At 44.4% G+C, this 288,358-nt stretch overlaps 6 protein-coding genes, 1 long non-coding RNA gene and 1 other non-coding gene across 10 annotated transcripts; 4 read left to right on the plus strand and 4 right to left on the minus strand.

The window, feature by feature from the left end:
- Positions 1 to 8,803: 8,803 nt before the first annotated feature.
- On the minus strand, positions 8,804 to 20,718 carry LOC140207133 (uncharacterized). Its single transcript, XM_072275465.1, has 2 exons — positions 20,533 to 20,718; positions 8,804 to 12,344 (listed from the first exon to the last, which is right to left on the minus strand). Exon 2 carries the CDS (start codon positions 11,926 to 11,928, stop codon positions 10,621 to 10,623), a length of 1,308 nt encoding a protein of 435 aa, XP_072131566.1. The 5' UTR covers positions 11,929 to 12,344; positions 20,533 to 20,718; the 3' UTR covers positions 8,804 to 10,620.
- Positions 20,341 to 195,224, plus strand: LOC140207134 (uncharacterized). Of its 2 annotated transcripts, XM_072275467.1 has the most exons (5): positions 20,341 to 24,741; positions 24,849 to 26,926; positions 102,990 to 103,728; positions 173,425 to 173,632; positions 192,234 to 195,224. In XM_072275467.1, exons 2-5 carry the CDS (start codon positions 25,447 to 25,449, stop codon positions 193,452 to 193,454), a joined length of 3,648 nt encoding a protein of 1,215 aa, XP_072131568.1. In that variant the 5' UTR covers positions 20,341 to 24,741; positions 24,849 to 25,446; the 3' UTR covers positions 193,455 to 195,224. The 2 variants fall into 2 exon arrangements, with proteins under 2 accessions (XP_072131568.1, XP_072131567.1); XM_072275466.1 differs by lacking the exons at positions 20,341 to 24,741; positions 24,849 to 26,926; positions 102,990 to 103,728; positions 173,425 to 173,632 and adding an exon at positions 188,002 to 188,058 and having other exon boundaries at positions 191,840 to 195,224.
- On the minus strand, positions 32,670 to 50,175 carry LOC140207130 (uncharacterized). Of its 2 annotated transcripts, none has more exons than XM_072275460.1 (2): positions 50,137 to 50,175; positions 32,670 to 39,308 (listed from the first exon to the last, which is right to left on the minus strand). In XM_072275460.1, the coding sequence occupies exon 2, from the start codon at positions 38,879 to 38,881 to the stop codon at positions 37,439 to 37,441; it is 1,443 nt and encodes a 480-aa protein (XP_072131561.1). In that variant the 5' UTR covers positions 38,882 to 39,308; positions 50,137 to 50,175; the 3' UTR covers positions 32,670 to 37,438. The 2 variants fall into 2 exon arrangements, with proteins under 2 accessions (XP_072131561.1, XP_072131562.1); XM_072275461.1 differs by lacking the exon at positions 50,137 to 50,175 and adding an exon at positions 49,345 to 49,715.
- LOC140207142 (uncharacterized) lies at positions 69,069 to 84,285 on the minus strand. The gene is made up of 3 exons (XM_072275485.1): positions 84,174 to 84,285; positions 80,991 to 81,154; positions 69,069 to 70,213 (listed from the first exon to the last, which is right to left on the minus strand). Exon 3 carries the CDS (start codon positions 69,684 to 69,686, stop codon positions 69,069 to 69,071), a length of 618 nt encoding a protein of 205 aa, XP_072131586.1. The 5' UTR covers positions 69,687 to 70,213; positions 80,991 to 81,154; positions 84,174 to 84,285.
- Positions 135,916 to 136,009, minus strand: trnai-uau (transfer RNA isoleucine (anticodon UAU)). The gene is made up of 2 exons: positions 135,972 to 136,009; positions 135,916 to 135,951 (listed from the first exon to the last, which is right to left on the minus strand). It is a non-coding gene; the product is annotated as a tRNA-Ile (tRNA).
- Positions 195,225 to 197,145: 1,921 nt separating the features above from the next.
- Positions 197,146 to 224,494, plus strand: LOC140207146 (uncharacterized). The gene is made up of 3 exons (XR_011888511.1): positions 197,146 to 197,188; positions 209,640 to 210,386; positions 219,562 to 224,494. It is a non-coding gene; the product is annotated as an uncharacterized lncRNA (long non-coding RNA).
- A 32,899-nt stretch (positions 224,495 to 257,393) lies between these two features.
- Positions 257,394 to 258,599, plus strand: LOC140207735 (F-actin-capping protein subunit beta-like). The gene has a single exon (XM_072276292.1). It carries the CDS (start codon positions 257,416 to 257,418, stop codon positions 258,238 to 258,240), a length of 825 nt encoding a protein of 274 aa, XP_072132393.1. The 5' UTR covers positions 257,394 to 257,415; the 3' UTR covers positions 258,241 to 258,599.
- Positions 258,600 to 260,528: 1,929 nt separating this feature from the next.
- On the plus strand, positions 260,529 to 269,768 carry LOC140207125 (SCAN domain-containing protein 3-like). Its single transcript, XM_072275456.1, has 3 exons — positions 260,529 to 260,745; positions 264,373 to 264,532; positions 266,483 to 269,768. Exons 1-3 carry the CDS (start codon positions 260,610 to 260,612, stop codon positions 268,398 to 268,400), a joined length of 2,214 nt encoding a protein of 737 aa, XP_072131557.1. The 5' UTR covers positions 260,529 to 260,609; the 3' UTR covers positions 268,401 to 269,768.
- The last annotated feature ends 18,590 nt before the right edge of the window (positions 269,769 to 288,358 follow it).

Raw genomic sequence — 288,358 nt, forward strand, 5'->3', positions numbered from 1 at the left:
TGGAATATAAAGCTAGCTAATTACATCAAAGATGATACCAAATGTTTCTTCAGATACATAAAGTGTAAAACAGAGGCAAGAGTGGGTATTGGACCAGGGGAAAAGAGGCGTGGGGAGTGTAGTAATGGGGGACAAGGAGCTGGCGGGTGAACTGAATAAGTACTTTGTATCAGTCTTCATTGTGGAAGCAACCAGAGGGATAGTGGAAGTCCAGATGTCTGTGGTTAGACGTGTGTGAAGTTGTTGTTACTCGAGAGAAGGCTCCTGGGAAACAGAACAGTCTGAAGGTAAATAGATCACCTGGACCAGACGGTATACATCCCAGAGTTCTGGAAGAGGTGCCTGAAGAGATTGTGGAAGTATTAGTAAAGATGTTTTAAGAATCAGTGAAGTCTGGTATGGTTGTGGAAGACTGCAAACTTGGAAATGTCACTCCACTATTCAAGAAGGGAGAGAGAAGAACGGAAGTTTTAGGACGGTTAGTCTGACCTCATTGGTTGGGTAGATATTCGTGTCGGTTGTTGAGGATGTGTTTACAGGGCACTTTGAGGCACATGATAAAATAGTCCTTCAGCATGTTTGCCTCAAGGGAAAATCTTGCCTGAAAAGTGTGTTGAAATTCTTTGAATTTATTGAAGTGGTAATAAGCAAGATAGACAAAGGAGAATCGGTTGATGATGTCCACCTGCACTTTCAGAGGGTGTTTGACAAGGTGCCACACATGAGGCTGGTTAACAAGTTATGAGCCCATGATATTACAGGTGTTACATACCTCATGGGTATCTTGTGACTGTCTTATGACCATGATGTCATTAAGTATGTGATGAGTATGATGTAATCATCTTGTGGAGGTCACATGATGTAATTTTCCCACCGATGTGAGGTCACCTGATGACATGTTCTCACCAGGTATATAAAGGGAGACCTCTGGTGTGATGTAGTTAGTTTTTCCAGTTCAGTTTTAAGTTTAGTTTGTTGTTTAATTCATCAGATACTCCATTATGCTGCATATTCGTTTAGTTTCCCTCTAAAGTGGAGGTCTACTTTTATTGTAAGTAGTATTGGAGAGTGAAGACCTTACTAAAGCACAGGAACTCACAGAGTCAAGTAAAGCTGATGTTGTTCAGCTGTATTGGAGAGGATCGACCTTTATTGAATCTTCGTTCAAGAAATAGTGACCTGCATCTGACATATCCTCTGCTAAAGCAGGAAGAATTGTGCAGTATCTATTCTCCAATGGAAAAGGTCAGTTCCTTTAAACCGTTTTATTTCCGTCGTCGTGAATCCTGCGGACAAGGCAGGTTCCAGCTGGGATCAGCAATGATGTCACGTCCTCGAGGAATTCCTTACTTTAGGAAAGTCTCTCCTAACTGACTGTATAAATCTCTTGGACTTGCGAATTTACCGTTCTAAGAACTGGGTTCAAATTTACCACTTAAGAACTGTTTTCGCGTTTACCCTTTTAAGAACTGTTTCAGAGTTGCCGTAGATCAGTTAACTTCTGGTTAAGTTAGTTGTTTAAATACATTTCGCTACTTTTGAGCAGAGTTTAATAAATGTTTGTTTGTTTTTATAAAACTTGACTCAATTCTATATTCATTGTTACCGGTCACGCGACATGGGAAAGATTATTGCATGGATAAAACAGTGGCTGATTGGCAGATGCAAAGGATAGTAATAAGGGGACGTTTTCTGATTGGCTGCCGGTGACTAGCAATGTTCCACAGGACTTGGATGACAGAATTAATAGCTTTATTGCAAAGTTTGCCGATCATATTAAGAGAGCTGAAGGGCCAGGTAGTTTTGAGGAAGCAGAGAGGCTATAAAAGGACTTTGGCGTTTAGAGGAATGGGCATAAATGAAGCAGATGGAATACAGTGTCGGGAAGTGTATAGCCATGCACATTGGGAAAAGAAGTACCAAATACACTATTTCCCAAATACTCTAAACTTGGGAGCACTTGTGCAGGATTCCTTAAAGGATAATTTGTCGATTGAGTTGGCGGTGAGGAAGACACCGAGTCCTAGCCCAGATCCTGGGTCCCAGCCTAGTCCAGGGCCTGAGTCCTTGTGTTGTCATTGTCCGGTCCGTAAAGTCCGCATTCCGGTTCAGGGTCCGGTCCGTGGACTCAGGACTCCGGGTCTTCCAGCTGGCCCTCGTTTGGTTGAGTTAATCATAGGCACCTGATTCCCATCTTTAGGCTTGGAATATAAGTAGCCTTGGGGTTGAGTGTGGTCTGCTGGTTTGTCTCGTTAGTCCCTTTTGGAGCAACCTGCTGATGGAAGGCTAGTGAAACCATTCATGATCTCTAGGCCTGGTTGGACCACCGCTTCATGGAGCCTTGTTGCCACTGGTCGGAGCAGTCATCGTGGTATGGATTTGGCCGTTTCTGTAGCCAGCCAAGGTTGCTGACTGCCACGAGACTCAGAGCCACCCCAGATTGAGCTACTTTCCTGTACCTTGCCTCTGTTGGGTGAGCCAGGCCGTAATTGCCATTACCCTGCGGTTGGTTCTGTCCCTTCCTGTACCTTGTCTCCATCGGGTAAGCAGGCCGTTTGCCGTTACCCTGCGGTTGGGTCCGTCCCTTCCTGCACCTTGTCTCCATCGGGTAAGCAGGCCGTTTGCCGTTACCCTGCGGTTGGGTCCGTCCCTCCCTGTCCTTGCCTCCGTGGGGTGAAGTTCCAAGTCCTGCCCAGGAGAAACTCCAAGAACACAAGCCTCGAAGATCACAACCCAAGATTCAAGAACACAAGCCTCGAAGACCTAAGACCCTAGCCTGCATCCAAGCTCAGGACCCAGGACCCCAGCCTGCATCCAAACTCAGGGCCCAGGACCCCAGCCTGCATCCAAACTCAGGGCCCAGGACCCCAGCCTGCAGCCAAGCTCAGGGCCCAGGACCCCAGCCTGCAGCCAAGCTCAGGGCCCAGGACCCCAGCCTGCAGCCAAGCTCAGGGCCCAGGACCCCAGCCTGCAGCCAAGCTCAGGGCCCAGGACCCCAGCCTGCAGCCAAGCTCAGGGCCCAGGACCCCAGCCTGCAGCCAAGCTCAAGGCCCAGGACCCCAGCCTGCAGCCAAGCTCAAGGCCCAGGACCCCAGCCTGTCTCCAGGCTCAGGCCTCTAGACCCCAGCCTCGTCCTGCTCTGAAGCCATGTCATGTCCTTGCCTGGTTCTGGAGTCCGAGCCCGAGGCAAGACCCAGGTTCTGGGTCTTTGTCCAGTCTCGGGCTCGGAGTCGAAGCCTTGTCTCCTAGTCCATGGTTTCTAGTCCTGGTCCCGCTTTCCGTAGTGCAAGTCTGCGTTCTTGTCCCTGTTTCTTGCCTGTATTCTGTCACGTCCCTACTCTAATCAAGTCCTGTTCCTTGTACTTCAGTGTCTGTGTCTTCCATTTGAGTCCGTTCCCAACGCCCCCGTTGTGACATGTCCATATAAATTCCACAGATTCACCACCCTCTCTCTAATCCCATCTTCGGTCCAAAAGGACGACCCTCTGTTCTGAAACTGTTTCCTCTGGTCTTAGACTCACCCACCGTGAGACACATCAGTCTATTGAGGTTTTCAACATTTGATAGGTTTCAATTATAACACCCTTTATTTTTTGAATTCCAGTGACAGGCCCAGAGTCATCAAACGCTCTTCATATGACAAGACATTCAATCCTGGAATGATTTTCGTAAACTCATTCCAGTGTCAGCCCATCCTCTCTAAGGGGCCAAAAACTGCTGACAATATTCTAAGTGAGGTCTCACCAATGCTTTACAAAGCCTCAGCATTAAATTCCTGTTTTATATTCTCGTCCTTTTGAAATGAATGCTAAAATCGCATTTGTCTTCCTCAGTGCTGATTCAACCTACAAATTATCCTTTAGGGAACCCTGCACAAGTGCTGCCAAGTTTAGAATATTTGGAAAATAGCATACCCTGGTATTTATTTTTTCCAATGTGCATGACTATACACTTCCCAACATGGTATTCCATCTGTTCATTTACATCTATTCCTCTAATCGTCAAAGTCCTTTTATAGGCTCTCTGCTTCCCCAAAACTACCTGGCCCTCTAGCTCTCTTGATATCATCAGCAAACTTTGCAATAAAGCTATCAATTCTGCCATCCAAGTCCATTCCCCCAATCCATGCAACATCCTTGTAAATCTCATCTGCACCCTTTCTATGCTTTCCATATCCTTCCTGTAGTAGGGAGACCGGAACTGAGCACAGTACTCCAAGTGGGGTCTGACCTGGGTCCTATATATCTGCAACATTACCTCCCAGTTCCTAAATTTAATCCCACGATTGATGAAGGCCAATACACCTTATGCCTTCTTAACCACAGAGTCAACCTGTGCAGCTGCTTTGAGTGTCCTATTGACTCGGACCCCAAGACTCAGCACACTGCCAAGAGTCTTACAATTAATACTACATTCTGCCATCATATTTGACCTACCAAAATGAACCACTATACACTTTTCTGGGTTGAACTCCATCTGCCACTTCTCAGCCCAGTTTTGCATCCTATCAATGTCCCACTGTAACCTGTGACAGCCCTCCACACTCTCCACAACACCCCCAACCCCTGTGTCATCAGCAAACTTACTAACCCATCCCTTCAATTCCTCATTCAGGTTAATTCTAAAAATCACAAAGAGTAAGGGTCCAAACAGATAACTCAGGCACACAACTGGTCACCGACCTCCTGGTTGTGCCCAGCTGGGAATCAGCATTTCTGGATTTGGTGTTGTGCAATGAACCGAATTAGAGCACTTAAGGTAAAAGAACCCTGAGGGGAAAGTGATCTTAATATAATTGAATTCACCCTGAAATTTGAGAGGGAGGAGCTAAAGTGAGATTTATCAGTACAACCGTGGAATAAGGACAGTTACAGAGGCATGAGAGAGGAATTGGCCAAATTTGATAGGGGAAAAAAAAACACTGGCAGGGATGACGACAAAGCATCAATGGCTGTAATTTTTGGAAGCAATTTGGAAGACACGGGATATATACATCCCAAAAAGGAAAAACTATTCTAAAGACAATATCATACAACCACATCTAATGAGAAGGCAAAGCCAAAATAAAAGCCTAAGGGAGGGCAGATAACAGAGCAAAAATTGGTGGGAAGTTGGATGATTGGGAAGTTTTTCTATACCAACAAGTGACAACTAAAAAAGTAATTAAGAAAGAAAAAAATGGAATATGAAGCTAGCTAATTACATCAAAAATTATACCAAGTGTTTCTTCAGATACATGAAGTGTAAAAGAGAGGCAAGAGTGGATATCGGACCAGAGGGAAATGATGCCTGGGGAGGGTTGGGTGGGTAGTAATGGCGAACAAGGAGATGGCGGGTGAACTGAATAAGTATTTCCTATCAGTCTTTATTGTGGAAGCAACCAACGGGAAGGTGGAAGTCCAGATGTCTGTGGTCAGAAGTGTGTGAAGTTGCCGTTACTCGAGAAAAGGTTCCTGGGAAACAGAAAGGTCTAAAGGTAAATAGATCACCTGGAGCAGATGGTGTACATCCCAGAGTTCTGGAAGACGAGGACGAACAGATTGTGGAGGTATCAGTAATGATGTTTCAAGAATCAATTAAGTCTGATACGGTTGCGGAAGACTCCAAATTTGGAAATGTCACTCCGCTATTCAAGAAGAGAGAGAAGCACAGAAATTTTAGGATAGTTCATCTGACCTCACTGGTTGGGTAGATATTGGAGTCGGTTGTTGGGGATGTGTTTTCAGGGCACTTCAAGGCACATAATAAAATCGGCCTTCAGCATGTTTGCCTCAAGGGAAAATCTTGCCTGAAAAGTGTGTTGAAATTCTTTGAATTTATTGAAGTGGTAATAAGCAAGATAGACAAAGGAGAATCGGTTGATGATGTCCACCTGGACTTTCAGAGGGTGTTTGACAAGGTGCCACACATGAGGCTGGTTAACAAGTTATGAGCCCATGATATTACAGGAAAGATTATTGCATGGATAAAACAGTGGCTGATTGGCAGGATGCAAAGGATAGTAATAAAGGGGACTTTTTCTGGTTGGCTGCCGGTGACTAGTGATGTCCACAGGACTTGGATGGCAGAATTGGTAGCTTTATTGCAAAGTTTGCTGATGACATCAAGAGAGCTAGAGGGCCAGGTAGTTTTGGGGAAGCAGAGAGCCTATAAAAGGACTTTGACGATTAGAGGAATAGGTGTAAATGAACAGATGGAATACCATGTTGGGAAGTGTATAGTCATGCACATTGGAAAACATAAATACCAGGGTATGCTATTTTCCAAATATTCTAAACTTGGCAGCACTTGTGCAGGGTTCCCTAAAGGATAATTTGTAGGTTGAATCAGCACTGAGGAAGACAAATGCGATTTTAGCATTCATTTCAAAAGGACGAGAATATAAAACAGGAATTTAATGCTGAGGCTTTGTAAAGCATTGGTGAGACCTCACTTAGAATATTGTCAGCAGTTTTTGGCCCCTTAGAGAGGATGGGCTGACACTGGAATGAGTTTACGAAAATCATTCCAGGATTGAATGTCTTGTCATATGAAGAGCGTTTGATGACTCTGGGCCTGTGTCACTGGAATTCAAAAAATAAAGGGTGTTATAATTGAAACCTATCAAATGTTGAAAACCTCAATAGACTGATGTGTCTCACGGTGGGTGAGTCTAAGACCAGAGGAAACAGTTTCAGAACAGAGGGTCGTCCTTTTGGATCGAAGATGGGATTAGAGAGAGGGTGGTGAATCTGTGGAATTTATATGGACATGTCACAACGGGGGCGTTGGGAACGGACTCAAATGGAAGACACAGACACTGAAGTACAAGGAACAGGACTTGATTAGAGTTGGGACGTGACAGAATACAGGCAAGAAACAGGGACAAGAACGCAGACTTGCACTACGGAAAGCGGGACCAGGACTAGAAACCATGGACTAGGAGACAAGGCTTCGACTCCGAGCCCGAGACTGGACAAAGACCCAGAACCTGGGTCTTGCCTCGGGCTCGGACTCCAGAACCAGGCAAGGACATGACATGGCTTCAGAGCAGGACGAGGCTGGGGTCTAGAGGCCTGAGCCTGGAGACAGGCTGGGGTCCTGGGCCCCGAGCTTGGACGCAGGCTGGGGTCCTGGGCCCTGAGCTTGGACGCAGGCTGGGGTCCTGGGCCCCGAGCTTGGACGCAGGCTGGGGTCCTGGGCCCTGAGCTTGGACGCAGGCTGGGGTCCCGGGCCCTGAGCTTGGACGCAGGCTGGGGTCCTGGGCCCTGAGCTTGGACGCAGGCTGGGGTCCCGGGCCCTGAGCTTGGACGCAGGCTGGGGTCCTGGGCCCTGAGCTTGGACGCAGGCTGGGGTCCTGGGCCCTGAGCTTGGACGCAGGCTGGGGTCCCGGGCCCTGAGCTTGGACGCAGGCTGGGGTCCTGGGCCCTGAGCTTGGACGCAGGCTGGGGTCCCGGGCCCTGAGCTTGGACGCAGGCTGGGGTCCTGGGCCCTGAGCTTGGACGCAGGCTGGGGTCCTGGGCCCTGAGCTTGGACGCAGGCTGGGGTCCTGGGCCCTGAGCTTGGACGCAGGCTGGGGTCCTGGGCCCTGAGCTTGGATGCAGGCTGGGGTTCTGGGTCCTGAGCTTGGATGCAGGCTAGGGTCTTAGGTCTTCGAGGCTTGTGTTCTTGAATCTTGGGTTGTGATCTTCGAGGCTTGTGTTCTTGGAGTTTCTCCTGGGCAGGACATGCAACTCCTGGGCAGGACATGGAACTTCACCCCACGGAGGCAAGGACAGGGAGGGACCGACCCAACCGCAGGGTAATGGCAAACGGCCTGCTTACCCGAAGGAGACAAGGTACAGGAAGGGACAGAACCAACCGCAGGGTAATGGCAATTACGGCCTGGCTCACCCAACAGAGGCAAGGTACAGGAAAGTAGCTCAACCTGGGGTGGCTCTGAGTCTCGTGGCAGTCAGCAACCTTGGCTGGCTACAGAAACGGCCAAATCCATACCACGATGACTGCTCCGACCAGTGGCAACAAGGCTCCATGAAGCGGTGGTCCAACCAGGCCTAGAGATCATGAATGGTTTCACTAGCCTTCCATCAGCAGGTTGCTCCAAAAGGGACTAACGAGACAAACCAGCAGACCACACTCAACCCCAAGGCTACTTATATTCCAAGCCTAAAGATGGGAATCAGGTGCCTATGATTAACTCAACCAAACGAGGGCCAGCTGGAAGACCCGGAGTCCTGAGTCCACGGACCGGACCCTGAACCGGAATGCGGACTTTACGGACCGGACAATGACAACACAAGGACTCAGGCCCTGGACTAGGCTGGGACCCAGGATCTGGGCTAGGACTCGGTGTCTTCCTCACCGCCAACTCAATCGACAAATTATCCTTTAAGGAATCCTGCACAAGTGCTCCCAAGTTTAGAGTATTTGGGAAATACTGTATTTGGTACTTCTTTTCCCAATGTGCATGGCTATACACTTCCCGACACTGTATTCCATCTGCTTCATTTATGCCCAATCCTCTAAACGCCAAAGTCCTTTTATAGCCTCTCTGCTTCCTCAAAACTACCTGGCCCTTCAGCTCTCTTGATATGATCGGCAAACTTTGCAATAAAGCTATTAATTCTGTCATCCAAGTCCTGTGGAACATTGCTAGTCACCGGCAGCCAATCAGAAAACGTCCCCTTATTACTATCCTTTGCATCTGCCAATCAGCCACTGTTTTATCCATGCAATAATCTTTCCCATGTCGCGTGACCGGTAACAATGAATATAGAATTGAGTCAAGTTTTATAAAAACAAACAAACATTTATTAAACTCTGCTCAAAAGTAGCGAAATGTATTTAAACAACTAACTTAACCAGAAGTTAACTGATCTACGGCGACTCTGAAACAGTTCTTAAAAGGGTAAACGCGAAAACAGTTCTTAAGTGGTAAATTTGAACCCAGTTCTTAGAACGGTAAATTCGCAAGTCCAAGAGATTTATACAGTCAGTTAGGAGAGACTTTCCTAAAGTAAGGAATTCCTCGAGGACGTGACATCATTGCTGATCCCAGCTGGAACCTGCCTTGTCCGGCTGTGATGGCAGAATGTAGTATTAATGTAAGACTGCCAGCAGTGTGGAGGATCAGAGGGATCTGGGGGTTTGTGTCCATAAGACACTCAAAGCAGCTGCACAGGTTGACTCTGTGGTTAAGAAGGCATAAGGTGTATTGGCCTTCATCAATCGTGGGATTGAATTTAGGAACCGGGAGGTAATGTTGCAGATATATAGGACCCAGGTCAGACCCCACTTGGAGTACTGTGCTCAGTTCCGGTCTCCCTACTACAGGAAGGATATGGAAAGCATAGAAAGGGTGCAGATGAGATTTACAAGGATGTTGCATGGATTGGGGGAACATGCCTTATGAAAACAGGTTGATTGAACTCGGCCTTTTCTCCTTGCAGAGACAGAGGATGAGAGGAAAACTGATAGAGGTGTATAAGATGATGAGAGGCATTGATCGTGTAGATAGTCAGAGGCTTTTTCTCAGGGCTGAAATGGCTGCCACAAGATGGCACATGTTTAAGATGCTTGGGGGCAGATACAGAGGAGGTGTTAGCGGTAAGTTCTTACTCAGAGAGTGGTGGGTGCGTGGAATGGGCTGCCAGCGACAGTGATGGAGGTGGATACGATAGGGTCTTTTAAGAGAATTTTAGATAGTTACACGGAGCTTGGAAAAATAGAGGGCTATGGGTAACCCTAGTAATTTCTAAGGTAGGAACATGTTCAGCACAACTTTGTAGGCTGAAGGGCCTGTATTGTGCTGCAGGTTTTCAGTGTTTCTATGTTAACCCTTCAGAAGCAGGGAAAATGACCCAGAATATGGAAATGAGCCATGAATAAGGAGGTTAATTACCAATGTCATTCTTCCTCAGCCCAAAGATTTGAGGGGAGAAGAACATAACAGATAGATTTGCAGTCAACTTGACTTCTTTAGTCAGCAGAAAGTTCAAGGGGAACCCACAGGTTGGTGACTGTTTGGAATCCATCACCACAGGGAGAGCGAGAGGGGAACAACAGGGGAGGATTGAAAAGGACCGTTGTGGAACTGAATCACTGGCAGGGCCCAACCGGCCTGAGATGACTCTCTACTGTACACTAGCCGTGTTATAAATTCACTAAGTACCGGAGACAGAGTTTAAAATAGAACTGATTTATTTGTCCCAGATCCAGAATATTAAACTCCAGTCCCATTAAAGGTGAATATGCAGCAGAAGAAACTCCTCCCATGCCCAGTGACCAGGGTGCAGAACTGGGTGTGGTGAGCAGCAGCAATAATTGCAGAGTTCAGCACCAACAGTCACTCTCCAAAATTGCATTCAGCAACGGTGATGGACAAATATCCAGCATGCAGCTCATTGAAAGTTTCTCCCTAGTGTGAATCTGGTAGTGTGTCACAAGGTTAGATGACTGAGTGAATCCCTTCCCACATTCACAACAGGTGAATGGCCTCTCCCCAGTGTGAACTCAATGATGCACATTTGATTGAGAATGCCGAGAGAAACACTTCCCAATGTCTGAACAGGTGAATGGCCTCAACCCGGTGTGAACTCATGTCTCTGTGGATAAGATGACCACGTGAATCCTTTTCCACATTCACAGCAGGTGAACGGCCTCTCCCATGTGAACTGACTGGTGTGCCAGTAGTTCAGATGAGTGAGTGAATCCCTTCCCACATTCTGAGCAGGTGAATGGCTTCTCTCCAGTGTGAACTCGCTGATGACTCAGTAGGTTGGATGACTGGGTGAATCCCTTCCCACAGACTGAGCAGGTGAACGGCTTCTCCCCAGTGTGAACCCGCTGGTGTCTCTGTAGGGTGGATGACTGAGTGAATCTCTTCCCACAGACTGAGCAGTTGAATGGCTTCTCCCCAGTGTGAACTGACTGGTGAACCAGTAGTTTGGATGACCGAGTGAATCCCTTCCCGCAGTCTGAGCAGGTGAACGGCCTCTCCCCAGTGTGAACTCGCTGGTGTGCTAGTAGGTCGGATGACTGAGTGAATCCCTTCCCGCAGTCTGAGCAGGTGAATGGCCTCTCTCCAGTGTGAAGTCTCTGATGTACCTTTAGTTTAGATGACTGAGTGAATCCCTTCCCGCAGTCTGAGCAGGTGAACGGCCTCTCGCCAGTGTGAACTCGCTGATGTTCCTTCAGGTTAGATGACCAAGTGAATCCCTTCCCACAGTCTGAGCAAATGAACGGCCTCTCTCCGGTGTGAAATCGCTGGTGTGCCATTAGGGTGGATGACCGAGTGAATCCCTTCCCGCAGTCTGAGCAGGTGAATGGCTTCTCCCCAGTGTGAACTGACTTGTGCACCAGTAGTTCAGATGACCGAGTGAATCCCTTCCCACAATCTGAGCAGGTGAATGGCCTCTCCCCTGTGTGAACTCGCTGGTGTACCTTCATTTGGGATGAGCAAGTGAATCCCTTCCCACAGTCTGAGCAGGTGAACGGCCTCTCCCCAGTGTGAACTCGCTGGTGTACCAGTAGGTCGGATGACCAAGTGAATCCCTTCCCACAGTCTGAGCAGGTGAACGGCCTCTCCCCGGTGTGAACTGACTGGTGTGCCAGTAGGTCGGATGAGCGAGTGAATCCCTTCCCACAGTCTGAGCAGGTGAACGGCCTCTCTCCAGTGTGAACTCTCTGATGTACCTTCAGTTTAGATGAGCAAGTGAATCCCTTCCCACAGTCCGAGCAGGCGAACGGCCTCTCCCCGGTGTGAACTCGCTGATGTGCCATTAGGGTGGATGACCGAGTGAATCCTTTCCCACAGTCTGAGCAGGTGAATGGCCTCTCTCCAGTGTGAACTCGCTGATGGTCCTTCAGTTTAGATGACCGAGTGAACCCCTTTCCACAGTCCGAGCATGTGAATGGCCGCTCCCCGGTGTGAACTTGCTGGTGAGCCATTAGGTCAGATGACCGAGTGAATTCTTCCCTAAAAATTCAGCAGATGACCAGTCTTTGCCTAGTGTGAACTGACTGGTGTGTCCACAGGTGGGAAGACCGACTGAATCCCTTCTCAGCCACAGAGCCACAGAACAGATGAATGGCCTTGTCCCAGTGTGAACTTGCTGATGTACCTTCAGTTGAGATGACCGAGTGAATCCAGTCCCACTGTCTGAGTAGATGAACGGCCTCTCCCCTGTGTAAAATGACGGGCGTGTCAGTCACTCAGGTGATTGAGTGAATCCCTCCCCACAGTCTGAGCAGGAAGGATGGTCGATTGAATCTCTTGCTCCACTTCTTAAATGTCTGGACAGAGACTGCAAAAATGGCGTGTTGTGTTCGAGATTCCCATAGACAAATTCCTTGTCATTTTTAACCTGTAAAAAGATTTACAAAATCCATCAATGGGTGTAGGACAACATTTCAGATGAGATCACTTGAGTTGTCAAGGTGTGATCTGACATCACACTGTTACAGTGAAGTTCAACCCAAGTTGGAGAGAGAAATCATCTTCTAACTGGGCACAGTACTGGTATCTGGAATGACCATCAAACCCTCTGATGCTCTTCCTGTCTCTATAAGAATGGGGCATTTCTGCCATCTCCAATCTGAGACCTGGCTCAGTCTGACTCTCTCCATCGGTATTATTCCCTGTTCTCACTGAGTTGCATGGGTTCCTGGCCCCACAGTAACTGAAACACTCTCACACAAATAGCTGGCAGTGTACTCCACGCACCCACCACTCTCTGTGTAAAAAAACTTACCCCTGACATCCCCTCGATATCTATTTCCAAGCACCTTAAAACTATGCCCCCTCATGTTCGCGATTTCAGCCCTGGGGGAAAAAAAGCTTCTAAATATTCACACAATCAATGCCCCTCATCATCTTATATATCTAAAAAAGGAAGTTATACATTGCTTTGAGGATTTGTTCGAAGTATACAAAATTATGAGGGTATAGATAGGGTAAATGCAAGCAGCTTTTTCCACTGAGGTTGGGTGGGATGACAACCAGAGGTCATAGGTAAGTGGGGAAGGCGAAAATTTAACGGGAACATTTGGAAAAGCTCTTTACTGAAATGTTCGTGAGAGTGTGGAATGAGATGCCAGCAGAAGTGGTGAATATGAGCTCAGTGTCACCATTTAACAGAAGTTTGGTTGGGAGCCTGGATGGTGGGGGTCTGGAGGGCAATGGTCCTGGTGCAGGGAGTTGCATTAGGCAGCTTATATGTTTTTCTGGCATTGACTAGATGGGCCAAATAGCCTGTTTCCGTACTGAACTTCTCCATGTTTCTATGACAGAGAAGCTGGCCAAACTTGTTTGGAAGGGAAAAGATAGGAGTGACAATGGAGCAGCAATGGCTGGAGTTTCTCGTCCTTTTACAGAATGTGAGTCCCAGGCAATATATGGACAGTTAAAATCACTTACTGAATCAAACTTTGTTTCTCGGCATGGTCTGCAATCTCTCTAGAAATTTGTTCCTCTAAATCCCTCAGACTGGTGGGCGCAACCAAGTCCCAATAATGGCTACAATACCATAATTCTCTGTCCTGAGCTCATCTGGCTTTCCTATGATGCTTCTTCCATTGTGATATACACAGCTCAGCACATTCATCGCACCATGCTCAAACATTTGATTGCTGACTCTATCTGAGGACTGAACAATATCTGACTGGTTTCAAGAAAACAAACTCTCCCTCATTGTCAAAAAAACAAAGGAACTGATTGTGGACGACAGGAGGAATGGAGACAGGCTGACCCCTATTGACATCAATGGATCTGGGGTTGAGAGGGTGAACAGCTTTAAATTCCTCGGCATAAACATCACCAAGGATCTCACATGGTCTGTACATACCGTCTGTGTTGTGAAAAGAGCACAGCAGCACCTCTTTCACCTCAGATGGTTGAAGAACTTTGGGATGGGGCCCCAAATCCTAAGAACTTTCTACAGGGACACAATTGAGAGCATCCTGACTGACTGCATCACTGCCTGGTCTGGGAACTGTACTTTCCTTAGTTGCAGGAACCTGCAGAGTGGTGCGGACTGCCCAGCGCATCTGTAGATGTGAACTTCCCACTATTCAGGACATTTACAGCCACAGGTGAATAAAAAGGGCCCAAAGGATATTGGGGACCCAATTCACCACAAACACAAACTGTTCCTGCTGCTACCATCCAGGAAATGGTACCACAGCAAAAGGACCAACAGGCTCCGGGACATCATCTTCTACCAGGCCATCAGACTGATTAATTCATGGTGATACAATTGCATTTCTGTGTTATATTGACTGTCCTATGTACAAACTATTTATTATAAATTACTATAAATTACACATTGCACATTTAGATGGAGAAGTAATGTAAAAAAACAAATTGGTAAGGGTGCTGAGGAAGAGGATTTCCTGGAATGTATGCAGGATGGTTTCTTGAACCAACATGTCAAGGAACCAACTAGAGAGCAGGCTATTCTAGACTGGGTATTGAGCAATGAGGAAGGGTTAATTAGCAATCTTGTCGTGAGAGGCCTCTTGGGTAAGAGTGACCATAATATGGTGGAATTCTTCATTAAGATGGAGAGTGACATAGTTAATTCAGAAACAAAGGCTCTGAACTTAAAGAAGGGTAACTTTGAAGGTATGAGACGTGAATTAGCTAAGATAGACTGGCAAATGACACTTGAAGGGTTGACGGCGGATATGCAATGGCAAGCATTTAAAGATCGCATGGATGAACTACAACAATTGTTCATCCCAGTTTGGCAAAAGAATAAATCAGGGAAGATAGTGCACCCGTGGCTGACAAGGGAAATTAGGGATAGTATCAATTCCAAAGAAGAAGCATACAAATTAGCCAGAAAAAGTGGCTCACCTGAGGACTGGGAGAAATTCAGAGTCCAGCAGAGGAGGACAAAGGGCTTAGTTAGGAAAGGGAAAAAAGATTATCAGAGAAAACTGGCACGGAACATAAAAACTGACTGTAAAAGCTTTTATAGATATGTGAAAAGAAAAAGATTGGTTAAGACAAATGTAGGTCCCCTACAGACAGAAACAGGTGAATTGATTATGGGGAGCAAGGACATGGCAGACCAATTGAATAACTACTTTGGTTCTGTCTTCACTAAGGAGGACATAAATAATCTTCCGGAAATAGTAGGGGACAGAGGGTCCAGTGAGATGGAGGAACTGAGGGAAATACATGTTAGTAGGGAAGTGGTGTTAGGTAAATTGAAGGGAATAAAGGCAGATAAATCCCCAGGGCCAGATGGTCTGCATCCCAGAGTGCTTAAGGAAGTAGCCCAAGAAATAGTGGATGCATTAGTGATAATTTTTCAAAACTCTTTAGATTCTGGACTAGTTCCTGAGGATTGGAGAGTGGCTAATATAACCCCGCTTTTTAAAAAAGGAGGGAGAGAGAAACGGGGGAATTATAGACCGGTTAGCCTAACATCGGTGGTGGGGAAAATGCTAGAGTCAGTTATCAAAGATGTGATAACAGCACATTTGGAAAGCAGTGAAATCATCGGACAAAGTCAGCATGGATTTGTGAAAGGAAAATCATGTCTGATGAATCTCATAGAATTTTTTGAGGATGTAACTAGTAGAGTGGATAGGGGAGAACCAGTGGATGTGGTATATTTGGATTTTCAAAAGGCTTTTGACAAGGTCCCACACAGGAGATTAGTGTGCAAACTTAAAGCACAAGGTATTGGGGGTATGGTATTGATGTGGATTGAGAATTGGTTGGCAGACAGGAAGCAAAGAGTGGGAATAAATGGGACCTTTTCAGAATGGGAGGCAGTGACTAGTGGGGTACCGCAAGGCTCAGTGCTGGGACCCCAGTTGTTTACAATATATATTAATGACTTAGATGAGGGAATTAAATGCAGCATTTCCAAGTTTGCGGATGACACGAAGCTGGGCGGCAGTGTTAGCTGTGAGGAGGATGCTAAGAGGATGCAGGGTGACTTGGATAGGTTAGATGAGTGGGCAAATTCATGGCAGATGCAATTTAATGTGGATAAATGTGAGGTTATCCACTTGGTGGCAAAAACAGGAAAACAGATTATTATCTGAATGGTGGCCGATTAGGAAAAGGGGAGGTGCAACGAGACCTGGGTGTCATTATATACCAGTCATTGAAAGTGGGCATGCAGGTACAGCAGGCGGTGAAAAAGGCGAATGGTATGCTGGCATTTATAGCGAGAGGATTCGAGTACAGGAGCAGGGAGGTACTACTGCAGTTGTACAAGGCCTTGGTGAGTCCACACCTGGAGTATTGTGTGCAGTTTTGGTCCCCTAATCTGAGGAAAGACATTCTTGCCATATAGCGAGTACAAAGAAGGTTCACCAGATTGATTCCTGGGATGGCAGGACTTTCATATGATGAAAGACTGGATCGACTAGGCTTATACGCTCTGGAATTTAGAAGATTGAGGGGGGATCTTATTGAAACGTATAAAATCCTAAAGGGATTGGACAGGTTAGATGCAGGAAGATTGTTCCCGATGTTGGGTAAGTCCAGAACGAGGGGCCACAGTTTGAGGATAAAGGGGAAGCCTTTTAGGACCGAGATGAGGAAAAACTTCTTCAACAGAGAGTGGTGAATCTGTGGAATTCTCTGCCACAGGAAACAGTTGAGGCCAGTTCATTGGCTATATTTAAGAGGGAGTTAGATATGGCCCTTGTGGCTACGGGGATCAGGGGGTATGGAGAGAAGGCTGGTACAGGGTTCTGAGTTGGATGATCAGCCATGATCATATTGAATGGCGGTGTAGGCTTGAAGGGCTGAATGGCCTACTCCTGCACCTATTTTCTATGTTTCTATGTTTTATTCAGAGTCAGTTTTAATATTTGGGGTCACGAACTGGATCCCAATATAGGGAGTGCCAAGCGGATGGACTGAGTAAGCGACTGGAGCACTCTGGGGACTGCGGAGATCGATCGGGCGCCCAATAGGTATTTTACCTTTTGTCGCTCTCCGTTAATTCCTCTGGAGGTACGGTCCCTCACCCAAGGCTGATCTCATACCTTGACGAGATCGGGAAAGAATCTGTCGGCAGACTCGTATAAGGTAAGCAAAATTTTACTGAGTGGGCAGGAGGCGGTACCGGGTAAATTTTACTAAGTGGCAGGAGGCAGACGTGCCGAGTAAATTTATCAATTGAGCAGGATGTCAGCCGTGTAAATTTATCTGATTGCTAATTGGGCAGGAGGCTTTGTGCCGGGTAAATTACTAAGAGAACATGGATCCACTGCAGTCGATTGACACGACTGGGTCAGGAGCAGCCCTACACCGTATGTGTGAGAGTTTTCCAGACAAGGAAAAGGATTTGTGAATGCTGAGTGCAGAGCTGAATAAGAAATTGGAGACAAAATGTGGCCACTGGGGGGTGGGGGGGAACCTGGGATATTATCTCATGAGAACAAGCAGTAAATTTGATATGGAAGAAGAACTGTGGAAAGAAGTGGAAATTGTTGAAAAGGGAATGGAAGGAAAAGGCAGATGTAAAGTGGAACAGTATATTATTAGCAAGCTGGAGGAATGATGCATGTGACAAAGGGATAGAGGTATGTACTGCAGAAGGAACGCCAAAGGCTGGGAGACGCTAAAAAGCGGAGTGTAAATGGGTGGATGGGCACCGGAAACGAGAGCAGGAAAAACAATGTAAGCAAACCAAGGCTGGCCATGATAGGAGAGAAGGGCAGGAACGTCAGTCTAAAATTCGAACTGATGGGGAAACAAGGGATCCCGAACCCATGTCTGGCATACTGACCCTGTTTGAGGGCAGTCACTGTGATGAGGAGTGGGCACCCATCATACACCCCCACCTTACCAGGGGCCAAGTGCACCCAGTGCCCGTGAACCCCAATCCTCGGGGTACTCAGATACGGTGGCCACTCAGGTAAAACAATGGTGGCAGGGAAGGGGAGGCTCTCGATACCCTGAGATCCAGAAAGGGAATACAAAGGATTATTCCGAGACAGGGAGGGAAGAATCCAATAAAACCCCAGAGTTAATGGCTCCACAAAGACTATTGCCCACCCGAATGCTGCCCAATCCACGAGCAGGAGGAGGGACAGCCCTCAGTGATTCCTGTGTACGCACCCTGGAAGCCCCAAGAAATGATAATGATCATGAATCAGGCCCCAGATAGAAAAGAAAAACCAGCACAGTTTGCTCAGTATGTCCGCAGTACTATACAGATGTATAATGCGACCTGGGAAGATTTATTCAGTCTCTGCTGCATGATTCTCTCAGCTGATGAGGGGCTGAAATGGAAGGCAGAATTGAGATACCAAATCTATCAGGACTTACAGGTGGGAAACCATAATGGGAATAAACAGACAGACCGGATTATTCAAGCCTTGGAAACAGCTCTACACCAACCTGTAAACATCACTAAAGTATTTGAATGCAAAGCTAAGCCTGGGGAATCGGGACCAGACTATTGGGAGCGATTTGTGGCCTGCTACGGCACTTTTGCAGGAGACCAAGCCTTTAATGATGGCAACATAATTGTACACACCTGGGAAAGGAGGGAATGGTTGGTAACCTGAAACCCGCACACATATCAGACAGCTTTTCGCCAAAAAAATTCTCTCATCTCAGTTTTAAAGGGAAACATCTTTATTCTGAGACTGTGCTGTCAGATCACAGATTCTCCGTCTAATGGAAACATCCTCTCCGTGTCAACTGTATCCAGGCTTTTCAGCATTCGGTAGGTTTACTTAACCGTACATCCCCCCAGCACCCCCATAGTCCCTCTGAACTCCATTGACCACAGGCCCAGAACCATCAAATGCTCCTCATACTGTGACGGGGGTCCTGAATTACCCCTATGAACTGTGCTTTTGAAAAGAGAGATAGAGGGGTATTCAACACCAGACACCTTGTTAAAAGAGAGAGAAAGAAGGAGAGAGAGACGAAGACTGCTTTGAGATGATGTTATGGTTTTTCAGCAGTATGTTTACACTTTTGCAAGGACACTCTCAGCTTCTGTATTCTTACAGAGAGAAGGGAGGAGCTACTTGATAGGCAGTTGGTATTCAGTGCGGTGAGATAAATAGAAGGTCAGATGATAGACCTACAGACACAATGGTTTTGGACACTGAATGAGCTTTGTTGTGCCCATAGAAAAGGTGGGTTTTGGAGAATCGATCAGTGGCTCTTGCAGTGTGAAAAGGGTGTGACCGGTGGGGAGCTATTTGTGTGTCCAACCCTCGCGTGGGTTGATAATTCCACCATAGAAGAACGGCCCCCTTTGTTGTGGTCACAGTCAGTGACTTCAAAAGGATTTCAGAGGACAACGGGAAGATCGACAGCATCAGCTCACCTGAAGACTCAAATCTCTCCCTCTCTCTCTCTATCACTACTCAACTCAATACCACGAACTGAACTGAACTTTACTCATCATTGTAAGACGATCTATTTACCTCTCGACTTGAAGAAGCTTGGTTTTCATATATATATTCATTGCTAACCTGTTTGACATATCTGCATTAATATTACTGTATTGCATAGTTACTAATAAATAATATTAGTTAATAGCAATACTGGACTTCAAAGTGTTTTCATTTCTGCTGGTTCTTTAACCCGTCACGGGGTATGTGACAATACATAAAGCCGATCATTCCTGAGATTATTCTTGTAAACCTTGTCAGCAACAACTGTACTGAACACATTTCCAGGAATAACTGGCATATTGGTACCAGGGAAAAGTTGTGGTTTCTTTACTGTTCTACTATCACAGAATGAGCCAATTGCATTCCCAGGTTAAAACAGGTTCATTTCAGGAAATATAAACCAGTGAGTGTCATAAAGAAAACTGGAATTACCAGAAACACTCAGCAGGTAAGGAATAGCTGTGGGGAGAGGAACAAACTTAACGATTCAGGTTGATAATGTTTTGTCAGAATTGCCTCAAACATTTTCAGTTTTAGTGCAGATCTCCTGCATCTTGAGTTTCTGTTTGATTTCCACTGCCTGACACATGGGTGACAGTGAGGGGGAATTTCCAAACACTGTTTGAACACTGGTCTATTTTTACTGATGCAAACACAGAGCAGGCTCTCCCTGTGAGGATGGAATGGGAACTCATCGTCTCCTCAGATTAGCAGTCATTGTTTCCAAAGGAACCCCAGAAACAAAGATCTGATCCCAGAACTCAGCCCCTCATAAACCCGGGCAGCTCGACCCCGGGTCCATTTGACTTGGATCAGAAACTGTGATACACCAGGACCCAGCCTCACAGAGCCAACAGCTGAATCTGCCACTCACACACCACCCCCACGGCTGGCACACCACGTGATCTTACGTCACAAAGCGGAGGGCGGGGCAGAGCTGCGGTAAACAGCCTCACGTGACCTGTTGGCGGGACTTCCATTTCAATTCTGTGGAAACAGACAGCCTGGGCTCCTGGTTTGGATTGTTCAATGCAGATTCAGTGAAGTCTACACATTTCTAACAAGCCCAGATAACTGGGTACTGAATGAACAATTGGCCCTCAGTTCGGGGCTCACGGACAACATCAGATCTCCCCGCTCGGGATCGGTCTCAATACTCACCGATGGGAAAAGTGATATCTTCGGCCCGCGGACAGTGATCCCGATCCACAGCTCCGCGACCCAAGTGGCGCCGAACTATTCCCGATCCCGCAGACGAAGCGGCTTCAGCGCTGAGCGGAAAGGAAAACACAGGCCACCCGGAGACTGTGAGCATGCGCGGCGTCAGTGTTACATCATCCAGAGGGCGGGGCCTCGGAAACAGACGCGCAGATGCTGCCCATCCGCGGTCAAATTGGAGGGGCAAACTGGATCACGTGACCGGTGGGGTCTCCCACCACAGGCAGAGACTCCAGTTGCCCGCCACTCTGCCTTTGTAAGAGGGTGGTACTTTGGCATTAGATACACGGAATACCAATTGCTATTGGGTATATTGTTTATGGGAGCCGCTTTCTGCGTTAAAACAGCTGTTGAGTTTTCTGTACACACAAAAAAAACTGAGGTATGGACATGGAACTGGTGCTTGCAGAAACTTTTAATGGTGCCATGATTACTCATAAAGCCCTGTGTTACAATTTTGCCGTCGTCGAAGCACCGATCAAATGCTAGGTTGATGACGTTACCGCATATTGCGCATGCGCGCAATATACAAATGCCTCGGTAAGATCGGCAAGAGGTAGGGGAGAATCTCTGGGCGGGATTTTAACACCGACTTCGGAACAATTACTGTGAGTTCCGGATACCGTGGCCCGCAATCCCGGGACAGTCCTGTTCTCTTCCCCCTCTCTCAGCCCCACAATCCCTGCACGGACCCCGGGGAGCTTCCGGCTGATGAGGGAATGGGAACCGATGGATCTCTCAGACAGAGCTGAGCTCCAGCTGTCTAAATGCAAGGATTGGGAACTCGGAGAAAGGGAACAAAATCTTTTACATCACCAGTTGAGAAAATCACCTTTGTTCTACCTTCAATCACAAACAAGAGAAAATCTGCAGATGCTGGAAATCCAAGCAACACACAGAAATTGCTGGAGGAATTCAGCATTAGTACTCTTTTCCATAGATGCTGCCTGGCCTGCTGAGTTCCCCCAGCATTTTGTGTGTGTTGCTTGTTCTACCTCCTCTTGTTCTGGACCTTTCTACCCGTGAGAACATGTTTTGACCCATTCTCTCTGGGTACATAATGATATCAAACACCTTTGCCCTAGGTAACAAGTAGCTTTCGCATCACAGATGTGCCAGACTCCAGTGAGACAGACGACTGTCCTTCCCTTAATATTCATTGGCATTGCCATCAATGAGTTCACCGTCAGTCACCTGGAGGAGGGTTCAAGGGAAATATTTATGTCCAATACAGAAACTGGTGTTACCTGTGTGTATTGTGGTGATGCAGAAGTTCTGGAGAATTTACAAGTGGGAAAAAGTGGAGTGATATTTGAAAAAATGACTTTTTATAGCGTCAGTTAGCAAGCAAACCACATATGGACAGTGTGCAAATGCTCTGTCGAGAAAATCCTTCATTACCCACTACAGGCCTGCTACATAGGTTGTGTGAGAGTGCAGACAAACTCAATCAAACCCAGAGGAGATCAAAGTTCTTGTCGATAGTGATTTTCTAGCTGTTAAAATGAATAACTATATATAACATTCAGTGTGCACATGTTGTGTCACCACCTTAAGGAGTTGGAGCTGGAAATGGATGAATTCTGGATTCATCTGGGAGTTGGAGGGGGTGATAGATATGACATGAAGAGAGGTGAGTTGCACCCAAAGTGCAGGACACAGGAAACTGGGTGAGAGTCAGGAAGGGGAATGAGGTTAAATAGCCATCGCAGAGTAATCTTGTGGCCATCCCACACAACAACAGGGAGATCATAGAAAGGGTGCAAAGGAGATTTACAAGGACTTTGCCTCGATTTGACAGCATGCCTTATGAGATTAGGTTGAGTGATCTGGGCCTTTTATCCTTGGAGCGACGGAGGATGAGAGGTGACCTGACAGAGGTGTACTAGATAATGGGAGGCACTGATCATGTGGATAGTCAGAGGCTTTTTCCCAGGGCTGAAGTGGCTAGCATGAGGGGACATAGTTCTAAGGTACAGAGAAGTGGGTACAGAGGAGATGTCGGGTAAGTTTATTATGCAGAGAGTGGTGAATGCATGGAATGGGCTGCTGGTGGAGGTGGAAACTATAGGGTCTTTTAAGAGACTCCTGGATAGGTACATGGAGCTTAGAAAAATAGAGGGCTAGGGGGTAAGCCAAGGTAGTTCTAAAACAGGGACATGTTCAGCACAGCTTTGTGGGCAGAAGGGCCTGTATTGTGCTGTAGGTTTTCTGTGTTCTACTATATTCTACCACCTTAGAAACTGTTGGGAGGTGGATTACCTGGCAGAGGAAAGTCAAAGGAGTGATGGGGGGTTCGTTAGTTTGGGGAACAGAACTAGAAGGGGACTAATGTCGTAGTGGTAAGGCTTGCTGGTGCTAGTGTGGTGGAGACAGGCTGGGTTAAACTAAAGTTGTAGTGGGAATGGGAACCAGAATGACAGAACAGATATTGGAGAGGGTGAATTGAATTGAATTGACTTTATTACATACATCCTTCATATACATGAGGAGTAAAAATCTTTATGTTACATTTCCATCTGAAAGTTCAACGTGCAATTTATAGTCATTTATAATAGAACAGGACAGTCAATTGTATCAGCATGAATTAATCAGTCTGATGGCCTGGTGGAAGAAGCTGTCCAGGAGCCTGTTAGTTCTGGCTTTAATGCTGCAGTACCGTTTCCCAGATGGTAGCATCTGGAACAGTTTGTGGTTGGGGTGACTTGGATCCCCAATGATCCTTTGGGCCCTTTTCACACTCCTGTCTTTGTAAATGTCCTGAATCATGGGAAGTTCACAACTACAGATGTGCTGCTCTGCACACACCATTCTCTTCAAAGTCTGTGATTGAGGGAAGTACAGTTCCCACACCAGGCAGTGATGCAGCCAGTCAGGATGCTCTCAATTGTGACCCTGTAGTAAGTTCTTAGGATTTGGGGCCACATTTCAAACTTCTTGAACCGTCTGAAGAACTGTTGTGTTTTTTTCACCACACAGTCGGTATGCACAGACCACATGAAATCCTCTGCAATGTGTCTGACGAGGAATTTAAAGCTGTTCACCCTCTCAACCCCAGATCCATTGATGTCAATAGGGGTTAGTCTGTCTCCATTCCTCCTGTCGTCCACAATCAGCTCCTTTGTTTTTGTGACAATGAGGGAGAGGTTGTTTTCTTGACACCAGAGAAACGTTGTTCAGACCTCAGGGCATGAAATTGTGATATTGTAGCCATTACTGGGACTTGTTTGCACCCAACAATCTGAGGAATTTAGAGAAATAAATTTGTGGAGAGATCACAGACTATGCCAAGAAACAATGCTTCATATAGTGAGCGATTTTAAATTTCCAAAGATTACTGGGGCTCCCATACGTAAAAGGACAGGATGGGGTAGAGTTTGTCAAATGTGCCCTTAGTCAGCACGTAGAATTCCCAACATAGAAGTGTGTAATAAGCTATTAGAAAATAATCCAGGGCTAGTGACAGAAATTAGTGTATCGGAACACTTTGTACCTAGTCATCATAATGCCATGAGATTCCAAGTTAATATGGAAAAAGAGAGGACTGAACCATGGGTTGAGATTCTAAATTGGAGAAAGGTCAATTTTGATGGTATCAGAAGGGATCTGACAAGTGTGGATTGGGACAGGCTGTTTTCTGGCAAATGAGTACTTGGTAAGTGGGAGGCCTTCAGAAGTGAAGTTTTGAGGGTGTAGAGTTTGTATGTGCTTGTTGAAATAAAAGTTGAAAGGTAACTGGTGCAGGGAACCTTGGTTTTCCAGAGATATTGAGGCCCCAGATATTTTGTTCCTCTAAATGCCTCAGACAGTTGGGTACTACAAAGACTCATTAATGACTGCAATATCATAATTCCATGTCCTGAGCTCATCTGACATTTTATTAGCAATCTTCTGTTGCTTTCTAAAAGCTTCCTAATAGTTTTTGCTCTTTTGTTTGCCCTCTCTTTGGCTTTTATGTTGGCTTTGGCTTCTCATTTCAGCTACGGTTGTGTCCTCCTGCCTTTACAATGGTTCCACTTCTTTGGGATGTATTGATCACTCAGCTCCTGAATTGCTCCCAGAAACTCCAGCCATTGCTGCTCCATTGTCACTCCTACCGTATCCCTTCCAAACAAGTTTGGCCAGCTTCTCTGCCACAGAAACATGGAGAAGGTCAGTGCAGAAACACGCGCACTCTGGACTATCAGAACGGTAATCTATATGAGGAGACAAAATAGATGGGGGAGATTTAATTTTTTTTTTGCATCTCTATTTTTCAGGAGATGGATACAAAGTCTATAGAAGTGAGGCAAAGCAGCATCAACTTCATGGACCCTGTACAGATTACACAGGTGGAGGTGTTTCCTGTCTTAAGGCAAATTACCGTGGATAAATCCCCAGGGCCTGACAAGTTGTTCCCTGGGACCCTGCGGAAGATAAGTGCAGAAATCGTCAGGGCCCAAGCACAGTGTGATGTCAGATCACATCTGGGTGACTAAAGTGATCTCATCTGAAATGTTGTCCTTCACCAACTGATATATTTCGTAATTCTTTTCACAGGTTAAGAACGACAAGAAATTTGTCTCCCAGAATCTCAGACACAACACGCCAGCTTTTCCCTTCCTGTCCTTTAAGAAGTGCATCAAGGAATTCACTCAATCATCCTTCCTGCTCACACTGTGGGAATGGGTTCACTCGCTCATCTCAACTGAAAGTCCATCAGCAATTCCACACTGGGACACGGCCACTCACTGTTCTGTATGTGGGAAGGGAATTAGTCAGTCATCCCACCTGCGGACACACCAGTCAGTTCACACTGGGCAGAGGCTGGCCACCTGCTGAATTTGTGGGGAAGGATTCACTCGGTCATCTGACTTAATGGCTCACCAGCGAGTTCACACTGGGGAGAGACTGTTCACCTGCTCAGACTGTGGGAAAGGATTCACTCAGTCATCCCACCTACAGGCACACCAGTCAGTTCACACTGGGAAGTGGCCGTACACCTGCTCAGACTGTGGAAAGGGATTCACTAGGTCATCTGACCTAAAGACACACCAATCAGTTCACACTGGAGTGTGGCCATTCACCTGCTCAGAATGTGGGAAGGGATTCTCTCAATCATCCAACCTTCTGGCTCACCAGTCAGTTCACACCAGGGAGAGGCCATTTACCTGCTCAGACTGTGGGATGGGATTCACTTCGTCATCTCACCTACTGAGACACCAGTCAGTTCACACTGGGGAGAGGCCATTCACCTGCTCGGATTGTGGGAAGAGATTCACTCAGTTTTCCAGCCTGCAGACACACCAGGCAGCCCACACTGGGAAGAAGCCATTCACCTGCTCAGACTGTGGGAAGAGATTCGCTCAGTCATCTCAACTGAAGGTACATCAGCGAGTTCACACTGGGGAGAGGCCGTTCACCTGCTCAGATTGTGGGAAGAGATTCACTCAGTTATCCAGCCTACGGACACACCAATCAGCCCACACAGGGAAATGGCTATTCAACTGCCCAGACTGTGGGAAAGGATTCAATCACTCATCCACCCTCCAGAGACACCAGTCAGTCCACACTGGATTATGGCCATTCACCTGCTCAGACTGTCGGAACAGATTCAGTCGGTCATTTCCACTGAAGGTACATCAGAGAGTTCACACTGGGGAGAGGCCGTTCACCTGTTTGTTGTGTGGGAAGGGATTCACACAGTTAGCTAGCCTACAAGCACACCAGTCAGTTCACACTGGGGAGAAGCCATTTACCTGCCCAGACTGCGGGAAAGGATTCACTCAATCATCCCACCTGAAGCTACATCAGCGAGTTCACACAGGGGAGAGGCCGTTCACCTGCTCAGACTGTGGGAAGGGATTCACTTTGTCATCTCATCTGAAGGTACATCAGCGAGTTCACACTGGAGAGAGGCCATTCACCTGCTCAGAGTGTGGGAAGGGGTTCACACAGTTAGCTAGCCTACAAACACACCAGTCTGTTCACACTGGGGACAGGCCGTTCACCTGCTCAGACTGTGGGAAGGGATTCACTCGGTCATCTCGCCTACTGACACACCTGTCAGTCCACATTGGGGAGAGGCCATTCACCTGCTCAGTGTGTGGGAAGGGATTCACTCGGTCATCTGATCGACTGAGACACCAGTCAGTTCACACTGGGGAGAGGCCGTTCACCTGCTCAGACTGTGGGAAGGAATTCACTCGGTCATCTGAACTACTGGTACACCAGTCAGTTCACACTGGGGAGAAGCCGTTTACCTGCCCAGACTGTGGGAAAGGATTCACTCAATCATCCCACCTGAAGCTACATCAGCGAGTTCACACTGGGGAGAGGCCATTCAGCTGCTCAGATTGTGGGAAGGGATTCACTGGGTTATCCGGTTTACTGGCACACCAGTCAGTACACATTGGAAAGAGGCCATTCACCTGCTCATACTGAAGGAAGGGATTCACCCATCTATTTGGTCTAAGAGACACCAGTGAGTTCACACAGCGGAGATGCTGTTCACCTGCTGTGACTGTGGAAGTGGTTCAGTCACGTATGTAACCATATGACACACTGCTGGAGTCAGAAAAATTATAAGTTTAAAACTATGTTCAACTCTGCAATTTTTCCCACTGCTCATCCAATTCTGCATCCTGGTCACTGGGCATGGGAGGAGTTTCTTCTGCTGCATATTCACCTTTAATGGGACTGGAGTTTAATATTCTGGATCTGAGACAAATAAATCAGTTCTGTTTTAAACTCTTTCTCCTGTAATTAGTGAATTTATAACACACCTAGTGTACAGTAGAGAGTCAACTCAGGCCAGCTGGACCCTGCCAGTAATTCAGTTCCATGACAGTCCTTTTAAATCCTCCCATGTTGTTCCCCTCTCGCTCTCCCTGTGGTGATGGGTTCCAAACAGTCACCACTCTGGGTGAAGAGGTTTCCCTTGAATTCTCTGCAGTCTGAAGAAGTCAAGCTGACTGCAGTTCTGTCTGAGATGTTCTTCACCCCTTTAATCTCTGGGCTGAGGAAGAATGACATTGTTAGTTAACCTCCTTAATCACTACTCATTTCCACGTTATGGATAATTTTCCCTGTTTCTAAAGGGTTGTTACAAAACACCACTGTCCTCTAAAGATTGAAAGCAGAATGTGAAACCATCAGTTGGATGTTCAGCGAAGCAGGGTCAGAAGCCAGAGATGGGTCTCTGAGTTTGGGGCTCTGGACGATGGTCGGGATAAGAATGTATGAAGAGGAGAAGGGAATCAGCAGCGGGGCATGGCAATGAATGACAGCGTAGCAACATTTGGAAGCTGATTGACAGAAAAAATAATTTGGTTGTCTGACTGATGACACAAACAGTACCTGTGGTGAGGTGCTCCACTGGTCGATGCCTGTTGTGTTCGGAATGGTCATATCTATGGAGGGAGCTGTTCCTGCTTCTTTATCCAGTAATATATCAGGATGGTTTTTATGGATTGTCCTATTGGTAACAATATATTGGTTATCTAAAATCTGGAAGTTTTTGACTCTAAAACTGGATCAGGCTTGAAGCGATGGAGCCCAATCATCAGTTTGTATTTTAAAGCAGGAATTTGCTGAATGATATTTGCCACTTGATTGTACCTGTGTAGGTAATCAGATTGTGTTAAACTGTTGCAGGTCCAAGAATGTGTTGGATTGTGTCTGGTTTCTCTTGACATTTTCTGCATTTATTGCCTTGTTTGTATTTCCTGTATTTTTGATCTTTTTTTCTTATTGTTGACCACCCTGTCCTATATTTGTGCAAGGAACCCCTCTGTTTCTGGGAAGAGATCTCCAACTCTCAGTCAGGTGCTCGATGCTTCCTTGTCACCATCTCGTCTGCTCAGATCATTGGGATGTCTCCCATGAAGGGTCATACTCATTCAAATGGTTAATGTTTTCTTCCATATTGATGATTAATTTTTCTGAGTTGTCCTCTCATTTAAGTTTTCTGGTCTGTATTTCATATCAGGATGGCATATACACACATGGAGTGCTGAATTCTGTTCATTTTTGATGAAGGTATATACTTAGAATTTTTATCTGACTGTTGTGTGATTTTTTTTTCATCTGTGTTATTTCTCTTCCTCCTTTTGTCCAAGGTAGTGTTAGTTTAAGTGGGTTTGAGTGTAAATAGTCTTCGAAAGTTTTCTAAGGTTCTTATTTATCTTTGTAAATTTTACTGATTGAAATGGGACCAAGATTTTTTTTATTTAAAAAATAAAGTCAATTGATGAAGGTGTTTATTGCCTTTGTTGTATTTAACTATTGAGATCTGTTTGGCAGGTCTTCTTAAGCTTTGAACTAAGTTTTCTCAAAGGTTTTCCCTATTTTGTACTACTTTCTATTTTCTTTACTTGTTGATTTTCCAGATACCTGGGTATCAAGAGTCCCAATGAAGGGTCTTGGCTGGAAATGTTGATTCCCATCCACAGATGTTGCCTGATATGCTGAGCTCCTCCAGCAATTTGTGTGTAGTTCTCTAGATTTCTAGCATCTGCAGCTCCTCTTGTTTCCCAGATACTTACATGCTTTTTGAAAGAACAAGCTGGTAGTGGGGTTGTGTGGATCTGTTGGTAAAATATTGAATAAAATCATTAGAGAGAGGTGGCATAGGGTTGGAAGGTGTACAATCTGTGGATAGAATTAAGGAACAGCAAATGTGAAAAAAATCCCTGATGGAAATTGTATAGAGGCTCCCAAACAGTAGTGAGTATGTGGTCCACAAATTAGAATGGGAGATAGAAAGTGTGTGTCAACAGGGCAATGTTACAATAGTCATGGGGGATTGTCATGCAGGTGATTAGGAAAATTAGGATGATGTTGGTCTCAAGAGGAGGAATTCCTAGAATGCCTACAAGATGCTTTTTTAGAGCAGCTGGTGGTTGAGCCCACTTGGGGATCAGCTATTCTGGATTGGGTGTTGTAATGAACCAGAATTAATTAGGTCACTTCAGTTCAAAGAACCCTTAGGGGCAAGTGATCTTAATATGATCAAATTCACCCTGACATTAGAGAAGGAGAAGCTAAAGTCAGCTGTGGAATAAAGAGAATTCGAGAGGCATGAGGGAAAAAATGGTCAAAATTGATTTGAAAAGGACACGGGCAGGGATAAAAACAGAGTAGCAATGGCTGGAATTTCTGGAAGCGATTCGGAAGGCACAGAATAGACACATCACAAAGACAAAGCAGTGTTCCAAAGGTGACGTGACAAAAATGTGGCAGATAAGAGAAGTCAAAGACAACATAAAACTCAAAGAGAGGGCATAGAGCAAAAATTACTGGGAAGTTAGAGGATTGGAAAGCTTTTAAAAACCAACAGAATGCAACTAAAATAATTAAGAAGGAATAGATGGAATACTTAGGTGAGCTAGCTAGTAATATTGAAGAGGATATCAATATTTTCTTCAGGCACTGTCCCTATAGTGTAAAAGGGAGGTGGAAGTGGATTTCGGACCACTGAAAAATGGTGCTTTATAGAGTGTCGCACCAGACAGTCAGCTATTCTTGTCTGGCACGTGGTGTCAGGATTGGTCTCCCTTCGGATTAACCGGGTCACAATATGAACATTCCTGACTCGGCCCTCTTTTTTTTAAATGAGGCCGAGTGGGTAGCTCGACGCTCAGCCCAGCACAGATGGAAAGCGTGCTTGGGGGGGGTGGCCCAACTTGGATTCGAACTCTGGAGCCTTTGCTCCAGAGTCTGGTGCTGATGCCATTGCGCCACCAGCCGGCGAATAAATGATGCTGGAGAGGTAGTAATGGGGTGGGGGTGCAAGGTGATGGCAGATGAAATGAATAAGTATTGTACATCACTCTTATCTGTCGAAGAACTGGCAGGAATATGTAAGTCCCAGATGTCAGTGGTCAGAATGTGTGAAGTTACTTTACTCGGGAGAAAGCATCTTGGGAAACAGAGATGGTCTGAAGGTAAATAGGTCACCTGGACCAGATGGTGTACACCCCTGAGATAGGAAAGTGGTGGCTGAAGAGATGTGGAGGCATTAGTAATGATCTTTGGAGAAACATTAAGCAAATTATATCCTAAGATGTTCTTCCCTTCACTGCTCGCCTCTCCCAGTTTCTTCCACCCCTCTCACCCCCACACTTCTTCCTCTGACATCTCATCTCTTTTTTTTCCTCCTCCAGTCCTGACGAGGATCTCGGCCCGAAACGTTAACTGTTTACTATTTCCCATGTATGCTGCCTGGCATCCTAGGTTCCTCCAGCACTTTGTGTATGTGTTGCTTGGATTTCCAGCATCCACAGATTTTCTCCTGTTTTTGATAAATGTAAAAGTGAGGTCATATAATATAAAAAGAAAATGGTGGGAAGTTGAAAGCTTTTACATAACCAACAACTAAAAAAACACACCAGAGACAAGATGATAAATTAATGTAAGTCAACCAATAATATTAAGTAGCAAAAGTTGTTCAGTATCTTCCTCTTCATGTGCTTTGCGCGTTACACGCTTGGGCGATCATGGCTTTCCACATCGAACGATCCCACGCAGCGTCAATGATATCTCATACACTTAGATCTATTAGTTCTTTCACAATGTACATTTATTTTCTTCTTTGCCTTCCTCTTCTGCATTTCCCAGGCATACGGTCTTGTAATGTAAGGCATTCTATTTCTCCCTTTCTGATGACATGGCTCAGGAATTTAAACTTCCTCTCATTTAATGTTCTCATTAAAGATCTTTTTGTGTGGGCACATTGGAGTACTGTCTCATTAGTTACCTTATCTCTATATGATACTTTCAGCATTCTTCTAAGAAACCACATTTCTGTTGCTTCTAAGTTTCTTTGGAGTTCTGGTGTTATAGTCCATGTTTCAGAAGCATACAGCAAGATTGACCGGATGTAAAATTTTGGTAGCCTAAGCCTTGTTGTCATAGAAAGCGCCTGCTGGTTTCAAAAAAACAGGGTTTCAGTCTATGGAAGTTGGTTTTGGCAATGGCAATTCCTTTTATTTCTACTTTTTTTCTAGCATCTTGTGCTATAAAGCTACCAGGGTAATTAATGCTGGTCTTTTGTTCAATCTCTTGGTTACTGATGTACAGTTGACGGTTGGGAGTATCCTGCTGTTATCTGCACTTGTTTGTACTACTTTGTCTAGGAGGATTTGTAGATCTTCTGCAGCACTTGCTATTAGGGTGGTATCGTCTGCATATCTTATATTGTTGATGTTAACACCTCCAATTTTTATCCCATCTAGGTCTTCTGTTTCTCTGAGAATCATTTCACTACAGATATTAAATAATTCTGGTGAGGTAACGCATCACTGTCTCACACCTCTTTGAATTTTAGTCCAACTGTTTATATTATCATCAAATTTTTACCGCCATTTGGTTTCAATATAAATTTTGAAGCAGTCGTTGGTCCCTTCCGTCAATGTTTAGTTTAGCGAGAATTTGAAATCATTTTTCATGTTGCACTTTGTCGAATGCTTTAGTGAAATCAATAAAACACAGAAGACATAATTCTGATATTATGAAAGCATTCATAGTATGAAAATTGCATTCCTAGTTCCTCTATCTTCAAAAACCCATATTGCAGTTTAGAACTTTGTGGCCTTAACCTGTTTTTATTCGACTCAGAACAATTCTCAACAAAATCTTTATTACGTGACTCATAAAACTGATAGTTCTATAATTTTCGCAGTCAATAGTTCCAGGAATTTTTGGCAGTTATAAATATTGATTTCAAGAGATCGTCAAGCGATACACCAGACTCATGTATGCCATTAACGGTTCAGGAAGAATATTTATGCCCAGATCTTCTAGGGCTTGTATCATTTCCACTGAAATTTCATCAAGTCCAGTGGTTTTACCATGTTTAATGCTTTTCATTTCTTTAGTTATTTCTTCCTTTGTAATATGTGGGCAGGAACTAGGGTGTTTAATATCTGTGGGTTCCCCTCTATTATCCTCAAACAGCTGCCCTATATACTCTCACATACTTTATCTGGATCTGTTAGTATGGATCCATCTGCTGATCTAATGCATCCTGCAGAGGAGGTTTTCTTAATTCCAGTAGTTATGTTCAGATATGTAGTAACTTCTACTTTGAAAAAGGACCACTCGACAACTTCATGCCCAAAGGAACAACTTTACCTGGGACGGCAAAACCAATAGATACATACAGAGGCTCTCACTGAACCGTACGGCATGGCAGAGAGCTATACACATGCCCACCAGATGTAAAGAAGACCCTAATGACAGAGATTATTCTTCTTTTTTTCCACATGTTCACAAAAAATATTCGAGAATCGATTATTTTATAGCTCATTTCTGATTTTTATCCAAAGTCCAGAAATATGAATATGATGCTATTGTTGTTTCGGATCACGCGCCTTTAAGCTTAGCTTTTGAATTGAATGATGTCGGTATTGCAAATTTGCCTTGGCGTTTTCCAGAAAATTTATTACAAAATTCGAACTTTGTCAAATTTATTGAGACTCAGATAAAAGATTTTTTTCTTTTTAACAATACGGGAGATGTGTCGAAATTGATTATATGGGATACATTTAAAGCACATTTGCACAGTCGGATGATCTCCTATTTAGCTAAGCTAAAGAAACAGACAAAAATAAAGCTGGATAAGATTTCGAAACAAATTAAAGACTTCGATAATATTTATGCAATCTCTCTTAACATTGATTTATTTAAACAAAGGGTTGAACTCCAATCACAATACAATTTACTATTAACTTATCCTATTGAAAGAAATTTGCTTAAATTGAAAAGTCAATTTTACGTGTTTGGAGATAAAAAATAATTAGCACTTCAATTATGAGCAGCTAGAGCCAAAAGAAATTTTTTTTTTAAATTCATAAGGGAGACGGTAGTTTAGCTTGTAATTATGAAGACATGAATAAAAATTTTCAAGACTTTTACATTGAACTTTATAAATCTCAGATTCCAGCTGATCCTTCTAAAGTGAATGCCTTTTTTACACAAGATTGATTTTCCTAGAATTTCTGTTGAAGACAACAAACTCTTGATACTCCTATTACTGAAAACGAAATTCAGAAACCTATTCTTTCAATGCAATCTGGTAAAGCTCCTGGATTGGATGGTTATTCTGTAGGATTTTATAAAAAAATTGAAAAGTTGCTTTCTCCATATATGTTGGAAACGCTTAAAGATTCTTTTTTAATGGGAGAGTTACCTCCAACATTTTATGAAGCTTCTATTTATTTAATTCTTAAGAAAGATAAAGACCCTACTGACTGTGATTCATATAGACATATTTCATTATTAAATGTGGATGCTAAAATTCTTTCAAAAATAATGGCTTATTGACTGGAGTATATTCTAGCTAAAATTATCTCTGAGGACCAAACAGGCTTTGTAAAGGGCCGCTATTCCTTCTCTAACACTCAGAGACTGTTAAATGTTATATACTCATCCTTTTCTAAGACGCCCCAATGTGTTGTTTCTCTTGATGCTGAAAAGGCATTTGAGAAAGTTGAATGGAAATACTTATTTAACGTTTAGAGAAATTCAACTTTGGTTCTAATTTTAATAAATGGATTAGAATGATATATAAAAGTTATTTATAATAATTGCAGATCTTTTTTTCGACTCTTGCGGGTTATGAGACAAGCATGTCCGTTAAGTCCCCTGTTATTTAATTTGGTGCTGGAACCCTTGGCCATTGCACTTTGTGAAGCTGAAGATATCCATGGAATTTCCATAAATGGGACTATTCAGAAGATCTCCCTATATGCTGATGATCTTTTAGTTTATGTTTCAAATCCTGAAGAATCAATTCGTAGTTTATTGAAATTATTAAATGAATTTGGAAAGTTTTCGGGATATAAACTAAACCTTCATAAAAGTGAATTATTTCCTCTAAATGATTCTGCTATATATGATATTCTTTTTAAAGTTACAGACTTTTAAATATTTAGGTATTGTTATCATTAAAAATCACAGATACCTTTATAGAACTAACTTGGTTCCTTTAGTGGATTTTATGAAGTAATTATTTTGTAGATGGAATCCACTTACACTTTCATTAGCCAGCCGAATTCATGCAGTTAAAATAATTATTTTACCAAAATTTTTATATGTATTTCAAAATATTCCTTTTTTTATCTAAGACGTCTTTTGATCAGGTTGATTCTATTATTTCATCTTTTGTTTGGAATAATAAAAGACAAAGAATTGGAAAATATCATTTACAAAAATTAAAAAAGGATGGAGGTCTTGCACTGCCTAATTTAAGAATGTACTATTAGATTAGATTATGAGGACACTCAGTCCTCGTTTATTGTCATCTAGAAATGCATGCATTAAAAAAAATGATACAATGTTCCTCCAGAATGATATCACAAAAAAAAACAGGACAAACCAAGACTAAAACTGACAGAACCACATAATTATAACATACAGTTACAACAATGCAAAGCGATACCGTAATTTGATAAAGAGCAGACCATGGGCACGGTAAAGAGAAGTCTCAAAGTCCCCAATCGACTCATCATCTCACGCAGACGGTAGAAGGGTGAAACTCTCCGAGCCGTGAACCTCCAAGCGCCATCAACTGCCGATGCACTGGAAGCACCCCACCGCAGCCGATTCTGAGTCCGTCCGAAAACTTCAAGCCTCTGACCAGCCCCTCCGAGCACCATCCTCTGCTGAGCGCTTCGACCCCGCCCCAGCCACCGAGCAACAAGCAAAGCCGAGGACTTGGGGCCTACTCCTCCGGAGATTCTGGACCACACAATAGCAGCAGCAGCGAAGCAGGCATTTCAGAATTTTCTCCAGATGTTCCTCCATACTCTCAAGTCCGTCTCCATCAAATCAGGATTGTGCACGGCACCCTACTTGACAAATAACAAACATCACCACCGGAGTGGCCGCTGTGAGCTGTGTCACGCCGCCATCTTCTCCTCTCTTTTGGGCTGTTAATGTACATTATATGTGTTCTTGGTTATATTGGGCTGATAAAAATGAACAACCACTTTCGGCTGATTTGGAATTGAAAGCTGTGAAACAGTTTTACTCAACCTCGTTATTAGAAGCTTCTTTACCTGTACAACTGTCCAAAGCTTCTAATCTAAATTTATATCCTATGGTTAAGCAGTCATTACGAATTTGGTACCAGTTTCAAAATTTTTTGGTCACAAAAAAATTAACCTTCTTAGTTTAATTTATCAAAATTATTTATTTAAACCTTCATTAAGTGATCCTACCTTTCTTCTTTGGAGGAATAAAGGAGTCTATTCTTTCATGGATCTGTTCCGAGAAGGTCGATTGATATCTTTTTGAGATATTAGTAATTAAGTACTCTCTCTCGTACTCACATTTCTTGCAATAACTTCAGGTCAGACATTTCTTACAAGAATATTTAAGTAATTTTCCATATATACAGGATTCTGACCTGTTAGATATTATTTTTAAAATGAACCCTTTAGTGAAAGGTTTTATAGGGACAATTTATAATTTACTGTTACATCAGTACAATTACCCTGCACTTAAGGTTAAGCAAGATTGGGAAAGAGAGCTTAACATAACGTTGATAACAGAGGATTGGTTGTGAATTTTGAAGTTGGTTACTTCTTCTTCAATCTGTGTCAGTCACTCTTTAATTCAATTTAAAGTTGTACATCGTTACTATTTGACAAAGGAGAGACTGTCTAAAATGTTTCCTAATGTTGATAGTCAGTGTGATAGATGTAAAACTGAGACAGCTATATTGACACATATGTTTTTTGGTCGTGTTCTGTATTGAAATATTTTTGTAAATCTATTTTCTCTACAATTTCTAAAGCTTTAAAAATTAATTTACAACCTAATAAATTGAGTTTTGTTCAGTAAAATCCCTCAATATATTCATGTTATTTCTATATCAGACCAACCTGTAATTGCATTTGTTACGTTATTGGCCAGAAGGGCTATTTTATTGAAATGGAAAGATGCCTCCGCTCCCACTTTGATACAATGGTTCTCTCAGGTGATGCTATGTCTTAGTTTGGAGAAAATCAGAAGTCGAACTTTTGATCCTCAATTTTACTTTGAGAAAAGGTGGGATTCATTTGCCCACTACTATCATCTGATTCTTGTTTAAATGGATTTGAGTTGGCGGATTGATATTTTTCTTTTATGTCAGCTTGAATGGTGCGTAGCTTCCAATGGTTTTTTTTGGTGTTTTTTTTGTTAGCAGTTTTTTTTTGTTTTAGTTAGTAGGGGCTCTTTTTTCCCTTCTTTTTTTCCTTAAAAATATTCTTAATGCTTTATTTTTTCTTCTTATTATTGATATATTGTTTAGCTTTGTTAATTAGTTATTTGGTAATTTATTTCTTCATTGTACATATTCACATGTTGACTTGATAACCTTAACGTATTTTTTGTTGATGTTCAATAATAATTAATAAAAAAGATTTTTAAAATGAAATGAGTCTGGAAGAGGGATTTTCATGGTCTTTTGCTGGGGAGAGATGAGAAGACGTGAATGGAGAGAGTGGGCCATTTTTCTTTTTTTTTGTTTTCTTCACTAACAATCTAGCCAAAGTAAGTATTATAAAGAGCAATCGTTTAATCACATATTGTGACCGTTTGTTATTTTGGGTTACTGATTTGTAACAGGGGACACATCACGCAGCGTTCACCCAAATGAGATTTCTTAAATTTGGCCGGGCTGGGAGGCTATCACCCCCTATATCAAGCTACTAGTCGAAGCGAGAGTTACATAAGGTTAGATGACTGAGTGAATCGCTTCCCACAGAGTAGGAGAATAGCCTCTTCCCAGTGTGAACCTGGTAGTGTGTCATAAGGATAGATAACTGAATGAATCCTTCACCACATTCACAGCAGGTGAATGGCCTCTCACAGTGCGAACTCAATGATGCACATCTGGTTGATTTGGCTGAGAGAATCTCTTCCCAAAGTCTGAGCAGGTGATCGGCCTCGCCGCAGTGTGAACTCGCTGGTGTCTCTGTAGTTGAGATGACTGAGTGAATCCCTTCCCACAGACTGAGCAGGTGTACGGCCTCTCCCCAGTGTGAACTGACCAGTGTGCTTGTAGGTGGGATAACTGAGTGAATCCCTTCCCACAGTCTGAGCAGGTGAATGGCCTCTCCCCAGTGTGAACTCGCTGATGTACCTTCAGTAGAGATGACTGAGTGAATCCCTTCCCACACTCTGAACAGGTGAACGGCCTCTCCCCAGTGTGAACTCGCTGATGTACCATCAGTAGAGATGACTTAATGAATCCCTTCCCACAGACTGAACAGGTGAACAGCTTCTCCCCTGTGTGAAATCGCTGATGTACCTTAAGTTGAGATGACGAAGTGAATCCCTTCCCACAGTCTGAGCAGGTGAACGGCCTCTCTCCAGTGTGAACTGACTGATGTGCCGTTAGGGTGGATGACCGAGTGAATCCTTTCCCACACTCTGAGCAGGTGAACGGCCTCTCCCCGGTGTGAACTGACTGGTGTTTCAGTAGGTGAGTTGACAAAGTGAATCCTTTGCCACACTCTGAGCAGATGAACGGCCTCTCCCCGGAGTGAACTCGATAATGTACCTTCAGTTGAGATGACTGAGTAAATCTCTTCCCACACTCTGAGCAGGTGAACGGCCTCTCCCCTGTGTGAACTCGCTGATGTATCTTCAGTTGAGAGGACTGAGTGAATCCCTTCCCACAGGCTGAACAGGTGAACGGCCTCTCCCCTGTGTGAACTCGCTGATGTATCTTCAGTTGAGATGACAGAATAAATCCCTTACCACAGTCTGAGCAGGTAAATGGCCATTTCCCTGTGTGGACTGACTGGTGTGTCAGTAGATGAGATGACCGATTGAATCCCTTTCCACAGTCTGAGCAGGTGAACGGCCACTTCCCAGTGTGAACTGACTGGTGTCTCTGTAGGGAGGATGATTCAGTGAATCCCTTCCCACAGAGTGAGCAGGTGAATGGCCACTCTCCAGTGTGAACTCGCTGGTGTCTCAGCAGGTGAGATGACAAAGTGAATCCCTTCCCACAGACAGAGCAGGTGAATGGCCTCTCCCCAGTGTGAACTCGCTGATGTACCTTCAGATGGGATGATGAAATGAATCCTTTCCCACAGTCTGAGCAGGTGAACGGCCTCTCTCCAGTGTGAACTCGCTGATGTACCTTCAGTTGGGATGAGCAAGTGAATCCCTTCCCACAGTCTGAGCAGGTGAACGGCCTCTCCCCAGTGTGAACTCTCTGATGTACCTTCAGTTGAGATGAGCAAGTGAATCCCTTCCCACAGTCCAAGCGGGTGAACGGCTGCTCCCCGGTGTGAACTCGCTGGTGAGCCATTAGGTCAGATGACCGACTGAATCCTTCCCCAAAAATTCAGCAGATGACCGGCCACTGCCCGGTGTGAACTGACCGGTGTGTCCACAGGTGGGAAAACCGACTGAATCCCTTCTCACACACAGAACAGGTGAATGGCCTTGTCCCAGTGTGAACTTGCTGATGTACCTTCAGTTGAAATGACCGACTGAATCCATTCCCACTGTTGAGATGACCTTGAATCCCCAAAGTCTGAAAAGGCGAATGGCCTCTCCATGGTGTAAACTGACAGGCATTCCAGTCAGTCAGAGGATTGACTGAATCTCTCCTCACAGTCTGAGCAGGAAGGATACTTGAGTGAATCCCTTGCTCCACTTCTTATATTCGTGGACAGCAAAACTGCCGTGCTGTGTTTGAGATTCTCGTAGACAAATTCCTTTTCCTTTGTAACCTGAAAAAAGATTTATAAAATCTATCAATGGGTGTAGGACAACATTTCAGATGAGATCACCTGAGTTGCCAGGGTGTGAACTAGCATCACACTGTTACAGTGAAGTTCAACTCAAGTTGGAGAGAGAAATCATCTTCTAACTGGGCACAGTGCTGGTATCTGGAATGACAATCAAACTCTCTGATGCCCTTCCTGTTTCTATAAGAATGGGGCATTTCTGCGGTCTCCAATCTGTGACTTAGCTCAGTTTGACTCTCTCCATAGGTATCATTCCCTGTTCCCACTGAGCTGCATGGGTGCCTGGCCCCACCGTAATGGAAAACTCTCACGCATATAGACTTTGTTGACGTGCAGCTGGGATTTTCTTTTATCTACTGTGAATTTAAAGTGCCACAGTTTTAAAGCCGTGTAAACATTTCCTGCCCAGATGAATGGTTGGTCCGCACAGCTGGTAAAAGGAATTAAATAAATATTAGTATTATTTCATGTTCTTGTCACAGTCATAGAAAAGAACAACACAGAAACAGGCCCTTTGGCCCATCTAGTTTGTGTTGAACTATTTAAACTGTCTACACCCGTACCGCTACCATCCCGGTACCTACACAAACCTCTTAAATTTTGAAATTGAGTTTGCATGCACCAATTGAGCTGTCTGCTCATTCCACACCAGGATGACTGTCTGTGTGAAGAAGTTTCCCCTCATGTTCCACTTAATGTTTCATCTTTCACCCTTAACCCATGGCCTCTGGTTGTAGTCCCATCCAATCTCAGTGGAAAAACCCAGCTTGCATTTACCCTATCTATAACCCTCATAATTGTGATATACCTCCATCAAATCTCCCCTCAATCTTCTGCATTCCAAGGATCTGCCCCTCCTCCTTTCAAATCTCTTACTATCTCTTCTTTCAGTTAGTCCTGACGAAGGGTCTCGGCCCGAAACTTCGACTGTACCTCTTCCCATAGATGCTGCCTGGCCTGCTGCGTTCACCACCATTTTTTTTGTGTGAAGCCCAGACCTGTTCAATATTTCCTTCTAACTCAAGTCGTCCAGATGTGGCAACATCCTTGCGAATTTTCTCTGAACTCTTTCAACCACTTTTACATCTTCCTGTAGGTTGGTGACCAAAACTGCACACAATACTCCAAATTAGGCCTCACCAATGTCTTGTACAAAGTCAACATAACATCCATCTCCAGTACTCAGTACATTGGTTCATGAAGACCAATGTGCCAAAATCTTTCTTTCCGTCCCTATCGAACTGTGATACCACTTTCAGTGAATTATAGACCTGTATTTCCAGATCCCTTTCTTCTACAACACGCCTCAGTGCCCTACCATTCACTGTGTAAGACCTCCCTTGGTACACTTGTCTGCATTAAATTCCATTTTCCGTTTCTCAAACCATTTTCCCAGCCGGTCCAGATCGCACATGATAGTCTTCCTCGCTGTCCACTACACCCCCAATATTGGTGGCATCCACAAATTTGCTTATCCAGTTAACCACACTATCATCCAGATTACTGATATAGATGACAAACAACAACAGATCCAGTAGTGATCCCTGTGGCACACCACTAGTCACAGGTCTCCAGTCAGAGAGACAACCATCTGCTACGACACTCTGGCTTCTCCCAAAGCCAGTGTCTCATCCAATTTACTATCTCATCTTGAATGCTGAGTGACTGAACATTCTTGACCAACCTCCCATATGAGATTTTGTCAAGTGCCTTGCTAAAGTCCATGTAGACACCATCCACTCTCTTGCCTTCATCCACTTTCCTGATAACTTCCTCGAGAAACTCTATAAGATTGGTGAGACATGACCTACCATGTACAAAGCCATGCTGCCTATCCTTAATCAGTCCACATCTATCCAAATACTTATATATCTGGTTCCTGCACATACGTTCCAATAACTTTCCCACTACTGATGTCAAGCTCACCAACGTACAATTTCGTAGTTTATTTTTAGAGCCTTTCCAACACAACGAAACAATATTGGCTGCCCTCCAATCTTCCAGTACCTCGCCTGTCACTAAGGGTGATTTAAATATCTGTGCTTGGACCCCAACAATTTGTGCACTTGTCTTCCGCAGGGTCCCAGGGAACAACCTGTCAGGCCCTGGGGATTTATCCATGCTAATTTGCCTTAAAACAGCAAACACCTCCACCTCTGTAATCTGTACAGGGTCCATGAAGTTGATGTTGCTTTGCCTCACTTCTATAGACTCTGTGTCCATCTCCTGTGTAAATACAGATGCAAAAAAAAAATCTCTCCCATCTATTTTGTCTCCTCATATGGTCTACCATTCTGATCTTCTGGAGGATTAATTTTTTTTCCCTTTGCAAACTTTTTGCTCTTAACGTATCTGGAGAATCCCTGTGGATTCTCCTTCACCTTGTCGGCTGGGGCAACCTCATGCCTTCTTTTATTTCTTTCGTAAGTGTTCACTTGAATTTCCTGTGCTTCATAAGTACCCCATTTGTTATCTGTCTGTACCTGGTATGCACCTCCTTTTTATTGATCGGGGAGATGACAGCCAAAGGGGTGATAGAGCTGCATGTCGAGAGGTGGGGGTAGAGGGGGGATGTTTAAACTAAAGTTGCAGGGCAAATGGAAGCATGAATAACAGAACAGATAGTGGAGAGGTTGTGGAGACAGATGTTGTTCAGTCCTCAGACAAAGTTAGGAATGAAAGAGTTGAGCATGGTGCAGTGAATATGCTGAGCCTTGTATATTTCAATACAGGGAGCAGCGTAGGAAAGGCGGATGTGTTAACGGCATGGATCAATGCCTGGAATTATGACACTAGGATCTGGCAATTGTGGACTGGGACAGGCTGCCTTATGGCAAAGGTGTGCTTGGTAAATGAGAGGCCTTCGAAGTGAAATTTTGAAAGTGCAGTATGTGCTTGTCAGAATAAAAGTTAAAGATAGAAACTGTAGGGAACCTTGGTTTACAAGAGATATTGAGACCCTGATGAAGCACAAAATGGAGTTGCATAACAGGGATAGGCAGGTAGATTCTTATGGAGTGTAAGAAAAGCAAGAGAACACATAAGAAATAAATCAGGATGGTTAAAAGAAGGCATGAAATTGCCCTCACAGAAATGATGAATGATAATACTCAGGGAGTTCTAGAGATAGATTAAGAGCAAAAGGATTGCAAGGGACAAAATTGTTCAATGGCAATCCATGTTTGGAACTAAAGCAGATTTACTCAGGTGATGGACACGGAGTCTATGGGAGTGTGGAAAAGCGGCATTAAAGTCGTGGACCATGTACAGATTAAATAAGAGGAGGTGGTGTTTGCTATCCTGAGGCAGATTAGGGTGGAAATATCTCCAGGGCATGACAAGGACCTTGGACCCTACGGGAGGCAGGTGCAGAAATTGTCGGGGCCCGAGCAGAGATAATTAAATCATCCTTAGTGACGGGGAGTTATCAGAGGATTGTAGAAGAGCCAAAGTGATTTCGCTGTTCAACATGGAACACAGAAATCTACAGCATATTCCAGGCCATTCAGCCCACAATGTTATGCCGACCATGAAACCTACTCGAGAAACTGCCTAGAATTTCCCTAGCGCATAGCTCTCTATTTTTCTAAGCTCCATGTACCTATCTAAGAGACTGTTAAAAGACCCTATTGTATCTGCCTCGACCACCACCGCTGGCAGTGAATTCCACGCACCCATCACTCTCTGTGTAATAAAACATACCCATGACATCCCCTCGGTATCTATTTCCAAGCACCTTAAATCCATGCCCTCTCCTGTTAGCCATTTCAGCCCTGGGAGAAAAACCTCCGGCTATCCACACGATCAATGCCCCTCATCATCTTATACACCTAAAAAAGGCTCTAGGCATAACTAAGGAAATTATACATTGCTTTGAGGGTTTTTTGGAAGTATATAAAATTAGGAAGGTATCAATAGGGTACAAGCAAACAGCTTTTTCCACTGATGTTGGGTGGGATGACAACCAGAGGTCAGGGGTAAGTGGCCCATCTAACGAAAATTTAATGGGAACATGTGGAAAACCTCTTCCCTGAATTGAGTGTGAGAGTATGGAATGAGATGCCAGCACCAGTGGTGCACGTGAGCTCGATTTCACCGTTTAAGAGAAGTTTGGATAGGTACCTGGATGGTAGGGTATGGACGGCTATGGTCCCAGTGCAGCTCATTGCATCAGACAGCTTAAATGTTTTCAGCATTGTCTAGACGGGACAAATGGCCTGTTTCTGTACTGAACTTCCCCATGATTCTTTGACAGAGAAGCTGGCCAAACTTGATTGGAAGGGGAAACTGGTATTAATTCATGCTGATACAACTGCATTTCCATGTTATACTGACTGTCCTATCTACAAACGACTTAGTATAAATTACTACAAATTGCACATTGCACATTCAGATGGAGACAAAACGTAAAGATTTTACTCCTCAGGTATATGAAAGATATAAATAATAAAGTCAATTCGATTCACCCTCTCCACTCTCTGTTCTGTCATTCTGGCTCCCATTCCCCGTGCAACTTTAGTTCAAACAGCCACCCACCACCGCACCCCCCCCAAACACTAGCAAAAGCAAGCCTTACCACTAGGATATTAGTCATAGTCATACTTTATTGATCCCGGGGTAAATTGGTTTTTGTTACAGTTGCACCATAAATAATTAAATAGTAATAGAACCATAAATAGTTAAATAGTAATATGTAAACTATGTCAGGAAATAAGTCCAGGACCAGCCTATTGGCTCAGGGTGTCTGACCCTCCAAGGGAGGAGTTGTAAAGTTTGATGGCCACAGGCAGGAATGACTTCCTATGACACTCCAGGTTGCATCTTGGTGGGATGAGTCTCTGGCTGAATGTACTCCTGTGCCCAACCAGTCCATTATGTAGTGGATGGGAGACATTGTCCAAGATGGCATGCAACTTAGACAGCATCCTCTTTTCGGACACCACCATCAGAGAGTCCAGTTCCATCCCCACAACTTCACTGGCCTTACGAATGAGTTTGTTGATTCTGCTGGTGTCTGCTATCCTCAGCCTGCTGCCCCAGCACACAACAGCAAACATGATAGCACTGGCCACCACAGACTCGTAGAACATCCTCAGCATCATCCGGCAGATGTTAAAGGGCCTCAGTCTCCTCAGGAAATAGAGACGGCTCTGACCCTTCTTGTAGACAGCCTCAGTGTTCTTTGACCAGTCCAGTTTATTGTCAATTCTTATCCCCAGGTATTTGTAATCCTCCACCATGTCCACACTGACCCCCTGGATGGACACAGGGGTCACTGGTACCTTAGCTCTCCTCAGGTCTACCACCAGCTCCTTAGTCTTTTTCACTTTAAGCTGCAGATAATTCTGCTCACACCATGTGACAAAGTTTCCTACCGTAGCCCTGTACTCAGCCTCATCTCCCTTGCTGATGCATCCAACTATGGAAGAGTCATCCGAAAACTTCTGAAGATCTTCTCACGGGTAGAAAGATCCAGAACAAGAGGAGGTAGAACAAGTAACACACACACTCATGCCTTTTATTTCTTTCATAAGTGTTCACTTGAATTTCCTGTGTTTCTATTTGTTCCTATCGCCTGTACCTGGTATGCACCTCCTTTTTATTGATCTGGGAGATGACAGCCAAAGGGGTGATAGAGCTGCATGGTGGGAGGTGGGGGTGGGGGGGGGGTTAAACTAAAGTTGCAGGGGGAATGGGAGCCTGAATGACAGAACAGATAGTGGAGGGGTTGTGGAGACAGATGTTGTTCAGTCCTCAGACAAAGTCAGGAATGAAAAAGGTGAGCATGGTGCAGTGAATATGCTCAATCCTGTATATTTCAATACAAGGAGCAGCGTAGGAAAGGCGGATGTGTTCAGGGCATGGATCAACACCTGGAATTATGACACTAGGATCTGGCAACTGTGGACTGGGACAGGCTGCTTTATGGCAAAAGTGTGCTTGGTAAATGGGAGGCCTTCAAAGTGAAATTTTGAGAGTACAATGCGGGTATGTGCTTGTCAGAATAAAACGTAAAGTTAGAAACTGTATGTCTTGGTTTTCAAGAGGTATTGAGACCCTGGTGAAGCACAAAATGGAGTTGCATAACAGGGATAGGCAGGTAGATTCTTATGGAGTATAAGAAATGCAAGAGAACAAGTAAGATATCAATTAGGATGGCTAAAAGAAGGCATGAGATTGCCCTTGCAGAAAAGATGAAGGATAACCCTCAGGGATTCTACAGATAGATTGAGAGCAAAAGGATTACAAGGCACAAAGTTGGTCCTCTGGAAGACCGGAATGGCAATCCACGTGTGGAAGCAAAGCAGGTGGGGGAGATCTTAAACATTTTTTTTCTTCTCTGTTTACTTAGGAGATGGACACAGGGTCTATGGGAGTGTGGAAGAGCGGCGTTAAAATCGTGGACCCTGCACAGATTAAAGAAGAGGAGATGCTTGCTATGCTGAGGCAGATTAGGGTGGATAAATCTCCAGGGCATGACAAGGACCTTGGACCCTACGGGAGGCAAGTGTAGAAATTGACAGGGCCCGAGAAGAAATAATTAAATCATCCTTAGTGATGAGGGAGTTATCAGAGGATTGTAGGAGAGCCAAAGTGATTTCGCTGTTCAACATAGAACACAGAAATCTACAGCATATTCCAGGCCATTCAGCCCACAATGTTATGCCAACCATGTGACTTACTCGAGAAACTGCCTAGACTTTCCCTAGTGTATAGCCCTCTATTTTTCTAAGCTCCATGTACCTATCTAAGAGACTGTTAAAAGACCCCATTGTATCCACTTCCACCACCACCGCTGGCAGCGCATTCCATACACTCCAACATCCCCTTGGTACCTATTTCCAAACAGAGCTGTTAAAGACCCTATAGTACCTGCCTCGACCTCCACTGCTGGCACTGCATTCCACACACCCTGGCCCCACAGTAACTGAAACACTCTCACACAAATAGCTGGCAGTGCATTCCATGCACCCATCACTCTCTTTTGAGAAATACTTACCCTGAAATCCCCTCGGTACCTACGTTTGTATTTCCAAGCACCTTCAAACTTTTCCCCCTCGTGTTAGCCATTTCAGCCCTGGGAAAAAGCCTCTGGCTATCCACATGATCAATGCCCCTCATCATCTTATACAACTAAAAAAGGCTCTAAACATAAACAAGGAAATTATACTTTGCTTTGAGGATTTGTTGGAAGTATACAAAATTATGAGGGTATAGATTGGGTAAATGCAAACAGGCTTCTTCCACTGATGTTGGGTGGGAGGAGAACCAGAGGTCGGTAAGTGGCTTCACCATTTAACGAAAATTTAACGGGAACATGTGGAAAACCTCTTCACTGAATTGACTGTGACAGTGTGGAATGAGATGCACCGGCATGTGGTGCATGTGAGCTCAATTTCGCCATTTCAGAGAAGTTTGATAGGTACTTGAATGGCAGGGGCATGGAGGGCGATGGTCCCAGTACAGGTCATTGCATTAGCCAGCTTACATGTTTTTAGCATTGTCTAGATGGGACAAATAGTCTGTTTCTGCACTGAACTTCTCCATGCTTCTTTAACACAGAAGCTGGCCAAACTTGAGTGGAAGGGGAGACTGGTAGGAATGACAATGGAGCAGCAGTGGCTGGAGTTTCTGGGAGCAACTCGGGAGGTGCATGGTAGATACATCCCAATGAACCACTGTTAAGGCAGGAGGACACAACCGTGGCTGAAATGAGAAGCCAAAGCCAACATAAAAGCCAAAGAGAGGGCAAATAAAAGAGCAAAAAATATTGGGAAGCTTTTAAAAACCAACAGAAGATTGCTAATAAAAAGTCAGATGAGCTCAGGGGGTGGAATTATGATACTATAGTCATTAATGAGTCTTGGTTGCACCCAACAGCCTGCGGAACAACATATCCAGGGCCTCAATATCTCTGAAAAGCCAAAGTTCCCTGCACCAGTCAGCTTTCAACCTTTATTTTGGCAGGCACATACAAACTCTACACCCTCAAAATTTTACTTCTAAAGGCCTCCCAATTACCATGCACTCCTTTGCCAGAAAACAGCCTGCCCCAAACCACACTTGTCATATCCTTTTTGATACCATCAAATTTGACCTTTCTCCAATTTAGAATCTCAACTTGTGTTCCAGACCTCTCTTTTTCCATATTTACTTGGAATCTCATGGCATTATGTTCACTCGATACAAAGTGTCCCTCTACACTAATTTCTGTCTCCAGCCCTGAATCATTTCCTAACAGCTTATTGCACACTTCTACGTCAGGAATTCTACGTACTGATTAACGGCACATTTGACAAACTGCACCCCATCTAGTCCTTTTACAGTATGGGTGTCCTACTCAATATATGGAAATTTAAAATCGCTTACAATCTCAACCTTTGTTTCTTGGCATAGTCTGCAATCACTCTACAAATTTGTTCCTCTAAATCCCTCAGACTGTTAGGTGCAACCAACTCCCAGTAAAGGCTACAATATCATAATTCCCTGTCCTGAGCTCATCTGGCTTTCCTACAATGCTTCTTGCATTGTGATATACACAGCTCAGTACATTCATCACACCATGCTCAACCATTTGATTGCTGACTCTATCTAAGGTCTGAATAACATCTGACTGGTGTCAAGAAAACAACCTCTCCCTCATTGTTGCAAAAACAAAGGAGCTGGTTGTGGATGACAGTGGGAATGGAGACAGGCTGACCTCTATTGACATCAATGGATCTGGGGTAGAGAGGGTGAACAGCTTTAAGTTCCTCTGCATAGACATCACCAAGGATCTCACCTGGTCTGTACATACTGGCTGTGTGGTGAAAAGAGCACAACAGCACCTCTTTCACCTCAGACTGTTGAAGAAGTTTGGTATAGTTTCCCAAATCCCAAGAACTTTCTACAGGGGCACACCTGAGAGCATCCTGAGAGTCTGCATCACAGCCTGGTATGGGAACTGTACTTCCCTCAGTCACAGGACTCTGCAGAGAGTGGTGCGGACAGCCCAGCGCATCTGTAGATGTGAACTGCCCACTATCCAGGACATTAACATTATTGTGTAAAAAGGACCCGTAGGTTCATTGGGGAGCTGAGTCACCCTAACCACAGAAAGTTGCAGCTGCTACCATCCGGGAAATGGTACTGCAGCAAAAAAGCCAGGACAGCTTCTTCCACCGGGTCATCAGACTGATTAATTCATGCTGATACAATTGTATTTCTATGTTATATTGGATGTCCTATTGTACATATTATTATAAATTACTATAAATTGCACATTGCACATTTAGACAGAGACATAACGTAAAGATTTCTGCTCCTCACGTATATGAAGGATGTCAGTAATAAAGTCAATTCAATTCGATTCACCCTCTCCACCATCTGTTCTGTTATTCTGGCTCCAACCCTCCCTGCAACTTTAGTTTACCCACCCACCCCACAGGGAAGCACTAGCAAGCCTTACCTCTAGGATATTAGTCCCCTTCTAGTGCTGTTCTCCTAACTAACAAATCCACTATCACCCCTTTGACTTTCCTCAGTCATGTACTTCCCCCCCCCCCCCAACCCAACAGTTTCTAATGTGGTCTACCTGTTGTTGTGGAGGATGCTGTCTGAGTTGCATGCCATCTTGGACAATGTCTCCCATCCACTACATAATGGACTGGTTGGGCACAGGAGTACATTCAGCCAGAGACTCATTCCACCGAGATGCAACCTGGAGTGTCATAGGAAGTCATTCCTGCCTGTGGCCATCAAACTTTACAACTCCTCCCTTGGAGGGTCAGACACCCTGAGCCAATAGGATGGCCCTGGACTTATTTCCTGGCATAATTTACATATTACTATTTAATTATTTATGGTTTTATTACTATTTAATTATTTATGGTGTAACTGTAATGAAAACCAATTTCTCTCGGGATCAATAAAATATGACTATGAATAAGACCATGACCACTGCAGTGGCTATTTAACCTCATTTTCCTTCCTGACTCTCACCCAGTTTGCTGCTTCCTGCAACTTGGGTGTAACTCACCTCTCTTCATGTCATATCCATCATCGCTTCCGACTCCCGGATGATCTGGAATTCGTCCATTTCCAGCTCCAGCTCCTTAAAGTGCAGCTGGATGCACATCTTGTAGGTGAGGGCGTCAGGGACACTGGAGGTCTCCCTGCCTTCCCACCAATGTCTCCCCTAATTTGAAATATGTGTGCAAAACTCGTGTGCTATGCAATTTTTACCCAGTGACAACAACATGTGCACAGTGAATTTTATATTTCGAGGTATTCATTTCAACGGCTAGCAAATCACTGTCAATAAGAACTTTGACCTCCTCTGGGCTTGATCGAGTTCATCTGCACTCTCACACATCCTATGTGGCAGGCCTGTAACGGGTAATGAAGGATTTTCTCACCAGAGGAGATAGAACAAGGAGCACACAAAATGCTGGAGGAACTCAGCATCTATGGAAAAGAGTACTAATGCTGAATTCCTCCAGCATTTTGTGTGTGTTGCTTGGATTTCCAGCATCTGCAGATTTTCTCTTGTTTGTGATTGAAGGTAGAACAAAGGTGATTTTCTCAACTGCTGATGTAAAAGATTTTGTTCCCTTTCTCCGAGTTCCCAATCCTTGCATTTAGACAGCTGGAGCTCAGCTCTGTCTGAGAGATCCATCGGTTCCCATTCCCTCATCAGCCGGAAGCTCCCCGGGGCCCGTGCACGGATGGTGGGGCTGAGAGAGAGGGAAGAGAACAGGACTGTCCCGGGATTGCGGGCCACGGCGCCCGGGGCTCACAGCAAATGTAAGTCCCTCAAACCCGCTCTTACCTTCGCCGATCATTCCAAGGCCTTTTGTGTACTTCGCGCATGCGTGATATTCGGTAACGTCAACGACCCTGACGCCAGCGTGTTGTGCGTCGCCAGCGCATTTGATCGGCGCTTCAGCGACGGCGAAATTTTTACCGCACGGATTTATAGGTAATCCCGGTGCCATTAAAATTTTCCGCAAGCCCTGGTTCGATGTCCACAGCTCAGTTTTCTTTGTGTGTTGGCGGCTCCATAAACAATATATTCAATACGAACAGGTATTCCATGCATCTAATGCCAAGGTATAATCCTCTTACGAATGCAGATAAGAAACGCAAAAGATTCTGAAGTTGCTGGAAATACAGAGACGCACACACACAAAATGCTGGCAGCAACTAAGCAGAGGAGTACACAAACACGAGGAAATCTGCAGATGCTGGAATTTCAAGCAACACACATAAAAGTTGCTGGTGAACGCAGCAGGCCAGGCAGCATCTCTAGGAAGAGGAACAGTCGACGTTTCGGGCCGAGAACCTTCGTCAGGACTAATTGAAAGAAGAGCTAGTAAGAGATTTGAAAGTGGTAGGGGGAGGGGGAGATCCAAAATGATAGGAGAAGACAGGAGGGGGAGGGATGGAGCCACGAGCTGGACAGGTGATTGGCAAAAGGGATATGAGAGGATCATGGGACAGGAGGTCTGGAGAGAAAGACAGGGGGCGGGGGGGAACCCAGAGGATGGGCAAGGGGTATAGTCAGAGCGACAGAGGGAGAAAAAGGAGAGAGAAAGAAAGAATGTGTGTATATAAATAAATAACGGATGGGGTACGAGGGGGAGGTGGGGCATTAGCGGAAGTTAGAGAAGTCGATGTTCATGCCATCAGGTTGGAGGCTACCCAGACGGAAAATAAGGTGTTGTTCCTCCAACCTGAGTGTGGCTTCATCTTTACAGTAGAGGAGGCCGTGGATAGACATGTCAGAATGGGAATGGGATGTGGAATTAAAATGTGTGGCTGAATGTGCGATCGTTTTACTGAACACCTACGCTTTGCTCTTCCAACCTGTACACAGTCTAGGCGTGCTGACGGGACTCGGCCAAAACGTTCTCTATTTATTCCTCTCCACATTCACTGACTGATCTGTTGATTTCCTCCAGTATTTTGCAGAAATTTACCACCTTTTTTCTTAATCAAACATTTTCAAAATGTTTCTGATCTTTCACTTGTAGCTACATCCTGCTGGCCTGATTCCTCTTCCTCCTCCTCCTTGTAAACTCCAGGTCCCATCTCTTTCTGGAGCCCCAATACCCTGACTCAGGCTGGTAATTCTTTGGTTTCTGACTCTGCTCTATCGAAGATTCACTCACTGGTCTGCTGTCAGACTTTAGAGGCGCATTGCAACAACCCAGCTGTCCGAGGCACAGTCCTTTGAAATGAGTGAAAATGACACAAAACATTGAAAAGAACAGGGAAGAAGGAGTTTAACCACCTTAGACCAGAGCCCTGAAGAACGACAAAACCACAGTGAGCTCATCGTCTTACTCAGCCTGGAGAGAAGCATGCAGGAAATTCATGCAGATGTATAGGATGATGAGAGGCATTGGTCGTGTGGATAGCCAGAAGCTTTTTCCCAGGACTGAAACAGCTAACACGAGGGGGCATAGGCTTTTGCATCCCGCTTTAAGGTTTTTGTATCTCTTCCCCGACGGCGGAGCAGGTTTGCAGAAAGAATATCCAGGTTGTGAGGCTCTTTGAGTACATGGCCTGCTTTTCCCACGCAGAGTCCATGGAGGGGAGGCTTGTTTCTCTGATGTTCTCTGCTCTCCAAAGTTCTTTGCAGTTCCTTGCAGTCATGGGCAGAGCAGTAGCCATACGAAGGCGTGAAGTATCGACAAGAAGCTCAGAGACCTCGGCCTTCACCCTGCCTTGTGTAGCTGGATCCTGGGCTTCCTGTCAGATCGCCGGCAGGTGGTAAGAGAGGGCTCCCTCACCTCTGTCTCTCTGACCCTCAGCACACACACCCCACAGGGTTGTCTCCTTGGCCCCCTCCTTTACTCTCTGTATTCCCATGAATTGTGTCGCCACCCACAGCTCCAATCTGCTAATTAAATTCGCTGACGACACCACATCGATTGGCCTAATCTCAAATAATAATGAGGCAGCCGACAGAGAAGAAGTCATCACCCCGACACAGTGGTGTCAAGAAAACAACCTCTCCCTCATGGTGACAAAAACAAAGGAGCTGGTTGTGGACTACAGGAGGTATGGAAACAGTGACCAAATTCAACATTTCCAAGTCTGTTATTGACACAAAATGCACATTTTCAAATTGATCAGGACACAATGTATTATATATATTGTTGATGTCATAAAACATATTTATAGATTATTACTGACAGAGCATCGTATAATTTGTGTTCCGTGTGTTATCTGAATGTACTTGCCTGTGTTGCTGCCACAAGTCAGTGTTTCTCGGTACCTGTACCTTCCCGTAGTTGTGAACTTGGCAATAAATTCAACAGGACCTGAGAAATCTCAGTGAGATTTGATTAGTGATGATCATCTTGGCAGCTCGGTAGGTCGAATGTATGAGACAGTACACTGTTAAATGCAAAACCCTGAACAGTGTTGATGATCAGAGGGATCTTAGACTCCAAGTTCATCGCTCCCTGAAAGAGACTGCACAGATTGATCGGGTGGTTAAGAAGGCAAATGGCGTGGTTGTCTTTATTAGTTGAAGCACTGAGTTGAAAAGTCGGGAAGTTGTGTTGCGGCTGTTGCGAGCCTGCGGTCGGACTGTGACTGTGTCTTTAAGAGCGCCGGAGTGAGGAGGCGGGACTATGACGTCAGTCACAGGCTGACGGCGCTGACTGTGGATTTAACCATAAGAGAGAGAGAGCGATCTGCAGACAGGCAGTCGGTCAGTCTAAAGAGAGAGAGAGAGAGAGAGCGATCTGCAGACAGGCAGTCGGGGGAGGGAGAGGGAGAGAGAGAGAGAACCCAGACAGGATATGAGGTAGTGATCCTGGACCCTGAGGGTGGCCACATCTTGGCACAAGAGGAGGCGATGGGTTGACACGTCGGAACGGGAATGGGAATCGGAATGAAAATGTTTGGACACCAGGAAGTCCCGCTCGGGACGGATGGTTCAAAGGTTAATTTATTATCAAAGCAGGTATCCATAAACAACTCTGAGTTTTTTTTCTTCTCCTCCAGAGAGTCACGAAACAAACAGAGAACATAAAAGTCGTTCAGAGAGAAAAAAAATCAAACTCCCACCCCAACTCCGTATAAAAAGGAACGGCATCCCGATCGTCAACCCCCCAAAACCCACCCCTCCCACAAATGGGAACAATAACATCGATCCCCCCGAAAAAACAACCCGACCCCGCACAACTGCGGAGGAGCCGGTGTTACCGGTGCAGAGGAGCCGCATCGGGAGCAGCGGACACAACGGGCGACCCCGGAAGATTCACAGGTGAAGGGTCGCCTCACCCGGAAGGATGTTTGGACAACGGGGAGAGTTCGGCCGTCCGGCCCTTTCACTGTGACCCCCGAACTCCACATCAAATCCGTCCAAACGAATCTGGGTGAACTTTAATGACCAATAAATATAATTCCTCTCTCTGATCACTGTCTGAATGATCCCCTGACTCTGAGAGGAAGGGGTGTCTATGGTCCACATTGTCAGGGTGTTGAGTTTACCAGGAGACAGAGACTGCAGGGACGGGAGGTTTTCTGGTCACTAATACACTGTGTGTGGACCCCGCTGGCAATTCTGGTGTTGTGACCCGAATCGAGACAAACACCACGCTGCCCACTCCACCAACAACACGGCACAGCCGGACACATAACAGGGGACTTTACATCTCACAACACTGGATTTAGTGATGAAACCCGTGATTAATGTTGTTGTCCAGCTGAAATCATAAGAAACGTCCATTCAGGTGCTTTCAAATGCAAGCGGACCCGCTCCCCCACCCGCCTGACGTCACACATGGTTTCCCTTCGCGCGTATCTGACGTCACACACGCGCTGAGGCGGTTTAACGGTTGAGCTCCCGACCACGAGACCCCTCCAACCCTCACCTCCGCTGCGCTGTAGTCATTGGCCCGAGGCGATGTCAATCACTGTTTACGCCCAATAGCGGAGCTGGACCAGCCGAGAGGGCGTTACCCCGCTGACATCTCTTCTCAAAGAGGAACAAACCCCAAAGTAAATGTCCGCTTTCTGATTTATTTCCATTTCCCTCCGAGGGAAGTTGGGGCGTTTGTGAAGCGTCTCCTGCGGCCGGAGTCTGATGTATCGCTGAGAGGTAGAAGGAGACCGCTCGGCCCGTCGGTTTGATGCCGGTTCCCCGGGGAGGGAGAGGATGAAGACGGTGAGAGAGGGGGCGGACAGGATGTTTGTCCCGGTGGGGACAGGAGGGGCTCATCTGTGGAAATGTCTGAGCCCACGGTGGTGGCGATTCACCACATTGGGGGGCAAACACCGGCAGACTGTTGCCCTGCAAGCGGGGCCAATGGTCCGGGCAAAGTGACAATTATTTGTGTTTTGTTGAGATTGTACCGGGAATATGGTGTAAAATCCCGCTCCCCACACTAACACGGGTTATACAGACCAAAGAACAAACTGCCGGAGGAACTCAGTGGGTCGGGCAGCATCTGTGGAGGGAAATGGACCGTCAACATTTCGGGCCGAGACCCTCCCTCTGGACTAGAGGATTAACAAAGAGGTTAGAGAGAGTATTTGTTATAGAGAGTGCGATCCGCAGCAGGAGACGGGGTAACGCCCTCTCGGCTGGTCCGCCTCCACTATTGGGTGTAACCAGTGATTGACATCGCTTCGGACCAATGGGAATAGCGCAGCTCTGCAATCAATTCAATTCCTCTGTTGACTGTTGGGGGGGCGTGGCTCGAGCTCAGTAGCTCAGCCGTTAAACCGAAAAAGTTCGAGCACCGCAGCGCGTGTGTGACGTAAGGCACCGTGCTCGTGACAGCAGATGCCGATACGGGGAGACCATGGGTGACGTCAGGCGTGGGGGGAGGGGCTGCTGTGTGACGTCACGTGAGGGGTAGCGCTTCAGTTTTAAAACCCCTTTTGTTGGGTCCGATCTGGAACAACAAAATTAAATTCGGGTTTCATCGGGAGCGGATCCGGTGTTGTGAGATGTGTCCGGCTGTGCCGTGTTGTTGGTGGAGTGGGCAGCGGGGTGTTTGTCTCCGGGCTCTCCTCAGCCCCGGTTTTCACTTTGCGACCGAGCCCGGACCGTGGATCAATTCCTTGTGGTTCTGCAGGGGGTTTGGGGCGAAGGGACAGTCTGTCTGTCTGTCTGTCTGCCTGTGTGGGTCGGGGTTATGAGTGGGTCCCGGGACACATTAACTTGTAAACACCGGACCATCTGGTGAATTGGATCAGACAGCTTCGCTCGCCTGTCCTTTCAGGAAACAACAATTCTCTCTTCATATTAATGACTGTCTAAACTTGCTGTGAACAAGATTCTGTGTTACAAGATTGTGAGTTACAGAGTCTAGGACAGCTGTCACCGTCATGGGCTGCGAGTGCAGACAGGGATTGGGGTGACTGAGCTGTGCATCAGAGAAGGACACGGGTTTGTACAGCCTCCTGTGGGGTAGAAATGTCCACACGGTGAATTCGGATCTGCTGGCACATCGGGACTCTGAAAGGGAAAGGGAATAGGGAAGGGGCTGAGCAGAGAGTTTTAACAGGGGTGGAGGGGTACAGGAGCTGTCTGATAGATCGTTTTAATTGTTTTTATAATCTGACAGATGGTGACTGAGGAAGAAGCTTGTTGACGGAGGATACCCGGAGGCGAGCAGCTCAGACACGGAATCAGGAATTGAATTGAATTAACTTTATTTCTTACATTCATGAGCAGTAAAAATCTTTACATTACGTCTCCATCTAAATGTGCAATGTGCAATCATAGTAATTTATAATAGTTTATAATAAATAAAACAGACAATGTAATATAGAGTACACTCAAATCAGCGTGAGTTCATCAGTCTGACGGCCTGGTGGAAGAAGCTGTCCCGGAGCCTGTTGGTCCTGGCTTTTATGTTGCGGTACCGCTTCCCGGATGGTATCAGGAGAGAGACAGTGATGTGATTTTCTGTGTCACGGGTACAGACAGTCGTCTCAAGTGAGGAGTTTGTGTGGAGATGCAGCTTCCCTGGAGGTGGAGGAAAGAGGACACACCAACAGGTGGAACCAGCTGTGGGAAGACATGGTTTGTCAGGTCTGACGAACAGCTGAATCTACCATAACCTTCAGACTGAATCAGAAAACCATTCTGAGGGTATTTGAAATGTCAGAATCAGGGGAGATGTGATCACATGTGCAGAGGGCAGGGGTTGTGTCTCCATCAGACCCTCAGTGAGAGTTACAATGCGCAGGAATGAAAACACAGTGTTTGGTGCCATATTTAATCACTGATTCTGACACAGTGAGAGGGTTAGTTTTGCTGTAAGGAAGCAACATTAATGGAAGACGACACAGGGACTTCAATTGCCAGTTGTTTAGCAGAAGTGACCAATTTGTATGTTACCTCGACAGAAACAGATTTTCACAGTGGGGACAAAGGGGTTCAGTCTGGTTTATTTCAGGTTGGAGAGGGGTGTGGAGTTTTGAAATCAATGCCTTGAGGTGCCACCATCATTAATTTTTCATGTCCGGAGTGGTGGGTCACACAGCACGGAAACAGGCCTTTGGCCAGCCATACCTGTTCTGACCATCCACTCACTGTCTACACTGGTCCCATTTATCAGCACTTGGTTCATAGCCGACTGTATCTCGGTAGTTTCAATGCTCACCCACTTCGTAATGTTGTGAAGGGACCTGCCTCCATCACCACCTCGGGCAGTGTGTTCCGGATATCAACTGCCCTCTGAGTGAAAAATCTCTTCCTCAGATCTCTCTAAACCTCTTCGTCCTCTGTTTAAATCTGTGCCCTCTGATCAGTGACACCTCTGTCCCAGGATCGTGGCCAACATGAGCATCAGTGAGGCCTTTGACAAGGTTCAGCATGGTAAGTTGCTGTGGAAAGTTAGATCACATGGGATCCAGGGAGAGCTGGCTAACTGGATGCACAGTTGTCTTGATGGTAGGAAGCAGAGAGTGATGGTGGGAGGCTGTTTATTGGACTCAAGGCCCGGCCCAGTAGGGTTGCCCAGGGTTACAACCATTGCTCTTGTTATTTATTGATATTTAATTATATTTGCATTTACACAGTTTGTTGAATTCTATGCTGTACTTGATCTTTCATTGATCCCGTTGCTACTCTATAGATTTGCTAAGTGTTCCTGCAGAAACAAGAATCTCACGGTTATATGTGGTGACATATACGTACTTTAATGAAGGCTATGGTGCAGGTAGTTGGAACACGACAGTAACAACAAAAACAGGTCGGCATTGACTAGAAGGGTCAAAGGGCCTGTTTCAGTGCTGCTGCGCTCTGTGACTCCAATAATATTCTGATTTGTAATTTCCACAGTCAGTGCTTTGCTACTAAACACTGAACCCAGAAATTTACACAAACAAGAATTGAAGGACACTTAGCTGGCTACAAAAAGTGTTTACAAGCTGTGATACTTGTCAAAGGGGGTTTTACTAAGTACTGACCATGCAGGGTGCCCAAACTTTTATTTCGGGCCCTTTTCCCTTTTTGCTATTTAAACTGTAAAAGATGTCAATAAAAATGTAATCTTGCTTAAAATATTAAAGAAATGTGCCATGTTTGACCTTGTGCCTTTTGGAAATCAGGTCATCTTTTACTCGCTTAGCTATTCACAGTAACAGAAATTTAACCGGGGTGCCCAAACATTTGCATGCCACTGTATATATCCTGTGCCTTCCGAATTGCTTCCAGAAATTCCAGCCATTGCTGCTCTGTTTTTATCCCTGCCTGTGTTCTTTTCAAATCAATTTTGACCAATTTTTCTCTCATGCCTCTCTAATTCTCTTTATTCCACATCTGACTTTAGCTTCTCCTTCTCTAATGTCAGGGTGAATTTGATCATATTAATATCACTTGCCCTTAAGCGTTCTTTGAACTTAAGTGACCTAATTAATTCCGCTTCATTACAACACCCAATCCAGAATAGCTGATCCCCAAGTGGGCTCAAACACCAACTGCTCTAAAAAAGCATCTTGTAGGCATTCTAGGAATTCCTCCTCTGAGACCAACACCGTCCTAATTTTCCTAATCACCTGCATGACAATCCCCCATGACTATTGTAACATTGGCCTTTTGGCACGCATTTTCTATCTCCCATTCTAATTTGTGGCCCACATACTTACTACTGTTTGGGGGTCTCTATACAATTCCCATCAGGGATTTTTTTTGACATTTGCTGCTCCTTAATTCAACCCACAGATTCTACACCTTCCAACTCTATGCCACCTCTTTCTATTGATTTTATTTGATATTTTAGCAACAGATCCACACAATCCCACTACCAGCTTGTTTTTGGCTTGTTCTTTCAAGAAACATACAAGTATCTGGGAAACAAGAGGACCTGCAGATGCTAGAAATCTAGAGAACTACACACAAAGTGCTGGAGGAGCTCAGCATGTCAGACAGCAACTACGGATGGGAATCAACATTTCGGGTCAAGACCCTTCATCGGGACTCTTGATACCCACGTCTCTGGAATATCCATAAGCAGGGAAAATAGAAAGTAGTGCGAAATAGGGAAAACCTTTGACAAAATTTAGTTCAAGGCTTAAAAAAAACCTGCCAAACAGTTCAATAGTTAACAAATACAACAAAGACAATAAACACTTTCATCAATACCGACGCTGATTTTTTAAAAATAAAAATATCTTGGTCCCATTTCAATCAGTAAACTTTAAAGATAAATAAGAACTGAAATGATAACCTTAGAAAAGACTATTTCTGCTCAAACCCACGTAGATTAACACTACCTTGAACAGGAGGAGGAAGAGAAATAACACACATGAAAAAAATATCACACAAAGGTCAGATAAAACTTCTAAGTATATATTTTCATCAAAAATTAAACAGGATTCAGCACTCCAGGTGTGTATATGCCATCGTGATAAGAAATACAGACCAGAAAACTTAAATGAGATGCCAACTCAGAAAAATGAATCACCACTATGGAAGAAAACATTAACAAGTGGAATGAGTATGACCGTCCATGGGAGACATCCCAACGATCTGAGCAGACGAGATGTTGACAGAGAAGCATCGAGCACCTGACTGAGAGTTGGAGACCTCTTCCCAGAAACAGAAGGGTTCCTTGCAGAAATACAAGACAAGATGGCTAACAAAAGGAAAAAAAATTGAAAATACATTGTTACGTACCTCGTAACTGGGTTGCCAAACCAGCAGAAATGGATCACTCAGTTGGAGTCTGGATTACTAGAACTAAGAAAGTTTTATTAAAGAAACAAGCAACACAGTAATCGAAAGGATAATAAATGCAACAGTTCAGCAATGATAAACATACATGTACACAGAATTAAGATAACAGGATTAATCAAGCTCTATCGTTGTCTAGGGGTAAATGATCAGTTTCAAAGTGATGCAAAGTTCAGTTCAAGTTAATTCAGTTCAGTTCACAGTAATCACTGCCGTGGCGATGGACAGTGGGGGGGGAGGAGGAGAGAGAGAGCTAAAACGAATGAATATTCAGGGCTTCCACACAGACCTTCGCAGTCAGCTGTCGGGCGAGTCCTTTGTGATGTCATCTGATGTCACCGACCGTGACCCCCTCCGTTTCCAGATATGATCGTTTCTCTGCGGTGAACCCGGCACCCAGGCAAGGGTGGACACACACCAGGTTCCCGCCGATTGTGCCTTTCCACCCTGTGCGTTTATGGCCCGGTACTTCCCACCGACTGGTGAGAGACGCACTGCTTCCAGGGTCTTGTTACCTCGGGTGTCGTGTGTGACCTGCCTTAGCAAACCTGTCCCTTTTTATCCCCCTGCTGGGGTATCGCCTGTCCATCACTTCAAACAGTTCAAGGTTCAAAGGGGGAGCCGCTCTTGACAGCTCTCTTTCTGTTATTCTCTCTCCCGTCCCTTCATTACACATCTTCAAGTGCTGCTCCATTGTTTTCCTTATCTCTCTCTCCTGAAGACAGGCGGCAGACCAACTGCTGATCCCACCGGTGCCAGCACAGGACAGCTAACATCTTAATCTATGTCTATTCTTGTCACACTTCTCCCCTTTAAGGATTTTTACCCGGGGGTAAAAATTACAAACATGAATACATTATTTGGTACACACAAATATACATCTTTATCAGCTATTTGGCTAATACAGCGAGCTTGAAGTTGTCAACACCTGACAGACAGTCAGCCATCACATTTTCTATTCCTTTTATATGTGTTATTAATAATCCCTTAGACCAGGCTCCAATTTAGCAAACTTCATAGTGGCCAAAAACACTGATGAATTGCGATCAATGTAACCTCTCATTTGGTTTTGTTCCGGACCACAATAACAAGGGTTGTCCCATTCCGACTTAGTTTACTCTCGCAAGGGCTTAGTAGGAGGGGGAGGGGTAGTGACCGCAGAGTTATTGCAAAACTTCCTACAGTACCCCACCATCTCCAAGAGCCTTCTGAGGGCCCTCTTCTCTGTCGGGGTTGGGAGGTCAGCGATAGCCTGCACTGTAGCTTGCATCGCTGCCAGCTGCCCCTGTGTCACCAAAATTCCCAGGTAAGTGACCCTCGTGTGGCCGAATTCATTTTTTTCAAGGTTCACTGTCAAGCTGGCTTCAGACAGCCGTATTAAATTGCCAATACACACCTCTGTGTTCAACAGCCCTTTAGTCACTGAATTACTCATTATATATGGATGTTGTTTGCTAGGCTGCCCTATTTTAACAGACATCACCCAACGTCCCAGTTCTTTGCATCGCCTCCCAGTTCATTGTCCATCAAACACACGGGTGCGAGTCGTTTAATTACTTCTCCTAAAGAGTCGCTTTGTTCGGGGATTAAGGGAGAGACCTTATCAGCAGACCTGGCCAAAACAATAGCCTTCTCCGATCTGATTGATACCATACTAATCTTTTCAAAATGTTTTTTTTCTCTTATCAGGGGGCCCCTAGTTTCATTGATTTCCGCGTTAACCCCGACTAGGTTTTTTAGCATATCAAAAGCCTGTGACCGTCCCAGTTCGCGTCGGCCATAATCAATAATATCCTTCCCCCTGGGCAGCCGGTAAACCTCTTTCATGATTCCACCAACTGTTTCCTCCAGCACCACAAAATGTCCACCGGGGGGTACCTTGGGGGCCAGGTTAAAAACCTCATCCCCATAACTCTTTTGCACCACCCCCCATTCCTCATCTGCGGGCACGGTACTTGGTCTCCCTTGCTTCCTTAGCACTTCCTCCTCCACACAATAGCTTACTAGTTCCCTTGTCAAGTTTGTGTCAGAGAGAGCTGTCTCTGCCGAAACCATCAGCCCCTCGTCTCGCTCCTGCGCCTGCACAAGTTCCTTCCTGGCTAATGCTAAGTCTGTCTCAGCTCCCTCACTACCTCTTGTCTCACTACGCTCCTTCTTTTCACTTTCTACCCCCTTCTCGTAGGAGGCTGGCAGAAACGTCTCAGCTAAATTTACTTCGGCAGTCCCGGGATGAACCTGTGAGTCCATGGGCGGGGCCTCACTGCTGGCAGGCTGACTTGTCAATCTCACGCTTCGAACACGATTCCCCCGGCGACGTCATCACCGAGCAAGACTTCCACGCCTTTCATCGGTAATTCGGACCTCACCCCGATCGTGACTATTCCAGAGACCAAGTTGCTTTGTAGGTGTACCTGGTGCAAAGGGACTGTCTCTGTCCCTTCTCCAATACCTTTGACCTTGACCTCCCCAGTCTGGGTCTCTGAGCTAAATTCTAATACACTCTTCAGTATTAGTGACTGACACGCTCCCGTGTCTCTCCAGATCCGCACTAGAACTGGTTTTAACCCCTCCTTCACCGACACCAATCCGACCGAGATAAACTCCTCGCGCCCTTCCTGAACTTTGGCAGACTTGTCCTTCCCTAGCGGTTCGTGTACCAGCTCGATACAGCCAGTCAAAATTGCCGTTTTTCCTTTTCCCGTCTCCTTCTTTGGGGCAAAGCACCTGGACGCAAAGTGTCCGATTTTCCCACAATTATAACAGACGACCCCAGGAGACTTCCTACCAGACTGCTCCCCGTCTACTTTATCCTTCTCACTAGTCCCCGGCTTACTTTCTGACTTTTCTGACGGACTCTCCCCGCCGTCCTGACTACCCTTCTGGTAGCCTTTACTCGGGGCAAACTTCATTTTATGCGTCAACGCATACTCATCTGCTAACTTAGCAGCTGCGGCTAATGTGGCTGCCTCTTTCTCATCTAGGTAGGGTCTCATACCCTCAGGGACACAACCTTTAAACTGCTCAATCAGGATCAGCTGTAGCAGTCTGTCATAATCCCCATCTACCCCGTTCGAGGCGCACCAACGCTCACAATATGTCTGCATCTCACGGGCAAACTCTAAATACGTGCGGTCACACTGCTTCCTCGCATTCCGGAACCTCTGCCGGTATGCCTCCGGGACCAACTCATAAATCCTGAGGATGGCCTCCTTCACCACCTCATACCTCTGGGCATCTTCCACGGACAAAGCTGAGTAAGCTTCTTGGGCTTTCCCTTTCAGTACACTCTGAAGCAAAACAACCCACTTATCCCTCAGCCAGTCCTGACTTATAGCCACTTTTTTGAAATGGAGAAAGTACCGATCCACGTCGGTATCGTCAAATGGGGGAACCAGCCTAACCTCCTGGGTCGCCCGGAACCCTCCACCTTACTTCAGCATGAGCCCCTGCTCGGCCCTTATCCTCAACTTCTCCAGCTCGAATTCCCTTTCCCTCTGTTTCTCCTCTCGCTCCAGCTGTCTCTGTCTCTCTCTCTCCTGCCTTTCTAACTCTCTCTCTTGCCTTTCTAACTCCTTCTCTTGCCTTTCTAACTCTCTCTCCTTCGCTTCTCGCTCCAACTGTCTGTCCCTCTCTTTCTCTTCTCGCTCCAACTGTCGTACCCGGAACTCATGCTCGAGTCTCAGTTTCTCAAGCTGCACCTGTACCGCGTCTCCAGCAGGTTTTTCAATAGACACCACCTCCAGCTCGCCTTGGGGAAACACACCTTTAGATACATAGTGCTCTACGATAGCTCTGTGCATCTCCTCTCTCCTCATTGTCGACTTCCCCTTAGCAAGATTCAACAGTTTGGCCACAGCTACCAATTCTGATTTCCTGGCATCCTCTAATGCCTCCAAGGTCGGCGCCTTTATAAATTCCTCAGCCTCCATTTCTGCTGTTTGTCTTTTCTTTCTTTCGGGAATTTTGACCCAATCAATTTACTCCATCCCAAATTTAGCGTTCAAAATCCCGGATGAGAACCCCACTTATGTTACGTACCCCGTAACTGGGTTGCCAAACCAGCAGAAATGGATCACTCAGTTGGAGTCTGGATTACTAGAACTAAGAAAGTTTTATTAAAGAAACAAGCAACACAGTACTCTAATCAAAAGGACAATAAATGCAACAGTTCAGCAATGATAAACATACGTGTACACAGAATTAAGATAACAGGATCAATCAAGCTCTATCGTTGTCTAGGGGTAAATGACCAGTTTCAAAGTGATGCAAAGTTCAGTTCAATTTAGTTCAGTTCAGTTCGCAGTAATCGCTGCCATGGGAGATGGACAGTGGGGAGAGGGGGAAGGAGAGAGAGAGCAAAACGAATGAATATTCAAGGCTTCCACACAGACCTTCACAGTCAGCTGTCGGGCGAGTCCTTTGTGATGTCATCTGAGGTCATCGACCGTGACCCCCTCCGTTTCCAGATATGATCATTTCCCTGCGCTGAACCTGGCACCCAGGCAAGGGTGGACACACACCAGGTTCCCGCCGATCGTCCCTTTCCACCCTGTGCGTTTATGGCCCGGTACTTCCCACCGACTTGTGAGAGACGCACCGCTTCCAGGGTCTTGTTACCTCGGGTGTCATGTGTATCTTACCTTGGCGAACCTGTCCCTTTTTATCCCCCTGCTGGGGTATCACCTGTCCATCACTTCAAACAGTTCAGGGTTCAAAGGGGGAGCCGCTCTTGACAGCTCTCTCTCTCCCGTCCCTTCATTACACATCTCCAAGTGCTGCTCCATTGTTTTCCTTATCTCTCTCTCTCCTGAAGACAGGCGGCAGACCAACTGCTGATCCCACCGGTGCCAGCACAGGACAGCTACATCTTAATCTATGTGTATTCTTGTCACAACATGAAATACACACAAACACGGCTGGAGGAGAAGATGGTGGCACGTCCAGTGAAAAATGATGTCGTATCTGTTAAATAGGGGCCATGGACAATTCTGATTTGATGGAGAGTGGACGTGAAAGCACAGAGGAACATCTGGAGAAATTTCTGAAATGCCCATCCACTGCTGTCATTACTGTGTGGAGGGGAACCTTTCGGAAGGTAGACCTCAAAATCCCCGGCCTTGCCTGCTTTTGGTGACTGGGAGGGAGGTCAAATCGTTTGGACAGAGATGGTGCTCAGTACTTGGTGTTGGAGAGCTGACCAGAGCTCGAAGTTTTCGGATGACTCAGAGTCGGATTGTGGTCGGCACGGCAGGGAGAGATTTTTTTCCTTCTCCCGTCTGCGTGAGATGTGGGACATTTGAGAAACTTTCAACTTTACTGTGCTCACAGACTTCTTCATCAAGTTAGAAAACCATAGAACCATAGAAACTACAGCACAGAAACAGGCCCTTTGGCCCTTCTTGGCTGTGCCGAACCATTTTCTGCCTAGTCCCACTGACCTGCACACGGACCATATCCCTCCATACATCTCCCATCCACGTATCTGTCCAATTTATTCTTAGATGTTAAAAAAGAACCCGTATTTACCGCCTCGTCTGGCAGCTCATTCCATACTCCCACCACTCTCTGTGTGAAGAAGCCCCTCCATAATGTTCCCTTTAAACTTTTCCCCCCTCACCCTTAACCCATGTCCTCTGGTTTTTTTCTCCCCTTGCCTCAGTGGAAAAAGCCTGCTTGCATTCACTCTATCTATACCCATCATAATTTTATATACCTGTATCAAATCTCCCCTCATTCTTCTATGCTCCAGGGAATAAAGTCCTAACCTATTCAACCTTTCTCTGTAACTGAGTTTCTCAAGTCCCAGCAACATCCTTGTAAACCTTCTCTGCACTCTTTCAACCTTATTTATATCCTTCCTGTAACTTGGTGACCAAAACTGAACACAATACTCCAGATTCGGCCTCACCAATGCCTTATACAACCTCATCATAACATTCCAGGTCTTATACTCAAAACTTTGATTAATAAAGGCCAATGTACCAAAAGCTCTCTTTACGACCCTATCTACCTGTGACGACACTTTTAGGGAGTTTTGTATCTGTATTCCCAGATCCCTCTGTTCCACTGCACTCCTCAGTGCCTTACCATTAACCCTGTATGTTCTACCTTGGTTTGTCCTTCCAACGTGCAATACCTCACACTTGTCAGTATTAAACTCCATCTGCCATTTTTCAGCCCATTTTTCCAGCTGGTCCAGGTCCCCCTGCAGGCTCTGAAAACCTTCCTCACTGTCTAGTACACCTCTAATCTTTGTATCATCAGCAAACTTGCTGATGGAATTTACCACATTATCATCCAGATCATTGATATAGATGACAAATAACAATGGACCCAGCACTGATCCCTGTGGCACACCACTAGTCACAGGTCTCCACTCAGAGAAGCAATTCTCTACCACCACTCTCTGGCTTCTTCCATCGAGCCAATGTCTAATCCAATTTACCACCTCTCCATGTATACCTAGCGAATGAATTTTCCTAACTAACCTCCCATGCGGGACCTTGTCAAAGGCCTTACTGAAGTCCATGTAGACAATATCCACTGCCTTCCCTTCATCCACTTTCCTGGTAACCTCCTCGAAAAACTCCAACAGATTGGTCAAACATGACCTAACACGCACAAATCCATGTTGACTCTCCCTAATAAGCCCCTGTCTATCCAAATGCTTGTAGATTCTGTCTCTTAGTACTCCTTCCAATAACTTATCTACTACTGATGTTAAACTCACCGGCCTATAATTTCCCGGATTACTTTTCGATCCTTTTTTAAACAACCGAACAACATGAGCCACTCTCCAATCCTCCGGCACTTCACCCGTAGACAGTGACATTTTAAATATTTCTGCCAGGGCCCCCGCAATTTCAACACTAGTCTCCTTCAAGGTCCGAGGGAACACCCTGTCAGGTCCCGGGGATTTATCCACTTTAATTTTCCTCAAGGCAGCAAGCACCTCCTCCTTTTCAATCTGTACAGTTTCCATGGTCTCACTACTTGATCCCTCAATTCCACAGATTTCATGCCAGTTTCCTTAGTAAATACAGACGCAAAAAACCTATTTAAGATCTCCCCCATTTCCTTTGGTTCCGCACAAAGCCGACCACTCTGATCTTCAAGAGGACCAATTTTATCCCTTACAATCCTTTTGCTCTTAATATACTTGTAAAAGCTCTGTGGATTATCCTTCACTTTGACTGCCAAGGCAACCTCATGTCTTCTTTTTGCCCTCCTGATTTCTTTCTTAAGTATTTTCTTGCACTTCTTATACTCCTCAAGCACCTGATTTACTCCCTGTTTCCTATACATTTCATACAACTCCCTCTTCTTCTTTATCAGAGTTGCAATATCCCTTGAGAACCAAGGTTCCTTATTCCTATTCAATTTGCCTTTAATCCTGACAGGAACGTACAAACTCTGCACTCTCAAAATTTCCCCTTTGAAGGCTTCCCACCTACCAATCACATCTTTGCCAGAGAACAACCTGTCCCAATCCACGCTTTTTAGATCCTTTCTCATTTCTTCAAGTTATGGTATTGTTACACTGTTTGTAACTATATGTTATAATTATGTGGTTTTGTCAGTTTTTTCAGTCTTGGTTTGTCTTGAGTTTTGTGATATCGCACCAGAGGAAATAATGTATCATTTCTTAATGCATGCATTACTAAATGACAATAAAAGAGGACTACATGTCTTCATAATCACATAAAAACAAGGCAGTAAGTGCAGAAAATGCCAAGAGAAACCAGACACAATCCAATACATTCCAGGATCCTGCAGCAGTTTAACTCAATCTGATTACTTGCAAAGGTACAATCAAATGGCAAATAATATTCACAAAAATCTTGCTTTAAAATATAAACTCATGAAGGCCCTCCATCACTTCATAAAGGCATCAGATTTCAAGCCTGATCCAGTTCAGAGCCAAAATATTACAAATTATATGATAATCAATACATTATTTCAGATAGGACAATCCATAATAACCATCCGGATATAATATTACAGGATAAACAAGCAGGATCAACTCCCTCAATAGATATAACCATTCCCCACACACACGTTCCTCAACCAGTGGAACACCTCACCACAGGTATTGTTTGCGTCATCAGTCAAACAACTGAAAGATTTTCTCTCTCAATCAGCTTCCAAATGTTGTTACTCTGTCATTCATTGCCATGCCCCACTGCTGATTCCCTTCTCATCATCATACGTTCTTACCCCGACCATCGTCCAGAGCCCCAAACTCTGCCCTGTGCAGAACCGACTCTGGTTTCTGATGCTGCTCCACTGAACATCCAACTAATGGTTTCCCATTCTGCTTTCAGTCTTTAGAGGACAGTGGTGTTTTCTAACAACCCTATACAAGCAGGGAAAATGACCCATAATGTGGAAATGAGTCGTCATTATGGAGGTTAACGACCAATGTCATTTTTCCTCAGCCCAGAGATTTCAGGGGGAAGAACACCTCAGACAGAACTGCAGTCAGCTCGACTTCTTCAGTCTGCAGAAAATTCAAGGGAAACCTCTTCACCCACAGAGTGGTGACTGTGTGGAACCCATAAGCACAGGGAGAGCGAGAGATGAACAACAGGGCAGGATTTCAAAGGACCGTCGTGGAACTGAATCACTGGCAGGGTCCAGCCGGCCTGAGTTGATTCTTTACTGTACTTGGTGTGTTATAAATTTACTAAGTACTGGAGACAGAGTTTAAAATAGAACTGATTTATTTGTCTCAGATCCAGAATATTAAACTCCAGTTCCATTAAAGGTGAATATGCAGCAGAAGAAACTCCTCCCATGCCCAGTGACCAGGGTGCAGAACTGGGTGTGGTGAGCAGCAGCAATAATTGCAGAGTTCAGCACTGTCAGTCACTCTCGAAATTGCATTCAGCAACGGTGATGGTCAAATATCCAGCATGCAGCTTATTGAAACTTTCTCCCCAGTGTGAACCGGGCAGTGTGTCACAAGTGTAACACACCGTAAGGTTCCACTGCTAATGTAACGGCCTCTCAGCAATGTTTCACTGCTGAGATAATGGTTTCTCTGAAGCAGCAATGTTTAGGTTATGACTAGAGATAACAGGGTTTTGGAGTGCGGGGCTATCCAATGACAGAAATGTTCTCTCTTGTGAATCTGGAAGAGAGATTTTCATGGTCATTTGCTGGGGAGAGATGAGAACATGCGAATGGAGAGAGTGGGCCCTTTTTTTTTGTTTATTTCACTAACCCTATAGTCAAAGTAAGAATTATAAAGCTCAATCGTTTAATCACATATTGCGACCGTTTGTTATTTTGGGGTACTGATTTGTAACAGGGGACACATCACGCAGCATCCAACCAAACGAGATTTCTTAACTTGCCCGGGCTGGGGGGACGATACTATATGAAGCTGCTAGCCGAAGTGAGAGTTACATAAGGTTAGATGACTGAGTGAATCCCTTCCCACATTCACAGCAGGTGAATGGCCTCTCCCCAGTGTGAACTCAATGATGTACATTTGATTGATTTGGCTGAGAGAATCTCTCCCCAATGATTGAGCAGGTGATCAGCCTCTACCCAGTGTGAACTCGCTGGTGTCTCTGTAGTTGGGATGACCAAGTGAATCCCTTCCCACACACAGAGCAGGTGAATGGCCTCTCCCTTGTGTGAACTCGCTGGTGGCTCAGTAGTTGAGAAAACCGAGGGAATCCCTTCCCACACACCGAGCAGATGAACGACCGCTCCCCAGTGTGAACTAACCGGTGTTCTTGAAGGTGGGATGACTGATAGAATCCTTTCCCACAGTCTGAACAGGTGAACGGCCTCTCCCCAGTGTGAACTCGCTGATGTACCTTCAGATGAGACGAGAAAGTGAATCCCTTCCCACAGGCTGAGCAGGTGAACGGCCATTTCCCAGTGTGGTCTGACTGGTGTCTCAGTAGCTGAGATGACTCAGTGAATCCCTTCCCACAATCTGAGCAGGTGAACGGCCTCTCCCCGGTGTGAACTCTCTGATGTACCTTCAGTTTAGATGACTGAGTGAATGCCTTCCCACAGTCTGAGCAGGTGAACGGCCTCTCCCCAGTGTGAACTCGCTGATGTAACTTCAGTTTAGTTGACTGAGTGAATCCCTTCCCACAGTCTGAGCAGGTGAATGGCCTCACTCCATTGTGAACTCGCTGGTGTGCCATTAGGGTGGATGACTGAGTGAATCCCTTCCTGCACTCTAAGCAGGTGAACGGCGTCTCTCCAGTGTGAAATCGCTGATGTACCTGCAGTTCAGATAATAAGCACGTGAATCCGTTCCCACAGTCCGAGCAGGTGAATGGCCACTCCCCGGTGTGAACTCGCTAGTCAGATGACTGACTGAATCCTTCCCCACAAATTCAGCAAACGACCAGCCTCCACCCAGTGTGAACTGATTCGTGGGTCCACAGGTGGGAAGACCGACTGAATCCCTTCTCACACACAGAACAGATGAATGGCCTTGACCCAGTGTGAACTTGCTGATGTACCTTCATTTGAAATGACCAACTGAATCCATTCCCACCGTCCGAGCAGATTAATGGGCTCCCCACTGTGTGAAATGACGAGCGTGCCAGTCAGTCAGATGATCGAGTGAATCCCTTGCTCCACTTCTTAAATATCTGGACAGAGACAGCAGAACTGGTGTGTTGTGTTCGAGATTCCCGTAGACAAATTCCTTGTCATTTTTAACCTGTAAAAAGATTTACAAAATCCATCAATGGGTGAAGGACAACATTTCAGATGAGATTATGTGAATTGTCAAGGTGTGATCTGGCATCACACTGTTACAGTGAAGTTCAACCCAAGTTGGAGAGAAATCATCTTCTAACAGGGCACAGTGCTGGTATCGGGAATGACCATAAATTCCCTGATGCTCTTCCTGTCTCTATAAGAATGGGGCATTTCTGCCATCTCCAATTTGTGACTTGGCTCAGTTTGACTCTCTCCATTGGTATTATTCCTTGCTCCCACTGAGCTGCATGGGTTCCTGTCCCCACAGTAACTGAAATACTCAAATGCAAATAGCCAGCAGTGCATTCCACGCACCCACTACTCTCTGTGTAAAAAAACTTACCCCTGACATCTATTTCCAAGCACCTTAAAACTATGCCCCCTCGTGTTAGCCATTTCAGCCCTGGGAATAAAACTCTGGCTATCCACACGATCAATGCCCCTCATCATCTTATACACGTAAAAAAAGGCTCTAAACATAAACAAGGAAATTATACATTGCTTTGAGGATTTGTTAGAAGTATACAAAATTATGAGGTTATAGACAGGGTAAATGCAAGTGGCTTTTTCCACTGAGGTTGGGTGGGATGACTACCAGAGGTCATGGGTAAGTGGGGAAGGCGAAAATTTAATGGGAACATTTGGAAAAGCTCTTTACTGAAATGGTCGTGAGAGTGTGGAATGAGATGCCAGCACAAGTGGTGAATATGAGCTCGGTTTCACCATTTTAAAGACGTTTGGATGGAAGACTGGATGGTAGGGGTATGGAGGGTGATGGTCCTGGTGCAGGTAATTGCATTAGACAACTTAAATGTTTTTTTTGGCATTGACTAGATGGGCCAAATAGCCTGTTTCTGAACTGAACATCTCCATGTTTCTATGACAGAGAAGCTAGTCAAACTTGTTTGGAAGGGAAAAGGTAGGAGTGACAATGGAGCAGCAATGGCTGGAGTTTCTGGGAGCAATTCGGAAGCTGAGTGATCGATACATCCCAAAGAAGTGGAAGCATCGGAAAGGCAGGAGGACACAACCGTGGCTGAAATAAGAAGCCAAAGCCAACATAAAAGTCAAAGAGAGGGCAAACAAAAGAGTAAAAACTATCGGGAAGCTTTTAGAAACCAACAGAAGACGACTAAAAAAAAAGTCATATGAGCTCAGGGCGTGGAATTATGATATTGTAGTCATTAATGAGTCTTGGTAGCTCCCAACAGTCTGAGGCATTTAGAGGCACAAAATGTCCCAGGCCTGAATATCTCTTGAAAACCAAGGTTCCCTGCACCAGTTACCTTTCAACTTTTATTTTGGCAGGCACATACAAACTGTACACACTCAAAATTTCACATCTGAAGGCCTCCCACTTACTAAGTACTCCTTTGCCAGAAAACAGCCTGTCCCAAACCACACTTGTCAGGTCCTTTGATACCATCGAAATTGACCTTTGTCCAATTTAGAATCTCAACCTGTGGTCCAGACCTCCCTTTTTCCATATTTACTTTGAATCTCATGGAATTATGATCACTAATTTCTGTCACCAGTCCTGGATCATTTCCTTACAGCTTATTGCCCACTTTTACATTGGGAATTCTATGTACTGATTAAGGGCACATTTGACAAACTCTACCCCATCTAGTCCTTTTACAGTATGGGAGTCCCAGTCAAAATATGGAAAGTTAAAATCACTTACCGAATCAACCTTTGTTTTCTTTGCATGGTCTGCGATCTCTCTACAAATTTGTTCCTCTAAATCCCTCAGACTGTTGGGTGCAATCAAGTTCTAATAATGGCTACAATATCATAATTCCCTGTCCTGATCTCATCTGGCTTTCCTACGATGCTTCTTGCATTGTGATATACACAGCTCAGCACATTCATCGTACCATGCTCAATCATTTGATTGCTGAATCTGTCTGAGGTCTGAACAACATCTGACTGGTGTCAAGAAAACAACCTCTCCCTCATTGTCACAAAAACAAAGGAGCTGATTGTGGATGACAGGAGGACTAGAGACAGGGTAACTCCTACTGACATCAATGGATCTGGGGTTGAGAGGGTGAACAGCTTTAAGTTCCTCGGCATAAACATCACCGAGGATCTCACATGGCTGTATTTTGAAAAGAGCACAGCAACACCTCTTTCACATCAGATGGTTGAAGATGTCTGGGATGGGGCCCCAAATCCTAAGAACCTTCTAAAGGGACACAATTGAGAGCATCCTGACTGGCTACATCACTGCCTGGTATGGGAACTGTACTTAGCTTAATCATAGGACTCTGCAGAGAGTGGTGCGGACAGCCCAGCGAATCTGTAGATGTGAACTTTCCACTATTCAGGACATTTACAGAGACAGGTGTGTAAAAAGGGCCCGAAGGATACTGGGGACTCAATTCACCGCAACCACAAACTGTTCCTGCTGCTACCATCCAGGAAACGATACCACAGCAGAAGGACAAACAGGCTCCGGGACATCATCTTCCACCAGGCTACAGACTGATTAATTGATTTCTGTGTTATATTGACTGTCCTACGTACAAACTATCTGTTATAAATTACTATAAATTACACATTTAGACGGAGACATGACGTAAAGATTTCTACTCCAAATGTATAATAAGGATGTATGTAATAAAGTCAATTCAATTCAATTCACCTTCTTGTCACAATGGCGGGGGCACTGGGAGGAAGGGTGGACCCAAATGCAAGACACATCTTGTGAGGTTACTTAGATTTAGTTTATTGTTCAATACCAGGAGAGCAAGGCAGGAGTAGGAATAGCGAAATGGACAAGGACTGAGGACTACGACTAGGCTGGGACCAAGGGTCTGGGGTAGGACTCAGAATCGGCTCCCAGAACTAGAGGAGACATGAAGAGGCTAGGGTATGGACCCCGAGCCAGAGACTGGGCAAGGACCCAGTACCTGGGTCTTGCCTCGGGCTCGGACCCCAGAACCAGGCAAGGACATGACATGGGCAAGGGAGAGGAGGAACATGGGAACACAGAGCCTCGGTCTCGGGGAGCAGGTACATGGAACCATGGACACATACACAGAACACAGAGTTGGGACCCCTCCTTGGGTACAGGACATAGGACCGGGACTCACACACAGAACAGAGAGCTGGGACCCCTCCTTGGGTACAGGACACAGGGCCAGGACTCATGACCCTTCGCGGAGCAATGGCAAGACGGCCTGACCTACCCCACGGAGGCGAGGACAAGACACGACAAGACATGACCAGCCGTGGGGCAACGGCAAGACGGCCTGACTTACCCCACAGAGGTGAGGACAAGACAAGACAAGACATGACTCCCCACGGGGCAACGGCAAGACGGCCTGACTTACCCCACAGAAGTGAGGACAAGACAAGACAAGACATGACTCCCCGCGGGGCAACGGCAAGACGGCCTGACTTACCCCACAGTGGCGAGGACAAGACAAGACCAGACCAGACCAACATGATTGAACACCAGACAGTACCTATCTAGCTCAAGCGACGGAACTAGACCCAAATGCAGGCGGGGGCTGCAGATGAGGGCTGGAGGTGAGAGGGGCAGAGAAGGAATTCAGACAAGGGGGTAGGACAGGAATCACAGACCGCCAGGGCCAGGACTTGACTTGGAACTGGGAAGCCGCCAGGGCCAGGACTTGACTTGGTGCTAGAATGCCGCCAGGGACGGGACTTGACTTGGTGCTAGAATGCCGCCAGGGACGGGACTTGACCTGGTGCTGGAATGCCGCCAGGGACAGGACTTGACTTGGTGCTAGAATGCCGCCAGGGCCAGGACTTGACTTGGTGCTAGAATGCCGCCAGGGACGGGACTTGACCTGGTGCTGGAATGCCGCCAGGGACAGGACTTGACTTGGTGCTAGAATGCCGCCAGGGCCAGGACTTGACTTGGTGCTAGAATGCCGCCAGGGCCAGGACTTGACTTGGTGCTAGAATGCTGCCGGAGCCAGGACTTGACTTGGAGCCTCTGGGTAGTGGCGAGCTCTCGACTCGGCCCGGGAACAGAAGACAGCGGTTCCTGATTCCCTCCGGCAGGTTAACTGACGGACCCACCTTGATGAGGAAACTTTGCAGGCTCACTTCGGTGAGGTAACTGGACAGGGTTGCTCCGGTGAGGAAGGGCGAATTACCAGCACTCCAATCGGCAGAGACTAGGCTTGCTCCGGCCAGATGACATCGGCACACCGTACCTTGGATGCCTTTACAGACGTTCCTGCACCGAACGGCTGAAAGGTGGAGACTATAAACTACTGGTTCAGCCGAGCATTAATTGCCTCTAATCACCAAAGTCGAGGGACATGGGAAAACAGGGAATCAACGGTCCGGATCGTAACATAAACAGGCTAAATTTAAAGGGACCCCAATCCGGACCATGACACTTCTCCACTATCTGTTCTGTCATTCTGACTCCCATTCCCCCTACAACTATTTTAACCACACACCCTCTCCCCCCACACTAGCACTAGCAAGCCTTACCACGAGGATATTAGTCCCCTCTTGTTCTGTTCCCCTAACGAATCGCCTATCACCCCTTTGACTTTCCTCTGCCAGGTAATCCCCCCAACAGTTTCTAAAGTGGTCTACCTGTTGTTGTGGGGGTTGGCCACAAGAGTACTCTGCGATGGCTATTTATCCTCATTCCCCTTCCTGACTCTCACCCAGTTTCCTGTGTCCTGCACCTTGCATGTAACTCACCTCTCCTCATGTCATATCTATCACCCCCTCCAACTCCTGGATGATCTGGAATTCATCCAGTTGAAGTTCAAACTCCTTAAGGTGCAAGGTTACAAGCTGCAGCTGGATGCACATCTTGTAGGTGAGAGTATCAGGGACACTGGAGGTCTCCCCACCTTCCCACCAATGTCCGCTCTAATTTGTAATGAGCAGTGGGCACAGAAATCTTGTACTGTGCATTTTTTTTACCCTGTGACAACATGTGCACAGTGATTTTATATAGAGAGATATTCATTTTAACAGCTAGCAATTCACTGTCAATGAGAACTTTGATCTCCTCTGGGTTCGATCGAGTTCTTCTGCACTCTCACACAAACTATGTAGCAGGCCTGTAATGGGTAATGAAGCATTTTCTCACTAGAGCTTTTGCACATTGTCCATATGTGGTTTGCTTGCTAAATTATGCTTTAACAAGTCAGATTTCCAAATATCATTCCACTTCTTCCCACTTGTGAATTCTCCAGCAACTTTTGCATTGCCACAATACACACAGATAACACCACTTTCTGTATTGAACATAAATATTTCCACTGAACCCTCCTGAGGATTTGATGATATATTAAAAAATCATTTTGAACCTATGTAACCTCTGGCTAAAAGAATAATTGGGACTGAATAGGAACTTTTCAACTGAAGTAAACTCTGTCTTCAGCAGTTAGCTAAGACAGGCTCATTACCAGTTCATTGTGGCTTGCAGAGAGACACACTGAGAGCTGATAACGTTCTACATTGTACCCTCGTTAGTTGATAACATTATACATTGTACCGTCATTTGAGTAAAGAGAGGAGGACTCACTGATAAGGACAGGAATGAACATCTGTCTGTAATTATGTCAGGGCCTTGCAAAGGGAACAATTGATAAGGACTGGATAGTACATCCATCTGTAACTAAAACCTTGATTTAGTGAACTCGCTTAACTAATTAATTAAGTTTTGCACCAACAGACATGGTGGCTGTACCAGTTCAAGTAACATCTACCAATAGTAATGTATGGGGCTTATTATGTATAAATATACTGCTGTAACCTTACTAAGTCATTCCACTTGTCAGATGGTGGCAGTGCTTACCTGCCTTCCCTTTGACAACTGGGTCTCAAACTCCTGCAGGAGAATGTGCAATAAACTGTGGTGACAATAAGAAGCTGGTCTCCCAAGTTTTATTCAGATTCAACTTTAACATTTGGTGTCACAAACAGGATCCCAATATCGGGACTGCCAAGCAGAGTGTGGTGGGATATTACCTCAAGAGAACAAGTAGTAAATTTGATATGGAAAAGAACTGTGGAAAGAAGTGGAAATTATTGAAAAGGGAATGGAAGGAAAAGGTAGATATAAACTGTCTACTATTAGCAAGTTGGAGGAATAATGCATGTGACAAGGGGATAGAGGTATGTACTGCAGAAGGAACGCCAAAGGTTGGAAGTATCATGGTCTGGTCCATGAAGTCCGCATTCTGGCTCACGGTCTGGTCAATCGACCCTTGCTCCAGGTTTTCCTGTCTACCCTGTTTCTGTTCCTGTTGAGCACTAATTGAGGCAGCTGATTCTTGTTGGGGCTGGCTGCACAAATACCTACAGAGACCAGGGCATGGCTGCTGTATTGTTCTTGTCCTTACTCCTTGTATCCCTTCGCCTGCCTTCTGTTTCCTCACCTGAAGCCCTGCCTTGTCCTGCCCGTAACTCTTGCCTCACCTGAAGTTCTTGTCTCGCCTTGCATTGCCTAAAGCCTTGCCTTGTCTTGCTGGTAACTCTCGCCTCATCTCGCCTGAAGTCTTGTCTTGGAGCCACCCTGAACTTAGCTCCCTTCCTGTCCTTGCCTCCGTCGGGTAAGCCAGGCCAGATTGCCATTACCCTGTGGTGGGTCCTGTCCCTTCCTGTCCTTGCCTCCGTCGGGTAAGCCAGGCCAGATTGCCATTACCCTGCGGTGGGTCCTCTCTCTTCCTGTCTCTTGCCTCCGTCGGGTAAGCCAGGCCAGATTGCCGTTACCCTGCGGTGGGTCCTCTCCCTTCCTGTCCCTTGCCTCAGTCGGGTAAGCCAGGCCAGATTGCCGTTACACTGCAGTGGGTCCTCTCCCTTCCTGTCCCTTGCCTCCGTCGGGTAAGCCAGGCCAGATTGCCGTTACCCTGCAGTGGGACCTGTCCCTTCCTGTCCCTTGCCTCCGTCGGGTAAGCCAGGCCAGATTGCCGTTACCCTGCGGTGGGTCCTCTCCCTTCCTGTCCCTTGCCTCCGTCGGGTAAGCCAGGCCAGATTGCTGATACCCTGCCGTTGGTTCTGTCCCTTCCTCTCCCTTGCCTCCGTTGGGTGGAGATCCGCGCCCTGCCCAGGTGATCCGCGCCCTGCACAGGAGGAGCTTCAAGACCCCAAGCCTCAAGCCTTGCCCCAAGCCAAGCTTCAAGACCCCAAGCCTCAACCCTCAGGTCTCAAGCCTCGCCTCAAGTCTCTGGCTTGGAGTCCAAGCCCGGGCTTAGGCTCTCTTGTCCATTCCTGTTCCAGGTTCTCGGTTTTCGTGTCCATGTCCTAGCCCTCACCCTGTATCCTAGTCCTGTCCCTAGTACTTCAGTGTCTGTGTCTTGCACTTTGGTCCATTCCCAGCTGCCATCCTATGACAGGGAGACACTAAAACTGGAGTGTAAATGGTGGATGGGCACCTAAAACAAGAGCAGGAAAAACAATGTAAGCAAACCAAGGCTGGCCTATATAGGAGAGAAGGGCAGGGACGTCAGTCTAAAGTTTGAACTGATCAGAAAACAAGGGATCCCAAACCCATGTCTGGCATACCAACCCTGTTTGAGGACAGTGACTGTGATGAGGAGTGGGCACCCACCATACCCCCTCACCTTACCAGGGGCCAAGTGCACCTAGTGGTGCTGAATCCCAATCCTCTCAGTACTCAGAAACGGTGGCCACTCGGGTAAAACAGCAGCAGCAGGGAAGGGGAGGCTCTCTGTACTCTCAGATCCAGAAAGGGAATACTGAGGATTATTCCAAGACAGGGAGGGAAGAATCCAATAAAATCCCAGAGTTAATGACTCCACAAAGACAATTGCCCACCCAAATGCTGACCAATCCATGACCAGGAGGAGAGACAGCCTTCAGTGATTCCTCTGTCTGCACCCTGAAGCCTCAGGAAATGATAATGATCATGAATCAGGCCCCAGATGGAAAAGAAAAACCAGCACAGTTTGCTCAGTATGTCCGCAGTACTACACAAATGTTTAAAGTGACACCACAAGATTTATTCGGTCTCTGCTGCATGATTCTCTCAGCTGATGAGGGATGGAAATGCAAGGCAGAGTGGAGATACCAAACCTATCAGGAGTTACAGGCAGGAAACCATAATGAGAATGAACAGTCAGACCAGATTATTCAGGCCTTGGAAAGGGCTCTCCAGCAACTCGTAAATATCACTAAAGTACAAGAATGCAAACCTCAACCTGGGGAAATTGGGACCAGGCTATTAGGAGCGATTTATGGCCTGCTAAGACACTTTCACAGGACACCAAGCCTTTAATAAGGGGAATCCGTCCCCCCAGTTTAATGCCTTACTGCTCCAATGCTTACCAATTAAGTTAGTCATAGTCATACTTTATTGATCCAGGGGGAAATTGGTTAAAATTAGCCAACATGATTAAAACAAATCATATGGATTGGCCTGACAATGACCGAAATCGATTGCAACGAGCTTGGACATACTATTGGGACCCGGCTTTCGAACCCGATCGACCCTGAAGGGAACTAATATTAAAGGTGATTACATTCAGTGGGAAGCAGGATGCAAGTGGACTATATCTGGGGATCAGAAATGGGAACAAAAACCTACCAAGGGACAGGTGGGGACAACAACCCTTTAGAAATTGACAAGCAAGGATGCTTCCTACCGTGATTACCACCCCCCAGGAAGAGCCCAATGTGATGTTGCAAGTTGCTAGAATTCCAGTTCTGTTTATGATTGATATGGGGGCAACCACAACCACTCTCAGTCAGGAAATAGTATCGGAAAAGGGATTCCAGCTATCAGACACTACAATCACTCTGTCTAGGTTTGAAGGCACAGAACGTACGTATTTACATGCCCAGCCACTGCAGGTAGATTTCCATGGGAACCAGTGTGGGGTTTCATTTACACTCACCACCAGTCAGGGTGTAATCTTCCAGGGAGAGACTTTCTCTGTCCGTTGGAAGTTGAGATTCTATACACAGACAAGGATATCACCCTGGGACTAGCGAACAACCAACAGCTTTACCAGTTACTGATCCCCCGCCCCCCGCCACAGTGGTGGGCACTTAATTTGGACCCCACTTCGTTTGAAGCCCCTCTGCCAGTGGATCATCCCCATGTGACTCTGTGCTATGACCCTACGGGGTGCTCAACTGAGGAAAGCCAATATTATGCACCCTTTGAGGGACAGAATTTCCCACTCACGGTGTTTGGAGAGGTTAAAGGAAGAGAGGGCAGTACATTACTGGCTGAAGTTCTGGATTTCCTTTGGCGACAGACAGGACTGGTGGTTCCCCATACAACCATTAGGGTTTGCCCTGGGTTCAAGCCAAAGAGCTGAGGGAAGAGCCTGGGGTTCCTTGCCTACACCTTGACGAAACAAGCATCCAACACTAAGGGAGACTGGCAAGACTTGGCTGCAACTGCCCCGTCTGGGTCACCGTGTAAGAAGGACAGACTCTCCCACACGTTCTGCAATATCCCCTCAATCCCGAGGCAATATTTTATGAGGATGGAAGCTCTTTTGTGGATCCAGCAGGATATTCTGGCTATGCGATAGTGACGGACAGTGAGATGGTTGTGCAGGCCTCTTTTGAAGCAGCTGTCTCCGCCCAGAAGGCTGAGCTCATTGCTCTGACTCGTGCCTGTATCCCAGCAACAGACTAATGTGCAAACGTTTACACAGACTCCTGTTATGCATTTGGAATTGTACATGACTACGGGCCAACTGACCAAAATTCTCCAAGCATTACATTCACAGTATATTACATTACATTATATTCACAGAATCTGTGCTATTATTGACACAGAATGCTGCACCTATATCCCTGATAAGTCTAAAATTACATCCCTCTCCGAGCACACTGCCAAGGAAACTGACAGCATCAAGAGAGTAGGGCAGGATTTACACAGGTTCACCAAAGGCTCGAAATGGTGGTCTTTGAAGGCCTGTTCGGTAATATGTGGGGCATGATATTGCATTATGGCCTAATAGTTGTACATATCATTGTTATAGTTACTGATGTACACTGCTTTTACCTACTGATAAGTCTGTGCTGTACTCAGTTGTGTTCTCTGTAAAGAATTACTACTTTGTTGATCATGTAATGATCAAAAGGAGGGAATGATAAAGTATGTAAAAGGGTTAACACTTCGTTAAACAACAGCAGCCTGTTTTTCTGAAAGAAACTGCTGATGATCAACAGATGTGCTGAGCCATGCTGAGCCATATTTCTTCTTGAGGGTCGTTAGCTAGGGTTTCAGGATGCTTATCTCCTTGTGCACTCAGGTGTAGAGATAGGACAGCTTCAGTCTGTTCTGTGTGTGTAAGCCATGATGACTATTTTGTAATTTGTCTTTAGGGGCTGTCATGCAGTAAATAACTTTGGCTCCAGTCTCTCTTGTGTGGGGGGTATCTGGACAGATATATCTGTGGTGTAAGGGGAATTGTTAGTCAGTTAGTGGATTGGGCGGCAACAGTCATAGACAGTTGCTGTTTGAGTGACTAACTGAGTAAGCCCCGGGTACTTGGAATAAAGAGTTTGTACTTATACAGTCTCTGAGTGACTTTATCCGGATTCCACTTCCACAGAATGGGAGTGGTTTTAAAGGGCTGGGCTGCTGGAAGCACATTACCAGACCCGGAGTGATTACAACTGGGTCTGACAGAGGCATAACTGGTTCTTCTGGGCACATTCAGTCTCACTCCAACTATTTCCTACCTTCCCTTGTACAGATATGTAATATCTGAAGGTCCAGTGTTTGAGTAAATCAGACTCACCAAACTTTCTCCTGACAGAATCACTGGATTCTCCGAGTCAGGTGGGTTCTCTCCAGTTGATGCTCTCAATCCTCGGGCTGGTTCACTTGTTGCTGTTCCCTCGTCTTCAGTCGTGGTTTGCTTCCAGTTGGGGTTTTTCTTCCAATGAATCTCTCACCACAGGTCTAATTTTAACATGAAAGATAATGAAGCACATTAACAATAAAAAGGAGAACGAAACATTTCTGCTTAATGTTACTAAGAACAAAACTCACTGAAATTTAAACATTGAAGGCAGATATAATGATCTCAGTGAACAATCTTTTATTGTCCCTCACATGTCACGAAATGATATGGGATAAGAAGGAGCCATCATTCAGTCATGGCAAGACATAAGACACAGGAACAGAATTAAGTGATTCGATCCATCTGGTCTGCCCCATCACTCAACCATAGCTGAGTTTTATTCCAACACCATATTCCTGCCTTCCTCCTGTAACCCTGAAGCCACTTCGCAATCATGAATACATTAATCTCTGTCATAAATATACACAAATGGCAGCCTCAACCAACATCTGTGGCAACAAATTCCACAGATCAGACAACTTTTGGCCAACATTTTTTCTCATCTCAGTTTTAAAGGGCAGCATCTTTATTCTGAGACTGCTGTCAGATCACAGACTCCCCGTCTAATGGAAACATCCTCTCCATGTCCACTGTATCCAGGCTTTTCAGTATTCGGTAGGTTTACTCAACTATACATCCCCCACCACCCCCACCGTCCCTCTGAACTCCACTGAGCACAGGTCTGGAACCATCAAATGCTCCTCATAGATAACGCCGATAATTCCTGAGATAATTCTTGTAAACCTTGTTATAAACAACTGTGCTGAACACATTTCCAGGAATAACAAATTGGTAGCAGGACAATTTACAGGGAAAAGTTGTGCTTTCTTTACTGTTCTACTGTCACAGAACAAGCCATTTCCATTCCCAGATTAAAACAGGTCCATTTCAGGAAATATAAACCAGTCCAGGGTGAATGTAATAGAAAGAAACTGGAATTTCCAGAAACGCTCAGCAGGTGAGGAACAGCTGTGGGGAGAGGAACAAACTTCACAATTCAGGTTAATAACATTTTGTCAGAATGACTGCAAACATTTTCAGCTTTTAGTGCAGATCTCTAGAAACTTGAGATTCAGCTTGATTTCCACCGAGTCACAGAGAGGTGACAGTGAGTTGGCGGGGGTGAGGGGGGGTGGATTTCCAAACACAGTTTGAACACCAAACTCACGGGTCTATTTCTACTGTTGTAAACACGGACCAGCCGATTTACTCATAGCCTCTCCCTGTTAGGATGGAATGGAAACTCATCCTCTCCTCAGATTAGCAGTCATTGCTTCCAAAGGAACTCCAGAAACAACATTTCATCCCAGACCAGAAATACTCACTCAACACCTCATAAGCCCAAGTAGCTCAACCCCCGGGTCCATTTTACCTAGATCAAAAACTGTGATATCCCAGAACCCAACCTCACAGAGTCACACAGCTGAATCTGCCACTCACCAACACTGAGAGTCTCACAGATCGTCCCTGCATTTCACACTGGGTAGTGCAATCTGGGATTTCCCCACAACCAATGTCTAGCTGCTCGAAATTTCTGCTTCACTGCAGAAAGACGACCATCCAGCCCCATCTGTAGAAGCACTAACCAAAGTCAAAACCGACAGTTCCATATGCCTGGAATGTAGATCACAGGATTATAGTCCAAGCACCAACTCTCCCAGTACTCTTTGCTGCCAGTAAAATTCTGTAATATGTCAGACAGTCACAGTTCAGAACTAGCACCTCCACACCAATGCACAACAGAACTGGAACCTGATGACCCTCTGGCATTCCAGTTAACAAAAACTGATTCTGGAAATAACTCATCAAGGCCAAATGTGCAAAAGAACACTTCACAATGAAGACAAAGGTTAGAAGAAAGATTGCTGATATATAACATTGAGGAGGTGCGACACAGGGTGGACCAAGGTTGACCCAGATGGTTGATACATAGCACTGAAGTGGGCGGCCGGAGACTAAACAGAGGTTCAACAAGATGGGCAGGGATGAGCAGATGGCACCAGGTGGGAGAAGGGATCAAGGCAATCACTGATGGTCCTCCAACAATACACAGATACTGAATGAATAGTACAAAAGATTCTAAAATAACAAAGTTATAACAAACAACAGGAACTTTGTCATATATACTTTGATCCTCACCAAATTTTTATCAACACACCATAGCAAATTTCCCATCCGGACACTTCTCGCTTTTGTATGGTAACTACTCTGCCTGTGTCTGCGAGGAACTGCAGAGACCTTTGGATACAGATCTTGTCTTGTGCATACTGCACCAACCACCGTCGCTGGGCTCCTAACGTGCAGGAGCAATGTGTGCCTTGCCTACGGACACAATACGCTGCCTGGACTGAGGCTCGAACTCACGACCTTCAGATAGCTAGTTCAACAGCTCAACCACTTGCCCATGTGCATATCACAGAAATCCTTTTTCCCCCTGGACTTCCCAGTTCCTTGGTAAACCAGGCAGTGAAATCAAAGATCCCCATAACCTGGGACATACTCCTTTCTCACCCACCCCAATCGGGGAGAAGACACAACAGCCAGAAAGGTCAAGGACAAATGTGAGGAGCCTCAGGAAGCGAGGCGAGTTGGGGGAAGTTAACGGGACTCAGTGGCCAACATCATATTTCCCAACACAATATGGAGGAAGCATCACCACCCATCCGGGGGCTTCGCTACAGCCGCTCCAACCAAGGACAGAGCATAAGTATAGCAATACAAAAACCACAAACAATCAAACAACAAAATGTAAACTATGCCAGATGGAAAATAAGTCCAGGACCAGCCTATTGGCTCAGGGTGTCTGAGCACACACCACGTGATTTTGCGTCACAAAGCGGAGGGCGGGGCAGATCTGCGGCACACAGCCTCACGTGACCTGTTGGCGGGACTTCCATTTCAATTCTGCGGAAATAGGCAGCCTGGGCTCCTGGTTTGGATCGTTCAATGCAGATTAAGTGAAGTCTACGCATTTCTGACGAGCCCAGATAACTGGAAAATAAACGAGTAATTGGCCCTCAGTTCGGGGTTCACGGCCAGCATCAGATCTCCCCGCTCGGGATCGCTCTCAATACTCACCGATGGGAAAGTGATATCTTCGGCCCGCAGACAGTGATCCCGACTCAGGAGGCGAGGACTTCGTACCCGATCCCGCAGACGATCGGCTTCAGCACTGAGCAGAAAGGAAAACACCGCCCACCCGGACACTGTGAGCATGCGCGAAGTGAGTGTTACATCATCCAGAGGGCGGGGCCTTGGAAACAGACGCGCAGATGCTGCCCATCTGTGGTTAAGCGGTGGGGGGGGGGCAAAGCGATCACGTGATCAATGGGGTCTACCACCCAGGCAGGGACTCCAGCTACCAACTACTCACCTTAAATGTATTCGACACTTTAACCCCAGGGAAAATATATCATCTGTCAACTCTACCTATTCCTCTTGTAATCTTATAAACGTCTACACAAGGAATTCTCCAGATGCTGGAAATTCAAGCAATACATATCAAAGTTGCTGGTGAACGCAGCAGGCGAGGCAGCATCTCGAGGAAGAGGTACAGTTGACGTTTCGGGCCGAGACCCTTCGTCAGGTCATACTGAAAGAAGAGTTAGTAAGAGATTTAAAAGTGGGAGGGGAGGGTAGATCCAAAATGATAGGAGAAGACAGGAGGGGGAGGGATGGAGCCAAGAGCTGGACAGGTGACTGGCAAAGGATATATGAGAGGATCATGGGACAGGTCACACCAGCCTGCGCCGCTCTGGAGAAAACAACCCAAGTCTGTCCAACCTCTCGTTATAGCTCAAGCCCTCTAATCCAGGCAGTATCCTGGATTTACTTCATAATTTACTGGCATAATTTACATATTACTATTTAATTATTTATGGTTCTATTACTATTCATTATTTATGGTGCAACTGTAACGAAAACCAATTTCCCCCGGAATCAATAAAGAATGACTATGACTATGACTAAACCTCCTCTGCGCCCTCTCCAAAGCCCCGACATCCTCCCTAGAATGGGGCGACCAGAACTCTGTGATATACTCCAGATGTGGTCTAACTAGTTTTATAAAGCTGTATTACGAACTGTAACATATTAGAAATGAACCAGCAGCAACAGAGTTCACACTGGAGTCTGGTTTTGATGTTAAAACCACTACCTTTATTAGTATCTACTTATAATGTAGTAACTTATCGAAATAAAGGAATGTTAACAGTGTTATGTGTATATATGTGTAAATATAACTGCCAAACTTGCCGCTCACATCTCCTCTCACCTTAACTGTATTAGACATTTCAACCCCCAGTAAAAATATATCGTCTATCCACTCTAGCTATACCTCTCGTATTCTTATAAACGGTAAATTTGTTTCTTTGCACAGAGTGGTGGGTAGCTGGAGTCCCTGCCTCGGATGGGATACTGAGGGAACAAAGCTTAGAGTCTTGAGATGGCAAAGTAGGAAAGTTCAGTAATCCACGGAATAAGTGATGGGAGAGAGATATTTGTAATCCTGGGTGAGTGAAACGTAGAGAAAAGGCCGTTACATCAAAATAACCGTCGTCGAAGTTGTTATCCGTTGAATCCGTCTACATATGATTTATCAACGAAAGTGACCTGTCACAGGAATACCGTCTTTCAGGGGTTACTATACAACACACCCAGGCAAGGGTTAACACAAGCGGTCCCCCAAGATATTCCAAAATCCATTCCTATGGATTATACGAAGTGATAGCCACACACATTCGTTGTGGTTCCGTGTACCGATGATCAACTCACTCTTATGGGCATAGGAGAGTTCCAAGCCTCAGCTGCGACAAACTGAAGCTATCAGCTTTTTCAGTCACACACACACACACACACTCTCTCTGTCTCTCTCTCTCTGTCTCTGTCTCTCTCTCTCCGTCTTTCTTTCTCTCTCTCTCTCTCTCTCTCTCTCTCTCTCTCTTTAGACTGGCCGACTGCCTGTCTGCAGATCGCTCTCTCTCTCTTATGGTTAAATCCACAGTCAGCGCCGTCAGCCTGTGACTGACGTCATAGTCCCGCCTCCTCACTCCGGCGCTCTTAAAGACACAGTCACAGTCCGACCGCAGGCTCGCAGCAGCCGCAACACAACTTCTCGACTTTTCAACTCAGTGCTTCAACTAATGAAGACAACCACGCCATTTGCCTCTTTAACCACCCGATCAATCTGTGCAGTCTCTTTCAGGATGAAATTAGAGTCTAAGATCCCTCTGATCATCAACACTGTTCAGCGTTTTGCAATTTACAGTGTACTGTCTCATACATTCGACCTACCGAGCTGCCAAGATGATCATCAGTAATCAAATCTCACTGAGATTTCTCAGGTCCTGTTGAATTTATTGCCAAGTGCACAAGTACGGGAAGGTACAGGTACCGAGAAACACTGACTTGTGGCAGCAACACAGGCAAGTACATTCAGATAACACACGGAACACAAATTATACGATTCTCTGTCAGTAACAATCTATAAATATGTTTTATGTCATTCACAATATATAAAATACATTGTGTCATGATCAATGTTAAAATGTGCATTTTGTGTCAATAACAGACTTGGAAATGTTGAATTTGGTCCCTGTTTCCATTCCTCCTGTAGTCCACAACCAGCTCCTTTGTTTTTGTCACCATGAGGGAGAGGTTGTTTTCTTGACACCACTGTGTCGGGGTGATGACTTCTTCACTGTAGGCTGCCTCGTTATTATTTGAGATTAGGCCAATCAATGTAGTATCGTCAACGAATTTAATGAGCAGATTGGAGCTGTGGGTGGCGACACAGTCATGGGTGCACAGAGAGTAAAGGAGGGGGCCAAGGAGACAACAATGTGGGGTATTGAGACAGAGGTGAGGGAGCCCACTCTTACCACCTGCCGGCGATCTGACAAGAAGTCCAGGATCCAGCTACACAAGGCAGGGTGAAGGCCAAGGTCTCTGAGCTTCTTGTTGATACTTCACGCCTTCGTATGGCTACTGCTCTGCTCATGACTGCAAGGAACTGCAGAGAACTTTGGAGAACAGAGAACATCAGGGAAACTAGCCTCCCCTCCACGGACTCTTCCTACACTTCCCCTGAGTCGGAAAAAAAGGTCACGTACTCAAAGATCCTCACAACCCGGATTCTTGCTGCAAACCCACTCCCCCATCAGGGAAGAGATACAAAAGCCTTAAAGCACGTACCACCAGGCTTAATGACAGCTTCCTGTCTGTGGTTATAAGCCAAATGATGGTCTCCAGTACGATAAAATGGACTCGACCTCACAATATGATTCCGACATGACCCTGCACCAAATGTTTATCTGCACTGCACTTTCTCTGCAGTCATAATGCTTTGTTACAGTTATTGTTTTGTCGTATATCAGCTCAATGTACTGTAGTATTGTATTGATCTGTGCGGATGGTACGTCAGGCAAGATTTTCACTGTAGCTCAGTACGTGATAATAGTAAACAAATTCCCCATTTTAATTGTGTGGAAATATTAGACAGACTGAGCTTCTGCTTTGGAACCTCAGAAGGAAACTTAACTTGTCATTTCTGAGGAATGCAGGTAAATAGAAAAGGCTTCAATCTCGCATTACAATCTGCGGTAACTGGGATCAAGTGACCGGTGGTGGGTCTCCCATACCGATTATCAGAATCAGGTTTAATAGCACCGGCATATGTCATGAAATCCATTGTCTCTGCGGTAGCAGTAGAACCTAATTCATAACAATAGATTTTAACAACTATGAATTACAACAATATATACATCAAATAGTTAAATTATACAAGTAGTTGTCACGAACCCCGTGACAGGAATAAAGAACCAGCAGAAATGGAAAACACTTTGGAGCCCAGTATTGCTATTAACTAATAATATTTATTAGTAACTACGCAATACATTAATATAAATGTAGATAAATCAAGCCGGTTAGCAATGATTATAAGTAAGTATATCAGTAAGTGTGGAAATATATGTATGAAAAACCAAACTTCTTTAATTCTAGGGGTAAAAAGATACAGTCTTATGATGATGAGTAAAGTTCAGTTCAGTTTGTGGTATTTAGTTCAATAGTGCTGGAGGGAGAGAGAGGGAGAGATTTGATTCTTCAGGTGAGCTGACGCCGTCGATCTTCTTGTTGTCCTTTGAAATCCTTTAAAAGTCACCGGCTGTGACTTTAACAAAGGGAACAGGTTTTCTGTAGTGGAGCTATCCCCCAGGCGAGGGTGGACGCATGAACAGCTCCCTACCAGTCAACCCTTTTCCTCTTTCCACTGCAAGAGTGATGGATCGATCTGCCTGATCAATCCTCCAAAACCCACTTTTCCTGAGGGAAAACAATGCTTATTCAGTGTCCAAACATGTGTCTGAGGACCGTATCATCTGACCTCCTATTTATCTCACTGTACTGGGTACCACCTGTCATTCAAATAATCCCTCCTTCCTCTCTCTGTGAAAGAAATGCAAGCAGACAAAAATCCTTGACGAAAGTGTCAACAACCTGCCGAAAATCATAACATCGAGTGTCCATTAAGTATCACCGCCTTCGGTCACCATAACAACTTACGAGCTGCTCGGTGCTGTCTCCAACTCCAACTCAGTAGAAATCCAAAGTTACTTCCAGCCATTAATTTTCGTCTCTCTCTCTTTTACAAACAAGCTACCGGTGGTAAATAACTCTCTCTCTCTTTTCAAAAGCACAGTTAATAGGGGTAGACGAGCACAGTTCATAGGGGTAATTCAGGGTCCCGTCACAGTAGTGCAAAAATAAAAATAAAAAATGTAATAAACTCTTTTAATTGTGTGCAAATTCTGGAGCAAAGCTTAACTGAACCGTACACATTTATGAGAATCTCAGAAAATTAGAAAATGCTAAATTCTCATATGAATGGGTCATATACCCAGAAATATTGGCTGCACTTTGGCGGGTCGAAACAGTGGTATAGACCATAAGACCGTAAAATATTGGAGCAGAAGTAGGCCATTCGGCCCATCGAGTCTGCTCCGCCAATCAATAACGAGCTGATCCAATTCTTCCATTCATCCCCACTCCCCTGTCCTTCATGCCATACCCTTTGATGCTCTGGCTAATCAAGAACCTGTCTATCTCTGCCTTAAATGTACCCAATGACTTGGCCTCCACAGCCGCTCATGGCAGCAAATTCCACAGATTTACCACCCTCTGATTAAAGTAATTTCCCGTATCTCTGTTCTAAATGGACGTCCTTCAATTCTGAAGTCATGCCCTCTTGTCCTAGAATCCCCTACCATGGGAAATAACTTTGCCATTTCTAATCTATTCAGGTATTTTAGCATTCTGAATGTTTCTATGAGATCCCCCTCATTCTCCTAAACTCCAGGGAATACAGCCCAAGAGCTGCCAGACCTTCCTCATATGGTAAACCTCGCATTCCTGGAATCATTCTCGTGAATCTTCTCTGAACCCTCTCCTATGTCAGTATATCATTTCTAAAATAAGGATCCCAAAATTACACACAACAGCCCGTGTGAACTCATGAGTGTCTTATAGAGCCTCAACATCACATCCCTGCTCTTATATTCTATACCTCTAGAATATAAGAGGTATAGAATATAAGAGCAAGAATGAATATGCCTTCTTCACCACCGACTCAACCTGTAAGTTAACCTTCAGGGTATCCTACATAAGGACTCCCAAGTCTCTGCATCTCTGCATTTTGAATTTTCTCCCCATCTAAATAATAGTCTGCCCGTTTATTTCTTCCACGAAAGTGCATGACCATACACTTTCCAACTTTGTATTTCATTTGTCACTTCTTTGCCCATTCCCCTAAACTATCTAAGTCTCTCTGCAGGCTCTCTGTTTGCTCAACACTACCCGCTCCTCCGCCTATCTTTGTATCATCGGCAAATTTAGCTAGAAATCCATTAATACCGTAGTCCAAATCATAGACATACATCGTAAAAAGTAACGGTCCCAACACAACTCCTGTGGAACTCCACTGGTAACCGGCAGCCAGCCCTTATTTCCACTCTCTGTTTTCTGCTGACTAGCAATGCTCCACCCATGCTAGTAACTTCCCTGTAATTCCACGGCCTCTTATCCTGCTAAGCTGCCTCATGTGCGGCACCTGGTCAAAGGATTTCTGAAAATCCAAGTACACTGTATCTACTGCATCCTCTTTGTTTACCTAGCTTGTAATTTCCTCGAAAAAAATGCAGTAGGTTTCTCAGGCAGGATTTTCCTTTCAGGAATGCCTGCTGGCTTTGGCATATCTTGTTATGTGTCTCAGTTGCTCCATAATCTCATCCCTAACAATTGATTCCACCAACTTCCCAACCACTGATGCCAGGCTAACAGGACTGTAGCTTCCTTTCTTCTGCCTCCCACCCTTCTTAAATTATGGATAACATTTGCAATTTACCAGTCATCCGGTAGAATGCCAGGAGCTGTCAATTCTTGAAAGATCATCGTTAATGCCTCGGCAATCTCTCCAGTTACTTCCTTCAGAACCCGAGGGTGCATTCCATCAGGTCCAGGAGATTTACCCACACTCAGACCATTAAGCTTCCTGAGCACCTTCTTAGTCGTAATTTTCACTGCACAAACTTCACTTCCCTGACACTTTTGAATGTCTGATATACTGCAGATGTCTTCCACTGTGAAGACTGATGCAAAATACTTGTTCAGTTCCACTGTCATCTCTGCATCTCTCATTACAATATCTCCAGCGTCATTTTGTATTGGTCCTCTATCTAAGCTTGACTCTCTTTTACCCTTTATATACTTAAAAATATTTCAGTATCTTCTTTGTTATTGTTCTTTGCTTTCTCTCAAAATTCATCTTTTCCTTCCAAATGACATTCCTAGATTTCTTCTGCAAGTTCGTAAAAGCTCTCCAATCCTCTATCTTCCCACTAGCTCTGGCTTCCTTGTATGTCCTCCCTTTTGCTTTTAGTTTGGCTCTGACTTCACTTGTTAGCCACGGTAGTGTCCTTCTTCCGTTTGAAAATTTCTTCTTATTTGGAAAATAATCTGTCTTGCACTTCCCCCATTTTTCGCAGAAACTCCAGCCATTGCAGCACTGTTGTCCTTCTGCAAATGTCCCTTTCCAGTCAACTTCAGCCAGTTCCCCTCTCATGCCATTGTAATTTCCTTTATTCCACTGAAATACCGACAGATTAGATTTTATTTTTTTCTTCTCAAATTTCAATGTGAACTCGATCATATTGTGATCACTGTTCCCTATGGGTTCCTTAACCTTAAGCTCCCTTATCACCTCCGGATCATTGCACAACACTGAAATCAGCGCAGCCGATCTCCAAGTCCGCCCTGACCGGAAAAGCTGCATCTGACTTTGAGGATGACCAAAATCAGCGCCTTGCAGCAGCAGGAGACCGACGCCACAAAGCTGTGTCTGCACCCATTCCAACAACCGCCATTCCATGTCCAAACTGCAACCGCTTGTGTGCTTCGGCCTTCCGCCTCCAAAGCCACATGAATATCCATAGATGACTGCACAATGTCTTGTCTTCCTCGGACCCCGAGAGCCAACCACATACCTACCTTGTGCACAGGGCCTTGCAGCATTATTTGTCTACTAACCTACCTTTCTGATATCCTTGGGCGTTCAGCTCGCAATGGCAGCTATCCTTTAGCCAAGTTTCAGAGAGGGCCACAATGTCATATTTGCCAACCTGTAGCTGAATTTCAAGATCGTTCATTTTATTTCTTATGTTGCGTGCATTCAAATCCAACACTTTCAGTCCAGTTTTCACTGTTTTAACTGCACCACGCCTCTATTACCCTGTAAATCATCCCACTGGCTGTGATTAAGCCTCATCTCCTGCCTTTCCTTAGGGGTTTGTGTTGGCAATGTTTCTTAGAAGCCGAATATTGAAAGGACTACATAGAGAGGTCTTGGACAGCGATAGTATCTGGTTATCACAATGCCATAAATACAACTTAAATATACAAAAGATAGGCTTGCTCCGCGGCTTGAGATTCTAAATTGGAGAATGGCGCTTTATTCTCAAAATCCTCATAGCGCACAGTGACTGTACACTGATCCCAGCAATGGAACCCGCCACTACCGTTAAATGCCAGGAGGGACATAATAATCAGAAAGTCTCTAGTCGCAGCCGTGTAAATAAAATGTGCTCTCAGTGGGTGTGTGGCGCATGCTCAGAATGCGAAGGAGACAGACAAACTGAGCCAAGTCACAGACTGACGAAGGGGAGGAATGATCCATTTTGATACAGAGAGGGAAACAGAGAGTTTGATATTGTGTCTGATGCTGGAACTGTAGCCAGTTAGAAAATGAAGTCTTGTTCCACCAAATTGTTTTGAGCTGTGACAGTGTTTATATCAGAAGAAACCATGGGGACAAAAATTACCTGAGTTGAAATGTTGTCTTTCACCCACTGATGAGCTATGTAAACATTTAACAGTGTAGAAGAGTCAAAGGATTTGTGTATGGGAATCTCAAACACAACAGCCCGTTCGTTCCGCTGTATCTGTCAGTTCACCAGCGCTTGAATGCCGCCGATCCTTGAATGTGGAGGCTGAGATGCTGGAGAAGACAGCGCCCCACTCGCTACAAGGAGAGCCTGATCACGTGTCCATGCCCGTGATCTGATTGGATACATTGCCATGACGTTAAAGCAGTGTGACGTCATTCACTGGCTCTCATTTTGGAAGGGATTCAGTTGGCCATCGCAGATTCATCCTCCCGCCACCCCACTAGGAATAGGGTTCCCCTTGTCCTTACTTACCACCCCACCAGCCTCCGGGTCCAAAATATAATTCTCCATAAGTTCCGCCACCTCCAATGGGATCCCACCACTAAGCACATCTTTCCCTTCCCCCTATCTCTGCTTTCCACAGGGATCGCTCCCTACGCGACTCCCTTGTCCATTCGTCCCCCCACAACCCTCCCCACCGATCTCCCTCCTGGCACTTATCCTTGTAAGCGGAACAAGTGCTACACATGCCCTTACACTTCCTCCTTCACTACCATTCAGGGCCCCAGACAGTCCTTCCAGGTGAGGCGACACTTCACCTGTGAGTCGGCTGGGGTGATATACTGCGCCCGGTGCTCCCGATACGGCCTTCTACATATTGGCGAGACCTGACGCAGACTGGGAGACTGTTTCACTGAACACCTACACTCTGTCCGCCAGAGAAAGCAGGATCTCCCAGTGGCCACACATTTAATTCCATGTCCCGTTCCCATTCTGATATGTCTACTCACGGTCTCCTCTACTGTCAAGATGAAGCCACACTCAGGTTGAAGGAACAACACCTTATATTCCGTCTGGGAAGCCTCCAACCTGATGGCAGGAACATTGACTTCTCAAACTTCGCTAATGCCCCACCCCACCTTCTTTATTTATTTATTTATATACACACATTATTTTCTCTCTCTCCTTTTTCTCCCTCTGTCCCTCTCCCCTTGCTATCCTCTGGGCTTCCCCACTCCCCCTTATCTTTCTCCCTAGGCCTCCTGTCCCATGATCCTCTCATAACCCTTTTGCCAATCAACTGTCTGGCTCTTGGCTCCATCCCGCCTTCTCCTATCATTTTGGATCTCCCCCTCCCCCTCCCACTTTCAAATCTGTTACTAGCTCTTCTTTCAGTTAGTCCTGACGAAGGGTCTCGGCCTGAAGTGTTGACTGTACCTCTTCCTAGAGATGCTGCCTGGCCTGCTGCGTTCACCAGCAACTTTAATGTGTGTTGCTTGAAATTCCAGCATCTGCAGATTTCTTAGTGTTTGCAGACACACCAACAGCTTCGCACTGGGAAGCGGCCGTTCATTTGCTCCGTGTGTGCGAAGAGACTCATTCAGTTAACCCATCTTGTGATGCTCCGGTGAGTTCACAATAAATAGAGACCCCATTTCTGTCCAGAGTGAGCAAAGAGTTTTACTCAATCATCTCAGCTGCTGCAACATCAGCAACTTCACATCAGGGAGGAAGTTCAAATGAGCTCTGTGTTAAATGTTTAACCATCACGGTGACTGAGGGCAGCTGCAGGTTCATGAGGGACTGTTACTATCAGATTCTGCAGTTCTTTCGGCTGCTCATCGCACCCAGGACTGAACCCTGGTCACTGAGCATTGGAGGAGTCTGTTCTGCTGATGTTAGCCTTAAACTAGACTGATGTTTATTATTGTGGTTCTGTGAAAGATAAATCAGTTCTGTATCAAATCCCGTGTCTCAGATACTTACTGTCTCTATCACACTCACAATGTACACTAGAGAGGCCACTCGGCCCATCTGGTCCCTGGAAATGTTTCTGTTCCATACCTGTATTTTAAAATCTATCCCTGCCGTTCACCTCTCAGTCTCCCTGTGAAGACAGGTTGCAACCGGTCACCACTCCGTGGGAGAAGAGATCTCCCTTGAATTTCATGGAATCATAGAAATCTACAGCACATTACAGACACTTTGACCCACAGCGTTGTGACGACCATGTAACTTACTCTAGAAACTGCCGAGAATTACCCTGCCGCATAGCCCTCTATTTTCCCGAACTCCGTGTACCTAGTCTCTTAAAAGACCCTGCTGTATCTGCCTCTACCACCGTCGCTGGCAGTGCATTCCACACGCACACCACTCTTTGTGAAAAAAAAACTTAGCTCTGACATCTCCTCTGTGCCTATTTCCAAGCAGCTTAAACCTATCCCCCTCGTGTTAGTCGTTTCAGCCCTGGGAAAAAAGCCTGCGGCTATCCACACAACCAATGCCTCTCATCATCCTATACACCTGCATGATTGTCTCCAGGCTGAATAACACGATGAGCTCGCTGTGGTTTTGACGTTCTTCAAGGCTCTGGACGAAGTTGGTTAAACTCCTTCCCCTCTCTTTCCAACGTTTTGTGTCATTTTCATTAATTTCAAAGGACTGTGCTTCAGACAGCTGGGTAGTTGCAATGCGCTTCTCAAGCCTGACAGCAGACTAGCGAATGAATTTTCGATAGCGCGGAGTCAGAAAGAGTTGGCAGTATGATTCAGGGCTTTGGGGCTCCAGAGAATGATGGGGTCTAGAGTTTACGAGGAGGAGGAGAAATCAGATCAGCAGGATATGGCTCCAAATTAAAGATCAGAAACACTTGGAAACTGGTTGAATGAAAAAAAAGGTGGTTAATTTCTACGAATTACTGGTGGAAATCAACAGATCAGGCAGCAAATGTGGAGAGGAATAAATAGACTACGTTTAGGCCGAGCTCCTTCAGTATGCTTAGCCTGTGAACTCCGCCGCTTATTTGCTGCCTGAACTGCAGAGTTCCTCCAGCATTGTGTGTGTGTGGGTCTCTGTATTTCCAGCAACTGCAGAATCTCTTACATTTGTAAGAGGATTGTACTTTGGCATCAGATACACGGAATACCTGTTGATATTGAGCAAATCGTTTATGGGATCCGCTTTCTGTGTTAAAACAGCTACTGAGTACTCTACGCAAAAAAAAAACTGAGGTTTGGACATGGAACCGAAGCTTGCCGGAACATTTAATGGCACCGTGATTACCTAGAAAGCTCTGCATAACAATTTTCGCCGTCGCCGAAGCACCGATCAAATGCGCAGGCGTCAGGTTTGATGTTTGTTCCCGAATATCGCGCATGCGCGCAGTACACTAAAGGCCTCGGAAAATCGGTTCCAGGTAAGAGACAGTTTGCTGGTGGGGATTTTCAACACCGAATTCGGGAGAATTGCTGTCAGCTCCGAACACCGTGGCCCGTAATCCCGGGACAGTCCTGTTCTCTTCCCTCTCTCTCAGCCCCACGATTCGCACACGGGCCCCGGGGAGCTTCCGGCTGATGAGGGAATGGGAACCGATGGATCTCTCAGACAGAGCTGAGCTCCAGCTGTCTAAATGCAAGGATTGGGAACTCGGAGAAAAGGAACAAAATCTTTTACATCAGCAGTTGAGAAAATCACCTTTGTTCTACCTCCGATCACAAACGAGAGAACATCTGCAGATGTTGAAAATCCAAGCAACGCACACAAAATGCTGGAGGAACACAGCATCAGTACTCTTTTCCATAAATGCTGCCTGGCCTGCTGAGTTCCTCCAGCATTTTGTGTGTGTTGCTTCTTCTACCTGCTCTTGTTCTGGACTTTTCCACTCGTGAGAACATGTTTTGACCCATTCTCTCTGGGTACATAATGATATCAAACACCTTTGTCCTGGGCAACAAGTAGCTTTCACATCACAAATGTGCCGGACAGAGTACTGCCCTTCCCTTCATATTCATTGGCATTGCCATCAATAAGCTCAGCACCGTCAGTCACCTGGGGGGAGGGTTCAGGGGTAATATGTACGATACAGAAACTGTGTGTATTGTGGTGATGCGAAAGTTGCTGGAGAATTTGCAAGTGGGAGGAAGTGGAGTGATATTTGGAAATCTGACTTTTAAAAGTGTCATTTAGCAAGCAAATCAGATATGGACGATGTGCAAAAGCTGGAGTGAGAAAATTCTTCCTAACCCTCTACAGGCCTGCTACGTAGGTTGTGTGAGAATGCAGATGAACTTGATCAAACCCAGAGGATATCAAACTTCTTATTGACAGTGATTTACTAGCTGTTAAAATGAATACCTCTCTATTTAAAGTTCAGTGTGCACATATTGTTGTCACTGGGTAAAAATTGCACAGCCCAAGATTTTTTGACACACTGCTCACTACAAATTGGATGGGACATTGGTGGGAAGGTGGGGAGACTTCCAGTGTCCTTGACACCCTCACCTACAAGATGTGCATCCAGCTGCAGCTTGTAACCCTGCACGTTAGGGAGTTTGAGCTGGAAATGGATGAATTCCAGATCATTTGGGAGTTGGAGGGGGTGATGGATATGACATGAAGAGAGTTGAGTTACACCCAAGGTGCAGGACACAGGAAACTGGGTGAGAGTCAGGAAGGGGAATGAGGTTAAATAGCCATCGCAGAGTACTCTTGTTGCTATCCCACACAACAGCAGGTGGAACAATTTAGAAACTGTTAGGGGGGATTACCTAGCAGAGGAATGTCAAAGGGCTGATAGGGGATTTGTTAGTTAGGGAATTAAAACTAGCAGAGGTCTAATATCCTAGTGGTAAGGCTTGCTAGCTAGTGCTAGTGTGTGGCAGGGGATGGTGGTTAAATTAAAGTTGCAAGCGGGATTGGAGCCAGAATGTGAGAACAGATGGTGGAGAGGGTGAATTGAAATGACTTATATCCTTAATATACATGAGGAGTAGAAATCTTTACATTACTTCTCCATCTAAATGTGTAATTTCTAGTAACTTATAATAAATAGTACACAGGACAGTCATTATAACATAGAAATACAATTGTATCAGCAGGAATTAATCAGTCTGATGGCCTGGTAGAAGTAGCTGCTGTCCAGGAGCCTGTTGGGCCTGGCTTTTATGCTGCGGTACCATTTCCTGGAGGGTAGCAGCTGGAACAGTTTGTGGTTGGGATGTCTCGGATCCCCAATGATCCTTCAGGCCTTTATACGCACCTGTCTTTGTATATGTCCTAAATAGTGGAAAGTTCGCATCTACAGATGCTCTGGGCTGTCTGCACCACTCTCTGCAGAGTCCTGCGATTGAGGGAAGTACAGTTCCCATACCAGGTAGTGATGCAGCCAGTCAGGATGCTCTCAGTTGTGTCCCTGTAAAAAAATTCGTAGGATTTGGGACCCCATCCCAAACTTCTTCAAGCTTCTGAAGTGGAAGAGGTACACAGCCACATACCACACAGCCGGTGTGCACAGACCAGATGAGATCCTCGGTGATGTTCATGCCGAGGAACTTAAAGCTGTTTACTCTCTCAACTCCAGATCCATTGATGTCTCCATTCCTTCTGTAGTCCACAACCAGTTCCTTTGTTTTTGTGACATTGAGGGAGAGGTTGCTTTCTTGACACCCAGACAGATGTTGTTCACACAAAGTCAGCAATCAAACGGTTGAGCATGGTGCGATGAATGTGCTGAGCTGTGTATATCACAATGCAAGAAGCATCGTAGGAAAGCCAGATGAGATCAGGACAGGGAATTATGATATTGTAGCCATTACTGGGACTTGGTTGCATCCAACAGTCTGAGGGATTTAGAGGAACAAATTTCTAGAGAGATCGCAGACCATGCCAAGAAACATGTGTTGATATAGTAAGTGATCTTAACTTTCCAAATATTGACTGGGTCGACCATACTGGAAAAGGACTATCTGGGGTAGAGTTTGTCAAATGTGTCCTTCATCAACATGTAGAATTCCCAATGTAGAAGTGTGCAATAAGCTATTAGGAAATGATCCAGGGCTAGTGACAGAAATTAGTGTGGGGAACACTTTGTATCTGGTGATCATAATGCCATGAGATTCCAAGTAAATATGGAAAAAGAGAGGTCTGGACCACGGGTTGAGATTCTAAATTGGGGAAAGGTTAATTTTGATGGCATCAGAAAGGGTCTGACAAGTGTGTTTTGGGACAGGCTGTTTTCTGTCAAAGGTATACTTGGTAAGTGGGAGGCCTTCAGAAGTGGAATATTGAATGTGTAGAGTTTATATAAGCATGCCAAATTAAAAGTTGAAAGGTAACTGGTGCAGGGATCCTTGGTTTTCAAGAGATATTGAGGTCCCAGAGATCTTGTTCCTCTAAATTCCTCAGACTGTTGGGTGCTACCAAGACTCATTAATGACTGCAAATCATAAATCAATGCCCTGAGCATATCTGATTTTTTTTGTAGTTCTCTTCTGTTGGTTTTAAAAACTTTCCAATAGTTTTTGTTGTATTATTTGCCCTCTCTTTGGCTTTTATGTTGGCTTTGGCTTCTCATTTCAGCCACGGTTGTGTCCTCCTGCCTTTCCAATGCTTCCACTTCTTTGGGATGTATCTACCATACACCTCCCAAGTTGCTCCCAGAAACACCAGCCATTGCTGCTCCATCGTTATTCCTATCAGTTTCCCCTTCCAATCAAGTTTGGCCAGCTTCTCTGTCATAGAAACATGGAGAAATTCTGTGCAGAAACAGGCCATTTGTCCCCTCTGGACAATGATGATAACATTTAAGCTGTCTGATGCAACCACCTGCACCAGGACCATAACCCTCCATACCCCTACCATCAAGATACCTATCCCAGCTTCTCTTAAATGATGAAATTGATCTGGCATGAACCACTTGTGCTGGCAGCTCATTCCACACTGTCACAACCATTTCAGTGAAGAGTTTTCCCACATATTCCCCTTAAATTTTCACCTTCACCACTTACCCATGACCTCTGGTTATAGTCCCACCCAACTTCAGTAGAAAAAACCTGCTTGCATTTACCCTCATAATTGTGTATACTTTGAACAAATCCTCAAAGCAATGTATAATTTCCTTGTTTATGTTCAGAGCCTTTCTTACGTGTATAAGATGATGAGGAGCATTGATCGTGTGGATAGCCAGAGATTTTTTCCCAGGGCTGAAATGGCTAACACGAGGGGGCACAGTTTTAAGGTGCTTGAAAATGTGTACCAAGGGGATGTCAGAGGTAAGTTTTTCACACAGAGAGTGGTGTGTGTGTGGAATGCACTGCCAGCAACAGTGGTAGAGGCGGATACAATGGATCTTTTAAGAGACTCTTCGATAGGTACATGGAGCTCAGGAAAACAGAGGGCTATGTGTTATGGAAATTCTAGGCAGTTTCTAGAATAGGTTACATGGGTCAGCACAACTTTGTGGCCTGAAGGCTCTGTAATATGTTGTAGATTTCTATGTTCTATGTTAAACAGCGAAACAAGATTGGCTGTTCTCCAATCCTCTGGTACCTCCCCCTGTCACCAAGGATGATTTAATTATCTCTGCTAGGGGCCCCGACAATTTCTGCACTTACCTCCCGTAGGGTCCGAGGGAGCGCCTTGTCATTCCCTGGAGATTTATCCACCCTAATCTGCCTCAGGATAGCAAACATCCCCTCTTCTTTAATCTGTACAGGGTCCACGATGTTAATGCTGTTTCCCACACTTCGATAGACTCTGTGCCCATCTCCTGAGTAAATAGAGATGATCTTCCCCATCTGCTTTGGTTCCAAACACGGATTACCATTCTGGTCTTCCAGAGGACCAACTTTGTCCCTTGCAATACATTTGTTCTTAATTTATCTCTAGAATCCCTTAGGATTATCCTATGTCTTTTTTGTGAGGGCAAACTCATGCCCTCTTTTAGACATCCTGATTTATTTCTTATGTGTTCCTCTTGCATTTCTTATACTCCATAAGAACCTGCCTGCCTATCCCTGTTATGCAACTTCATTTTGTGCTTCACCAGGGTCTCAATATCTCTTGAAAACCAAGATTCCCTACAGTTTCTATCTTTACCTTTTATTCTGACAAGCATATACCCACTTTGTACTCTCAAAATTTCACTTTGAAGGCCTCCCATTTACCAAGCACACCTTTGCCACAAAGCAGCCTGTCCCAGTCCACAGTTGCCAGATCCCAGTGTCATAATTCCAGGTGTTGATCCATGCCCTGAACACATCCGCCTTTCCTACGCTGTTCCTTGTATTGAAATATACAGGACTCAGCATATTCACTGCACCATGCTCAACTTTTTCATTCCTGACTTTGTCTGAGGACAGAACAACATCTGTCTCCACAACCTCTCTACTATCTGTTCTGTTATTCAGTTTCCCATTCACCCTGCAATTTTAATTTAAACTTCCCCCCACTACCCCCACCTCTTGACATGCAGTTCCATCACCCCTTTGGCTTTCATCTCCCCAATCAATAAAAAGGAGTTGCATACCAGGTTCAGGAAAATAGGAACAAATGGGATACTTATGAAGTTCGAGCCTCAGCTGTGGCAGCGTGTTTGTGTCCTTGAGCAAGGCACTTAACCACACATTGCTCTAGTGTCTGTGCGAGGAGTGGCGCCCCACACAGACTTCCAACCTGCACCTTGTAAGGCATGAAAATGCCCGATGCAGGCCTCTCATGGTCTGAGTCGACGTTCCTTCCTTCCTTCCTGTGAAGTACAGGAAATTCAACACTTATGAAAGAAATAAAAGAAGGCATGAGGTTGCCCCAGCAGACAATGTTTAGGAGACTCCTCAGGGATTCTGCAGACATGTTAAGAGCAAAAAGGTTGCAAGGGAAAAAATTAATCCTCTGGAACATCAGAATGATAATCCATATGAGGAGACAAAATAGATGGGGGAGATTGTTTTTTTGCATCTGTATTTACTCAGGAGGTGGATACAGAGTCTACAGAAGTGAGGCAAAGCAGCATCAACTTCATGGACCCTGTACAGATTACAGAGGTGGAGGTGTTTGCTGTTTTAAGGCAAATTACCATGGATAAATCCCCAGGGCCTGACAAGTTGTTCCCTGGGAACCTGTGGAAGACAAATGAAGAAATTGTCGGGGCACAAGCACAGATAGTTAAATAATCCTTAGTGACAGGTGAGGTACTGGAGAATTGGAGGACAGCCAATGTTGTTCTGCTGTTCAAGAAAGGCTCTAAAAATAAACTAAGAACTTGTATGTTGGTGCGCTTGACATCAGTAGAGGGAAAGTTATTGGAACGTATGTGCAGAAACCAGATATCTAAGTATTTGGATAGATGTGGACTGATTAATGATGGGCAGCATGGCTTTGTACATGGTAGGTCATGTCTAGGCAATCTTATCGAGTCTCATGAGGAAGTTATCAGGAAAGTGGATGAACTCAAGGCAGTGGATGTTGTCTACATGGACTTTAGCAAGGCACTTGACAAAGTCTCATATGGGAGGTTGGTCAAGAAGGGTCGGTCACTCAGCATTCAAGATGAGATAGTAAATTGAATGAGACACTGTCTTTGGGAGAAGCCAGAGTGTGGTAGCAGATGGTTGCCTCTCTGACTACTGGAGATCTGTGGCTAGTGGTGTGTCACAGGGATCAGTGCTGGATCTGTTGTTGTTGGTCATCTATATCAGTAATCTGGATGATAGTGTGGTTAACTGGATCAGCAAATTCATGGATGACACCAAGATTGGTGGTGTAGTGGACAGCGGGGAAGACTATCATGGCTTGTAGTGCGATCTGGACCTGCTGGAAAAATGGGTTGTGAAACCAAAAAATGGAACTTAATGCAGACAAGTGTGGGGTGTTGCTTTTTGATAGGACATAGGCCGTACACAGTGACTGCTAGGGCACTGAGGAGTGTTGTAGAAGAAGGGGATCTGGGAATACAGGTCTATATTTCACTGAAAGTAGTATCACAGTTAGATAAGGACAGAAGTTAAAAGATGATTTCTCTCTCCAACTTAAGTTGACCCTCAGTGTAACAGTGTGATGTCAGATCACACCTCGGTGACTAAAGTGATCTGGTGTGAAATGTTGTCCTTCACCCACTGATGGATTTTGTAAATGTTTCTACAGGTTAAAAACAACAAGGAATTTATCTACAGGGATCTCGAACACAACACACCTGTTTTTCTGTCTCTGTCCAGATATTTAAGAACTGGAGTAAAAGATTCACTCGATCATCCTTCCTGCTCAGACTGTGGGACGGGGTTCACTCTATCATCTGACTGAATGGCACACCCGTCATTTTACACAGGGGAGAGGCCATTCACCTGCTCAGACTGTTAGAATGCATTCACTCGGTCATCTCAACTGAAGGTACATCAGCAAGTTCACACTGGGACAAGGCCATTCACCTGTTCTGTGTGTGAGAAGAGAGTCAGTCGGTCTTCCCACCTGTGGACACACCAGTCTGTTCAAACTCAGCAGAGGTTGGTCATCTGCTGAATTTCTGGGGAAGTATTTACTCGGTCATCTGACTTAATGGCTCACCAGCGAGTTCACACCACGGAGTGGCCGTTCACCTGCTCAGACTGTGGGAAGGGATTCACTCGGTCATCCGAACTACTGGTACACAAGTCAGTTCACACAGGGGAGTGGCCATTCACCTGCTTAGACTGCGGGAAGGGATTCACTTGCTCATCTAAACTGAAGGTACATCAGCGAGTTCACACTGGAGAGAGGCCGTTCACCTGCTCAGACTGTGGGAAGGGATTCACTCGATCATCCCAGCTACAGAGACACCAGCGAGTTCACACTGGAGAGAAGCCGTTCACCTGCTCAGACTGTGGGAAGAGATTCACTGAGTCATCCAGCCTACAGAGACACCAGTCAGTTCACACTGGAGAGAAGCCATTCACCTGCTCAGACTGTGGGAAGGGTTTCACTTGCTCATATAAACTGAAGGTACATCTGAGAGTTCACACTGGAGAGAGGCCATTCACTTGCTCAGACTGTGGGAAGGGATTCACTGGGTCATCCCACCTACAGAGTCATCAGCGAGTTCACACTGGGGAGAGGCCGTTCACCTGCTCAGACTGTGGGAAGAGATTCACTGAGTCATCCAGCCTACAGAGACACCAGTCAGTTCACACTGGGGAGAAGCCGTTCACCTGCTCAGACTGTGGGAAGGGATTCACTTGCTCATATAAACTGAAGGTACATCAGAGAGTTCACGCTGGAGAGAGGCCATTCACCTGCTCAGACTGTGGGAAGGGATTCACTCAGTCATCCCACCTACAGAGTCATCAGCGAGTTCACACTGGGGAGAGGCCGTTCACCTGCTCAGAATGTGGGAAAGGATTCACTCGGTCATCCCAACTGCTGGCACACCAGTCTGTTCACACTGGGGAGAGGCCATTCACCTGCTCAGTCTGTGAGAAGAGATTCAATCGGTCATCCAACCTACAGAGACACCAGCGAGTTCACACCAGGTTGAGGACATTCACCTGCTCAGACATTGGGAGGAGATTCTCTCAGCCATCTCCATCAAATGTGCATCATTGAGTTCACACTGGGGAGAGGCCATACACTGCTGTGAATGTTGGAAGGGATTCGCTCAGTAAACTAAACTTGTGACAGACTACCGGGTTCACAGTGGGGAGAAAGTTTCAATAAGCTGCATGCTGAATATTTGTCCATCACCGTTGCTGAATGCAATTTCGAGAGTGACTGTTGGTGCTGAACTCTGCAATTACTGCTGCTGCTCACCACACCCAGTTCTGTACCATCAGCACCCAGGGCATGCCCTTTTCTCACTGTTGCCATCAGGTGGGAGATACAGAAGTCTGAAGGCACACACTCAGTGATTCCTGAATGGACTTTGAAAACTTTGGACACTTTTTAATATGCAGCATTTCTGTTTTTATGCATTTTAATCATGTATTCATTATGCATAATTGATTTACTTGTTTATTTACTGTTGTAATTTATTTATTATTATTTTTTTATTACCTATGCCAAAATATGTACTTCATTGAACAGCTGCTGCTGAATCAACAAATTTCACTTAAAATGACGGCGATAATAAACCTGAAACCTGAAACCCTGGTCACTGGGCATGGGAGGAGTTTCTTCTGCTGCACATTCACCTTTAATGGGACTGGAGTTTAATATTCTGGATCTGAGACAAATAAATCAGTTCTATTTTAAACTCTGTCTCCAGTACTTAGTGAATTTATAACACACCCTGTGTACAATGGAGAGTCAACTCAAGCTGGCTGGACCCTGCCAGTGATTCAGTTCCATGACAATCCTTTTCAATCCTCCCCTGTTGTTCCCCTCTCGCTCTCCCTGTGGTGATGGGTTCCAAACAGTCTCCACTCTGTGGGTGAAGAGGTTCCCCTTGAATTTTCTGCAGACTGAAGAAGTCAAGTTGAGTCAGTTCTTTCTGACCTGTTCTTCATTCCTTAAATCTCTGGGCTGAGGAAGAATGACATTAGTAGTTAACCTTATTCATGGCTCATTTCCACATTATGGGTCATCTTCCCTGCCTCTGAAGTGTTAACACAGAATAGCGTACAGCACAATACAGGCCCTTCAGCCCACAATGTGGTGCTGAACATGCCCCTACCTTAGAAATTACTAGGGTTACCCACAACTGTTTCTAAGCTCCATGTACCAATCCAAAAGTCTCTTAAAATCCCCTATAGTGTCCGCCTCCCCCACTGTTGCAGGCAGCCCATTCCACACACTCAGCACTCTGTGCGTACAAATCTTACCCCTGACATCTCCTCTGTACCGACTCCCTGTGCCCTCTTGTGGCAGCCATTTCAGGCCTGGGGAAAAGCCCATGACTATCCACACAATCAATGACTCTCATCATCTTATACACCTCTATCAGGTCACCTCTCATCTTCCTTTGCTCTAAGGAGAAAAGGCTGAGTCACTCAAATTATCTTCATGAGGCCTGCCCCCCAATCCAGGCAACATCCCTGTAAATCTCCTCTGCACCCTTTTGTTTCCACATCCTTCCTGTAGTGAGGTGACCAGAATTGAGCACAGTACTCCAAGTGGGTTTTGACCAAGGTCCAATATATCTGCAACATTACCTCTCAGCTCTGAAATTCAGTTCCACGATTGATGAAGGCCAATACACCGTATGCCTTCTTAACCATAGAGTCAACCTGTGCAGCTGCTTTGAGTGTCCTATTGACTCGGACCCCAAGATCCCTCTAATCCTCCACAATGCCAAGAGTCTTACCATTAATACTACATTCTGCCATCATATTTGACCTACCAAAATGAACCAGTTCACACTTATCTGGGTTGAACTGCATCTGTCACTTCTCAGCCCAGTTTTGCATCCTATCAATGTCCCACTGTAACCTCTGACAGCCCTCCATACTATCCACAACACCCCCAACCTTTGAGTCATCAGGAAACTTACTAACCCAACCCTTCAATTCCTCATCCAGGTTACTTCTAAAAATCATGAAGAGTAAGGGTCCGAACAGATAACTGAGGCACACAACTGGTCACTGACCTCCTAGTTGTGCCCAGCTGGGGATCAGCGTTTCTGGATTTGATGTTGTGCAATGAACCGAATTAGAGCACTTAAGGTAAAAGAACCCTGAGGGGCAAGCGATATTAATATAATTGAATTCACCCTGAAATTTGAGAAGGAGGAGCTAAAGTGAGATGTATCAGTACAACTGTGGAATAAGGGCAATTACAGAGGCATGAGAAAGGAATTGGCCAAATTTGCTTGGGAAAAAGAAAACACTGGCAGGGATGACGACAAAGCATCAGTGGCTGTAATTACGGGAAGCAATTCGGAAGACACAGGATATATATGTTCCAAAAAGGAAGAACTATTCTAAAGACAACATCATACAACCACGGCTGATGAGAAGGCAAAGCCAACGTAAAAGCTAAAGAGAGGGCAGATAGAACATAGAACAGTACAGCACATTACAGGCCCTTCGGCCCACAATGTTGTGCCAACCCTCAAACCCTGCCTCCCATATAACCCCCCCCCCACACCATAAATTCCTCCATATACCTGTCTAGTAGTCTCTTAAACTTCACTAGTGTATCTGCCTCCACCACTGACTCAGGCAGAGCATTCCACGCACCAACTACTCTGTTGAGTAAAAAACCTTCCTCTAATATCCCCCTTGCACTTCCCACCCCTTACCTTAAAGCCATGTCCTCTTGTATTGAGCAGAGCACAAGATAACAGAGCAAAAACTGGTGGGAAGTTAGATGATTGGGAAACTTTTCTGAACAAACAAGAGGCAACTAAAACAGTAATTAAGAAAGAAAAGATGGAAAACGAAGCTAGATAATTCCATTAAAAATGATACCAAATGTTTCTTCAGATACATAAAGTGTAAGAGAGAGGCAGGAGTGGATATTGGACCAGGGGAAAACAATGCCTGGGGGAGGGAGGCTAGTAAGAGGGGATCAGGAGATGGACAGGTATTGATAAATATATGAACTGAATAAGTATTTCAGATCTGTCTTCATTGTGGAAGCAACCAACGGGAAGGTGGAAGTCTAGATGTCAGTGGTCAGATGTGTGTGAAGTTGCCATTACTCGAGAGAAGGTTCCTGGGAAACAGAAAGGTCTGAAGATAAATAGACTAATAATAAATAATAATAATAAATAGACTAGATGGTGTACATCCCAGAGTTCTGAAAGAGTTGGCCAAAGAGATTGTGAATGCATTAGTAATGATGTTTAAAGAATCAGTGGAGTCTGGTATGGTTGTGGAAGACTGCAAATTTGGAAATGACATTTCACTATTCAAGAAGGGAAAGAGATAGAAGAATGGAAATTAAAGGCCAGTTTTTCTGACCTCACTGGTTGGGAAGGTATTGGAGGCGGATGTTGTGGATGTGTTTTCAGGGCATTTCGAGGCACGTGATAAAATCGGCCATTTTCAAGGGAAAATCTTGCCTGAAAAGTGTGTTGAAATTCTTTGAATTTATTGAAGTTGTAATGAGCAAGATAGACAAAGGAGAATCGGTTGATTATGTGCACCGGGACTTTCAGAAGGTCTTTGACAAGGTGCCACACATGAGGCTGGTTAACAAGTTATGAGCCCATGACATTACAGGAAAGATTCTTTGCAGGAGGCAAAAAAAAACAATAAAGGGAACATTTTCTGTTTGGCTGCCGGTGACTATTAGTGTTCCACGGGACTTGGATGGCAGAATTGACAGGTTTGTTGCAAAGTTTGCCAATGATATCAAGATAGGTGTAGGGCTAGGTAGTTTTGAGGTAGTAGAGAGGCTACGAAAGTCCTTCAACAATTAGAGGAATGGGCGTAAAGGTAGCAGATGGAATACCGTGTAGGGAAGTGTATAGTCATGTACATTGGGGAAAGGAATATCGGGGTAGACTATTTTTCAAATAGTCAAAACTTGGGAATCCTTGTGCAGGATTCCCTAAAGGATCATTTGTAGGTTGAGTCAGTGGTAAGGAGGACAAATGCAATTTCAAGAGGACTAGAATATAAAAACAAGAACTTAATGTTGAGGCTTTGTAAAACATTGGTGATGCCTCACTTAGAATATTGTAAGCAGTTTTGGGCCCCCTATCTTAGAAAGGATGGCTTAACACTGGAGTCAGTTTAAAGGATTGAATGTCTTGTCATATCATATAAAGACCGTTTTATGACTCTGGGCCTGTATTCACTGGAATTCAAGAGAATGAAGGGTGATATCATTGAAACCTATCGAATGTTCAAAGGTCTCAATAGCTTGATGTGTCCCGTGGTGGGAAAGTCTAGGACCAGAGGACACAGTTTCGGAAAGAGGGGCATCCTTCTGAAACGAAGATGAAATTAGCCAGAGAGCAGTGAATCTGTGGAATTCGTTGCTACGGGCAGTTGTGGATGCCAAAATCTTATGTCTAGGGATCGTCCATCTAGAGACAATATGTCAACATATAATAATTATTGTGTCTGAGCTCCAGCTGGTAAAACTTGAGGTGCAGGCATCTCAAAGCACAATCATTTCTCCTTTTGTTGGGAACTTGTCTGCTCAACTTGTCGCGGGATGTCTTCTATGGAGGGACATGAGTGGTTAACATGATCTTCTGTAGTGACCATTTCTTCAATTTTCCAGATTGTGTTTTCAGTTGTTTAATGGTGTGTACTTCTTATTAGTTTTAGACATGTCAGCATGGAGTGCTGAATCCTGGTTTCATTGAGGAAAATATTTTACTTCACTCCTCCCCCTCTCCCAGTTTCTCCGATGAAGTACCACCTTGTACTTCTTCCCCCTGCACTTCTTACCCTGACTCTTACTTGCATTGTTTTCCCCCAAGATGCCAATACTTCAAGAGTATTGGGGACAGAAATTAGTATAGATGCTATTACTAAGGAGAGAATGTGCCTTGGAAGCTGAAGGGCCTGGAGGTAGATAAGACTCCCGGACCAGATGGTGTACACCCAAGGGTTCAGAAAGAGGTAGCTGAAGAGTTTGTGTGGACATTAGAGTCGTAGAAAACTACAGCACAGAAAAATGCCATTCGGCCAATCTGCTCTGTGCCAACCCACCAATCTGTTGAATTCCAACAACCTCTACCAGCACCATATCCACTCCCACCCCACCACCCTCGTACCAGTCCCATCGATGTCCCATCTAAACTTCTCTTAAGTGTTGATATCGACCCTGCCACTTGCTCTGGCAGCGCACTCCACATTCCCTCCACATCTGAATGAGGAACTTCGCCCTCATGTTTCTCTTAAAGACTGAGTCATGATCTTTCAACGATTACCAGATCTGGGAATGGTTATGGCAGACTAGAAAGTTGTACATGTCACTCGAGTCTTTAAAAAGAGAGGTGGGGGGCAGAAGAATGGAAATTATAGGACAGTTAGCCTGACCTCAGCAGTTGGGAAGATATTGGAGTCCATTAACGGTGAAGTTTCAGTGTACTGTACTTGGAGCGCATGATAAAGTACGGCCAAAGTCGGCATGTTTTTCCTCAGGAGAAATCTTTCCAGGCAAATATGTTGGAATTCTTTGGTGAAATAAGAACGGCGGTGGATGTTGTTTGTCTGAATTTTCAGATGGTCTTTCACAAGGTGCTGCCCCTGAAGCTGCTTAACAAGGCCACAGCTCATGGTATTTGATGCCTCTGTGCCTGTTCCCGCTGGAGCTCCGAATAATGGTGGGGGAGTTCCCGAATAATGAAAAGCCAAAATAAAGAGGATGTGGAGAGGATGTTTCCCACAGTGCAGAAACCAGGACCGGGGGCATACCCTCAGACTACAGGAAAATCAATTTAGAAGAAAGATGAGGAGGAACTCTTATGATATTATGTTTATTCAACACGGCCGTGTCTAATCTATGCTTCAGTGCCCATTCCCCTCTATCTCCAGCTCAAATGTACCCAGCCAGCCGCCTTCACAACCTCGGGGCAGTGAATCTAAACAAAAAATGTACATTCAACTGAGCTAGATAGATAGATAGACACTTCACTGATGCTAAAGGGATTTACAAGGAAGGTTTAGAATTCCAGAAATTTCCATACGTCTCCTGATGAGTGGCCCTTTTCGATCCCTGTCCGTTTCTCTCCCACTGATCAACAGAGGTATCAAAGAGTCCGTCCCATTCCCTCGTTTATCTCCACCGTCTCAATCCCTGGTTTCTATCCCAGTTTAGCTCCCCATCTCTCTTCCCTCCCCTATTCCCTCCAATCTCTCCCCTCTGTCATTCTCTCCCATGCCTCTTTCAGCCCCCTCACTCGCTTTCTGTTCGCTTCTCACCCACGTCCATCTCATTTCCCGCCATTCTCTCCCTTCACTGGTTATTGCCCCCATCTCTCTCCCCTGTCACTCGTCTCCGCCACTTCCATCCCATCTCTCCTCAGTCTGTCCCACTAAGACTCCTACAGCCTCTTGTTTCTCTCTCCCTCTCTTTCACAACCACCACTCAGCCTGTTCTTTCTTCTCTTTTTCTCCATCCCCACCCTGTTAGGTAAATTGAAGGGAATAAAGGCAGATAAATCCCCAGGGTCAGATGGTCTGCATCCCAGAGTGCTTAAGGAAGTAGCCCAAGAAATAGTGGATGCATTAGTGATAATTTTTCAAAACTCTTTAGATTCTGGATTAGTTCCTGAGGATTAGAGGGTGGCTAATATAACCCTACTTTTTAAAAAAGGAGGGAGAGAGAAACCGGGGAATTATAGACCGGTTAGCCTGACATCAGTGGTGGGGAAAGTGCTAGAGACAGTTATCAAAGATGTGAGAACAGCACATTTGGAAAGCGGTGAAATCATCGGACAAAGTCAGCATGGATTTGTGAAAGGAAAATCATGTCTGACGAATCTCAGAATTTTTTGAGGATGTAACTAGTAGAGTGGATAGGGGAGAACCAGTGGATGTGGTATATTTGGACTTTCAAAAGGCTTTTGACAAGGTCCCACACAGGAGATTAGTGTGCAAACTTAAACCACACGGTATTGGGGGTAAGGTATTGATGTAGATAGAGAATTGGTTGGCAGACAGGAAGCAAAGGGTGGGAATAAACGAGACCTTTTCAGAATGGCAGGCAGTGACTAGTGGGGTACCGCAAGGCTCAGTGCTGGGACCCTAGTTGTTTACAATATATATCAATGACTTAGACAAGGGAATTAAATGCAGCTTCATGTCATCCGCATTAAGTTTGCGGATGACATGAAGCTGGGTGGCAGTGTTAGCTGTGAGGAGGATGCTAAGAGGATGCAGGATGACTTGGATAGGTTGGGTGAGTGGGCAAATTCATGGCAGATGCAATTTAAAGTTGATAAATATGAGGTTATCCACGTTAGTGGCAAAAACAGGAAAACAGATTATTATCTGAATGGTGGCCGATTAGGAAAAGGGGAGGTGCAACGAGACCTGGGTGTCATTATACACCAGTCATTGAAAGTGGGCATGCAGGTACAGCAGGCGGTGAAAAAGGTGAATGGTATGCTGGCATTCATAGCAAGAGAATTCGAGTACAGGAGCAGGGAGGTACTACTGCAGTTGTACAAGGCCTTGGTGAGTCCACACCTGAAGTATTGTGTGCAGTTTTGGTCCCCTAATCTGTGGAAAGACATCCTTGCCATAGAGGGGGTACAAAGAAGGTTCACCAGATTGATTCCTGGGATGGCAGGACTTCCATATGATGAAAGACTGGATCGACTAGGCCTATACTTTCTAGAATTTAGAAGATTGAGGGGGGGATCTGATACAGACGTATAAAATTCTAAAGGGATTGGAAAGGCTCGATGCAAGAAGATTGTTGGGGAAGTCCAGAATGAGGGGCCACAGTTTGAGGATAGAGGGGAAGCCTTTTAGGACCGAGATTAGGAAAAACTTCTTCACCCAGAGAGTGGTGAATCTGTGGAATTCTCTGCCACAGGAAGCAGTTGAGGCCAGTACATTGGCTATATTTAAGAGGGAGTTAGATATGGCCCTTGTGGCTACGGGGATCAGGGGGTATGGAGGGAAGGCTGGGGCGACGTTCTGAGTTGGAGGATCAGCTATGATCATACTGAATGGTGCTGCAGGCTCGAAGGGCCCAATGGCCTACTCCTGCACCTATTTTCTATGTTTCTATGTTACCCTCTCTCTCCCAACCTCTCTCTGCCCCCTCTCTCTCTCCCACTCCCACTTCTCCTTCTGTCCTTCTCCTTCTTCCTCTATGTCTCTGTCTCTTTCTCTCCCTTGTCTGCTTTATCCAACTCCAAATGCCAGTAAGTTCCGATGTCACCATCGCACATTGAAAGGGGTGGGATGCTACCCTGGAGTGAACACGGGCCAAGATTCAGTGTCAGTCTGTAAAGGCGGGGTGGGGGTGTTTGTAGACAGGAAGGGAAGACGAGAAGTGAGAGTGAGCAAAAGTTTGGGTGAGTGGAGTGAGAGAGGGAGGTGATGAAGTGGGAGGGTGTGAGCAGGAGAGGAGGAAAGAGAGAGTAAGAGAAGATGATGGAGAGAAGCAGAGAGGATGGTGTGCTGAGGAGGGAGAGGATTGTGAAGGGTAGGGAGAAAGGGAGAGACAGATATGCTGAGCGCACTATGGAGAAAGGAGGGAGCAAGATGTTGAGGGAGCTGCGCACACTCAGTGTTGAGGGAGTTCTATTCCCTCCGTCCCACTCACAGTAACTCTTCTAAAGATGTTTTTGCATCAATGAAAACAGTATTCAACACTTTGCGATCATGTACTATTCTGAACTGAAATGAAACCTCAACCCAGAAAGATGAGGAAATCATCACAATAGAACAATTATTCCCTTTGGGGTCAGTTACGAGTCCTAAGATGGCTTTAGGAACAAATAACACTCGCTAGGGGGCGTTCAAGGTTCTCGTCTGGCAGCTCATTCCATATCCCCATCACTCTCTGTGTGACGAAGCCCCACATAATGTTCCCTTTAAACTTTTCCCCCCTCACCCTTAACCCATGTCCTCTGGTTTTTTTTCTCCCCTTGCCTCAGTGGAAAAAGTCTGCTTGCATTCACTCTATCTATACCCATCATAATTTTATATACCTCTATCAAATCTCCCCTCAGTCTTCTACGCTCCAGGGAATAAAGTACTAACCTATTCAACCTTTCTCTGTAACTGAGTTTCTCAAGTCCCGGCAACAACCTTGTAAACCTTCTCTGCACTCTTTCAACCTTATTTATATCCTTCCTGTAATTTGGTGACCAACACTGAACACAATACTCCAGCAACACACATCAAAGTTGCTGGTGTACGCAGCAGGCCAGGCAGCATCTCTAGGAAGAGGTGCAGTTGACGTTTCAGGCCGAGACCCTTCATCAGGATTCGGCCTCACCAATGCCTTATACAACCGCATCATAACATTCCAGGTCTTATACTCAATACTTTGATTAATAAAGGCCAATGTACCAAAAGCTCTCTTTACGACCCTATCTACCCGTGACGCCACTATTAGGGAATTTTGTATCTGTATTCCCAGATCCCTCTGTTCCACTGCACTCCTCAGTGCCTTACCATTAACCCCGTATGTTCTACGTTGGTTTGTCCTTCCAACGTGCAATACCTCACACTTGTCAGTATTACACTCTATCTGCCATTTTTCAGCCCATTTTTCCAGCTGGTCCAAGTCCCTCTGCAGGCTCTGAAAACCTTCCTCACTGTCTACTACACCTCCAATCTTTGTATCATCAGCAAACTTGCTGATCGAATTTACCACATTATCATCCAGATCATTGATGTAGATGACAAATAACAATGGACCCAGCACTGATCCCTGTGGCACACCACTAGTGAAGGGCCAAAAGGCCTGTTTCTGTGCTGTAGTTTTTCTATGGTTTCTATGGCTCTTCCTACCTTTGTCATTGGTACCAACGTGAACCAAGACTTCTGACAGTTCACACTCTTCCTTCAGAATACTCTGCACCCGATCCAAGACATCCCGTACCCTGGCACTTGGGAGGCGACACACCGTGTGGGTAACTCTATCTGTTTCCCTCACTCTGGGATCCCCTATGACTACCACGTTCCTCATCCTTCTCTTTCCCTTCTGCTCCGCAGGACCAGACTCAGTGCCAGAGACCCGATCACAGTGGTCGTCCTCTGTCAGGTCATCCCCCTCAACAGCTTCCAAAACGAGATAACGATTACTGAGGGGGCTGGCCACAGGGGCGCTCTCTACTATCTGAGCTCTTCCCATCCTTTCCCAGACTGTCACCCACTTATCTGACCCCTGCAGCCTCGGGGTGTCTTATTCCCTGTAGCTGCTCTCTACCTCCTGTTCACTTTCCCTAACAAGCTGTAGAACCTGAGTTTGTCACAGCCTTGATGAATTCGAGACAGTTCTCAGCGGCGGTTCACACTACTTTTGTTTTGTTCTTGTGAAGACAAACATTATTCCACACATGAAGTATACCCTGGGCCCTCGGTTGTGTTCAGAATCAACTGGCAGCTTCAAGCCTGAATTTTCAATCAGGGCCAACTCGGCGTCAGTTAACTGATCACATAAGCCTACTGAGGTTAAATTAAAATGGCATGTACGAACAGATTCTATAAATGTATTCATGATTTTTCTTCAAAAGTTACAGTAAAATAACTGAGTATGTTCTTCATTCTTTCTCGTGTTCGTGCGAGCGGGTGTGTTAACAATTCTCGAATTGGAGAAATCGGAAAAAAAGCGACAAGGCAAACTTTAACGCTGTACATGAGTGAGTTTGTTTTTGTTTTTGTTATTTCATCACTTTCCCTCTGAACTTGAGAGAGAGAGAGAGAGAGAGACAGAGAGAGAGACACAGAGAGAGAGAGCCTGTGGTATGTTGAATTATCCTTCTTAACAATTAGTTTTTCTTGTACTGCAGATCATGCTTTTTCCTGGTGCTTTGCTATTGCTTGGTAGGTGGAGGGTGCCGGTGTGCTTTGCTGCAATAATTATGGAAAGGGGACTGTCAATACTTTGCTGCCACTTGTGCGTCAGGGGGTGCCATTAGGGTGACGCTTTCAGGTTCTTTCCTTTTACTTTCTCTCATCATTTGTCGTACGCTCCTGTTTCTCTGGATGTCTGTGAAGAACAAGAATTTGATGTTGTATATTGTATAGCTTCTCAGATATTAAATGGAATGCACCTGGGAGGAGGCGATAGCAGCGCGCCGTGTGCGCGCAGCCCTCTGGAGAAAATGATGTCATATCTGTTAAATAGGGGCCGTGGACAATTCTGATTTGATGGAGACAGACGTGAAAGCACAGAGGAACATCTGAAGAAATTTCTGAAACGCAGGTTTGCTGCCGCTGTTACTGGGCGATCGAGAATCATCCGAGGGAGGGCCCTAAAATCCCCGGCTTTGCCTGCTGTTGACAACAGACATTGAGGTCGAAACGTTCGGATAGAGATGGTGCTCGAAGTTTTTGGATGACTTAGAGTCTGACTGTGGTCGGGTATGGCAGGGAGAGTGTTTCTTCCTTCTCCCGTCTACGTGAGATGCGGGACATTTGAGAGACTTTGTACTTTTTACTGTGCCATGGCCTGTTCTTCATCAAGTTATGGTATTGTTGCACTGTTGTAACTATATGTTATAATGATGTGGTTTTGTCGGTTTTTTTCAGTCTTGGTCTGTCCTGTGTTTTGTAATATCACACCGGAGGAAATATTGTATCATTTCTTAATGAATGCATTACTAAATGACAATAAAAGAGGACTGCGTGTCTTCATAATCTAAAAAAAAAATGAACTACCGACTTAAATTTTGTAGTTTCCCAAGAAACTAAGGTAAAACTCAAGTCTAGCTAGGCTCTTCTTCACTCTGACAATGATCTGCAGTGGCGCCGATGCAAGTTTTGCCTTCGGATTTATTTCCCTTCGATTCTGCTCATTGAACCGTTTTTCTTCTTACATTACACTAAGTATAATCACTCCATACAATACATAAAATGTGCAATTAACCAGGAGGATATTAATCTCCTGGTTTAGATGTCAGTCTTTTCTTCTCCATATCAATCGGTGTTCCTGATAGAATGGTGCAAGTGTTAACAGCGGACATGAAATGAAACCGAACACTACCAAAGACACGATGATATGGTTTGACGTATATGCTTTTTGGTCAATGTCAGAATAATCCTGCGAGGAGACATGATCAAGTCTTCAGCTCTTCTCTGAAATTAGTGTGGGTAAGTGCTTAAATACCGATGTTTGCACGGGAAGTGATGTGCGTGACTAGGTTTCCCATCTGTTCAATGACACCTGCACAACAGGTGATGTCAGGAAATGAATACATGGAGAAAAAGGGGCTAAAACAATTCCCAGATGCTGTCAGACTGAGGAACATGAAGTTGCCCGATAGAGTAAAGAGCAATATTATGGATTGTCTTCCGCTTACAATGTCCAGTTCATGAGAATTCACATTCCCGTAATTCCGGAATCCTTTTTCCAATTTTCTGGCCACCAAGAAATGCCTAATCTTCATCCAGTGTATAGAAATATTAAAACAAATTCACAAAATGACCAAAGATAACTTTTAGTCCCATGAATGCGGCAAATGCTGCAAAGCACATGGCATCCAGATTAAATTCAAAATCCATTAAATATTTCCAATTAATGGCGGAGGTTGAAATAAAAACAGATCGGGAATGTTCTTCAAAGAAATCGGGGACTCTCTTTCTGTTACAAGGATTGTCACAGTTCTTGCTGTTCATAAGTAAATTATTAATGAGCTTTTTATAATCAGTGTCTTCTGTCTTACTTGCCAAACCCGTGACGCCCTCCTTCGTAACAGCACCTTGGATCAATCTTTCAACAATGAGTTCTACAGGACCCATCCGGATCAGCTACGGCCGTCGGAGACCGGCCATGGAGGGTGGGGGACTTGGGGTTTCTATCAGGCCTCCTTACGCTGACATATCCCTTTCTCCACCCAGCTGATAGGATTTACCAGCCACTCGTTTCATACACATGGTCTGCAGCCTATTTAACCCCAGTTCTCCAACACCATCCTTGTTCAGTCATCGAACAAGTCTGCCTCAACCAGGAGTTTCTGGCTTTCAATCGACCTGCATAAGGTTTACTTGTTGCAAATGGCGTTTAATTTCCCTTGTCCCTTGCTTTATGGCTTCTGATGTTATTCTGTTTTATTATTTTGCGATCTGTTATGAAGTTATCGTTCCCCGCTTAATCTGCTCCGCTGCTCTGATTTTGGCTCAAGCCTCCTCTGCATTTCCTGACAGACTAAACGGCAAGCGTGTTAAATAGAGAAGACATCTATCCGGTGATATCACAGCCATCTTTGAAATGACGTTAATTATATTCCATGAAATGACATGAAATGTTTACACTTGATTTGAACAGTAGTGGAGCAGAATCTAGGAGGATAAATGCTCCCGCTAATAGATCTTTTTGAATGACACACACAACGTCTCAGAACATGTATGAAAATGTAACATGGCAGATATGATCATATTTAACGTAGAAGAAAATTGCAATTAGAGAAAGAACGGAATACGAGGTAGTCGTTGTTTTACAATCTTGACCTTTAAAGGAAATAGCAAATTTGTCAACAATCACAATTGTGTTTACCTGTTATGTCTAAAAATGGGTAATGAAAACTAGTGGCAGGAAAATAGAGTGGCTTTAGCATAAGTGTGCTTTGGCGGGTTTATCTGTCGGCAAGTGGTTTCTCTCCAGATATTTTTGATTTACACACAAAATGTATCAGAGCATGTACAAAAGCATATCATGGCAGATATGTTCACATTTGACATGGAATGAAGAATGCAATATGTCGTTTTTTCTGTTACGAGCTTTAAAGGAAATAGCAAACACAAAATACTCTGCAGATGCTGGGGTCAAAGCAACATGCACAACACACTGGAGGAACTCAGCAGGTCGGGCAGCATCCATGGAAGTGAACAGTCAACGTTCTGGGCCGAGACTCTTCGTCAGGACGGAAATAGCAAATCTGTCAAAAATCTGATTTTTGTTCGCCTGTTATGTCTGAAAGTTGGTAACGAAAACTGATGGCAGGAACACATAGTAGCATAAGAATAAATGTGCTTTTGCGAGTTTAGCTGTCGGCAAGTGGGTTCTCTCTCATATTCAAGCCTAATGCAATCCATCTTCCCTTGATTTGCTTCAAGCGGCTTATGAGTAGATTACATCCTGATAAATTTGTACTTACACGGACGTCAACACTTCCACAGTGCGTTATGTCATTGTAATTGCATGCAGCTGTTGAATCAGAAAGGAAAAATAAATGGATTTAGAATATTTTCTTCACATCAGAACTCGTACATGATCCTACACAGCAGTGGTAAAAAAAAAAGGTTCCGAAGTATGGCACCTGATGCTACTCCCTAGCGTGCAAAGAGGTAAGGTGAAAGGACAGGTTTTATCCAGATGCATCAGTCCCATGCTTCCAACTGATGTTGTACATATTGACAAGCAAAACAACTTCATTTGTAAACGTTGTGATGTTGCATCATTTGCCCTCCATGAAAGATAACAGAAATCCAACTGCCGCAAGTGCCCCGAATCGGAAACGAAGCACAACTCAGCTACAGAATCTCAGATGATATTAATGTTCCAGTTCTTAAAGTAAATAGTATTAGTAAACGGATGTAGAAATGGCGGCCCAAGCTGTTTGTACCATCTAAGCTATCCTCATTTGCCCCCTTTTCGACCTTACCCCGTTAAGTCATTCCTATCAATGGACTGTCCAATTACATTTTGAATGTTCTTAAAGTGTGTACCTCAGAATCATCCTCAGGTACCTCTTTACCCACTTACTTGGTCAAAGTGGTCCCGCCACTTCCTATTAAATCTCTCTTGCCACTTTAAATCAACCTCCATTAGTAAATGATTCTCTCAACTGTTTCTCACTGGTAGGTCTGCAGAGACAACAGTATTATTAGTCTCAAACACGAGGAATTCTGCAGATGCTGGAATTTCAAGCAACACACATCAAAGTTGCTGGTGAACGCAGCAGGCCAGGCAGCATCTCTGGGAAGAGGTACAGTCGACGTTTCAGGCCGAGACCCTTCGTCAGGACTAACTGAAGGAAGAGCTAGTAAGAGATTTGAAAGTGGGAAGGGGAGCGGGGAGATCCAAAATGATAGGAGAAGGCAGGAGGGGGAGGGATGGAGCCAAGAGCTGGACAGGTGATTGGCAAAAGGGGTATGAGAGGATCATGGGACAGGAGGTCCGGGAAGAAAGACAAGGGGGAGGGGGACCCAGAGGATGGACAAGGGGTATAGTCAGCAGGACAGAGGGAGAAAAAGTATTATTACTCTGGTCAGTGATGGGCCTGGATTACCAATGTCGTCATCATCATGATCAGCAGTGACGTTGTCAATGTGTCTGCAGTAATTCATCTGGAAAAGCAGCAATTGAAATATTCTTCATGACAGGAAACCGCAGTAAAGTTCGGTTGTACAATATTAAGCTCTACTATCATTGCACAGTCATTGATTCAATGAAAACACTTCTTGATTCCCAGACCATTACTTCTAGCCACTGATACAAGCGGCATATGTTTATGCAACCACCGATTCTGTTTCCATGGATCCGCATACGAGTCCAGATTGGAATTTGAACGGATTGGTCAACACTATGTTTGTGAGAGGATTTCATTGTAAGTGTACTAAATTCCGTCCAGTCTTACAAATGAAAATTTGTGTCCGATTCTGGGAAATGGCAGGAGGAAATGGCAAAGAGCTGAACAAGGATGATATCTCTCCCACCTGTTTTCATCTCTCACCTTCTAGAGCGTGTCCATATTCATCCGGTTGTGTTTCAGGTTACCGCTCTGTCATGGTCCGGTCCATGAAGTCCGGATTCTGGTTCACAGTCCGGTCCATTGTTCCTTATTCCAAGTTTTCTGGTTTTCCCTTTTTCTGCTGGGTTCTCTAATTGAGGCAGGTGATTCATATTTTGGGCTGGCGACATAAATAGCTTCTTGGTTCAGCTTCAGTTGCTGGATTGTTTCTGTCCAAACCCCCGTTGGGATCCCTTCCTCCTGAAGCCTTGACCTGCAACCAGTGTCTGAAGCCTTGCCTCGCCTGAAGCCTCGCCTCGCCTCGCCTGTAACACTCGCCTGCAAGCTTCCCCTGCACTGGTGTCAATTTCAACCGCCGGAGCAAGATAAGGAACTGTCTATCGTTGTTTTGAACTGTCTCTGCGTCCATGCCTTTGCTAGGTAGGTCTGGCCGTTTGCTGCTACCTTGTGTTGCCAACCGTCTCTTTGTGCTGTCGCCTCCACTGGGTAGGTCCGGCCGTTTGCCGCTACTTTCAGTGAGGATCTGTCTTTCAGTGTTCTGTGTATGAATTCTGGCCCTATGTCCTGTTTCCAAGGAGGGGTCCCGGGTCTGTGTTCCATGTTCCTGTCTCTCAATATTATCAAGGCTCTATGCTCTGTGTTCTTATCTCACCCTCAACCAAGGCTCTGCGTTCCTCTCTCTCCCTCGACCAAATCAAGACTTCATGTTCTCGCCCAGCCCAGGAGTACCTCGTCCAGCCCGGTGCTGAAGTTCCCTCGTCCTGTGCTGGAGGCTCTCGTCCTGCCCTTGAACCTCATCCTGTCCAAGACACGTCCAAGAACCTCGTCCTGTCCAAGCCACTTCCAAGAACTTTGTTCTGTCCAAGCCACGTCGAAGAAACTCGTCCTGTCCAAGCCACGTCCGAGAACCTCATCCTGTCCAAGCCAAAGCTTTGTGCTCTCGTCCTGTCCATGTGCCTCGGCCTATGCAGGAGTTCCATGTCATGTTCTGTAGCCAAGTCTTGTCCTCGCCTACTTCCGGAGCCCGAGCCCGAGACAAGACCCAGGTTCTGGTTCCTTGTCCAGTCTCTGGCTCGAAATCCGAACCCAAGCCTCATCATGTCCTCCCCTCGAAGAACCCAAGCCATGAAGAAACCAAGCCATGTCCAAACCTGTAGCCACGTCATGTCCTCGTCTAGATCCGGGGTTCGAGCCCGAGTAAAGACCTAGGTTCTGGATCCTTGTTCAGTCTCTGGCTCGGAGTCCCAGCCCAGGTTCCTAGTTCCCAGTTCCTTGTCCTGATCCCACTCGCCTAGCCAATGTCCTAGCTGAAGTCTGTGTTCTTGTCCCAGCTCTCCAGACAAGACCTGTTCCTAGTACTTCATTGTCTGTGTCTTGCATTTGGGTCTGCTCTCGCCCCCCCCCGCCCCCCCCAATTATGACATGCTCATCCTGCAGAGACCTCATTCTGCTCCTTACAAAATCTTTCTTAAAAACTATCTCAATTTTATTGTACACAAACGTATAGCTGAGCATATCTCGTAATTCTGCATATCTCACCTTGACTGTAATTAATCTGACTAGTGATGTGCAATAATTCTACACCAATGAATCCCGGGTAGATTGGTAAAATGAGTTTCAAACTGCCTTGCAACAGGATGCATGGATTCACTCTCGAGCCTTGCTCTGTGACTCAACTCCTAAAATGATGAGGAATGTTGATGCCATCCAGCAAAGGACCCCGCTTCATCACATTTCTTTCTGCAGTGTGTACCATGTACAGTACCTGTCCAGGCAGCACCTCCAGCGTCTGAACATTGACTAAAGTTGCAGGGAAACTCGCCATCTCAGAGTCTCCGCTTTAATCAGAAACCTGCTTTGCCAAGAAATATATCTCCATCCGTCACTGTTATTCTCTACCTCTTCCCATTCGCTACTTGAAAGGCCGCAATCCTAAAAATCTTTCACATCGGAGGAGCAATTGGAGACAGATAATAAATGATACCTTGGTAGCAACACAAATATAACAGAAGTCAACAAAACTAGTATGAGCGTTGATGTGTTGATCAATGAATGGATGTATTGATTAATAGCGCAGTGGACAATGTAATGGCGGAGTAGGTATTGAAATGAATTGCTGTCGGGACAAATGGCAACTGTTCAGAAGTTACTGATAGAAAGCAATTTACAAGTAAAGGTGAATCACACGGTGAGACTAGCGCAGTCAGACTCACAAATAGTATTAAAGTGTGAAAAGGAAAAGTGTCTTCTCAAAGAGCCGAGGGCCACGCATGAGTACGAGTTCCACAATGGATACAGAGTGGTGAGTCAGCCTACAGTGATAATCCAAGTTCCGCACATCACGCATCGATACCAGCTCCACGATGGATACTGAGAGCCCAGTCATCCTCCAGTGATACCAGTTCCACACATCGATACCAGTTCCAAGAAGGATACAGAGAAGCGAGTCATCCTCCAGTTAGCCGCGGGCTGCACATCGATACCAGTTCCACGATTATTACAGACGTGGGACTTTCTGCAAGCAACCGAGGGCCGCAGAGAAAGGTGAGACTTTGTTCTCCCTACAAGCCGAGGGCCGATCATCGTTACGAGTTCCAGAATAGGCACAGAGTAGTTTGTACTACAAAAGCAGAAGGAAATGAGATTGAAAGGTGAGCTTGAACACGGCCTCTATTCTGCACAGACTTAGATTGGTGACGAAGTGGAAAATGAGAAGACACTGAATGGGGAAATGGGACAGAGATAGTCATGAAGTCACAGATTATTACTATAGAGAAGCAGGCTCTTCCGTCCATCTAGATCATTGCTCTGTGGTTCCGCCTCGCCATATTTATCTGCACCCTCCGTCCCTCTTTCATGCACGTACCTACACAACCTCCACTGAAGTGATACAATTGAATCCGCATCTACCAGTTACACTTGCAGTTCCTTCCACACTCACTCTACCCTCAAAGGGAGTAACGTCTACTACATACACTTCTTGCATATGTCAACTTTCTCCCCAAGCCTATGAACTCTAGTTGTAGACTCTTAGAACATAGAAATCTACAGCATATTACAGGATCTTCGGTCCACAATGCTGTGCCAGATATGTAACCTACTCTAGGCACTCCCCAGACTTTCCCCAGCGCATTGCCTTCTATTTTTCTGAGCTCCATGTACCTGTCTAAAAAGCTCTTAAAATACCCAATTGTATCCACTTTCACCACTGCCGCCGGCACTGCATTCCATGCACACACCACTCTCTGTGTGAAAAACTTACCCTTGGCATCCTCTCTGTACCTAGTTCCAAGCACCTTTAAACTATACTTCCTCGTGTTAGCCATTTCAGCCCTGGGGGTAAAATAGAACCTTTGACTATCGACACGATCAATGCCTCTCATTGTTTTATACACCTCTATCATGTCACCTCTCATCCTCCATCACTGCAGGGAGAAAAGGCCAAGTACACTCAACCTGTTCTCCTCACGTACGCTCTCCAAACCAGGAAACTTCATTGTAAATCTCCTCTGCATTCTCTCTGTAGTATCCACGCAGCCTCTCTATAGTGTGTATATTATAGACCTTGAGTGGGGAAAATCTGCGTCAATTCACCCTGTTCATTTCCCGAACTCTGTCCTTCAATTTATCGCTGCACTCTTTGAAGCTTATTGATATTTCAAAACTGTAAGTAGGTGACCAGAACAGCCCACAATATTCTACCTACAGCCTCAGGAACGTATTGTACAGCTTCAACATAACGTCTTAACTCGTGTACTCCCTGATCTGATTGTGAAGGTCAACGTGATCAGAGCTCAATACGAGCCGATCTGCCCGTGACGCCGCTTTCCTGGAATTGCTGATCTCTATCGCCAGGTCTCGTTTTAAATACTGCACACTAAAGTCCAGAAATCCAATATGTGCATCCTACCTGCTGTATCTTTCCTCACAATGCAGAACACCCCATACTTGTTTGTATTAAATGTTATCGGTCATTTTTCAACCCATTTCCCGCCAGTCAACATCAAGTTACAAACTTGGATAGAATTCCTGGTTAGACCAACGCCCCTGACCTAGGAGTCGTCCGTAATTCTTCTGATTCTGTTAACTACATCGATCTCTGAGTCATTAACATAAAGATAAATAACAATGGGCCTAACACCAATCCCTGCAGTACACTTGTCACAGTCAAAGAATGAACCATCCACTCTCTGCTAATCCAGAAATGAACGTTCGCCAATCCGTCCATAAGCCGGAGATAAATTCGTGTGCGTGTGTAACTTTTTTATTATCAAAGGTCCCTGGAATATTGCTTTTGGTATTTTATATGCTTAGAATACCATACGTACAACGTGTTTTTTGATACATGTCATCAGGTGATACTGTGACTTTTGTCGTTCAAATGACTCGAAATGACTAGCACAAGCGACAGAAAAAAATGAACCTATCCTCTCCTTCAATAAAGTGTACTCCATTCCACCCGCCAAGCTAATGCCACGCCCTCAATGTCAGAAGCGAATGTGCTCCGCTGAATGGGACAAAATAAATTATTTGAAGTTGATTGTCCATGTTGATTGTTCAGGATCATTGTCTACATTAGAAACAACACTGATCAGAAAATGTCCCGTTTCAGCAGCTGACGTCAGATGACTTGGAAAGTACATAATAACTTGCAATGTTCATAATATGTTTTGTTTAAAAGTTATTAACTTGTAACATCCCTTGGAGATACGAATTCATGGCACAGTGACAAGAGTAAGAAAAACACTTTAATGTAAGTGTTTGTGTAACCAGTTGTCCCTCATACGAATGATGTGATAACCACACTAATTGCTCAGTGGAATTACTCTGAATTGCATATAACTGTAAAACCGATCACCAGTCCATATGACCAGTTGGAACATTCCGTACAACTGAATGCTGCTGCTGACAGAATATGGGATACCCAGCGATTTACTACATCGCGGTCGTTTTCTATCCTGCAATTGTAGCGATCGGTATCCCTGGCAAGGTACTGGAGCTGGTCACTCTGTGTACGGTACCATCATCATTTCGCTTTTGTTCGGTTGCAATGTTTGGACTTTTACTGAGCACAGATGCTACCTTTGTCTGAAATGTGTTTCCAGAATTGAGGATTCAAGCATCTGATTGTTTCTTTACTCAGTTTCTATATCTTTTTCTATGTGATGCTTTTTTTAATTTCTTTTGTCAATTACGTCGGTGCCGATATTGCCAGAGTTCCATAGTTTCAACTTGCTCGGTTTTCTGAGCCGACAATAGTCGCTTTTCCAGATCGGAAGCTGTTTCAACTGCCCGGACAGTCGAATATCGATACTCAGGTTTATTCTTTCATAAACCACTAAATTATATCTTAGGCAATAAATCTCATGATTTTACTACAAATAATCCCTTCGGCTATTTCACCTCAAATAATGGAAATGGTGTTGTTTATGGAGTGATTGACCTTCACCAGTACGTGAGTCATGGAAATGAGATGCCCAGCTCTAAATTGTCGGAAAGTCACCAACCCCCTGCTAATTCTGTCTATTATTGTCCAGTCGGAGTACACGGACAGAGTGCACAAAAATTGAAGTTGGGCTTTTCACTTCCAAAAAAAAAAAAAATCATATCCTTCATTGTATGGAAAGAATTGTGTGCATTCAGACATTTGCAGCTAACGATAATTTTGTGTTGATTTTTTTGTTTGCTCTCCAAATTTCTCGTAGTTAATTTAATGGCGATTGTGATCCTAGGTCAGGGAAAATGCGGACTCTCCAGATGCATCACCCGCTACCTGGTTGGAATGGCAACAGCAGATCTGATGGCAATTATAGTTTTCGCTTTTGTGGAACAGACCAACCATATCTACATTTATTCCAGATCCCTGCTCATCACTCCTGTATGCGCTCTGACACTTGCTTTTATGGTCGTGACGAGGGACTGTTCTGTTTGGTTTACGGTCAGTTTTAGCTTTGATCATTTCATCGCAATATGTTGTCGAAAGCTCGAGGAACGATACTGCACTGAGAGAACAGCAACGGTGATTATGGTGACTGTGGTTTTAGTGAGTTGGGGGAAAAGTGTCTCGCTTTACTTTACTGTTGAACCCTACATCACCATTCACAACATGCCATGGCATTGCGCCCTCACATAGGAATATGCTACTTTACCCGTGTGGAAAGGAATCGAAATACTAGATAGTATTTTAACACCGTTGCTACCAATCGGCTTAATTCTTATCTTCAATGGGTTAATAGTAAGACATATAATTGTGGCAAATAGAGTCCACAGAGGGCTTTCCGCCGTGGTGGAAACCCGCTGAAAATCGATGATTATATTGTTTTCAATTTCAGCTAATTTCGTATTATTTTGGATGCCCTATGCAGTTCATTCCCTGAAATGGCAAGAAGAAGATTACTATTACCTGGACAAATATTTAAGTTCCCCGGTATATATACTACAGCAATTTGGGTACATGTTGCAAACTCTCAATGTGTGCACCAATACTTGTATCTATACACTGACACACAGGAAATTCAGCCAAGAGCTGAAGGATGGAATGAAGTATGTTTTTACATTAAATGGCCGTCTGTGTAGGTAACGTTCTCTCCAATTACAATTCAACGGAGTTTTAGAATAAAACAGTTTAAAAAATCAGTAGGCTTGGCAAATATGTCATAAACTCAAACAATCATGTGCCTGGTCATCCTGAAATGAATAAATTCCAAACTATGGCAGAGGATACAATAATCCGGGAAACTTTATGCAGCATAAAAGCCAGGAGCAACAGGCCCCGGGACAGCTTCATCCAGCAGGCCATCAAACTGATTAACTCAAGCTGATTTGAGTGTTTTTTCTGTGTTACATTGACTGTTCTATTTATTATAAATTATTATAAATTACTAGGATTGCACATTGCGTATTTAGAAGGAGACGTAACCTAACGATTTTTACTTATTCTTATGTGAAGGATGTAAGAAATAAAGTCAATTCAATCGCAAGGGGAGGAATGACTTCAGACTTTTCGGGGTTCAGATGTTTCAAAATGCTCGCAGTCGGGTAAAACAGAGTAAAGGGAAAGCCTTTTACACAGAGGGAGCTTGTGATGGTATCACAGCTGCGAAAATGGAGGGCACTGTGGTAGTATTGTATGTTGTTACGTAACCGGCAAATATGAATATCAATCGAGACAGGTTATATAAAAACAACCAAACATTTATTAAACACGGATAAACAATGAAAAAACAAACGAAAACCTTAACCGGAAGTTAACAACTATGCAGCTGTTCAACAAATCGTCACTCGGCACTGGTTCTTAAAGCGTTAAATATGAAAACAGTTCTTAAAGTGGTAAAGTCAAATACAGCTCTTAAACTGATAAATTTGAAAGTCCAGCAGATTTATACGTTCAATTGGGAGAGACTTCTCTGGAGAAGGATTTCTTCATGGACGCGACTTTCTTGTTGGTTCTGTCCAAAGGATTCACGATGTAGGAAATAAACGGCTTAAGACAACGGACCTTAGTTTCTAGAAAGCAAACCCCGCATGAATGTCCTTGCTCTTTTCGTAAGAGTTATCTTTGATGCAGGTCGCTACTTCTTCAACGAAGACTCAATAAGGTCGATCCTTTGTTAAACTGTAGGACGATACCAACTTCTCTTAATCCTTCGGGTCCTGTACTTCGATAAAGTCTTCACTCTCCAGTACTGCTGGAAAAAGGTACATCAGCAAATCTAGCAAAAATTGCCAGTCCAGCACTATTGTACCTTGCAACAGAACGTAACACTCCATTTTAAATATGAAACTGTGTCATAAAAACAAATATGCAACAGAAACAGAGACAGAGCTGCACGTTCTAGCTAGAAAACTAAAAACTAAAAAACTAACTGCGTCATCTGAGGTCCTCCCTTATCTACCCGTGGTGAACATGTCATCACCTGACCTCACATCGGCGGGAAAATTACATCAGGTGACCTCCAAAAGACCATTACATCATTCTCACAAAAAAAGTCACAGATCTCCTTGAGGTATGTAAAACCTCCCTCCAAAAAAAATTTGGTCTCAAGGAACAAAATTTTAACAAGTAATAATTTACACAAAAAAATACAAAGGTATAAAATTTACAACGTACATAATATATACAGACTTATCTTTCAGCACTTTACAAACTAATATAGAGTAGGAGAGTTACAAATGTTAATATACCACTCCATAAAACAAATTTTCATTGTGCACTTAACATCTAGATAGACAATCAGCGATCACATTATCTTTACCCTTAATATGAGTGATCAAAATATTTTACTCCTGTAACATTAAACCGTGTTACTAAATTGGAGTTTAATTTCCTTAACCCTTTTCCTTAACAGTCACAGTGGCATGACCAAATTCACTTTTAGCTAACTTAATAGTTAAGTTAGCTTTTGAAAGTCTCTCAAATAGTTTCTCCACCGGAGTAATATGTGCTTTCCATGTAGTATTTCCTTTAACTAAATCATCAGTATAGGCATCTGTATATTTTAATCCCTGAATCACGCTATTAATCATCCTCTGAAAAGTACCTGGTGCATTCTTCATCCCAAATGGAAGAACTTTATATTCATATAACCCAGATGGGGTTACAAATGGAGATATCTGTCTACATCTATCCGTCAATGGAACACACAAATAATCTTTTAACAAATCAATTTTTGTAAGGAATTTGGCCTGTCCCACTTTCTCCGCACAATCATCTACCCTGGGATTGGATACGCATCAGTTTTTTGTCACAGCATTGACCTGCCTATAATCTGTACAAAACCTAATACTATTGTCTGGCTTAGGCACCATAACACACGATGAACTCCAATTCAAATTAGAATGTCTAATATTTAGATTATGAAGACACGTGGTCCTCTTTTATTGTCATTTAGTAATACATGCATTAAGAAATTATACAATATTTCCTCCGGTGTGATATCACAAAACACAGGACAGACCAAGACTGAAAAAACTGACCAAACCACATAATTATAACATATAGTTACAACAGTGCAAGAATACCATAACTTGATGAAGAAGTCCATGAGCACAGTAAAAGTTCAAAATCTCTCAAATGTCCCACATCTCACGCAGACGGGAAAAGGAAGAACTCTCCCTGCCATACCGACCACAGTCCGACTCTGAGTCATCCGAAAACTTCGAGCTCCGATCAGCTCTCCGACACAGAGTTCTCTAACATATACATAATTTCTTGTTAAGCAAGTTCACTTTTTTCCCTGTTCACTCGATACCGATGTTGTTTTATGGGTTTTGCATCTCCAATATCTACATCATGTGTAGCTACGGTGGTTCTTCTAGGACCACCTGGAAATAAATCTCTACATTTTAAAATTAACTGTTTCATCTGCTCTCTCTGCTCTGTCTGTAAATGAACTAATTTTTCATCAATATTTTCTGGAATTTTTGAATTTAGTAACGTGGCTGGAATAATGTTGGGTTTAAAATGAGTTTCAGATGAATCATCCATTAAGTTTTTAATCAGACTCATTATTGATCACAACAGACATAGCAGCAGTCTCTCGCATAAGATGGTTTTATCATATTTATATGACATAGCTATGTTGTCTTTCTTTGATCTGGGGTTTTTACCACCTAATCCACATCATTTATCTTAGATTTAATCTCATAAGGACCATGAAATTTAGCTTGTAATGGGTTTGTTTGCAATGGGAAAAGAACCAACACCTTATCCCCAGCCTTAAATGACTTCATCCTAGCTTCCTTATCATACCAAGTCTTCATCTTCTCTTAAGCTAATTTTAAATTTTCCTTGACCAAGCTACAAGCTTTATATAATCTTTCTTTAAATTTTAAAACATAATCTAGCAAATTAGTGTGTACCTCTTTAATAATCCACTGTTCCTTCAACAAGGCCAAAGGTCCTCGAACTCTATGCCCAAACACCAGTTCAAAGGACTAAAACCTAATGATTCCTGTACTGCCTCTCATACTACAAAAAGTAGTAAATGTATACCTTCATCCTAGTCCTTTTCATTTTCCACACAATATGTCCTAATCATAGGTTTTTTAATGTGGAATGAAATCGCTTCAAGGCTCCTTGTGATTCTGGATGATAGGCTGATGAAATAATCTGTTTTGCTCCCAGCTTATAAACCAACTGCTGAAACAATTCCGACATAAAATTACTACCTTGATCCGATTGTGTTTCCTTAGGCAACACAAAATAAGTAAAAAAAAAGAGCCTTTGTCACAGTTTTGGCTGTTATATTCCTAAGAGTTACTGCCTCTGGAAACCTAGACGCTGTGCACATGATAGTTAACAAATACTGATATCCAGTTTTAGTTTTTGGCAAAGGATCTACACACTCTACAATGATTTTTGAGAACGGCTCACCAGCTACTGGAATTGGTTGCAGTGGGGCCACTGGAGTAACCTGATTAGGTTTACCCACAATTTGACACGTATGACACGTTCTACAAAATGTCGCCACATCTTGTCTTAAACTAGGCCAATAAAAATGTTTGGGAACTTTGTTCGTAGTTTTCTTTACACCTAAATGACCACCCAAAGGAATACTATGAGGCATAGTTAAAAACTCACTGCGATAAATTTTAGAAACTACTATCTTATGATTAACCTTCCATTCCTCGCTAGCAGGAATTGCAGGCGATCTCCACTTTCTCATTAATACTCCCTTTTCAACATAATATCCTACTGGTACTTTTTCAATTTCACTATCTGGAAGAGTTTGTTCTTTTTATTTAACTATCTCAGGATCTCTACCCTGCTCTGCTGTCATCTCCTTCCGAGATAAAGACAAATCCTCCTGGTCAGACTTACCACCAAAATCCTGATCAAATAATGTAGGTAAGGAAGTTTCTGATACATCCTCAAAATTCGAATCTTCATTTGAACAGTCATGGGTAACAACCTCATCCTGTACATCAATCTTTTTAGCCATAGCTCTTGTTACAACACAGGAAGGATCTGTGTTAGAATCCCTCTGTGGTTCCTCAGAATTTGGATTTATTGTCATATGCCTTTAATTACACTTTGTAACATCACTGGCCATTGCTCTTTTGGCCACCCTAAACTCAGAGCAACAATTTTGAAATGCTGGAAATATTTGTCCACTTCAGCTTCATTAAATGGAGGAGCCAAAATAACCTCACGACTAGCAATAAACTGTTTCTTAGAACCAGAAGACTGATTTACGGACTTTAATTTCTCCATCTCTAGCTCAAATTTCCTCTGGTTTTCAGCTTCTCTTTCTTTAAATTCCCTTATTTTATGGGCCTTTCTAGCCACGAATTCCTTCTGTTTATTTTCAGTTTCTAACCGACATCTTTCCAAATCAGCTTCTAATTGCTTTAACTTTATTTGTTCAAGATGTAACTGCATTTCCAGATTCCTCATTGGAAACCTATCTAACACCTCATCATCAAACGTTTTCATAGTAATATAATACTCAGCGATTTTTCTTTGTATTAAAGCCTTTGTAGCATTCTTCCTAATTCCCTTAATATCCAACCGCCTAGCAATCTCCAATTCCTCAGGTTTTCTCGCATTCACTAAAGACCCCGGTTCAGGCGTGTCCATAAACTCATCAACATTCATTGTTGCCGAATACCACTCACACACCAATCAAACTAAAAAAAATCGGGTATTTCCCTTCTCCAAATCAGAATGGCAATTACCAGCACTTAAACTCAAAATCGGAACATCTCCTGGCCGAGCCCCCACAAATCATGTTACATAACCGGCAACAATGAATATCAATCGAGACAGGTTATATAAAAACAACCAAACATTTATTAAGCACGGATAAACAATAAAAAAACAAACGATATCCTTAACTGGAAGTTCACCGCTATGCACCCATTCAACAAATTGTCACTCGGCACTGGTTCTTAAAGCGTTAAATGCGAAAACGTTTCTTAAAGCGGTAAAGTCAAAAACAATTCTTAAAATGGTAAATTCGAAAGTCCAACAGATTTATACGTTCAATTGGGAGAGACTTCTCTGGAGAAGGACTTCTTCATAGACGCGACTTTCCTGTTGGTTCTGTCCAAAGGATTCACGATGCAGGAAATAAACAGCTTAAAACAACTGACCTCAATTTCCAGAGAGCAAATCCCACTTGAACTTCCTTACTCTTTTGGCAAGAGTTATCTATGATGTAGGTCGCCACTTCTTCAACGAAGACTCAATAAGGTCGATCCTTTGTTAAACTGTAGGACGATACCAACTTCTCTTAATCCTTCGGGTCCTGTACTTCGATAAAGTCTTCACTCTCCAGTACTGCTGGAAAAAGGTACATCAGCAAATCTAGCAAAAATTGCCAGTCCAGCACTATTATACCTTGCAACAGAACGTAACACTCCGTTTTAAATATGAAACTGCGTCATAAAAACAAATACGCAACAGAAACAGAGACACATCAACGTTCTGTGCTGGAAAACAAAAAACTAAAAACTAACTGCGTCATCTGAGGTCTTCCCTTATCTACCCGTGGTGAACATGTCATCACGTGACCTCACATCGGCGGGAAAATTACATCAGGTGACCTCCAAAAGACCATTACATCATTCTCACAAAAAAAAGTCACAGATCTCCTTGAGGTATGTAACAATGTTAATAGACCGTGAGTTGGACAGTATTATGTACCGAGCTTACATCACCAAAACGAAAACAACACACAGACAGTGACAGATCGGGAGATAGATTTTGCACAGGTGCTTATATTAACACGGCTGTTGTCACAGGCAACTTCAACTTCACTGATATTCATCGGCAATTCCTCTGTTTAAAAGGTTTGGATGTGACAGAATTTCTCAGTTGTGTACAGGAAGGAGACCTGGCCCAAGTAGCGGGCAGGCGTACTATTGAACAGTCGATCCTGTGCTAATATTAGGAAGTGAAATTGGTCAGGTAATTGATGTCTCCGCGTGTTAGCATTTCAGAACGATAGAGCACAGCTATTCGACATACCTTACACTAGGATAGCAGCAGACAATATGGAATGTACTTAATTGATACTATTGGGTAGGAACGTGGGAGCCGAATTAGGGAAGCGACTTGTTCCTTCAAATGCATAAGAGAAATATGGAGATTGTTAATGGAGCCCTTGATTGGGGTCCAGCATGGGTTTGTTTCATTGAGGCGGGGATCGGATGGCTCCGTAAAGTAATGTTGGTTGATAAGAGATGTGCAACACCTCTTCAAGAAGCAAGAAATCTTCTTAAGGTTTTGGAAGAAAGGATCAGACAGGGCTATGGAAAGTCACAGTGTAGCCAGGAGGGATATAACTACGGCCTTAGAGGAATTAAAAGCGGATATGAGAGGGCATGGGAGAGCCGCATTAAGGTAGGTGAAAAACAGGAAGATAACGAGTGAGAGTGGGAGAGATCAGCGACAAAAGAGGAAACGTGTCTGGACTGCAAGGACGCAGTGAAAGTACTTTATGATACTTTGCTTCGGTATTGACCAGTGAGTGAGACCTTGATGACTGTGGACACAGCGAAAAAAGGCAGGTGAGCTGAGGCATGCAGAAGCTTAGAATTACGACCTGGCAACTGGGAATACATGAATATAAACCATGTCCCGGTAGAAGATATGCAATCCAGGTAATTGGAGAAAGTGAGCGAAGATATCGCTGCGCTTTTGGACATGACACTTGCGTCATCGCTGTCCACAGAAGTAGTGCGGGAGGATGGGAGAATGGCAAATGTTATTTCTTTGTGCAGAAAATGTAATAGGGATAGTCTTGGATAGGACCCTGGTCAGACATCACTTGGAGTACTGCTCTTAGTTCTGGTCGCCCCACTACAGGAAGGATGTGGAGCGATTTAACATTTTAAAGTAGGTTTGAAATTTTGCAGGACACGGTATTTGCTCCGGATGTTTGTCTGGATGGGAACATTTGAGATGTCCGCTCCGGTGAAACCACAACACATCCTCAGCTCTGCGACAATAGCCTCGAACCGCTAATTCTCCCGTTGCGCCGTCTACGTCATCCACGAACCTACTTATGTTTAAATCGGTTTATGCTTTCCTGAAAATTATATATCATTTAAACTAATTCTTCTTTCTTTAATTTACTATTGTCAAGATCGAAATGCAACATGCTGCTGCTAGAAGAGCGAATGTTCATGGTACTTACACCCACATACATGCCCATGACAATAAACTTCAACACGAATTGAAAAGTTGAGTCTCAATTTCATCCCAAACACTGGAGCCCAAACGATGTTTCTGCCCAGGATTGAACTGGGGACCTTTCGCGTGTGAAGCGTACGTGATAACCACTACACCCCAGTAACTGTGCAAAGCTCTCAATACTCTGCGCTATTGAGCAATGACCCGAGGCACCCGCTCCCCACCCTGCTCTGCAATACAGCAATAAGAACAAAACATTGCTCACCGTTCCTCTTCGATTTCAGTGACAATTATTACATTTATGCGACATATACAGTTACATGCATTAACAATTTCCAGTGGGGTGCTGGTCAGGGTGAGACATGTAACAGGTAACTGAACTATGTTGCTTATATACAGCAAGGAATTCAAACAGCAAACACAAGGAAATCTGCAGATGCTGGAATTTCGAGCAACACACATAAAAGTTGCTGGTGAACACAGCAGGCCAGGCAGCATCTCCAGGAAGAGGTACAATCGGCGTTTCGGGCCGAAACCCTTCGTCAGGACTAACTGAAAGAAGAGCTAGTAAGAGATTTGAAAGTGGGAGGGGAAGGGGGAGATGCAAAATGACAGGAGAAGACAGGAGGGGGTGGGTTAATAAATAACGGATATATAAATATAAATAAATGTGTATATATATATATATTCTTTTTCTCTCTCTCCTTTTTCTCCCTCTGTCCCTCTCACTATACCTTTTGCCCATCCTCTGGGTTCCCCCCCTCCCCCTTTTCTATCTCCCCGGACCTCCTGTCCCATGATCTTCTCATATCCCTTTTGCCAATCAACTGTCCAGCTCTTGGCTCCATCCCTCCCCCTCCTGTCTTCTCCTATCATTTTGGATCTCCCCTCCCCCTCCCACTTTCAAATCTCTTACTACCTCTTCCTTCAGTTAGTTCTGACGAAAGGTCTCGCCCGAAACTTCGACTGTACCTCTTGCTGGAGATGCTGCCTGGCCTGCTGTGTTCTCCAGCAACTTTTAGGAATTAAAACAGTTTCGGTATTTTAATCTATCTTTCATCAGTCTCCACGGGGCGGCGCTCCAGTTTACGTGCTAAACTCAACGGCGCCTTTAAGATTTCTCACTCTGTCTCTCTCGTCCGTTCCCTTCACCTCAGATTACAAGTTAATTGAAGCAAGTGACTGAACAATGTGCCGATGCATTTATAGACAACAGGACGCGTTACAAGCCGGAGTTACTTGTGAGTTGATACCAGTTGTAGAGTAATGAATCATGGCTAATCGTCACGCCGAATCCCCACTAACACCAGACACACCATCACACTGATATTTCATTAATGATCATGCTCCAATCTGATCCGTCGGACGGCAACCAGACAAGGACATGAACGGCCAATTAAACGACCTATTGTGAAGAAAAATTATATTGGGAACAACAACCTTCAGGCAAGTAGATCACATCAAAGGTCGCAGTGGAGGGATCGCATTGCAGCTAGAGGGATCTTACCGTTGGAAACGGAAGCTCAGCACGTTAGTAGGATCGGGGGAGGTGTCCTCTCCTTAACAGAGGCTTGGTGAACAGGGAACATGTGAAAATTATTTTATAATTCTTTCCTTAAATAATGGAGCTTCATGTTGAGAGAGAGGGATAGAGATATCAGCATCTCGATACCATTTCTGGCCATTGAGCCTACGATTAATATCTCTTTTGTTCGCGTGGGCCTGAAACAATTCGGCGGTGCAAGTAAACTTTGAGCTTAATCGACAGCACAATGAACCAAGGTGAGGTGCAATTAAAGCGTTTCTGAAGCATGGCTTCAGGAAAGGTCGGGTTCGTTGCTTCACCACTTGGTTAATTGAATTGAGAAGACAGGAATGTGGGGGACACATGATGCCTTGATTCAACAAGGAAACCACCTGTTCAGACGTGTTCAACAAAGGGAAGTGAGGCTACGCGTGTTGAACGAAAGAACGAAACAGGGAGAATGCGTGTAGCCCTGTGGGCACTTGCCTTTTAGTGAATAAGGGTGGATTTCCTGCAACGCTTGTAAGCTCACGCTCTCTTTGCTCAGATCAAAGTCAAAGGTGCATCGCTTCGAAGTTAAATGCAAGTACTAAGCAGGGTGTCTGACGAGCACAATATTATATGTAACATTTCAGTTGAATGCTCATCTGAGAAATGGCCAGTCACCTGGGCGTTGCAAGCATTAAAATCACAAGTGCTCTAGGTGAGGCTCGAACTCACAGCCTCGGCATTTCTCCGCCGTGTACTGCCATATAAGTACCGCGCGCTAACCGATTGCGCCACTAGAGCCCAGCGCTGCAAACACTTGGTTGTAAATATCTGGAAAGCAAAACTGGAAGAAATTCCAATATCATGGAGCAAACAGCACAGAAATATACGTGAAAAGTCCGTTCGGCCCACAGTGTATTGCCGTGGCATCTAAACAGCAAATCAAAGATACTCAAACTCTAATCCCTCCTTCCTACCATGTCCATATCCCTCGATCTTCCTGACATCCATGTGGATATCGAGTCATCAAAAGTGCGCATCAAATACCGCCTATAAATTTGCTGATGATGCAAACATTGTAGGTAGAATCTCAGATGGAGAAGAGAGGGCCTACGGGACTGAGATATGCCAACTAGTGGAGTGGTGTCGCAGCAACAACCTGGCACTGAACGACAGAAAGACGAAAGAGCTGAGTGTGGACTTCAGGAAGGACAAGACGAAGGAACACATTCCAATCCTCATAGAGGGATCAGAAGTGGAGACAGTGAGCAGTTTCAGGTTCCTGGGTGTCAAGATCTCTGAGGACTTATCCTGGTCACCACAGATCGATGCAGTTCTAAAGAAGGCAAGAAAACGTCTGTACTTCATCGGGAGTTTGAAGAGATTCGGTATGTCAACCAATGCACTGAAAAGCTTCCATAGATGTACATTGGGAAGCATTCTGACAGACTGCATCGCTGTCTGGTACGGGGAGTGGGGCTACTGCACACAACCGAAAGAAGCTGCAGAGGTTTGTAAAATTTATTCCTCTCCATCGTGGATACTAGCCTACGAAGTACACAGGACATCTTCCAGGAGAAGTGCCTCAGAAAGCTTAAGGACATGCCCTTTTCTCACTGTTACCATCAGATAGGAGGCACAGAAGCCTGAAGGTACACACTCAGCGATTCAGAAACAGGTTCCTCCTCTCTGTCATCCGATTTCTAAATGGGCATTGAAACCATAAACACTACGTCAATTTTCAAATATATATTATTTCCGCTTTTTTACACGATTTTTAATCTATTCGATATATGGATACTATCATTGATTTACTTATTTATTATTTTTTTTCTTCGATATTATGTATTACTCTGAACTGCTGCTGCTAAGTTACAAAATTTCACGACACATGCCGGCGATAATAAACCCGATTCTCTTTCTGAATTCTGATTCTGATCTCTTTAAAGCCTCTAATGTTTTTGTTTCTACCACCGTACCGGGCAGTGCACTCCAGGCATCCACCACTCTGATCAAAAAAGCTTGACCTTGACATCTCCCCAGAATCTACCTCCTCCCATCCTCAATGCATGGCATCTGGTATTAGTTACTTCAACCCTGGGAAACCGACACACCCTGTCTACTCTAACTCTTCACCTTATAATCTTCTAAACCTCTACTAGATCTCCCCTCAGCTCCCGGTGCTCCAGAGAAAACAAACCATGTTAATCCAACCTTCCATAAACACACATACCCTTTAAACCCGGCAGCATCCAGGTAAACCTCCTCTTCAACCTCTTCAAAGCCTGAACTTCCTTCCTACAGTAGGGCGACCAGAATTGTATGCAATACTCCAGAAATAGCCTAATCAGAGTTTTATAAATTTGCAACATAACCCGTTCATTTTTGAACTTAAGGCTTCGACTAATAAGAGCAAGTTTTATCTTATAAAAGCAAGGTTGATCGATGAACCTCCTTATCGATCTTCGCTTTCAGCGCAAGCGGGTATAACTTAAGGTTAAATGAACATTTATTATCAAATTATACAAATCTTCTTCTAATTCGGTTGGAAATGAAACCAAGAGGGAAACAAAAGGCAGCAGGATGATCAACGCACATATCCCCCACTGCAGACGGAGATTAAATTCCTGATATCAGTGGATTCAGCATTAATCGGGAACTCGGGATCAACCGCGTGGACAAATATTCCGTAGATTGAGCAGCCAAACTCAGTGTGTTTATTGTTATAATGTTTCTCGTTGTGAACAATGAAAGTACAGTAGCCTCGGCCGGCAAATGTCCAATTAAATCGTCGCGTCATTGCATTACGTCAGAATGAAACAAAGAAAGTCAACACATTACGCGACATCCTCTGAAACCTACACTTCCACTGAACCTGTGTCCATCGTGTTAGATGCAGCTGATATGGAGAAATGGTTACCATCGTGAACACAAGTCCCTCGCCAATATGTTTTAATCTTCTGTATGAAGCATCTCTTCCTCCCCCGCTTCAAGGAGAGAATGAAGGATTCTCCGCTGATATCTGAAATGTTCCATGTTCCTGGTGAAACCCCTCTGCACCAGTTCCATTGCATTCACGGCAGGAAAGTTAAGATCTCTAATCAGACAAATATTATATATGCAATTTTGTGTGTGTTTCTTGGATTTCCATCATCCACAGATTTTCTCTTGTTTGTGAAGTATTATATATTATTATGTCTTGTCCTTTCCAGTCAGTGAAGGCAGATATTCAGAATGTATTCAACACCACATTTGAAAAGGTTATTGATGTTTGAACATCCGTTTTCTTGTCCTTCTCTACATTACGAGAATGCCGTCACTCTTTGTGAATCTCCCTGTCCCTGTCATTATCCTTGCCTGCCCTTCTCGGACCATCAGACAAACTGATCAATTTCATCGCATATGTGACGAGGCGGTAGCTTACGACTGCAACCAGCATCTGGACACAGTGAATGGCTCGCCTTCTGTGCCGTTCAGATCAGATCATTCAACACATCCAGTTAACACGTCAGGAAAAATAATATAGATTGTTGTGTTGTATTTACAGTAAAAGGACGTTTAAGATTGTCAGATAAGTAAATACGAATATCTACCTCTCTGTTAACAACGCTGCCAATTTCGAGCGTCTGCAAAGCAATTGTCATTGTTGGTGCACATGCAATGAATGCAGATGCTCTGTCGGTTTAAGTGTTTGCACCAATTCGAGAGACATGTGTTCAGTGACTGAATTACTTTGCTTCATAGTGGTGTGAATTTGATGGCAGCCGGTTTACTATACGAGGGACTGCATCAATACGCAGCGCATACAAAATTCTGGAGGACCTCCGCAGGTCAGGCGGCAATAGAAATGAATAAACAGTCGACATTTCGGGTCGCGACTTTCAACAGGACTGGAAAGGAAAGGGGAAGATGCCCAAATACGAAGTCTGCGGGAGGAGAGAAGGACAAGCTAGAAGGTGTTAGGTGGAGCCAGGTTGATGGAATAAAGGGACGAAGTAAATGGCCTGGGATAGTAAGTGGAAAATGCCAATAGGAAAGAGATCAATAGGAGAGAGGATCATGGGAGAAAGGGGAGGAGGAGGGGCAGCAAAGGGAGGTGACAGGCAGGTAGAACGAGGAGTATCGGGCCATAGTAAAATGAGAGGGAAAGGAGAGAGGGAAAATACCGGAAGATAGAAATATCCATGGTCATGCCTTAATATTGGACGTTACCTAGATGGTATATATGCTGTTACATCTCGAACACCACAGGAAGAAGAAGTCGGGGAGAGAGAGAGATGGAGGAAAGATAAAAACGAAGGCAATGTAACAGGATAGGAAGAGAGATAAAGACAGTGATAGGGGGAAGAAAGTGGGAGAAGGCGGAAGAGAGCTGAGAGTGGGGGAGAGAAAGAGGCATATCAAAGGATGGGGAGAATATGCAGGGGAAACAGGATCGGGGACGAGAGACTACGAGAGATGAGACCGCAGAAGGAGAGAGACTGGGTTGAGAGAAAATCTGCGGGTTGGAGAGTGAGAGGAGAAATGGCGAATGGACAGGAGAGACTGGAGGAGAAAGATCGTGGAGAGAGAGAGAAAGGCGGTGTAGAGAGTGGCGGAGAGAGAAACTGGGGAGAGATAGACTAAGAAGAGAGAGAGACTGGGAAGATATAGAGAGACGGTCTGTGGAGAAAGATAGACTGGGAAGAGAGACTCGGGAAAGACAGACTTAGAACGAGTGACTGTGAGAGTAAAAGAATCCAGGAGAAAAACCGAGAGTAGGAGGGGAAAGGGAGACTGCGTTGACAGAGGGACTGTGGCAGACAGGGCGCGGGATATGAGATAGACTGGGAGAAGATGCGAGAAGATGCATTTAGGAGAGAGAGATAGAGAGAGAGATTTAAAAGATTTTGGCCCGAACTCTCTACTGTTTGCTGCTTTCCAAGATGCTGGTTGTCTTGCCGAGTTACTCCAAAATTGTGTGTGTATAACCTGGATTTCCAGAATCTGAAGATTTTCTATTGTTTGTGGTTTCTCTGCTTCAATATCGTGACCAGCCGCTTCCTGGTCTCCATTACTGGGGCCCAACACAGCCCAAACTCTGTATGGCCTTTAGGACTTACCACATGCTTTTGTCTCAGGCGATAAGGGAGCTGAGGTAACGGGAGGAGAGGGAACGTCCCGGTAACGTGTACAGAGGGTCTTCGCTCTTCGCGGTCGAGTTTGAAGCGTTCATCTCGGACTTGGCTTCCCGTGAGGCGGTGGAGGCTTTTAGCGGATGGTCTGGGTCCTTCCAAGCGGCCAAAGGCGTCACGGTAGGGTCTGTTTCTCGCTTCCCCGGCAAAGGAGGTGCCGTCACCCCATTACGAGGCGTTCAGGGTCGATCGAGGCCTGAAGTCGAAGGGGCCCTTGGAAGGGAAGGGAAATTTGGAGATTTACCTCACCTTCATGGCGCTGATCCATGGGGCCAGCGGCAGGAGAGTGGGAAGGAGCCCCAGAGTCCCAGCAGTGGTCGGGTTGGCGGTGCTGCTCGGCTCTGGGATTTTGTGGTCTTGAGGTCAAAGCAAGTATAGGGTGAGAGCGCGTTAATGTGGGGTTGGGCCGTGAGAGAGAGCGGGGAGATCACGGGATGGACTTAGTTTGGCTCGGTAGAAAACTTTAACTATTAACGGAATAATACAACCCAAGCCATTTGTAAATATAATGAAATTGATATTTTAGACTGATTCACTCTTTTCCAGCAGCATCGATTTGTAAACATGGCACACTAATCCCAGAGCCCCGTCTCAGTCCCCAGACTAACCCTACTGCCCCGTGATGTCCCCACAGACCCATGTCATCCCCAAAGAAATCACCCAGCCTCCATACTAATTCCACAGCCTCATGTCTATCCCCAAACTCATCCCACAGTCTCATGTCTGTACCCAAACTCATTCTACAGCTCGGCGTCAGTTCCCAATCTAATCCCAGAGCCCTGTGGCAGTCTCCAAACTAACTCAATTGACCCGCTCTTTTCCTACAGCGCAAGGGTACTTCCGTGCGCATAGCCATTGTTGACGCACAACTGGAATTTTCTTTTGTATAATAATACAAGTTTCATATCAGTTTCGATCCAGTATGGAAAAGTGCAAATTCTTTATTTTTCAATCTTTTTATTGAGATTCAAATTGATATACATAACAATGATAACAATGCAAAGAGATCGGGATTACATTAACAACAGTTACCGTACACAGACACAGACTCCGAGTAACATATTTAATTTAAACCTCCCAATCTCTTAATAACAGAACATGAAAAGGATTCAAAAACAGTTTTTACCCCCAAGACTAAAAACAAAGACTGTGCTGCCATATTTCATCAGTTAAAATCATTATTTGTCATTACCTCCACTCCTGTAAACACAAACAAAAAGTCATTGAAAAGGATTCGGAAAAGATCAACTTACATCATATGAAAATGTTGAATAAATGGTCTCCATGTTTCTTCAAATTTAACCGAAGGATTAGGGGTACCACTCCTAATTTTTTCCAAGTTTAAACACGTTATAGTTTGGGAAAACCATTGAAATGTAGTAGGGAGATTAGAATCTTTCTATTTATATAAGATGGATATTCTGGCTATTATTGCAACAAATGCAATCAGACGACAAGCTGAAGGGGATAAATGACTAAAGTCTATCATTGATAGTCCAAAAATTGCAGTAATAGTATGAGGTTGTAAACCAAAACGCAAAACTACTGAAATAATATCAAAAAATGTCTTTCCAATATTTTTCCAAAAGAGGGCAAGACCAGAACATATGTGTCAAGGAAGCTACGTCAGAATTATGTCTGTCACAGACAGGATTTATATGACCATAAAAACGAGCTAACTTATCCTTAGACATACTGGCCCTATGAACCACCTTAAATTGTATCAAAGCGTGTCTGGCACACATTGAAGAAGTGTTAACTAGTTGGAGAATTTTCTCCCCTTTCTCTATGGGTAAAGATACCTTCTCTTTCTCATTCATTCTTAATTTTATCAGACATACCTAAACGTATTTCCACAATTAAATCAGAAACAATTGTTATTAAACTCTTCTGATAGGGTTTTAAACCTAAAATATTTTCTGTAACTTCAGTTTGATGTGATATCGGAAAAGTCGGTAAAATGACCTTCAGAAAGTTTCTGACCTGTAACTATCTGGAAAAAAAATTGATCTAGGCAAATCATATTTATTAGACAACTGTTCAAAGTACATAAGACAATTTTCCGTGAATAAATCACGAAAACATATTATTCCCTTCGTTTTCCGTAAAAGACAAGCTTGATCAGTTCTGGAGGTTGGAAGAAAAAATTGGATATAATAGGACTTGACAGGATAAATTATGAAGTTGAAACCATATTTGTTTTGTATGTTTCATTACTGGATTAATCGTTTATTTATTCAGGGAAGCGAAAAACCTAAAATAGAAGCCAATGAGAACCCCTGTACACACTCACACTCGAGGTTCACCCTTCGTGGACCCTGAATTTCATCCGAATCTTGTGTCCACTACATTAGACATTGAATATTAATTACCCAATAATAGAATCTAAAGTTCGGCAATGCCAAACCGCCATCCTTTTTTTTTTGATTTCTGTAAATATTTCTTACTTAATCTAGGATTTTTATTCTGCCATATATATGACGAAGTTTCAGAATCAATAATATCAAAAAAGGATTTAAAGATGAAGATTGGTACCGCCTGAAATAGGTACAGAAATTTATGTAAAATAATCATCTTAATAGCATTGATTCGAACAATTAATGATAGGGACAATGGGGACCATTTAGTACGCAGTTGTTTAACATGATCAATTAAGAGTAAAAAGTTAACTTTGAATAGATCCTTATGCTTCTTAGTAATTTTAACACCCAAATAAGTAAAATCATCAATAATCAGTCTAAATGATAGATTGGAACTTGCATATTTAATGGAAAAAGCTCACTCTTATTAAGATTCAATTTATAACCAGGAAAACTACTAAACTGAGCAAGTAGTAATATTACTGCAGAGATGGATTTCTCCGGATTAGAAATATATAGTAGCAGGTCATCTGCATATAATGATACCTTATGCGTCCCATTCCCACCAATAATGCCAAATATATTGGGTGAATCACGAAGAGTGATTGCCAAGGGCTCCAAGGCAATCTCAAATAGCAGGTTTCTACGTCCTTTTGGAGCCTTTTGGGTTCTCCCTGTAACCTCTCTCGCTCGGCGTCAGCTCTTTGCAGATATTCCAGGACTTCCCGTTGCAACCTATCTCGCTCAGCTTCTGCATTATGTTGATATTCACTTTCCCTTTCTAATCTGTGCCGTTCTGTCTTAGCACTTTCACGTATTTTTATCAAATCCTCCATTAAACAAGCAACTACTACTGATTTTTGTAATTGTTTAAACTTTCTGCCAGTCAGCCTCTATTCAAAATAATCCAAGTCTTTTGGACTTGCAGAATTTCCTGAATTCTTCATCCTGGGGGGTTGGAGGTGGGAGCAACCGGTAACTACCCAGTCCCAGATCTCTCTGTACCTCACCCACGTGGTCCGACCCGACTGTCCCGCTGAAAAAAGAGATTTGTCCTCGAGCTCAAACAGGGACTCCAGTTCTGTTACATGAATCATCCTTTGTAACAATGATCAGTGAGGCACAGAATCAGTGTTTGCCAATAAGTATCTGCTATTGTCTGAACTAAAAAGCGTGGGTTCACAAACTATCTCCCAGGCGTGCACCCTACTTGAATGAAGAGAAAAGCTGTTACCTGGGGAAAGGTAACTAGCCTGTCCAGGCGTGCTTGTGGTCCCGATCACCACGTGTCCATGGGATCCACCTTATCTGCGGCGGTAGGTCTCTGGTTGCTGGAGAGTTATCGCCCCTGCGTATTTGGAGCTCCTGAGTCTTATACCGTCCCTCATCAACTGGACTGTTGGATCTCCGTCCATTTGGCTCAAGGTCACCTGAACTCCCTTGGTGACCTTCTTACTGGTCATTGTTCAGGGCTACAACCAACATTATTTCGTGATTCTGCCGACCCCAGACTTATGTCTGTCTGCCTTTACACTCTGACTGGTCCAATACAGTTAAACGAGGCAACCCAGACAGAGATTCACGAGATTACAGATTGGTTCTTTGGTAGGTCTGGCATTTCACATAACAAGAAGCTACTCCCATGAGAACGGCCTTAGGTTTAGCAGGTCAATACCTTGTTGCTTGTATCTATATTCAATTGCTCTGATTAGATTATCCAACAGCAAGAATCAATGCAGAGTCCACAAAGTAGGGAGAAACAAAGACACCGGTCTGCCTGCGTCTCCTGTCCTTGATTAGACTGTAGTTTCCTCTGGCTCACACCAGGGAGTAAGTTATGTGCTGATTGAAAGTTTGAGCCAGGGACCGAGTTAAAAAGCCAGAATTTAAAGCTGTCACCAGGGAGAGAGTGACGCGTCGAGTTAGTATCGTCACCAGGGAGGGAAAATACGCAGAAAGAAAATGGAAAATATACAGACAGAAAATGGATGTCAGGAAAGCGGCGACTCACTGAAATCCAAAGAGAACTGACGCCTTTGTTATTATGGCCGAAAGGGGGCAGTGACGAGCAAAAAGGGAAGGAGAGGCCACCGGATAAAATGATCAGAGGAGACGGAGTGACACATTGAGAAGAAACAGAGGGTAATTGGTCGATGTAAAATGGTTGATTAGGAAGGAGAGACGCACTGACCGAAAGTGTCTGATGGGCTGTTTGGGTTAGTGATAACTTGGTTAAAAAGAGCTCCTGGAATGAAAGGAGTAAAACGTCGATTGAAAACGACCGTCACTACGGTTAATTTTGTGGAGGCAAAGGGAGAAGTTTGCTGGCTGAAAGAGAACCCGTCGGCTGTCTTGACAGGGACACCAAGGAGTTAGTGAGGCCTTGGTTAAAGTGAGCGGCAGGGAAGGAGTGAATGAGTGAATGACACATCGAAAGGTCAGCGGAGACGTAGAGTGGTTTAGAAGAGGGAGAGTCACTGAGACAGGCAGGGGCGCAGGAGAAAGAGGGACGCGGAAGGGGCAGAGCGTCACCCGGTTCGGATATGACCCAAGTGCGGAGTGAGAGACACTGGAGCCGGTCGATATTTCACAGACCTTAATGCGAACAGTGTTAAAGGGAAAAAGAAAACAATAACCGCTCGGCCAGACAGGGCCGTTGACCAAAATCCTCAAATGGAAAACGAAGCCAATACTGCGGCTGAAAAGAACAACCGAGAATAAAACGAATACCGTTCATCTTCAGAGTCAGCTGAATCCACAGTCCAATGTTTCAGCCAAGGTGGAATGCAGATTCAAAGCGTAGCTATGTCCAAGTCTCGAACAAGCACTACGAAGACGAGTATGGAGTTAAATATTACCACAATGCCGTAATAATTAGTTGACAAGTGCATGTCCACAAGCGCAATTGCCGTATCTACCGCGCTGCCGAATCCGTGGCTGTGACACAGAGAGTCTACAGGTGGATCTCAGAACCACTGCGGTTGACAATCACATTTGACTTCTAGGGACGAGAAGAAGCCCAGATTGACTCCAAATGCCGGCCGTGTCACTTGAAATGGCTGCTGGAAATGGAGTGATGGTAGAAATGAGCACAAAGGTTGGAGTGACGTACTGACTTAAAATGGGCGAATCCCCGGTTAATGTGAGCGTCAGGGATGCAGTGAGACACTCACTTACAATGGCTGCTGCCGGACACAGAATGGCTGCGAAAGAACATCCAATGTCCACGGATACAACCCGGGGATCGACTGTGTTCTAGCGGTATTTAACCTTGAAACAGTAATGGACTGTTTAATATCGTCTTGCGTATATATGATTTAATTCTAAAAATTTACTCATTGAATGAACTATATATATATAATCCACATGTGTACATATGTTCCTTGGGAGGGTGCACCGATGGGCTTGGGAGGAAGAGGAGCGATAGGACAAAGAGGACACTGGTGAGACTCTGGGCGTTGTGAAGTTCCTTCTGCAACAATAGGCGACGGGAAGGGCAAGGAACTCTCATGTGAGTTCATTGTTGGGGTAAGTTAAATTATCCCCTCTACTGGAGGAGCCTGATCATTTACGAGTAGAAGTATTGCTGAACCTGTTGCAATGGGACCTGACGCTCCTGTCACTCCTTCTGGACAGCAGCATGGAGAAGTGAGTATCACCTGGGTGATGGGCGTCCCTGATGTTGAATGTTGCTTTCCTGTGATTTCACTCCTTGTCGATGTTCTCAGCGGCGGGGAGGGATATACATCTGATGGATTGGCTGCATCCTAAACTCTTCATTGTTTATTCTATTCAAGGAACTTGGTGTTTCCATACCAGACAATGAAGCAACAAGACAGGGTACTCTCCACTATATTAATCTAGAAGCTGGCCTAAGTTTCAGATGACATGCTAAATCTGTACAAACCGACGTAGTATAGACAGTAAATATCACTCAGTCTTTCCAGGAAAACAACGAACAAATTCTTCTCCTCTGAGCCTCTACACTAAGGATCCCAGTCAATATGGGGGATGTTATAGTTACAGATGAACATATACTCCAAGATCAGGCCTTCTAATTAGAACCGGGAAGCAGGGGTAACAGATTCACCACAAGCTTCAATTTAATCGTGGTGTGTTTACAGTGTTTACCGTGTTTACAATGTTTACAGTGTTTACGGTGTTTACGGTGTTTACAATGTTTACAGTGTTTACAATGTATAAAATGCCTTCTGATTCCCGTTGATACTCTTCACTCTAGTCACTTCCTCGTCATTATTCACTCTCCCAATTCACAATTTAACTTGCTTTTTGATTCCTCATGTTCCTCCGAGACCCAGTACAATTTCAGCATCCCAAAATTTACATTGTCTTCACTTATTTCTGGCATTCAGAATATCTCCTTCCTATCCGTCCCCCACATTTCTCTCTCTCTCTCTCTCTCTCTCTCTCTCTCTCTCTCTCTCTCTCTCCCCTCTCTCTCTGTGTCTCTCTCTCTCTTTCTCCCTCTCACTCTCTCTCTCTCTCTCTCTTTCTCCCTCTCACTCTCTCTCTCTCTCTTTCTCCCTCTCACTCTCTCTCTCTCTCTCTTTCTCCCTCTCACTCTCTGCAGTAAAGACAATGGTATTTTGTTGTCATATGTACGACAGTTACAATTCTGCTACTGGAAGATAGTTCATGATAACTGGGAGATGGAGAACCTACAGGTTGAGAAAGAGGAGAAAACGAGGGAGAAAGAAAGGACGGGTTATGACGGGATCAGGAGTGGTTATTACTGACGAAAGTATACCCCATGATCAGGCAGTTGTGTTAGAACCGGGAAACAGGGGCAACAGATTCGCCACAAAGTTCACTGTAATCGGGGCGTGAGGTAAGGTACAAAGTGGATTTCTCTGCGACGCTGAAGTCAGTGATGCCGTCGGAAACAGCTGTAAACAACTGATTTATTACTCTAAGGCAACACACACAAAATATTAAAGGAAATCAGCAGACCAGACAGCAAATATAGAAAAGAGTAAATTCTGATAGTGTGTGTTGTTCTCTATTTCAAGCATCAGCAGATTTTCTCCCGTTTTAGTTCTATAACTCTGTTCATCACATTTATACACAAGTGAGTTTACAAACTAGGGATCATGAATGCAGCTTGCTTGTAATAATTTACAGTATTTATTTCTAACGTTTAATTTGGTCCACAATCCGATTCATTGGGTATTTCAGCATATTCCTGAGTTCTTCTCGGAATTTACTCTGGGTCAGAGCGTAAATAAAAGTGTTGGTGCAGGAACTGAGAATCTGCAGCATTCCCGATATTTCTTCAGTGAGGTAGCGGGGATCTGTTACAGAATAATAAACAAAACTCATTGAAATCCGTTGATAGATATAAAATCCTGCCGTGTTACCGAGCACAGTATGAAACTACCGGATATGCTGAGAGCAAAACGACGGATTTGCGTCGGTTCTCCATCTCCCGGTCCTCGTCATTCTCCCCATTCCTTCGTCCCCGGAGCCTCCGGCGGGCTCGACTGGCCACTAGAATCTTCCTAACAGTTCGAATATTGAGCAGCAAAATCAGAAAGAATGGGACACAAGGGGTTAAAATGCGGTGAAACATTGCAAATGCCGCCCATGAGGGGGAACTTTTGTAGCTCGATGTATGAACACAATACCAGGGAACACCATCCATTATTACCAAAGGCTCGTATACAAAGCCCCAGGGTACACACTCCAAACAGGCCAACAGAATTACTGTCCCGATAACCACAGCGGCCGTCCTCTCGGTGCAATATTTTGTTTTCAGCTTCTCACAGCAAATAGCCACAAATCGATCGACGGTGAAAGCGACAGTCAGCCAGACTGAGGTCGCAGTGCTCGAAAAAATAAACCATCCACAAAATCTGCACACAGGAGTGATGAAAAGGAATGATCGGGGAAAATAAATCCAAGCAGTCCACGTCAGCAGCGGGTAGGAGATAACCATCAAGAGATCGGTGGCGGCCATTCCCACCAGGTAACGATTGACGCATTTGGACAGACCGCACTTTCCCCGGGACAGAATCACAATGGCCAGCAGGTTCGCTGAAAAAGAGACAGGGAACAGCAAGTTGAAAAAAATACTGAGCAGAGGCTAGCGCAGCAATGTGAGCGGATACCCTAATACTTCCATGTCATTGACGCGTAGTGGTGGAAGATTCCAAAGAGGGCGCAGATCTGGAGGAGACAAAGAAGGACGTTACACAGTAAAATAAAATCAATATATTTGGTATACGGATTCCTTACTGGTGACCGAAATGTGAAGCGACAGCGGGATGTGAAAACTGGGTATTTACCTCCTCAGAGTCCATACTGGATGGAACATTTTGTAATGGCGCCTCCGCATTTCGTGACATAAAATGAATGCATCCGCACTCTGATTGCGGGATAGTTCCAACTATCAAACAGGGGAGAGGAATTCATCGTCCAGCAGCCAACTCAGTGTCACTTTTAGATAACTGTATCTGTGTCAGATGTAGACATAACATAATACATTTTAGAGTATTGATAACTATGAAGCCACACGTCTGTTGTGATAATTGTCTCAACAACGACTTCGCTGAGTTGTCTATCAACTGCTTCACAGTCAGTCACAGCGCACACATTTATTAAAAATCCACAAGTTTCACGCTACAACGTGGAACTCCTCACATTTACTAAAGTGTTACTACCAGTGGAAGCTTTGATTATTGCACCTCTCACGACCGCTGAGATATAAATGCAGACAGTCAATCGGCATAAACACCGGGAGGAGTGTAAACACAATATTTGCGATTTCAGTGCAGCCGCTACCGGACCAACAGCAGAGAAGCTCGAACATCACACTGCTGAACAGAAGCAACTGGGAGAACTCCGCCTGATCCGTTGAATTCCAGTATTCTGAATTCCAGCACTGGTTTGTCTTTAGATCCAGATCCCCAAATCCACATTCCCGCTGTTAATTGCATTCCTGAAATGTGGAAGACTGGGAAAAGACATGCGGCAGTGGAATCCAGCGACAGAAACAATCGCAACATTGGAATTCAACTTCAGTTCCCACCTACAGAGGCTGAAACGGCGGCTTACCGGGAATTCCAACGGCTGAAATAAAAGGATAGTAAACTTCCCCTATTCTCAAGATGACTGGATAACCCATTTCAGTGAGAACCTGACCTTTCGCTCCTGAATTCACAGCTCCGGCAGAAACTCTGCGCTGATGCATTCAAGACGTGCCTGATTTATACAAAGGATCAGTCTCCAGAGATACCTCTGACTAACTTCATTAGATACAATTACTTGAACAAACACTTTAAATCAACACCATTGACTCTGATGTAAATATTGGGCAGTTTGAAGAGAAATATATCAAAATTCTTGGGTGTTACGTCAGCTGTGACTCATTTGTTGGAAATAATATCGATGTCTGAGTTTTCTCTCAGAGCAGCCAATTTACAGCGTTCATGCTTTTGTTCATCAGCAAACAGATTTCACCGACACCGTGCTTCTGTCCCTTCGATTTCCCATTTTCAACTGTCCTATTGTGCCTCAATTCCCTCCTGCCCCTACCCCCCCCACACACACACAGACAAACACACACACACACACACACACACACACACACACACACATACACACACACACACACACACACACACACACACACACATACACACACACACACACACACACAGGATACCAACAGCTCATCAGTTCCACTGTCTCGGACAGAAGGCATTCAGTTTCACACTGAGCATAAGCCAAATACACATTCCACTGTTACACTGAACCACACACGTTCGTTATTCTTATTGCATTCTGTACCACTGTGTCGTACAGGTAGAGAGACTGAACCAGATCCCAAATCCCCACAAACTAATCCATCCACCTGCATGTCGTCTATCCCTTCGTTCCCTGTGTGTTTCTTTGCCTGTCTAAGAGCCTCATGAACGCCACTGTTTCACCCACCTCCAGCAGCACCCCAGAAATGGGTTCCAGACACCCACAACTCTTTGTTTGCTTTCTTTTAACGACATGACCTTTGAACGTTTTCCCCTCTCACCAAACTGCATGCCTCCTGGTATTCGGTATTTTGTTGCTCTAAGAAAGATACCAGCTTCCTACTTTATTTACGACTCGGATAAACATTTCAGTCTTCGTTTCTCTTCTGGCACTCTGCCAAGCACAATACAAAATTGTGCAACTCCTCCTTTCCAAAGTTTCGGCATCCTTCCTATAACGGGGCGACCGAAACTAAATGCAATATTACAGACGTAACCTGACCAATGTTTTATGAAGTTGCAACATTACTTCCTGACTCTTGAACTGAAACCCTTTATTAAAAAGGCAAAAATGTCACACACCTGGGGCAGTGGAGGGGAGTGACGTATCAGTGTGATGCTGCAGAACTGGAAATGAGGAAAGAGAAAAAATAACGAGGGGCATGGAGATGGCAGATGAACCAAGTGAATATTTTGCACAAGACTTCACTGTGGAAAGCCAGATGTTAAAGGCTGTGAGGGGGACAGACGTGAGTGCAGTGACTATAACAAGGAGAGTGTGCACAAAAGGCTCAAAGACCCGAGGGTGCATAAGTCAGCCGGATCAGATACTTTATACTTTATACTTTATTGTCACCAAACTATTGATACCAGAACGAAAAATCATCACAGCGATATTTGATTCTGCGCTTCCCGTTCCCTGGAGTAAATCGATAGTAAATATTAAAAAATTAAATTATGAACCATAAATAGAAAATAGAAAATGGAAAGTAAGGTAGTGCAAAAGAAAAACAAGAGGTAGGTCCGGATATTTGGAGGGTACGGCCCAGATCCGGGTCAGGATCCGTTCAGCAGTCTTATCACAGCTGGAAGGAAGCTGTTCCCAAATCGGGCTGGATGAGTCTTCAAGCTCCTGAGCCTTCTCTCGGAGGGAAGAGGGACAAAAAGTGTGTTAGCTGGGTGGGTCGTGTCCTTGATTATCCTGGCAGCACAGCTCCGACAGCGTGCGATGTAAAGTGTGTCCAAGGATGGAAGATTGGTTTGTGTGATGTACTGGACTGTGTTCATGATCTTCTGCAGCTTCTTTCAGTCTTGGACAGGACAACTTCCATACCAGGTTGTGATGCACCCTATAAGAATACTTTCTACGGTCATCTATAAAAATTAGTGAAGATTTTAGGGGACAGGCCAAATTTCTTTAGCTTTTTCAGGAAGTAAAGGTGCTGGTGGGGCTTCTTGGCAGTGTACTCTGCTTGGTTGGACCATGTCAGCTCATTTGTGATATTGACCCCGAGGAACTTAAAGCTTTTGACCTGTTCCACTTGCGCACCACTGATGTAAATGGGGTGGTGCGGTCCACTACTGCTTCTGAAGTCAACAACCAACTCCTTCGTCTTGCTGACGTTGAGGGATAGGTTATTGTCTTCGCATCATGCCACCAGGTTCTAAATTTCCTCTCTGTACTCAAACTCATCATTACCCAAGATACGGCCTACAATTGTGGTGTCTTTAGCAAACTTATATATTTAGTTTGATGGAAACCTGGCTACACAATCATGGGTGTACAGTGAGTACAGCAGGGATCTGAGTACACAGCTTTGTGGGGCACCGGTGCTCGGACTGATTGTAGAGGAGAGCTTGTGCCCTAGTTTTACCGCCTGGGTTCTGTCTGTGAGGAAGTTGAAAAGCCAGCTGCAGATTTGAGTGCTAAGGCCCTGGTTCCGGAGCTTAGGAAACAGTTTATTTGGAATGATTGTATTAAAGGCAGATCTGTAGTCAATGACAAGGACCCTTACATATGCGTCTTTATTCTCCATATGTTCTAAGGAGGAATATAGGGCCAGAGAGATGGCATCTGCCGTTGACCTGTTGTTCCGTTAGGCGAATTGCAAAGCGTCGTGGTTGACTGGTAGGCTGTGGTTGATCTGTGCCAAAACCAATTGCTCGATGCACTTCATAACAATTAATGTCAGAGTCACGCTAAGGTTCTGAAGCAAGTAGCGCTCAAGATTGTGTAGGCATTAGTAATGATCTTTCAAAAATTAATCAGGCAGAGGACTGAAAATTGCAAATGCCGCTCTACTCTCTAAGAAAGCAGAAAGGCAGAAGAAAAAAAATTATAGATCAATTAGCCTGACAACAGTGATCACCAAGGTTTTGGAGTCAATTGTCAACGAAGAGGTTGTGAAGCACTTGGACACACCGTACAAGACAGGACAAAGTCGGCATGGTTTCCTAAAGGGAAAATCCTGTCTGACGAACCTGTTGGGACTTCTTGAGGAAATTAAAGATTCGATACTAAAGAGGACATGGACGTGGATACTTAGACATTCAGAGGGCCTTTGACAAGGTGCCACCATGAGCCTGCTTACCAAGTTAAGGCGCCAAGGTTTGCAGGAAAGTAGAAGGTGGATGATCTTAAAGGGAGACTCACCTACTGCAGGGAGATGCAGAACTACCATGTATTCTGTTTCACCGACACCTGGCTCTTCCCTGCCACCCACGACTGTGCCATCTGACCGGAGGGATTTTCGATCCATCGGATGGACCGCACCGCGTCTTCGGGCAAGATGAGGGGAGGAGGTGTCTGCCTACTGATCAACACTGCGTGGTGCTCGGACACAGTGGCACTGACAAGCTCCTGCAGCCCGGACCTGGAACACCTGTCGGTGAAGTGTCGTCCCTACTATCTGCCACGGGAATTCACCTCGGTCATACTGACAGCGGTCTACATTTCCCCAAGGCGGACGTGGAGTGTGCTCTGAACATACTGTATGCCAACATCAGTGAACTTGAGTCCAGGTATCCAGAGGCTTTGCTCATTGCAGCCGGGGACTTTAACCAGGCCAACCTCAGAAAGGCGCTGCCAAAGTTACACCAACATGTCTCCTGCCCCACTAGAGGCCCGAATATATTTGACCACTGCTACACAGCATTCAAGGGTGCCTACCGTTCCGTCCCACGACCTCACTTCGGAAAAACAGACCATCAGGCCGTACTCTGCCTCCCGGCTTACAAACAGAAACTGAAGCTGGAGGTCACGGTGTCAAAAGTAGTGTCGCGTTGGACAGAGGAAACGGATGAGGTCCTCCGTGACTGCTTTGAATCGGTGGACTCGTTAGCATTCAAGGACTCGGCAGCTAACCTCGATGAGTATGTCTCAGCTGTCACGGACTTTATATGGAAATGCACGGAGGACTGTGTGTCTCGCAAGACGATCCGGGTATTCCCTAACCGGAACCCTTGGATGAATTATGAGTTCAATTCCCTTTTAAAGGCTAGAGCTGCGGCTTTTAGGTCCGGGGATACCAGTCGCTACACGGAATCCAGGGGTGAACTCCGGAAATCCATTAAGGGTGCCAAGAGGCAATATCGAGCCAAGTTGGAAGCCCAGGCTAACCAAAGGGGTGCCAACAGACTATGGCTGGGTCTAAATGAGATCACTGGGCGCAAAGAAAAGGCTGGGAATATCAATAACTGTGGCGCTTCTCTTCCTGACGAACTTAACGTATTCTACGCAAGATTCGAACAGAAGAGGAGCGTCCCGCTCCCTCCGGATGAAACAGACCTGGTGGCATCGAGATTCATCGTCACGGAGGAGGACGATAGAAGGGTCTTCTGAAGATAAATTCAAAGAAGGCGACGGGCCCAGATGGCGTCCCAGGACGGGTTCTCCGGGGCTGTGCAAGCCAGCTAGCTGGAGTGTTTGCCGACATCTTCAACTGCTCTTTGTTTCAGTCTAAGATCCCCTCGTGTTTTAAGAAGGCAAGGATAATCCCAGTGCCGAAGAAGAGCAAGGTGGCATGCCTGAATGACTATCGACCTGTGGCTCTGACATCAATTGTTATAAAGTGCTTTGAGAGATTGGTTATGGCACACATCAACCACAGCCTACCGGTCAACCTCGACGCTTTGCAATTTGCCTACCGGAGCAAAAGGTCAACGGCAGATGCCATCTCTCTGGCCCTACATTCCTCCTGAGAACACCTGGAGAATAAAGACGCATACGTAAGGCTCTTTTTCACTGACTACAGCTCTGCCTTTAATGCCATCATTCCAAATAAACTGGTTCTTAAGCTCCGGTACTCAGCCCCCTGCTGTACTCACTGTACACCAATGATTGTGTAGCCAAGTTTCCATCAAACTCAATATATAAGTTTGCTGATAACACAACAATTGCAGGCCGTACTTTGGGTAATGATGAGTTTGAGTACAGAGGATATTAAGAACCTGGTGGCATGGTGCGAAGACAATAACCTATCTCTCAATGTCAGCAAGATGAAGGAATTGGTTGTTGACTTCAGAAGGAGTAGCGGACCGCACGACCCATTTTACATCGGTGGTGCGCAAGTGGAACAGGCCAAAAGCTTTAAGTTCCTCAGGGTCAATATCACAAATGACCTGACTTGCTCCAGCCAAGCAGAGTTCACTGCCAAAAAGACCCACCAGCACCTTTACTTCCTGAGAAAACTAAAGAAATGTGGCCTGTCCCCTAAAACCCTCACTAATTTTTATAGATTCACTGTAGAAAGCATTCTTCTAGGGTGCATCACAACCTGGTATGGAAGTTGTCCTGTCCAAGACCGAAAGAAGCTGCAGAAGATCGTGAACACGGCGCAGCACATCACACAAACCAATCTTCCGTCCGTGGACTCACTTTACACCTCATGCTGTCGGAGCAGTGCTGCCAGAGTAATCAAGGACACGACCCATCCAGCTAACACACTTTTTGTCCCTCTTCCCTATGGGAGAAGGCTCAGGAGCTTGAAGACTCGTACGGCCAGATTTGGGAACAGCTTCTTTCCAACTGCTGAACGGATCCTGACCTGGATCTGGGCCGTACCCTCCAAATGTCAAGACACGCCTCTCGGTTTTTTTGCACTACCTTACTTTCCATTTTTCTATTTTCTATTTATGACTTATCATTTAAATTTTTAATATTTATTAATTTTACTATTTTTAATATTTAATATTTGTAATCCAGGGAGTGGGAAGCGCAGAATCAGATATCGCTGTGATGATTGTACGTTCTAGTACCAATTGTTTGGCGACAATAAAGTATAAAGTATAAGTACTATTCATTCAGTATCTGTGTATTGCTAAAGGACCATCAGTGATTGTCCTTGATCCCTTCTCCCACCTGGTTCCATGTGCTCATCCCTGCCCATCTTGTTCAAACTCTGTCCAGTCTCCTCACCCCATCTTCCCCCACCCCGCTTCAGTGATATACATCAACCATCTGGGTCAACCTCGGTCCACCCTGCATCCCACCTCCTCTGCAATGTTTCTTCTAACATTTGTCTTCATTGTGAACTGTTCTTTTACACCTTTTGCCTCGCTGAGTTATTTCCAAAATCGTTTTTTGGAATGCCTGAGGGTCATCAGGTACCAGTTCTGTTGTGCATTGGTGTGGAGATGCTAGTTTTTGACTGTGACTGGCTGACACCCTGTAGCATTTTACTGGCAGCAAAGAGTACTGGGAGAGTTGGTGCTTGGGCTATAATCCTGTGATCTACATTCCAGGCATAATGGACTGTCGGTGTTTTGGCTTTGACTTTGGTTAGTGCTTCTACAGATGGGGCTGGATGGTTGTCCTTCTGCAGTGAAGCAGAAATTTCGAGCAGCTGGACATTGGTTGTGGGGAAATCCCGGACTGCACCATCCAGTGTGAGATGTGGGGATGATGTGTGAGACCCTCAGGGTCGGTGAGTGGCAGATTCAGCTGTGTGACTCTGTGAGGTTGGGTCCTGGGATATCACAGTTTTTGATCCAGGTAAGATGGACCCAGCGATCAAGCTGTTTGGGCTCATGAGGTATTGAGCGAGTATTTCTGGTCTGGGATCAGATGTTTGTTCCTGGAGTTCCTTTGGAAGCAATGACTGCTAATCTGAGGAGAGGATGTGTTCCCATTCCATCCTCACAGGGGGAGTCTATGAGTTAATGGGCTATTCCGTTTCTACAACAGTAGAAATGGGCCCTTGAGTTTGGTGTTCAAACTGTGTTTGGAAATCCTCCCTCACTGTCACTTGTCTGTCACTCGGTGGAAATCAAGCAGAATCTCAAGCTGATGGAGATCTGCACGAAAAAGTGAACATGTTTGATGTCTGTTATGTACTCCTAGGGGGTGGACTATCACTTTAAGATGCCGAGAGAAATGGTCTGACTTTTGGGATACTTTTGGATTCTCTGCAGCGTGTTTACTTTTTTCAAGGGCGTTTACAGACGCAGAGAAACAGCTGCTCAGAGTCAAGTTGGATTCGGTCAATGAAAGACACCAGTGAGTGAGGTCCTGGTTTAAACTTTCAGTAGCCCAAAGGGGTGAGTTGAGATCGATCCGGAGTATTGATAATTGACTCTCACAAGTGCTGCAATTGGAAGTCTGCAGAAAAGAGAGGAGAGGAAGGTTTGAAACAGAAGATACCAAGTGACAAAGAGGTCACTGTTTGGACTCTCTCTCCAAGTAGCCCGTAACGGGAGAGTTTGAGTTCCATTCGAATGTGAAGGTGTGACTGTCACGTAGTTAATCCACCAGAGTCTGGGTGTGGTAGTTCACTGAAGAAAGGCACTCCTGTGGCAAATCACTATTGGAGTTATTTCGCATGTCGTGGAAATGGATAAGTGGCTATCACATTGTGTGTTTGGGGTAACCTTGTGGAATCTACTGGTGTGTCGACCCTTGCCTGGGTGGTGCTTCCCTTGAAGAGGGTCCCCTTAGTGTTAAACTACTGTTGGTGATAATCCGTACGTGGATTCTGTTTGGGTATCCTATGGCCACCACTTTGAGATGACCCGTAGCTGAATTCGGGTGTGGTACCACTTGTGCTGAAAGGATATTTGTTGAAGATCACTGTCGGTGATATTTCGTGTGTGGAGTGGAACAACTTCGGAGATAAAACCTACTCTGCTGTTGTTATCTTGTATTGTTATTGTGGGATCTGTGGAATATCGACGTAATTCCCTTCTTACAACATTCGCCTTTTGGGTCACAAATATCTCTCATTAATTAACCTGAGCATTGAACTGAATTGTCTTACCTTCCATCGTAAGACAATACCTTTTACCACCTAAGTTTGAAGAAGTTTGGGTTTTATAATTACACACCTGTATATGTGCAGAAACTGTGCTAACCTGTTTGCTTTATCTCGGTTTTATATCACTGTATTGCGTCGTTACTAATAAAAATTAGAGCTTATTCACAGCAGAACCAGACTCCAGGTGTGTTCCATTCCTGCTGGTTCCTTAAACCCGTTACAGGATATGTAACAAGTCATTCCGACGAAACTTATTAACCTGAATAGTGAAGTTTATTCTTTTCCCCACAGCTGTTCCTTCCCTGCTGAGAGTTTTTAGTAATTTCAGTTTCTTTTTTTATTACATTCACCCTGCAATGGTTTATATTTCCTGAAATGGACCTCATTTAACCTGGAAATGGAAATGGCTCGTTCTGTGATAGTCGAACAGTAACGAAAGCACAAATTTTCCCTGCAAATTATCCTGGTATCATTTTGTTATTCCTGGAAATGTTGCTAACAAGGTTTACAAGAATAATCTCAGGAATGATCGGCTTTATGTATGAGGAGCATTTGATGTTTTTGGACCTGTGCTTGATGGAGTTCAGAGGGATGGTGGGGGTGGTGGAGGGATGTATGGTTAAGTAAACCCTCCGAATGCTGAAAAGCCTGGATACAGTGGACATGGAGAGGATGTTTCCATTAGACGGCGACTCTGTGATCTAACAGCACAGTCTCAGAATAAAGATGCTTCCCTTTAAAACTGAGATAAGAAAATTTTTTGGCTAAAAGATGTCTGATCTGTGGAATTTGTTGCCGCAGAGGTTGGCTGAGGCTGCCATTTGGGTATATTTGTGACAGAGAGTAATATATTCATGATTGCTAAGTAGCTTTAGGGTTACAGGAGGAAGGCAGGAATATGGTGTTGGAATAAAAATCAGCCGTGGTTGAGTGGTGAGGCAGACCAGATGGATCAAATCATCCAATTCTGTTCCTGTGTCTTATGTCTGACAATGTCTGAATGATGGCTCCTTCTTATCCCATGTCATTATATTATAGATAACAGCACATTTGGAAAGCGGTGAAATGATCGGACAAAGTCAGCATGGATTTGTGAAAGGAAAATCATGTCTGACGAATCTCATAGAATTTTTTGAGGATGTAACTAGTAGAGTGGATAGGGGAGAACCAGTGGATGTGGTATATTTGGATTTTCAAAAGGCTTTTGACAAGATCCCACACAGGAGATTAGTGTGCAAACTTAAAGCACACGGTATTGGGGGTAAGGTATTGGTGTGGGTGGAGAGTTGGTTAGCAGACAGGAAGCAAAGAGTGGGAATAAACGGGACCTTTTCAGAATGGCAGGCGGTGACTAGTGGGGTACCGCAAGGCTCAGTGCTGGGACCCCAGTTGTTTACAATATATATTAATGACTTGGATGAGGGAATTAAATGCAGCATCTCCAAGTTTGCGGATGACACGAAGCTGGGTGGCAGTGTTAGCTGTGAGGAGGATGCTAAGAGGATGCAGGGTGACTTGGATAGGTCGGGTGAGTGGGCAAATTCATGGCAGATGCAATTTAATGTGGATAAATGTGAAGTTATCCACTTTGGTGGCAAAAATAGGAAAACAGATTATTATCTGGATGGTGGCCGATTAGGAAAAGGGGAGGTGCAACGAGACCTGGGTGTCATTATACACCAGTCATTGAAAGTGGGCATGCAGGTACAGCAGGCGGTGAAAAAGGCGAATGGTATGCTGGCATTTATAGCGAGAGGATTCGAGTACAGGAGCAGGGAGGTACTACTGCAGTTGTACAAGGACTTGGTGAGACCACACCTGGAGTATTGTGTGCAGTTTTGGTCCCCTAATCTGAGGAAAGACATCCTTGCCATAGAGGGAGTACAAAGAAGGTTCACCAGATTGATTCCTGGGATGGCAGGACTTTCATATGAAGAAAGACTGGATGAACTGGGCTTGTACTCGTTGGAATTTAGAAGATTGAGGGGGGATCTGATTGAAACATATAAGATCCTAAAGGGATTGGACAGGCTAGATGCAGGAAGATTGTTCCCGATGTTGGGGAAGTCCAGAACGAGGGGTCACAGTTTGAGGATAAAGGAAAAGACTTTTAGGACCGAGATGAGGAAAAACTTCTTCACACAGAGAGTGGTGAATCTGTGGAATTCTCTGCCACAGGAAACAGTTGAGGCCAGTTCATTGGCTATATTTAAGAGGGAGTTAGATATGGCCCTTGTGGCTACGGGGGTCAGGGGGTATGGAGGGAAGGCTGGGGCGGGGTTCTGAGTTGGATGATCAGCCATGATCATAATAAATGGCGGTGCAGGCTCGAAGGGCCGAATGGCCTACTCCTGCACCTATTTTCTATGTTTATATGTTTTGTGACGTGTGAGGGACAATAAAAAATTGTTCACTGAGATCAGTATATTTGCCTTCAACATTTAAATTTCAGTGAGTTTTGTTCTTAGCAACCTTAAACAGAAATGTTTGGTTCTCCTTTCTATTGTTAATGTGCTTCATTATCTTTCATGTTAAAGTTAGACCTGCGGTGAAAGATTTATTGGAAGAAAAACCCCAACTGGAAGCAAACCACGACTGAAGACGAGGGAACAGCAACAAGTGAACCAGCCCGAGGATTGAGAGCATCAACTGGAGAGAACCCATCTGACTCGGAGAATCCAGTGATTCAGTCAGGAGAAAGTTTGGTGAGTCTCATTTACTCAACACTGGTCCTTTAGACATTACATACCTGTACAAAGGAAGATAGGAATGTGCCTGGAAGAACCAGTTATGCCTCTGTCAGACCCAGTTGCAATCACTCCAGGTCTGGTAATGTGCTTCCAGCAGCACAGCCCTTTAAAACCACTCCCATTCTGTGGAAGTCCAATCCGGATAAAGTCACTCAGAGACCGTATAAGTACAAACTCTTTATTCCACGCACCCGGGGCTTCCTGAGTTAGTCATTCAAACAGGAACAGTCTATGACTGTTCTTGCCCAATCCACTAAATGACTAACAATTCCCCTTATACCACAGATATATCTGTCCAGATACCCCCCACACAAGATAGGCTGGAGCCAAAGTAATTTACTACATGACAGCCCCTAAAGACAAATTACAAAATAGTCATCATGGCTTACACACACAGAACAGACTGAAGCTGTCCTATCTCTACACCTGAGTGCACAAGGAGATAAGCATCCTGAAACCCTAGCTAGCGACCCTGAAGAAGAAATATGGCTCAGCATGGCTCAGCACATCTGTTGATCATCAGCAGTTTCTTTCAGAAAAACAGGCTGCTGTTGTTTAACGAAGTGTTAACCCTTTTACATACTTTATCATTCCCTCCTTTTCATCATTACATGATCAACAAAGCAGTAATTTTTTTTACAGAGAAAGCAGCTGAGTACAACATTGACATATCAGTGAGTAAAAACAGCATACAACAGTAATTATTACAATGAAATGTACAACTATTAGGCCATAATGCAATATCATGCCCCACATATTACCGAACAGGCCTTCGAAGACCACCATTTCGACCCTTTGGTGAACCCGTGTAAATCCTGCCCTACTTTCTTGATACTGTCAGTCTCCTTGACAGTGTGCTCGGAGAGGGATGTAATGTTAGTAGAGTCATCAGGGATATAGGTGCAGCATTCTGTGTCAATAATAGCACAGGTTCCCCCTTTTCTCAGCCAGAATAAAATCTAAAGCCATACGATTCTGTAGGGCTGTTTGCCAGATTGCAATCATTTCAGTGGATATTTCTGTTACTTGGGCCTGTGTTTCTGTCAGGGCCCCTGCAGTATTGTGGCCAGCTCCTCAAGTGCTGTAGCCAAATTGATTATCTCTCATGAATTCCTGGCTACTCCATAGGAGAGAAAAGTGATCATCCAAAATCGCTCAGTCTCAGTTATTCTTCTCTGCTGCTGGGCATCTGCAAGTATGGCCAGGATGCATGTTTCCCGGTATAGGAAGTTCTGTTTGGTGGGGGCCTGAGATACCATCCCTCAAAACACTGCCAGCCACAGTCATCTCTGACTGAACCACAGTTCCTCACTTCACTTCCCCGGGTGTTATTTGAGAAAGCCCAGGCTGAGAGTTCCTCACTCTGGTTGAGCGGGATTACTGACATTGGAATGATAGTTTTACCATGCTGGGGAATTTCTGCACAAACCCAGCAGGTCCCTAGTTCTACCTGTTTGGCATAGGTGTGACAGAGAGACAGAAAAGTGTTAACATGGGGGCCCCCAGATGCTGGGGTGAGCCCTCTCAAAGACATAAACTTGAACAGTAACACGTTTATTTTCTGTTTGATGTATCCACCGAGATTGCCCCTTCAGTTTCACAGCCGTGGGAGTGGTCAGTAACTCCTGATGTGGTCCTCTCCATTGAGGTCCAAGTTTTCCTCAATCCCAGTTCTTTATCAGGACAAAATTCCCAGGTTCTATGGTGGGATAGTTCTGGTGAGGCAACACTTGGAGTACTGTGTCCAGTTCTGGTCACCTCACTATAGGAAGGATGTGGAAACATTGGAAGGGGTACAGAGGAGATTTACCAGGATGCTGCCTGGTTTAGAGAGTATGCATTATGATCAGAGATTAAGGGAGCTAGGGCTTTACTCTTTGGAGAGAAGGAGGATGAGAGGAGACATGATAGAGGTATACAAGATATTAAGAGGAACAGATAGAGTGGATAGCCAGCGCCTCTTCCCCAGGGCACCAGTGTGCAGTACAAGAGGACATGGCTTTAAGGTAAGGGGTGGGAAGTTCAAGGGGAATATTAGAGGAAAGTTTTTTACTCAGAGAGTAGTTGGTGCGTGGAATGCACTACCTGAGTCAGTGGTGGAGGCAGATACACTAGTGAAATTTAAGAGACTACTAGACAGGTACATGAGAGACAGAGTTTAAGGGTCGGCACAACATTGTGGGTCGAAGGGCCTGTACTGGGCTGTACTATTCTATGTTCTATGTTCTATAGTCACTCCTCTCTGTGGGGTAGTTCTCTTCCTTGTAAGCCCGTGTAGACTTTCTGGGAGCAATGGTACACAAGGTCTTGGTCCCCAGGGTGTCCTCATGGGCCATCCATAAATGATTTCAGCTGGTGACAACCCTGTTTTCCCCTGTGGGGTAACCCTCAGGGGTAACGGTAGGACCTTCAACCAAGTGAGTCCAGTCTCTGCTGCTAGTTTGGCCAGTTTACTCTTCAGAGTGTCATTGGTATTGGCATTGATTTGTTTTTTCAATTCTGCCTTCCATTTCCGCCCATCATCAGCTGACAGAATCATGCAGCAGAGACCGAATAAATCCTGCGGGGTCGCATTAAACATTTGTGTAGTACTGCGGACATACAGAGCAAACTGTGCTGGTTTTTCTTTTCTATCTGGGGTCTGATTCAAGATCATTATCATTTCTTGAGGCTTCCAGGGTGCATACACAGGAATCACTGAGGGCTGTCCCTCCTCCTTCTCATGGATTGGATAGCGTTCGGGTGGGTATTTGTCTTTGTGGAGCCATTAACTCTGGGGTTTTATTGGATTTTTCCCTCCCTGTCTCGGAATAATCTTCGGTATTCCCTTTCTGGATCTCAGGGCATAGAGAGCCTCCCCTTCCCTGTCGCTGCTGTTTTACCCGGCCCACTCCTGATCACAGTCACTGTCCTCAAACAGGGTCAGTTTGCAGACATGGGTTCGGGATCACTTGTTTCCCTATCAGTTCAAACTTTAGACTGATGTTCCTGCCTTTCTCTCCTATCTCGGCCTTGGTTTGCTTAAGTTGTTTTTCCTGCTCTCGTTTACGGTGCCCATCCACCCATTCACACTCCACTTTCAGCATCTCCCAACCTTTGGCGTTCCTTCTGCAGTACATACCTCTATCCTTTTCTCACATGCATTATTCCTCCAACTTGCTAATTGGGTTGCCGTAACTGGGTTGCCAAACCAGCAGAAATGGATCACTCAGTTGGAGTCTGGATTACTAGAACTAAGAAAGTTTTATTAAAGAAACAAGCAACACAGTACTCTAATCAAAAGGATAATAAATGCAACAGTTCAGCAATGATAAACACACATGTGCACAGAATTAAGATAACAGGATCAATCAAGCTCTATCATTGTCTAGGGGTAAATGACCAGTTTCAAAGTGACGCAAAGTTCAGTTCAATTTAGTTCAGTTCAGTTCGCGGTAATCGCTGCCAGTGGGGGGAAGGAGAGAGAGAACAAAACGAATGAATATTCAAGGCTTCCACACAGACCTTTGCAGTCAGCTGTCGGGCGAGTCCTTTGTGATGTCATCTGAGGTCACCAACCGTGACCCCTTCGTTTCCAGATATGATCGTTTCTCTGCGGTGAACCTGGCACCCAGGCAAGGGTGGACACACACCAGGTTCCCGCCGATCGTCCCTTTCCACCCTGTGCGTTTATGGCCCGGTACTTCCCACCGACTTGTGAGAGACGCACCGCTTCCAGGGTCTCGTTACCTCGAGTGTCGTGTGTGTCCTGCCTTAGCAAGCCTGTCCCTTTTTATCCCCCTGCTGGGGTATTGCCTGTCCATCACTTCAAACAGTTCAGGCTTCAAAGGGGGAGCCGATCTTGACAGCTCTCCTTCCCCCTCATTAACATCTCCAAGTGCTGCTTGTTTTCCTTATCTCTCTCTCTCCTGAAGACAGGTGGCAGACCAACTGCTGATCCCACCGGTGCCAGCACAGGACAGCTAACATCTTAATCTATGTGTATTCTCGTCACATAATAATATACTGGTCCACTTCACATCTGACTTTTCCTTCCATTCCCTTTTCAACAATTTCCACTTCTTTCTACAGTTCTTTTTCCATATCAAATTTGCTGCTTGTTCTCATGAGGTAATATCCCACCACAGTCTGCTTGGCACTACCTACATTGGGATCCTGTTCGTGACTCCAAATTTTGGCGAGTCGGGTAAAGGAAAACCCCAAGGCATTTTTCAATTATGTGAAGAGAAAAAGGATGACAGGAGTGAAGGTAGGACCGATTGGAGATAAAGGTGGGAAGATGTGCCTGGATGCTGTGGAAGTGAGCGAGGTCCTCATTGTATACTTCTCTTCGGTATTCACCAATGAGAGGGAACTTGATGATGGTGAGGACAATATCAGTAAGGTTGATGTTCTGGAGCATGTTGGTATTAAGGGAGAGGAAGTGTTCAAGTTGTTAAAATACATTAGGACGGATAAGTCCCCGGAGCCTGATGGAATATTCCCCAGGCTGCTCCACGAGGCGAGGGAAAAGATTGCTGAGTCTCTGACTAGGATCTTTATGTCCTCGTTGTCCATGGGAATAGTACCGGAGGATTGGAGGGAGGCGAATGTTGTCCCCTTGTTCAGAAAAGGTAGTAGGGATAGTCTGGGTAATTATAGATCAGTGAGCCTTACGTCTGTGGTGGGAAGCTGTTGGAAAAGATTCTCAGAGTTAGAATCTCTGGGCATTTAGAGAATCATGGTCTGATCAGGGACAGTATGCATGGATTTGTGAAGGGCAGATCGTGTCTAACAAGCCTGATAGAGTTCTTTGAGGAGGTGACCAGGCATATAGATGAGGGTAGTGCAGTGGATGTGATCTATATGGATTTTAGTAAGGCATTTGACAAGGTTCCACACGGTAGGCTTATTCAGAAAGTCAGAAGGCATGGGATCCAGGGAAGTTTGGCCAGGTGGATTCAGAATTGGCTTGCCTGCAGAAAGCAGGGGGTCGTGGTGGAGGGAGTACATTCAGATTGGAAGATTGTGACTAGTGGTGTCCCATAAGGAACTATTCTGGGACCTGTACTTTTCGTGATTTTTATTAACGACCTGGATGTAGGGGTAGAAGGGTGGGTTGGCAAGTTTGCAGATGACACAAAGGTTGGTGGTGTTGTAGGTAGTGTAGAGGATTGTCGAAGATTGCAGAGAGACATTAACAGGATGCAAAAGTGGGCTGAGAAGTGCCAGATGGAGTTCAAACCAGAGAAGTGTGAGGTGGTACACTTTGGATGGAAAATTCCAAGGCAGAGTACAAAGTAAATGGCAGGATACTTGGTAGTGTGGAGGAGTGGAGGGATCTGGGGGTACATGTCCACAGATCCCTGAAAGTTGCATCACAGGTGGATAGGGTAGTTAAGAAAGCTCATGGGGTGTTAGCTTTCATAAGTCAAGGGATAGAGTTTAAGGTTTGCAATGTAATGATGCAGCTCTATAAAACCCTGGTTAGGCCACACTTGGAGTACTGTGTCCAGTTCTGGTCACCTCACTATAGGAAGGATGTGAAAGCATTGGAAAGGGTACAGAGGAGATTTACCAGGATGCTGCCTGGTTCAGATAGTATGCATTATGATCAGAGATTAAGGGAGCTAGGACTTTACTCTTTGGAGAGAAGGAGGATGAGAGGAGACAAGATAAGGTTGTCAAGATAATAAGAGGAATAGATAGAGCCTCTTCCCCAGGGCACCACTGCTCAATACAAGAGGACATGGCTTTAAGGTAAGGGGTGGGAAGTTCAAGGGGGATATTAGAGGAAGGTTTTTTACTCAGAGAGTGGTTGGTGCGTGGAATGCACTGCCTGAGTCAGTGGTGGAGGCAGATACACTAGTGAAGTTTAAGAGTCTACTAGACGGGTATATGGAGGAATTTAAGGTGGGGGCTTATATGGGAGGCAGGATTTGAGGGTCAGCACAACATTGTGGGCTGAAGGGCCTGTACTGTGCTGTACTATTCTATGTTCTATGTTCTACGTTAAAGTTGAATCTGATTAAAACTCGGGAGACCAGCTTCTTATCGTCACACAGTTTATTGTGCATTCTCCTGCAGGAGTTTGAGACCCAGTTGTCAAAGGGAAGGCATGTAAGCACTGCCACCATCTGACAAGTGGAATGACTTAGTCAGGTTACAGCCGTATATTTCTACATAGTAAGCCCCATACATGACTATTGAAAGATGTTATTTAAACTGTTACACCCACCAAGTCTGTTGGTGCAAAACCTAATTAATTAGATAAGAGAGTTGGCTAAATCAAGGTTTTAATTACAGATGGATGTACTTTATCAATCATTCCCTTTGCAAGGCCCTGATTTACTTATAGACAGATGTTCATTCCTGTTCTTATCAGTGAGTCCTCCTCCGTTTACTCAAACGAGGGTACAATGTGTAATGTTATCAGCTAATGAGAGTACAATGTATAATGTTATCAGCTCTCAGTGTGTCTCTCTGCAAGCTGCAGAGAACTGGTAATGAGCCTGTCTTAACGAACCGCTGAAGACAGAGTTTACTTCAGTTTAAAAATTCCTATTCAGTCCCAATTATTCTTTTAGCCAGATTACATAGGTTCAAAATGATTCTGTTAGTATATTCTCAATTCCTCAGGAGGGTTCAGGGGAAATATTTATGTACAATACAGAAATTGGTGCTATCTGTGTGTATTGTGACGATGCAAAAGTTGCTGTAGAATTTACAAGTGGGAAGAAGTGGAGTGATATTTGGAAATCTGACTTTTTAGAGTGTAATTTAGCAAGCAATCCACACATGGACAATGTGCAAAAGCTCTGTTGAGAAAATCCTTCAATTACCCGTTACAGGCCTGCAACATAGGTTGTGTGAGAGTGCAGATGAACTCGATCGAACCCAGAGGAGATCAAAGTTCTTATCAACAATAATTTGTTAGCTGTTAAAATGACTACCTCTCTATATAAAATTCACTGTGCACATGTTATCACTGGGTTAAAAATATGTACAGTACAAGGTTTATGTGTACACTGGATATTTCTAATAAGAGGGGACAAAACCCCAAGGGAGGGAGGAAAAGAAGGCACGATGCAGCGCGCATGGCCTCTCCAGTGAATGATATCGGTGTTTGTAAGTAGGATGCCATGTGCCATTCTGATTTGATGGAGATAGGCGTGAGAAGCACAGTGGAACATCTGGAGAAACTTCTGAAATGCCTGGTTCACTGCCGCTGCTACTGTGCGATTGAGAATCTCCAGAGGGGAAGGCCCCAAATCCTCGGCTTTGCCTGTTTCTGGCTGCCGGGGCTGGGGTCGAAGCGTTCGGCAGAGATGTTGCTTGGTGCTCAGTGTCGGAGGGTTGGTCGGAGGATCGAAGTTTTTGGATGGACTCAGAGTCGGACTGTGGTCGGGTGCTTCCAGGATGCTGCATCACTGGAAGCTCATGGCAGGGATAGTTTTCTTCCTTCGACCATCTGCGTGAGATGATGGGACTTTCGAGAGACTTTGAGACTTCTTTTTTTACCGTGCCCATGGTATGTTCTTTATCAAATTACAGTTTGCTTTGCACTGTTGTAACTATATGTTATAATTATGTGGTTTTTGTCAGTTTTTCAGTCTTGGTCTGTCTTGTGTTTCTGTGATATCACACTGGAGGAGCATTTTATCATTTCTTAATGCATGCATTACTAAATGACAATAAAAGAGGACTGCGTGTCCCCATAATCTAATCTAATCTAACATTGGTGGGAAGGTGGGGAGACCTTCAGTGTCCCTCATGCCCTCACTTACAAGATATGCATCCAGCTGCAGCTTGTAACCCTGCACTTTAAGGAGTTGGAACTTGAAATGGACGAATTCCGGATCATCCAGAAGATGGAGGAGGTGATAGATATGACATGAAGAGAGGTGAGTTACACCCAAGGTGCAGGACACAGGAAACTGGGTGAGAGTCAGCAAGGGGAATGAGGTTAAATATTCATCGCAGAGTACTCTTGTGGCAATCCCACACAACAACAGGTGGACCACTTTAGAAACTGTTGGGGGATTACCTGGCAAAGGAAAGTCAAAGGGGTGAAAGGGGATTCGATATTTAGGGGAATAGAACAAAAGGGGACTAATATCCTCGTGGTAAGGCTTGTTAGTGCCAGTGTGGGGGGAGGGGGTGATGTGGTTAAAATAAGTTGCAGGGGGAATGGGAGCCAGAATGATAGAACAGATAGTGGAGAGGGTGATATGAATTGAATTGACTTTATTACATACATCTTTCATATACATGAGGAGTAGAAATCTTTACGTTACATCTCTGTCTAAATGTGCAATGTGTAATTTATTATAAATAGTTTGTACATAGAACAGTCAATATAACACAGAAGTGCAATTGTATCAGCATGAATTAATCAGTCTGATGGCCTGGTAGAAGATGATGTCCCGGAGCCTGTTGGTCCTTTTGCTGTGGTACCGTTTCCTGGATGGTAGCAGCAGGAACAGTTTGTGGTTGTGGTGAATTGGGTCCCCAATATCCTTTGGGCCTTTTTTATACACTTGTCTCTGTAAATGTCCTGAATTGTGGCAAGTTCACATCTGCAGATATGCTGGGCTGTCTGCACCACTCTCTGCAGGTTCCTGCGATTATGGGAAGTACAGCTCCCATACCAGGCAGTGATGCAGCCAGTCAGGATGCTCTCAATTGTGTCCCTCTAGAAAGTTCTTTGGATTTGGGGCCCCATCCCAAACTTCTTCAGCCGTCTGAGGTGAAAGAGGAGCTGCTGTGCTCTTTTCACAACACAGCCGGTACGTACAGACCATGTGAGTTCCTCAGTGATGTTTATGCCGAGGAACTTAAATCTGTTCACCCTCTGAACCCCAGATCCACTGATGTCAATAGGGGTTAGCCTGTCTCCATTCCTCCTGTCGTCCACAATCAGCTCCTTTCTTTGTGTGACAATGAGGGAGAGTTTGTTTTCTTGACACCAGTCGGATGTTGTTCAGACCTCAGATAGAGTCAGCAATCAAATGTTTGAGCATGGTGCGATGAATGTGCTGAGCTGTGTATATCACAATGCAAGAAACATGGTAGGAAAGCCAGATGAGCGCAGACAGGGAATTATGATGTTGTCGCCATCATTGGGACTTGGTTGCCCCCAACAGTCTGAGGGATTTAGAGGAACAAATTTGTAGGGAGATCACAGACTGTGCCAACAAAGGCTGATTCAGTAAGTGATTTTAAATTTCCAGTTATTGACTGGGACTCCCACACTGTGAAAGGACTAGATGGGGTAGAGTTTGTCAAATGTGCCCTTAATCAGTAAGTAGAATTCCTGACATAGAAGTGTCCAATAATCTTCTAGGAAATGATCCAGGGCTGGTGACAGAAATTACACAGATCCCTGAAAGTTGCCTCTCAGATAGATAGGGCAGTTAAGAAAGCTTATGGAGTCTTAGGTTTCATAAGTCGAGGGATAGAGTTTAAGAGTCGCGAGGTAATGATGTAGCTCTATAAAACTCTGGTTCGGACACACTTGGAGTACTATGTCCAGTTCTGGTCGCCTCACTATGGGAAGGATGTGGAAGCATTGGAAAGGGTACAGAGGAGATTTACGGGGATGCTGCCTGGTTTAGAGAGTATGCATTATGATCAGAGATTAAGGGAGCTAGGGCTTTACTCTCTGGAGAGAAGGAGAATGAAAGGAGACATGATAGAGGGACACAAGATATTAAGAGGAATAGATAGACTGGATAGCCAGCGCCTCTTCCCCAAGGCACCACTGCTCAATACAAGAGGACAGGACTTTAAGGTAAGGGGTGGGAAGGTCAAGGGGGATATTAGAGGAAGGTTTTTTACTCAGAGAGTGGTTGGTGCATGGAATGCACTGCCTGGGTAATTGGTGGAGGCAGATACACTAGTGAAATTTAAGAGACTACGAGACAGGTATATGGAGAAATTTAAGGTCGGGGTGGGGGTTATATGGGAGGCAGGGTTAAAGAGTCGTCACAACATTGTGGGCCGAAGGGCCTGTACTGTGCTGTACTGTTCTATGTTCTATGTTCTATAATGCCATGAGATTCAAAGTAAATATGGAAAAAGAGAGGTCTGGACCATGGGCTGAGATTCTAAATTGGAGAAAGGTTAAATTTGTTGGTATCAGAAAGGATCTGACATTTGTGGTTTGGGACAGGCTGTTTTCTGACAAAGGAGTACTTGGTAAGTGGGAGGCCTTAAGAAGTGAAATTTTGAGGGTGTCTAGTTTGTATGTTCCTGCCAAAATAAAAGTTGAAAGGTAACTGGTGCAGGGTATCTTGGTTTTCAAGAGATATTGAGACTCCGGATATTTTGTTCATCTAAATGCCTCAGTCTGTTGGATGCGACCAAGACTCATTAATGCTACAATATCATGATTCCACGTTCTGAGATCATCTGACTTTTTTTTAATCATCTTCTGTTGGTTTCTAAAAGCTTTCCAATAGATTTTGCTCTTTTGTTTGCCCTCTCTCTGGCTTTTACGTTGGCTTTGGCTTCTCATTTCAGCCACGGTTGTGTCCTCCTGTCTTTCCAATGCTTCCGCTTCTTTGGGATGTATCAATCACTCAGCTTCCAAACTGCTTCCAGAAACTCCAGCCATTGCTGCTCTGTTGTCACTCCTACCTTTTCCCTTCCAAACAAGTCTGGCCAGCTTCTCCGTCATAGAAACATGGAGATATTCAGTACAGAAGCAGGCTATTTGGCCCATCTAGTCCATGCCAGAAAAACATTCAAGCTGTCTACTGCAACTGCCTGCACCAGGACCGTCTCCCTCCATACCCCTACCATCCAGGCTCCCATCCAAACATCTTTTAAATGGTGAAACTGAGCTCATATTCACCACATGTGCTGGCATCTCGATCCACACTCTCGCGACTATTTCAGTAAAGAGCTTTTTCAAATATTCCCATTAAATTTTCACCTTCCACATTTATCCATGACTTCTTGTTGTCATCTCACTCAACGTCTGTGGAAAAAGCTGCTCGCATTTACCCTATCTGTACCCTCATAATTGTGTATACTTCTAAGAAATCCTCAAAGCAATGTATAATTTCCTTGTATATGTTTAGAGTCTTTTTTAGGTGTATAAGATGATGAGGGGCATTGATCATGTGGATAGCCAGAGGGTTTTTTTTCCCAGGGCTGAAATGGCTATCATGAGGGGGCAGAGTTTTAAGCTGCTTGGAAATAGATACCGAGGGGATGTCAGAGGTAAGGTTTGTACACAGAGAATGGTGGGTGTGTAGAATGCACTGCTGGCTACTTGTGTGAGAATGTTTCAGTTACTGTGGAGCCAGAAGCCCATGCAGCTCAGTGGGAACAGAGAATAATACCAATGGAGAGAGTCAGACTGAGCCAGGTCACAGATTGGAGATGGCAGAAATGCCCCATTCTTATAGAGACAGGAAAAGCATCAGACAATTTGATCATCAATCCAGATACCAACACTGTGCCCAGTGAGAAGATTTCTCTCTCCAACTTGGGTTGAACCTCACTGTAACACTGTGATGTCAGATCACCCCTTGGCAACTCAAGTGATGTCAGCTGAAATGTTGTCCTTCACCCATTGATGGATTTTGTAAATATTTTTACAGGTTAAAAATGACAAGGAATTTATCTACAGGAATCTCGAACACAACATGGATAATGAAATAGGTTTTCAAAGCTTGCAGAGAGATTTAGGCCAGTTAGAAGATTGGGCTGAAAGATGGCAAATGGAGTTTAATGCTGAAAAATGTGAGGTGCTACATTTTGGTAGGACTAATCAAAATAGGACATACATGGTGAATGGTAGGGCATTGAAGAATGCTGTAGAACAGAGGGATCTAAGAATAATGGTGCATAGTTCCCTGAAGGTGGAATCTCATGTCGATAGGGTGATGAAGAAAGCTTTTGGTATGCTGTCCTTTATTAATCAGAGCATTGAGTATAGAAGTTGGGGTGTAATGTTGAAATTGTATAAGGCATTGGTATGGCCAAATTTGGAGTATTGTTACAGTTCTGGTCACCGAGTTACAGGAAAGATGTCAGCAAAATTGAGAGAGTGCAGAGAAGGTTTACTAAAATGTTGCCTGGGTTTCATCTCCTAAGTTACAGAAAAAGGTTGAACAAGTTAGGTCTTTATTCTTTGGAGCATAGAAGGTGGAGGGGGGACTTGATAGAGGTATTTAAAATTATGAGGGGGATAGATAGAGTTGACGTGGATAGGCTTTTTCCATTGAGAATGGGGGAGATTCACACAAGAGGACATGAGTTGAGAGTTAAAGGGCAAAAGTTTAGAGGTGAGATGAGGGGGAACTTCTTTACTCAGAGAGTGGTAGCTGCGTGGAACGAGCTTCCAGCAGAAGTGGTTGAGGCAGGTTTGATGTTGTCATTTAAAGTTAAATTGGATAGATATATGGACAGGGGAAAGGAATGGAGGGTTATAGGTTGGATGCAGGTCGGTGGGACTAGGTGAGAGTAAGAGTTCGGCATGGACTAGAAGGGCCGAGATGGCCTGTTTCGGTGCTGTAATTATTATATGGTTATATGGTTAATATGTCAGTTTTGCGGTTCAGATATTTAAGAAGTGGAACAAGGGATTCACTCAATCATCCTTCCTGCTCAGACTGTAGGGAGGCATTCACTCAACTGACTGGCAAATCTGTCATTTTACACAGGGGAGAACCCATTCATCTGCTCAGACAGTAGGGGTAGATTCACTCGGTCATCTCAACTGAAGGTACATCAGCAAGTTCCCACTGGGACAGGCCATTCATCTGTTCTGTGTGTGTGAGGAGGGATTCAGTCAGTCTTCCCACCAGTGGACACACCAGTCAATTCACACTAGGCAGAGGCTGGTCATCTGCTGAATTTGTGGGGAAGAATTCACTTAGTCATCTGACCTAATAGCTCCCCAGCATGTTCACACTGGAGAGAGGCCATTCACCTGCACAGACTGTGGGAAGGGATTCACTCAGGCAGCTAACCTACTGAAACACCAGCGAGTTCACACGGGAGAGAGGCCGTTCACCTGCTCAGTCTGTGGGAAGACATTCACTCAATCATCCAACCTACAGATGCACCAGCGAATTCACACTGGGAAGAAGCCATTCACCTGCTCAGAATGTGGGAAGGGATTCACTCGGGCAGATAGCCTACTGAAACACCAGCGAGTTCACACGGGAGAGAGGCCATACACCTGCTCAGACTGTGGAAAGGGATTCACTCACTCATCTGATCTGCTGTCATGGCAGCGATTTCACACTGGAGAGAGGCCATTCATGTGCTCAGACTTTGGGAAGAGATTCTCTCAGCCAAATCAACCAAATGTGCATCATTGAGTTCACACTGGGGAGAGGTGGTTCACCTGCTGTGAATGTGGGAAGGGATTCACTCAGTCATCTAACCTTGTGACACACTACCAGGTTCACATTGGGGAGAAAGTTTCAATAAGCTGCATGCTGGATATTTGTCCATCACCGTTGCTGAATGCAATTTTGAGAGTGACTGTCAGTGCTGAACTCTGCAATTATTGCTGCTGCTCACCACACCCAGTTCTGCACCCTGGTCACTGGGCATGGGAGGAGTTTCTTCTGCTGCATATTCACCTTTAATGGGACTGGAGTTTAACATTCTGGATTTGTGACAAATAAATCAGTTCTATTTTAAACTCTGTCTCCAGAACTTTGCGAATTTATAATACACCCAGTGTGCAGTAGAGAGTCAACTCAGGCCAGCTGGACCCTGCCAGTGATTCTGTTCCATGACAGTCCTTTTCAATCCTCCCTTGTTGTTCATCTCTCACTCTCCCTGTGGTGATGGTTTTGAAACAGTCACCACTCTGTGGGTGAAGTGGTTTCCCTTGAATTTTCTGCAGAATGAAGAAGTCGAGCTGACTGCAGTTCTGTCTGAGATATTCTTTAATCTCTGGGCTGAGGAAAAATGACACTGGTCGTTAACCTCCTTATTGACGGCTCATTTCCACATTATGGGTCATTTTCCCTGCTTCTAAATCGACAACATAACTTGATCAGCAGACCTTACCGACTGTTAGTAGAGCAGGCACTTCCGAAAAATTATGAGGCACTCGAAACACAGGAAAAAACAGAGCTCTGCAGGCGGTGAGCACATGTCGTCACAGCCGTCTAAAACTCAGCAATATCATCTGCTCTTATCAACCTAACAGATATTATTGCGGATGCATAAATTAGCAATCAGTGTGATCAATAGTTCCTCGGACTCACAGCACGGGAACTGCAATTTAAAAATTTAGCTCTGTTAATGATGAATAAGTATGTACCGCACGATCTCCATGTCTGAAGGCAGCGAAGCCTTGAATTCTAATCCTGCTACGAAACAGAAACTACAAAGAGTGCGTCTTTAGAATGTTACATACATAGAAACATAGAAAACCTACAGCACAATACAGGCCCTTCGGCTCACAAAGCTGTACCGAACCTGAACTTGCCTTCGAAATTACCTTGGGTTACTCATAGCCCTCCATTTTCCTAAGCTCCATGTACCCATGCAGGAGTCTCTTAAAAGAGCCTATCGTATCCGCCAACACCCTGGAGTATTGATTTATTCCCTTTCCGTCAGATCAGCGACACCCCATGTGTCTCATTCGTAATACTGTACCGTACTGTCTAATGAAACAATGAAACCATCAAGATTGCAGGAACATTTCCATAAATGACACACTGAAAATGCTACTGATGGTTTTACTCAGTTCCGGGAGATGAAAGAAGATTTGAAAAGCGTCGTACACTCGAGTCATTTGCAAGGAAAGCTACAAATGACTTTGATCGTGGTCTCATTGCTTCTTATAACATTTCCAAAATGATAGCAACAGTGTGCAAAATCTCATCCAATTAGTGAAAGATTAATAACACCTGCCATATCAGGTACTCACCACTGTTCTCAAAATGGATACCGGTATTTTATAATCGATTCCTCTGACTAAGAACTCTGTAGCTCGTCATCTTGATGAAATGAGTAAGGACATTGAGTATCACTATGCACAGAGCTACAAAATAAAGCAGAATTTGGGAGCCAACTGTATGAGTCAACTGAGCGAGACAACGAGGCATTGATAATGGCATCTGCACGATTCATCAAAAATGGAAATATTGATCAGGAGATTCTCAACTGGAAAAAGTTGAAAACAGATATCAACGGAGAATCAGTCCACGATGAGCTCAAAGTGAAATTGATAACAAAACTATTCTGATTAGGAACATGATTTCTTGTGCAACGGATGGGCCACCATATATGACAGGTCGCCATGCTGGTTTAGTGGAATTTATGAAAATGAAATTGCAAGTCTATTGTGTCATTTATCGTCAACATCCCGCACTACCCTACGGGGCACAGTTACTGTGAAAGCTAGGTTTAAAGATAAATAAAAAGTTAAAGCAGAATAACTTTACTCACATTAGCATATGGTAGCCACGTGTTTACACTATGGGGGCGATGGAAAGTATATCGGGCCTAAGAGAGGCGAGCATGGCAAGTATGAAGGTGTTTCAGAAAGGCGTCCGCAAGTATGGGGGCGTTGGTCTGAAAGGGTCGGGAAGCACTGCTACAGAAGAAAGAGTTAGCCAATGGATAAGCATCACTGTCCATGGATGAGATCCCCACCATCTGCGTAGACCGAGAACGCATCCGACGACAGGCTCAAAATTGGAAACGTCTTCCCAGAAACTGAATGTTTCCTTGTGGTAATACAGGTCCAGGTGGTTAAGACAAAAACATCAAAAAAATGCACAATAAAAGACTGAAATGTTCAAGACGATAAAAGCAGAATATGCCATGTGAAACCAGAAACTATCCCACACATCACAGGATCCTGCAACAGTTTAATTCAATCTGATTACTTACAATCAAGTGACAAACATCTTTCATCAAAATCTTGCTTTAAGATACAAAATCATGAATTATAAACTCAATCCTGATCCAGTTTAAGAGTCAGGGCCCTAGAGTTTTATTATGACCGATCCATTATTAGAGATCGGATAACACATGATACCCGTCCGATATAATATTACAGGATAAACAATTTATTTAATAGGAATGACCATTCCAAATACACAGAGCACACTGAAATTAATAAGTGAAATACACCGGAAATATGCTGACTTGAAAGAGGAAAATGAACGACTATCGGTGCATGAACAGAGTATACATTGTCCCAGTTGTAATATATACGACTGGTATCATCCCAAAATCACTAGACAATTCGACCGGCAGGACAATATTTATGTAAACCTCCAGAAAGCTACGACACCCAACACGACTAGACTGTAAATTCGTGTTGACTTTTTTTTCATTTAGTTCTTATGCAAAAGACTAAAGTAACTAATGAGTTGCATTTTTGCCGGTTTGTTCTTGAATGTCCCCAGAACCTGTCTCGCTTTCTCAGACCGAAAAGGGTCTGGCGGTGACGAGGGCGGGGATATGGTGTAAAACTGAAAATAAAAGGGAGGATGAGTTTAATAATCGGTAGGAGAGGAGGTGGCGGGGTGCGGGTGTCGGAGACTCTGTTCCTGTGCTGTGTTCCTTCGGGCTCGAAACCAGATTTACTCTCCCCGCTGCCACGTTCTTCGATGATCATTGGTTCTGTAGAGTCAAGATCGAAAACATTGCGACCGCCTCCGAGAAGAGCTTGGATATGTTGTCTGTTAATTCTTTGAATAATTGACGTGAGCGGATATTTCGCGGCGCTGATGATTTTTTCTCTGAACTTGCACTGAGTTACCCGATAAATAAACGTGTTTGTGCAGCAACTTAATATCATCAGCATGTCTCCGGTGTGTTGAAAAATGTATTCAGAATCGTTGTAATTATTTTGATCCAATCCGGCAATGGCGTTGTAAAGGAATTCGGCAACACTCACCGACCACAGGAGGCAGAAGCTTCCGGAGGTGGTGAGAAGTAAGATCACAGACCTCCTCCTGCTCTCCATCTCCGGGTCACTGCGGTTCTCCGCCTTGCTCTGACCCCTCAGCCCCTCACGGACGCGACTGGTCACTAAAATGTGTCTGACTGTCAGGGCGTTGAACAGTATTAACACGAACGGGAGTGATGGCGTTAGGACGGTAGAAAGCCGGTCATATCCCACCCACCCGGGATCCGTATAGTAGCCCGGTATTTCAATACAGTCCCGGGGTATATTGTCAACCACATTCACAGGACGATATATGAAGAATTCGGGCACATTATTACGACAGAGCAGAACGCCGGTTGTTGTCAGAACCACAGCCGCAGTTTTCCCGGCGCAATATTTTATTTTCCACTTCTGGCAACAAATGTCGACAAACCGATCAAACGTAACAGTGACGGTGAACCAGACAGAACAGTCTGTGACTGCCTCTCCCAGGACAGAGATCACACTGCACACGGGGGTGATGTCCAGGAAAGTCCCGGGGAAGTAATAATAACCGACCTGCCACAATATCACCGCAAACACGATGGTCAGTAGATCCGCCGCTGCCGTGGCCACCAGGTAGCGAGTGGTGCGGGTGGAGAGGCCGCACTTTCCCCGGGACAGGATCACCGTCGCCACTAAATTCACTGGGAAACAACAGAGAGAGCGAGTGAGTTACAGTCTGTCCGCTCCGTGGGTCTCGGGGCAGGGACATGCTGGAAATGGAGAGCCGCTCAATTCCCGGAGGTTTAAAACGCGGAAGGCGGGGATCGCCGGCGCCTCGAAGGTGCCGATGCCGGGAGAAACGTTCCGGTCCGGGGCGCTGCACGGAGGGCAGGGTTCGGGAAGGAGGCCGGGAACGCTTTGGAAAATCAGTGTAAATCTCTGTCCATCAGGTTTCTGACTGATATGCAAAGCCGAGAAAACCTCGGCAACTTTCTCAGCGACAGTGATTCCCGCGATCCGGTCACATCTGTTCACACTGTCCGGTACCGCTCAGCCCCGCTGTCTCCGACTTTGTCCACGGACAGTTTTCAAAGCTCGTTGCAGATTTACTTCCCCCGTTCGCAGGCATCGATCTCCTCCTCGGCTTCCGCCCACACGGGCCCGGCTCGGCTCGCTTATTTTAAATTCTGCAACTACTCTTCGCCGCGTCTCCTTCACACTCTGTCAGGGGATCGAATCAGAAAGTTCCCGTGTTGGTTTTATTTAATATTCTCCCTGACTTGCTCCGAATTACTGCGGCGTTACTCTAAATGCTCCGGTGCTGGTTGTTCCTGATCGGAGTGTCGCCTGTAACTTACCCCGTCTGACCGGTATCGGACCCCGCTGTGTCGGCTCTGAACTCCCGCTTCACTCCATCGATATCAGGGCGTGGAAACAAAAACCCACAGACACCCTCATTTACTTTTTCCAAACTCCCGAAACTCTCGGGATCTAATATACAGCCGGTGTCATTTTCAGGATATAAATGTACATTTTTTTTGTCAGTAACAGACTGGGGAATGTTGATTTGGTCCCTCAGCCAAATTGTTGACACAGTTCGGGAAGAACTGGACTCCGAGCGCCGGTCCCCACAGCATCGACTGGGGCATCCTGCAGGTCCAAGAAGGGTCGTTTTATTCCAGCGGCCACATATTTTAATTCCGCGTCCCATTCCCACTCTGATATGTCTATCCACAGCCTCCTCTACTGTCAAGATGAAGCCTCACTCACCGTCTGGGTACTCTCCAACCTGATGCACTGAATATTGACTTCCCTAACTTCCGTTAATGACCCTCCTCCACTTTAGACCCTATCCCTTATTTATTTATTTAATATATATTTTATTTTCCCTTTTTTCTCGCTCTCTTTTTTCTCCCTCTGTCCTTCTCACCATAACTCCCTGCCTGCTCTCCACCCTCCGGGCTCCCCTCCCACCTTCTTTCTCTCCAGGCCACCCGTCCCCTGATCCTCTCCCTTCTCCAGCCTCGTATCCCTTTTGCCAATCAACTTTCCATCTCTTAGATCCATCCCTCACCTCCTGTCTTCTATTATTTCGGATCTCCCCCTCCCCCTTCCCACTTTCAAATCTCTTACTATCTCTTCTTTCAGTTAGTCCTGACGAAGGATCTCAGCCCAAAACATCGACTGTACCTCTTCCTATAGATGCTGCCTGGCCTGCTGCATTCCACTAGCATTTTTTGTGTGTGTTTCTTGTTCCTCCAATTTGTTTTGAGCTGTGACAGTATTTTTTATCAGAATTAACCATGGAGACTAAAATTATCTGAGTTGAAATGTTGCCCTTCACCCACCTACGTGCTTTGTAAACTTTTAACAGTGCAGAAAAGGCAAAGGATTTGTGCATGGGAATCACAAACACAACAGCACATTCGTTCAGCTGTATCTGTCAGTTCAGAATCAACAAACTCATTCGTAAGACCAGTGATGTTGTGGGGATGGAACTGGACTCTCTCACGGTGGTGTCTGAAAAGAGGATGCTGTCCAGGTTGCATGCCATCTTGAACAATGTCTCCCATCCACTACATAATGTACTGGGTGGGCACAGGAGTACATTCAGCCAGAGACTCATTCCACCAAGATGCAACACGGAGCGTCATAGGAAGTCATTCCTGCCTGTGGCCATCAAACTTTACAACTCCTCCCTTGGAGGGTCAGACACCCTGAGCCAATAGACCGGTCCTGGACTTATTTCCTGGCATAATTTACATGTTAGTATTTAACTATTTATGGTTCTATTACTATTTATTATTTATGGCGCAACTGTAACAAAACCCAATTTCCCCCGGGATCAATAAAGTATGACTATGACTATGACACCCATCCTTGAATGTGGAGCCGGAGATGCTGGAGAAGACAGCACCCCACTCGCTACCAGGAGAGCCCGATCACGTGCCCATGTCCGTGATCTGATTGGATACATTGCCATGACGTTGATAGCAGTGTGATGTCATTCACTGGCTCTCATTTTGGAAGGGATTCAGTCGGCCATCGCAGATACACCAACAGCTTCGCACTGGGAAGCGGCCGTTCACCTGCTCCGTGTGTGCGAAGAGACTCATTCAGTTAACCCACCTTGTGATGCTCCGGTGAGTTCACAATAAATAGAGGCCACATTTCTGTCCGGAGTGAGCAAAGAGTTTTACTCAATCATCCCAGCTGCTGCAACACCAGCAACTTCACATCAGGGAGGAAGTTCAAATCCGCTGCGTGTCAAATGTTTAACCATCACGGTGACTGAAGGCAGCTGCAGGTTCATGAGGGATTGTTACTGTCAGATTCTGCAGTTCTTGCGGCTGCTCATCGCACCCAGGACTGAACCCTGGTCACTGAGCATTGGAGGAGTCCGTTCGGCTGATGTTTGCCTTAAACTAGACTGGTGTTTAATATTTTGGATCTATGAAAGATAAATCAGTTCTGTATTCACTCCCGTGTCTCAGGTACTTACTGTCTCTACCACACTCATGATGTACACTAGAGAGGCTACTCGGCCCATCTTGTCCCTACCCATGTTTCTGTTCCATATCAGTATATCAAAATCTATCCCTGCCGCTCCTCTCTCACTCTCCCTGTGATGACAGGTTGCAGCTAGTCACCACTCCATGGGATAGGAGATTTCCCTTGGATTTCATAGATTCATAGAAATCTACAGCACATTACAGACCCTTTGGCCCACAGTGTTGTGCCGACCGTGTAACTTACTCTGGAAACTGCCTGCAATTTCTCTACCGCACAGCCCTCTGTTTTCCTAAGCTCCATGTACCTATCTAAGAATCTCTTAAAAGACCCTATTGTATCTGCCTCTACCACCGTTGCTGGCAGTGCATTTCACACACGCACTACTCTTTGTTTAATAAACTTAGCTCTGACATCTCCTCTATACCTACTTCCAAGCAGCTTAAACCTATTCCCCCTCGTGGTAGCCGTTTCAGCCCTGGGAAAAAGCCTCTGGCTATCCACACGACCAATGCCTCTCATCATCTTATACAGCTGCATGAATTTCCTGCATGATTTTCTCCAGAATGAATAAGACGATGAGCTCACTGTGGTCTTATCGTTCTCAGAGGCGCATGATCAGATATAGCAATAGCGTCATATTCGCAGGTTTTAACACTAGGCAAGAAGCGGGGATCGATTATAATATAATTGATCCTCGAATATTTTTTTATAAATGTGTGAGAAGAAAGAATATTCTCTATTGTTAGGATAAAGATACCTCCACAAATCAATCAACCCAAAATCAATCAAAAAGGAAATAATAAATGACACGGATCAATTTGGAAGTCGCTGATTGGTTGAACTCTTATCAATCACAGGATTTAAACAACAATTAAAATCCCCACCCATTAAGAGCATATATTCATTTAAGTCAGGCAGTAAAGCGAATACCTTTTTAAAAAAAGAAGGATCATCTAAGTTAGGACCATACAAATTAACCAAAACAACTTTTCTATTACAGATAAACAACAGGAATTCTGCAGATGCTGGAAATTCAAGCAACACACATCAAAGTTGCTGGTGAACGCAGCAGGCCAAGCAACATTTGTAGGAAGAGGTGCAGTCGATGTTTCAGGCCGAGACCCTTCGTCAGGTCTAACTGAAGGAAGAGTGAGTAAGGGATTTGAAAGTTGGAGGGGGAGGGGGAGACCCAAAATGATAGGAGAAGACAGGAGGGGGAGGGATAGAGCCAAGAGCTGGACAGGTGATAGGCAAAAGGGGATACGAGAGGATCATGGGACAGGAAGTCCAGGAAGAAAGACAAGGTGGGGGGGGACCCAGAGGATGGACAAGAGGTATATTCAGAGGGACAGAGGGAGAAAAAGGAGAGTGAGAGAAAGAATGTGTGCATAAAAATAAGTAACAGATGGGGTACGAAGGGAAGGTGGGGCCTTAGCGGAAGTTAGAGAAGTCGATGTTCATGCCATCAGGTTGGAGGCTACCCAGACGGAATATAAGGTGTTGTTCCTCCAACCTGAGTGTGGCTTCATCTTTACAGTAGAGGAGGCCGTGGATGGACATGTCAGAATGGGAACGGGATGTGGAATTAAAATGTGTGGCCACTGGGAGATCCTGCTTTCTCTGGCGGACAGAGCATAGGTGTTCAGCAAAGCGGTCTCCCAGTCTGCGTTGGGTCTCGCCAATATATAAAAGGCCACATCAGGAGCACCGGACACAGTATATCACCCCAGCCGACTCACAGGTGAAGTTTCACCTCACCTGGAAGGACTGTCTGGGGCCCTGAATGGGGGTACGGGAGGAAGTGTAAGGGCATGCGCAGCACTTGTTCCCCTGGTCCTCACCTACCACCCCACCAGCCTCCGGGTCCAACATATTATTCTCCGTAACTTCCACCACCTCCAACGGGATCCCACCACTAAGCACATCTTTCCCTCCCCCCCTCTCTCTGCATTCCGCAGGGATCGCTCCCTACACAACTCCCTTGTCCATTCGTCCCCCCATCCCTCCCCACTGATCTCCCTCCTGGCACTTATCCATGTAAGCGGAACAAGTGCTACACATACCCTTACACTTCCTCCCTTACCACCATTCAGGGCCCCAAACAGTCCTTCCAGGTGAGGTAACACTTCACCTGTGAGTCGACTGGGGTGATATACTGCGTCCGGTGCTCCCGATGTGGCCTTTTATATATTGGCAAGACCCGACGCAGACTGGGAGACCGCTTTGCTGAACATCTACGCTCTGTCCGCCAGAGAAAGCAGGATCTCCCAGTGGCCACACATTTTAATTCCACATCCCATTCCCATTCTGACATGTCTATCCACGGCCTCCTCTACTGTAAAGATGAAGCCACACTCAGATTGGAGGAACAACACCTTATATTTCGTCTGGGTAGCCTCCAACCTGATGGCATGAACATCGACTTCTCTAACTTCTGCTAAGGCCCCACCTCCCCCTCGTACCCCATCTGTTACTTATTTTTATGCACACATTCTTTCTCTCACTCTCCTTTTTCTCCCTCTGTCCCTCTGAATATACCTCTTGCCCATCCTCTGGGTCCCCCCCCCTTGTCTTTCTTCCTGGACCTCCTGTCCCATGATCCTCTCGTATCCCCTTTTGCCTATCACCTGTCCAGCTCTTGGCTCTATCCCTCCCCCTCCTGTCTTCTCCTATCATTTTGGATCTCCCCCTCCCCCTCCAACTTTCAGATCCCTTACTCACTCTTCCTTCAGTTAGTCCTGACGAAGGGTCTCGGCCTGAAACGTCGACTGCACCTCTTCCTACAGATGCTGCCTTTCTATTACAGATTGTTCCTTTAACAATTAAGAATCTACCATTAGAATCTGATTCAATATCCTCTTGAATAAATGTGCCAGGTTTAATGAAAATAGACACACCCTTTGTTTTACTCTGAGAAGTGGAGTGGAGTTGCAAACCGTTCCACCATCTAAAAAATCTATTTTGATCTCCCGCCCTGATATGTGTCTCTTGAGCAAAAATTATATCAGGTTGGAATCGGATAATAATTTTAAAAGTCCTCTTTCATTTAATAGGATGTTTCCAACCACGTACATTCCAACTTATTATATTAATCCGTTTGAACAGCATACTGTAATTTCATTCTACTTTAAACATGCACAAAGCACATACCAATGCAGGATGATCAAAAATGGCGGCGATGAAGAATACAACCAAATAGAAAATACGCATGCTCTGGAACCACCCAATGGGAAAAAACTTACTCTAAACCCTCCCACCCACACCCGGAAGCCCGAAAAAGGCAAGGGATCTACGATAGAATTCAAAGCTGCTGACTGCTCTCTCTGTGTTTTCTTTCCCTCCCCCCAGTTAGTAAAAAAGTAGAGTGACCTTGTGAGAAAGACAATAAAGTCTCAGGAAAAAAGGGTACTAGGTCCTGTTGAATTTATTGCCAAGTGCACAAGTACGGGAAGGTACAGAGAAACACTGACTTGTGGCAGCATCACAGGCAAGTACATTCAGATAACACACGGAACATAAATTATACGATGCTCTGTCAGTCACAATCTATAAATACGTTTTACGCCATTAACCGTATATAAAATACATTGTGTCCTGATCAATATTAAAATGTGCATTTTGTGTCAATAACAGACTTGGAAATGTTGAATTTGGTCCCTGTCTCCATTCCTCCTGTAGTCCACAACCAGCTCCTTTGTTTTTGTCACAATGAGGGAGAGGTTGTTTTCTTGCCATAGAGGGAGTACAGAGAAGGTTCACCAGATTGATTCCTGGGATGGCAGGACTTTCATATGAAGAAAGACTGGATGAACTGGGCTTGTACTCGTTGGAATTTAGAAGATTGAGGGGGGATCTGATTGAAACGTATAAGATCCTAAAGGGGTTGGACAGGCTAGATGCAGGAAGATTGTTCCCGATGTTGGGGAAGTCCAGAATGAGGGGTCACAGTTTGAGGGTAAGGGGGAAGCCTTTTAGGACCGAGATTAGGAAAAACTTCTTCACACAGAGAGTGGTGAATCTGTGGAATTCTCTGCCACAGGAAACAGTTGAGGCCAGTTCATTGGCTATATTTAAGAGGGAGTTAGATATGGCCCTTGTGGCTACGGGGGTCAGGGGGTATGGAGGGAAGGCTGGGGCGGGGTTCTGAGTTGGATGATCAGCCATGATCATAATAAATGGCGGTGCAGGCTTGAAGGGCCGAATGGCCTACTCCTGCACCTATTTTCTATGTTTCTATGTTTCTTAACGCTACTGAGTCGGGGTGATGACTTCTTCTCTGTAGGCTGCCTCATTATTATTTGAGATTAGACCAATCAATGTGGTGTCCTTAGCAAATTTAATCAGCAGATTGGAGCTGTGGGTGGCGACACAAGTCATGGGAATACAGAGAGTAAAGGAGGGGGCCAAGGAGACAAACCTGTGGGGTATTGTGCTGAGGGTCAGAGAGACAGAGGTGAGGGAGCCCACTCTTACCACCTGCCAGAGATCTGACAGGAAGTCCAGGATCCAGCTACACGAGGCAGGGTGAAGGCCGAGGTCTCTGAGCTTCTTGTCGATACTTCACGCCTTCGTATGGCTACTGCTCTGCCCATGACTGCAAGGAACCGCAGAGAACTTTGGAGAGCAGAGAACATCAGAGAAACAAGCCTCCCCTCCATGGACTCTTCCTACACTTCCCCTGCTTCGGAAAAGCAGGCCATGTACTCAAAGATCCTCACAACCTGGACATTCTTGCTGCAAACCCGTCCCCCATCGGGGAAGAGATACAAAAGCCTTAAAGCGCATACCACCAGGCTTAAGGACGGTTTCCTGTCTGCTGTTATAAGCCGAATGAATGATAAAGTGGACTCGACTTCACAATGTAACTCGACGTGACCCTGCACCATATGTCTATCTGCACTGCACTTTCTCTGCAGTCACAATGCTTTGTTACAGTTATTGTTTTGTCATATATCAGCTCAATGTACTGTTGTAATGTATCAATCTGTGTGGATGGTAGGTCAGGCAAGATTTTCACTGTAGCTCAGTACGTGATAAGAATAAACAAATTCTCCATTTTAATTGTGTGGAAATACTAGACAGACTGAGCTTCTGCTTTGGAACGTCAGGGGGAAACTTAACTGAACTGAGGAACACAAATAAACAGAAAAGGCTTCAATCGCACATTATGATCTGCAGTAACTGGGATCAGGTGACCAGCGGAGGGTCTCCCATACCGATTATCAGAATCAGGTTTAATAGAACCGGCATATGTCATGAAATTTGTTGTCTCTGCGGGAGCAGTAAAACCTCATTCATAACAATAGATTTTAACAACTATGAATTACAAAAATGTACATATTAAGTTGTTAAATGATATGAGTGGTGCAAAGCTAAAAATTTTAAAAAATGTAATAAACTCTTTTAATTGTGGGAAATTGTGGAGCTTAAGTAAACTGTACACATTTATGAGAAGCTCTGAAAATTAGAAAAGGCTAAATTCTCACATGAATGGCTCTGTGTTAAATGTTTAACCATCACGGTGACTGAAGGCAGCTGCAGGTTCATGAGGGACTGTCACTGTCAGATTCTGCAGTTCTTGCGGCTGCTCATCGCACCCAGGGCTGAACCCTGGTCACTGAGCATTGGAGGAGTCCGTTCTGCTGATGTTAGACTTAAATAGACTGATGTTTAATATTGCGTATCTGTGAGAAATAAATCAGTTCTGTATCAGATCCCGTGTCTCAGGTACTTACTGTCCCTACCAGACTCACAATGTACACTAGAGAAGCCACTCGGCCCATCTGGTCCCTGCCCATGTTTCTGTTCCATATCAGTACTGTATATCAAAATCTATCCGTGCCATTCCCCTCTCACTCTCCCTGTGATGACAGGTTGCAGCTAGTCACCACTCCGTGGGATAGGAGATTTCCCTTGAATTTCAGAGGATCATAGAAATCTACAGCACATTACAGACCCTTTGGCCCACAGTGTTGTGCCGACCGTGTAACTTACTCTAGAAACTGTCTAGAATTACCCTGCCACATAGCCCACTATTTTCCTAATCTCCATGTACCTATCTAAGAGTCTCTTAAAAGACCCTATTGTATCCACCTCTACCACCGTCGCTGGCTGTGCTTTACACACACACACCACTCTTTGTGTAAAAACTTACCTCTGACATCTCCTCTATAGCTACTTCCAAGCAGCTTAAACCTATGCCCTGTCGTCTTAGCCTTTTCAGCCCTGGGAAAAGCCTCTGGCTATCCACACGACCAATGCCTCTCATCCTCTGATACACCTGCATGAATTTCCTGCATGATTTTCTTCAGGCTGAATAAGACGATGTGGTTTTGACGTTCTTCAGGGCTCTGGACTAAGGTGGTTAAACTCCTTCTTCCCTGCTCTTTTCAACTTTTTGGGGTCATTTTCACTAATTTCAAACCACTGGGCCATCGACAGCTGGGTTGTTGCAATGTACTGCTAAAGTCTGACAGCAGACTAGAGAGTGAATCTTCGATGGAGCAGAGTCAGAAACCAAAGAGTTGCCAGTCTGAGTCAGGGCTTTGGGGCTCCGGAAAGAGATGGGAACTAGAGTTTACAAGAAGGAGGAAGAAGAGGAATCAGACCAGCAGGATGTAGCTACAAATGAAAGATCAAAAACATTTGGAAACTGTTTGATTAAAAAAATGGTTAATTTCTGCAAAATACTGGTGGAAATCAACAGATCAGGCAGCCAATGTGAAGAGGAATAAATAGACAACGTTTAGACGAGCCCCTTCAGCATGCATTGGCAGTGTACTCCTCTGCTAAGTTGCTGCCTGAACTGCAGAGATCCTCCAGCATTTTATGTGTATGTGTCTACACCTCCAGCAACAGCAGAATCTCTTGTGTTTTATATCTGCATTTGTAAGAACGTTCTACTTTGGCATTAAACACGCGGGAAGTTTGCTGATATTAAGTGTATTGTTTTATGGGAGCTGCTTTCTGCGTTAAAAGAGGTGCTGAGTTTTCTACACAAAAAAACACTCAGGTATGTGCTTGAACCGGTGCTTGCGGAAACTTTCAATGACTCCGTGATTAACCTGAAAGCTCTGCAACAATTCTCGCTGTCGCTGAAGCACCGATCGAATGCGCAGGCGTCAGGGTTGCGGATGGTCCCGAATATCACGCATGCGCAGCACACAAAAGGCCTCGGATATCGCTGTGGTAAGTGTTTCTCCGTGAGACCGTTTTCACTACCGACTGAGGGGCAATTGCAGTGACCCGCGCTCCCGGGACAGTCCTGTTCTCTTCCCCCTCTCTCAGCCCCACGATCCCTGCACGGACCCCGGGGAGCTTCCGGCTGATGAGGGAATGGGAACCGATGGATCTCTCAGACAGAGCTGAGCTCCAGCTGTCTAAATGCAAGGATTGGGAACTCGGAGAAAGGGAACAAAATCTTTTACATCAGCAGTTGAGAAAATCACCTTTGTTCTACCTTCAATCACAAACAAGAGAAAATCTGCAGAAATCCAAGCAACACGCAGAAATTACTGGAGGAACTCAGCATTAGTATATTTTTCATAGATGCTGCCTGGCCTGCTGAGTTCCTCCAGCATTTTGTGTGTGTTGCTTGTTCGACCTCCTCCTGAGGACATGTTTTGACCCATTCTCTCTGGGTACATAATGATATCAGACACCTTTGCCCTGGGCAACAAATAGCTTTCACATCACAAATGTGCCAGACTCCAGTGAGACAGAATACTGCGTTTCCCTTTATATTCATTGGCATTACCATCAATGAGTTCACCACCGTCAGTCATTTGGGGGAGGGTTCAGGGGAAATATTTATGTGCAATACAGAAACTGGTGTTACCTGTGTGTATTGTGGTGATGCAAAAGTTGCTGGAGAATTTGCAACTGGGAAGAAGTGCAGTGATATTTTGAAATCTGACTTTTTAAAGAATAATTTAGCAAGCAAACCACATATGGACAATGTGCAAAAGCTCTGGTGAGAAAATCCTTCATTACCCATTACAAGCCTGCTGCGTAGGTTGTGTGAGAGTGCAGATGAACTCAATCAAACCCAGAGGAGATCAAAGTTCCTATCGACAGTAATTTGCTAGCTGTTAAAATGAATACCTCTCCTATATAAAATTCAATGTGCACATGTTGTCACTGGGTGAAAAATGCACAGTACAAGATTTATGTGCGCACTGGTCATTACAAATTAGAGGGAACATTGATGGGAAGGTGGGGAGACCTCCAGTGTCCCTGATGTTCTCACATACAAGATGTGCATCCAGCTGCAGCTTGTAACCCTGCACTTTAGGGAGTTGGAGCTGGAAAAGGATGAATTCTGGATCATCCAGAAGATGGAGGGTTGATAGATATGACATGAAGAGAGGTGAGTTACACCCAAGGTGCAGGACACAGGAAACTGGGTGAGAGTCAGGAAGGGGAATGAGGTTAAATAGTCATCACAGAGTACTCTTGTGGTCATCCCCCACAACAATAGTTGGACCACTTTAGAAACTGCTGGGGGGATTACCTGGCTGAGAAAAGTCAAAGGGGTGATGGGGGATTTGTTAGTTAGGGGAACAGAACAAGAGGGGATGAATATCCTAGTGGTAAGGCTTGCTAGAGCTAGTGTAGGGGAGCGATGTGGATAAAATAAGTTGCAGGGGGAATGGGAGCCAGAATGACAGAACAGATAGTGGAGAGGGTGATATGAATTGAACTGACTTTACTACTGACATCCTTCACATACATGAGGAGTAGAAATCTTTACGTTATGTCCCCATATAAATGTGCAATGTGTAATTTATAGTAATTTATAATAAATAATTTGTACACAGGACAGTCAATATGACAGAGAAATCAATTAATCAGTCTGATGGCCTGGTGGAAGATGATGTCCTGGAGCCTGTTGGTCCTTTTTCTGTGGTACCATTTCCTGGATGGTAGCAGCAGGAACAGTTTGTGGTTATGGTGAATTGGGTCCCCAATATCCTTTGGGCCCTTTTTACACACCTGTCTCTGTAAATGTCCTGAATAGTGGGAAGTTCACATCTACAGATGCGCTGGGCTGTCTGCACCACTCTCTGCAGGTTCCTGCAATTGAGGGAAGTACAGTTCCCATACCAGGCAGTGATGTAGCCAGTCAGGTTGCTCTCAATTGTGTCCCTGTAGAAAGTTTTTAGGATTTGGGGCCCCATCCCAAACTTCTTCAACCATCTGAGGTGAAAGAGGTGCTGTTGTGCTCTTTTCACAACACAGCCGGTATGTACAGACCAGGTGAGATCCTCGGTGACGTTTATGCTGAGGAACTTAAAGCTGTTCACCCTCTCAACCCCAGATCCATTGATTCAATAGGGGTTAGCCTGTCTCCATTCCTCCTGTTGTCCACAATCAGCTCCTTTGTTTTTGTGACAATGAGATAGAGTCAGCAATCAAATGTTTGAGCATGGTGCGATGAATGTGCTGAGCTGTGTATATCACAATGGAAGAAGCATCGTAGGAAAGCCAGATGAGCTCAGGTCAGGGAATTATGATGTCGCCATCATTGGGACTTGGTTGCCCACAACAGTCTGAAAGATTTAGAGGAACAAATTTGTAGAGAGATCAAAGACCATGTCAAGAAACAAAGGTTGATTCAGTAAGTGATTTTAACTTTCCATATATTGACGAGGCCTCCCATACTCTAAAAGGACTAGATGGGGTAGAGTTTGTCAAATGTGCCCTTAATCAGTAAGTAGAATTCCTGACATAGAAGTGTGCAATAAGCTGTTAGGAAATGATCCAGGACTGGTGACAGAAGTTAGTGAACATAATGCCATGAAATTCACAGTAAATGTGGAAAAAGAGAGATCTGGACCACGGGTTGAGATTCTAAATTGGACAAAGGTCAATTTTGATGGTATCAGAAGGATATGACAAGTGTGGTTTGGGACAGGCTGTTTTCTGGCAAAGGTGTACTTGGTAAGTGGGAGGGCTTCAGAAATGCAGTTTTGAGGGTGTCTAGTTTGTATGTGCCTGCCAAAATAAAAGTTGGAAGGTAACTGATACAGGAAACCTTGGTTTTCAAGAGATATTGAGGTCCCAGATATTTTGTTCCTCTAAATGCCTCATACTGTTGGGTGCTACCAAGACTCATTAATGACTACAATATCATAATTCCACCCGCTGAGCTCATCTGACTTTTTTTTTTGGTTGTCTTCTGTTGGTTTCTAAAAGATTCCCACTAGTTTTTGCTCTTTTGTTTGCCTTCTCTTTGGCTTTTATGCTGGGTTTGGCTTCTCATTTCAGCCATGGTTGTGTCCTCCTGTCTTTCCAATGCTTCCACTTCTTTGGGATGTATCGATCGCTCAGCTCCTGAATTGCTTCCAGAAACTCCAGCCATCGCTGCTTTGTTGTCACTCCTACCTTTTCCCTTCCAAACAAGTTTGGCCAGCTTCATTCCACCCAACCTCAGTGGAAGAAGTTGCTTGCATTTACGCTATCTATACCCTCATAATTTTGTATACTTCCAGCAAATCCTCAAAACAATGTATAAATCCCTTGTTTGTGTTCAGAGCCTTTTTTAGGTGTTTACGGTGATGGGGGCATTGATCGTGTGGATAGTCAGAGGTTATTTTCCCAGTGCTGAAATGGCTAACATGATCAGCCACAGTTTTAAGGTGCCGAGGAATGTCAGGGGTAAGTTTTTTACACAGAGAGTGGTGGATGCGTGGAATGCACTGCCGGCTATTTGTGTGAAAGTGTTTGAGTTACTGTGGGGACAGGCACCCATGCAGCTCAGTGGGAACAGGATAATAATACCAATGGAGAGAGTCAAACTGAGCCAGATCACAGATTGGAGACGTCAGAAATGCTCCATTCTTATGAGACAGGAAGGGTTGAACTTCACTGTAACAGTGTGATGTCAGATCACACCTTGGCAACTCAAATGATCTCATCTGAAATGTTGTCCTTCACCCATTGATGGATTTTGTAAATCTTTTTATAGGTTAAAAATGACAAGGAATTTGTCTACGGGAATCTCGAGAACAACACGCCAGTTTTGCTGTCTCTGTCCAGATATTTAAGAAGTGGAGCAAGGGATTCACTCGATCATCCTTCCTACTCAGACTGTGGGGAGGGATTCACTCGATCATCTGACTGACTGGCACACCCGTCATTTTACACAGGGGAGAACCCGTTCATCTGCTCAGACAGTGGGAATGGATTCACTCGGTCATTTCAATTGAAAGTACATCAGCAAGTTCACACTGGGCAAGGCCATGCAGCTGTTCTGTGTGTGAGAAGGGATTCAGTCGGTCTTCCCACCTGTGGACACACCAGTCAGTTCACACTGGGCAGAGGCTGGTCATCTGCTGAATTTGTCGGGAGGATTCACTCAGTCATCTGACCTAATGGCTCACCAGCGAGTTCACACTGGGGAGAGGCCGTTCACCTGCACAGACTGTGGGAAGAGATTCACTCAGTCATCCGACCTACGGGTACACAGGTCGGTTCACACTGGAGAAAGGCCGTTTACCTGTTCAGACTGCGGGAAGGGATTCACTCGGTCATCCGACCTACGGTTACACAAGTGGGTTCACACTGGGGAGAAGCCGTTCACCTGCTCAGACTGTGGGAAGAGATTCACTCAGTCATCTCACCTACTGAGACACCAGTCAGTTCACACCGGGGAGTGGCCATTCACCTGCTCGGCCTGTGGGAAGGGATTCGCTTGCTCTTCTAAACTGAAGGTACATCAGCGAGTTCACACTGGGGAGAGGCCATTCACCTGCTCAGACTGTGGGAAGAGATTCACTCGGTCATCCGAACTGACGGTACATCAGCGAGTTCACACTGGAGAGAGGCCGTTCACCTGCTCAGACTGTGGGAAAGGATTCACTCAGTTATCTCAACTGAAGGTACATCAGCAAGTTCACACTGGGGAGTGGCCATTCACCTGCTCGGACTGTGGGAAGGGATTCACTTGCTCATCTAAACTGAAGGTACATCAGCGAGTTCACACTGGGGAGAGGCCGTTCACCTGCTCAGACTGTGGGAAGCGATTTACTCAGTTATCTCAACTGAAGGTACATCAGCGAGTTCACACTGGAGAGAGGCCGTTCACCTGTTCACAGTGTGGGAAGGGATTCACATGCTCATCTGAACTGAAGGTACATCAGCGAGTTCATACTGGGGAGAGGCCATTCACCTGCTCAGACTGTGGGAAAGGATTCACTTGCTCATCTCAACTGAAGGTACATCAGAGAGTTCACACTGGAGAGAGGCCGTTTACCTGTGCAGTCTGTGGGAAGGGATTCACACAGTTAGCTAACCTACAAGTACACCAGTCAGTTCACACTGGTGAGAGGCCGTTCACCTGCTCAGTCTGTGGAAATGGATTCACTTGCTCATCTCAACTGAAGGTACATCAGCGAGTTCACACTGGAGAGAGGCCGTTCACCTGCTCAGACTGCGGGAAGGGATTCACTCGGTCATCCGACTTACTGGTACACAAGTCAGTTCACACTGGGGAGAGGCCGTTCACCTGCTCAGACTGTGGGAAAGGATTCACTCGGTCATCTCAACTACAGAGACACCAGCGAATTCACACTGGGAAGTGACTGATCACGTGCTCAGACTTTGTGAAGAGGGGTTTCTCTTAGCCAAATGAACAGAATGTGCATCATTGCGTTCACACTGGGGAGAGGTCGTTCACCTGCTGTGAATGTGGGAAAGGATTCACTCAGTCATCTAACCTTGTGTAACTCTGGCTTCAGCTAGCAGTTTAATATAGGGGGTGATAGACCCCCAGCCCGGCCAAACTTAAAATATCTGGTTTGGGTGGATGTTACGTGAAGTGTCCCCTGTTAGAAATCAGTACCCCGAAATTACAAACGATTAAATGATTGAGCTGCATAATTTTTATTTTGACTATACGGTTAGTGAAAATAAAACGAATCAGGGCCCACTTTCTCCATTCACGTCTTCTCATCTCTCCCCAGCAAAAGACTGAAAATCTCTCTTCCTGACTCACAAGGAAGAACATTTCTCTCATTGGATAGCCCCGCACTCCAAGACCCTGTTATCTCTAGTCATAGCCAAAACATTGCTGCTGCAGAGAAACCATTACCTCAGCAGTGAAACATTACAGGGAGGCCATTACATGAGCAGTGAAACCTTACAGTGTGTTACACTTGTGACACATTACCGGGTTCACACTGGGGAGAAAGTTTCAATAAGCTGCATGCTGGATATTTGTCTATCACCGTTATGGAATGCATTTTGGAGAGTGACTGTCGGTGCTGAACTCTGCAATTATTGCTGCTGCTCACCACACCCAGTTCTGCACCCTGGTCACTGGGCATGGGAGGAGTTTCTTCTGCTGCACACTCACCTTTAATGGGACTGGAGTTTAATATTCGGGATCTGAGACAAATAAATCAGTTCTATTTTAAACTCTGTCGCCAGTACGTAGTGAATTTATAACACAACTAGTGTACAGTAGAGAGTCAACTCAGGCCAGCTGGACCCTGCCAGTGATTCTGTTCCACAACAGTCCTTTTCAATCCTCTCCTGTTGTTCATCTCTCGCTCTCCCTGTGGTGATGGATTCCAAACAGTCACCACTCTGTGGGTGAAGAGGTTTCCCTTGAATTTTCTGCAGACGGAGCAGCGTCAGAAACCAGAGGCAGGTCTGCACAGGACAGAGTTTGGGGCTCTGGACAATGTTCGGGGTAAGAACCTATGATGAGGAGAAGGGAATCAGCAGCGAGGCGTGGCAACGAATAACAGAGTAACAACATTTGGAAACTGATTGACAGAGAAAATCTTTCGGTTGTTTGACTGATGACACAAACAATGCCTGTGATGAGGTGTTCCACTGGTCGATGAACATGTGTGTGTTGGGAATGGTTTTATCTATTGAAGCAGTTGTTCCTGTTGTTTATCCTGTAATATTATATCCGGATGGTTATTATGGATTGTCCTATCTGAAATAATGTATTGATTATCATATAAGTTGTAAGATTTTGACTCTAAAACTGGATCTGGCTTGAATTTATGGTGCCTTTATGAAGTGATGGAGGGCATTCATGAGTTTGTATTTTAAAGTAAGATTTTGGTGAATGATATTTGCCACTTGATTGTACCTGTGTAAGTAATCAGATTGAGTTAAACTGCTGCAGGATCCTGGAATGTGTTGGATTGTGTCTGGGTTCTATTGGCATCTTCTGCACATACTGCCTTGTTTGTTTGTACTTTCTGTATTTTCAATTGTTTTTTTTTGTTTTTGTTAACCAGCTTGTCCTGTATTTCTGCAAGGAACCCCTCTGTTTCGGGGAAGAGGTCTCCAACTCTCAGTCAGGTGCTCGATGCTTCCTTGTCACCATCTCGTGTGCTCAGATCGTTGGGATGTCTCCCATGGAGGGTCATACTTATTCCACTGATTAATGTTTTCTTCCATAATGATGTATTTTTCTCAGTTTGCCTGTCATTGAAGTTTTCTGGTCTGTATTTCTTATCACGATTGCGCATACACACACAGGGAGTGCTGAATCCTGTTCATTTTTGATGAAAATATATACTTAGATGTTTTATCTGACTGTTGTGTGATTTTTTTTCATGTGTTATTCCTTTTCCTCCTTCTGTCCAAGGTAGTGTTAATCTAAGTGAGTCTGAGTGTAAATAGTCTTTTTGGAAGTTGTCATTCCAGTTCTTATTTATCTTTGTAAATTTTACTGATTGAAATGGGACCAAGATATTTTCATTAAAAAAGTCAATCTTGGTATAGATGAAAGTGTTTATTGCCTTTCTTGTATTTGTTAACTATTGAGTTCTGTTTGGCATGTTTTTTGTAAGCCTTGAACTAGATTTTGTCAAAGGTTTGGTCAAAGATAAATCAATTCTATATCAAATCAGGTGTCTCAGATACTTACTGTATCTACCACACTCACAATGAGAGGCCACTCAGTCCATCTGGTCCCTGCCCATGTAATCAAAATCTATTGCTGCCATTCACTTCTCTCTCCCTGTGATAACAGGTCGCAATTAGTCACCACTCGGTAGGAGAAGAGATTTCCCTTGAATTTCATAGAATCATAGAAACCTGCAGCATATTACAGGCCGTTCGGCCAAAAATGTTGTTCCGACCATGTAACCTACTCTGGAAAACGCCTAGAATTACCCTACCACATAGCCCTCTATTTTTCTAAGCTTCATGTACCTATCTAAGATTCTCGTAAAAGACCCTATTGTATCCACCTCTACCACTGTCACCGGCAATGCATTCCGCACACACACACCACTCCTTGTGTAAAAAATTTACCTCTGCCATCTCCTCTGTACCTACTTCCAAGCACTTTAAAACCACGCCCCCTCGTGTTAGCCATTTCCGTCCTGGGGGTAAAAAACTCTGGCTATTCACACAACCAATGCCTCTCATCATCTTCTACACCGGCAAGGATTTCCTGAATCTCCAGGCTGAATAAGACGATGAACTCACTGTGGTTCTGAAGTTCTTCAGGGCTCTGGACTCAGGTGGTTAAACTCCTTTTTCCCTGTTCTTTTCAAGGTTTTGGATCATTTTCACTAATTTCAAAGGACTGTGCCTCAGACAGCTGGGTTGTTGCAATACACCTCTGAAGTCTGACAGCAGACGAGCAAGTGAATCTTCGATGGAGCAGAGTCAGAAACCAAAGAGTTGCCAGCATGAATCAGGGCTTTGGGGCTCCAGAAAGAGATAGGGTCTGGAGTTTACGAGGAGGAGGAGTAAGAGGAATCACACTAACAGAATGTGGCTATAAATGAAAAATGAGAAGCATTTGGAAATTGGTTAATTGGGAAAAAAAAGTTAATTTCTGCAAAATACTGGTGGAAATCAACAGATGAGGCAGCAAATCTGAAGAGGAATAAATAGACAACGTTTCGGCTGAGCCCCTTCAGCACGCCTAGGCTGTGTACTCCTCTGCTTAGTTGCTGCCTGAACTGCAGAGTTCCTCCAGCATTTTGTGTGTGTGCGTCTCTGTATTTCCAGCACTGTTTCACATCTGAATTAGTAAGAGAATTGTACTTTGGCATTAGATACACGGAATGCCTGTTGATATTGAGTGTATTATTTATGGGTTAAACAGCTGTTAATCAGCTGCTGAGTTTTCTACACACACAAAAAAAAACTGAGGTATGGACGTGGAACGGGACTGGCAGAAACTTTTGATGGCACCGTGATTACCCATAAAGCGCTGCGTTAAAAATTTCCCCGTCGCTGAAGCACCGATCAAATGCGCAGGCGTCAGGTCGCTGATGTTCCCGAATATCACGCATGCGCGCAGTACACAAAAGGCCTCGGCGACATCGTAAAGGTAAGGGAGAATCTCCGAGTGACTCTTTTAACACCGACTGAGGGATAATTGCTGTGATCCGAACGCCGGGGTCCGCAATCCCGGCACAGTCCTGCTCTCGTCCCTCTCTCTCAGACCCACGATCCGTACACGGGCCCCGGGGAGCCTCCGGCTGATGAGGGAATGGGAACCGATGGATCTCTCAGACAGAGCTGAGCTCCAGCTGTCTAAATGCAAGGATTGGGAACTCGGAGAAAGGGAACAAAATCTTTTACATCACCAGTTGAGAAAATCACCTTTGTTCTACTTCCAATGATAAACAAGAGAAAATCTGCAGAAATCCAAGCAACACGCAGAAAATGCTGGAGGAACTCAGCATTAGTACTATTTTTCATAAATGCTGCCTGGCCTGCTGAGTTCCTCCAGCATTTTGTGTGTGTTGCTTGTTCTACCTCCTCTTGTTCTGGACCTTTCTACCCGTGAGGACATGTTTTGACCCATTCTCTCTGGGTACATAATGATATCAAACACCTTTGTCCTGGGCAACAAGTAGCTTTCACATCACAAATGTGCCAGACTCCAATGAGACAGACGACTGTCCTTCCCTTCATATTCATTGGGATTGCTATCAATGAGTTCACCACCGTCAGTCACCTGGGGAAGGGTTCAGGGGAAATATTTATGTCCAATATAGAAACTGGTGTTACCTGTGTGTATTTTGGTGATGCGAAAGTTGCTGGAGAATTTGCAAGTGGGAGGAAGTGGAGTGATATTTGGAAATCTGACTTTTTGAAGCATCATTTGGCAAGAAAATCCCAGATGGATGGTGTGCAAAAGCTCTGGCGAGAAAATCCTTCATTACCCGCTACATAGGTTATGTGAGAGTGCAGATAAACTTGATCAAACCCAGAGGACATCAAAGTTCTTATTGACAGTGATGTGCTCGCTTTAAAATGGATACCTCTCTATATAATATTCACTGTGCACTTGTTGTCACTGGGTAAAAAGATGCACAATACAAGCTTTATCTGCACATTAGTCATTACAAATTAGAAGGGAGATTGGTGGGAAGGTGGGGAGACCTCCAGTGTCCCTGATACCCTCACCTATAAGATGTGCATCCAGCTGCAGCTTGTAACCCTGCACTTTAAGGAGTTGGAACTTGAAATGGATGAATTCCGGATCATCCAGGAGTTGGAGGGGGTGATAGATATGACATGAACAGAGCTGAGTTACACCGAAGGTGCAGGGACACAGGAAACTGGGTGAGAGTCAGGAAGGGGAATGAGATTAAATAGCCATCGCAGAGTACTCTTGTGGCCAACCCCCACAACAACAGGTGGGCACTTTAGAAACTGATGTGGGGTTTACCTGGCAGATCAAAGTCAAAGGGGTGACAGGGGATTCATTAGTTACGGGAACAGAACAGGAAGGGACTAATATCCTAGTGGTAATGCTTGCTAGTGCTAGTGTGGTGGGAGGGGGTGAGGTGGTAAAAATAAGTCGCAGGTGGAATGGAAGCCAGAATGACAGAACAGATAGTGGAGAGGGTGAATTGAATTTATTACATACATCATATTCATGAGGAGTAGAAATCTTTATGTTACACTTCCATCTAAATGTGCAATGTGTAATTTATAGTAATCTATAATAAATAATTTGTACATAGGACAGTCAATGTAACATAGAAATTAATTAATCAGTCTGATGGCCTGGTGGAAGATGATGTCCCGGAGCCTGTTGATCCTTTTGCTGTGGTACCATTTCCTGGATGGTAGCAGCAGGAACAGATTATGGTTGTGGTGATTTTGGTCGCCAATGATCCTTTGGGCCCTTTCTACACACCTGTCTCTGTAAATATCCTGAATACTGGGAAGTTCACATCTACAGATGCACTGGGCTGTCTGCACCACACTCTGTAGTTTCCTGCGATTGAGGGAAGTACAGTTCCCATACCAGGCAGTGATGTAGCCAGTCAGGATGCTCTCAATTGTGTCCCTGTAGAAAGTCCTTAGAATTTGGGGCCCCATCTCAAACTTCTTCAACCATTTGAGGTGAAAGAGGTGCTGTTGTGCTCTTTTCACAACACAGACGGTATGTACAGACCACGTGAGACCCTTGATGATGTGTATGCCAAGGAACTTAAAGCTGTTCACCCTCTCAAATCCAGATCCCTTGATGTCAATAGGGGTCAGCCTGTCTCCATTCCTCCTGTCGTCCACAATCAGCTCCTTTGTTTTTGTGACAATGAGGGAGAGTTTGTTTTCTTTTTTTTTTGAAATTTATTTTTTATTGAAGTCCATCATCAAATAAACATTTCCATAAGATGTATTTCAGGTGCTGTACATGTATATCATATATTCATATTTGCCACAAATCTCCACTGAATACTTATCTGAGGTATACACTTATAGAAAATAGAGGAAAGAAAGAACAAGCAAAAAGAGAAAACCTCGTACAAGTAGGGAGTGATCTTTTTTTTTATACAACATATTCATTGATTTGTGAGAATAAAATCAGGTCTATGAGGTGTTATGTAGTTAAAGCATTTTTTACACTATGAATCAAATTGTTCCAACTTATGATTAACAGATGCTGTTACCTTCTCCATTTTGTAAATGTCAATTGTAATTTCCGTCCATGCATTTAAGGTTGGGCTCTCCTGTGATAACCATTTCCTGGTAAGAGTTTTTACCAGCCACCAGCAGTATATTCATTAAATATGTATCTCTTTTCAACCATTCTTGAGGTATATACCCAAAGTATATGGCCTTACTTTCTAAGAGTATTTCACATTTAAAAATGTCTTGTAGGCATTGTGTATCCCACTCTAATAGTCTTTGATAACGGGGCAATCCCAGAAAATATGGTAATGGTTTGCATTTTGATTTCCACAATTTATCCAGGAAACAAGGAGGTTACTATAATAATGGGATTTCTGAGAGGCTGTAATAAAATATGTTTTCAAGTTTTTCCATCCAAACTCCCTCCATTACTGTGAACTGCTACACTTCCATTGATACCTCCATATTATTGTCCATTCTTTCTCAGATATAATTAACCCTCCATCCTTCTCCCATTATGTTTTAATGAATGAAATTGAATGTGTCTTAAGATTTGACAAACCCTTCTACACGCTTCAAATGATTCTACTACCATTATCTGAATTATATGCTCTTCTAAATAGCTCCACCAAGCCTTGGTTGCATTTTTAACCCTCCTGTTAACATACTGTCGCATCTGCAAATACCGATAAAAGTCTTGTTTTTCTAATAAGAGTTTCCTTTTAAGCATTTCAAAACTGAACAGTATTCCTTCTTTAATTATATTGCAAAGAACTGTTATTCCTTTAGTCATCCAGTCCTTAAATCTACCATCCGGTTTATTGGGCGTAAAATCCAAGTTATAGGCACACCATTTAAGAATTGCAATATCTCCCTCTAATTTATAATCTTAGAAACCATAGAAAAACTACAGCACAGAAACAGGCCTTTTGGCCCTTCTTGGCTGTGCCAAACCATTTTCTGCCTAGTCCCACTGACCTGCACACAGACCATATCCCTCCATACACTTCCCATCCATGTATCTGTCCAATTTATTCTTAAATGTTAAAAAAGAACCCGCATTTACCACCTCATCTGGCAGCGCATTTCATACTCCCACCACTCTCTGTGTGAAGAAGCCCCCCCCAATATTCCCTTTAAACTTTTCCCCCCTCACCCTTAACCTATGTCCTCTGGTTTTTTTCTCCCCTTGCCTCAGTGGAAAAAGCCTGCTTGCATTCACTCTATCTATGCCCATCATAATCTTATATACCTCTATCAAATCTCCTGTCATTCTTCAACGCTCCAAGGAATAAAGTCCTAACCTATTCAACCTTTCTCCGTAACTGAGTTTCTCAAGTCCCGGCAACATCCTTGTAAACCTTCTCTGCACTCTTTCAACCATATTAATATCCTTCCTGTAATTTGGTGACCAAAACTGAACACAATACTCCAGATTCGGCCTCACCAATGCCTTATACAACCTCATCATAACATTCCAGCTCTTATACTCAATACTTTGATGAATAAAGGCCAATGTACCAAAAGCTCTCTTTACGACCCTATCTTCCTGTGACGACACTTTTAGGGAGTTTTGTATCTATATTCCCAGATCCCTCTGTTCTACTGCACTCCTCAGTGCCTTACGAATTACCCTGTATGTTCCACCTTGGTTTGTCCTTCCAAAGTGCAATATCTCACACTTGTCAGTATTAAACTCCATCTGCCATTTTTCAGCCCATTTTTCCAGCTGGTCCAAGTCCCTCTGCAGGCTCTGAAAACCTTCCTCACTGTCTACCACACCTCCAATCTTTGTATCATCAGCAAATTTGCTGATCCAATTTACCTCATTATCATCCAGATCATTGATATAGATGACAAATAACAATAGACCCTGCACTGATCCCTGTGGCACACCACTAGTCACAGGCCTCCACTCTGAGAAGCAATTCTCTACCACCACTCTCTGGCTTCTTCCATTGAGCCAATGTCTAATCCAATTTACCACCTCTCCATGTATACCTAGCGACTGAATTTTCCTAACTAACCTCCCATGCGGGACCTTGTCCAAGGCCTTACTGAAATCCATGTAGACAACGTCCACTGCCTTCCCTTCATCCACTTTCCTGGTAACCTCCTCGAAAAACTCCAACAGATTGGTCAAACATGACCTACCACGCACAAAGCCATGTTGACTCTCCCTAATAAGTCCCTGTCTATCCAAATGCTTGTAGATTCTGTCTCTTAGTACATCCTCCAATAACTTACCCACTACCAACGTCAAACTTACTGGCCTGTAATTTCCCGGATTACTTTTCGATCCTTTTTTAAACAACGGAAAAACATGAGCCACTCTCCAGTCCTCCGGGATATCACACGTAGACACCGACATTTTAAATATTTCTGCCAGGGCCCCTGCAATTTCAACACTAGTCTCCTTCAAGGTCCAAGGGAACACCCTGTCAGGTCCCGGGGATTTATCCACTTTAATTTTCCTCAAGACAGCAAGCACCTCCTCCTTTTCAATCTGTACAGTTTCTATGATCTCACTACTTGATTCCCTCAATTCCATAGACTTCATGCCAGTTTCCTTAGACGCAAAAAACCTATTTAAGATCTCCCCCATTTCCTTTGGTTCCGCACATAGCCGACCACTCTGATCTTCAAGAGAACCAATTTTATCCCTTACAATCATTTTGCTCTTAATATACCTGTAAAAGCTCTTTGGATTATCCTTCACTTTGACTGCCAAGGCAACCTCATGTCTTCTTTTAGCCCTCCTGATTTCTTTCTTAAGTATTTTCTTGCACTTTTTATACTCCTCAAGCACCTTATTTACTCCCTGTTTCCTATACATGTCATACAACTCTCTCTTCTTCTTTATCAGAGTTGCAATATCCCTTGAGAACCAAGGTTCCTTATTCCTATTCACTTTGCCTTTAATCCTGACAGGAACATACAAACTCTGCACTCTCAAAATTTCTCCTTTGAAGGCTTCCCACCTACCAATCACATCCTTGCCAGAGAACAACCTGTCCCAATCCACGCTTTTTAGATCTTTTCTCATGTCTTCAAATTTGGCCCTCTTCCATTTCAGAACCTCAACCCTAGGACCAGATCTATCCTTGTCCATGATCAAGTTGAAACTAATGGTGTTATGATCACTGGAACCAAAGTGCTCCTCTACATACACTTCCGTCACTTGTCCTAACTCATTTCCTAACAGGAGATCCAATATTGCATCCCCTCTAGTTGGTACCTCTATATATTGATTTAGAAAACTTTCCTGAACACATTTTACAAACTCTAAACCATCTAGACCCCTAACAGTACGGGAGTCCCAATCAATATATGGAAAATTTCCGTCCATGCGTTTAAGGTTGGGCTCTCCTTGATAACCATTTCCTGTTAAGAGTTTTTACCAGCCACCAGCAGTATATTCATTAAGTATGTATCGCTTTTCAACCATTCTTGAGGTATATACCCGAACTATATGGTCTTCCTTTCTAAGGGTATTTCACATTTAAAAATGTCTTGTAGGGCATTGTGTGTCCCACTCCAATAGTCTTTGATAATGGGGCATTCCCAGAAAATATGATAATGGTTTGCATTTTGATTTCCACAATTTATCCAGCAAACAGGGAGGTTACTATAATAATGGGATTTCTGAGAGGCTGTAATAAAATATCTTATCAAGTTTTTCCATCCAAACTCCCTCCATTTCTGTAAACTGGTATATTTCCATTGATACCTCCATATTATTGTCCATTCTTTCTCAGATATAATTATCCCTCCATCCTTCTCCCATTATGTTTTAATGAATGAAATTGAATGTGTCTTAAGATTTGACAAACCCTTATACATGCTTGAAGTGATGCTACTACCATTATCTGAATTATATGCTCTTCTAAATAGCTCTATCAATCCTTGGTTACTTTTTTAACCCTCCTGTTAACATACTGTCGCATCTGCAAATACCGATAAAAGCCTTGTTTTTCTAATAAGTGTTTCTCTTTAAGCATTTCAAAACTAAACAGTATTCCTTCTTTAATTATAAGGCAAAGAACTGTTATTCCTTTAGTCATCCAGTCCTTAAATCTAGCATCCAGTTTATTCGGCGTAAAATCCAAGTCATGTGCACACCATTTAAGAATTGCAATATCTCCCTGTAGTTTATAATCTTTTATAATAGTTTTCCATATTTTAAGAGTCCATTTCACCCACGGGTTATCAATAGTGTTTACGTCACTTTGTAGGTTGATATCAGCCAAATTTGCCTGTATGGGGATGGAAAGTATCCTGTCCTCAACGTTTTTCCATTAAGCATCATATGATGGGATGCACCAGCTCTCAACTGTGCTGCAAAATAACAATCTCTAAGAGAAGCTAGGCCCCATCCCCCCCTTTTTCTTGGCTGATTGCAAAGTTTTGAGACAAACTCTGGGCCTTTTACCTTGCCATATATATCTTGATAACATCTTGTTCTATTCATTGAATTGATTTTGGTTAATCTCTAGAGGCAGGGTCTGAAGGAGATATAATAGTCTGGGCAATATAGTCAGATTGATGGATTCAATCTTTGAACTGAGACTAAAATAAGGAATTATGTTCCATCTTGTTATATCTTCCTTAATTTTTTTATATGTAGGCGAATATTTGCATTCTGATAATTTTGCCAAATCTTTTGGCATAATGATGCCGAAATATTTGAAAGACTGTTTCCCATGCCCAGGGATATCTACTTTCAACTTCTCTTGGTAGGCTATACTTATATGAAAGTAATTGGGTTTTATCTATGTTGATCTTCTATCCTGATAATTGACTATATTGTTCAACGGATTGCATCACTTTAGGTAAAGAGTATATCGGTTGCCCTAGATAGATCAAAATGTCATCCGCGTAACAGGCCAACTTATGCTCTGTCCCTTTGATAGTAATTTCCCTGATATCTTCATTTTGTCTGATATATTGAGCTAGTGGTTCCAGATATAATGCGAAGAGTAGCTGTGACCATGCACATCCCTGTATCATGCCCCTTTCTAGGGTAAAACTATTTGTTAAATATTCATTGCTTTTAATCCTAGCAGTAGGATTGTCATCCGGTGCCTGTATAGTTTTAATAATTGTGTCATGTAAGTCAAATTCATGTAAAACTCTGTAAAGAAAATTCCAATTAACCAAATCAAATGCCTTTTCAGTGTCCACGCTTATCACTATTGCTTCCATGTTATTTTTTTGTATATGGTCCATAATGTGAAGTGTCCTTCGTATATTGTCTTGTGTTTGACGTTATTGTATAAAACCTGTCTGGTCATTATGTATCAGTGTGGGTAGAAACTCTTCAAATCACTTGGCCATGATGGAGGTAAATAATCTATAATCTACTTTAAGAACAGATATTGGTCTAAATGACCCACATTCCATTTTATCCTTGCCTTCTTTCAGTATAGCTGAGATTATCGCTTCCTTCCAGCTGGGTGACAATTGCGCCTTTTTTAGAGCCCAGTTCAGTGTGGGGAGTAAAACAGGAATTAATTCATTTTAAAATTCTTCTGTGTATCCATCTGATCCTGGTGACTTGCTTAAATTAAGTCTACTAATTGCAGTTTTTAGTTTAGCTTCAGTTATGTCAGCAGTTATCATTCTATTTTGTTCTTCACTTAAAGTGGGTAACTCTAGAGAATTCTGCAGGGTGTCAATTTGGGTTATGCTTCCCCAGGAACTTTGGAATATAGAGTTTTGTAAAACACTTCAAAAGCTTCTTGAATTTCACTTAGTTTTTCTTTTTACCATTTTTATTCTTGGATCCCTAATTCTATGAATTGTATTTTCTGCTATCATTTTTTTAAGTTTCCACAGTACGTTCATGGATTTAGATCCACTTTCATAGTGTCACTGTTTCAGAAACATTAGATTTTTTCCAGATTTCTTGTGTAGCCAAATTATTAATTTCATTCCTATTTTTTTTTAATTTCCTCTAATGTACCCTGTACCAAACTCAATTTGTGTTTTTTTTCTAGTTCCTTCAACTTATTTTGCAATTCCTCTAATGTTTTATTCCTTTTTTTTTCTTAAATGAAGATATTACTACAATTTTCCCGCTTAAGACAGCCTTCAGAGTATCCCATAGAATGGGAGGTGAAGCCTCTCCATTATCATTGAATTTTAAGTAATTCTTTTCTTTTAATTTGTTCCTTAAAATAGGGATAATTGAGTGGACCTGAATTTAGTTTCCAGATAGTATTCTTTTGTTGTAGGTCAAAATCAGCAGATAAAGGTATAGGTGCATGGTCATTTACATCAGGGGACCCAACCTTTTTGGCACTGCGGACCGGTTTAATATTGACAATATTCTTGCGGACCGGCCGACCCGGGGGCAGTGGGGGTATGGTTGCCAATGGACAAGAGTAGCAGTCAAATACGTTGTGTTTACCTCGAGAAAGACTACAATGACCATGAACCCTTGCGCAGGCACCAGTGTGAATGCGTGAGTTGCTCACGCGTGTACGTGCCTACTTTTTTCTACAAATCGTTTTTAGCAATTCCGCTCGCAGGAGGTGGGTAGGGGGTGTTAATCATGACCGGAATATAGGTGATAAGTGGCTAATACACTCAATTTCGTTTCTAAAGGGGTTTATCTAACCAATTTAATATTAAACACACAGCGCATATTTTCCTCGCATGAATATAGTGATGTCAATTATCAGGGCAGCTTGAAGTAAGTGTTGAACGAACTTCCAGTAGAAGTGGTAGAGGCAGGTTCGACATTATCATTTAAAGTTAAATTGGATAGGTATTTGGGCAGGAAAGGAATGGAGGGTTATGGGCTGAGTGCAGGTCGGTGGGACTAGGTGAGAGTAGCGTTTGGCACGGACTAGAAGGGGAGAGATGGCCTGTTTCCAGCCGTAATTGTTATATGGTTATATAAGTCAATAGCATCATAACATTTAAAGTAACGTTTGGATATTAAACACACAGCACATATTTTCCCCGTATGAACATATAAAATCGTTGCAACAGACCAATATCACCGAATCAGTGGGAGCTCTGGGCTTGTTTCCCTGCAACAAGACATCGAGGGGTGATGGGAGACAGCGATACTCGAAGGGGGTTCCTTATGTCCAGTCTATTCTGCAATTTAGTTTTCGTTGCCTTCATTGCAGAGATATGTTGGAAATGGAAGCAACGTTTTCAGTGCTTTCGTGGCTATTTCAGGATATTTAGCCTTGACTTTGATCCAGAATGCCAGCAGAGATGATATGTCAAACATACTTTTCAGCCCACCGTCATTTGCAAACTCGTGGAGTTGATCTCCTTCTGGCGTGGACATGGATGACACGCAGGTCATGACCTCGAGTGCCTTCAAGCTGAACAGTGGGCATGACAGGGAATGAGGAAAGGTGCAGCTGACTCGTAATCATTTCCTCGCGGCCCGGTAGCGCTTGCTTTGCAGCCCGGCACCGGTCCACGGCCCGGTGGTTGGGGACTGCAGATTTACATCTATTGTCCTAATACCACAGGTGTTTATTTTGTCTTTATCTTTTCCAAATGTTATGAAATAGTCTATTCTTGTATATACAGAATGGGGGACAGAATAATGAGTGTAATCCGTTCTGTCAGGGAAAAGGTCCCTCCATATACCAATTAGACCAACATCCTCATAAAGTGTGTTAACTGTTTTATGTAAGGACTTGGTTTCACAGGTTTTTCTATTCAAAGAGTCTAACTTTGGTTGTAATTGCAAATTTAAGTCTCCCCCACATACCAAGAGACTTTCTGTTTCCGTTACCATAATATTAGTAATCTTCTGGAAGAAATTAATATCACTTCCTGGGGGTGCGTATATATTCAATAGAGTAACTGAATTTCTGTCTATATTTCTGCTTACTAGAATATATCTGCCCTCCTTATCTCCTATTTCGAATACCTTTTCAAAATTTAGCTTGCTTGAGATGAGGATAGCAACTCCTCTCCTATGTCCTGATTTATATGAGGAGAAAAACAAATTAGTGAAGCCCATTCTCTTTAGTTTTCCGTGCTGATTATCACTTAAGTGAGTTTCCTGTGAATATACTACATGGGCTTGTTCTTTCTTCATTTTTGATAGAATTTTACTGCATTTGATTGGATTTAACAGCCCATTGACAGTAAAAGACATGAATTTTACTTTGTCCTTAGCCATGTGTATTTATCTGCCAGTATATCATCAAAATTAGCAAAATAGAACTTCATCGATCTACTCCCTGAACAAGTAAGAACCAAGAAACGCGAATGATAAAAAAGGTACCGAAAGTGTGATTCCAAGGCTGACGTCTCCAGTAGATGACCCTGGGTTGAGAGGAAACGTCTAGCCATGGGGGATAGCCTCTCCTACCTGTGAGCTGAGGGCCCCCACTGCAGTACCCGTAGAAGTAAGTGAAAAAATCTATGTCCATAACACAGAAAACACTTCCCTGTGTATTCCTCCCATGTACATATTCTCATTTAGGTGGGGAAAAAGGAGTGAATGAATGAATGAATAAAAAATAAAATAATTCAGTAATATAAAATCCACATTATAATATGTACTTCTTGAGGGAAGTATAACACCGTCTGTTCTTGCTTCTGTTTATCATAGCAACAGTTTGAAATTACTCAGACTTTATGGCTCTTCTGGAGGGGGTGAGGGCTGTCTTCTGAAAACTCACAGTCTCTTCCTGATATTATTCCCTTGCCCTCATTTATGAGTACAATATCAAAATTCCACGCCCTGAACTCATCTGACTTTTTTCTTTAGTCATCTTCTGTTGGTTTCTAAAAGCTTCCCAGTAGTTTTTGCTCTTTTGTTTGCCCTCTCTTTGGCTTTTATGTTGGATTTGGCTTCTCATTTCAGCCACGGTTGTGTCCTCCTGCCTTTCCAGTGCTTCCACTTCTTTGGGATGTATCTATCACTCAGCTCCTGAATTGCTCCCAGAAACTCCAGCCATTGCTGCTCCATTGTTACTCCTACCTTTCCCTTCCAAACAAGTCTGGCCAGCTTCTCTGTCATAGAAACATGGAGATGTTCAGTACAGAAACAGACTATTTGGCCCATCTAGTCAATGCTGAAAAAACATTTAAGCTGTCTAATGCAACTACCTGCACCGGGACCATTGCCCTCCATACCCCTACCATCCAGGTACCTATCAAACTTCTGTTAAATGGTGACACCGAGCTCATACTCACCACTTGTGCTGGCATCTCATTCCACACTCTCACGACCATTTCAGTAAAGAGCTTTTCCAAATGTTCCCATTAAATTTTCACCTTTCCCATTTACCCATGACCTCCGGTTGTCATCCCACCCAACCTCAGTGGAAAAAGCTGCTTGCATTTACCCTATCTATACCCTCATAATTTTGTATACTTCTAACAAATCCTCAAAGCAATGTATAATTTCCTTGTTTATGTTTAGAGCCTTTTTTAGGTGTATAAGATGATGAGGAGCATTGATCATGTGGATAGCCAGAGTTTTATTCCCAGGGCTGAAATGGCTAACACGAGGGGGCAGAGTTTTAAGGTGCTTGAAAATAGATACCGAGGGGATGTCAGGGGTAAGTTTTTTACACAGAGAGTGCTGGGTGTGTGGAATGCACTGCCGGCTATTTGTGTGAGAGTGTTTCAGTTACTGTGGGGCCAGGGAATAATACCAATGGAGAGAGTCAGACTGAGCCAGGTCACAGATTGGAGATGGCAGAAATGCCCCATTCTTATAGAGACAGGAAGAGCATCAGAGAGTTTGATGGTCATTCCAGTTACCAGCATTGTGCCCATTGAGAAGATAATTTCTCTCACCAACTTGTGTTGAACCTCACTGTAACAGTGTGAGGCCAGATCACACCTTAGCAACTCAAGTGATCTCATCTGAAATGTCCTACACCCACTGATGGATCTTGTAAATCTTTTTACAGGTTAAATATGACATGGAATTTGTCTACGGGAATCTCGAACACAACACGCCAGTTTTGCTGTCTCTGTCCAGATATTTAAGAAGTGGAGCAAGGGATTCACTCGATCATCCTTCCTGCTCAGACTGTGGGGAGGAATTCACTCAAACATCTGACCGACTGGCACGCCTGTCATTTGACACAGAGGGGAACCCATTCATCTGATCAGACAGTGGGAATGGATTCAGTCAGTCACTTCAACTGAAGGTACATCAGCAAGTTCACACTGGGACAAGGCCATTCACCTGTTCTGTGTGTGAGAAGGGATTCAGTCGGTCTTCCCACCTGTGGACACACCAGCGAGTTCACACCGGGGAGCGGCTGTTCACCTGCTCGGACTGTGGGAAGGGATTCACTTGCTCATCTCAACTGAAGGTACATCAGCGAGTTCACACTGGAGAGAGACTATTCACCTGCTCAGAGTGTGGGAAGGGATTCACTTGATCATCCGACCTACTTGTACACAATTCGTTTCACATTGGGGAGAGGCCGTTCACCTGCTCAGACTGTGGGAAGGGATTCACTCAGTCATCCACGCTAATGGCACACCAGAGAGTTCACACCGGGGAGCGGCCATTCACCTGCTCGGCCTGTGGGAAGGGATTCACTTGCTCATCCCAAATGAAGGTACATCAGCGAGTTCACACTGGGGAGCGGCCGTTCACCTGCTCAGACTGTGGGAAGAGATTCACTCAATCATCTAAACTGAAGGTACATCAGAGAATTCACACTGGGGAGAGGGCATTCACCTGCTCAGACTGTGGGAAGGGATTCACTTGCTCATCTAAACTGAAGGAACATCAGCTAGTTCACACTGGGGAGAGGCTGTTCACCTGCTCAGACTGTGGGAAGGGATTCACTCGGTCATCTGACCTACAGGTACACAAGTCAGTTCACACTAGGGAGAAGCCGTTCACCTGCTCAGACTGTGGGAAGGGATTAACTCGGTCATCTGACCTACTGGTACACAAGTCAGTTCACACTGGAGAGAGGCCATTCACCTGCCCAGACTGTGGGAAGGGATTCACTTTCTCATCTCAACTACTAAGGCACCAGTCAGTTCACACAGGGGAGAGGCCATTCACCTGCTTAGTCTGTGGGAAGAGATTCACTCGGTCATTCCAACTGAAGGTACATCAGTGAGTTCACACTGGAGAGAGGCCGTTCATCTGCTCAGACTGTGGGAAGGGATTCTCTCGGTCATCTAAACTGAAGGTACATCAGCGAGTTCACACTGGGGAAAGGCCATTCACCTGCTCAGTGTGTGGGAAGGGATTCACTGAATCATCTCAACTAAAGAGACATCAGCAAGTTCACACTGGGAAGAGGCAGATAACCTGCTCAGACTTTGGGAAGAGTTTCTCTCAACCAAATGTGCATCATTGAGTTCACACTGGGGAGAGGCCGTGCACCTGCTCTGAATGTGGGCACCGATTCATTCAGTTATCATCATCATCATAGTTTGTCCCACCAGACAGCCGGCCACTCTAGTGTTGTTTGGTTGATCTTGAGCAGGTCAGTGTCAGCTCAATCAGCTGAGAGTGGGCAGTTGTGCAGAACGTGTTCAATGTTCTGCACCTTTTCGCCACAGTCACCGGATTCGCTGGTCTTTAAACCCCACTTCACCATATTGTCTCCTGTCCTACAAACTCCCACCCTTGCTCTGATAAGAGTGCACCACTTCCGTCTGTCTTGCAGTGCCCCATCTGGCAACATTTCTGTGGGGTCTTGCACTGTTTTGTTTGGTGAGGTTGTGGCTTCTGTTTGTCGCCAGAGGTCAATCCTGTATGTTTGCGGGGATGTTCCATGCGGTAGTTCCTCCACTGTATCAAAGCTTTTCCTCGACTTTAGGCATTTGGAAACTCGCACATGATGATGTAGTGAGTGCCGTGGATCCAAGTTCTGTTTACCTTTTTCAATTTTTGTTGTAGTGTGTCTTCAGATCTCTGGGGGAGCAATGCCTGCAAGTCTGTAAATTATGTTAGGGGGTGTGGGGCACAGTGTGCCCGTGATAATTCTGCAGGCTTTGTTAAGCAAAGGGTCTATTTTCTTCACATGGGCTGATCTGCCCCACACAGGTGCACAGTATTCTGTACGGGTATAGCAGAGTGCTAGGGCAGTTGATCTAAGTGTGTGAGTATTGGCTCCCTATTTCATGCCTGCTAATTTTTTCAAGAGAGAATTGTGAGAGCCAACTTTCCCTTGGAGATTTTGGATGTGCGTGGCAAATGAGAGCATCCTATCCAGTGTCACGCCCAGGTAAATTGGAGCTGGATGGTATTCAAGCTCCTTCCCACACCAGAAGACCTTGAGTTTCCGAGCTGATCCTCGATTCCTCAGGTGGAATGCACACACTTGAGTTTTTGATGGATTTAGGTTCGGAGACCATTCTTCATAATACTGCTTCATTGCTTTGAGAAATATTCAGTTATCTATCCTTATGACACATTACCAGGTTCACACCGGGGAGATGGCATTCACCTGCTGTGAATGTGGGAAGCGATTCATTCAGTCATCTAACCTTATGTAACTCTCACTCCGGCGAGCAGCTTAATCTAGGGAGTGATTGCGCCCCAGCCTGGCCAAACTTAAGAAATCTCGTTTGGGTGGATACTGTGTGATGTGTCCCCTGCTACAAATCAGTACCCCGAAATAACAAACAGTGCACAATATGTGATTAAACGATTGCTCTTTATAATTCTTACTTTGACTAGAAGGTTAGTGAAGTTAACAAAAAAAAGAAAAAGGGCCCACTCTCTCCATTCGCGTCTTCTCATCTCTCCCCAGCAAAAGACCATGAAAATCTCTCTTCCAGACGCACAAGAAAGAACATTTCTGTCATTGGATAGCCCCGCTCCTCAGTTTTGAGGCTGTTCCCTCTGTTATGGCTACACCCACCATACGAAAAATCCTCTCCTCATCCACCCTATCTAGACCTTTCCACATTCGGTGGGTTTCAGTGAGATTTAACACCCCACCACCCGCATTTATTAGACATGTGTCAGTGCAGGAATACAGGCCCAAGGCTGGGAAACGCTCCTCATATCTTAACCCCTTCATTCCATGAATCATCTTCTTGAACATCCTCTGGTCTGTCTCCAACGACAACACACCTTTTCTGAGATATGGGTCCAAATACTCTCAGTGCAGCCTAAGTAGTGTCTGGTAAAGTACCAGCATTGTCTCTGTGCTCATATATTCTACTTCACTTTGAATAGATGCCAGCATTGCATTTGCCTTCTTTACCACAGACTCAACCTGTAAATTAACCTTCTGGGAGTCTTGCTCGAGGACTAATATTTCCTTCTGCACTTCTGTTGTTTGAACCTTCTCCCCGATCAGATAATAGTTCACTATTGTTCCTGTTGCCAGAATGGATTATCGTACATTTCCCAATATTGTATTCCATCTGCCACTTCTTTGCCCATTCTTCAAATTTGTCTGTGTCCTGCTGTAATTGCATTGCTTCCTCAGCGCTACCGATGCCTCCACCTATCTTTCTATCATCTGCAAATCTTTCCACAAAGCCATCAATTCCATGATCCGAATCATTGACAAACAATATGAAAAGCAGTGGACCGAATACTGACCCCTGAAGACCACTAGTCACTGCTAGCCAAACAGAAAAGGCCCCTTTTATTCCCACTCGCTGCCTCTTGGCTGTCAGCCATTCCTCTATCCATGCCAGTATTTCTTCTGATTATTATCCTGTTAAGCAGTCTCATGTGTGACACCTATCAGATGCCTTCTGAAAACCCAAGTAAACAATATCCACTGCCCCTCATTTGTCCATCCTGGTTATTACTTCCTCAAAGAACTATTAACAGATTTGTCTGGCAAGATTTCCCTGTACAGAAGCCATGCTGGCTTTGGCTTATTTTATCATTAGTCTCCTAGTACCCCAAAACCTCATCTGTTCTGATAGGCTCAAAACACTTTCCCAGCCACTGAGGTTAGGCTAACTGGACTATAATTTGCCTTTTACCTTCTTCCCTTCTCAAAGAGTGGATTGACATTTGCAATCTTCCTGTCCTCCAGCACCATGCCAGAATCAAGTGATTCTTGACAGGTCATGACCAATGCATCTGTTATCTCTTCAGCAACCTCTCTCAGGACTCTGGCATGCAGTCCATCTGGTCCAGGTGACTTATCTGCTTTAAGAACCTGAGTTTAACTAGCATGTTTTCCTTTGTTATAGCAATGGCACTCACTCCTGCTCCCTGACACTCACAGATCTCCGGCACACTGCTAGTGTCTTCCACAGAGAAAGCTACCGAATTATCTAACTTCCTCTGACTTTTGCTACCTTATATGCACTTTCCTTGGCATTGATACAGTCCTTAACTTCCATTGTCAGCCACAGTAGCCTAGCCCCGCGGTTTGAGAACTACTTTTGCAGGACATATCTATCCTGTACATTATGAACTATTCTCAGAAACGTCAGCCATTTCTGCTCTGGTATCATCCCCACCAGTATCCTTCTCCAGTCCACCTGGGGAATCACCTCTCTCATGCCTCTGTAATTCCCTTTATTCCATTGTGATACTATGCATGTGACCCATGCTCCTCCCTCACAAATTGCAGTAGGAATTCTATCATATTATGATCACTGTCTTTTGATGGTTCCTTTACATTAACCCCCCTCGTAAAATGTGGGCTACTACACAACACCCAATCCAAGATTGTAGTTCCCCGAGTAGGCTGCTCTAAAAAGCCATTTTGTAAGTATTCAATACATTCCCTCTGTTGCGATCTGACACTAATCTGACTTTCCCAATTTTCCTGCAGATTGAAGTCACCCACTACAATTGTGTCATTAAATTTATTAAATAAATGCCAAACATTCAGGAGTATTTGGGGCAGAAGTGAGGATACATGCTTTTACCAAGTAGAGAAGGTGTTTTGGAAGTTGAAAGGCCTGAAGGTAGATAAGACTCCTGGACCAGATGTTGAACACCCCAGGGTTCAGGAAGAGGTAGCTGAAGAGATTCTGACGGCATTGGAGTCGTAGAACACTGTAACACAGGAAAATGCCACTCGACCAATCAAGTCCGTGCCAAAGTATTAATCTGCCGGGTTCCACCTGGACCATAGCCCTCCATATCCTTCTCATCCATGGACCTAAGCAAAATTATCTTAGGATTGAAATCGTCCCTGCCACTTGCCCGGGCAGCTCGTTGCACACTCTCCCCACCTCTGAATCAAGAAGTCCCCCCTGAGTTTTCTCTTAAAGCAGTGAGTAATGATCTGTCAGGAATCACTAGATTTTGGAATGGTTCTGGCGGACTAGAAAGTTGCAAATGTCACTCCACTCTTTTAACAAGAGAGGGAAGCAGAAAGAGGAAATTATAGGACAGTTTGTCTGACCTCAGTGATCAGGAAGATGTTAGAGTGTAGTAAGGGTGAGTTTTTGGGTACTGTAATTGGCGACGCATGATGAAGTAGGCCAAACTCAGCAGGATTCCTTTAGAGGAAATGGTGTCTGACAAATGTCTTGGAATACTTTGAGGAAATAACAGGCAGGATAGATAAAGCAGAGGCAGTGGATGTTGTTGGCTTGGATTTCAGATGATCTTTAACAAGGGCCCCTATGCAAGGCTTATTGAGAAACTAAGGAGGCATGGGATTCAAGAAGGCAAAGAGTGGTTGTAGATGGGTCATATTCTGCATGGAGGTCTGTGACCAGTGGAGTGCCTCAGGGATCTGTTCTGGGACCCCTACTCTTTGTGATTTTTATAAATGACCTGGATACGAAATGGAGGAATAGGTTAGTAAGTTTGGTGATGACACAGAGGTTCGGGGTGTTGTGGATAGTGTGGAGGGCTGTCAGAGATTACAGCATGATATTGATAGGATGCAAAACCGGGCTGAGAAGTGGCAACTGGAGTTCAACCCAGATAAGTGTGAGGTGGTTAACTTTGTTAGGTCAAATATGATGGCAGAATGTAGTATTAATGGTAAGACTCTTGGCAGTGTGGAGAATCAGAGGGATTTGGGGGTCCGAGTCCATAGGATACTGAAAGCTGCTGCACAGGTTGACTCTGTGGTTAAGAAGGCATACGGTGCTTGGCCTTCAGTGGGATTGAGTTTAAGAGCCAAGAGGTAATGTTGCAGCTATATAGGACCCTGGTCAGACCCCACCTGGAGTAATTTGCTAAATTCTGGGCGCCTCATTACAGGAAGGATGTAGAAACCATAGAGAGGATATAGATGTTGCCTGGATTGGGGAGCATGCCTTATGAGAATAGGTTGAGTGAACTCGGTCTTTTCTCCTTGTAGTGACGGAGGATGAGAGGTGACCTGATGGAGGTGTATAAAATGATGAAAGGCATTGATCGTGTGGGATGACAGAGGCTTTTTCCCAGGGCTAAAATGGCTAACACGAGAGGGCACAGTTTTAAGGTGTTTGGAAGTAGGTACAGAGGAGATATCAGGGGTCAGCTTTTTTACGCAGAGAGTAGTGAGTGCGTGGAATGGGCTGCCAGTGGCAGTGGTTGTGGCGGAAACGATAGGGTCTTTTAAGAGTCTCCTGGATAGGTACATGGAGCTCAGAAAAATAGAGGGCTGTGGGTAAGCCTAGGTAGTTCTAGGGTAAGGACATGTTCAGCACAGCTTTGTGGGCCAAAGGGCCTGTACTTTGTTGCAGGTTTTCTATATTTCCCTGTTTCTGAGGCTGCTTAACAAGATCATAGCTCATGGAATTACAGGAAAGATACTTGTACAGATCGAGGATTGGCTGCCTGACAAGGGAGAAAGAGTCAGAATAATGTGGAGAATTCTGTTTTGCTGTCGGTAACTAATGGTGTTCCGTAGGGGTCAGAATTGTGTGACAAAATCATGAATTATCCCTTATGGACTGTACTTTTAAAAAGAGAGAGAGGGTGCGGAGTCGTCATGGTGACCGAGGGCGACGTTATTTGCTGGACAGCTGGTGTTCAGCATGCTGAGATAAATACGAGGTCAGCTGGTTGTTAGACACACACACATGGTTTAGCACACTGGATGAGCTTTGTAGTGCCCACAGAAAGGTGTTTTTTTTGAAGCATTGATCAGTGACACTCGCAGTGTGGAAAAGGGGTGACCGGTGGGAAGTTATCAATGTGTCCAACCCTTGCTTCGGTCGATAACTTAAGCACAGAAGACGGTCTCCTTTTGCTGGTCACATTCAGTGACTTCTAAGGAATTTCGCAGGGCAATGGAGGATCAATGGCATCTGTTTACTCAAACAACCACCACACCTCTGTCTCTCCATCACTACTCAACTCAGTAACACGAACTGAACTGATTTCATTTACCCATCATCGTTAGACTGTATCCGATTACCACCTAAGCTTGAAGAAGCTTGGCTTTTATATATTTCCACACTTATATATGCATGAACTTTGCTAACCTGTTTGAGTTATCTAATTTTATGTTACTGTTTTACGTAGTTACTCATAAAAATAGAAATAGTTAACAGCAAAACCAGACTCCAGGTGTGTTCCATGTCTGCTGGTTCTTTAAACCCATTATGGGGTTCGTAACAAAATTGGAGGCACCGCTGGGATCTCCTGCTCACCAGCTGGTTCTTTAAATTTCCATTTGCTTGGGGAAGGTTTGTTTGTGTGGGAAAACAGGAAATAACAGCAGAAATGGAGGCTAGTATTGAAAGATTTATGTCAGAACAAACCCCTGAAGACTTGGATGATGCTAAGAGGGGTCTGATGTTGGGAATTGCTGAAAAGTTAAACCTTATAGTGACCACTAGAATGAGGAAGGTGTTAATACAGGCGTATATCCAAGGGAACGTTTGAAGAGGATATGTGGGAAATGTTTGTTGAAAGGAAACCTACTGAGGCTGAGGTTCAGCTTCGGTTAGAAATATTAAAGACGGAGGATGAGAAAGAGGCTGAGACCCTTTCAGAGTCTGCTAAGTCAGCGGACGAGGTTGTTGTAACCCACGCGGTTGAGTTTACTCCGGATGAGAGTTTCCCAGAGGGTAGCTGGGAGGATCAGGGTAACTGCAATGTGAAACTGGGACCAGTGATGAAGGCCTAGAAGAGGCAGCCGTCCCGATTGCCTGTGTTCAGGTTGTTGAAGTACCTGTGGATTCACAGGTACTGAACCTTGTGTTGAAACTCAGTTAAGGTCTGAGGTGTCTGACTTGGTTGAAAAGGAATGCAGTCCTTTAGTGTAAGATGGATTTGGTTCACTGAATAAGGGGTTAACCTTGGTACCAGTGGAAATTGAGGATTCTCGGTCACTTGTATTAGACAGTGTTCTAAAAGTTGGAGATGAGATGAAAATTGGTGAGGTAAATGTTATTGAAGATATTGAGAAAAGTGTTGTTTCTGAATCTTTGAAGAAGGTAAATTTAAAGTCTGGATTGGTTTCAGGACCGTTGACCTTGCTGAAGGGACGGTGGTTTGGTAACAAGGTGCCTGCTAGTCTGTTACAGTTTGTTTCGGACTTTAGAAATAAACAAACTCAAGTTTGTGGTGTGGAGAGACACAACCTGAAGTGTTGTTTTGACCAGGAGGGACCATCTGTGTGTGTTACTATGGAAACCTGTGGAACTAAATATGTTGGAGATAAAAATAATTACTTATTTGGAATTAACAACTTGTTTGGAAGTTCACCGAATGGGCTTAGTTTGGGAAACATTGGTGATAAGGTAGTACCTGTGCAGCATGAAATTCAGGCAGTTATGCGAGCTGATCACGTGATGGTTAATTGTTCTGGTGAAGTGGAAAAGGGACAATGGGTGATCAAATGCCAGTTTGAATATACCAGGATCTGGTTCTGCAGGAATTTGACTTTTTTTTAACAAAGCATGTGAAAGATAAAGACAATATCATGGTAGATTGACTATCTGAATGTTAATTTTAAAAGTGAAATAGAAACTAGTATTTGTATACGATTCTGTCATGTGCTACATGATAATCACATCTGTATTGCTTTATATTCTGTAATGTACAGTTAAAAATTTTTCTCTTTATTCACAATTTTTCTGAAAGGGAAGTAGGTGTGACGATACCCTGAATTATCCCTTATGGGCTGTACCTTTAAAGAGAGAGAGAGGGCGCAGCTGATTTAGAGAGAGTGAGCAATGAGCAGGTCGTGAGTCATCATGGTGACCGAGAGCGGTGTTATGTGATGGACAGCTGGTGTTCAGCATGCTGAGATAAACACAAGGTCAGCTGGTTGTTAGACAGACACACATGGTTTAGCACACTGGATGAGCTTTGTAGTCCCCACAGAAAGGTGGGTTTTTGGAGGATTGATCAGAGGCTCTCGCAGTGTGGAAAAGGGGTGACCGGTGGGAAGATATCAGTGTGTCCAATCCTTGCCTGGGTTGATAGCTTAACTACAGAAGTCGGTCTCCTTTTTGTGGTCACATTCGGTGTCTTTAAAGTGATTTTGGAGGACAACGGAGGATCGACGGCATTGGCTTACTCGTATAACCACCACACCTCTCTCTCTCCATCACTGCTCAACTCAATAACACGAACTGAGCTGATTTCATTTACCCATCATCGTAAGACTGTATCCATTGTTACATACCTCGTGGGTATTTTCTGACTGCCTTATGACCATGATGTAATGGAGTATCTTGTGAGCATGATGTAATGGTCTTGTGATGGTGGGGTGATGTAATTTTCCCGCTAGTGTGACGTCAGATGATGACATGTTCCCTACAGGTATATAAAAGTGGAAACCCCTGTTGTGTTGCAGTTGATTCGTTGTTTAATTCGTCAGTTAGTCCGACATGCTGCGTATTCTTCTCATGACGCAGTTTCGTTTTAAAGTGGAGTTATACTTTCTGTTGTAAGGTGATATCGTTGTGCCAGCAGTTTCACCAATCACTGCACGTTTTGTGTGTTGCACTTTTGATTTACCTTTACAGTCTAGTTTTGGAGAGTGAAGACCTTACTGAAGTACGGGATCCCGAAGGATTGATGTCGTTGGTGTCGTTCGGCGGTTTTATAAAGGATCGACCTTATTGAATCTTCGTTCAGGAATAGTGGCCTGCATCTGAGATAGCCTCTGAAGGATCAGGAAGGTTTATGCAGTGTACAAAAGGTCAGTCCCTTTAAGCCGTTTTATTTCCTTCGTCGCGAATCCTTTGGACGGGATCAGCAGTAACGTCACGCCTGGAAGAAATCCGTTTCCAGAGAAGTCTCTCCGTACCGACTGTATAAATCATTTGAACTTTTGAATTTACCACTTTAAGAACTGTTCCAGAGTTGCTGTACAACAGTTAACTTCTGGTTAAGTTAGTCGTTTAAATACTTTTTGCTATTGTTCAGCAGAGTTTAATAAATGTTTATGTTTGTGTTTCTTTGTAAAACCTGACTAAATTCTATATTCAGTGTTGCTGGACACGTGACAGAATTGGGGCTCGTCTGTGATATGTTCCGATTTTGAGGCTAAGTGCTTCTTTAATTATCAACCTGATGTGGAAAAGGGAAATACCTGATTCTTTTGTTTGATTGGTCTGTGGGTGGTATTCGGCAGCAATGAATATTGATGAGTTTATGGCATCCCCAAACCCGGAGCTATTAGCGAAGGCCAAAAGGGATGATGTATCCGAGATTTCTAGAAGGCTGGACCTTAAAGGTATTCCGAAGGTTACAACAAAGCCAGTAATTCAAAGGGAAGTAACGGAATATTATATAAATTCGGGTGATTTTGATATAAAAGAAAGTGTTAGATATGTTTCCAATGAGTAATCTAGAGATGCAATTACATATTGAACAGATAAAGTTGGAATTACTTAAAGCAGAGGTGGCCGAAAGAGAAGCTTATAGGAAAAGCGAATTTGAAGAAAGAGAAACAGATAAACAGGGGGAATTTGAGCTAGCCATGGAGAAATTAAAGATGGAGAATCAATCCTCTGGTCCTAGGAAACCATTTGTTGCTAGTCGGGAAGTTATATTAGTTTCTCCATTTAATGAGACAGAAGTGAATAAATATTTCCAACATTTTGAAACTGAAGCTCTGATTTCAGGGTGGCCGAAAGATAAATGGCCTGTGATGTTACAAAGTGTAATTAAAGTTAAAGCACAAAAAGTTTATACAGCTTTAACTGCTGAGCAAACACTTGATTATGATATTGTGAAGCAGCATATAGTAAAAGCGCATGAACTGGTTCCGGTAGCTTATAGAGAAAGATTCAGAAATTTGAAGAAATCCGTGGAAAAAAAACTTATGCGGAATTTGCCTACGATAAATCTGTGTGGTTTGAGTAATGGGTTTCTTCTAGAAATGTGAATGGAGAGTATAATGACTTAAACGAGTTTATTTTAACGGAGGAATTTAAAAGGAGCATCCCCGTTGAAGTAAGGGCATACTTAAATGAGAGGGACGCTGCTACATTGCAGGAGTCTGCTAAATTAGCAGGTGAGTATGTTCTAATCCATAAGTGTAAATTTCCTCCGGGTAGAACTTTTAAAAGGAAAAATAGCACAGAGAGTCAAGGTAAACCAGAAATTAAATCAGAAGTTGGTGAGAAAGGTACGGATGAATGGAAACATGTGAAGGAAAGACATCTTGGTCCTATTTGTAATTATTGTAAGAAACCTGGTCACGTAATAGCTAACTGTTTCTGATTGAAGAAGAAGGAGAAGGAGGCGGTCCCAGATGTTTGTGTGCAACATATTGAAACACCTGTAAATCCACAGGGTTCGAAAAATTCGAATGAAGCTTTGTTAGAGTCTGACCAAGTTAAGAGGGGATATGATCATTTTATAACCGAAGGACTTGTATCCTTGAATGAGGAATCCACTCCAAAGCTAATAAAAATCCTTAGGGATACTGAAGCTTCTCAGTCACTTGCGTTAGACAGTGTTCTAAGTTTAGTGATGAGTCTGACATTGGTGAGGTGAACTATACACGAGGTGTTGGGAGTGCCCTTATGCCTGTACATTTGCATAAAGTAGATTTAAGGTCAGGGTTAGTTAAAGGACCTGTTAAAGTAGGACCACAACCCAGTTTACCCGTGAATGGTGTTTCTCTATTGTTAGGAAATTACTTAGCAGATGGACAAGTTTTTCCGGAAGTGCATTTGACAATAAAGCCCATCTCTGAGGAACCAAAGGTGGATTCTAACACGGATTCTTCTTATGTTGTAATCCAAGCTATGGCCAAAAAGATTGATGTGCAGAATGGGTCTGCTACCATGACTGATCACCTCGGGGTTCGAATTTTGAGGATGTGTCAGAAACGTTCTTACAGTCATTGTTTGATCAAGATTCTTGTAGGAAGGCTGACCATGAAGATTTGTCTGTGTTTCGGACGGAGATGGTAGCAGAGCAGATTAGAGATCCTGAGATTATCAAATTAAAGGAACAACTTCTTCCAGGTAGTGAAATTGAGAAGGTGCCAGCGGGATATTATTTTGAGGAGGGAGTATTAATGAGGAAGTGGAGATCACCAATGATTCCTGCAAGTGAAGAATGGGAGGTTGTTTACCAGGTAGTAGTTCCTAAAGGTTATCGGAATGAGATTTTAACTTTGGCTCATAGTATGCCCTTGGGTGGCCATCAAGGTATGAAGTCAATGCAGGAATCCCTAGGTTTTAGTCCTATTGAAATTGTGTTTGGACAAAGAGTTAGAGGACATTTGGCCTTGTTAAAAGAACAGTGGATAAATAAATGAGGTACATACTAATTTGCTGCGTTATGTTTTAAAATTTAAAGAAAGATTACATAAAGCTTATAGCTTAGCTAGGGAAAATTTGAAATCGGCTCTGGATAAAATGTATCCTTGGTATGATAAGGAAGCTAGAATGAGGTCATTTAAGCCCGGAGATAAGGTGTTGGTTCCTTTCCCGGTGCAAACAACCCCTTTACAAGCTAAATTTCATGGTCCTTATCAGGTATATCTAAAGATAATTATGTGGATTATGTGATTTAAAAACACCAGATCGAAGAAGGCCAATACAGCTTTGTCATATAAATATGATAAACCATATTATGACAAACAGTCCACTAGTATGCCTGTTGTGGTCAATAATAATGAGTCTGATCCCACAAGGAACTTAATGGATGATTCATCTGTAACTCATTTTAAACCCAACATTATTTCTGCCAGATAACCAAACTCAACAATTCTGGAAATTTTTGATGAAAAATTCGTTCATTTACAGCTGGAGCAGAGGCAGCAGATGAAGCAATTAATTCTTAAATATAGGGATTTATTTCCAGACGTTCCTAAAAGAACCACAGTAGCTTCACATGATGTAGATGTTGGAGGTACCAAACCCATAAAGCAACATCCATATCAGATAAACATGTAAAAATGTGAACTTGCTGAACATGAAATTAAGTATATGTTGGAGAATAATATTATTAGACCTTCTAATTCGAATTGGAGTTCATCTTGTGTCATGGTGCCTAAACCAGACAGTAGTATTCGGTTTTGTACGGATTCCAGGAAGGTGAATGCTGTGACGAAAACTGATGCGTATCCTATCCCTAGAGTGGATGATTGTGTGGGCAAAGTTGGAAAAGCGAAGTTCCTTACAAAGATTGATTTGGTAAAAGGTTATTGGTGTGTTCCATTGACGGATACAGGTAGAGAGATTTCTGCATTTGTAATCCCATCCGGGTTATATGAATATAATGTTCTTCCCTTTGGGATGAAGAACGCACCACGTACTTTCCAGTGGATGATTAATTCTGTGATTCATGGGTTAAAAGATACAGATGCCTATACTGATGATTTATTTACAGGAAATGATACTTCGGAAGCCCATATTACTGAGGTGGAGAAACTATTTGAAAGGCTTTCAAAAACTAACTTAACTATTAAATTAGCTAAAGGTGAATTTGGTCATGTCACTGTGACCTACCTTGGTTATGTTGTGGGTCAGGGTAAGTTAGCTCCTGTTCAGGCAAAAGTTCGGGCAGTTTTAGAGGTACCAATTCCAACTGGTAAGAAGACTCTCAGAAGATTCTTGGGAATGGTAGGATATTACTGTAAATTACCGTTAACTAATCCCTTGAAGAAAAGTAAGAAGTTTGTTTGGACAGAGCCTTGTTAAGAGGCCTTTGATAAATTGAAAACTATGCTATGTCACAAACCTGTGCTCAGGTCACCTGACTTTGAAAACCCATTTTCATTAGCTGTAGATTCTAGTGATGAGGCAGCAGGAGCAGTGTTACTTCAAAGGGATGATGGTAATCAGGCTGATTGTCCAATAGCTTACTTTTCTAAGGAATTTAATGAGCATCAAAGAGATTATTCAACTATAAAAAAGGAATTATTATTATCTCTTGTTTTGACTTTACAACATTTTGATGTGTATGTTGGTACAACTCAGAAACCACTCATAGTTTTCACCAATCATAATCCATTAGTGATTTTGAGTAAGATGAAAAACAAAATTAGAAGGTTACTGAATTGGAGTTTGATGTTGCAGGAGTATAATATTTTGATAACTCATATTAAAGGCAAAGATTACGTGATTGCTGACTTTGTATCTAGATGTTGAATGTACAATATAATTTTTTATGGTGTGGTAATGTATTTCCTGTAAATGTATTTTAACATTTTTAATACTCCTACTGTATATTAGTTTGTAAGGTGCTGTATGATTATACTGTGTATATTGTAGATTTTATAGATTTGTAATTTTTTTTGTAAATAGTTGTTAAAATTTTTCTCATCAAAGACCAAAATCTTCCATTTTTGCAGGAAGGTGTTACATACCTCGTGGGTATCTTGTGACTGTTTTATGACGATGATGTAACTGAGTATTTTGTGAGCGTGATGTAATGGTCCTTTGATGGTGGGGTGATGTAATTTTCCCGCTAGTGTGACGTCACGTGATGGCATGTTCCCTACAGGTATATAAAAGGGGAAACCCCCTGTTGTGTTGCAGTTGATTCGTTGTTTAATTCGTCAGTTAGTCCAACATGCTGCGTATTCTTCTCATGCCGAGGTTTCGTTTTAAAGTGGAGTTATACATTCTATTGTAAGGTGATATCGCTGTGCCAGCAGTTTCACCAATCGCTGCCAGTTTTCTGTGTTGCACCTTTGATTTACCTTTACAGTCTAGCATAGCAGAGTGAAGACCTTACTGAAGTACGAGAACACGAAGGATTGAGTAAAGTTGGTGTCGTTCGGCGGTTTTATAAAGGATCGACCTTATTGAATCTTCATTCAGGAATAATGGCCTGCATCTGAGAGAGCCGCTGCAAGATCAAGAAGGTTTGTGCAGTGTTCAAAAGGTCAGTTCCTTTAAGCCGTTTTATTTCCTTCGTCGTGAAGGAGTTCGATAGGTTTGGAGAACACGCAACGAAGTATGAGATGAAATACAGTGTATGTAAGTGTACGGTCACATACAATTGGTAGAAGGAATAAGGGCGAAGAAACAAAAAAAGGGAGAAAATTCAAAAATCAGAGGTGCATAGGTACTTGGGAGTCCTTGAGCAGGAGTCCCAAAAGGTTTGCTTGCAGATTGAGTTGATTAAGGATAACAACTGTAATGTTAGCTTTTCAGAGCAAGGATGTGATACTGTAGCTTTATAACACATTTGTCAGATCGCTCTTGGTGTAACACACATAAAAGTTGCTGGTGAACGCAGCAGGCCAGGCAGCATCTCTAGGAAGAGGTACAGTCGACGTTTCTGGCCAAGACCCTTCATCAGGACTCCTGACTAAGGGTCTCGACCTGAAACGTCGACTATACCTCTTCCTAGAGATGCTGCCTGGCCTGCTGCGTTCACCAGCAACTCTTATGTGTGTTGCTTGAAATTCCAGCATCTGCAAATTTCCTCCTGTTCGCTCTTCATGTATTGTGAGCAGTTTCCAACCTCCTATCTGAGAAAAGATGTGATCGTATTGGAACGGGTCCGGAGAAGGTTCACAAGAATGATTCCAGGAATGAAAAGGTTAACGTATGAGGAGCGTTAGACGGCTTTGACCTGTACTCGCTGGTGCAGAAGAAAGAGAGGGGATCTCATTGAAACCTATTAAATATTGAAAGGCCTCGACAGAGTGCCTATGAAGAAGATGCACCCTAAACTGTGTGAGTTTGGGACCAGAGGCCACAGCCTCAATATATAGGGCATCCACTGAAAGCAGAGATGAGGAGGAATTTCTTTAGCAGGGAGTGGTAAATCTTTGGAATTCATTGCCACGGTCGGCGTAGAAGCCAAGTCACTGAATGTATTTTAAATGGATGTTCGAAGGTTATGGGGAGAAGGCAGAAGAATGGGGTTGAGAGAGATAATCAATTAGACACGAAGGAATGACGGAACATACTCGATTGGTGAGCAGCCTCTGTCTCATATCTCATGGCTCATGGCCTGAAGAACAGGCTAGTGAGTTTGCATTAGGGTTAAGGTATTGTGAGGGTATCTGCGCCTGGATTGTTGTATTCAGTTTTGGTCGTTCTGCTGTAGGAGAGAGAATGTCATGCTGGAATGAGTGCAGAAGAGATTTACGAGAATGGTCCCGGTACTCGAGGGACTGAGTTCTGGAGAGAGGTTGGGCAGGTTGGGACTTCACGCCTTGAAGTGCAGGAGATTGAGGCTGACCTTGTGCAGGATTTCCAAACAATGAGTGTACAGAGCAGTTCTTTTCCCCACTTTTGTGGAATCAACAACCAGAGGGCACCGGTTTAAGGTGAGAGAGGACTGATGTAATAGGGATCCCAGGGGAAAATTATTAATCCACTCATTTCCAGTTTATTGTTTAACTAACACGATGAGTGCACTCTCAGGTTGGAGGAGCAACACCTCGTATTCCATTCCGGTAGTTTACTACTGATGATATGAACATCGATGTATTAACTTGAACCTCCACCTTTTCTTTTCATCGACCCACACGCCCGACTCCTCCATTCTGTCTCCCCACTTCTCTCTTCTCCACTGCAGATTGTCTCCCTCTGGTTCCTCTTTTACTTCCTTTTTTCCCATTGTCCGCTCTCCTATCCTATCAGATTCCTTCTTTTCAGCCCTTTGAATTTTCCACCTCCCACCTCACACCGTCTCACTTTATCTCCCACCTCCCCCACCCACTCACCTTCACTTTTATCTGGCTTCGCCTATCATCTACCAGCTTGGACTCTTTCCACTCCCTGCACCATCTTATTCCAGCTTCTCCCCACTTCCAGTCCCGATGAAGAGTCTCAGCGGGAAATCTCTGTTTTGCTTTATCCCCCTCTATAGAAGCTACCTGACCTCCTGACTTCCTCCAACATTTTGTGTATGTTACTCTGCATCTCCAACGTCTGCAGAATCTCATCGGGACAGAGTGCAGAATGCAGAGACTACATCGGGTCTCACTAATGTCGAGGAGGCCATACCGGGAAAAATGGAAACAGTAGATGATCCCAACAGTCACGATGTTGAAAAGTTGCCTCGTATGGAAGGACTGTTTGGGACCCTGACTAGTGGTGAGGAGAGTGCTCTGGGGCAGGTCGAGCACTTCATCCACTTGCAGAGTTAGCTTCCAGTCCCCTACACCCCTCCTTATCGCTGGAAACCTCTCCCTTCTGTGGACAACACTGCCACCCAGTGGTGATTTTCCACAATACCAGGAGCCCCTGATTTGTGGACTCCATTGTCACCAGGTGCTGCTCTGCCACAATAATGCTGAGAGACAGAAATGTGACGCTGCAGCCTGCTGAAATGTTTATTCAAGATTCAATTTCCAGCAGACAAGTGTAAATGAGATCAAAATAATTATTACTCCAGCTCCAATGCAGCACAGAAGCACAATAGTAAAAACATATATCCACAGCTTATATACTGTGCACGGATTGATTGTATGTCCATACAGTGACGCTCGGGCATATGATGCCTGAATTTAAGATGAGAGACAGGAAATTATAAAGTAGAGGTGTTTGGTGGTGTGGAAGGGTGGGTTATTGGGTAGAGATATTTATTAGCCTTACTGCTTGGGAAAAGTAGCTGTCCCAGAGGCTGGTAGTCCTGGTGAGGATGCTGCGCAGTCTAGCCCCCGATGGCTGTGGGACAAACAGTCCATGAGCGGGATGGGTGGAGGTAGATTATGAAAATCCGGTTGGTGCTTGATCTCAAGAGAGGGAATTTGGAAAATAGGGAACTTGCCTTTTAGAACAGCTTGTAATTGTGCCCACTAGGTAAAAGTTAATTCTGGATTGAGCATGTGTAGTGAACCAAATTTGATTAGAGAGCTGATGGTAAAGGAAACATATGGATGCAATGATCATAACATGTTAGAATTCACCCTGCACTTTTGAGGGGAAAGGTACAACAAGATGCATCATTATCAGTGGAGTGAGGGGAAATACAGAAGCACGGGAGAAGAGCTCACCAAAGTTGATTGGAAGGGGACACTAGCAGGATGATGGCAGAATAGTAATGGCTGGAGTTGCTCAACTTGACAGCCTCAGGGTTGAAGAGAAACACATCATATTCCACCTGCGTAGCTCCAACCTGAAGACATGAATATCGATTTCTCCTTCCAGTGAAAAAAAAATCACTGCCTATCGCCTGTCCTTTTACTCTCCACTCTGGCCATTCACCTTTAAAGTAATGTAAATATGATGTTACCATTCATCACGAGAGGACTATTCGTAAGGATACAATGTTGAGACGTTATAAGGCATTGGTTAAACCATGCAGACCATTATGAGCAGTGTCCGGACTCATCTCAGGAAAAATGTGCTGGAATTGGACGGAGTCCAAAGGAGGTTCATAAAAATGATTCTGCGGGGGACAGGGTTAACGCATGAGGAGCATTTGATGTCTCTGGACCTGTATCCTATAGCTTTTAGAGAAAAAAAGACGGAGGCTCTCGAATACCGAAAAGCCGAGAAAGAACACGAGGAGATCTGCAGATGCAGGTAATTCAAGCAACGCACACAAAATTCTGGTGGATCGCAGCATTTATAGGAAGAGGTACAGTCGACATTTCGGGCCGAGACCCTTCGTCAGATGCTGCCTGGCCTGCTGCTTTCCACCAACATTTAGTGTGTGTTGCAAAGAGTGCATGTGGGAGAGGAGTTGTCCTGCAGTCGGGAACCAGGGGAACACACCCACAGAATAGCAGGACCTTCATTTAGAACAAAGAAGAGGATAAATTCTCCCGCTGTGTCTTATGATCTTATGATTATTCAACACGACCGTGTATGATCTAAGTTCCTGTGTCCATTCCCCTCGCTCCCCTTAATTAATTATCTATCTCCACCTCAAGAGTACCCAGCCAACCGGCCTTCACACCCTCGGGGCAGTGAATCCCGAAGATTGTACTCTCAGATAGATAGATATTGTACCTCATTGATCACAAAGCAAAATTAAATAGAAGATATAAAATGCCAGGAATTTTCACACATCTCCATTTGAAATGAGCATCCTTTATCAACCCCTCTCTGTGGCTCTCTAACTGACGAGGAGAGATACTCTATCAAGATGCTCCACAAATACCTTATCGATTGTGAATATGTTCTAAAGTAAGGGCCAATCATCTCATCCCTGCTAGTAAATCATCTCATGTATTACACTGGTAAAACTGCGCTGGCTGGCTCCACAGCTACTCTTAAGGTTTCTTTCTGCTTGGGGATTAAAACCGTGAACAGAATTCCAGGTGTGGCCTCACTAACACCTTGTACGACGGTAGCTACACTGGTGCATTACATAATCTCTTCTCCCTGTGGGTGATCGCCAAAACACAATCTGCCCTTTGAACTACTTGATGCAGAATCACAATGTTGCCATGAGATTTCCCTCCTCTGTTTCTTGACAGGAGGTTCTGTCAGCCTGATAGAGATACCCGCATGGTGTGTTGCCTCCCAGGTGCCAGGGTATGGGATGTCTCGAATCGGGTACAGAGTATTCTGAAGGGAGAATGTGAACAGCCAGAAGTCCTGGTTCACGTCAGTATCAATGACATAGGTAGAAAAAGAGAGGAGGTCCTGAAGACAGAATCCGGGAGTTAAGTAGGAAGCCAAAAAGCAGGACCTCCAGGGTAGTAATGTCAGGATTGCTGCCTGTGCCACCTGATAACGAGTGCAAGAATAGCATGATCAGGCATATTATTGCGTGACTGAGAGACTGGTTTAGGGGGCAGGGTTTCGGGTTCCTGGGTCCTTGGGGCATCTTCGGGGGAGATACGGACTGTACAAAAAGGACAGATTACAGCTGAACCCAAAGCAGTCCAAAATCCTAGCAGGGATCTTTAATGGAGCTGTTAGGGAGGGTTTAAACTAATTTGACAGGGGGATGGGATCCGGAGTGATAGGACTGTTATTTCAGTGGAATGAAGGAAATTACAATGGCATGAGAGGGGAACTGGCCGAAGTTGACTGGAAAGGGATATTTGCAGGAAGGTCAGCAGAGCAGCAATGGCTGGAGTTTCAGCGACAAATGAGGGAAGTGCAAGACAGATATATTCCAAATAAAAAGAACTTTTCAAAGGGAAAAAGGACACTACCATGGCTGACAAATGAAGTCAGAGCCAAAGTAAAATTGAAATAGAGGGCTGTTATGAACTGCAGCACTTTACAAATGAACCAACAGCAATAGACTATACCTGTAGTCTGGTTCGATGTTAAAACCATTATTTTTATTAGTATCTACGTATAATATAGTAACTTAAGCAAGATAAACAAAAGTTAACAGTGTTATGTGTATATATGTGTGTAAATATAACTCCCAAACCATTGAGCTCGGGGGTAGGGTTGTGGAGAAAAAGGCTTAGAATCTTGAAATGGTGAAGTATGAAAGTTTAGTTCATCGACGGAATAAGGGATGGGAGAGAGATATTTGTAATCCAGGGTAAATGTAGAGAGAAGGCAATTACGTCAAATTCCACAGGTTCCACGGTGGAACCTATGTAATACAAATAATACCAGACATTAACTTGGGTGGCATGGTAGCCTAGCGGTTAACGCAACCTTTTACAGCACCAGCTATAAGAATGGGGTTTGATTCCCGCTGCTGTATATAAGGAGCTTGTACTGCGTGTGTTTCCTCTGTGTTCTCTGGTTTCCTCCCACGGAGATAATGAGAGAACTGTCGCCATCGTTGTTCCATATCCACATACGAATTATCATCGAAAGTGACTTGTCACAGGGATATCGTCTTCAAGTGAATCACCACACGGCATGCCCAGGCAAGGATTAACACATAGGTGGTCTCCATAGGATATCCCAAACAAAATCCAATCCTATGGATTATAGGAGATGACAGCCACGCATTCGATGTGCACTGGATCCATAATCAACCCACCCTCGTTGGAACAGGAGAGTTCCAAACAATGACCCTTGGCCACTAGCTTCCTTGTCTCTGTCCTTTCGTACTCTTTCTTTGTCTCTTTCTGACTGTGACTGTCTGTGTCCTCGCTTAAAACTAAACAAACTGCAAGTAATGTAAACAAGCTGCAAGTCAGACAGTGTCATCTCCCTTGAGCTCTTCTCTCCCTAATCAAAACTGAGCTGAGAAAGACAGCAGCTGATGTCATTGTTAGTCCCCACCTCACTCAGGCAGTCTCTTAAAATGACAATCCACAGCAAACAAAAGCTAGGGATTCGTAACACTGCCCCACAAAAAAAGAACATTTTGATCTAAAAGAGCAAAATTTTAACTGCAAACTACAGTATGTGAAACAGTACATGTATAGTTATCATATAACAAATTGCAGAAGCGTATACAAACACCAGATTCTACTGCACTATTAAAACTGCAGGCTTAGCATCTGGAAAGACAATCGGCAATGATATTGTCCGTGCCTCTTAGATGAGTTATCACAATATCATATTCTTGCAAAATCAGACCCCAGTTTAACAATCTTCTGTTTTTGTCCTGTACCTTACTCAGATGCACTAATGGATTATAATCAGTATAAACCACAAGTTGTTTCTGCACAGGACAACCATAGACATCAAAATGCCGCAAAGCCAAAATGAGTGACAACAACTCTTTCTCTATGGTGTAATAATTTCTTTGATGCTCATTGATTTTACATGAGCCCCCAATTTGCACTTTTCTGCATTCATGCGATATGGCTGTTGTTTAATTGTTTTGGCTTGACCAATATCGACGTCATGTACTGCGACCATGGTTTGCCTGAGAACATTGGGAAATAAATCTTTAAACTTCAGAATTAATTCCTTCAATTGTTGTTGCTTTGGCTGCAGATGAGCCAACTTGTTATCAATGTTTTCCAGAACAACCGAGTTCATTAGCGTAACTGGGACCATGTTTGGCTTGTGAAAAGTCTCAGACGAGTCAATTGTTTCATTCTCAGGGTTGCCAGATTCATATATTTTGACAACACTCACAGATGGTGCCTGCTTGTCAAAATAAGGCTTTATCATATTTATGTGTACCACCTGTGTTAGTTACATCGGTCAGCTGTTTTAATAACATAATTCACATCATTAATTTGAGAGACTATTTCATACGGTCCATTGAATTTCTCCTGAAGTGGATTCATCAACATTGGAGATAAGGCAAGAACCTTATCACCCACCTGGTAATTTCTATCATGAGCCCGCTTATCAAACCAACACTTCATTTTGTTTTGAGAAATCTTTAAGTTTTGTCTCGCTGGACTACAGGCTTGGTGTAGTTTATTTTTGAACTTCAAAACATAGTCTAACAAGTTAATATGTACATCCCCATCAATCCACTGTTCTTTTAACAAGGTCAAAGGTCTCCTCACTCTATGACCAAATAAAAGTTCAAATGGATTAAAGCCCAGTGATTCCTGTACCGACTCTTACTGTGAACAAAAGCAAATGTATTCCTTCATCCCAGTCTTTTCCATTTTCAAGACATCATGTCTTAATCATTGTTTTGAGGGTAGAATGAAATCTTTCAAAAGCCCCTTGTGATTCCGGATCGTATGCAGACGATGTAATTTGTTTAGCTCCTAGTTCATAAACTACCTGCTGGAATAATCCATAAGTAAAATTACTTCCTTGATCAGACTGGATTTCTTCAGGCAAACCAGGTAAAGTAAAAAGCTTAGTAAGAGCCTACGTACACAGTTTTAGCTTTAATATTTCTGAGAGGTATTGCCTCTGGCAATCTGAATGCAGTACACATAATAGTTAGCAAATACTGATGGCCAACTTTAGTCTTTGGTGATGGGCCACCACAATCCACCATAACTTTGGAAAAGGGTTCACCGAATGCAGGTACAGGCCGGAGTGGGGCCACTGGAGTAACCTGATTAGGTTTACCCACAACTTGACAAGTGTGACAGGTTCTGCAAAAGGTCACAACATCTTTCCTCAAATTAGGCCAGTAAAATTCTTTCATAATCCTGTTTACAGTTTTATTCACTCCAAAATGCTCACCTCAGGGCATACTGTGGGCCAAAGTTAAATTTTCAGTCCTATAAACTTTAGGGACTACAACTTGGTGAACAATTGCCCATTCCTCACTCACAGGTATAGCAGGTGGCCTCCATTTCCTCAACACTCCATCCTTGAGATAATACCCTACTAACACTTTCTTAATCTCATCATCTGAGCTGTTTCTTTTAAAGCTTCAATCTCAGGGTCTCGGTTCTGTTCTGCTATAAACTCCTTCCTAGACAGGAATCAATCTTTCTCACCAGACTTACTACCTGAATCCTGTTGAAACAATGAAGGCAGAAAAGTCCCTTACAAGTCATCATAACCTGTATCCCGATTTTGGCTATCATGGGTATCAGAATCATGCTGCACAGAACCATCTGTGTTGGCAGACTTTTTAGCCATACTTTGAGTTACTGCGCAGGAAGGATAAATGTTAAAATCCATCCGTGGGTCGTCAGTGGTTGGCTTAGTTGTTAACTGCACTGCAGGAACAACTTTACCATCTGCCAGGTCATTCCCTAACAGCAAAGTAACATCTTCCACCTGTAAACTGGAGCATAATCCGATTTTAAGAGGTCCTGAAACCAACCCTGACTGTAAAGTTACCTTGCACAACAACACAGAAACCCATGCTGCCCCCAATGCCTTTAATAAGATTTACCTCAGAAGTGTTAGTCTCATCACCAAAATTTAGAACACTGTCTAACGTAAGTGACTGAGAAGCCCCAGTAACTCGAAGAATTTTCACTGGTACCGGGGTTGACCCTTCCTTTACTCATACAAACCCATCTGAGATAAAATGATCGAATCCCTTCTTAACTCAGTCAGACCTCTCAGTCCTTAACTGAACCTCAACAGAATGTTCAGAACCCTGTGGGTTTATAGATGCTTCAGCATACTGATCACGGGCATTTGGGACTGCCTCCTTTTCATTTTTCTTCTTCAGGACGGAACAATTAGCCATAACATGACCAGCTTTCTTACAATAGTAACAAGTAAGACCAGAATATTTCTTCTTCAACTGCTTCCCTTCATCCTTACTCTTGTCACTAATCCCAGCTTTAATTTCCAGTTTACCCTGGTTATCCCTGCTACTCTTTTGGAAGCTCTTATTCGGAATAAACTTAACCTTATGAGTTAAAGCAACCTCATCTGCTAATCTAGCAGACACCTGCAAAGTGGCAGCATCCTTTTCATCTAAATATGTCTTTATGTCATCAGGGATGCACCTTTTGAATTTTTCATTTAAAACCAACTCTTTCAAGCAGTTATAATCATCATTTACATTTTTATATGTGCACCAGCGGTCAAAACACACTAAATTCTCATAAGCAAATTCCATATAAGTCTGGTTCACAGATTTCCTCAAATTTCTAAATTTTGCCTGTGTGCTTCTGGGACCAACTCGTAAGCTTTGAGCACAGCCTGTTTCACTATGTCATAATCAGCTGCTTCATCAACTATCAAAGCAGAATAGGCTCGCTGAGCCTTCCCCTTAATTACACTTTGTCAGAGAATAGGCCAACCCTCTTTTGGCCACTTTAAACTCTGAGCAAACTTCTCAAAATGCTGAAAGTATTTATCAACCTCTGCCTCATCAAATGGAGGTACCAATTTAACTCCTCGACTGGCCTCAAACTTATCACCAGAGTGTAATGCTAGACCCCTTTGCTGCAATCTCTCTATCATTTCCAGCTCAAACAGCCTCTGTCTTTCTGCTTTCTCCCTCCGTTTTTCTGCCTCTCTAGCCTCAAACTACCTCTGCCTTTCTGCAGCCTCCATCTTTAATTTTTCTAACTTGTTCTGGAGCTCAAGCTCACTAGGTTTACTTTCAGGAAACACCTCCAACTCCTCTACTTTAAACACACCCTCAGATACATAATGCTCAGCAATTATCCTCTGCATCTCTGCCCTCCTCATTGTCGATTTCACCTTAGTAAGTTTTAACCTTTTAGCAATACTCAACAACTCAATCCTTCTGTCATCCTCTAATGCCTCAGAGGTTGGTGCTTCCAGACATCTTTCAACATCCATTGCTGGTGATTTTCCACACACAAATAAATCAAAAGGGATTTCCTTTTTATCAATACGCCACCAAATCTGTTCATATCCCGGACACAGGCCCCAATTTTGTTTAGAACGGTAATGCTTCAGAAACAAGGCAGCAGCAATAGACTACACCTGGAGTCTGTTTTTGATGTGAAAACCACTATCTTTATTAGCATCTACTTATAATATAGTAACTTAAGCAAGATAAGCAAAAGTTAACAGTGTTATGTGTATATATGTGTGTAAATATAATTCCCAAACGATTGAGCTCGGGGGAAACAAGGCTTGGAGTCTTGAGATGGGAAATTGTGAAAGTTCAGTTCAACCACAGAATAGGTGATGAGAGAGAGGTATTTGTAATCCAGGGCAAATGTTGAGAGAAGGCAATTATTTTGAATTCCACAGGTTCCATGGTGGTAAAACGAGAGAACAGTCGCTGTACATTTTATTCATTGTCGTTCCAAATCCACATACGAATTATCACCGAAAGTGACTTGTCACAAGGGGTATCATCTTCAAGTGAATTAACAGACCACACCCAGGCAAGGGTTAACACATAAGTGGTCTTCACAGGATACCCCAAATCAGACCCACTCCTATGGATCAAACGAGGTGATAACCACACATTCGATGTACGCTGAATCGATAATTAACCCATCCTTGTGGGCATAGGGAAGTTCCAAAGAGTGACCCTTGGCCACTAGTTCCCTTGTTTTGATCCTTCCATTTTTCCTGCTTCATCTCCATCTGATTCTGAGTGTTTGTGTCCTCAGTTAAAACTAAACAAGCTGCGAGCGATGTAAAGAAACTGCAAGTCAGACTGATTCGCATTCTTAATCTCTCTCTCTCTCTCTCTCTCTCAGTCTCAAAATGACAGTCCACAACAAACGAAACCTAGGGATTCATAACAATGGCCACTCCCCACTGTGAACTGACTGGTGTGCCAGCAGTTGGGATGACTGAGTGAATCCTTTCCCACAGTCTGAGCAGGTGAATGGCCACTCCCTACTGTGAACTGACTGGTGTGCCGGTAGTTTGGATGACCGAGTGAATCTCTTCCCACATTCTGAGCAGGTGAACGGCCTCTCCCCAGTGTGAACTCGCTGATGACTCTGTAGGTTGGATGACCGAGTGAAGCTCTTTCCACATTCTGAGCAGGTGAATGGCTTCTCCCCAGTGTGAACTCGCTGATGTCTCTGCAGGATGGATGACTGAGTGAATCCCTTCCCAGAGACTGAGCAGATGAACGGCTTCTCCCCAGTGTGAACCCGCTGATGTCTCTGTCGGGTGGATGAATCAGTGAATCCCTTCCCACATTCTGAACAGGTGAACGGCTTCTCCCCAGTGTGTACCATAAGGTCAGATGACTGAGTGAATCCTTTCCCAGAAATTCAGCAGATGACTAGCCTCTGCCCAGTGTGAACTGACTGGTGTGTCCACAGGTGGGATGACCAACTGAGTCCCTTCTCACCCACAGAACAGGTGAATAGCCTTGTCCCAGTGTGAACTTGCTGATGTACTTTCAATTGAGATAACTGAGTGAATCCATTCCCAATGTCTGAGCAAGTGAATGGCCTTTCCTCTGTGTAAAATGACGGGCGTGCCAGTCGGTCAGATGATCGAGTGAATCCCTCCCACAGTCTGAGTCGGAAGGATGGTCGACTGAATCCCTTGCTCCACTTCTTAAATATCCAGACAGAGACAGCAAAACTGGCGTCCTTCTCGTTTTTAGCCTGTAAAAAGATTTACAAAATTCATCAATAGGTGTAGGACAACATTTTTCAGATGAGATCACTTGAGTTGTCAAGGTGTGATCTGGCATCACACTGTTACAGTGAAGTTCAACCCAAGTTGGATAGAGAAATCACCTTCTGACAGGGCACAGTGCTGGTATCTGAAATGACCATTAATTCCCTGATGCTCTTCTTGTCTCTATAAGAATGGAGCATTTCTGCCATCTCCAATTTGTTCCTTGGCTCAGTTTGACTCTCTCCATTGGTATTATTCCCTGTTCCTGCTAAGCAGCATAGGTGCCTGGCCCCACAGTAACTGAAACAGTATCACGCAAATTATCTTTCTTGACATGGATCTGGGATTTTTTTTATATATTAAATAAGTGCCACAGTTTTAACGCCATATAGTTGGTCCACACAGCTGTTAAAAGGACTTAAAGTGAATTTTTGTATTATTTCAGGTTCTTGTCACAGTCTTAGAAAATTACAACACGGAAACAGGCCCCTTGGTCCATCTAGTTTGTGCTGAACTATTTAAACTGCCCTCTCCCATACCCCTACCATCCAGGTAGCTATGTAAACCTCTGAAACGTTGAAATCATGCTCACATGCACCACTTGTGCTGGCTGCTCATTCCACACTCGAATGACGGTTTGTGTGAAGAAGTTTCCCCTCATGTTCCCCTTAACCTTTCACATTTCATCCTTAACCCATGGCCTCTGGTTGTAGTCCCAGCCCATCTCGGTGGTAAAAGCCAGCTTGCATTTACCCTATCTATACCCCTCAAATGGTATACCTCCATCAAATCTCCCCTTAATCTTCTACGTTCCAAGGAATAAAGCCCTGACCTGTTTAATCTCTCCTTATAACCCAATTCCTCCAGACCTGACAACATCCTTGTGAATTTTCTCTGAACTCTTTCAAACTCTTTTACATCTTTCCTGTAGGTTTGTGACTAAAACTGCACACAATACTACAAATTAGGTCTCCCCAATTTTTTGTACAACATCAACATAACATCCATCTCCTGTACTCAGTACATTTGTTTATGAAGGGCAATGTGCCAAAATCTTTCTTTCCATCCCTATCCACCTGTGACACCAGTGTCAGTGAAATATAGACCTGTATTCCCAGATCCCTTTCTTCAACAACACTCCTCAGTGCCCTACCAGTCACTGTGTAAGACCTACACTGGTAGGTCCTGCCAAAGTACAACACCTCGCACTTGTCTGCATTAAGTTCTTTTTTTCCATTTCTCAAGCCATTTTTCCAGCTGGTCCAGTTCGCCCTGCAAACCGTGATAGTCTTCTCACAGTCCGCTGAATCCCCAGTCTTGGTTTCATCCATAAATTTGCTGATCCAGTTAACCACACTATCATCCAGATTACTGATATAGATGACAAACAACAACAGATCCAGCACTGATCCCTGTGGCGCACCACAAGTCACAGGCCTCTGGTCAGAGAGACAACCATCTGCTACCACACTCCAGCTTCTCCCGAAGACCGTGTCTCATCCAATTTACTATCTCATCTTGAATGCTGAATGACTGAATCTTCGTGACCAACCTCCCAGATGAGACTTTGTCAAGTGTCTTGCTAAAGTCCATGTAGACAACATCCACTGCCTTGCCTTCATCCACTTTCCTAATATCCTCGAGAGACTCTATAAGATTGGTTAGACATGACCTACCATGCGCAAAGCCATGCTGCCTATCCTTAATCAGAACACGTCTATCCAAACTTATATATACGGTTTCTGCACATACGTTCCAATAACTTTCACACTACTGATGTCAAGCTCACCAATGTAAGATATTCTCGTTGATTTTTAGAGCCTTTCTTGAGCAGTGGAACAACATTGGCTATCCTTCAATCCTCCAGTCCATCACCTGTTACTAAAAATGTTTAAGTATCTGTGCTTGGGCCCCAACAGTTTCTGCACTTGTCTTCTGTAGGGAACAACTTGTCAAACCCTGAGGATTTATCCAATGCTAATTTGCCTTAAGACAGCAAACACCTCCACCTCTGTAATCTGTACAGGGGCTATGAAGTTGATCCTGTTTTGCCTCATCTCTATAGACTCTGTGACCATCTCCTGAGTAAATACAGATGCAAAATTAATATTTAAAATCTCCCCCATCTATTTTGTCTCCTCATGTGGATTACCATTCTGTTCTTCCAGAGGATTAATTTTGTCCCTTGCAATCTTTTTGCTCTTAACATATCTGCAGAATCCCTGAGGATTCTCCTTCACCTTGTCTGCAGGGGCAACCTCATACCTTCTTTAATTTCTTTCATAAGTGAATTTCCTGTACTTCATAAGTACCCCATTTGTTCCTATCTGCCTGTACCTGGTATGCACCTCCTTTTTATTGATCTGGGAAATGACAGCCAAAGGGGTGATAGAGCTGCATGGTGGGAGGTGGGGGAAGAGGGAGTTAAACTAAAGTTGTGGGGAGAATAGGAGCCTAAATAACAGAACAGATAGTAGAGGGGTTGTGGAGATGGATGTTGTTCAGACCTCAGACAAAGTCAGGAATGAAAACGTTGAGCATGGTGCAGTGAATATGCTGAGCCCTGTATATTTCAATACAAGGAGCAGCATAGAAAAGGCAGATCTGTTCAGTACATCAATCAACACCTGCAGTTATGACACTAGGATCGGGCAACTGTGGACTAGGACAACAACAGACAGGATCTCCCGGTAGCCACCCACTTCAGCTCTGCTTCACACTCCCATTCAGATATGTCCATATATGACCTCCTCTACTGCCATGATGAGGCTAAACTCAGGTTGGAGGAGCAACACCTCATATAACGTCTAGGTAGTCACAAGCCCCTTGGTATGAACATAGAATTCTCCAACTTCCAGTAATTCCCTCCCCCTCCCTTCCTCTATCCCTATGTCACTCTGCCCCCTCCCCCAGCTGCCCACCACCTCCCTCATGGTTCCACCTCCTTCCACTATCCATTGTGTTTTCCCCTATTCCTTCTTCACCTTCCTGCCTATCCCCTCCCTGCTTCCCCTCCCCCACCCCTTTATCTTTCCCCTTACTGGTTTTTCACCTGGAACCTACCAGCCTTCTCCTTCCCACCCTCCCCCCACCTTCTTTATAGGGCCTCTGCCCCTTCCCTCTACAGTTCTGATGAAGGTTTCTGGCCCAAAACGTCAGACGAACTTTTCTACCGATGCTGCCCGACCTGCTGAGTTCCTCCAGCGTGTTGTGAGTGTTGCTTTGACCCCAGCATCTACATATTATTTTGTGTTGACAAATATCCAGCATGGAGCTTATTGAAACTTTCTCCATAGTGTGAACCCGGTAGTGTATCACAAGTTTAGATTACTGAGTGAATCCCTTCCCACATTCACAGCAGGTGAACAGCCTCTCCCCAGTGTGAGCTGAATGATGCACATTCAGTTGAGATCACTGAAAGAATCTCTTCCCAAAGTGATCGGCCTCTCCCCAGTGTGAACTCGTTGGTGACTCTGTAGGTTCGATAACTGAGTGAATTCCTTCCCACAGACTGAGCAAGTGAACAGCCTCTCTCCAGTGTGAACTCGCTGGTGTCTTTGTAGGTTGGATGCATGAGTGAATGTCTTCCCACAGCCTGAGCAGGTGAATGGCCTCTCCCCAGTGTGAACTCGCTGATGTGCCTGCAGATCAGATGACCGAGTGAATCCTTTCCCACATTCTGAGCAGGTGAACTGCCACTCCCCAGTGTGAACTGACTGGTGTGCCAATAGGATGGATGAGCAAGTGAATCCCTTCCCACAGTCTGAGCAGGTGAACGGCCTCTCCCCAGTGTGAACTCGCTGGTGAGCCATTAGGTCAAATGACTGAGTGAATCCCTCCCCACAGTCTGAGCAGGAAGGACGGTCGATTGAATCCCTTGCTCCACTTCTTAAATATATAGACAGAGACAGCAAAACTGGTGTGTTGTGTTTGAATTCGCAGACAAATTCCTCATCATTTTTTAAGCTGTAAAACGATTTAAAAAATCCATCAATGGGTGAAGGATAACATTTCAGATGAGATCACTTTTGTTTGCCAAAGTGTGATCTGACATCACACTGTTACGGTGAGGTTCAACCCAAGTTGGAGAGAGAAATTATCTTGTAACTGGGCACAGTGCTGGTATCTGGAATGACCATCAAATTCTCTGATGCTCTTCCTGTCTCTGTAAGAATGGGGAATTTCTACCGTCTCCAATCTGTGACCTGGCTCAGTTTGACTCTCTCCATTGGTATTATTCCCTGCTCCCACTGAGCTGCATGGGTGCCTGGCTCCACAGTAACTGAAACACTCTCACACAAATAGCCTTTGTTGACGTACTGCTGGGATTTTCTTTTATGTACTGTTAATTTAAAGTGCTGCTGTTTTAATGCCATGTAAGTATCTCCTACTCAGATGTATGGTTGGTCTGCACAGCTGTTGAAAGGAATCCAAGGGACTGTTAGTATTATCTGAGGTTCCTGTCACAGAGTCATAGAAAAGTACAACACAGAAACAGGCCCTTTGGCCCATCTAGTTTTTACTGAACCATTTAAACTTTCTACACCCATACCCCTACCATCCAGGTACCTATACAAACCTCTGAAGTGTTGAAATTGAGCTCACATTCACCACTTGAGCTGACTGCTCATTCTACACCCGGATGACCGTCTGTGTGAAGAAGTTTCCCCTCACGTTCCCCTCAATGTTTCACCCTTTACCCCTAACCCTACAATGTGGGGAGGAGAAGATGGCGGCGTGACGGCAGCGTGTGGCCACTTCGGTGGTGATGGCTGTTATCTGTCAAGTAGGGGACCGTGCACAATTCTGATTTGATGGAGACGGACGTGAGAGTACGGAGAAACATCTGGAAAACTTCTGAAATGCCGGCTTCGCTGCCGCTGCTACTGTGTGGTAACCGGAATCTACGGAGCAGAAGGCCCCGAATCCTCGGCTCTGTGTGTTTCAGTGGCCGGGGCGAGATCGAAGGCGCTCGGCAGAGGATGGTGCTCGGGAGGCTGTATCAGAGGGGCGGGTCGGAAGCTCAAAGTTTTCAGACGGATGGACTCAGTGTCGGCTGTGGTCGGCTGCTTCCAAGGCATCGGCAAATTGACGGTGCCTGGAGGTTCATGGCAGGGAGTTTCTCCCTTTTGCCGCCTGCTTTCGGGGACTTTGGAGTCGATCGACTCGGGGACTTTTGAGACTTTACTTACCGTGCCCATGGTTTGTTCTTTATCAAATTATGGTACTGCTTTGCAATGCTGTAACTATATGTTATAATTATGTGGTTCTGTCAGTGTTAGTCTTTGGTTTGTCCTGTTTTCTGTGATATCACTTTGGAGAAACATTGTATCATTTCTTAATGCATGTATGCATTTCTAAATGACAATAAAAGAGAACTGAGTGTTCTCATAATCTAATCTAACCCATGGCCTCTGGTTGTAGTCCCATCCAATCTCAGTGTGAAAGCCAGCTTGCATTTACCCTCTCTACAGTAAATTTGCATCAGGCAGAAAATGGTGTTGGGTAAACTGATGGGACTGAAGGCTGATAAATCCCCAGGGCCTGATGGTCTGCATCCCAGGGTACTTAAGGAGGTGACTCTGGAAACTGTGGACACATTGCTAATAATTTTCCAATGTTCTATAGATTCAGGATCAGTTCCTGCGGATTGGAGGGTAGCTAATGTTATCCCACTTTTTAAGAAAGGAGGGAGAGAGAAAACAGGCAATTATAGACCAGTTAGTCTGACATCAGTGGTGGGGAAGATGCTGGAGTCAATTATAAAAGATGAAATAGCGGCATATTTGGATAGCAGTGGCAGGATAGGTCAGAGTCAGCATGGATTTACGAAGGGAAAATCATGCTTGACTAATCTTCTGGAATTTTTTGAGAATGTAACTATGAAAATGGACATGGGAAAGCCAGCGGATGTAGTGTACCTGGACTTTCAGAAAGCCTTTGATAAGGTCTCACATAGGAGGTTAGTGTGCAAAATTAGAGCAAATAGTATTGGGGGTGGGGTACTGACGTGGATAGAAAATTGGTTGGCAGACAGGAACCAAAGAGTAGGGATTAATGGGTCCTTTTCAGAATGGCAGGCAGTGACTAGTGGGGTACCGCAAGGCTCGGTGCTGGGACTGCAGCTATTTACAATATACATTAATGATTTAGATGAAGGGATTAAAAGTAACATTAGCAAATTTGCAGATGACACAAAGTTGGGTGGCAGTGTGAAATGTGAGGAGGATGTTATGAGAATGCAGGGTGACTTGGACAGGTTGGGTGAGTGGGCAGGTGCATGGCAGATGCAGTTTAATGTGGACAAATGTGAGGTTATCCACTTTGGAGGCAAGAACAGGAAGGCAGATTACTATCTGAATGGTGTCAAGTTAAGAAAAGGGGAAGTACAATGAGATCTAGGTGTCCTTTTTCATCAGTCAATGAAAGTAAGCATGCAGGTACAGCAGGCAGTGAAGAAAGCTAATGGCATGTTGGCCCTCATAACAAGGGGAGTTGAGTATAGGAGCAAAGAAGTCCTCCTGCAGTTGTATAGGGCCCTGGTGAGACTACACCTGGAGTATTGTGTACAGTTTTGGTCTCCAAATTTGAGAAAGGACATTATAGCTATTGAGGGAGTGCAGGGTAGGTTCACAAGGTTAATTCCCGGGATGGGGGGACTGTCATATGTTGAAAGATTGGAGTGACTGGGGTTGTATGCACTGGAATTTAGAAGGATGAGGGGGGATCTGATTGAAACATATAAGATTATTGAGGGATTGGACATGCTAGAGGCAGAAAACATGTTCCTGATGTTGAGGGAGTCCAGAACCAGAGGCCACAATTTAAGAATAAGGGGTAGACAATTTAGAACGGAGTTGAGGAGAAACCTTTTCACACAGAGGGTTGTGGTTCTGTAGAATGCTCTGCTTCAGAAGGCAGTGGAGGCCAATTCTCTGGATTCTTTCAAGAAAGAGTTAGATAGAGCTCTTGAAGATAGCGGAGTGAAGGGATATGGGGAGAAGGCAGGAAAAGGGTACTGATTGTGCATGATCAGCCATGATCACAGTGAATGGTGGTGCTGGCTCAAAGGGCTGAATAGCCTACTCCTGCACCTATTGCCTATTGTATATAACACTCATAATTTTGGTACACCTCCATCAAATCTCCCCTTAATCTTCTACATTCCAAGGAATAAAGTCCTGACCTGTTCAATCTCACCTTATAACCCAAGTCCTCCAGACCTGACAACATCCTTGCGAATTTTCTCCGAAATCTTTCATACTCTTTTACATCTTTCCTGCAGGTTGGTGACCAAAAACTGCACAAAATACTCCAAATTAGGTCTCACCATTGTCTTATACAAAGTCAAGACAAGTTCCATCTCCTGTACTCAGTACTTTGGTTTATGAAGGCCAATGTGCCAAAATATTTCTTTCCATCCCTATCCACCCGTGACACCAGTGTCAGTAAAATATAGACCAATAAAAATAAATTCCAAGATCCCTTTCTTCTACAACACTCCTCAGTGCCCTACCAGTCACTGTGTAAGACCTACACTGGTAGGTCCTGCCAAAGTTCAACACCTCGCACTTGTCTGCATTAAATTCCATTTTCCATTTCTCAACCCGTTTTTCCAGCTGGTCCAGTTTGCACTGCAAGCCATGATAGTCTTCTCGCAGTCCGCTAAATCCCCAGTCGTGGTTTCATCCACAAATTTGCTGATCCAGCTAACCACGTTATCATCCAGACTGCTGATGTAGATGACAAACAACAGACCCAGCACTGATCCATGTGGCACACCAGTAGTCACAGGCCACAGAGGCAACCATACGCTAACACAGTCCGGCTTCTCCCAAAACCAGTGTCTCATCCAACTGGTATGCACCCCCTTTTTATTGATCTGGGAGATGACAGCCAAAGGGGTGATAGAGCTACATGGTGGGAGGTGGGGGTAGGGAGGTTAAACTAAAGTTGCAGGGAGAATGGGAGCCTGAATAACAGAACAGATAGTGGAGGGGTTGTGGAGACAGATGTTGTTCAGTCTTCAGACAAAGTCAGGAATGAAAAAGGTGAGCATGGTGCAGTGAATATGCTGAGCCCTGTATATTTTAGTACAAGGAGCAGCGTAGGAAAGGCGGATGTGTTCAGGGCATGGATCAACACCTGGAATTATGACACTAGGAACTGGCAACTGTGGACTGGGACAGGCTGCTTTATGGCAAATGTGTGCTTGGTAAATGGGAGGCCTTCAAGGTGAAATTTTGGAAGTACAAAGCGGGTATGTGCTTGTCAGAATAAAAGGTAAAGATAGAAACTGTGGGGAACCTTGGATTTCAAGAGATACTGAGACCCTGGTGAAGCACAAAATGGAGTTGCAGAACAGGGATAGGCAGGTAGGTTCTTATGGAGTATAAGAAATGCAAGAGAACAAGTAAGAAATAAATGACAATGTCTAAAAGAAGGCATGAGGTTGCCCTCACAGAAAAGATGACAGATAATCCTAAGGGATTCTAGAGATAGATTAAGAGCGAAAGTATTGCAAGGGACAAAGTTGGTTCTCTGGAAGACCAGAATGGTAATCCATGTTTGGAACCAAAGCAGACGGGGAAGATCATCTCTATTTACTCAGGAGATGGACACAGCATCTATCAAAGTGTGGAAAAGCGGCATTAAAATCGTGGACCCTGTACAGATTAAATAAGAGGAGATGTTTGTTATCCTGAGGCAGATTAGGGTGGATAAATCTCCAGGGCATGACAAGGTGCTCCCTCGGACCCTACGGGAGGAAAGTGTAGAAATTGTCAGGCCCCTAGCAGAGATAACTAAATCATCGCTGGTGACAAGAGGAGGTACCAGAGGATTGGAGAACAGCCAATGTTGCTTCACTGTTTAACATAGAACATAGAAATCCACAACATATTACAGACCCTTCAGGCCACAAAGTTGTGCCGACTGCGTAACCTACTCTAGAAGCTGCCTAAAATTTCCCTAGCATGTAGACCTCTATTTTCCTAATCTCCATGTACCTATCTAAGAGTCTCTTAAAAGACCCTATTGTATCTGCCTCTACCACCATCGCTGGTGGTGCATTCTATGCATCCACCACTCTCTGTGTGAAAAACTTACCCCTGACATCCCCTTGGTACATATTTTCAAGCACCTTAAAACTGTGTCCCCTTGTGTTAGCCATTTCAGCCCTGGGAAAAAGCCTTTGGCTATCCACATGATCAATGCCCCTCATCGTCTTATACATGTAAAAAAGACTCTAAACATAAACAAGGAAATTATACACTGATTTGAGGATTTGTTGGAAGTATACACAATTATACAATCTCACCTGGTCCAGAAACACCACTGGGATTGTGAAACGGGCCCAGCAGAGACTGCACTTTCTGAGGATGCTTAAACAAGCATCACTCCCCACTAACATCTTAACTACATTCTACAGAGGCGTGGTTGAGAGTGTGCTGACCTTTTGCATCACAACTTGGTACTCCAGCTGCAGTGCTGTCGACAAAAAAGCCTTGCAGAGGGTGGTTAGGGGAGCAGAGAAAGTTATTGGGGTCTCCCTACCTTCTGTCCGAGGCCTCTTTCAGAGTCGATGCCTCCAGAAGACACGGTACATCATTAAAGACCCCTCACACCCTCTCCATTAACTGTTTTTTCTTCAGCCATCAGGTAAACGTTAAACTAAAAACCACAAGGCTACTAAACATCAAAACTAAAACCACAAGGCTACTAAATAGCTTCCTCCCACAGGCAGTCAGACTGCTAAATAACTGCTCCACCTGACTCTGCTTTGGACACTTTTAACTTGCACTGGACACTTATAACTGATTGTAACTGACATGTGGCTGTTGTGTTTTACTATTTATTGTTATGTTTATTATTTAGTGTTGCGTTTGTTATGTTATGATTGCACTGCCCCTGAGAAACGCTGTCTCATTCTGCCCTGCAGAGCTGATGTATGGTTAGAATGACAATAAAGTTTTTTGAATCTTGAATCTTGAATCTTATGAGGGTACAGATAGGGTAAATGCAAGCAGGCTTTTTCCACTGAGGTTGGGTGGGATGACAACCAGAAGTCATGGGTAAGTGGGGAAGGTGAAAATTCAAGGGGGACATGTGGAAAAACTCCACTGAAATTGCTGTGAGAGTGTGGAATGAGATGCCAGCCCAAGTGGCTCGTGCCAGCTGAATTTGACCATTTAAGAGAAGTTTGGATGGGTTCCTGGATGGTAGGGGTATGGAGGGCTGTGGTCCCAGTGTGGGACATTGCATCAGAGAGTTTAAATATTTTAGACTTTGTCTCGATGGGCCGAATGGCCTGTTTAACAGAACTTCTCCATGTCCCTATGACAGAGAAGCTGGCCAAACTTGATTGGAAGGGGAGACTGGTAGGAATGACGATGAAGCAGTAATGGCTGGAGATTCTGGGAGCAATTCAGGAGGTGAGTGATCGATACATCCCAAAGAAGTGGAAGCATTGGAAATGCAGGAGGACACAAATGAGAAGCCAAAGCCAACATAAAAGCCAAAAAGAGGGCAAATAATACAACAAAAACTATTGGAAAGTTTTTAAAACTAACAGAAGACAACTAAAAAAAATCAGATATGCTCAGGGCATTGAATTATGATTTGTAGTCATTAATGAGTCTTGGGAGCACCCAACAGTCTGAGGCATTTAGAGGAACAAAATATCCGGAGCCTCAATATCTCTTCAAAACCAAGGTTCCCTGCACCAGTTGCCTTTCAACTTTTAATTTGGCAGGCTCATACAAACACTACACATTCAAAATTCCACTTCTGAAGGACGCCCATTTACCAAGTACTCCTTTGCCAGAAAACAGCCTGTCCCAATCCACACTTGCCAGATCCTTTCTGATACCATCAAAATTGACTTCTACATTGGGAATTCTACATGCTGATTAAGGACACATTTGACAAACTCTACCCCAGCTAGACCGTTTACAGTATGGGAGACGCAGTCAATATTTGGAAAGTTAACATCACTTACCGTATCAACATTTGTTACTTGGCACAGTCTGCAATCTCTCTACAAATTTCTTCCTCTAGATCCTTTCTGATACCTTCAAAATTAACCTTTCTCCAATTTGGAATCTCAACGCATGGTCCAGACCTCTCTTTTTCCATATATACTTTGAATCTCATGGCATTATGATCACTAATTTCTGTCACCAGCCCTGGAACATTCCCTAACAGCTTATTGCACACCTCGACGTCAGGAATTCTACGTACTGATTAAGGGCACATTTGACAAACTCTACCCCATCTAGTCCTTTTAAGTATGGGAGTCCCAGTCAATATATGGAAAGTTATAATCACTTACTGAATCAACCTTTGTTTCTTGGCATGGTCTGCGATCTCTCTACAAATTTGTTCCTCAAAATCCCTCAGACTGTTGGGTGCAACCAAGTCCCAGTAATGACTACAATATCTTAATTCCCTGTCCTGAGCTCATCTGGCTTTCCTATGATGCTTCTTGCAGTGTGATATACACAGCTCAGCACATTCATCACACCATGCTCAAACATTTGATTGCTGACTTTGTCTGAACAACATGTCTGGCCGTCAAGAAAGCAACCTCTCCCTCAATGTCACAGACAAAGGAACTGGTTGTGTACTACAGCAAGGGTCCCCAACCTTTTTTGCACCGCAGAACGGTTTAATATTGACAATATTCTTGCGGACCGGCTGACTGGGGGGGGGCAGGGGTGTTTTCAAGTAGGGTTAAACTCACCTCAACATGTCTTTTACAGTTAGGATTGCCAACTTTCTCACTCCCAAATAAGGGACAAAAGTAGCTGTCAAACATGGGACACTTGTGTTTATCCTGAGAAAGACTACCATGACCATAAAGCCTTGCGCATGCACGTACGTGAAAATTTTTTTCCCACAGATCAGTTTTGGCTTAATCTTCCCAACTACACTGTACACACATTATTTCTACTTTATACAGGCTGTGTATTTATCATATCATTCCTGCTTTTACTATATGTTAGTGTTATTTTAGGTTAGTTGGTATGATTTGGTAGGTTATTTTTTGGGTCTGGGAATGCTCAAAAATTTTTCCCATTAATGGTAATTGCTTCTTCGCTTCACACCACTTTGGCACAAACGGTTTCATAGGAACGTTCTGCCTTAGCAGGGGAAATACGGGACAAGGGCAGTCCCGTATGGGACAAACCAATTTAGCCCAATATACGAGATGTCCCAGCAAATAAGGGACAGTTAACAACCCTATGTTCAAGTTCAACAGTGCGTGACAGGGAATGAGGAAAGGTGCAGCTGACTCATATCACTTCCTCGCGGCCCGGTAGCACAAGCTTGGTTGAGGCCGCTGTACTACAGAGGGAATGGAGACAGGCTGATCACTATTGACATCAATGGATCTGAGGTTGAGAGGGTGAACAGCTTTAAATTCCTCGGCATAAACATCACCGAGGATCACATGTGGTCTGTACATACCGGCTGTGTATTATATGGCTGTGCGCCTCTTTCACCTCAGATGCTTGAAGAAGTTTAGTATGGGTACCAAATCCTAAGAACATTCTACAGGGACACAATTGAGAACATCCTGACTGGCTGCATCACTGCCTGGTATGGGAACTGTACTACCCTTAATCACAGGACTCTGCAGAGAGTGGTGCGGACAGCCCAGATCATCTGTAGATGTGAACTTCCCACTATTCAGGAGATTTACAAAGACAGGTGCGTAAAAAGGCCTGAAGGATCATTGGGGATCCGAGTCACCCCAACCACAAACTGTTCCAGCTGCTACCATCCAGGAAACAGTACCACAGCATAAAAGCCAGACCCAACAGGCTCCTGGACAGCTACTTCCACCAGGTCATCAGACTGATTAATTCCTGCTGATACAATTGTATTTCTATGTTATAATGAATGTCCTATGTACAAACTATTTATTATAAATTACTATAAATTACACATTGCACATTTAGTTGGAGAAGTAATGAAAAGATTTCTACTCTTCATGTATATTAAGGATACAAGTCATTTCAATTCGGCCTCTCCACTATCTGTTCTGGCATTCTGTCTCCAATCCCCCTGCAACTTTAGTTTAACCACCACACCCCCACCACACACTAGTACTAGCAAGCCTTACCACTAGGATATTTAATCTCTGCTGGTTTTAATTCCCCAAATAGCAAATCCATTTGACTTTCCCCTGCTCAGTAATACCCGCCCCCCCCCAACAGTTTCTAAAGTGGCCCACCTGTTGTTGTGGGGGTTGGCCACAAGAGTACTCTGCGATGGCTATTTAACCTCATTCCCCTTCCGGACTCTCACCCAGTTTCCTGTGTCCTGCACCTTGTGTGTAACTCACCTCTCTTCATGTCACATCTATCCCAGATGATCCGGAATTCATCCATTTCCAGTTCCAACTCCCTAAAGTGCGGGGTTACAAGCTGCAGCTGGATGCACATCTTGTAGGTAAGGGTGTCAAGGACACTGGAGGTCTCCCCACCTTCCCACCAATGTCCCCTCTAATTTGTAATGATCGGTGTGCCGAAAAATCTTGTGCTGTGCAATTTTTACCCAGTGATAACAACATGTGCACACTGAATTTTAAATAGAGAGGTATTTATTTTAACAGCTAGCAAATCACTGTTAATAGGATATCTTCTGGGTTTCATCAAGTTCATCTGCACTCTCACACAACCTATGTAGCAGGCCTGTAGATGGTGATGAAGGATTTTCTCACCCCAGCTTTTGCACACCGTCCATATCTGATTTGCTTGCTAAACGACACTTTAAAAAGTCAGATTTCCAAATATCACTCCACTTCCTCCCACTTGCAAGTTATCCAACAACTTTTGCATTCCCACAATACACACAGGTAATACCAGTTTCTGTATTGTACGTAAATATTTCCCCTGAACCCTCTCCCAGATGACTGACAGCCAATGAACATGAAAGGAAGGGCCTTAGTCTGTCTCATTGGAGTCTGGCACATTTGTAATGTGAAAGCTACTTGTTACTCAGGACAAAGGTGTTTGATATCATTATGTACCCAGAAAGAATGGGTCAAATCATGTTCCCACGCGTAAAAAGGTCCAGAACAAGAAGTAGAACAAGCATCACACACAAAATGCTGGAGGAACTCAGCAGGCCAGGCAGCATTTATGGAAGAGAGTACGAACGGTGAATTCTTCCAGCATTTTGTGTGTGTTGCTTGGATTTTCGATATAGAAACCATAGAAACTACAGCACAGAAACAGGCCTTTTGGCCCTTCTTGGCTGTGCCGAACCATTTTCTGCCTAGTCCCACTGACCTGCACACAGACCATATCCCTCCATACACCTCCCATCCAGGTATCTGTCCAATTTATTCTTAAATGTTAAAAAAGAACCTGCATTTACCACCTCATCTGGCAGCTCATTCCATACTCCCACCACTCTCTGTGTGAAGAAGCCCGCACTAATGTTCCCTTTAAACTTTTCCCCCCTCACCCTTAACCCATGTCCTCTGGTTTTTTTCTCCCCTTGCCTCAGTGGAAAAAGCCTGCTTGCATTCACTCTATCTATACCCATCATAATTTTATATACCTCTATCAAATCTCCCCTCATTCTTCTACGCTCCAGGGAATAAAGTCCTAACCTATTCAACCTTTCTCTGTAACTGAGTTTCTCAAGTCCCGGCAACATCCTTGTAAACCTTCTCTGCACTCTTTCAACCTTATTTATATCCTTCCTGTAATTTGGTGACCAAAACTTAACACAATATTCCAGATTCGGCCTCACCAATGCCTTATACAACCTCATCATAACATTCCAGCTCTTATACTCAATACTTTGATTAATAAAGGCCAATGTACCAAAAGCTCTCCTTATGACCCTACCTACTTGTGACGCCACTTTTAGGGAATTTTGTATCTGTATTCCCAGATCCCTCTGTTCTACTGCACTCCTCTGTGCCTTACCATTAACCCTGTATGTTCTACCTTGGTTTGTCCTTCCAACGTGCAATACCTCACACTTGTCAGTATTAAACTCCATCTGCCATTTTTCAGCCCATTTTTCCAGCTGGTCCAAGTCCCTCTGCAGGCTCTGAAAACCTTCCTCACTGTCTACTACACCTCCAATCTTTGTATCATCAGCAAATTTGCAGATCCAATTTACCACATTATCATCCAGATCATTGATATAGATGACAAATAACAATGGACCCAGCACTGATCCCTGTGGCACACCACTAGTCACAGGCCTCCACTCAGAGAAGCAATTCTCTACCACCACTCTCTGGCTTCTTCCATTGAGCCAATGTCTAATCCAATTTACCACCTCTCCATGTATACCTAGTGACTGAATTTTCCTAACTAACCTCCCATGCGGGACCTTGTCAAAGGCCTTACTGAAGTCCATGTAGACAATATCCACTGCCTTCCCTTCATCCACTTTCCTGGTAACCTCCTCGAAAAACTCCAACAGATTGGTCAAACATGACCTACCATGCACAAAGCCATGTTGACTCTCCCTAATAAGTCCCTGTCTATCCAAATGCTTGTAGATTCTGTCTCCTTTCTCCAAATCCTTGCATTTAGACAGCTGGAGCTCAGCTCTGTCTGAGATATCCATCAGTTCCCATTGCCTCATCAGCCGGAAGCGGCAGAGAGCAGGACTGTCCCGGGCTTGCGGGCCATGGTGTCCGGAGCTCACAGCAATTGTCCTGAATTCGGTGTTGAAAATTCCCACCTGTAACCGGGGAATATCTCTTACCTGGAGCCGATTTCTCGAGGCCCTTTGAGTACTTCATCCACAACCGCGACGCCTGTGCATTCAGTGCTTCAGCGATGGCAAAACTTGTTCGCAGAGCCCTCTGGGTAATCAGGGTGCCATTAAAAGTTTCTGCAAGCAGCGGTGCTATGTCCAGACCTCAGTTTTTTTTTTGTGTTAACGCATAAAGCAGCTCCCATAAACAATACATGTAATATTAGCAAACTTTCCACGTGTCTAATGCCAAAGTAGAACTTTCTTACAAATGCAGATATAAAACAAAAGAAATTCTGCGGTTGCTGGAAATATAAACACATACACACAAAATGCTGGAGGAACTCTGCAGTTCAGGCAGCAACTAAGCAGAGGAGTACACAGTCTAGGAATGCTAAAGGGGCTCGGCCCTTTATTTATTCCTGATCTATTGATTTCCTCCAGTATTTTGAAGAAATTAACCACCTTTTTTTTCAATCAAACAGTTTCAAAATGTTTGTGATCTTTTATCTGTCGCCACATCCTGCTGGTCTGATTCGTCTTCCTCCTCCTCCTTGTAAACTCTAGGCCCCATCTCTTTCTGGAGCCCCAAAGCCCTGACTCAGGCTGGTAATTCTTTGGTTTCTGACTCTGCTCTATCGAAGATTCACTCACTGGTCTGCTGTCAGACTTTAGAGGCGCATTGCAACAACTCAGCTGTCTGAGGCACAGTCCTTTGAAATGAGTGAAAATGACACAAAGTGTTGAAAAAAGCAGGGAAGAAGGAGCTTAACCACCATAGTCCAGAGCCCTGAAGAACGTTAAAAGCACAGTGAGCTCATTGTCTTATTCAGTCTGGAGAGAAGCCTGCAAGAAATTCATGCAGGTGTTTTGAATGATGAGAGGCATTGGTCGTGTGGATAGCCAGAGGCTTTTTTCCCCAGGGCTGAAACGGCTAACACGAGGGGACACAGGTTTAAGTTGCTTAGAAGTCGGTACAGAGGAGATGTCAGAGCTAAGTGTTTTAAACAAAGTGTGGTGTGTGTGTGTGTGGAATGCACTGCCAGCGACGGTGGTAGAGGCGGATACAATAGGGTCTTTTAAGAGACTCTTAGATAGGTACATGGAGATTAGGAAAATAGAGGGCTATGTGGTAGGGTAATTCTAGACAGTTTCTAGAGTAAGTTACATGGTCGACACAACACTGTGGGCCAAAGGGTCTGTAGTGTGCTGTAGATTTCTATGATTCTATGAAATTCAAGGGAAATCTCCTGTCCCAAGCGTGGTAACTAGTTGCAACCTGTCATCACAGGGAGAGTGAGGGGGGAACGGCAGGGATAGATTTTGATATACTGATATGGAACAGAAACATGGGCAGGGACCAGATGGGCCGAGTGGCCTCCTTAGTGTACATTGTTAGTGTGGTATAGACAGTAAGTACCTGAGACACGGGATTTGATACAGAACTGATTTATCTTTCACAGATCCGCAGTATTAAACACCAGTCTAGTTTAAGGCTAACATCAGCAGAAAAGACTCCTCCAATGCTCTGTGACCAGGGTTCAGTCCTGGGTGCGATGAGCAGCCGCAAGAACTGCAGAATCTGACAGTAACAGTCCCTCATGAACCTGCAGCTGCCTTCAGTCACCGTGATGGTTAAACATTTAACACAGAGCCATTCATATGAGAATTTAGCCTTTTCTATTTTTCAGAGCTTCTCATAAATGTGTACAGTTTACTTAAGCTCCACAATTTCCCACAATTAAAAGAGTTTATTACATTTTTTTAAATTTTTAGTTTTGCACCACTCATATCATTTAACAATTTAATATGTACATTTTTGTAATTCATAGTTGTTAAAATCTATTGTTATGAATTAGGTTTTACTGCTCCCGCAGAGACAACAAATTTCATGACATATGCTGGTGCTATTAAACCTGATTCTGATCATTAGTATGGGAGACCCACCTCCGGTCACCTGATCCCAGTTACCGCAGATCATAATGTGAGATTGAAGCCTTTTCTGTTTATTTGTGTTCCTCAGTTCAGTTAAGTTTCCCCCTGACGTTCCAAAGCAGAAGCTCAGTCTGTCTAATATTTCCACACAATTAAAATGGGGAAATTGTTTATCATAGTCATAGTCATACTTTATTGATCCCGGGGGAAATTGGTTTTCATTACAGTTGCACCATAAATAATAAATAGTAATAAAACCATAAATAGTTAAATAGTAATATGTAAATTATGCCAGTAAATTATGAAATGAGTCCAGGACCAACCTATTGGCTCAGGGTGTCTGACCCTCCAAGGGAGGAGTTGTATAGTTTGTTGGCCACAGGCATGAATGACTTCCTATGACGCTCCGTGCTGCATCTCGGTGAAATGAGTCTCTGGCTGAATGTACTCCTGTGCCCACCCAGTACATTATGCAGTGGATGGGAGACATTGACCAAGATGGCATGCAACTTAGACAGCATCCTCTCTTCAGACACTACTGAGAGAGAGTCTAGTTCCATCCCCACAACATCACTGGCCTTACGAATGAGTTTGTTGATTCTGTTGGTGTCTGCTACCCTCAGCCTGCTGCCCCAGCACACAACAGCAAACATGATAGCACTGGCCACCACAGACTCGTAGAACATCCTCAGCATCGTCCGGCAGATGTTAAAGGACCTCAGTCTCCTCGGGAAATAGAGACGGCTCTGACCCTTCTTGTAGACAGCCTCAGTGTTCTTAGACCAGTCCAGTTTATTGTCAGTTCGTATCCCCAGGTATTTGTAATCCTCCACCATGTCCACACTGACCCCCTGGATGGAAACAGGCGTCACCCGTACCTTAGCTCTCCTCAGGTCTACCACCAGCTCCTTAGTCTTTTTCACATTAATCTGCAGATAATTCTGCTCACACCATGTGACAAAGTTTCCTACCGTAGCCCTGTACTCAGCCTCATCTCCCTTGTTGGTGCATCCAATTATGGCAGAGTCATCAGAAAACTTCTGAAGATGACAAGTCTCTGTACAGTAGGTGAAGTCCGAGGTGTAAATGGTGAAGAGAAAGGGAGAGAAGACAGACCCCTGTGGAGCCCCAGTGCTGCTGATCACTCTGTCGGACACACAGTGTTGCAAGCACATGTACTGTGGTCTGCCAGTCAGGTAGTCAAGAATCCATGATACCAGGGAAGTATCCACCTGCATTGCTGTCAGCTTCTCCGGCAGCAGAGCAGGGCGGATGGTGTTGAACACACTGGAGAAGTCAAAAGACATGACCCTCACAGTGCTCGCTGGCTTGTCCAGGTGGGCGTAGACACAGTTCAGCAGGTAGACGATGGTATCCTCAACTCCTAGTCGGGGCTGGTAGGCGAACTGGAGGGGATCTAAGTGTGGCCTGACCGTAGTCTGGAGCAGCTCCAGAACAAGTCTCTCCAGGGTCTTCATGATGTGGGAGGTTAATGCCACCAGTCTGTAGTCATTGAGGCTGCTGGGGCGTGGCGTCTTCGGCACAGGGACGAGGCAGGACGTCTTCCACAGAACAGGAACCCTCCGGAGCCTCAGGCTCAGGTTGAATACATGGTGAAGTACTCCACATAGCTGAGGGGTACAGGCTTTGAGCACCCTGGAGCTGACACCATCCGGTCCTGCAGCCTTGTTTGGGTTGAGACGTTTCAGCTGTCTCTCACCTGTTCAGCCATGAAGCCCACCGTGGTGGTTTCGTGTGGGGGAGGGGTATAGTCATGAGAGCAGGTTGGGGGACTGTGAGGCGGGGTAGGAGGGGAGAGTGGAATATGTGTTGGTTGGGGGCCGACAACAGATGGCTCATGTGGGGGATGGGCAGGGGTCACAATGTCAAATCTGTTAAAGAACAGGTTAAGTTCGTTGGCCCTGTCCACACTGCCTTCAGCTCCTCTGTTGCTAGTTTGCCGAAACCCAGTGATGGTCCTCATCCCCCTCCAGACCTCTCTCATGTTGTTCTGCTGGAGTTTCCACTCAAGCTTCCTCCTGTACCTGTCTTTAGCCTCCCTGATCCCGGCTTTCAGGTCCCTCTGTATTGCCCTCAACTCCTCCCTATTTCCATCTCTAAACGCTCTCTTTTTAGCTTTCAGGATGTCCTTAATGTGCTTTGTCACCCATTACCATCACGTACTGAGCTACATGAAAATCTTGCCTGACGTACCATCCACACAGATCAATACATTACCAGGGTACTTTGACCTGATATACGACAAAACAATAACTGTAACAAAGCATCATGGCTGCAGAGAAAGTGCAGTGCAGATAGGCATATGTGCAGGGTCACGTCGAGTTACATTGTGAGGTCGAGTCCACTTTATTGGACTGGAGGCCATTCATTTGGCTTCTAACCACAGACAGGAAGCCGTCCTTAAAGCTGGTGGTATGCGCTTTAAGGCTTTTGTATCTTTTCCTCAATGGGGGACTGGGTTTGCAGCAATTATGCCCTAAGTTGTGGCGATCTTTGTGTATACGGCCTGCTTTTCCAGGGGAAGTGTAGGAAGGGTCCATGGAGGGCAGGCTTGTTTCTATGATGTTCCCATGTGAGACCAAAGTTCTCTGCAGTTCCTTGCAGTCATGGGCAGAGCAGTAGCCATACAAAGGCGTGAAGTAACGACAAAAAGATCAGAGACCAAAGCCTTCACCCTGCCTTGTGTAGCTGGATCCTGGACTTCCTGTCAGATCGCCGACAGGTGGTAAGAGTGGGCTCCCTCACCTCTGTCTCTCTGACCCTCAGCACTCATACCCCACAGGGTTGTCTCCTTTGTCCCCTCCTTTACTCTCTGTGCACCCATGACTTGTGTCACCACCCACAGCTCCAATCTGCTAATTAAATTCGCTGAAGACACTGCACTGACTGGCCTAATCTCAAATAATAACGAGGCAGCCTACAGAGAAGAAGTCATCACCCCAATCTGCCGAATCACCGCCAACCGTCGCCATGACTGATCGACAACTGGATTGTGCCTTGAATTTGATGAGGCGTCTTCCACCTCAACAAATTGAGAAGAATCTCAGTGATCTGATTGATTTGGTTCCAAATCTCTGTGAAGACCTATTATCATCAGTTGATCAGCCACTAAAGATTGCCAGGGATAAAGTGGTTGGAAAGGATTACTTACTTTGTGACTATAATAGAGATGGTGACTCATACAGGTCACCTTGGAGTAATAAATATGATCCCCCTCTGGACGATGGTGCCATGCCATCAGCTCGTCTGCGGAAACTGGAAGTTGAAGCCAACAAAGCATTTGATCAGTACAGAGACCTATATTTTGAAGGAGGAGTTTCTTCTGTCTACCTCTGGGACTTGGACCATGGATTTGCTGGTGTGATACTGATCAAGAAAGCTGGTGATGGATCAAAAAAGATCAAGGGCTGCTGGGACTCCATTCATGTCGTGGAAGTTCAGGAGAAATCAAGTGGACGTACTGCTCACTACAAGCTGACCTCCACAGTTATGCTTTGGCTACAAACAAACAAGACTGGCTCTGGCACTATGAACCTTGGTGGCAGTCTGACCAGACAGATGGAGAAGGATGAGAACGTGAGTGAATCGTCGCCTCACATTGCTAATATTGGAAAGCTGGTAGAGGATATGGAAAACAAGATCAGAAGTACATTGAATGATATCTACTTTGGGAAAACAAAGGATATTGTGAATGGACTAAGGTCTGTGCCATCACTTGCAGACAGATCAAGCCAGGAAGCTCTGATAACTAATTTGGCAGAAGCTTTGAAGAAAAGACAGCAGCAACCTTATTGATTCTTAGCTAACTGACAAAAGCAAAGCACTGTCAGTTTCAGTTACATTTGTTTTCTTATTTCTTTTGTTCTTTAATTTGTCCCTTTTAAAATTTGCCTGAACTATTCCTTTAAAAGCCATTCTAACCCTGTCCGAATTGTATAAAATGCTGTGTTTTAGCTTGTAAAACCTACTTCAAACTATAAGAAAGCTTATTTCACAATCCAACATGAGGAACATTTACTAAAAGGCATCTTGTACTTTCATTTTTGTTGGTCACATTGGTTAACACAACACCAACCTAGCATTTTTTTTTGTTCAAGGACACTGGTTATGCTTATGTAAAATGTAAAGCAAGAATAAAATTGACTTGCAAATGACTATGGTGGGATGGAGACCCAATCTCACCAGAGCATCATGTTATAATTACCGGTTTTAACTTTCCAAGGAACAAGGGTTGTATGTTCAGTATTGTACTATAGAAAAGATATGATATAAATTGTCCTGAAATTCTACAAATTCTAACATATTGCCTTTAAGGTTTTCCCATGTCAATATTTTAAAGAATGCAAGGGTTTCTTTTGTAAAGCTTAAACATTGAAATGTACATCTTGTACTTGAACCTCCAACTTAAAAATAAATAGAAATAGTAAATCACAAAAAAAAAAAAAACAGTGGTGTCAAGAAAACAACCTCTCCCTCATGGTGAAAAAAACAAAGGAGCTGGTTGTGGATTACAGGAGGAATGGAGACAGGGATCAAATTCAACATTTCTAAGTCTGTCATTGACACAAAATGCACACTTTAATATTGATCATGACACAACATATTTATAGATTGTTACCGACAGAGAATCATATAATTTGTGTTCCGTGTGTTATCTGAATGTATTTGCCTGTGATGCTGCCACAAGTCAGTGTTTCTCTGTACCTGTACCTTCCCGTACTTGTGCACTTGGCAATAAATTCAACGGGACCTGAGAAATCTCAGTGAGATTTGATTAGTGATGATCATCTTGGCAGCTCGGTAGGTCGAATGTATGAGACGGTACACTGTTAAATGTAAGGAGACAGTACACTGTTAAATGCAAGACCCTGAACAGTGTCGATGATCAGAGGGATATTGGATCCAAGTTCACAGCTCCCTGAGACAGACTGCACAGATTGATCGGGTGGTTAAGAGAGCTAGAACGAGAGGCTGGGCAAATTTGTGTTGTTTTCTCCAGAGCGGCGCAGGCTGGGGTGAGACTGGATGGACGTTTATGAGATTATGAGAGGAATAGATAGAGCGGACAGATGATATATTTTTCCTGGGGGTTGAAATGTCTAATACATTTAAGGTGAGAGGAGATGTGAGGGGCAAGTCCTGACGAAGGGCCTCGGCCTGAAACGTCCACTGTACCTCTTCCTAGAGATGCTGCCTGGCCTGCTGTGTTCACCAGCAACTTTTACGTGATCACAGGTTTCATTTTGCTGTGGGTGTTACTTTAAGAGACCCTGCAGGAGGCAGGAGTATGACGTCACTACACTGACTGCTGGAGAGAGAGAGAGAGAGAGAGAGAGAGACAGACAGACAGACAGACAGACAGACAGACAGACAGAGACAGACATATATATATATATATATATAAAATACCAGAACACCAGCGGACTGCAAGCTGAAGTTTGCTAAAATAATGGGTAAAAGTTTGATACTTTTCCTGTGCCAAAAAGGACTGGGTGAAGGAGCGGCACGCAGTGCATATTGAATGTGTGACTGTCGCTGTTTTGATCCAGAAGTGGACTGTTGGAGTTTTCCTGTGGCAACCACTTTCGTTAATACTTGCATAGACACTTACATGTTGTGTAGCAACCACTTGTTCTAAAGAATATTCCTGTGACTGTCACCTTGTACAATCTCTTCGTGGATTTTGGAATACGATTCGGTGACTGAAAATCTTCTGTGACTTTTACTTCGTTTTCCCAGCGTGGAACCAGTGAAATTCTTCGTGATAACTTCCTCGTTGTATTTTAATGTGGATTTACAAATTTCCCCATTCCGTGAATAACTGAAACTTGCCATCTTGAAACTTTTAAGTACTTGTTCCTAAACTTGACAGTGTGGGAGGCACAAACGCAGAACACTGTTAACTTCTGTTTAGAAGAGTAGTTAGTTTAATTTTCTATATACTAATAAAGATAGTAGTTGACATTAAAACTGAGTTTGTGGTCTATTACTGCTGGTACATAACACAAGTTTGTTTCTTTCCCCAGAGTGGCGGGTAGCTGGAGTCTCTGTCCCCACAGGTCACGTGATCCCGTTCGCCCCTCCCATTTAACCGCAGACGGGCAGCAGCTGCGCGTCTGTTCCCGAGGCCCCGCCCTCCGGATGACGCAACAATCACTCCGCGCATGCTCACAGTCTCCAGATGGACGGTGTTTGCCTTTCAGCTCAGCGCTGAAGTGATTCGTCTGCGGGATCGGCAAAGGATTATCGCCTCCTGGATCGGGGCCCCGGGGTTCGGGATCATTGTCTGCGGGCCCATCGGTGAGTATTGAGACCGATCCCGAGCGGGGAGATCTGATGTTGGCAGTGAGGCCCAAACTCATTTATTTTCCAATTATCTGGGCTCGTCAGAAATGTGTCGACTTCACTTAATCTGCATTGAACGATCCAAACCGGGAGACCAGGCTATCTATTTCCGCAGAATTGTAATGGGTGTCCCGCCAACTGGTCACGTGAGGCTTTTTACCGCAGATCTGCCCGCCCTCCGCTTTGTGACGCAAGATCACGTGGTGTGTAAACAAAGTCCCCGGATAGATGGTGATGCTTCCTCCGTGTTGTGTTGGGGGAATCTGATGTTGGCCACTGAGTCCCGTTAACTTCCCCCAAGTCGCCTCGCTTCCTCAGGCTCCTCACATTTGTCCTTTGAGCTTCATGGCTGTTGTGTTTTCTCCCGGACTGGGGAGGGTGAGGAAGGAGAATGACCCAGGTTATGGGGATCTTTGATTTCACTGTCTGTTTTATAGAGGGACTGAGAAGTCTAAAGGGGAGAATGATTTCTGTGATGTGCTGATCTGTAACCAAAGGTCCCTGCAGTCCCTTGCAGTCATAGGCAGAGTAGTTACCATACAAAGGTGTGAAGTCCTGACGAAGGGTCTCGGCCTGAAACGTCGACTGCACCTCTTCCTAGAGATGCTGCCTGGCCTACTGCGTTCACCAGCAACTTTGATGTGTGTTGCTTGAATTTCCAGCATCTGCAGAATTCCTGTTGTAAAGGTGTGAAGTGTCTGGATCGGAAACTTTCTATGGTGTGTTGATAAAAAAATTGGTGAGGATCAAAGTATATATGGCAAAGTTCTTGTTGTTTGTTGTAACTTTGTCATTTAATACAGTAGTATGTACTATTAATTCAGTATCTGTGTATTGCTGGAAGACCATCAGTGATTGTCCTTGATCCCTTCTCCCACCTGGTTCCATCTGCTCATCCCTGCCCATCTTGTTCAACCTCAGTCCAGTCTCCTAATCACCACCCCCCCACCCCCCAGCTTCAGTGATGTACATCAAATATCTGGGTCAACCTCGGCCCACCCTGTATCTCACCACCTCAGTGTTATATATCAGCAATCTTTCTTCTAACCTCTGTCTTCATTGTGAAGTGTTCATTTACACCTTTGGCCTCACTGAGTTATTTCCAGAATCAGTTTCTGTTAGCTGGAATGCCAGAGGATCATCAGGTACCAGTTCTGTTGTGCATCGGTGTGGAGATGCTAGTTATTGAACTGTGACTGGCTGGCACACTGCAGCATTTTACTGGCAGCAAAGAGTACTGGGAGAGTTGGTGCTTGGGCTATAATCCTGTGATCTACATTCCAGGCAGATGGAACTGTTGGTGTTTTGGCTTTGACTTTGGTTAGTGCTTCTACAGATGGGGCTGGATGGTCGTCCTTCTGCAATGAAGCAGAAATTTCGAGCAGCTGGACATTGGTTGTGGGGAAATCCCGGACTGCACTATCCAGTGTGAGACATGGGGACGATGTGTGAGACTCTCAGGGTCGGTGAGTGGCAGATTCAGCTGTGTAACTCTGTGAGGTTGGGTCCTGGGATATCACAGTTTTTGATCCAGGTAAAGAGGACCTGGGGATCGAGCTGCTTGGGCTTATGAGGTGTTGAGTGAGTATTTCTGGTCTGGGATCAGATGTTTGTTTCTGGAGTTCCTTTGGAAGCAATGACTGCTAATTTGAGGAGAGGATGAGTTCCCATTCCATCCTCACAGGGAGAAACTGTGAGTAATTGGGCTGTTCCGTGTTTACAACAGTAGAAATAGACCAGTGAGTTTGGTGTTCAAACTGTATTTGGAAATCCCCCCCACACCCCTCCACCAACTGTCACCTGTCTGTCACTCGGTGGGGAAATCAAGCAGAATCTGAAATTGCTGGAGATCTGCACTAAAAACAGAAAATGTTTGAAGTCATTCTGACGAAACGTTATTAACCTGAATTGTAAAGTTTGTTCCTCTCCCCACAGCTGTTCCTTGCCTGCTGTGTGTTTCTGGTAATTCCAGTGTCTTTCTATTACATTCACCCTGGACTGGTTTATATTTCCTGAAATGGACCTCATTTAACCTGGGAATGGAAATGGCTTGTTCTGTGATAGTAGAACAGTAAAGAAAGCACAACTTTTCTCTATAAATTATTCTGGTACCAATTTGTTATTCCTGGAAATGTGTTCAGTACCGTTGTTGATAACAAGGTTGATAAGAATTATCTCAGGAATGATCAGCTTTATATATTGTTATGAACCAGCAGCAATAGATATGAAAATGAGTCAGGCTTTATAAACAAACAACAAAATTTATTAACCTCTGCTCAAAAACATAGAAAAGTAAACAAACAACGAACATAACTGGAAGTTAAGAGTTATGCAGCAATATCTAACAAACAGTCAAACGTAGAAACAGTTCTCATTGAAGCACAGTCTTAAAGTGGTAAATTCAAAAGTCCAAGTGATTTATACAATCATTAAGGAGAGACTTCCCCGAAACAACGATTCCTTCGAAGAAATGATGAACCTGTTGATCACAGCGAAGAGATGCCTTGTCAGACGAAATCATGAAGAAATAAAGTGTCTTAAAGTAACTGACCTTTTGGCTGGAGGGTGGTCACTGCACAAACCTTCCCGACCTTGCAGGGGTTTAACTCGAATGTGCATGCCACAATTTCCAGAACGAAGATACAAAAAATTCGATCACTCCCAAATCGCTGAACGACATTAACTTTACCCAATCCTTTGGGTTTGGATAACACTGGTAATGTCTTCACTCTCCGATACTAGACTGTGAAGGAAAATAAACGTGGAACAAACAAAACCGGTGACGTCCAGCACAACAGCCGACCGGCAACAACGTGGTTGCACCATTAAATAACAAGAACTGTGTCACAGTGGCGGCTTTTCATTTATACCATGCCATCACGTGACATTACATCACTCCACTATCACAAGACCATTCCATCCTCCCACTCACAAGTCCTTACTGTGGCATGCAACAGTATGAGGAGCATTTGATGGTTCTGGGCCTGTGCTCAGTGGAGTTCAGAGGGACGGGGGGGGTGGGTGGTGGTGGAGGGATGTATGGTTAAGTAAACCTACTGAATGCTGAAAAGCCTGGATACAGTGGACATGGAGAGGATGTTTCCATTGGATAGAGAGTCTGTGATCTGACAGCACAGTCTCAGAATAAAAATGCTTCCCTTTGAAACTGAGAAAATTATTTTGGCCAAAGATGTCTGATTTGTGGAATTTGTTGCCACAGAGGTTGGTTGAGGCTGCCATTTGGGTATATTTATGACAGGGATTAATATATCCATGATTGCTAAGTAGCTTCAGGGTTACAGGAGGAAGGCAGGAATAAAAATCAGCCATGGATGAATGGTGGGGCAGACCAGATGGATTGAATCACCTGATTATGTTCCCGTGTCTTATGTCTCACCATGACTGACCGACGACTCCTTCTTATCCCATATCGTTTTGTGACATGTGAGGGACAATAAAAGATTGTTCACTGAGATCATTATGTTTGCCTTCAACGTTTAAATTTCAGTGAGTTTTGTTCTCAGTTACATTAAGAAGAAATGTATTGTTAATGTGCTTCATTATCTTTCATGTTAAAGTTAGACCTGTGGGGAGAGAATTATTGGAAAAAACCCAACTGGAAGCAAACCACTTGTGAAGATGAGGGAACAGCAACAAGAGAACCAGCCCGAGGATTGAGAGCATCAACTGGAGAGAACCCATCTGACTCTGAGAATCCAGTGATTCAACAGGAGAAAGTTTGGTGAGTCTCATTTACTCAACACTGGTCCTTTAGACATTACATACCTGTACAAAGGAAGGTAGGAAATAGTTGGAGTGAGACTGATTGTGCCCAGAAGAACCAGTTTTGCCTCTTTCAGACCCAGTTGCAATCACTCCAGGTCTGATAATGTGCTTCCAGTAGCCCAGCCCTTTAAAACCACTCACATTCTGTGGAAATTGAATGCGGATTAGGTCACTCAGAGACTGTAGAAGTACAAACTCTTTATTCTAAGCACCCGGGGCTTACTCAGTTAGTTGCTCAAACAGGAACAGTCTATGACTGTTCCAGCCTAATCCACTAACTGACTAACAATTCCCCTTACACCACAGATATATCCATCCAGATACCCCCCACACAAGACAGGCTGGAGCCAAAGTTATTTACTACATGACAGCCCCTAAATACAAATTACAAAGTAGTCATAATGGCTTACACACACAGAACAGACTGAAGCTGTCCTATCTCTACACATGAGTGCACAGGGAGATAAGCATCCTGAAACCCTAGCTAGCTACACTCAAGAAGAAATATGGCTCAGCATGGCTCAGCACATCTGTTGATCATCAGCAGTTTCTTTCAGAAAAACAGGCTGCTGTTGTTTAACGAAGTGTTAACCCTTTTACATACTTTATCATTCCCTCCTTTTCATCATTACATGATCAACAAAGCAGTAATTTTTTTACAGAGAAAGTAACCGAGTACAGCATTGACTCATCAGTGGGTAAAAACAGCAGACATCAGTAATTATAACAATGATATGTACAACTATTAGGGCATAATGCAATATCATGCCCCACATATTACCAAACAGGCCTTCGAAGACCGCCATTTCGACCCTTTGGTGAACCCGTGTAAATCCTGCCCTACTTTCTTGATGCTGTCAATCTCCTTGGCAGTGTGCTCGGAGAGGGATGTAATGTTAGTAGAGTCATCAGGGATATAGGTGCAGCATTCTGTGTCAATAACAGCACAGGTTCCCCCTTTTCTCAGCTGGGATAAAATCTAAAGCCATACGATTCTGTGGGATTGTTTGCCGGATTGCAATCATTTCAGTGGATATTTCTGTTACTTGGGCCTGTGTTTCTGTCAGGGCCCCTGCAGTATTGTGGCCAGCTCCTCAAGTGCTGTAGCCAAATTGATTATCTCTCATGAATTCCTGGCTACTCCATAGGAGAGAAAAGTGATCATCCAAAATCGCTCAGTCTCAGTTATTCTTCTCTGCTGCTGGGCATCTGCAAGTATGGCCAGGATGCATGTTTCCCAGTATAGGAAGTTCCGTTTGGTGGGGGCCTGAGATACCGTCCCTCAAAACACTGACAGCCACAGTCATCTCTGACTGGACCACAGTTCCTCACCTCACTTCCCTGGGTGATATTTGAGAAAGCCCAGGCTGAGAGTTCCTCACTCTGGTTGAGCGTGATTACTGACATTGGAACCATAGTTTTACCATGCTGGGGAATTTCACCACAAACCCAGCAGGTCCCTAGTTCTACCTGTTTGGCATAGGTGTGACAGAGAGACAGAAAGGTGTTAACATGGGGGCCCCCGGATGCTGGGGTGAGCCCTCTCAAAGACACAAACACGAACACCACTATCAACCAATATATTTTCCTTCAGTCCGAGAGAGTCCTTCTACTCAGTTTCTTCAGTAACACGTTTGTTGTCTCTTCGATGTATCCACCGAGATTGCCCCTTCAGTTTCACAGCTGTGGGAGTGGTCAGTAACTCCTGACATGGTCCTCTCCACCGAGGTCTGGGTATTCCTTGCTTCCAGTTCTTGATCAGGACAAAATTTCCAGGTTCTATGGTGGGATAGTCACTCCTCTCTGTGGGGTAGTTCTCTTCCGTGTAAGCCTATTGTACCTGTGAATGTAATGCTTGGAGAATTTTGGTTAGTTGGCATATATATTTCCCCATCTCTTCCCCTAGGCCCTACAACTACTCAATGAGTAAACAACAAAAGTCGCTTGGGAGTTTCTTTGGAAGAGGTGGTAGGGGACAGAAAAGACCTAACAATGATGATAACGCAGAGACAGCTGAGGCCGAGACTACAAAAAAAAAGAAAGCTTCCTGCAACAGAAAATACGACAAGTCGTACATAAAATATGGCTTTATTGCGACCGGTGACTTGCACGCTCCAAGCCCCCTGTGTGTGGTATGTGGAGACAAGCTGTCTAATGAGGCAATGAAGCCCTCAAAACTGCTTCGGCACCTTGAGACCAAGCACCCTTCACTTAAAGACAAACCCGTTGAGTTTTTTGTGCGGAAAAAATGTGAGCAAGCGGGACAGGAGCAAGTGGGACAGAAGGAAGTGCTGAGAGCCACCACCTCCACAAACGCTGCCGCTCTGAGAGTGTCGTACTTAGTGGCTAGCCGGATTGCTAAGGCTAAAAAGCCTTTCACCGTTGGTGAAGAATTGATTCTGCCTGCTGCCAAGGTCATGTGCCGTGAACTGTTGGGAGAAGCTGCAGCTAACAAGATGGCACAGGTTTCTCTTTCAGCTACCACAGATTCAAGGAGAATCGATGACATAGCGGAGGACATCGAAGCACAACTGTTGGAACGGCTTAACGAGTCACCATGGTATGCTATCCAGGTCGACGAGTCTACCGATGTCGACAAGGCAATACTGCTGGTTTATGTGCGATATATATTTCAAGACGATGTGCACGAGGATATGTTGTGTGCACTGCTGTTGCCAACTAACACAACTGGGGAAGAACTATTCAAGTCTTTGAATGACTACATGTCAGGCAAACTGGACTGGTCATTCTGTGTTGGAATATGCACAGACGGGGCTGCAGCTGTGACTGGACGGCTGTCTGGTTTCACTACCCGCGTCAAAGAGGTTGCTCCTGAATGCCAGTCTACACACTGTGTCATACACAGGGAAATGCTGGCTAGCCGAAAAATGTCACCTGATCTTAACAGCGTATTGAGTGACGTGGTTGAAGTTGTCAATCACATCAAAGCAAAAGCCCTTAACTCACGTCTGTTTGAGCAGCTTTGCGAGGAAATGGATGCAGAACACAAACGCCTTCTCTTACACACTGAAGTCAGGTGGCTATCAAGGGGGAGAGCCCTGGCCAGGGTTCTTGAGTTAAGAGAGCCGCTACAGAGATTTCTTTCAGGAAAAAAGTCACCACTGGCAGCACACTTCAGTGACGAGGAGTGGATAGCAAAACTCGCTTATCTCTGTGACATCTTCAACCTGCTCAATGAACTCAATTTGTCACTTCAGGGGAGAATGACAACTGTCTTCAAGTTGGCAGATAAAGTGTCTGCTTTCAAAGCCAAACTGGAACTGTGGGGACGGCGAGTGGATAGGGGCATATTTGACATGTTCCCAACATTAGCTGGGATTTTGGGGGAGACTGAGGCTGCACCGTCCCTCTCACAGCTGGTGCGTGATCACCTATCTTCGCTGGCGACAGAATTCGAGCGTTACTTCCCAACTGCAAATGACCCGAGACGTGCAAAGGAATGGGTCTATGACCCATTTGTGAATGTCCCCGGTGAATCATCCATGTCAGCACGGGAAGAAGATCAACTCCTTGAGCTTGCAAGTGACAGTGGGCTGAAAAGTATGTTTGACATAACATCTCTGCCGGCATTCTGGATCAAAGTCAAGGCTGAATATCCTGAGATAGCCACAAAAGCACTCAAAACATTGCTTCCATTTCCAACATCACATCTCTGTGAAGCGGGCTATTCTGCAATGAATGCAATGAAAACTAAATTGCAGAATAGGCTGGACATAAGGAACTCCCTTCGAGTATCGCTGTCTCCCATCACCCCTCGATGGGACCGTCTTGTTGCAGGGAAACAAGCCCAGGGCTCCCACTGATTCAGCGATATTGGTGTGTTGCAATGATTTTATATGTTCATATGAGGAAAATATGCACTGTGAGTTTAATATCCAAACGTTACTTAAAATATTATGACGCTATTGACTTATAAGTGACTTATAGTTGACTTATCACTATATTCATGCAAGGAAAATATGCGCCGTGTGTTTAAAAATAAATTCATTACATAAACCCTTTTAGAAACGAAATTGAGTGTATTAGCCACTTATAAGTGACTTATAGTCGACTTATCACCTGTATTCTGGTTGTGATTAACACCACACCCACCCCCACCCCCGCTGGCCGGTCCACAAGTATATTGTCAATACTAAACCGGACTGCAGTGCAAAAAAGTTTGGTGACCCCTGGTTTAAAATGAGAGAAAGTCAACATGATTTGAGAGGAACGTGTATATTTCAAAAACAAAGGATAAGAACAAATGTAAAAATCATTGTATTTCAGTTAGAGGGGTGAATCTATGGAACAGTTGTAGTGAGAATTTAAAAACATGCGCCACACTTAAAAAAGTTTTTAAAAATATTTAAGAATAATTTAATGAACAAATATAAAATACGTGATTTAAAATAAACGGGAATAATGTAAATAAATGATACTTGGAACTGGATTTTGTGTTAAAAGATTATCAATGTTTTTGTTTTGATGTGAAAATTGACACCAAATATGTTTTTGTATAAGTAAGAGGGGTAGGTGTAATAACCTGTAGCTTCAGCCTACACCCTTTCGGTCTGTGTTAAAGAATATCTATGCTTTTGTTGTTTTATGAAATCATCGTCGAGAATGATGTTTTTTGTTGTTTGTACTGACCAAAAAATAAAATTTCATTCATATCCTTCCCGCCATTCAGCCCACACCCGTACACGTAGTCAGATCCCCTTCACCCACATCCACCCTCCCAGCTAGGGGACCCACAACTAAATGATTCCACAATCCCAGCTCAGCGCAAAATAAAACCGGGGCTGCAAGACCGGAGAGCCCGGAGCTTCTGGCTGTCAGGCAGAGCTCGTACTCGAACATTTCCCACTGCAACCGGCCCTCGATTTACACAAACCCGAGATCAGTCCCTTCCTCACCGCCGCCCGTACAGGAGGAACACCGGCGACGGCTGGGGTCTGCACCGAGTCTGCGCTTTGCAGGAGGTTCGCCGCGGCACCACCAGTCTGCAGATGCTGGAAATCCAGAGCAACACAAACAAAATGCTGGCGGAACTCGGCAGGCCAGGCAGCATCTATGGACAGTCAACGTTTCCAGTTGAACCCTCCTTCAGGACTGAGAAGGAAGGGGGGAAATATCTGAATAAAAACGGAGCGGGTGAGGAAGGGGTATCGATAATCCACAATGAACTTTAATGACCAATAAATATAATTCCTCTCTTTGATCACTGTCTGAATGATCCCCTGACTCTGAGAGGAAGGGGTATCTATGATCCACATTGTCAGGGTGTTGAGTTTACCAGGAGACAAAGACTGCAGGGACGGGAGGTTTTCTGGTCACTAATACACTGTGTGTGGACCCCGCTGGCAATTCTGGTGTTGTGACCCGAATCGAGACAAACACCACGCTGCCCACTCCACCAACAACACGGCACAGCCGGACACATAACAGGGGACTTTACATCTCACAACACTGGATTCAGTGATGAAACCCGTGATTAATGTTGTTGTTCCACTGAAATCATAAGAAACGTCCATTCAGGTGTTTTTAATTACAAGCGCACCCCCACCCGCCTGACGTCACACATGGTTTCCCCTCGCGCGTACCTGACGTCACACACGCGCTGCTGTGCTCGCGCTGAGGCGGTTTAACGGTTGAGCTACCGACCACGAGACCCCTCCACCCCTCACCTCCGCTGCGCTGTAGTCATTGGCCCGAGGCGATGTCAATCACTGTTTATGGCCAATAGTGAAGGCAGACCATCCGAGAGGGCGTTACCCCGCTGGCATCTGCCCCTGAACTCACCGTTAAAGCGGAACAAATCCCAAAGTAAATGTCCGTTTTCTGATTTATTTCCATTTCCCTCAGAGGGAAGTTGGGGCGTTTGTGAAGCGTCTCCTGCGGCCGGAGTCTGATGTATCGCTGAGAGGTAGGAGGAGACCGCTCGGCCCGTCGGTTTGATGCCGGTTCCCCGGGGAGGGAGAGGATGAAGACGGTGAGAGAGGGGGCGGACAGGATGTTTGTCCCGGTGGGGACAGGAGGGGCTCATCTGTGGAAATGTCTGAGCCCACGGTGGTGGCGATTCACCACATTGGGGGGCAAACACCGGCAGACTGTTGCCCTGCAAGCGGGGCCAATGGTCCGGGCAAAGTGGGGATGGGAGTGGTGTTGGGAGGGTGGATGAGGAGAGAACTTTTCATATGGTGGGGGCAGCCATGACAGAGGGCTCAGCCTCAAAACTGAGGAGTGACCTTTTAGAGTAGTTAGGGAGGATTTTATTTAGACAGAGAGCAGTGAAAAATCTCCTTCTTCAGCCCACTGCCCCCCCCCCCCCGCCACCTCCAGTTTAAATTCCATGCAGACTATTTTGGAGGATCAAGAACCAGGAATTCTCTGACACACACGGCGGTGGAGGCCAAGACTGTGGGTACATTTAAAGCAGAAGCTATTAGTTTGCTGATCAGTCAGGGCATTACAGGATATGCCGAGGAGGCAGATGCATGGGGTTGAGTGAGAACCGGGATCAGCCATGATAGAATGGCGGAGCAGACTCGATGGGGCTGAATGACCTAATTCTGCTCCTATGTCTTATGGTCTGATACTGCTACTTACACAAAATACTTATTACGCTCGGCCACTATTTCTTTGCTCTATTGCTGACTCTCCGGCATCATCTTCCAGTGATACGATATCAGCTCTTGCCTCTCTTTTACTCTTTATATATTTGAAGAACTTGATATTATTGGCTCACTTACCTTAATTCTTCATCTTGTCTCTCCAGTGTGTTTTTTCAGTTGTCTCCTGTTGGTTATGTAAAAGCATTCCAATCCTCTAACTTCCCACCATTTTCTTGCTTATTATATGACCCTGCTTTTCCTTTTATCAAAAACAGGAGAAAATCTGTGGATGCTGGAAATCCAAGCAACGCACACACAAAACGCATATATGGGAAATAGTAAACAATCGACGTTTCAGGCTGAGACCCTTCATCAGGACTGGGGAAAAAGAAAGATGAGATGTCAGAGGAAGAAGTGTGGCGGTGAGAGGGGTTGAAGAAGTGGTAGGTGATATGTGAATCTGTGAGAGGGGGAGTAGTGAAGGAAAAAACTTCTTAGGATATAATTTCCTTAACGATTCTCGAAAGATGATTGCTAATATCTCCACATCTCTTCAGCCACCTCTTTCAGATCTCTGGGGTGTTCACCATCTGATTCAGGTGATCTATTTACCTTCAGACCATCTCTGTTTCCCAAGAACCTTCTCCCAGGTAACGTAACTTTACACATTCTGACCACTGACATCTGGGACTTTCATATTCCTGCCAGTGTCTCCGACAGATAAGAGTGATGTACAATACTTGTTCAGTTCATCTGCCATCACCTTGCACCCCCACCCCATTACTACCTCTCCAGCATCATTTCCCAGTGGTTTCCACCTCTCTTTTACGCTGTATGTACCTGAAGAAACATTTGGTATCCTCTTTAATATTACTGGTTAGCTCACCTATGTGTTCCATCTTTTCCTACTTAATTATTTTAGTTGGATTCTGCTGGTTTTTCAAAGCTTCCCAATCCTCTCACTTCCTAGTAATTTTTGTTCTATGCTCTCTCTTTGGTTACGTTGTCTTCGGTTTCTCCTATCAGCCACGGTTTTGTCACCTTACCTTTGGAATACTATTTCCTCTTTGTGATGTATATATCCTGTGGCTTCCGAATTGCTTCCAGAAATTCCAGCCATTGCTGCTCTGTTTTCATCCCTGCCCGTGTTCTTTTCAAATCAATTTTGACCAATTCTTCTCTCATGCCTCTGTAATTCTCCACACCTGACTTGAGCTGTTCCTTCTCTATTGTCAGGGTGAATTTGATCATATTAAGATCACTTGCCCCGAAGGGTTCCTTGAACTTAAGTGACCTAATTAATTCCAGTTCATTACAAAACCCAATCCAGAATAGCTGTTCCCCAAGTGGGCTCAACCACCAGCTGCTCTAAAAGGGCATCTTGTAGGCATTCTAGGAATTCCTCCTCTTGAGACCAACACCGTACTAATTTTCCTAATCACCTGAATGACAATCCCCCATGACTATTGTAACATTGCCCTTTTGGCACGCACTTTCTATCTCCCATTGTAATTTGTGGACCACATACTTACTACTCTTTGGAGGTCTCTGTACAATTCCCATCAGGAAATGGGCAAAAAAGTGGCAGATGGAATATAATATTGGGAAATGTACGATAATGCATTTTGGCAAAAGGAACAATAGTGAACTATTATCTGATTGGGGAGAAGTTTTAAACAACAAAAGTACAGATGGAAATATGAGTCCATGGGCAACACTCCCAGAAGGTTAATTTACAGGTTGAGTCTGTGGTAAAGAAGGCAAATGCAATGCCGGCATTTATTCAAAGTGAAGTAGAATATATAAGCAAGGAGATAGTGCTGATAATTTATAAAACACTACTTAGGCTGCACTTATTTGGACCCATATCTCAGAAAAGGTGTGTTGTCATTGGAGAGAGTCCAGAGGATGTTCAAGAAGATGATTCCAGGAAAGAAGGACAGGATATGAGGAGTGTTTGCCAGCCTTGGGCCTGTACTCCAGCACTGACCTGTTTAATAAATGCGGGTTGGGGGGGGGGGGTGTGCAGGGGGTGTTAAGTCTCACTGAAACCCACCGAATGTGGAAAGGTCTAGATAGGGTGGATGAGGAGAGGACTTTTCGTATGGTGAGGGTAGCCATAACAGAGGGCACAGCCTCAAAACTGAGGAGTGACCTTTTAGAGTAGTTAAGGAGGATTTTATTTAGTCAGAGAGCAGTAAATCTGTGGAATTCTCTGACACAGATGGCGGTGGGGGCCAAGTCTGTGGGTGCATTTAAGGCAGAAGCTAATAGCTTACTGATCAGTCAAGGCATTACAGGATATGCTGAGGAGGCAGGTGCATGGGGTTGAGTGAGAACCGGGATCAGCCATGATAGAACAGCGGAGCAGACTCGATGGAGCTGAATGGCCTAATTCTGCTCCTATGTCTTATGGTCTTATACTGCTACTTACACAAAATACTTATTACGCTCGGCCACTATTTCTTTGCTCTATTGCTGACTCTCCGGCATCATCTTCCAGTGATACGATATCAGCTCTTGCCTCTCTTTTACTCTTTATATATTTGAAGAACTTGATATTATTGGCTCACTTACCTTAATTCTTCATCTTGTCTCTCCAGTGTGTTTTTTCAGTTGTCTCCTGTTGGTTATGTAAAAGCATTCCAATCCTCTAACTTCCCACCATTTTCTTGCTTATTATATGACCCTGCTTTTGCTTTTATCAAAAAGAGGAGAAAATCTGTGGATGCTGGAAATCCAAGCAACACATACACAAAATGCTGGAGGAACCAAGGAAGGCAGGCAGCATATATGGGAAATAGTAAACAATCGACGTCTCAGGCCGAGACCCTTCATCGGGACTGGGAAAAAAAAAAAGATGAGACATCAGAGGAAGAAGTGTGGGGGTGGAAGAAGTGGAAGGTGATAGGGGAAACTGGGAGAGGGAGAGTAGTGAAGGAAAAAACTTCTGAGGATATAATTTCCTTAACGATTCTCGAAAGATCATTGCTAATGGCTCCTCATCTCCTCAGTCACCTCTTTCAGATCTCTGGGGTGTACATTATCTGGTCCAGGTGACCTATTTACCTTCAGACCATCTCTGTTTCCTAAGAAACCTCTCCCGAGTAACGTAACTTTACACATTCTGACCACTGACAGCTGGGACTTTCATATTCCTGCCAGTGTCTTCGACAGATCAGAGTGATGTACAATACGTATTCAGTTCATCTGCCATCACCTTGCACCCCCACCCCATTACTACCTCTCCAGCATCATTTCCCAGTGGTTTGATATCCACTTCTGCCTCTCTTTTACACTGTATGTACCTGAAGAAAAAATTGGTATCCTCTTTAATATTACTGGCTAGCTCACCTATGTGTTCCATCTTTTCCTACTTAATTACTTTAGTTGCATCCTGTTGGTTTTTAAAAGCTTCCCAATCCTCTCACTTCCAGGTAATTTTAGCTCTATGCCCTCTCTTTGGTTTTTATGTTGTCTTTGGTTTCTCTTATCAGCCATTCCATTGCTGCTCTGTTTTCATCCCTGCCTGTGTTCTTTTCAAATGAATTTTGACCAATTTTTCTCTCATACCTCTCTAATTCTCTTTATTCCACATCCGACTTTAGCTTCTCCTTCTCCAATGTCAGGGTGAATTTGATCGTATTAAGATCACTTGTCCCTAAGGGTTCTTTGAACTTAAGTGACCTAATTAATTCTGGTTCATTACAACACCCAATACAGAATAGCTGATCACCAAGTGGGCTCAATCACGAGCTACTCTATAAAGCATCTTGTAGGCACTCGAGGAATTCCTCCTCTTGCGACCAACACCATCCTAATTTTCCTAATCACCTGCATGGCAATCTCCCATGACTATTGTAACATTGCCCTTTTGGCACACACTTTCTATCTCCCATTGGAATTTGTGGACTGCATAATTACTACTGTTTGGGAGTCTCTATACAATTCCCATCAGAGATTTTTTTTACATTTGCTGTTCCTTAATTCTACCCACAGATTCTGCACCTTCCAACCTTATGCCAGATCTTTCTAATGATTTTATTTACTATTTTAGCAACAGAGCCACACAACCCCACTACCAGCTTGTTCTTTCAAGAAATATATAAGTTTCAGTCGAAGCAAGCAGCTGAGAAGGAGTGAAGAACTCGGGTAGAAAAAGTCATTATTTTTAAACACTGCTCGGGGAGAAGGGTCTGCACTGCGCAGGCGCGGGACGTAGCACGCCAAGGTTTAAAAAGCAGACCACCATATACAGTGGCCATCACCGGAGTGGACTGAGTCAGAGTGGGACGGCTTTGGCTCAAACAGGCTTCAGCGAGAACAGGCAGAGGCCAGGGTAGGTTCTGGTCAGTTTTTTTGTTCAGATTTATTTAGAGTAGTGAGAATGCCAGGCAGGATGTTGGAATGCTCCTCTTGCAGGATGTGGGAAGTCAGGGAGCCCTCCGGTGTCCCTGACAACGACACCTGCCAGAAGTGCATCCAGCTGCAGCTCCTGACAAACCGCGTTAGGGAACTGGAGCAGGAGCTGGAGGACCTGCGGATCATTCGGGAGAATGAGGAGATTATAGATAGCAGCTACAGGGAGGTAGTTACGCCAAAGGAGCAGAGGACAGGAAATTGGGTCACTGTCAGGCGAGGGAAGGGGAAAGGGCAGGCAGAGCAGGGTTCCCCTGTGGCCATTCCCCTCAACAACAAGTATACCGCATTGGATACTATTGGGGGGGCTGACTTACCTGGGACAAGCTGCAGCAGCCGGATCTCTGGCACTGAGTCTGGCTCTGCAGTGCAGAAGGGAGAGTGGAAAAAGAGGAGAGTGGTAGTGATAGGGGACTCGATAGTTAGAGGTGCAGATAGGAGGTTCTGTGGTCGTGACGGAGAATCCAGGATGGTTTGTTGCCTCCCGGGTGCCAGGGTCAAGGATGTCTCTGATCAATTGCATGACATTCTGAAGTGGGAGGGTGATCAGCCAGATGTCGTGGTGCACATCGGTACCAATGACATAGCAAGGAAGAGTGAGGAGGTCCTGGAGAGTGAGTATAGAGAACTTGGTAGGAAGTTGAAAAGCAGGACCTCGAGGGTGGTATTCTCAGGATTGCTACCTGTGCTACGTGCCAGTGAGGATAGGAATAGGATGAACAAGTGGCTGAGGAACTGGTGTAAGGGGCAGGGTTTCAGATTTCAGGATAATTGGGACCTCTTCTGGAGCAGGTGGGAACTGAACAAGAGAGACGGGTTACACTTGAACTACAGGGGGACCAATATCCTTTCAGGGAGGTTTGTTAGTGCTGTTGGGGAGGCTTTAAACTAGACTTGCAGGGGGATGGGAACCAGAGTGCCAGAGCTGACAGTGTGGCTGGGGTGAAGATAAATGATGTTGAAAGTTTAAGCAAATCCGCTGATAGAAGGGTTGTGAGTAGTGGTAAAAATCTTCTGAGGTGTACATATTTCAATGCTAGGAGTATTACGGGGAAGGCGGATGAGTTGAGGGCGTGGATTGACACGTGGAATTATGACGTTATAGCAATTAGTGAAACTTGGCTACAGGAGGGGCAGGACTGGCAGCTTAATATTCCAGGGTTCTGATGTTTCAGATGTGATCGAGTCAGAGGAATGAAAGGTGGGGGAGTCGCATTGCTTGTTAGGGAAAATATTACAGCAGTGCTCAGGCAGGACAGATTAGAGGGCTTGTCTACTGAGTCCTTATGGGTGGAGCTGAGAAACAAGAAAGGTATGACCACATTAGTGGGATTGTATTACAGACCACCCAATAGTCAACGAGAATTGGAAGAGCAAATCTGCAGAGAGATAGCAGGCAACTGCAGGAAACATAAAAGTTGTGGTGGTAGGGGATTTTAATTTTCCATATATTGATTGGGACTCCCATACTGTTAGGGGTCTAGATGGTTTAGAGTTTGTAAAATGTGTTCAGGAAAGTTTTCTGAATCAATATATAGAGGGACCAAATAGAGGGGATGCAATATTGGATCTCCTGTTAGGAAACGAGTTAGGACAAGTGACAGAAGTCTGTGTAGGGGAGCACTTTGGTTCCAGTGATCATAACACCATTAGTTTCAACTTGATCATGGACAAGGATAGATCTGGTCCTAGGGTTGAGGTTCTTAACTGGAAGAAGGCCAAATTTGAAGAAATAAAAAGCGTGGATTGGGACAAGTTGTTCTCTGGCAAGGATGTAATCGGTAGGTGGGAAGCCTTCAAAGGAGAATTTGTATGTTCCTGTCAGGATTAAAGGCAAAGTGAATAGGAATAAGGAACCTTGGTTCTCAAGGGATATTGCAACTCTGATAAAGAAGAAGAGGGAGTTGTATGACGTGTATAGGAAGCAGGGAGTAAATAAGGTGGAGGATTGGAGAGTGGCTCATGTTGTTCCGTTGTTTAAAAAAGGATCGAAAAGTAATCCGGGAAATTATAGGCTGGTAAGTTTAATGTCGGTAGTAGGTAAGTTATTGGAGGGAGTACTAAGAGACAGAATCTACAAGCATTTGGATAGACAGGGACTTATTAGGGAGAGTCAACATGGCTTTGTGCATGGTAGGTCATGTTTGACCAATCTATTGGAGTTTTTCGAGGAGGCTACCAGGAAAGTAGAGGAAGGGAAGGCAGTGGATATTGTCTGCATGGACTTCAGTAAGGGCTTTGACAAGGTCCCGCATGGGAGGTTAGTTAGGAAAATTCAGTCGCTAGGTATACATGGAGAGGTGGTAAATTGGATTAGACATTGGCTCAACGGAAGAAGCCAAAGAGTGGTAGTAGAGAATTGCTTCTCCGAGTGGAGGCCTGTGACTAGTGGTGTGCCACAGGGATCACTGCTGGGTCCATTGTTATTTGTCATCTATATCAATGATCTGGATGATAATGTGGTAAATTGGATCAGCAAATTTGAGATTGGAGGTGTAGTAGACAGTGAGGAAGGTTTTCAGAGCCTGCAGAGGGACTTGGACCAACTGGAAAAATGGGCTGATAAATGGCAGATGGAGTTTAATACAGACAAGTGTGAAGTATTGCACGTTGGAAGGACAAACCAAGGTAGAACATGCAGGGTTAACGGTAAGGCACTGAGGAGTGCAGTGGAACAGAGGGATCTGGGAATACAGATACAAAATTCCCTAAAAGTGGCGTCACAGGTAGTTAGGGTCGTAAAGAGAGCTTTTAGTACATTGGCCTTTATTAATCAAATTATTGAGTATAAGAGCTGGAATGTTATGATGAGGTTGTATAAGGCATTGGTGAGGCCGAATCTGGAGTATTGTGTTCAGTTTTGGTCACCAAATTACAGGAAGGTTATAAATAAGGTTGAAAGAGTGCAGAGAAGGTCTACAAGGATGTTGCCGGGACTTGAGAAACTCAGTTACAGAGAAAGGTTGAATAGGTTAGGACTTAATTCCCTGGAGCGTAGAAGAATGAGGGGAGATTTTATACAGGTATATAAAATTATGATGGGTATAGATAGAGTGAATGCAAGCAGGCTATTTCCACTGAGGCAAGGGGAGAAAAAAACCAGAGGACATGGGTTAAGGGTGAGGGGGGAAAAGTTTAAAGGGAACATTAGGGGGGGCTTCTTCACACAAAGAGTGGTGGGAGTATGGAATGAGCTGCCAGACGAGGTGGTAAATGCGGGTTCTTTTTTAACATTTAAGAATAAATTGGACAGATACATGGATGGGAGGTGTATGGAGGGATATGGTCCATGTGCAGGTCAGTGGGACTAGGCAGAAAATGGTTCGGCACAGCCAAGAAGGGCCAAAAGGCCTGTTTCTGTGTGGTAGTTTCTATGGTTTCTATCTGGGAAACAAGAGGACCTGCAGATGCTAGAAATCTAGAGAACTACACACAAAATGCTGGAGGAGCTCAGCATGTTAGGCAGCATCTATGGTTGGGAATCACCATTTCAGGCCAGGACCCTTCATCGGGACTCTTGATTCCCACGTCTCTGGAATATCCACAAGCAAAGAAAATAGAAGGTAGTGCGAAATAGGGGAAACCTTTGACAATATTTAGTTCAAGGCTTTAAAAAATGTGCCAAACAGAGCTCAATAGTTAACAAATACAACAAAGGCAATAAACACTTTTGTCAATATTGACATTGACTTTTTAAATGAAAATATCTTGGTCCCGTTTCAATCAGTAAAATTTACAAAGATAAATAAGGACTTTAGAAAACTTTAGAAAAGACTACTTATATTCAAACCCACTTAGATTAACACTACCTTGGACAGAAGGAGGGAAGAGAAATAACACATGAAAAAAAATCACACAACAGTAAGTATATATTTTCATCAAAAATGAACAGAATTCAGCACTCCAGGTGTGTGTATGCAATCGTGTAAGAAATACAGACCAGAAAACTTCAATGAGAGACCAACTCAAAAATGAATCATCACTATGGAAGAAAACATTAACCAGTGGAATGAGTATGACCCTCCATGGGAGACATCCCAATGATCTGAGGAGGCAGGATATTGACAAGGAAGCATCGAGCATCTGACTGAGAGTTGGAGACCTCTTCCCAGAAACAGAGGGGTTCCTTGCAGAAACACAGGACAAGGTGGTTAACAAAAAGAAAGAAAAAGTAAATCAAAAATACATACAATACAAACAAACAAAGCAATAAGTGCAGAAAATGCCAAGCGAAACCAGACACAATCCAACACATGCCAGGATCCTGCAGAAGTTTAACTCAATCTGATTACTTACAGAGGTACAATAAAGTGGCAAAAATCATTCACCAAAATTTTGCTTTAAAATACAAACTCATGAATGTCACTTCATAAAAGCACCATAAATTCAAGGCTGTTCTAGTTTTAGAGTCAAAATCTTACAAATCATATGATAATAAATACATTATTTCAGATAGGACCAGCCATAAAAACCATCTGGATATAATATTACAGGATAAACAAGCAGGAACAATTCACTCAATAGATAAAACCATTCCCAACACACACATGTTCCTTTACCAGTGGAGCACCTCACCACAGGAATTGTTTGTGTCATCAGTCAGACAAACAAAAGATTTTCTCTGTCAATCAGCTTCCAAATGTTGCTACTCTGTCATTCATTGCCACGCCCCGCTGCTGATTCCCTTCTCCTCAATATACGTTCTTACCCCGACCATTGTCCAGAGCCCCAAACTCTGCTCTGTGCAGACCTGCCTCTGGTTTCTGACCCTGCTCTGTTGAATGTCCAACTGATGGTTTCCCATTCTGCTTTCAGTCTTTAGAGGACAGTGGCGTTTTTTAACAACCCTTTAGAAGCAGGGAAAATGACCCATAATGTGGAAATGAGTCATGATTAAGGAGGTTAACTGCCAATGTTATTCTTCCTTAGCCCAGAGATTAGACGGGCGAAGAACATCTGAGATAGAACTGCAGTCAGCTTGACTTCTTCAATCTGCAGAGAATTCAAGGGAAACCTCTTCACCCACAGAGTGGTTGCTGTTTGGAACCCATCACCACAGGGAGAGCAAGAGGTGAACAACAGGGGAGGGTCTAAAAGGACTGTCATGGAACAGAATCGCTGGCAGGGTCCAGCCGGCCTGAGTTGACTCTCTACTGTACACTAGTTGTGTTATAAGATCACTGAGTACCAGAAACAGGGTTTAAAATAGAACTGATTTATTTGTCACAGACCCAGAATATTAAACTCCAGTCCCATTAAAGGTGAATATGCAGCAGAAGAAAATCCTCCCATGCCCAGTGACCTGGGTGCGGTGAGCAGCAGCAATAATTGCAGAGTTCAGCACCGACAGTCACTCTCGAAACTGCATTCAGCAATGGTGATGGACAAATATCCAACATGCAGCTTATTGAAAATTTCTCCTCAGTGTGAACCTGGTCACACTGGGCAGAGTGTCACAAGGTTAGATTACGGAGTGAATCCCTTCCCACATTCACAGCAGGTGATCGGGCTCTACCCAATGTGAACTCACTGGTGTCTCTGTAGTTGAGATGACCGAGTGAATCCCTTCCCACAGTCAGAGCAGATGAATGGCCTCTCTCCAGTGTGAACTCTCTGATGTACCTTCAGTTGGGATGAATGACTGAATCCCTTCCTACAGTCTGAGCAGGTGAACGGCCACTTCCCAGGGTGAACTCACTGGTGTGCCATTAGGGTGGATGACTCAGTAAATCCATCACCAAAAATTCAGCAGATGAGCAGCCTCTGCCCAGTGTGAACTGACTGGTGTGTCCACAGGTGGGAAAACCGATTGAATTCCTTCTCACACACAGAACAGATAAATGTCCTTGTCCCAGTGTCAACTTACTGATGTACCTTCAGTTGAGATGACCGAGTGAATCCATTCCCACAGTCTGAGCAGATGAACGGCCTCTCCCCTGTGTAAAATGACAGGCATGCCAGTCGGTCAGATGATCGAGTGTATCCCTCTCCATGGTCTGAGCAGGAAGGATGATCAAGTGAATCCCTTGCTCCACTTCTTAAATATCTAGACAGGGACAGCGAAACTGGCTGAGACAAACTCCCGGAGACAAATTCCTTCTCATTTTTAACCTGTAAAAAGATTTACAAAATCCATCAATGGTTGTAGGACAACATTTCAGATGAGATCACTTGAGTTGTCAAGGTGTGATTTGGCATCACAGTGTTACAGTGAAGTTCAACCCAAGTTGGAGAGAGAAATCATCTTCTAACTGGGCACAGTGTTGGTATCTGGAATGACCAACAAACTCTCTGATGCTTTTCCTGTCTCTATAAGAATGGGGCATTTCTGCCATCTCCAATCTGTGACCTGGCTCAGTTTGACTCTCTCCATTGGTATTATTCCTTGTTCCTACTGAGCTGCATGGGTTCCTGGCCCCACAGTAACTGAAACACTCTCACACACAAATAGCCAGAAGTGTACTCCACGCACCCACCACTCTCTGTGTAAAAAAATTTACCACTGACCTCCCCTTGGTATCTATTTCCAAGCACCTTAAAACTCTGCCCCCTCGTGTTAGCCATTTCAGCCCTGGGAAAAAACCTCTGGCTATCCACACGATCAATGCCCCTCATCATCTTATACACCTAAAAAACGCTCTAAACATAAACAAGGAATTTTTACAGTGCTTTGAGGATTTGTTAGAAGTATACAACGTTATGAGGATATAGATAGGGTAAATGCAAGCAGCTTTTTCCAATGAGGTTGGGTGGGACAACAACCAGAGGTCATGGGTAAGTGGGGAAGATGAAAATTTAATGGGAACATTTGGAAAAGCTCTTTACTGAAATGGTTATGAGAGTGTGGAATGAGATGCCAGCACAAGTGGTGAATATGAGCTCAGTTTTACCATTTAACAGAAGTTTGGATGGGAGCCTGGATGGTAGGGTCTCAGTACTGGTAGTTACATTGGACAGATTAAATGTTTTTTTGGCATTGACTAGATGAGCCAAATAGGCTGTTTCCATACTGAACTTCTCCATGTTTCTATGACGGAGAAGCTGGCCGAACTTGTTTGGAAGGGAAAAGGTAGGAGTGACAACGGAGCAGCAATGGCTGGAGTTTCTGGGAGCAATTTGGGAGCTGAGTGATCGATACATCCCAAAGAAGTGGAAGCATTGGAAAGGCAGAAGGACACAACCGTGGCTGAAATAAGAAGCCAAAGCCAACATAAAAGTCAAAGAGAGGGCAAACAAAAGAGCAAAAACTATTGGGAAGCTTTTAGAAACCAACAGAAGGTGACTAAAAAAAGTCAGATGAGCTCAGGGCGTGGAATTATATTGTTGTCATTAATAAGTCTTTGTAGCAGCCAACAGTCTGAGGCATTTAGAGGAACAAGATATCCGGGGCCTCAATAGCTCTTGAAAACCAAGGTTCCCTGCACCAGTTACCTTTCAACTTTTATTTCGGCAGGCTCATACAAACTCTACACCCTCAAAGTTTCACTTCCGAAGGCCTCCCACTTACCAAGTTTGCCTTTGCCAGAAAACAGCCTGTCCCAAACCACACTTGTCAGATGCATTCTGATACCATCAAAATTGACCTTTCCCCAATTTAGAATCTCAATCCATGGTCCAGACCTCTCCTTTTCCATATTTATTTTGAATCTCATGGCATTATGATCAATAATTTCTGTCACCAGCCCTGGATCATTTCCAAACAGATTATTGCACACTTTTACATCAGGACTTCGATGTACTGATTAAGGGCATATTTGACAAACCCTACCCCATCTAGTCATTTTACAGTATGGGAGTTCCAGTCAATATATGGAAAGTTAAAATCACTCACTGAGTCAAGCTTTGTTTCTTGGCATGGTCTGCGATCTCTCTACAAATTTGTTCCTCTCAATCCCTCAGACAGTTGGGTGCAACCAATTCCCAATAACGGCTAAAATATCATGATTCCCTGTCCTGAGCTCATCTGGCTTTCCTACGATGCTTCTTGCATTGTGATATACACAGCTCAGCACATTCATTGCACCATGCTCAACCATTTGATTGCTGACTCTGTCTGAGGTCTGAACAGCATCTGACTGGTGTCAAGAAAACAAACTCTCCCAAATTGTGACAAAAATGAAGGAGATGATTGTGAACTGCAGGAGGAATGAAGACAGGCTAACCCCTATTGACAACATCAATGGATCTGGGGTTGAGAGGGTAAACAGCTTTAAGTTCCTCAGCATAAACATCACCAGGGATCTCACAAGATCTGTACATACCGGTTGTGTTATGAAAAAAGCACAAAAGCACCTCTTTCACCTCAGACAGTCGAAGAACTTTGGGATGGGGGCACATATCCTAAGGACTTTCCACAGGGACACAATCCTGACTGGCTGCATCATTGCCTGGTATGGGAACTGTACCTCCCATAATCGCAGGACCCTGCAGAGAGTGATGGGGACAGCCCAGTGCATCTGTAGATGTGGACTTCCCACTATTCAGGACATTTACAGGGACAGGTGTGTAAAAAGGGCCCGAAGGATATTGGGGACCCAATTCACCACAACCACAAACTGTTCCTGCTGCTACCATCCAGGAAACGGTACCACAGCAAAAGGACCAACAGGCTCTGGGACTTCATCTTCTACCAGGCCATCAGACTGATTAATTCATGCTGATACAACTGCATTTCTATGTTATATTGACTGTCCTATGAAAAAAACTATTTATTATAAACTACTATAAATTATACATTGCACATTTTTGACGGAGACGTAACGTAAAAATTTCTACTCCTCATGTATATGAAGGATGTATGTAATAGAGTCACTTCAATTCAACTCAATTCACCCTCTCCACTATCTGTTCTGTTATTCTGGCTCCCATTCCCCCTACAGCCTATTTTAACCAGATCACCCCCTCCCCCACACTTGCACTAGCAAGCCCTAACACAAGGATACTAGTCCCTTCTTGTTCTGTTCCCCTAACTAATGAATCCCCTATCACCCCTTTGACTTTCCTCTGCCAGGTAATCCCCCCCGCAAACAGTTTCTAAAGTGGTCTTCCGCACTCTCACACAACCTATGTAGCAGGCCTGTAACAGGTAATGAAGGATTTTCTCACCAGAGCTTTTGCACATTGTCCATATGTGGTTTGCTTGCTAAATTACGCTTTAAAAAGTTAGATTTCCAAATATCACTCCACTTCTTCCCACTTGTAAATTCTCCAGAAACTTTTGCATCGCCACAATACACAGAGGTAACACCAGTTTCTAGGACATAAATATTTCCACTGAACCCTCCAGAGGAATTGAGGATACATTAAAAAATCATTTTGATCCTATGTAACCACTGGCTAAAAGAATGATTGGGACTGAATAGGATTTTTGAACTGAAGTAAACTCTGCCTTCAGCAGTTAGCTAAGACAGGCTCATTACCAGTTCTCTGTGGCTTGCAGAGAGACACACTGAGAGCTGATAACATTATACATTGTACCCTCGTTAGTTGATAACATTATACATTGTTCCCTCGTTTGAGTAAAGGGAGGAGGACTCGCTGATAAGAACAGGAATGAACATCTGTTGGTAAGTAAATCAGGGCCTTGCAAAGGGAATGACTGACAAAGACTGGACAGTACATCCATCTGTAATTAAAACCTGGATTTAGCGAGCTCTCTTATCTAGTTAATTAAGTTTTGCAGCATCAGACTTGGTGGGCGTACCAACTCAAATAACATCTTGCAGTAGTAATGCATGGGGCTCACTATGTATAAATATACGGCTGTAACCTGGCTAAGTCAGTCCACTTGTCAGCTGGTGGCAGTGCTTACGTGCCTTCCCTTTGACAACTGAGTCTCAAACCCCTGCAGGAGAATGTGCAATAAACTGTGGTGACGATAAGAAGCTGGTCTCCCGAGTTTTATTCAGATTCTACTTTAACACTTGGCATCACGAACTGGATCCCAATATAGGGAGTGCCAAGCAGACGGGTTGAGTAAGCGGCTGGACCACTCTGGGGACTGCGGAGACCGACCAAGTGCCCAATAGGTATTTTACCATTTGTCGCTCTCCGTTAGTTCCTTTGGAGGTACAGTCCTTCGTCCAAAGCTGATCGCATACCTTGACGGGATTGGGAAAGAATCTGTCGGGAGATCCGTATAAGGTCAGAAAATTTTACTAAGTGAGCAGGAGGTGGTACCAGGTAAATTTTACTGAGTGGGCAGGAGGTGGTACCGGGTAAATTTTACGAAGTGGGCAGGAGGTGGTACCAGGTAAATTTTACTAAGTGGGCAGGAGGCAGACGTACCGGGTAAATTTATCAATTGAGCAGGATGTCAGCCGTGTAAATTTATTAAGTGGGCAGGACGTGCCAGCCGGGTAAATTTATCTGATTGTTAATTGGGCAGGAGGCTTTGTGCCGTGTAATTTACTTGGAGAACATGGATCCACTGCAGTCGATTGACACGAGTGGGCCAGGAGCAGCCCTACACAGTTTGTGTGAGAGTTTTCCAGACAAGGAAAAAGATTTGCAAATGTTGAGTGCAGAGCTGAATAAGAAATTGGGGAACAAAATGTGGCCACTGGGGGGTGGGGGGAACCTGGGATATTACCTCATGAGAACAAGCAGTAAATTCGATATGGAAAAAGAACTGTGGAAAGAAGTGGAAATTGTTGAAAAGGGAATGGAAGGAAAAGGCAGATGTAAAGTGGAGCAGTTTATTATTAGCAAGTTGGAGGAATAATGCATGTGACAAAGGGATCGAGGTATGTACTGCAGAAGGAATGCCAAAGGTTGGGAGAGGCTAAAACCGGAGTGTGAATGGTGGATGGGCACCGGAAACGAGAGCAGGAAAAACAATGTAAGCAAACCAAGGCTGGCCATGATAGGAGAGAAGGGCAGGAACGTCAGTCTAAAGTTCGAACTGATAGGGAAACAAGGGATCCCGAACCCATGTCTGGCATACTGACCCTGTTTGAGGGCAGTCACCGTGATGAGGAGTGGGCACCCACCGTACCTTAACAAGGGTCAAGTGCACCCAGTGCTCCTGAACCCCAATCCTCCCAGTGCTTAGATACGGTGGCCGCTTGAGTCAAACAGCAGCGGCGGGGAAGGGGAGGCTCTCTATACCCAGAGGTCCAAAAAGGGAATACCAAGGATTATTCCAAGACAGGGAGGGAAGAATCCAATAAAACCCAGAGTTAATGTCTCCACAAAGACTATTGCCCACCCGAATGCTGCCCAATCCACAAGCAGGAGGAGGGACAGCCCTCAGTGATTCCTGTGTACGCACCCTGGAAGCCTCAAGAAATGATAATGATCATGAATCAGGCCCCAGATAGAAAAGAAAATCCAGCACAGTTTGCTCAGTATGTCCGCAGTACTACACAAATGTTTAATGCAACCCCGCGAGACTTATTTGGTATCTGCTACATGATTCTCTCAGCTGATGAGGGGTGGAAATAGAAGGCAGAATTGAGATACCAAACCTATCAGGAGTTACAGGCAGGAAACAATAATGAGAATGAACAGACAGACCAGATTATTCAAGCCTTGGAAAGGGCTCTCCAGCAACCTGTAAACATCACTAAAGTACTTGAATGCAAACCTAAGCCTGGGGAATTGGGACTAGACTATTGGGAGCGATGTGTGGCACTTTCGCAGGAGACCAAGCCTTTAATGATGGGAACCCGTCCCCCCAGTTTAATGCCTTACTGCTCCAATGCTTACCAACTAAGTTAACCAACATGATTAAAACAAATAATATGGATTGGCCTGACAATCACCGAAACCGAACGCGACGAGCTTTGACATACAGTATTATTGGAAACCTGGGCTTGGAAATCAGGACCAGACAATTGGGAGCGATTTGTGGCCTGCTGCAGCACCCTCACAGGAGACCAAGCCTTTAATGATGGGAATCCGACCCCCAGTTTAATGCCTTACTGCTCCAATTCTTACCAATTAAGATAGCCAACATGATTAAAACAAATCATATGGACTGGCCTGACAATCATCGAAATCGAATGCGTTGAGCTTTGACATATTATTGGGACCTGACTTTCGAATCCCGATCAAACCAGAAGGGCACTAATATTAAAGCTGAATATGTTTAGCGGGAAGCAGGATGCCAGCGGGCTATATCTGGTGATCCAAAATGGGAACAAAAACCTAACAAGGGACAGGTGGGGACAACAACCTGTTTAGAAATTGACAAGCAAGGATGTTTCCTATCGTGATTACCACTCCTCAGAAAGAGCCCAATGTAATACTGCAAGTTGCTGGAATTCCAATCCCGTTTATCATTGATATGGGGGCAACCACAACCACTCTCGATCAGGAAATAGTATCAGAAAAGGGATTCCAGCTATCAGACAGTACAATCACTCCGTCTGGGTTTGAAGACATGGAACGTACGTATTCACGTACCCAGCCACCGCAGGTGGAATTCCAGGAGAACCAGTGTGAGGTTTCATTTACAGTCACCACCAGTCGGGGTGTAATCTAGCAGGGAGAGACTTGCTCTGTCTGTTGGAAGTCGAGATTCTATGCACAGACAAGGGTATCACCCTGGGACCAGCAAACAACCGACAACTTTCCCAGTTTCCAACACCCCCCCCCCCCCCAGTGGTGGGCACTTAATCTGGACTCCACTGCGTTTGAACCCTTTCTGCCAGTGGTCGACCCCCATGTGATTCTGTGCTACGACCATACCCAGATGGAATATAAGGTGTTGTTCCTCCAACCTGAGTGCGGCTTCATCTTTACAG

Source organism: Mobula birostris, chromosome 13 (assembly GCF_030028105.1).
Source record: "Mobula birostris isolate sMobBir1 chromosome 13, sMobBir1.hap1, whole genome shotgun sequence".
In the NCBI taxonomy this organism is placed as follows: domain Eukaryota; kingdom Metazoa; phylum Chordata; class Chondrichthyes; order Myliobatiformes; family Myliobatidae; genus Mobula; species Mobula birostris.

Bases quoted from the DNA above. Each gene is read 5' to 3' on its own strand.
- LOC140207130 (XM_072275460.1), bottom strand. From the start codon at position 38,881: ATGGCTCACCAGCGAGTTCACACCGGGGAGCAGCCGTTCACCCGCTTG.
- LOC140207735 (XM_072276292.1), top strand. From the start codon at position 257,416: ATGACTGATCGACAACTGGATTGTGCCTTGAATTTGATGAGGCGTCTT.
- LOC140207142 (XM_072275485.1), bottom strand. From the start codon at position 69,686: ATGGCACACCAGCGAGTTCACAATGGAGTGAGGCCATTCACCTGCTCA.
- LOC140207125 (XM_072275456.1), top strand. From the start codon at position 260,610: ATGCTCACAGTCTCCAGATGGACGGTGTTTGCCTTTCAGCTCAGCGCT. The intron at 260,746-264,372 runs GTGAGTATTGAG...TGTTAAAGTTAG, and splicing joins CATTGTCTGCGGGCCCATCG to ACCTGTGGGGAGAGAATTAT. The intron at 264,533-266,482 runs GTGAGTCTCATT...CTCTTCCCCTAG, and splicing joins ATTCAACAGGAGAAAGTTTG to GCCCTACAACTACTCAATGA.
- LOC140207134 (XM_072275467.1), top strand. From the start codon at position 25,447: ATGGCTCACCAGCGAGTTCACACTGGGGAGAGACTGTTCACCTGCTCA. The intron at 26,927-102,989 runs GTGGGAAGGGAT...TCACCTGCTTAG, and splicing joins GCCATTCAGCTGCTCAGATT to ACTGCGGGAAGGGATTCACT. The intron at 173,633-192,233 runs GCAGATAGCCTA...GGATTCACTCAG, and splicing joins GTGGGAAGGGATTCACTCGG to TCATCTGACCTAATGGCTCA.
- LOC140207133 (XM_072275465.1), bottom strand. From the start codon at position 11,928: ATGGCTCACCAGCAAGTTCACACCGGGGAGCGGCCATTCACATGCTCG.